Source organism: Oryctolagus cuniculus, chromosome 1 (genome assembly GCF_964237555.1).
Source record: "Oryctolagus cuniculus chromosome 1, mOryCun1.1, whole genome shotgun sequence".
Classification (NCBI taxonomy): domain Eukaryota; kingdom Metazoa; phylum Chordata; class Mammalia; order Lagomorpha; family Leporidae; genus Oryctolagus; species Oryctolagus cuniculus.
This window is the reverse complement of record NC_091432.1, coordinates 177,952,299-178,240,656: the sequence shown is the minus strand read 5'-3', so window position 1 is coordinate 178,240,656 and position 288,358 is coordinate 177,952,299. Positions and strand designations below refer to the sequence as shown.

At 43.0% G+C, this 288,358-nt stretch overlaps 1 protein-coding gene and 1 non-coding gene across 5 annotated transcripts; both read left to right on the top strand.

The window, feature by feature from the left end:
* The first annotated feature begins 59,123 nt into the window (after window positions 1–59,123).
* On the top strand, window positions 59,124–59,226 carry LOC127484985 (U6 spliceosomal RNA). The gene has a single exon (XR_007912195.2). It is a non-coding gene; the product is annotated as a U6 spliceosomal RNA (small nuclear RNA).
* A 69,976-nt stretch (window positions 59,227–129,202) lies between these two features.
* On the top strand, window positions 129,203–275,591 carry TTC39B (tetratricopeptide repeat domain 39B). Of its 4 annotated transcripts, XM_070052366.1 has the most exons (21): window positions 129,203–129,483; window positions 156,274–156,626; window positions 171,870–171,904; window positions 213,109–213,207; window positions 219,544–219,654; window positions 221,808–221,939; window positions 223,296–223,372; window positions 227,854–227,921; window positions 230,825–230,889; window positions 235,211–235,316; window positions 236,593–236,658; window positions 239,321–239,429; window positions 242,163–242,230; window positions 242,319–242,378; window positions 244,122–244,283; window positions 244,911–245,002; window positions 252,000–252,126; window positions 255,553–255,661; window positions 262,473–262,590; window positions 263,894–264,010; window positions 268,539–275,591. In XM_070052366.1, the coding sequence occupies exons 2-21, from the start codon at window positions 156,600–156,602 to the stop codon at window positions 268,633–268,635; spliced, it is 1,845 nt and encodes a 614-aa protein (XP_069908467.1). In that variant the 5' UTR covers window positions 129,203–129,483; window positions 156,274–156,599; the 3' UTR covers window positions 268,636–275,591. The 4 variants fall into 4 exon arrangements, with proteins under 4 accessions (XP_069908467.1, XP_008252876.3, XP_051701442.2 ...); XM_008254654.4 differs by lacking the exon at window positions 156,274–156,626 and having other exon boundaries at window positions 129,211–129,483; XM_051845482.2 differs by lacking the exons at window positions 129,203–129,483; window positions 156,274–156,626 and adding an exon at window positions 165,851–165,985.
* The last annotated feature ends 12,767 nt before the right edge of the window (window positions 275,592–288,358 follow it).

Here is a 288,358-nt window from a genome sequence, read left to right as displayed (position 1 = left end):
TAAAATACATCTGTAGGATAAATTCCAGCAATGGATTACTTAGGTTTAATAGCTCATAAATTTGTCATACTCATGGTATTTTCATAAACTAATACTTCCTTTTTCCTCTTGGAAAATTCACCCTCATTCTCCAATTCTCATTTTAAATACTAGCCACTCCTTGAAGGCTTCCCTGACCTCCTTTCTGAGAATAGTTGCTTGCCCTCACCTTTTGTGCTCTCATTGCCCTGTATTCACCCCTCCACCATGCTCTTACACCTTCACACTGAGATTATTAATTGGTATGGAAGTCTCATCCACTGTTCTAGGATGTTGGAAAGCAGAAATGCTGTCTGCTATATTTTTTTGTAACCCCAGGACCATGGACAGTGCCCAGCGGTCTATGCTTGAGATGGATGGAGAGATGATGAATCAGTGAGTACAACCAAAGACATCAGCTTGAGTAAGATTACGGTTTATGAGAACCTCAGATCATGGTCAATATTAGGTACAGTGTGTATTGTTCTGCTTTAGCATTTGGCTTGGCTGAGCTGAGAGTGATTCTGTTCTGGATCTTTCCACACTTAAGCAAAAGTTGGATTGCCTGTGGAAACTTAACATAGAAGATACAAACAGCTAATTCTCAAGAAGGATGATAACAGGGTTAGCCCTTCAGAAACAGGAAGAACCCACAGGTTTCTCTTTTGAAAATTTCAAGAGGTTACTAATTACCACTTTTTATCTCCAATTAAGTTCTCACAACTCTCAGGAAAGATCCTGGTTGGTCAGCAACCACTTCCCTTGGCTCATTCAGGCACAGTTAAAGACAAGAAGGGCAGCACATGCATGGCTTTTGGAGAAATCATTATGTGCCAGTCATTGTAAGTTTTGACTGTTTGAGGTCCCAAGGCACCAAGAAAGTAGGCTTCCTAACAATGTGTGCTAGAGTGGCAGCAAGCCAGGGGAGAGCAGAAAGCAGGTTTGTGAGAGCAGACGGAAGCTTGACCATTAAGACTTGACCAACAGAGGCTGGCGTGGTGGCATAGCAGGTTAAGCCACCACCTGCAACACTGGCATCTCATATGAACATTGATTCGAATCCTGGCCACTCCATTTCTGACCCAGCTCCCTGCTAATGTGACTGGGAAAGCCTCAGAAGATGTCCCCTGTACTTGGACCCCTGCCACTTCCATAGAAGATCAGGGTGGTATTCCCAGATCCTGGCTTTGGCCTGGCCCAGCCCTGGCCAGTGCAAGCATTTGGGGAATAAACCAGAGGATAGAATCCTCTCCCCCTGTCTGTGTCTCCCTTCCTCTCTATAATGCTACCTTAAAAAAAAAAAAAAAAGGCTGAAGTAATGGGTCAAGAGTTCACAGGCAGTGAATGTGGAGTTGCAATCATTTGAACACATCTGGCTCTGGGTCAGATTGGCTCTGGGAACTGGAAGGGGAGGGAGTTTGCCCCTGGGAAATAAGAAGGGAGCCACTGAGGTGGATGCTGTGGCTGGAAACCAAGCTGGGCCTGGCAAGCACCATTGTTTGATAAAGAACTTGGGCCAGAGCTACCTATACATCTCTTTCCACTCACCTGCCAGCTCTCATTGTGTGGGACAGGCCTGCCTGCCGGAATCTCATGCCATACACCAAGTAAACACCTCCGTTTCACTGTCTCTCAGATGTTGGTGCTGTCATGTTTTTTAGTTGATGTTGTTTGACCTTGTCCAAACTGTAAGCTGGTGTGACTAAGAAAGGAGAGGCTATCAGCATTCATTTTGTGCCTGATACACTCCAGGCCATGATGAAAATCTCAAATGCATTCCTTCATTTACTATCCTCAAAACAGTTCTTTGAGGAAAGATTAGGTCTTTTTTTTTTTTTAATTATTTATTTACTTGAAAGTCAGAGTTACACACAGAGAGAAGGAGAGGCAGAGAGAGAGAGGTTTTCCATCTGCTGGTTCACTCCCTAATTGGCTGCAGTGGCCAGAGCTGCCCCCCTCCGAAGCCAGGAGCTTCCTTCAGGTCTCCCATGCGGGTACAGAGGCCCAAGCACTTGGACCATTTCTGCTGCTTTCTCAGGCCATAGCAGAGAGCTGGATACAAAGTGGAGCAACCAGGTCTCAAACCAGTGCCCATATGGGATACCAACACTGCAGGCAGTATCTTTACCCACTATGCCACTTCACTGGCCCCTCCTCTTGGATTTTAACACAGGTGCATGGGACCCATGTGACCAGTCTTGATAGAGACTATATGCCTGCCATGACATCACGGACCATGGAATAACTTGGAGTCAGGAAACCTCAACTCCGGGTTAGCTATGCTGTTAATTAGGTGATGACTCAGTTTCTCAGCTATAAAGTGAGGGGGTTGAATTAGCTGACATCCAGATTCTTCTATTGTACTGCAAATGCCATGCCTTCTGTTTTCACAGCGCTTGAGGCAATTAGAGATTGCTTCTGCTTTAGACAACTTCAGTGTGGATGTAGATACACCTTATACTGGTACCACATTTTGTTAGCCTCTGTGACAATATGCAGGTACTCTTGACATTCTTCTTTACTCATTTGCTAATTTTTTCACATATTATATGATTCAATGAAGCAGAATTGAGCAGCATACCCATGTGATCTGGCATTCCCAAGGACACTTTGAACCTCTCTACTCAGTTTCTCGTTAGCATTTTGCCTTCCTTACTTCTCTGGTCTGTAAGAGTTATTTAAAATCTTCATCCATACACCCACCAGTTTTGGTAGTAGAAATCTCTTGTTTTTCAAATTAAGTACTTATTCAGAATTCCAACATGTAGAGCAGATGTAAACAAAAAGAAAAAGAAAAACAAATCTGCTGGGGAAATTTTTTGTGTGTGTTGGAAAATAGTTATATGGATGGAAAGTTAGAAGTAAAGTTTTGTATACTAGAAATCAACAGAAATTTAGAGGTAGAGAGATTGCAAAGAACAGGGTAGAGAAAGGGTTCAGCAATAGAGTTGTAGGGTGAAGGTCAATGTTCCTGAAATTGATAGAAAGAAATTTATGGAGTAGATGTGTCTAACATTCAATTTTAAAGCATTTGATTTCTGTGCAATCAATTTTCCAAGTGTGTCTACTACACACAGAAACACCCTTCCATGAGTGGGGCTTTTTGTGTAAGGTGGGTGTTAAGGGGTGAAAAACAAGCAAAAGGGGTGAGTTCCACTTAAACTAAATTAATTCAGTGAAAGAAGAAACTCTCATTTTATCAATCATTTCTGAGTTAAACGTATTTAGGACATCTAATCTTCTAAGCAACTGAAGTAATCAGGTGCTATTATGAACTCTATTTTAGAAATGATGACACTAAAGCCTAGACAAAAGGAACAAATAGTCAGAGAAGGATTTGGATTCAAATTTCTCTCCTCCAAAATCCATTTCTTACCTAGTCACTGACCTTTATGGCTGTCCATGTTGACAAGGATTTGGTCATGGGGACTACAAAATGCTGGAACTAGCAGCAAGTTATTTTTTTCTGCTATTTTTTGTCATTTCCTTCCTGAGTTTTTTCGCTATTTGAGTATTGTGTATTACCCAAGCAAAAGGGATTTACAAGGCAAGTATAAATATGGTGTCAACTTCTGTTCGTTATAACACATTGCGTTCGTTAACTTAGTCTGCTCAGCATTACACTACCTAAGACAGAGAGATGGTCACATTGTAGAAGGCAGTATAACCAGCGTGGTTAGAGGTCAGGTCTGAAGCTCAGCTCAGACATTTCTTGACTGTACAGAGCCAGGCTAATTACCTGTCTGAAACTTCATTGTCTCTATCATAGAAAGGAGTTTACAGGTTAGTGATCTTACTTTACGGTTACACCATCATTGTTGACCTAAATGGAATAACTCAACTTAATCATCCATTTTTTTCCTCTCCAGACCTGAAACTGAATGATTTTTGTCTTATTCCAAAAACATGAAAATCTTCATAAAACAAAAAAGATAATTACAGACAAAAACAAAAACAAGCGGCTGGCGCTGTGGTGCAGCGGGTTAAAGCGCTGGCATCCCATATGGGTGCTGGTTCTAGTCCCGGCTGCTCCCTTTCTGATCCAGCTCTCTGCTATGGCCTGGGATAGCAGTGGAAGATGGCCCAGGTCCTTGGGCCCCTACACCCATGTGGGAGGCCAGGAAAAGGCTCCTGGCTCCTAGCTTCAGATCGGCGCAGCTCCGGCCATTGCGGCCATCTGGGGAGTGAACCAGCGGATGGAAGACCTCTCTCTCTCTGTCTCTATCTCTCTCTGTAACTCTGTCTTTCAAATAAATAAAATAAATCTTTAAAAACAAAACAAAACAAAAACAACCAAACAAGCCTGTGATGGCAACTCTACTTTAGAAAGTTCTAAATATGGGGCTGATGCTGTGGCGCAGCAGGTTAAAGCCCTAGCCTAAAGCACCAATATCCCATATTGGTGCCAGTTCAAGTCCCGGCTGCTCCACTTCCAATCCAGCACCCCTGCTGATGTGCCTGGGAAAGCAGCAGAGGATGGTCCAAGTCCTCAGGCCTCCGCACCTATGTGGGAGACCCTGAGGAGGTTCTTGGCTCCTGACTTCTGATCAGCTCAGCACTGGCTGTTGTGGTCATTTGGAGTGAACCAGTAGATGAAAGACCTCTCTCTCTTTCTGTTTCTACCTCTCTCTATGACTCTTTCAAATAAATAAAATAAATATTAAAAAAGAAAGTTCTGAACATTACCAGCAATAATGTTCCAGCATACATTTTCCCATAGAAGGAATTTTGAATGGGGAAATACTAATTCATAATCAATCAAGTGCTAGAAAACAGAATGCATCACACATTACCTCCTATTATGGGCACTGGAATAGCTAGCTGGGAGCCCAGAATAATATCCTTAGAGAGATGGCAGAGAAATATTCCCTAGCAAAGAGACACTGGGAATTAGGGTGCAAAAAATTTGGGTTGACTGAGCTTAGGGGTAGGTTTTTAATTTCTCTAAGAATTAAATTCTCATAGATACACACTTGCTAAGATTTGAATGTTCATGTGTTGGAAACTTACCTGAAGGCAACAATGTTAGGAAGTGGGGTCTAATAAGAGGTCATTAGGCAGTGAGGGCTCTGTCTGGATGAGTGGTTTAGTCATCTCAAGCGTGGGCTTGTTATGAAAGCAACTTTGGCCTCTCTTGCTCTCTTAATATCTCTCTCTCTCTCTCTCTCTCTCTTTGACAGGCAGAGTTAGACAGTGAGAGAGAGAGAGAGAGAGAGAGAGAGAGAGAGAGAGAAAGGTCTTCCTTTCGTTGTTTCACCCCCAAATGTCCGCCATGGCTGGCACTGTGCCAATCCGAAGCCAGGAGCCAGGTGCTTCCTCCTGGTCTCCCATGTGGGTGCAGGGCCCAAGCACTTGGACCATCCTCCACTGCCTTCCTGGGCCACAGCAGAGAGCTGGACTGGAAGAGGAGCAACTGGGACAAAATCTGGTACCCCCACCGGGACTTGAACCTGGGGTGCCGGCGCCGCAGTTGGAGGATTAGCCAAGTGAGCCGTGGCCCCAGCCGCTCTCTTAGTCTCTTGTGAGCTCTGTCTTTTTGCCTTCTGCATGGGTTGGGCCAGCAGAAAGGCCCTCACCAGATGGCAATTTATGGAAAGAAGAAATGTATGTCTCCTATTTCTAGGGGTTGGGAAGTCCTATGCCAGCACCTAGAAATAGGAGACATACATTTCTTCTCTCCATAATTTGCTAGTTTCTGGTACTATGTTCTAAAAGCACAAAATGGACTAAGACACCAATGGCCCCAGGGGTAGGTACTCTACCTGTTGCCACCCACCTCCAAACCCTTTGTCTACTACTTGTTCAAATCTACCTGTTATGGTGCCTACTTCTCTTGGAATTTGCCATTTACAGAAGTGGCTTGGACTTTTTTCTTATTTTGACATTAGCCAATAGTATTCAAGTCCTGTATTTTGTTTCTCTAACACCTGACTGACAGATTTCAGGTTTCCATAAATCGAATGACCCCTTAGTTTGTTCCTAAGGTCAGACTCAAATGTCTTTGGCTTGGCCTAATCAGATACCACCCACAGTCCAGTGACAACGTAACTCATCTGTATGCTACAGCCTGCAGGAAGACAGGGAAATGTTTATCCTTGCAAGGAGGCTCTATAGGTAGAAAGCAGGAATGGAGCCAGATGATGAGAATGGGATGTAGTGGGTTGAAACATGAGGAATAGGTGATAGGGTGCAAAAAGACAAATTACAATCAGCGTGTCATTAACCAGTTGTTTATAAGCTACCCAGTGAGCTATCATAAATAGTAACTATGGGGTCCGGCGCTGTGGTGTAGTGGGTGAGGCTGCTGCCTGCAGTGTTGGCATCCCATATGGGTGCTGGTTTGAGACCTGGCTGCTCCACTTCAGATACAGCTCTCTTCTGTGGCCTGGGAAAGTAGTAGAAGATGGCCCAAGTCCTTGGGCCCCTGCACCCACCTGGGAGACTGGAAGAAGTTCCTGGATCCTGGCTTCAGATCAGCACAGCTCTGGCACTGTGGCCAATTGGTGAATGAATTAGCGGATGGAAGACCTCTCTCTCTCTGCCTCTCCTCTCTCTGTGTAACTCTTTCAAATAAATAAATAAATCTTAAAAAAAAAAACCAGTAAATATGATATGGTATCCTTCACTCAGTATTTATTGTTGGAATTTCATGAATAAGAAGTTCATAGTAATTTTTCATTTCAACATGGAGAAGATTATTTGCATTGGAACAGTTTTGCCATTGTTTTTTCAGTCACAATGAGATAGACAGAAGTTTTGATGTGTCGTGCAGTAAATATGAATGAGATAGCCCATGAAGAAATTGCCCCAGTTTGGGGATGGAGCCATTTTTTTTTTTTTTGACAGGCAGAGTGGACAGTGAGAGAGAGAGACAGAGAGAAAGGTCTTCCTTTTTGCCGTTGGTTCACCCTCCGATGGCCGCCGCGGCCGCTGCGCTGCAGCCGGCGTACCGCGCTGATCCGATGGCAGGAGCCAGGTACTTCTCCTGGTCTCCCGTGGGGTGCAGGGCCCAAGCACTTGGGCCATCCTCCACTGCACTCCCTGGCCACAGCAGAGGGCTGGCCTGGAAGAGGGGCAACCGGGACAGAATCCGGCGCCCCGACCGGGACTAGAACCCGGTGTGCCGGCGCCGCTAGGCGGAGGATTAGCCTAGTGAGCCGCGGCGCCGGCCCAGCCATTTTTTAAAAAGATTTATTTTATTTATTTGAAAGATAGAGTTACAGAGAGGTAGAGACAGGAAGAGAGGTCTTCCATCTGCTGATTCACTCTCCAGATGGCCGCAATGGCTGGAGCTGCACCAATCCAAAGGCAGGAGCCAGGAGCTTCCTCTGGGTCTCCCACATGGGTGCAAGGGCCCAAAGACTTGGGCCATCTTCTACTGCTTTCCCAGGCCACAGCAGAGAGCTGGATCAGAAGAGGAGAAGCTGGGACTAGAACTGGCGTCTATATGGGATGCCGGTGCTTCAGGCCAAGGCATTAACCTACTGCACCACAGTGCCAGCCCCGGAGCCATTGTTTTTATTGATTCATTTATTCAGTCAATCATTTGTTTATGCAGTAAAAAAATTTGAAAATTAAAAAAAACCTTATTTATTTGAGAAAAAGAAAGAGAGAGCTAGCTCATTTCCTGGTTCACTCCGCAAATGCCCACAATGACCAGGGCTGAACCAGGATGAGGTGGGTATCCAGAGCTAGGACTTGAATCCAGGCACTCCTGGATGGGATGCAGACATCCCAAATGGTGGTTAACTGCTAGATCGAATCCTTGCCCCCGAAAACACATTTTTAAGCTCCTCTTATGTGCAATGTATTCTGAGCATTTCGACAGGAATGAACTGTGGTCTCTGATTTTGAAACAACTAGGTTTATGGGAGAGAAATGAGATTTGTATTCTGTAAGTAGAATGCAATGTAGGAAAAATGCCCTAAGTAATGAAGAAAGAAAGTACAGCAGTTCAAAAGAGGAAGAGGTGACTTTGAATTTGAAAGTTTAAGGACAACTTTGTAGGGGAGATTGTATATGCCTTGAGAAGGACATTTCAGACTAGGCAAACACCTAGCAAACACCCCGAGGTAGGGAAGCACAGCCCATGTGTGCACACATTTTGCTTTATCTGCCTGAGTAATCAATAACAAAGTTCAGAACCCATGCCCTATCCATTGTGAAAATGACTTTATTCCCTCTTGGGATGTCTTTCTCTACCCATGATAACATTAAAATTACATCCAAGGGCTTGGTTTCACTTAATAATGTTTCCAGAGTAGAGGTGCTCATAGCCTGCTATCTCTTGTTAACAAAACAGAAACACACTAGGGGCTGGCATTTGGCACAGCAGTTAAGGCTCTTCCTGGGATGCCTATAGTCTACCTGAGAGTGCCTGGGCTCAAGTCTTGACTCTGCTTGCAATTCTAGCTTCTTGCTAATATGAACTCTGGGATGGATGAAGTGTTTGGGTCCCCGTCACCTACATAAGAGGCCTAGATTGGGTTCTGGGCTTCTGGCTTTGGTCTGGCCCAGCCCTGTCTGTGGACGACATTTTGAGGAATGAACCAGTATATGGAAAATCTCTGTATGTTTTTTCCCTCTTTCTCTTCCTTTCAAATAAAATGAAAATGAATAAAGCTACAAAAATGAAAAGAGAGCTTTAGACTCATGATTTTCTCCAAATAAGTGTCTGTCTGGGGTTATTCAGTTTTCAAAAATCTTTTCCTTGAATATTATGAATATTATGATACTTTTATACCACTGCAAGCATGCTGTCAATATCTGAGCTCTTTATTTATCCAAGTATTTAATTTTCCCTTCCTTCAAACCACACAACCTCCACACACATACACAAACACCAACACACAACCATTTTCCCCAAAGTATAACATAGTGCCAGGTTGGTTGAATCAGGCAAGATTTCTAGTTTTAGCCACTTATGGTATTGGGAAATAATTCTTTTTTATTTTTAACATGTTTATTTTAAAATGTTTATTATTTTTATTTCTTTGAAAGGCAGAGTAACAGAGAAATACACACACACACACACACACACACATACACAGATCTTTCAACTGTTGGTTAACTTCCCAAATGCTCAAAACAGCTGGAAGTGGGCCATAACAACACCAGGAGCAAGAAACTCCATCCAGATCTCCTACGTGGGTGGCAGGGACTGAGTACTTGAGCCAGTATCTTCTGTCTACCATGAATATTAATAGGAAGTTAGACATGAAGCAGAGGCGAAGATGGGACTCGATCCCAGGTGCTTAGATATGGGATGTGGGCATCCCAAGCAGTGGCTTTAAGCTGCTGCACCATGGTGCCCACCCTTTGGAACCAACTCTTTCCCAACGTTCTATGTATCATCATTGGAAATGGAGGGGGAGGAGGACTATCTTAATACAAAGGCACATCTATTTCCTATATCAAAGAGAGCCTTACTTCTCTAGGAGGGACCCTTCCCTTTCTGTAAAATAAAGTTATCGGAAGTTTTCTTTATTTTGAGCTCAGCATAAACTCAACATTAATGCATTTTCTTCCTACAGAATTCATATTAAATATGGAATGAGCAAGAAGGAGTAAAATAACTTTTTTAAATTTTTATTTTTCAAATAACTTTCTTAAAAGAAATCTGAGTGTTCTGAACTTCCACACTTAGCTATGAAGGAGTAACTGATTTTGTCCTTTCCATTTAGCCATAAACAATATTAAATTTGAACTAAACCCACGAAACAACTGTTTTCAGGCATTGGACAATAGATGCTATGAGACATCCTCTAAAGAAGAGAAATAAGTGGGGTGAGCTTCAAATTTTCTCCTCAGAGAGCAGGTTGAATGTAAGGGGCTCCTGGAACAACTGCCAAGGCTGCAACTCATGGGACCAGGGCCATGCAGGAGACCCTGAACTTGAGGGAGAGATGAGGAGAGGGGGCCGGAAATGCTTATGGGGTGATTTCCCTTGACTGCCTGCCTGAGGTTAGAATCCACGTACAACAGCAAAGGTGTGCAAAGCTTAGCAAAAGCAAACAGTGGAAGAACCCAAAGGAGAAGTAGACAAGTCCAAATTATAGCTATAGGTTTTAGCCCTTCCAATAACTGATAGAACGAAAAGACAAGTCATCATGGACAAGGGTGATTTGAATGATTGAATCAGCCAACATGACCTAATGCTGTTTAGAGGATACCAGCCCAACAACTGCAGACATACATTCTTTGCAAGGACCCATGCATTGTTCACCAAGCCAGACTATCTGTTGGACTATAAAATATGTCTCAAGCTTCCAAAGATTGAAATCATACAGGATATGTTCTCTGACCACAGCAGAATACAATTAGAAATGAATACTAATATGTAAAATAATATAAAGCCCAGAGTGAGCATTTCCCTAGTGGTTAAGATGACAGGCTGGGTGCTGGCACTGTGGTGCAGCAGGTTAAAGCCCTGGCCTGTAGCACCAGCATCCCATATGGGCATCAATTCGTGCCCTGGCTGCTCCACTTCTGATCCAGCTCCCTGCTAATGCTCTTGGGAAAGCAGCAGAGGATGGCCCAAGTGCTTGGGCCCCTGCATCCACATGGGAGACCCCACCCATAGACACCCCTATGGGAGACCTGAAAGAAGCTTTTGGTTCCTGGTTTCTACCTTGTCCCCCCTTGGTCATTTTGGCCATTTGAGGAGTGGTCCAGCAGATGGAAGATTTCTCTCTCTGTAACTCTCCTTTCAAATAAATAAATAAATAAATCTTAAAAAAGAAAAGAAAAACAAAAAAAGGAAACAAATGACAGGTTCAGATGCTTACATCCCATATCTGAGTGCCCAGGTATGTATTTATTTATTTATTTGAATGGCAGAACTGCAGAGAAAGAAATCTTCCATCCGCTAGCCCACTCCCCAGATTGCCAGGGTGAAGCCAGGAGCCATCTGGGTCTCCTATGTGGGTAGCAGGAGCCCAAGTATTAGAGCCATCTTCTGTTGCTTTCCCAGGTGCATGTGCAGGGAGCTGGATTGGAAGTGGAGCAGCCAGGACTTGAACTGGTGCTTATATGGAATACTGGCATCACAGGCGGTGACGTAATCCATTGTGCCACAATAACTGCCCCATGAGTGCCTAGGTTTGAGTCCTTGCTCCACTCCCAATTCCGGTTTCTTGCTAATGCATACCCTAGAAGGCAGCAGGTAATGATGTGGGAGATCTGCAGTGAGTTCCCAGCTTCAGCATTTGGTTAGTGAACCAGTTGATGGGAGCTCTGTCAGTCACTCTCTCAAGCAAGTAAAATAATTAATTAAAAAAATAAACTGAAACCTTATTATTTTAAAACCTTTGAAACCTTTATTATTTTAAATAATAAATGACACAGCTTTAGGAGCTGGCACTATAGCGTAGTGAGTAAAGCCGCCGCATGCAGGGCCAGCCTCCCATATGGGTGCCGGTTTGAGACCCAGCTGCTCTGCTTCTGATCCAGCTCTCTGCTATGGCCTGGGAGAGCAGTGGAAGATGGCCCAAGTGCTTGGGCCCCTGCACCTATGTGGGAGACCTTGAAGGAGCTCCTGGCTCCTGGCTTCGGATTGACCCACCTTTGGCCATTACGGCCATTTGGGGACTGAAACAGAGGATGAAAGATCTCTCTGCTTCTGCCTCTCTGTAACTCTATATTTCAAATAAATAAATAAATCTTTTTTTTTTTTAAGACACAACTTTAAATAACTCATGTGTCAAAGACAAAGCTCCAAACACAATGTATTTCAAAATTCGTGGGATGTGGCTAGCACAGTCCTTAGGGAAATGTTAATAGTTCCAAATGGTGTTAGAAAAGAAATATGGTTTAAGATCAATAATCTGAGTTTACATGCAAAGAAGCTAGAAAAAAAAGAAGCAAATTAAACAAAAAGCAAGAGGAAAGAATAAGAGCAGAAATGAGAGATAAACAGTAGTAATCATCAAATTAATAAAAACAGGACTCTGAAAAAATGAAATTGAGGAAGACTGATAAAGACAGAGAAGAGACAAATTCCAAATATGAAGAGTAAAAAAAAAACCCTGGCTATCCCTATGAATCCTATAGGGAAAAGGATAATAAGGAAATATTTTGATCAATTTTATGCCAATAAGTTTGACAACTTAGAGAAAATGCAAAAATCCTTTAAAAAACATTTTTACCAAAAAGATAAAAAAGAGATCATTTGTAAATCTCTATGACTGCAATTTCACCAGTCATTTTCAACAAAATGGAGGAATCTGGAACACATCATGCTGAGTGAAGTAAGCCAGTCCCAAAGGGACAAATACCATATGTTCTCCCTGATCGGTGACAACTGACTGAACACCAAAAAGGAAACCTCCTGAAGTGAAATAGACACTATGAGAAATGGTGACTTGATCAGCATAGCCCTGACTGCTAATGGACAACTTAATATATTATCCCTCATAGTATTTTTTTTTGTCTGTTCTACTTAATATGACTGGTTTAATTCTGTAATTATCACACAGTTATTCTTAAGTGTTGAAAATTAACTGAAATGTGATCCCTGTTAAACATAAGAGTGGGAATAAGAGAGGGAAGAGATGTATAATTTGGGGCATGCTTGGGCTGACTTGCCCCAATTGGTAGAGTTGGAAACATACCAGGGGATTCCAATTCAATCCCATCAAGGTGGCATGTGCCAATGCCATCTCACTATTCCAAGTGATCAATTTCAGTTCACAATTGATCATAATGAAAGGACTAAGAGTCAAAGGGAGCACATAAACAAGTCTAGTATCTGCTAACACTAACCGATAGAATAAATAAAGGGGAGAGTGATCCAACATGGGAAGTGAGATACTCAGCAGACTCATAGAATGGCGGATGTCCTAAATAGCACTCTGGCCTCAGAATCAGCCCTAAAGGCATTTCAATCTGGCTGAAAAGCCCATGAGAGTATTTCAGGCATGGAAAGCCAAGACACTCTGGCAAAAAGATCTCTGTGAGTGAGATCCCAGTGGAAAGAACAGGTCTTCAAAGAGGGAGGTGCCTTTCTCTGAAGGGAGGAGAGAACCTCCACTTTGACTATGACCGTGTCTAAACAAGATAAGAGTCGGAGAACTCAAGGGGCTTCCACAGCCTTGGAAACTCATAACTGGTGCATAGGGAGATTACTGATGCCATAGACAGGAGTGTCAATTTGTAAAGTCAACAACAGGAGTCACTGTGCACTTACTCCTCATGTAGGATCTCTGTCCTTAATGTGCTGTACACTGAGGCTTAATGCTATAACGAGTACTCAAACAGTATATTTCACTTTGTGTTTCTATGGGGGTGCAAACGATTGAAATCTTTACTTAATGTACACTAAACTGATCTTCTGTAAAAAAAAAAAAAAAGAAATTATCAATTCCCAACTTGACTCTCACTGGGATTAAACATGACAATAGGTCTGATCTGATTTCATCATCATTTAAAAAAAATCATCTATTATTTTTCACTTTATGTTTCTGTGTGGGAGCAAACTGTTGAAATCCTTACTTAAGGTATACTAAGCTGATCTTCTGTATATTAAGATAATCGAAAATGAATCTTGATGTGAATGGAAGGGGAGAGGGAGTGGGAAAGGGGAGGGTTGTGGGTGGGAGGGACGGTATGGGGGGGGAAGCCATTGTAACCCATGAGTCGTACTTTGGAAATTTATATTCATTAAATAAAAGATAAAAAAAAAAAGCTCTATGACTGCAATTTCAATAAACAAATTGAGTTTATAATTTAAAAACCTTCTCAAGAAGACAACTCAGGCCCAGGCATTTCGCTTGGAATTCTGTCAAATATATAAGGGAGAAATAATACCAATCTTATACAAATTCTTTCAGATAAATGGAAATGGTAACACTTTTCAGGTTGTTCTCTGAGGTCAGTATAGCCCTGACAATGAGAGTTTTACCAAAACAAAACAAAACAAAACTCTAAGTCAATCTTTCATGAATGGAGACACAAAAACCTCAATTAAATATTAGGAAACTGAATCCAGAAAAAAAATATGTGATAATAATACATGATGACCAAGTGTGGTTCATCTAGGAATGAAATGTTGATTGGTTCAGTAAAATCAAAAGCCAAAAGCAGAAAATCAGTACATTTATCATATTAACATAATGAAAAGTTAGATTTCAACAGATACAGAAAAATTCACAAAATTCAGTATCCAATTATGAAAAATTTCCACAAATTAAAAGAACTTAATTTTATTTATATGATAATTAACATCTGTAAAATCTTACAGCTATCTTTGTAATTAATGATGCAATATTGAATGGTTTGGGGCTGGCACTGTGACGTAGCAGGTAAAGCCACCGCTTGCAGTGCCGGCATCCCATATTGGTGCCAGTTTGAGTTCCGGCTGTTCCATTTCCAATTCAGCTCCCTGATAATACACCTGGGAAAGCAGCAGAGGATGGCCCAAATTCTTAGGCCAAGAATATGGGTACCCACATGGGAGATCCAGAAGAAGCACCTGGCTCCTGGCTTTCAGTTGGTCCAGCTCCAGCCATTATGTTCATTTGGGGAGTAAACCAGTGGATGTAAGACCTCTGTCTTTCTGTAACTTTTCCTTTCAAATAAATAAATAAATAAATCTTTTTTTTTAAAGATTTATATATTGAATCTTGATGTGAATGGAAGGGGAGAGGGAGTGGGAGAGGGGAGGGTTGCGGGTGGGAGGGAATTTATGGGGGGAAAAAGCCATTGTAATCCATAAGCTGTAATTTGGAAATTTATATTCATTAAATAAAAGTTAAAAAAAGTCCATTAAGCAAAATGAAAAAAAAAAGATTTATTTATTTATCTGAAAGGCGGAGTTATAGAGAGACAGAGGCAGAGAGACAGGGAGAAAGAGAGAGAGAGGGAGAGGGGGAGAGAGAGAGAGAGAGAGAGGGAGGGAGGTCTTCCATTTATTTGTTCACTCCCCAAATGGCCGCAATGGCTGGAGCTTTGTCAATCCAGAGCCAGGAGCTTCTTCCAGGTCTCCCATGTGGGTCCAGGGGCTCAAGGACTTGGGCCATCTTCTGCTGCTTTCCCAGGCCGTAGCAGAGAGCTGGATCAGAAGTGGAGCAGCCAGGACTCGAACTGGCACCCATATGGGACACCAGCACTTCAGGTGGTAGCTTTACCCCCTATTCCACAAAGCCAGCCCCTCCCCCTATGTTTTTGAACAAAGCAAAGATGTGGACTCCTGCCACTTGTGGGAAGTACTTACATTGGAGGTCCTAGCTATTTAATAACAAATGAAAAAGAAATAAAAGGTAGACTGCAACAGAAGTAGTAAAGCATCTTTGTCTACACAGAAATTCTTCGGGCTTCTACAAAAAAAGCTGCTAGAAATAATTAGGGAATTAGTAAGGTCATAGGACAAAAGATAAATAATAACAAGGGAATTGTATGCCTACATTATAACAAAGAACATTTGAAAGTTAAAATAAAAAATCAATGTAATTTCAAATATCAAAAAACTTAAATATTTAGGAATGGTGGCTGGTGCTGTGGCACCACCACCTGCAGTGCTGGTATCCCATATGGGTGCTGATTCAAGACCCGGCTGCGGCCGGCGCCGCGGCTCACTAGGCTAATCCTCCGCCTAGCGGCGCCGGCACACCGGGTTCTAGTCCCGGTTGGGGCGCCGGATTCTGTCCCGGTTGCCCCTCTTCCAGGCCAGCCCTCTGCTGTGGCCCGGGAGTGCAGTGGAGGATGGCCCAGGTGCTTGGGCCCTGCACCCCATGGGAGACCAGGAAAAGCACCTGGCTCCTGGCTCCTGCCATCGGATCAGCGCGGTGTGCCGGCCGCAGCGCGCCGGCCGCGGCGGCCATTGGAGGGTGAACCAACGGCAAAGGAAGACCTTTCTCTCTCTCTCTCTCACTGTCCACTCTGCCTGTCAAAAAAAAAAAAAAAAAAAAAAAAAAAAAAAAAAAAAGACCCGGCTGCTCTACTTCTGATCCATCTCTCTGCTGTGGCCTGGGAAAGCAGTAGAAGATGGCCCAAGTCCTTGGGCCCCTGCACCCATGTGTGAAACCTGCAAGAAGCTCCAGACTCCTGGCTTTGGATTGGCCCAGTTCAGGCCATTGCGACCATTTGGAGAGTGAACCAGCGGATGGAAGACCTCTCCTCTCCTCTCTCTCTCTCTCTCTCTCTCTCTCTCTCTCTTCCCCTGTAATTCTGCCTTTCAAATAAATAGATTAATATTTAAAAAAATACTTAAGAATGAATTTAATGAAGTAAATGTAAAACCATACACAAAATTTTAAGTCACTGCTGAGAGAAATTAAAGAAGGCCTATTTAGCACGCATTCAGAGACTGGCCCAATATTCTTAAAATGTTAATTCTCACCCTACTCCAAATTATCAGCAGATCAAATGTAATCTCAGTCAAATCCTAGCAGCTCTTATTTAGAAAACAGCCAGCTAATTCTCAAGTTTATATAGAAGGACCTAAAATGGTCTTATCTTAGAACTGAAAACAAAAATTTTTTTAAAAATGTATTTGTGAGGAGTAGAAAGAGAGAGAATGTACAAATTCCCTTCCACTGGTTTACTCCCCAGATGTTCAGGGACTGGGCGAGGCCAAAGCTAGAAGCTGGGTATTCAAATCCAGGTCTCCTGTGTGGGTGGCAGGAACCCAACCACCAGCGTCATCTCCACTGCCTCTCAGAGTCTACATCAGCAGGAAGCTGGAGTCGGATACCGAACCCAGGTACTTCCATACGGATGTAGGGGTCCTCCCTGGCATCTTAACTTCTGGACCAAATGTTTGCCCACAAAACAATCTTGAAAAAGAGGAATAAAGTCAGAGGACTTATATTTCTCAATTTCAAGGCTTACAATAATAGCCGCAATAATCAACACATTTATATAATGATTTATATAATGATGGTCCCTGCCCAGAGTGTCAACCTCAGAATTAGACCCACACATATATGGTTGTTTGGTTTTCAGGATTCAATGCTGAAGAGTCTTAAAGGGTGCTGGATCAATATGCAAATATATATATGTAAAATAATGGACCAAACCTTTACCCTTACACCATTTATAAAAGTTAGCTTTAGATGTGTTATAGTTATAAGGATGGGAGCAAAAACTTTAAGACTCACAGTTGAAGGCAAAGGAGACAGTCTTTGTGATGTTGAGTTAAAGATTTATTTACTTATTTATTTGAAAGGTAGAGTGTCAGAGAAAAAGAAAGATCTTCCATCTACTGGTTGACTTCCTAGCATAACATCCAGAGGGCTGGGTCAGGCCAAAGCCGGGAGCCAGAAGTCAGGAGCCAGGAACTCAATGCTGACCTCTCACATAGTACAAGTACTTAGGCCATCATCCTCTGCCTTTTCAGGTGCATTAGCAGGGAACAGGATAGGAAGCGGAGTAGCTGGGACTCAAACCAGCACTCCAGTATGGAATGTGGGTGTCACACAATGCTGGCTCTTGTAATGTTGAGTTGGACAAAATTTTCTTAGGTCACAAAAACATGAATTATAAAAGAAAAATTAATAAACTGAACTTCATCAATATTAAAAGCTTTTGTTCTTCCCAAGGCATTTTAAGAAAATTAATGGCAAACCACACAGAGAAACTATCTGAAAATTCATCTCTTACAAAGTACTTGTATCTAGAATACATAAAGATCTCTTCCAATTCAATAATAAGACAATTGAAGCAATTAAAGATGGGGCAAAAGATAAGAATAGACATTTCACCGAAGAATATCTAAAAACTGGCAAATAACCACATAAAAAGATTCTCAGTGTCATTAAGCACTAGGGAAATGAATATTAAAACCACAATAAAGTAATACCATAAAGTACTAGAATAATGTAATTAAAGGACTGAAAATGCTAATTTTATCACAGATATCAAGTACCTACTCTTCTGAATCATAGCCATATTTTAAAAAAATGAAGTTCAAATACACCTAACAAACATTCCAGCAACATCATAAATAGATGCTTACCCAAGAGAAATGACAACATTTATCCACTCAAAAATGTATACTCTGATCAAAGGGACCACTGATGACTTGCAAAGACATTGATGAATATAAAAAGCCGCTAAGTGAAAAAAAGAGTTTCATTTGTATGGAATTCTATGAAAGGTGCAAAACTGCTGTCCTAGGAGACAGATCTGGGGGAGGGAAATGTGTCTCTTTTTTTTGGACAGGTAGAGTTATAGACAGTGAGAGAGAGACAGAAAGGTCTTCTTTCCGTTGGTTCACTCCCCAAATGACTGCTACGGCTGGTGTTGTGCCAATCCGAAGCCAGGAGCCAGGCGCTGCCCCCTCTCCCCCGGTCTCCCATGTGGGTGCAGGGGCCCAGCACTTGGGCCATTCTCCACTGCCCTTCCGGGCCACAGCAGAGAGCTGGACTGGAAGAGGAGCAACCGGGACCAGAACTGGTGCTCATATGAGATGCCGGTGCCGCAGGCAGAGAACCAACCAAGTGAGCCACGGCGCCAGCCCCCTGGGGGAGGAAAATGACAGAAAACTGTCACGAGGGATGCTCTATATCTTGATTTTGGCCATAATTACGGGACTGTATTTGTTTTCCAAAACTTAAACTATATACTTAAAATGAGTGAATTTTATTGAATGTAAATTATTTCTCAGTAAAAGTAATTTTTAGGAAAAAAAAAGGTATTGCCCTTATAAAGAGGAACTTCAATTACATGTTAAACCAAATAAAGCACATTGTAGCTTTTTGAAAGAAAGAGAGAAAGGCAGGTAGGCTCGATTTGAATGTAGTAATACTCAGAGTAACACTCTATAAGACTTGTTAGAAAGAAAGAGGCTGCTTGAAGATAGGCACCTGGGAATTGACCAACTCAGTTTAATTACATGTCATAGCAACTGTGCTTCCTGCATTTTCCTTGGAGAATTACTTATTCACACCTAGCAGTCAAGGTAAGCCTGTCTTGCTTTTGTCTTGAATAAATCAGATATTAGAAAACCATTGCCAGGTATCTTCACTCCTTACTTGGCATAGCCCAAAGAAAGTACACTTATTTTTTTTAAAGATTTTATTTATTTATTTGAGAGGGAGAGTTACACAGAGGGAGAAATATAAAGGTCTTCTATTGACTGGTTCACTCCCCAATTGACTGCAACAGCCAGAGCTGAGCCAATCAGAAGCCAGGAGCTTCTTCTGGGTTTCCCACTTGAGTGCAGGGACCCAAGAACTTGGACCATCTTCTTCTGCTTTCCCAGGCCATAGCAGAGAGCTGGATCAGAAGAGGAGCTGCCTGGACTAGAACCAGCACCCATATGGGATGCTGGCATTGCAGGCGGAGGCGTAACCCACTAGCCAAAGCTTTGACCCTAAAAGTACACTTCTTTCTTGTGGAAACATAGACTGTGCTCAGTTCTGGGCTGGCCCTCCAGGGTTCTTCAAGAACTGAAGATACAGGCTTTTATTCAGCTCCACTGAGGATCTGATCAGGAAAGAAGGCAGTTTGCAATGAAAATCAGTTTCTTGGCAAGAACCAAGCATTACCCTTTCCCAGAATTTTTTCAAACAAAATAACAATACCATGTGTTATTCATATGCCTTGGGAGATGACCTTTAAATTGTGCCTTAATGCTTGAAAGAACCCCTTATGCTCAAGAGAGAATAAGGATAGTTGTTCTTTAAAGTGCTCCAAATATGGAGCCATCATTGTGGCATAGAGGGTTAAGCCACCACCTGCAACGCAAAGAGTTAAGCCACTGCGTGCAGTGCTGGTATCCCATATGGGTGCAGTTTAAGTCCCAGCTGCTGCACTTCCGATCCAGCTCCATCTGGCTCCCTGCTAAAGTACCTGGGAAAGCAGCGAAAGATGGCCCACGTGTTTGGGCCCCTGTGCTCATGGGGGAGACTCGGATGAGGCTCCTGGCTCCTTGGCTTTGGCTTGGCCCAGCCCTGGCCATTTTGGCCATTTAGGGAGTGAGCCAGGGGATGGAAGACATCTCTCTCTCTCTCTCTCTCTCTCTCTCTCTCTAATAATAAATCTTTTAAAAAATAAAATGTTCCAAATAAAGCAGCCTATGAGTTAAAGGCATGAACCAGCAACCAAAGAGGACACAGAGGACTTGGTTTCTCCAGCCAGCTTGATATAAGGTAATTCCTAGTGGAAATCTCAGAGTCAAGTTCAGTTGTTTGCAATATCCAAGCTAAATATACTGATACCAACTTCAAGGATGAGGGGACATTGTCAAAAGCACAGCAAGGGATGTCAAGAATTGTTTTCTCTTCCTGGAGAAAACTTGGTACATTTATATCCTGAGTGAGTCACTTCACTGCTTGGGGCCAAACTCTCCACTTCTTCTGCCCCCTAATCATTCTCTTTAATTAAAGGTAGTAATAACTGCCTTGATTTGCTATTGTGAGGTGTAAAGAGAAAGCAGATAGGGCAGCTAGCACAGTGCCTGGCTACAGACAGCTCAGTGAATAGTACATAATGTATGCAACAGGATGTATATCAAAACTAGAATGTTACATGGGGGATATTACTGCCAACGATGTGCGAGTGTTTGCTATAGGCCCCTAGAGGGGAAGTTGTTAACATGACAAGATTAATTCCTGGTGGGGAGGGGAGGCTAAGAAAGAGTAATGGAGATGCACTTGTCTTCAAGGGAAGCAGAGGTGACAGATCCCCACTGAGAGGGGTATGCTGGTTATTCTGCTTGTTCCCTACACTCAGTATTCTTCCCAGAAGGCTATCCCCTGAGAACTCTGTTAGTGGAGCTCCTTGCTGGCTAGCTACCAGTTGGGTTTGGCCAACGTGAGGCACTGGCTAGAGGTCCCTGAACAGAAGAGAGTTCTCTGTATTTCTTCCCTGCTGCCTCTGTGCACTGCTATTGTGTCTTTGGCAGCGTTTGCATCCTTCCAGGAACCTAGGCAGCTCCCACTTCATGATCTCAGTCTTCACCGAGCTCTGGTTCACTCTTTCCTTCCTTTGACCTCTCATACCTGGAGTGGTAATGGCTTCGGACTGCTAATAATCTGTGTGTGACACTATCCCTTCTGAATTCCATTAACCATGTTCACAGTTCTATAAGCAGACCCTTCATTAGAGGCTATGTAAGTCCTCTGACGCAATTGTTATTTTCTGCTATGACCCTAACTGATCAGGAAATCTCCAAAGAACTCACAAATGCACCCATTAGAGAAAGATGCAATTTTTAAAATTATCTGGTACTTCCAAAGAGTGCTAACTCCTGGAACACACAGTGCAAGTAATGATTTCCCTAGAAACATTAGAAGCACACTAGCAAGATGGAAGAGGAATAGTAAAAGCCCAAAGTGTAGGAAAGAGAGAAGCTGATAACAATAAACCAGGGGCGAGTGTTGTAGTGCATGGGGTTCAGCCACTGGTTGGGATGCTCACATCCCATATCAGAGTGCTTGTTTCAGCCCCAGTACCTTCACTTCTGATCCAGCTTTGTGCTAATGCATCCCGGAAGGTAGCCGACGATGGGCCACTTACTTGGATCCCTACCACCCACATGAGAGGCCCAGATGGAGTTATGGGATCCTGGCCTCTGCTTGGCCCAGCCTTGGCTATTGCTGGCATTTGGAGAGTGAACCAATGGATGGACGATTGATCTCTCTCTCTCTCTCCCTCTCTTCCCCTCCTTCTATTGCTCTGCTTTTCAAGTAGTTACATAAATATAAACAATAAGCCAAAGCTAGGATAATGGGAGGAGAGGTCCCATCTGTTGTGAAGTAAAACCTTGACAGGAGGGACTCCATTTTGGAGCACCTGAGACTCCATCTTAAGAAAGCACATCTTCCCCTTCTCCCCACACAGTGAGACTCTGGTCTGAAACTATGATCTAACACACTCGGACAATAGCAGTCCACTACATCACACTTGGCAAAGCATAGAAGCCCCCTAGCATAATTGCTCAAGCTTGGAAGCGGATAGGCTGCACCTGGGTTAATGATAAAAATGTAATTTGGGCCGGTGCCGTGGCTCAATAGGGTAATCCTCTGCTTGTGGCGCCGGCACCCCAGGTTCTAGTCCCGGTCGGGGCGCCGGATTCTGTCCCGGTTGCCCCTCTTCCAGGCCAGTTCTCTGCTGTGGCCAGGGAGTGCAGTGGAGGATGGCCCAAGTGCTTGGGCCCTGCACCTCATGGGAGACCAGGAAAAGCACCTGGCTCCTGTCTTTGGATCAGCGCAGTGCGCCAGCCGCAGCGCACCAGCCGCGGCGGCCACTGGAGGGTGAACCAACGGCAAAGGAAGACCTTTCTCTCTCTCTCTCTCACTGTCCACTCTGGCTGTCAAAAAAAAAATGTAATTTGTCTATGTCCTACATATGATTTAAGCCAATACCTGGATTAATATGAAGATTATAATTGAAATTGTTAGGACTGTAACTGGTATTGTTAAGATTATAATTGATACTAGTTTTGCATAGGTTTTAGGTTAGCTTGACCCTGGTAGCCATGTTTTCCCCTCCTGATTTTGGGGTTTTTGCCTTTATAAACCCTACTGCTTTGGACTTCAGGGTCAAGAGTTCTTTGGGCATGAGCTCACTCTCCATCACTGGCATTAAAGGACCATCAAATTTTATCAATGTGTGTACTCCTTTGTTTGCACTCGCTCAGGTACAACAGTTGAAGTTCAAAGCTTTCACCATTACATGAGACTGAGATATTGACTGAGGCTTTTGCATTACCTGAGGATAGAGAATCCACAGGACTTGCTTCAAATTATTTTCCAGAAGGAAGAAGTTCTGATGAGTACATTTAGAAGGAACAAATAAATTTGTTTTACTGTGTGCCAGGGGCATGCTATTCAATATAATGCTTATGGGATGTTAAGGATTGAATAGGATTTGGCTCCACAAACTCATACAGATGTTTCAAACCCAGAGTCTTATTTAATGGTCAATGGATTAATGCTAATGGTTGACAGATTAGGGTGACTATTTCATCTAATGATGGCATCTGAAGATGAGATCTTTGGAAAGTGATTGGATTGGATTGGGTTGCTAGGGTGGAACTACTTGATTGAATCATGATGGTATTATAACCGGAGATCATATCAAGGGTAAAGTGTGATCCATGTGTCTCTGATTCCTGGTCTGGCATGTGATCATCCCTCTACACGTGTTCTACCACCACCAGCCTCCACCAGATGCCATACTAATGGGGGTCACAAGATATTAAGACTGTGAACCTCCAAGTTGTAATCTGAAATAAATCTTCTGTTTCCTAAGTAGCTCCTCTTTAAGTTAAAGTAATGAAAAGATGTCTAAAACACATCGTTTCATAGGTATGAGTAATAGTTAACAGCTCTACGATCCAACAGGGGAAGCGAGATACACAGCAGACTCATAGAATGGCAGATGTCCTAAACAGCACTCTGGCCTCAGAATCAGCCCTAAAGGCATTCGGATCTGGCTGAAAAGCCCATGAGAGTATTTCAGGCATGGAAAACCAAGACACTCTGGCAAAAAAAAAAAAAAAAAAAAAAACCCTAAATGAAAGATCTCTGTGAGTGAGATCCCAGTGGAAAGAACAGGTCTTCAAAGAAGGAGGTACCTTTCTCTGAAGGGGGGAGAGAACTTCCACTTTGACTATGACCTCGTCTAAATAAGATAAGAGTCGGAGAACTCAAAAGGCTTCCATAGCCTTGGAAACTCTTGACTGGAGCATAGGGAGATTACTGATGGCATAAACAGGAGTGTCAATTTGTAAAGTCAACAACAGGAGTCACTGTGCACTTACTGTCCCCATGTAGGATCTCTGTCCTTAATGTGCTGTACATTGAGATTTAATGCTATAACGAGTACTCAAACAATATTTTTCACTTTGTGTTTCTATGTGGGTGCAAACTGTTGAAATCTTTTACTTAATGTATACTAAACTGATCTTCTGTATATATAGAAAATTGAAAATGAATCTTGATATGAATGGAAGGGGAGAGAGAGCGGGAAAGGGGAGGGTTGCGGGTGGGAGGGAAGTCATGGGGGGGTGGCAATGTAGTCCATAAGCTGTACTTTGGAAATCTATATTCATTAAATAAAAGTTTAAAAAAATTGCCTTCAAAATGGCAGTATTAATTTGGAAAAAAATAGTTAACAGCTCTAGAAGAACTTATTCACACAGAATGTGTTATGGAAGTGGGTCTCAAGTGGAATATTGGCTACATGCCTACTTAGCTAGTCTGTGACTAAATCATCTATGTTGTCTTACTCCCTTCAGCCTTCTCTATTTATTTGTTTACTTGAAAATTAGAGTTACAGAGAGAGAAGGAGAGGCAGAAAGAGACCTTCCATCCACTGGTTCCCTCCCCAGATGGCCGCAACAGCCCGGATTGGGCCCAGCTGAAGCCAGGAGCCAGGAGTTTCTTCCAGGTCACCCATGTGAGTGGCAGGGGCCAAGCACTTGGGCCATCTTCTGCTGCTGCTTTTCCCAGGCCATGAGCAGGGAGCTGGATCAGAAATGGAGCAGCCAGACACACACTGGCACCCATATGTAATGCTGACATCGCAGGCAACGGCTTTATCCACTATGCCAAGACGCCAACCCCTACCTATGTTGTCTTACTGATATGGCAATGAGTCTGTTTATTTCTTTATGATTTTATGACCAGAGAGTGTTTCCTATCCATTTGCTTGCTCTGCATATTTCACAAATGCCATATTGATCTCCAGATGTATAATGTTTTTACACAGTACCACATAACCAATCACAGTAATATTCAGCTGTAACAGTTTAACTATTGGTGTATGCTCTAAGACAAAAAGAGAAGATGAGTGTTGTTGCTATTGTTGATCATATGCAGAAATCATTGAGATTTGCAGGAGGGCAGTGGGTCAGAGGAGTACTACCTAGGAAAGGACTGCTGTCATCCCAATCCAGCTTCATACGGTGGCTGTATTTGGTGTTTGCCACTTTCTGGGAAATGATATTCAGCCTTTTTGGTTCCAGACTGTTAGACCATTCAAAGGTGTTTGGACTGGGATGGTATTGTGGTGCTGTAAGTTAAGCCAGCATCCCATGTCAGAGTGCCAATTCGAGTTCCACTGCTCCACTTTGCTGTCCAGCTCCGTGCCAAGAAGCCTGGGAAAGCAGTATAAAATGATCTAAGTACTTGGGCCCCTGCCACTTATGTGAGTGATCAGGATGGAGTTCAAGGTTCCTGGATTCAACCTGGCCAAGCCTCAGCCATTGTATCTATTTGGGGAGTAAACTAATAGATCCAAGATCTTCCTGTATATCTCTCCATCTCTATCCCTCTTCCTTTCAAATAAACAAACAAACCAATCTTTTAAAAAAATGTATCATGGGATAGAATAAATTGAAAAGAAATTGAGATTAGCGGGACTTAATCCCCTTGCCCAAACCCTCAGGGCTACATGAGGGGGTTCCATAAAGTTCTTTAAAAAATGGAAATAATAATGAGAATTTTCCATGAACTTTCTGAAGCTCACTCTTACACCTAGAATGCCATTTGATTTATAACTATCATGACCAAATGGTTGTGTTCTTGTTCAACACATTCTTGTCCCAGCTGCAAAATCTTCATGGGAGATCAGAATCTACTTGGAGCTTGGTTGGTGAACACAGAATAGCACAAGGGGAATCAGCTGGATGAGCTTAATGGCTATTGTCATCCACGTATGATAAATAGCAGGGATCTATGCCCATGGGACAGAGGGCTCACTGCTTTGGCCTATTTAATAGGTACCTGGTCAATATCCCTGTCTCTGACTCTCTTTCATGCTCAGTTTATCAATCCAAACCAAACCTGATAGATACATTCTTTTTTTTTTTTTAAAGATTTTTATTTATTTATTCAACAGGTAGAGTTACAGATAGTGAGAGAGAGACAGAGAGAAAAGTCTTCCTTCCGTTGGTTCACTCCCCAAATGGCCGCCATGGCCGGCACTGTGCTGATCCGAAGCCAGGAGCCAGGTGCCTCCTCCTGGTCTCCCATGCAGGTGCAGAGGCCCAAGCACTTGGGCCATCCTCTACTGGCCTCCCATGCCACAGCAGAGAGCTGAACTGGAAGAGGAGCAACCGAGACTAGAACCTGGCACCCATATGGGATGCCAGCGCCGCAGATGGAAGATTAACCAAGTGAGCCATGGCGCCAGCCCCCTGACACATTCTTTCTTTAAGCACATTCACAAAGATCCTTCAAGTTCTGGTTATGTTTTACTGGTCAAGGTGTCTTGCCATCTCCCTCTGTTTACTATGATTTTGCTGTCTTTGATACAATTCTTTCTTTGCTTATATCTTAATGTAGCTCCCAGAGGGCAGTTTTTTTCCTTTAGCTCCAATTTCTTGAAGGGCCCTTATTTTGGGGTCAGGTGTGCCACCCATGGCTACCAGAATGCATGATTAGTCTTGCTGTGCAAGCTTCCTTTCAATTTCAGGCTTCCAAGCAGAGGCACAATTAGTTATCTCTCAGTTGGTGTTTCTCTAAAATTTTTCAGTCCCCTGGATCTCATATCAAAGGTTATTGATTTTTAAAGTGATGCTTATTTTTCTATTTACTAATTTTTTTTGGTTTTATTTGAAAGGCAGAGAGACCTAGAGAGACCCAGACAGAGATCTTTCATCTGTTCACTCACTCTCCAAATGCCTGCAATAGCTGGGGCTGGACCAGATTGAAGTTGAGAGTTGGGAAGTCCATGTAAGTCACCCACATGGGGAGTGGGAGTGGCTGCCATGACAAAATAAATCACAGACTAAGTGACTAAACCAACAGAAATTTCATTTTCTCATAATTCTAGAGGCCAGAGGTCAGAGAGTAGGGTGATAGTGTGGTTGGTTTCTTCTGAGGCCTCTCTCCTTGGCTTGCAGATGGCTGCTTTCTTCCTGCATCCTCTGTGTCTGCATCCTAGTCTCATAAGGACACCATTCTATTGGATTAGGCACACCCTGGTGAACTCATTTGAACTTAATCAACTCTTTCAAGGCCCCCTCTTCAACTAGTCATGCTCTGAGGCACTAGGGGTTAGGACCTCTACATATGAATTGTGGGAGGACAGAATTTATAACACAGCATAGGAAAGAAGGTGCCTTAGCCAACCAGCCCTCTGTAAGGAGCTTTCCCTAAAGCCCCAGCCCCCAAAACTGCCCCTCATATTTCAGCGTCTTTGCTTTAGGGAGAGGCTGGGAAATGAACATATTATAGCTTGACACACTGCTGTACTTAACAGACAGGTTTTAGTAGGTGCCGAAGATGGGGGATAAAGTCATTTGAATGATTTGACCAGACAAAGCTATGGATATTCATGGGACTTCCTTCACAGCCACAGGTTATTATGGTATGGTGACACATGGGGTACATCTTTGAGCATGGGTGTTTTTCACCAGCATGTTATGTTAGGGCCTGTGTCCTAAGACACAGAGCTTGGAGGCTGGCCATCCACACTAAGCCCTGAACATCAGCACTGGGGTGAAATGTGTAAGCTGCATTTTTGGGGGCACTAAGGTTCAGGCAGAGAAGAACAGCACAGGAAAGGATGAAGAATGGAAAGAGAAAGATGCGTGGGAGTAGGGATTGAGGGGGAGGGCAGGTGAAAGGTAAAACCAAGAGGCCAAGTTCCAGGATGAGAAATAAACAGGGTCCCTTTTCTCGACACTGAAGCACCCACCTCCAGAGACAAGGTGAGAAGGAGAGGCAGTGTCTTAGTCCATTTCCTGTTGAAAAAAACAAATACCAGAGGATGAATAAGGTAGAAAGAAAGCAGATTTATTTAGCTCACAGTTTTGGAGATTAATGGTCCAAGCTGGGGTAGCCCCTAAAATTGGGTCTCTGGTGAGGGCCTTCTGGCCACATCGCAAATGGCAGATGGCATCATGGTAGGAGAATATGTAAGAGAAAGAGAACAGTTCCATGGTTAGATGGGAAGCCAAGGGAACTAGCGGGAATTTGGAGAGAACTACATTCATCTCTTCGGAGGGTAGCGCTCCCAGTGATCTAGTTATCTGCCTCCATTCCCACCTCTTAGAGTTTCCAGCACCTTCACATCACCATATTGAAGACCAAGCTTCCAGCACATGACCTTTGGGGTGCTATGGTTTAAGTATTGCCCCCTTTAACTCACGCCAGAGTTTAGTCCCCAAAGTCTTATGTTGAAGGTACTAAGTGGGGGGAAAGTTAATCCATTTATGGTACTTAGAGGTGAAACCTTTGGGAATTGATTGGATTGAATTAGGTCATTAGGGTGGATTGCCCAGGATTGATTCTTGACTTTATAAAAGGGAGAGAAGGAGAGAGGGAGGGAAGGGGGTGGAGAGCAAGAGCAAGAGAGGGGGAGAGAGAGGGAGAGAGCAAGAGAGACAGAGGACACAATAGAGACATGCACAACCCCGCCTTGATGAGATACGGTCCCACAAGGCCTTTGCCAAAGTCAAAGTCTGCATCATGCTGCTGAATCTCCAGAACCGTGACTCAGAATAAACATCTTTTCTTTATAACATGGCCTGCCTAATGTATTTCATTATAGTAATGAAAAGCTGGCTGAACACTCTTAAACCATATCCAAACCTTAGCAGACAGTGATTGGAGGGACATGGAGACACCTGGGAGGAAGGTCCCCAGGCCAAGTCATTCCAAATTAAACCCCAAAGGAATGTTGGCAAATTGAAGAGAATGAACGCAGAAGAGAGGTGGTTAAAATTGAGAATGAGAATGAGAATGTGTGTGTGTGTGTGTGTGTGTGTGTGAGAGAGAGAGAGAGAGGGAAAGAGAGAGAGAGATCCATCCTGAGCTACTAGCTTTCTGAAGTTTAAAAAGGTTTCAGAGGCACTGTGGGGCCATGCCCAGAGGAGACTAGCTGGGAGCAGTCCTAAAACCCAGCAGGCTCACTGCAGAAAGCCCCAGCTCTGTGTTGCCTCTTTCAAGAGAAGAGAATACTCTCACTTGGTACCCTGCTAAGCTATGAGCTTCCTAAATTATGAATCATCAATTTCCTACTCTTTAAAATCATGAAATGATGCTAAGGTGAGTATTATAAATATTGGGCTAATTGTGCTCCTTTCCATCAAGGCTATGTGGGTGATCCCTGTGGTTCTAGCCCTGGGGTGTGTGGATGTTGGTCATTAAAAGTCCTTCTTGGGAAGTATTTATTTCTGATGCAAATGTGGTTGTGTCTTTCCATCAGCAGATGCAGGCAAAGCTCCCTAGAGTGGGAATGAGCGATGCTGTTACCATGGTAATGGGAAGATCAGCTGAGCACTGAAGTAAGCAGGATTCTGTGAAAGGGGAGGGAGTACAGGAGTTGCTATTTACTCCTTACTCTTACCTGATAAGTCATGGATGCTTTACATAGCCCATCACTCTTCATTAAAGGCTGATCTTGGGGTGGGCATTTAGCCTAGCACTTAAGAAACTGGTTAAGTTGCCCATGTCTAACATTGGAGCACCTGGGTTGGATATCTGACTGTGGCTCCTGACTCCAGATTTCTGCTAATGCAGAACCTGGATAGAAGTGATGCTTTGAGTGACTAGATTCCTGTCATCCACATGGGAAGCTTGGATTGAGTTCCCAGTTCCTGGTTTTGATCTTGATCCAGCACTAGCCATCATGGGCATTTGCAAAGTGAACCCATGGATGGGAACTCTCTCTCTCTTTCTCCCTCTCTCTCAATTAAATAAATAAAATATAATACAATATAAAGAACAAACAAAAAAGCCAGTCTCATACTGGGGAGGGAAATAAGAACAATGATTAAGTGTGGGAAGGGAGTGTCCTTCAGCCAACACCAACACCATTTAGGTTTTCTGGTTTTATGCTTCTACTGAGGGCATGCCTAATATGGTTAAAATGTAAAATTCCAGCTAGTGTGGACGGGCACTTAGCGCAGCTCTTAAGACACTACTCAGGGTGCTCACATCCCATGTTAGAGTACCTGATTCCAGTCCTGGTTCCTCAGCTTCTGACCCAGCTTGCTAACACCCATCTTTGGAGGCAGCAGATGGTGGCTCTAGAACTTGGGCACGTGCCACCTGTTTAAAAGATCTGGATCGAATTCTGGGCTTCTGGCTTCAGCCTGGGTTGTCCCTGGTTCTCTCAGGTATATGAAGAGTGAATCAGTGGATGGAAGATCTCTCTCTCTCTCTCTCTCTCTCTCTCTCTCTGATGTGGGAAATGAATATATTGATTTTCAATCTATGTTCTTGTTTCCTGTAGAGGTAAAAGAACTAAGTAGAGACTATTGTCATGGGCAAACAAGAACAGAATTAATGCAGTAGTGAGGGAATAAACACACATTCTCGTACACATGTGGGCCACCCTACACAAATGCCCACATTCAGTGGGCCAAGAGCTGTCCATAAATGGTAGAAAGAAAAAACCAGACCAGTATTATGGTATAGTAGGCTAAACCTCCTCAAGTGGTGCTGGCATCCCACATGGGTGCTAGTTTGTACCCTGGCTGCTCTTCTTCTGATTCAGCTCCCTGCTAATGGCCTTGGAAAGCAGCAGAGGATGGCCCAAGTGCTTGGGCCCCTGCACCTGAGTGGAGACCTAGAAGAAGATCCAGGCTCCTGGTTTCAGATCTGCCCAGCTATGACTGTTGCGACCATTTGGAAAGTGAACCAGTGGATGGAAGACCTTTCTCTCTGTCTCTCCCTCTCTAACTCTACCTCTTAAATAAATGAGTTGAAAAATGAAAATGCTGCCTTCTAAGCAAGAGTGGAAGAGATTCATCTAGTCTGCTGTGGGAAGAGAGAAAATGAGAGTGGTACATCAGAGTGCCTTTGGGGAAAGAGAGCTCTTTCCACTTCTCTTTATAAGGAAGAGGGTGGGACCCAACTGGATACCCAACCAGGGTGAATGTATGTGCCCTGGTCCTGCATGTGAGAGGTATATCCTAGGATGGCGGGCATATCAAACTGACAGTTAAAGAGACAATATCACTTTGCAGGGATGCAAGAGTTCCAGCTCACCTAAACTTTAAGTAACCGGTTATACCATATCATCTCTGTGTATCTACCTTTCAGATAAAGGGAAAACAAATAGATACAATGGCAGCCAACTGTTGAAAAAAAGGGTAAAATAAACTTGCCAGTAAACTAAGTTTATTAGCTAAGTATCAAACTTAGATTAGATTAATGTACTTACTCACAAGGTACTCCTCGACTTACAGTGAGGCTGCATCCTAATAAATTCATTGCAAGTGGAAAATATCATAATTTGAAGGTACATTTAATACACCTTATCCATTGAACACCATAGTTTAATGATGCCTTAAATGTGCTAAGAACACTTACATTAGTGTACAGTTGGGCAAGCTATGAAACTTAATGCTTATTTTATAATAAAGTATTGAATAGCTCATATATTTAATAAATATTGTATAGAAAGGAAGAGACAAAATGGTTGCATAATTACACATTTGCACCATTACAAAGTGAAAAAAAACAAAACATAAACTGTATGAGCCTAAGCTGGGGCCTATCTAAACTTGAAAGCAGAAAGCAATTGTTTGGATGTTTGTTTACAGAAAACTTCCTAAGGATAGTGGAGTGGACTAGAATATGTCACCCCAAAATATGACTGTAGGAGCCCAGAATCTGCCATCATAAAATATACCTCTTTTGCTTAAGGATTATTTTGAGCTTATTATTTCAAGAAATTTTATTTCTGAAAATAGAGAAGTCTCCTTTCTATAAGGGAAACTTGCCTCTCTAAAGGGAATGTGCCATTGTAAGAGCATCTCTCTCTCTGCACTGGGAAGAGGGTTGATGATGGAGCCACTAGACCCTTACCCATGGAGAAGGTGTTGACACAGATCTATTCCTTGTTCTGCTTGGGTGTCTCCCCACAACCAGCCTCCCCCATACCCTTGTTTCAGGGTCTGATGGTATTTAAAACTGAATTCAAAGCTACCTCTTTGAGATTTACTCATTTCTCTTGGTATCTTTCAAGCAAATGTGAAGTAAACATGCTAATAAATTTTTGTTTTTCTCTTGTTAATCTGTCTTTTGTTATAGGAGTCAGTCCAAACTAAGAACCATGAAGGAGAGAGAAAATTATTTTTCCTAATTTTTTTGACATCCCTAGTACTCTGGCACACAGTGTCTATGTAATAAGAATTTTAAAAAAGCTTTTAAAAAATCACCAACACCAGAGGTGACCAGCGCTGTTGTATAGTAGGCTAGGCCTCCACCTGTGGCACCAACATCCCATATGGGTACTGGCTCGTGTCTTATCTGCTACTCTGCTAATCCAGCTCTCTGCTTGTGGCCTGGAAAAGCAGTAGAGGCCCGAGTGCTTGGGCCTCCCATGCCTGAGGTCCTGGGTGAAGCTCCTGGGTCCTGGCTTCAGATTGGTCCAGCTCTGACTATTGTGGTCATTTGGGGAGTGAGCCAGCAGATAGAAGACCTCTCTCTCTTCCTCCCCCCTTTCTGTAGCTCTGCCTCTCAAATAGATGAATCTTTTTTTAAAAAAAATCGCCAACATGGGATGGCACTGTCGTGTAGTAGGTTAATCCTCCACCTGTGGCGGAGGCATCACAATGGGCATCAGAGTTCTAGTCCCGGCTGCTCCTCTTCCTATCCAGCTCTCTGCTATGGCCTGGGAAAGCAGTAGAGGATGGACCAAGCGCTTGGGCCTCTGCATCCATGTGAGAGACCTGGAAGGAGCTCCTGGCTCCTGGCTTTGGACCAGCTCAGCTCCGGCCATTGTGGCCATTTGGGGAGTGAACCAGAAGATGGAAGACCTTTCTGTCTCTCCCTCTCACTATCTGTAACTCCACCTGTCAAATAAATAAAAATCTTAAAAAAATTCACCAATATGAACACTCATACATTGCTAGCAAGAATGTAAAAATGGGACAGTAAACTTGGAAAACAATTTGGCAGTTAAACACACCAAATGTAATGGTTAATTTTATGAGTCATAGGCATGGAAAAGAGGTGATCCCTTTCCTGCTCCTCATAAAGGGTTATGGCCAGTGCTCCAACACCAAAAGGCAAGTTAACAAGGGAAGAGCATAACAGATTTATGTGATCATAGTTTTTATGAGACTTAGGAGTCTTCAGATTGCAGAACCAAAGACCTAGTGTGAACATTCAATTTCTTTTTTTTTAATATTTTATTTATTTATTTGAGAGGTAGAGTTACAGACAGTGAGAGGGAGAGACAGAAAGATCTTCTGTCTGCTGGTTCACTTCCCAAATGGCCACAATGGCTGGAGCTGCACCGATCCTACGCCAGGAGCCAGGAGCTTCCAAGTCTCCCATGTGGGCGAAGGGGCCCAAGCACTTGGGCCATCCTCTACTGCTTTCCCAGGCCATAGCAGAGAGCTGGATTGGAAGTAGAGCTGCTGGGACTAGAAACGGTGCCCATATGGGATGACGGCACCACAGGTGGAGGATTTTCCTATTGTATTACATCGCCAGCCCCATGAATATTGATTTTCTTGCTTACATGGCAGGAAGCATGAGCAGTTATGTAGAACCATGACTAGACAAAAGGGGTATGATGGAATGCTGTTGGACTGACTGGGAAACACAGCAAAGCTGTTTGTTAAATTTAAAAAAAAATTTTTTTTGGCTTTTCTGAGCAGCATCCCTTCATCCTAGGTATAGGGCAGGACTCCCCTTGAAATGAGGACTTTATAATTTACTATCAGACAAGGTAGGCTGGAGAATTTCTTTATGGCCAGTTGCAAGAGAGGCAGGCAGGGGAAGAAAAGAGCACCATTTTTGGGCTGCACAGCTTGCTTTGGAAAGGAAGGATCTAGTTTCTAGTACTTGCTTTGGGGGAATATACACTCTAGGCTCTGCCTTGGGGAGGCTGGGAAGAAAAGGGAGCGGGAGACAGGAGCACAGAAGGCAAGAGGGAAATTTTGCCCCTGAGACGTCCACTTTGCGGTCCTGCTTTCTGAGCCCTGACAAAATCGGGTTGGCAGATTTTTTTTTTTAAGATTTACTTATTTGAAAGGCAGAGTTACAGAAAGAAGGTGAGACAGAGAGAGAGGTCTTCCATCCACTGGTTCACTTCACGTCCCAAATGACTGAAATAGCCAGGGCTGGGCCAGGCCAAAGCCAGGAACCTAGAACTCTATCCAGGTCTCCAGGCGGGTGGCAGGGGCCCAAGTATTTGGTCCACCTTTCACTGCTTTCCCAGGCATGTTAGTAGGGAGCTGGATCTGAAGAAGAGCATCCAGGACTCCAACGGGCACCCGTACAGGATGCCAGCATTGCAGGCTGCAGCTTAACCTGCTGCACCACAATCCCAACCCTTGGTAGGTTGTCTTATCAGTCACTGATCTAGTCTCTCAACCCTGAGACTAAGCCAGTCAACAGTTGTGTTTCATTTCATGCAGTGCTATTCCAAATGGGCTTCCCAGAAGGGCAGGCGTTTATGTGATTTGAACAATCATATATTTAATAAGAGGTATCACTCATGGGTATTATCATTAGTGGTTAGAACAAACTATAAATTCAGTTTTTGAGCCCAGAGAACAGCCTATCAAGATGGTTTCTAGATACTGGGCTCAAAGCATCTTCAGACACAGAGAAGGCACGTAGTGGCTATCTGAGGGGGGTTTCCGATTTGTAGTTTGAGCCAGATGTTCCAGCAGACTTTGAATCATCTATACAACCACAGGGAAAAGATCACAAAGGGCTATGGTGAGTCCTCTGAAGTCTCTATCAATCTGACCAGCTTCAACTTGCAGGGCTGCAGGAAAGGAGCATTCTTAACAATTCATGGTTCCAAGCCAGAAGGGTACAAGAAAATTGTGAATGTTAGTTTGGAGTCCTAGCCAAATATCAGTGGAAATTAGAAGAATTTAGGTTGTAGTCCAGGTTCAGGTAGTTAATAAAATCTCAGAAACAATGTACCATCTAATAACAGGTATATTACAGTTTTCTTTGGAAAAATAGTTTTTCTCTCTGCAGTCATCCTCCTGTTTACCAAAGATGATAGTAAGACCAATTTATTTGCAAAGTAAGTTTAGTATTAGCCTCATTATATATAAACTCAGCAAGAACTGGTGTAGCTACTGTGGAAAACAGTGTGCAGATACCTCAGAAATCTGAATACAGACATCCCAAATGATCCAGCCATCCCACTCCTGGGAATCTATGCAAGTAAAAGGAAATCAGAATATGAAAGAATTATCTGTACCCCCAGGTTCATTGCAATTCATGATAGCTAAGATATGGAATCAACCCAGATGTCCATTAACTGATGACTGGATAAAGAAGTTATGGTATATATTCACTATGGAGCACTGCTCAGCTGTAAAAAAAAAAAAAAAATGAAATCCTGCCTTCTGCAACAAAATGGATGCAACTAGAAACCATTATACTTAGGGAAATAAACCAGTTCTGAAAAGACAGATACCATATGTTTTCCCTGATCCAAGGTAACTAACAGAGTACCTAAAATGCAATTCATTGGAGTGAAATGGACATTTTGAGATTCAATGATTGTTTATAGCCCTTGACTCCTCTGTTGAGGAACAGTATCTTTTTTCTTCATACTGACATTCCCCCAGATAGCCCACTGGGAGAATGCTGGGATCCTGAGGGGATGCCCCTCTGGCCAGGAATAAAAGAGAGCAACAAATAATTAAGTATTGCTGTTTTACTTGGCCTAAAGACCCAATTCATGAACCCTTCGTCTTTTGGCCCGTGTGGGTCAGGTCAAGATTATATGTGCCAGGTTCCAACTTTCTATGTGAATGACAAAATCCCATCCTTACAAGAAGTAGATTATGCTCTCTGCTGGATGAAGGAATTGACCCCTATGCCCCCCCCCCAAAAAAAAAAGAGGAGGAGGGTCCCAATGAAAAGCCTTGGGATCCCTTACCATGTCTGCCTCCTCCCTATGATCCTCATGTCAAGAAAATCCAGGGGCAGCAGAATCAGGATCTGGGGATCATGAGAAAGTGAAACCAACAGCCCCCTTAAATCCTTATCCTAATTTAACAAAATAATTTGAACAATGTAAAAAGGACCTGGAACACTTCCCTATCCCCTACCCCATCAAAAAAGCAACAAACATCTAGTATAGTCCCTCTTCAGAAAGTTCCTGTAGGACAAGTGGAAATCTGATTTGTGAGTACTGAGGTTAGAAATTTCAAAAGAGGAGGTTGGTGCTGTGCTATAGAGGGTTAGGTCTCTACCAGCTGTGCTGGAAATCCATATGGATGCCGGTTCAAGTCCCGGCTGCTCCACTTCTGATCCAGCTCCCTTCTATGGCCTGGGAAAGCAGCAGAGGATGACTCCAGTGCTTGGGCCCCTGCACCTGTGTGGGAGACCCAGAAGAAGCTTCCATCTCTTGGCTTTGGATTGGCACAGCTCCAGCCATTGCAGTCAGCTGAGGAGTGAACCAGCGGATGGAAGACCTCTCTCTATCTCTCTCTCTGCTTCTCTTTCTCTCTCTGTGTAACTCTGAATTTCAAGTAAATAAATAAATCTTTAAAAAGAGAGAAATAAAACTGCTCCTAGAGGATCCCAAGGACTAGCAAATCAACTAAACCAATTTTTTGAATCAGTTTTTTTTAAAGACCTATTTATTTATTCGAAAGGCTGAGTTACAGAGAGGTAGAGATAGAGGGAGAGGGAGAGAGAGAGAGAGAGAGAGCGAGAGCACACACTCTTCCATTAGTTGGTTCATTCCTCAAATGGCCGCAACAGCCAGAGCTGGGCTGATCTGAAGACAGGAGCGTGGAACTTCTTCCAGGTCTCCTATATGGGTACCGGGGTGCAAGGACTTGGGCCATCTTCTACTGCTTTCCCAGGCCATAGCAGAGAGCGGGATCAGAAGTAGAGCAGCAGGGACTAGAACTGGCACCCATGTGGGATGATGGCACTGCAGGTCATGGCTTTTCCCACTGCACCGGCCTCAACCCAGTTTCTATACTTGGACTGAAATGATGCCGATAGTGAAGATCCAGTTCACAGGGGAGGAGAGGGAAGTGATTGGGAGAGCATCCATGGCCATTTGGGAAAAAGAGCGCCCTCCTGGACAGATGGTTTTATCTTCTGGACAAAAATTTCCGAATATTGATCCTGAGTGGTATAATGATCCCAGAGAACAAGCAGAAATGCAGGATCTCAGAGAGCTAATAATTAAAAGGGATCAAAGGTCTGCTGCCAGGTCACAAAATGTCTCTAAAGTATTTGAAATTCAACTGGCAAAAGAGGAAACCCTCTCTGCTTTTTACAGAGCCTTAGAGATGAAATGAGGAGATACTCTGGACTGAATCCAGAGGACTCAGTGGGACACGGATTTTTTTAAAGTTGATTTTGTAATTAAGAGCTGGCCTGATATCACAAAGAAATGACAAAAGACTGAGGTGTGAAATGAGAAATCAATTGAGGAGAATCCAAGATGGCTGAAGAGGGTATAGCCACACTAACTTAAGCTGCTCTGGGATATGAAAAGAAAAAAGGAAGGATTATGATTCCGGGGGTTTCACTGATGGGAATTTTAGGTGAAGAAGCAGAAAAAAAAAAAAAAAAACTACAGTGAAGACTCCATAGGACCAGAGGAGAGAAGACACCAGAGCTGCATGATGGCACAGCCAGCTGTCAGCTAGGAGCCACCACCTTATTATGTTAAGTTAGAAAGAAATCACTGCACGTCCCACTGCTCTCAGTTTTAGCTGAGAAAGAATTCCACTTTCTCTCACAGACTTTTGCTTCAGCCTAGAGAGCTGACTGGGGTCTAAGCAATCGCCATGCCTGGAGCAGGGAAGCCATGTCACTTTGCTTTCCTTGCCTCCTTAACCTGCTCAGAGCACCATACTTGGCAATGAAAACCCATGCAGTGTCCCTCTAGCCTTCCCCTACCAGCATTGTAGTCATATTCAGGGCATCATGTAGAGCAAAGCACAGATCCACTGCATCCGGCAACTGCAGGAATTCTGGGTGTTAGTCCAGAGCTATGCTCACACATTCTATGTGAGCCAGGGAGACTCACCTAAGCTTCTGGAGGCTAACACCAGAAACAGCCCATAAAAAATCAGATCCTACCTTGGGAGATCTGGGTAATGACCCCACAGTACCTTGTAGCACCAGGACTGTAACAATTTATTCTAAATTTTTCAGTGCCCCTGGAATCTACCCAGTGGACACAGGGAAGAACCTACTATCATTCTAATCCTCTAGACTCACACCCTCAGGGTAAAATCTCCTGTATACCTTGTAGGTACTCCCTAGGACTGGAACAAGGTTCAGTTTACATCCTCTAGTCCTAGGACTAGGGCTATTAGTGTTATAAGCCCCAGGACCAGTTGGGCTCTCCTCACAGGACCTAAGGAAGGGTCTATCTGTATCATAGTCCTAGAGCCACAACAATTGGGGCCACAAGCCCCAGCATCACTCAGGCTTCCAGTAGGACAAGAGGGCAGCCACCTTTGTCTCCCTCAGCATCAAGGACAAGGCCCTGGCTATTACATTTGCCAAGGAGATTGACACCAAACCCTCTGTGGGTCAAAGACACACACCCAAAGAAACATTAATTCATCTCAAAGCCACAATTCTATCCCTACAAACTGCAGCAGACTAGACCACTGTGTCACTTATAGACACAGCTGACGTTGATGAAGACAAAAGAAATCACTGAGACCATACTTCCAGGCTCACCTAGAACCAAAGCCAAAGTAACAAGCCGTGTAATATCCTGCATTCCAGCTAAACCATACACTCTTTTCCAATAAAATCTATGCCATAAAGTAGGGACAAGTAAACCAGATGGGCAGACATCAACACAGGGACATAGGAGAAATGAAGAAGCAAGGTAGCACGACACCACCAGAAGAACACATTAACCTCTGGAATTAGATCCTGAACTGAAAGAAATCGATGAAATGACAGATACAGATTTCAAAATAATGATTGTAAGGGAACTCAATGAGATGTAAGGGAAAACAGAAAGACAGATTAAAGAAATGAGGGAATCAATAAGTGATATGAATGAAAGTATTACTAAGGAGATAGAACTTAAGAAAACCAAACAGTGGTTGGCACTGTGGCATAGCAGGTAAAGCGATCATCTACAGTGCCAACATGCCATATGTGTGCTGGTTCAAGCTCCAGCTGCTCCATTTCTGATCCAGCTCTCTGCTATGGCCAGGGAAAGCAGTAGAAGATGGCCCAAGTCCTTGGGCCCCTGCACTTATGTGGGAAGACCCAGAGGAAGCTCCTGGTTCATGGATTTGGATCGGCATAGAAGCTGCTGTGGCCAGTTAGGAAGTGAACCAGCAGATGGAAGACCTCTCTCTCTCTCTCTCTCTCTGCACCTCTCCTTCTTTCTCTGTATAACTCTGACTTTCAAATAAATAAATAAATCTTTAAAAAAATAGAAATTTTGGAGATGAAATCTTCAGTCAGTGAGATTAAAGATATGATTGAGAAAAGAACAAGGGGAAGAAAGAATTTCTGACCTCGAGGACAAGAATTTTGAAGTAACCCAATCAGAAAAAAAATAAAGAGAAAATAATTAAAAAGAATGAAGAAAGATTACACAAAATATGGGATACCATTAAATGACCAACTATGCATATTATAGGTATTCCTGAAGGAGAAGGAAAGGAAAAAGATGTTGAGAACTTGCCAAATGAAATAATAGTTGAAAATTTTTCAGGTCTTGAAATAGACCTGAATATCTAGATACAAAGAGCTCAAAGAACTCCAAGCAGACTCAACCAAAAAATGTGTTCTCCAAGATATGTTCTTGTCAAATTGTCAAAAGTTAAAGACAAAGAAAGAATCCTTAAGACACTAAGAGAAAAACATGAAGTTACATATAAAGGAAAACCATTTATATTAACATCAGGCTTTGCAGCAGAAACCCTTTAGGCCAAAAGAGGAGTGATCTAGTCAAAGTCTTAAAAGAGAAAAAACTTCCAACAAAGAATATTATATCCAGCAAAGCTGTTCTTTAAAAGTGAAAGAGAAATAAAGTATTTTACAGATAAGAAAAAGTAGAAAATTCACCACCACCAGACCAGCCTTAGAGAAAATTCTGAAGGGTGTCCTCCATTAGAAATAAACATCATGAAAACACATGACACTGCCAAATTTACTAACAGAGCAGGTAGAATCATTATCCAATTAACAACATGACAGGTCTTCGTTCTTATCTATCAATACTAAACTTAAATGTAAATGGATTAAATTCACCAACCAAAAGATTTAGGCTGCCTGAATGGGTTAGAAAAAACTACAACCCCACTACATGCTGCCTATAAGAAACTCAATTCACAAATGAAGATAAACATAGACTGAAAGTGAAGGGTTGGAAAAAGATATGCCAGGCAAATGGAAACTAAAAGCAAGCAGGAGTAGCTATCCAGTTATCACATTAAACAGACTTTACATCAAAAACTGTAAAAAGAGATAAAGAAGGCCATAATATTTTGATAAAAGGTCAAGCATAAATATTTATGCATCCAACACAAGATCACCCAGTTATATACACCAAATACTTTTAGACTTCAAGGGAGAGATAGACTCTAATACTATACTAGTGGATGAATTTAATACCTCACTCTCATCAATGGAGGTCATTTAGACAGAAAATCAATAAAGATACATAGGCATTGAAACATACTATTGAGCCAGTAGACCAAACAGACATTTACAGGGCATTTCACCCAACAGCATTATTTATTTATTTGAAAGTTAGAGTTACACAGAGAGAGGAGAGGGAGAGAGAGAGAGAGAGGGAAGGAGAGAGATCGATCCTCCAACCGATGGTTCACTCCCAAATAGGCCACAACGGCCGGAGCTGCGCTGATCTGCAGTCAGGAGCCAGGAGCTTCCTCTGGGTCTCCCACACAGGTGCAGCAGCCCAAGGACCTGGGCCATCCTCCACTGCCTTCCCCGGGCCATAGCAGAGAGCTGGATTGGAAGTGGAGCAGCCAGGTCTCGAACCGGTGCCCATATGGGATGCCGGCACTTCAGGCCAGGGCGCTAACCCACTGAGCCACAGCACTGGCCCCAGAATACATTCTTCTCATCAGCACTTAGAATATTTTCTAGGATGGACCACAAATCAAGTGTCAGCAAATTTAAAAGATTGAAATCATAGCATGTATCATCTCAGGTCATAAATGAATGAAACTAGAAATCAACAATAAGAACAATAGAACACTCATAAATACTTGGCAATGAAGCAACATGCTGCTGAATGATCAATGAGTCATTGGAGAAACTAAAAAGGAAATAAAAAACTTTCTTGAAATAAATGAAAATGAAAACACAACATATCAAAACCTGTGCAATACAGCAAAGCAGTACTAAGAAGAAAGTTTATAGCATTAAGTGCTTACATTAAAAAAAAGAAATGTTTGAAAGATCTAATTGTGTATTTTGAAGACATAGAAAAACAAGAACAAACAAAACCCCAAATCAGCAGGAGGTGAAAAACAACGAGGATTAGAGCAGAAATAAATGAAATTGAAACTAAAAAAGTACAAAAGATAAGCAAAACAAAATGTTTTGTTGAGAACATAAACAAAATATAAACTTTTGCCAGACTAACAAAGAAAAAAAGAGAAAAAACTCAAATAAAATTAGAGATGAAAGAGGAGACATTACAACTGACACCACTGAAATACAAAGGGTCATAAGAAAGAAGAACTATATGCTAATATACTGTGAAGAACTATATGCTAATAAACTGGAAAATCGCAAGAACTGGGTAAATTCCCAGATTCATATAACCTACCAAGATTAAATTAAGAAGATAAAGACAAACAGACCCATAACAAGCAATGATATTGAAGCAGTAATCAAAAGTCTTACATCAAGGAAAAGTCCAGGACCTGATGGCTTTACTACTAAATTCTATAAAGCATTCAAAGAGGAGATAACTCTAATACTCTTCAAACTATCCCAAAATATTAAACAGGACAGAACTCTGCCAAATTCTTTTTATGAAGTCAGCATTATTTTGATACCAAAACCAAAGGCATGACATGAGAAGAGAACTAGGGACTTATATTCCTAATGAACATAGATGCAAATATCCTAAACAAAACACTAGTAAATCGAATCCAAGACCATATCAAAAAGATCATACAACACAATGAAGTGGGATTTATCCCAGAAATCCAAGGATATTTCAACATTTGCAAATCAGTATCATCATAAATCACATCAATAGAATGAAGAACAAAAAACCATATGGTCACCCCAATAGATGCAGAGAAAGCATTTGATGAGATTCAATACTCCTTTATGATAAAACCCTTCACAAATTAGGTGCAGAAGGAACATTCCTCAAAATTAAAAGGGCTATAAGTCACAAACCAACAGCCAACATTCTATTAAATGGGGAAAAGCTGGAAATATTTCCTCTCAGATCTGGAACAAGCCAAGATGTCTACTTTTGCCACTGTTATTCAATACAGTTTAGAAGTTTTAGTGAGAAAAATTAGAGAGGAGAAAGAAATAAAGGGCATCAAAATTGTGAAAGAAGAAGTCAAATTATCCAAGTCTGCAGAAGACATGATGTTGTGCATTGAAAAACCTAAACCAAAAAGCTATTGGAATTGATAAACCAATTCAGTAAAGTTGCAGGTTAAAAAAATAAACATACAGGGGCTGGCATTGTGGCTTAGCAGGTAAAGCTTCTGCCTACAGTGCCGGCATCCCATATGGGCACTGGTTTGAGTCCCAGATGCTCCATTTCTGATCCAGCTCTCTGCTATGGCCTGGAAAAGTAGTACAAGATGGCCCAACTCCTTGGGCTTCTGCACCTGTGTGATAGAACCAGAAGAAGCTCCTGGCTCCTGGCTTCAAACTGGCACAGCTCTGGCTGTTGTGGCCATTTAGGGAGTGAACCAGTGGAGATGGAAGACCTCTCTCTCTTTCTCCTCCTTATCTCTCTGTGTAACTCTGACTTTCAAGTAAATAAATCTTAAAAAATAAACATACAAAAAACTTTTTGTATTCTGCTGAGCTCAGAGAAATCTAGAAAGAAATCCCACTCTCAACAGCCATAAAAAATCAAATATTTAGGAATAAATTTAACCAAAGGAGTGGAAGATATCCACAATGAAAATTATCCTGACTGTTGATGTACAATGTAATACTTTATCCATTTTAGTATTTTTGTTTTGTTTTGTTCTAATACTATTGGTTGAACTCTGTAATTAACACACAATTATTCTTAGGTGTTTAAATTTTAACTGAAAACTGATCCCTGTTAAATATGAGTGGGAATAAGAAAGGGAGGAGATATACAACTTGGGACATGCTCAATCAGACTTGCCCCAAATGGTGGAGTTAGAAATGTGCCAGGGGATTCCAATACAATCCCATCAAGGTGGCATGTACCAATGCCATCTCATTAGTCCCAGTGATCAATTTCAGTTCACAATTGATCACACTGATAGGTCTAAGAGTCAAAGGGATCACACAAACAAGACTAGTGTCTGCTAATACTAACTGATAGAATCAAAAAGGGAGAGAACGATCCAACATGGGAAGTGGGATACACAGCAGACTCATAGAATGGCAGATGTCCTAAACAACACTTTGGCCTCAGAATCAGCCCTTAAGCCATTCGGATCTGGCTGAAGAGCCCATGAGAGTATTTTAGGCATGGAAAGCCAAGACACTCTGGGAAAAAAAAAAAAAGAAGAAGACCTAAATGAAAGATCTCTACAAGTGAGATCCCAGTGGAAAGCACGGGGCCATCAAAGAAGGAGGTACCTTTCTCTGAAGGGAGGAGAGAACTTCTACTTTGACTATGACCCTTTCGGAATAAGATCGAAGTTGGCGAACTCACAAGGCTTCCATAGCCTTGGCAACTCATGACTAGAGCCTAGGGAGATTACTGACGCCATAAACAAGAGTGTCAAATTGTTAAGTCACAACAGGAGTCACTGTGTACTTACTTCTCATGTGGGGTCTGTCCTTAATGTGTTGTCTAATGTGAAGTAATGCTATAACTAGTACTGAAACAGTATTTTACACTTTGTGTTTCTGTGTGGGTGCAAACTGATGAAATATTTATTTAATATATACTAAATCGATCTTCTGTATATAAAGATAATTGAAAATGAATCTTGATGTTAATGGAATGGGAGAGGGAGTGGGAGATGGGAGGGGTGCAAGTGGGAGGGAAATTATGGGGGGGGGAGCCATTGTAATCCATAAACTGTACTTTGGAAATGTATATTTACTAAATAAAAAAAACCAAAAATTATCAAACACTGATGGAAGAATTCATCAAGGACAAAAAAAAAATGTTAAGATATTCCTTGCTCTGGGGCTGGCACTGTGGCGTAGCGGGCTAACGCCCTGGCCTGAAGTGCCGGCATCCCATATGGGCGCTGGTTCTAGTCCCGGCTGCTCCTCTTCCAATCCAGCTCTCTGCTATGGCCTGGGAAAGCAGTAAGATGGCCCAAGTCCTTTGGCCCCTGCACCCACATGGGAGACCTGGAGGAAGGTCCTGGGTCCTGGCTCCTGGCTTCAGATTGGCGCAGCTCCAGCCATTAAGGCCATTTGGGGAGTGAACCATCAGATGGAAAACCTCTCTCTCTTCCTCTCCTCTCTCTGTGTAACTCTGACTTTCAAATAAATACATAAATCTTTTTAAAAAAAGATATTTCATGCTCATGGATGGGAAGAATCAATATCATTAAAATGTCTAGTCTATCTAAAGCAATTTAAAGATTCAATGCAATCCATATAAAAATATCATTGACATTCATTACAGACCTAGAAAAAACAATCCTAAAATTTATATGGAATCACAAAAAGACCCACAATAGCCAAAGGGATTCTGAACAAGAAAAAAAATCAAGCTGGAGGCATCACAATACCTGACTTCAAAGCATACTACAAAGCCATAGTAATTAAAACAGCATGGTACTGGCATAAAAACCAGTACATAGATCAATGGAATAGAATAGAGTGCCCAGAAATTAATCCACATGGATACAGCTGATTGACTTTTGCAAAAAAAACCAAAAAACAAAAAACAGTGGAGTAAGGATAATCTCTTCAACAAATAGTGCCAGTGAAACTGGATTTATATATGTAAAAGAATGAAATTAGATCCATACCTGTTACCACGTACAAATATCAACTCAAAATGGATCAAAGATCTAAATTTAAGACCTGAGACTATGAAGTTTCTGAAAGGAAATGTAGGAGAAACACGCCAAGACAGTGGTATAGGGGATGACTTCTTGGACAAGATCCCCAAAGCACTAGCAGGAAAAGCAAAACTAAACAAAAGGGACTATATCAAACTCAGAAGCTTTTGCACAGCAAAGGAAACAATCAATAGAGTGAAGAGACATCCAACAGAATGGGAAAATGTATTTGCCAATCATCTATCTGATAGAGGATTAATATCCCAAATATATCAACTTAAAAAAACCTCAACAACAAACAGCCTATCCAGCTGAGAAATGGGTAAAGGAGCTCAATAGACAGTTCTGAAAAGAAGAAATAAGTGACCAATATATATATATATATATATATGGAAAAAATGCCCAACTATCAGTAGCCATCAGGGAAATGCAAATCAAAACCACAATGAGATATCACCTCCTGCCTCTCAGAATGACTACAATCCAAAAAGACAGACAGTAACAACTCCTGGTGAGAATGTGGAGAAAGGGGAACATTTATACACTATTGGTGGGAATGTAAATTAGTGCAGCCACTGTGAAAAACGGTGTGGAGATTTCTTACAAAACTAGAAATAGACTTGCCATATGATCCTGCAGTACCATTACTGGGCATATACCCAAAAGACATAAACACAATGTATCAAAGAGATACCTGCACCACCATGTTCATAGCAGCATTGTTCACAATAGCCAACATCTGGAATCAACCAAGGTATCCATTATCAGATGGATGGATAAAGAAAATTTATATATACACAATGGAATATTATTTAGCTATATATGAAAAAAGAAATCCTACCATTTGCAGCAAAATGGATGCAACAGAGGACATCATGTTGAGTGACATAAGCTGGATCCAGAAAGACAAATACCATATGTTCTCCCTTATATGTGGGAGCTAATATTAAAAAAAAAAAAAAGAAGAAATGTGAAGCAAAAAAGGAAGAAATGTGTGTTTGTATCAGTATTGCTGCAAATATAGCTTTTAAAAATTTTGTCTTATACATTTGTCAAGCCAACTTTTTTTTTAACTTTTATTTAATGAATATAAATTTCCAAAGTACAGCTTATGGATTACAATGGCTTCCCCCCCATAACGTCCCTCCCACCCGCAACCCTCCCCTCTCCCACTCCCTCTCCCCTTCCATTCACATCAAGATTCATTTTCGATTCTCTTTATATACAGAAGATCAGTTTAGCATACATTAAGTAAAGATTTCAACAGTTTGCTCCCACACAGAAACATAAAGTGAAAAATAATAGATGATTTTTTAAATGATGATGAAATCAGATCAGACCTATTGTCATGTTTAATCCCAGTGAGAGTCAAGTTGGGAATTGATAATTTCTTCTTCTTTTTTTTTTTTTTTTTACAGAAGATCAGTTTAGTATACATTAAGTAAAGCTTTCAACAGTTTGCACCCCCATAGAAACACAGAGTGAAATATACTGTTTGAGTACTTGTTATAGCATTAAGTCTCAATGTACAGCACGTTAAGGACAGAGATCCTACATGAGGAGTAAGTGCACAGTGACTCCTGTTGTTGACTTTACAAATTGACACTCTTGTTTATGGCCTCAGTAATCTCCCCATGCTCCAGTCATGAGTTTCCAAGGCTATGGAAGCCCCTTGAGTTCTCTGACTCTTATCTTGTTTAGACAAGGTCATAGTCAAAGTGGAGGTTCTCTCCTCCCTTCAGAGAAAGGTACCTCCTTCTTTGAAGACCTGTTCTTTCCACTGGGATCTCACAGAGATCTTTCATTCAGGTTTTTTTTTTTTCCTGAGTGTTTTGGCTTTCCATGCCTGAAATACTCTCATGTGTCAAGCCAACATTTAAGAATTTTGTACTACTCGGGGCTGGTGCTGTGGCATAGCAGGTAAAGCTGACTCCTGCACTGCTGGCATCCCATATGGGTGCCGGTTCAAGTCCTGGTTGCTCCACTTCCTATCCAGCTCTCTGCTATGGCCTGGGAAAGCAGGAGCCTGGGATGCAGGCCCCTGCATCCTCATAGAAGACCCAGAAGCTCCTGGCTCCTGGCTTCAGATCAGCACAGCTCTGGCTGTTGTGGCCAACTGGGGAGTGAACCAGCGAATGGAAGACCTATCTCTTGCTCTTGCTCTCTCTCTCGCTCTCTGCCTCTGCCTCTCTGTAACTCTGCCTTTCAAGAAAATAAGTCTTTTTTTTTTTTTTAAAAAAAAGAATGTTATACTACTCTAGTTTTAATGATCTATGATTACTTAAAATTAACTGTATACGAGTGAAATGGTCATTTTTCCATTCAATTATTGTTTATTGCCATTATCTTTATTCCCTCTAAACTAAGGTCTTTTTTGCTTTTTACTTGTTAAACTTATTTGGTGAAGAATTAACCCTTTTTACTTAATGTAAATTTAAGACATGTTATCTCAAAAGCTAAAAAAATAGAAATGGAGAGGGAAAAGGGTGGGAGGGAAAGCTGGGTAGGGAGGGAGGAAGGGAATACTATGTTCTTAGAATTGTATAAACTAAGCACTTTTTAAAAAATCTGTTAAAATTCTAATTAAAAATTTTTTAAAAAATCAATTGAGGAACTATTAAGGGAAGCACAGAAAGTTTTTGTGAGAAGAGACGACCCTTTCCATAGTCTGTGGAAGAAATTCAGGCAATAGAAGAATTAAAACAGGGCCTTATTACAGCTCCCGGGCTGGCCCTACTGTCCTTAGAAAGATCACGCCATCTGTTGGAGACGGTCGACCAGGTTGTGCCTCTTGGGGTACTCACTTAGATGTGGGCAGGAAAAAGACAACCTGGTGTTTTGTTTCCAAACTCCTTGATCCCATCTCTAGAGAATGGACTGAGTGTGTACCAGCTGAAGCAGCCACATCCTTGTTTGTTGAAGAGAGCAGAAAACTAACCTTTGGTGGAGCCCTGATAGCAAGCACTCCACATCAGGCCAGAAATATTTTAAGCCAGAACTCCAGAAGATGGCCAGCAGACTCCCAGATTTTAAAGTCTGAGGCTATTATTAGGAACAGATGACTTGGTATTAACAATGGACACCTGCCTGAATCCAGCTGGTGTCCTATGGAGAGGAAAGGAGAGTGAATAAAGTATCAGACTACCACTGCTTAGACATTATTGAACACCAGACTAGGGTCAGGCCAGATCTCAGGGAAGCCCCACTATGAGACTGGGTGAGATTGTTAGTGGATGGTTCGTCTCGAGGAATAGACCAAAGAGATGCAATTGTTATGCTATCACAGACACACAGACAATCCTTATGTAAGGGTGGATGATTACCTAACAATTGGTTGCCCCAAACCTGTGAATCATATGCTCTCAATCAAGCTCTAAAAATCCTCAAGGGCCAAGAGGCTACTATATACATGGATTCTAAATATGTCTATGGTGTGGGAAATATATTTACTTGTGTGAAAATCTAGATGGAAAGGAGCCTTATAAATAATAGAAGAACATGGGGAATAGTAAAGCAAGTTCCAGAAAGCCTCTTCCTTCCAACAGAAGTGGCTGTAGTTCATGTAAATGCTCCTCAAAGGGGAAATTCTACGGAAGTTGTAGGGAACAGACTTGCAGATGAAGCTGCCAAGTAAGCCTCGCTAGAAAGGGGAAATTCAGTTGCTCAATGTAATCCCACACATCACTAGAGTAACACTACGGCCCCAGTTTACTAAAGAGAAACGAGAGGAACCACACAGAATAGGGGCCACCCAGACTGAAGATGGAAAGTTGGCGCTCCCCTATGGGAGAGGAATGAACAGCGAACCCATGATGAGGGGACTAATGTCCCTGTTGCATAAAGGGAGCCTTTGGGATCCCCAAGTTATGTGTGATGCAAAACTTAGAGACTCTGGGTGTGTGGGAATCTATACCACTGCTAGGCAGGTATGTAGAGGAGGAATAAAAAGGTAATTAGAAAACAAACCGCAGGAGGAAGACCTCCTAGGCTATGGCTGTTTCCTAGTATTCAGGCAGATTTTACAGAAATGCCTTGTTGGGGGGGGGGGGTGGAGACTGCAATACTTGTTGACTTTCTCACTCAAAATAATATTAGGACAAATTATACCTAGATTTGGCCTTGTAGAGAATATTGATTTAGGCGAGAGTTATTTTACAGCAATGGTACTGAAGGGGTTATGGGAACCCTGGATACTAAATGGGACTACTGTACTCCCCGGTCTCCTCCTTCTTCAGGGAGGGGAGAAAGGAGAAATCAAACTCTTAAAAAAGCAGATTGCTAAACTAATCTTGGAAACTAAATTGCCTTGGACCAGATGCCTACAAATAGCACTCCTTAGGATTAGAATGGCTCTGAGAAGGGAGGTGGAGTGTCCCCCTCTGAACTGTTAAATGTAGGACTATAGACCTTGCTACCATGGAAACCAAAGATTAGTTTCCGAGAACTATGTACTGGTCAGCTCCTCTACTTTATTATCCCTAAGGTTAAAAGGACTCCCTCCTTGCCCAGAATCTACCTCCTGGGGTCGTGGTTCATCACTTTCAAACTGTCGACTTGCTGCTGATTAAAACCTGGAAGGCTCCAGCCATGTTGGGAGTGCCCACATCAAGAGTTTGTTTGTTTCTTTCTTTCTTTCTTTCTTTTTGAAAATCAGAGTTACACAAAGAGAGAAGGAGGGAGAGTAGGGGAGGGGGGAGAGGGGGAGAGGGGGAGAGAGGGAGAGAGAGAGGTCTTTCATCTGCTGGTTTACTCCCCAATTGGCTATAACAGCTGGAGCTGCGCTGATCCAAAGCCAGGAGCCAGGAGTTTCTTCCGGGTCTCCCATGTGGGTGCAGGGGCCCAAGGACTTGGGCCATCTTCTACTGCTTTCCCAGGCCACAGCAGAGAGCTGGATAGGAAGTGGAGCAGCCAGGACTTGAACCAGCGCCCACATGGGATGCCGGGACTGTAGGCGGGGGCTTTACCCTCTACACCACAGCACCGGCCCCACACCAAGAGCTCTTAACTACTGAACAGCAGAGAAAGAATGAACTCATTATATGAGGGTTAAAGGACTGGTAAAAGAAACCCTGGGACAAAGAGAAGGGGACCAGTGGAAAGTGTGAGCGTTATCTAAAGAGAAGTCTTGAATCCACTGGTTCACTCCCTAAATGGCCACAACAGCCATGGCTGGCCCACACTGAAGCCAGGAGCCAGGAGCTTCATCTGGGTCACCTATGTGGTCCAGGGTTCCAAGCACTTGGGCCATCTTCTCCCACTTTCCCAAGCCACAGCAGAGAGCTGGATCAGAAATGGAGCAGCCTAGACTCCAACCAGCACCCACATGGGATGCTGGCATCACAGGTGGAGGCCTAACTCACTATGCCACAGTGCCAGCCCCTGAAGCTCAATTTTATATCCTTAAAGTAAATTTATTTATTTTAGTCAGTTTGATCACACAGGATTAAAATTTTTCTTGCTTTCACTAATTTTCTCTATTTAGTATTATCTATGTCATTTTCCTTTATTTGAAACTGAAACCATCTTTAAATAAACAAAATTATCCTTCTTACAACCAAAATACATTTTCATACCTTTGTTACCAAGTGTTTATTAACAAAAAAAAAACTCACTTTCCTTGTGAATTTTGCATACAGCATTGTTTCTCTTATTTTTAGGAGTTTTAATTACATAACATATGAATTTTAACTATTTTTTTAAAGATTTATTTTATGGGGCCGACATTGTGGTGCAGCAGGTTGAAGCCCTGACCTGAAGTGCCAGCATCCCATATGGGTTCTGGTTCTAGTCCCTCTGCTCCTCTTCCAATCCAGCTCTCTGCTATGGCTTGGGATAGCAGTAGAGGATGGACTTGGGCCCCTGAACCCCCATGGGAGACTTGGAAGAAGCTCCTGGCTTCGGATCGGCGCAGCTCCGGCTGTTGCGGCCATCTGGGGAAGTAACCAGTGGATGGAAGGCCTCTCTCTCTGTCTCTACATCTCTCTGTAACTCTTTCAAGTAAAATAAAAAAAAAATAATAATGTACCATGGGAACTGTGCCATCCCTGGACACAGACTCCAGCGACTGGAGCCACAGACTCCTCCTGCAACACCTGTGTCTCACAGCAGACTACCTGGGTTCAATTTCTTGTTCCAGCTCCTAACTCCAGCTTCCTGACAATGCAGATCCTGGGAAGCAGTGGTGATGGCTCAAGTAATTGCATTTCTCCCACTTGGTTTGTGCTGCTGGCTCTTGATTGCAGCGCCGACCCAGCCTCCCCGATATTGGACATTTAGGAACTGGTTCAGTAGGTGGGAGTTCTCTCCATCTGTCTGTCTCTCTGGTTCTCATACAAAATTTGTGATAAAGAAAGAAAAAAATATGCCAACTCAAACTGTAGCCCAAACCAACTGAATCAGAATTTTTGAGATAAGGTAAAAATGTAGGCTTTTTTACACCCATAAAAAACTCCTCTCATTTCCTCTTTCTTCTCTTTCTCTTCATTGAGCTTAAGAAATACAACTTAATTAAAACAATTAAAGCTTTATCCTAGCCCCATCTCTTTCTTGCTCTCTATTTTTTTAAAAGATGTATTTATTATTTGAAAGGCAGAGTTACAGAAAGGCAGAGGCAAAGAGAGAGATCTTCCATCCACTGGTTCACTCTCCAGATGGCTGCAATGGCCAGAGCTGTGCCAATCCGAAACCAGGAGCTTCTTCTGGGTCTCCCACATGGGTGCAGGGGCTCAAAGACTTGAGCCATCTTATACTGCCCTCCCAGGTCATAGCAGAAAGCTGGATAAGAAAAGGAGCATCTGGGACTCAAATCGGCACCCATATGGGATGCTGGCACTGCAGACCAGGGGCTTTAAACCACTGCGCCAAAGCATAGGCCCCCAGCCCTATCTTACAGAGGTAACCACTACCTGATTTTCTATTTTTTCTCTCTCTCTTTTTAAACAGATTTATTTATTTATTTGAAAGGCAGAGTTACAGAAAGGGAGGAGAGAAAGAGAGAGAGGTCTTTAATCTGCTGGTTCACTCCCCAAATGGCCGTAATGGCCAAGGTTGGGCCAGATGGAAGCCAGGAGCATCATCTGCGTTTCCCATGTAGGTGGCAGGGCCCCAAAGCACTTGGGCCATCTTCTGCTGCTTTCTCAGGTGCACCTGCAGGGATCAGAAGTGGAGCAACTGAGACTTGAACCGGTGCCCATATGGGATGCCAGTGTTGCAGGCAGTGACTTAACTCACTGTACCACAATGCTGGCCTCTGCTATTCTTTATTTAACTTAGGAGATGTTACCAGGTTTTGGGCTTACAAGTCTTACTCCCCTCTTTGCAACCCTCCAAGCACACTATTAATGCTCCAAAATAAAGATTGACTATATAGTTACTTCCTAGTCTGATTAATGTCCAGGACAAATTATAGTTGAAACTGGGGGCTGTTGCTCCTACTAAAATTTGCTTAAAAACTAATTTGCTATATGCAAATTCACTGCAGGCTAGACTTGGTATTTTATCCATCAGGTTCTTTTAAAAACATTCAAAAATGCTTATATTTAGAATATATAATGTCAGCAGGATAATTAACAAGTATGTTCAAGAGAAAAAATTTTTACTGATTTATTTTATTTACTTGAAAGGCGGAGTTACAGAGAGAGGGAGAGAGAGAGATCTTCCGTCCACTGGTTTGTTAGGTAGGAAGTTAGAAATTAGCCTATGTGTATGAGAGGGCCTGAGAACAAAGCATCTGCAGAAGCTCGCCTTGGACGCAGCCCAGTATCTCACACTTCAAAGTCCTGCTCATATCCCAGTAACTTACAGGTGGTCTCAGCCTTCCCCTCAAGGGGAGCTCCCCAGGAGCATCCTCTGTCCCTAGCACCAAGTGGGTTACCTGGTTCGGTGACACTGAGCAACAAGACCTTTCCATCCTTCCTCCCAGGCAGGTAGCTTAGGGGAGCTCCTCTGCCTGGCCCCCCAGTCTGACAGCACTGAGTAGTGAAACCTTGGGAGGAATTTTTTCCTACTTTGCACTCAGCAAACCCTTTGTCTGGAAGAGGAGGAGGAGGAGGAGAAGGAGAAATGGTGAGAAGAACTGGACCCCTTTCCCTTACAAGCCCCACCCTGAATACAGACAGCATGCTCAGCTCTCAGCTCAGCTGCCTGCCGCCCCAGCCTGTCAGGTGTATTCTCTCCATGTAACCATGCAACCATGCTTTCCCCAGTCTGAGTGGCCAGGCTCTCCCTCTCAGATTCTGTCCCAACTTTTCTGATGGGTACCCTAACCCAATAAACCTTGCTACCTTGCTTACCACTGTTCTCTGTCTCACGTCTGAATTCTTTCTTGCACAAAGACAAGAACCTACCCCGCCCATCTTGGCTAACAGGTTCACTCCCCGCATGGCCTCAATGACTGGAGCTGAGCTGATCTGAAGCCAGGAGCCAGGAGCTTCTTCTGGATCTCTCACGTGGGTGAGTAATGACAACTTTTAGTTGCTAAAAATCAACTCTTGTTTTTAAAAAAGTAAAAAAAAAACCTTTATTTAAATGTGTTTTCTTTTTTTTATATATTTTTTTAACTTTTATTTAATGAATATAAATTTCCAAAGTACGATTTATGGATTACAATGGCTTCCCCCACATACCATCCCTCCCACCCACTACCCTCCCCTTTCCCACTCCCTCTCCCCTTCCATTCACATCAAGATTCATTTTCGATTATCTTAATATACAGAAGATCAGCTTAGTATACATTAAGTAAGGATTTCAACAGTTTGCTCCCACACAGAAACATAAAGTGAAAAATAATAGATGATTTTTTTAAATGATGATGAAATCAGATCAGACCTATTGTCATGTTTAATCCCAGTGAGAGTCAAGTTGGGAGTTGATAATTTCTTTTTTTTTTTTTTTTTACTTTTTTTTTTTATTTTTTTTATCTTTTATTTAATGAATATAAATTTCCAAAGTACGACTCATGTGTTACAATGGCTTCCCCCCCCATACCGTCCCTCCCACCCACAACCCTCCCCTTTCCCACTCCCTCTCCCCTTCCATTCACATCAAGATTCATTTTCGATTATCTTAATATACAGAAGATCAGCTTAGTATACCTTAAGTAAGTATTTCAACAGTTTGCTCCCACACAGAAACATAAAGTGAAAAATAATAGATGATTTTTTTTAAATGATGATGAAATCAGATCAGACCTATTGTCATGTTTAATCCCAGTGAGAGTCAAGTTGGGAGTTGATAATTTCTTTTTTTTTTTTTTTTTTTTTTTTTTACAGAGGATCAGTTTAGTATACATTAAGTAAAGATTTCAACAGTTTGCACCCCCATAGAAACACAAAGTGAAATATACTGTTGAGTACTTGTTATAGCATTAAGTCTCAATGTACAGCACATTAAGGACAGAGATCCTACATGAGGAGTAAGTGCACAGTGACTCCTGTTGTTGACTTTACCAATTGACACTCCTGTCTATGGCATCAGTAATCTCCCTATGCTCTAGTCATGAGTTTCCAAGGCTATGGAAGCCCTCTGAGTTCTCTGATTCTTATCTTGTTTAGACAAGGTCATAGTCAAAGTGGAGGTTCTCTCCTCCCTTCAGAGAAAGGTACCTCCTTCTTTGAAGACCTGTCCTTTCCACTGGGATCTCACTCACAGAGATCTTTTGCCAGAGTGTCTTGGCTTTCCATGCCTGAAATACTCTCATGGGCTTTTCAGCCGGATCCGAATGCCTTTAGGGCTGATTCTGAGGCCAGAGTGCTATTTAGGACATCTGCCATTCTATGAGTCTGCTGAGTATCTCACTTCCCATGTTGGATCACTCTCCCCTTTATTTATTCCATCGGTTAGTGTTAGCAGGTACTAGACTTGTTTATGTGCTCCCTTTGACTCTTAGTCCTTTCATTATGATCAATTGTGAACTGAAATTGATCACTTGGACTGGTGAGATGGCATTGGTACATGCCACCTTGATGGGATTGAATTGGAATCCCCTGGTATGTTTTTAACTCTACCATTTGGGGCAAGTCAGCTTGAGCATGTCCCAAATTGTACATCTCTTCCCTCTCTTATTCCCACTCTTATGTTTAACAGGGATCACATTTCAGTTAATTTTCAACACTTAAGAATAACTGTGTAGTAAATGTGTTTTCATAATTGGTGTTACAGAAGACATTCTATTCAGTCATAGCTCCTTTTTAAAAAAAGATATTTATTTGAGTTGCAGAGAGAGAGAGAGGGAGACAGAGAGAGGGAGTGGTTTGCTATGTTCAGATAGATGATTAGGAGAGTAAAGGCTAAAGAATTATATTTTATAAGGTTTTATTTATTTATTAAAGATTTATTTATTTACTTTAAAGGCAGAGTTACAGAGAAGAAGAGGCAGAGGCAGAGAGAGAGAGAGAGAGAGAGAGAGAGAGAGAGAGTCTTTCATCTGCTAGTTCACTCCCCAAATAGCCGGAGCAGCTGAAGCCAGGAGCCAGGAACTTCTTCCAGGTCTCTCACATGGGTGCAGAGCCCCCAGGACTTGAGCCATCTTCTACTGTTTTCCCAGGCCACAACAGAGAGCTGGATCAGAAGTGGAGCAGGCAGGACTGGAAACAGCACCCATATGACATGCTGGCACTGCAGACTATGGCTTTACCTGTTAAGCCACAGCATTGGCCCCATTTAAGGTTTTTAAAATGTTTGTTTTTATTTATTTGAAAGGCAGAACCAGAGAGAGAGAGAGAGAGAGAGAGAGAGAGAGAGAGAAGGAGAGAAGGGGAGAGAGAGAGAGAGAGAGAGAGAGAGAGAGAAACTTCCACACATTGATTTACTGATTAATGTCTACAATGGCCAAGACTGGGGCCAGGGTGAGACTGAGAGCTACAAACTCAGTTCAGGTCTCTCACATGAATGGCAGGGACCCAAATATTTGAGCTGTCACCTGCTGCCTTCAAGTGATATCATCTCTCTGTAATCCAAGATTAATATTTCAAGTGCTTGTCTCAAGCTGAGAGAAGCATCCTAAACTTAGACATAGATAAGACAGGCAACTGCATATTTTAAAATTAATATTTCATGGGTCCTTGCCATTTATTTGGACAAGAATTCTAAATACTGGCTCAAATGAGGCAGACAACATAGTAAGGTTTCGAATTTATTTGGGGAAGTGAGAGAAATACACAGGAACGAGGGCTTTATTTAAGGGAGAGGGTGGTCAGAAAGACAAACTGGGAGTTGCATAACAGGCAGAGAGCAGATCAGGGGCCCACAGATGCAGGCATCCACAGGCCGGAGCCACACAGAGAAACTGCGCAGAGCTACCACAAATATGAATGGCATGTTGGGGGAACAGGGAGGGAAAATCAGCCAATGGCCACATGCCCAAGAGGCATATGGGAGAGTAATGAATGGTGGGCCCAGCACATTCCCCAGCCTCTTATGCACTTCAGGAAGGGGAGTGTTGGGGATGGCAGTGTGGTGCAGCAGGTTAGAGCCACTGCCTGAAGTGCAAGCATTCCATATGCATCCCATATGGGTGCTGGTTCGAGTCCCAGATGTTCCACTTCCGATACAGTTCTCTGCTATGACCTGGGAAAGCAGTAGAAGATGGTTCAAGTCCTTGGGCCCCTGCACCTACATGTGAGACCCAGAAGCAGCTCCTGGTTCCTGACTTCGGATCAGCTCAGCTCTGGCCATTGGGGCCATTTGGGGAGTGAACCAGTGGATGGAAGACTTCTCTCTCTCTCTCTGCCTCCCTCTGTTATTCTGTCCTTCAAATAAGTAAAAATAAATCTTAAAAAAAAAAAAGGGAGGAGTGGTTATGTCTGATTGGCAGGTGGGTGGATACAGGTGAGATCATGTAGGGGGTGTGGCCTCCAGCTCATGAATCTGATTAATTTAATCCTATCTGCTCATATCACAAGGGTACACATTAACAAGAAGTTGAAATCACGAACAGAACCAGGACTGGAATTCAGACACTCAGACACAGAATGAAGTTGTCCCAACTGGTGGCTTACCCACGAGGCTTAACACCCACCCTAGAAGGGAAAGCTCTTTATGCTTTATAATATTGTGAGAGTATTGTGAATTATAAAAATGAGTGTGCTATATGATTATCATCATAAGATGATGCAAGGGAACTTATTCATAGGAAGACGTTCAGGAGTGATACAATCCGGTGGATTTTGAACTTTGTACTGCAGAACCGCACAGTGCCAGGAGATGCTTCAGGATTCAACCTGAGGGTTGAGGGTCCAACTGTTGAATTTTCTTGACAACCACCCCTTAACAACGGTCCATGTCTATGGGGGACAGTGTGATGGTTCTGTACGTATGTACATTGTGTATTAATCCACTCAGGATACTTAGATTATCTGTCATCTCAAACATTTATCAATGCCCTATTTTTATCTGCTCTATGTATGGACATTCTGTGTAAGATTTGTTTGAGGGAAATATCCATACGCTGATTTTAAAATATTTATCTCAGGATGCTTTTCTTTCTGTTTTTTTTTTTTTTTTCTTTAATCACTCAAGTTCCAGCTGATCTGTGAGCAGGAAGTACAGTTTCCTCAAGAGTAATTTTCTGTTCTTTGTTTTGCTGATACGCACTTTCTGATTTTCCTGTAATGCAAAGTATTGCTTTTGTAATAAGAATGAAAGATATTTTGATTAAAAAAAAAACAAATGAGAAGTAAGCAACATTAAATTCTTTCGACAGTGACATTTAAAGACACTCAGCCAGGAGAACACCCCGGCGCAGGGAGCTGTAAGGGAGTTCTCACTTTGCACCAGAGGACAGCGGTTTATCTGTGTGCTTGCATCCGTGGCTTACTTATTTCCGTGGTAGCCACTGCGGCCAACTGAACACATGTGGGTTGACTTTTTCTGTTGAATATGCTTTCTTATTATCTTGTAAATTAAATTTTTGCCCTAGTTGGCTGTATAAGATAAATGATTGGGAGAATTTGAACCCAACTGGAGAGCAGAACAACATGAGCAAAGCAAAAATAAGAAAAAGATTATTTAAAAATTCCACTGCAAATAATTATACTCCTGAACTGGCAAGCAAAGTCACAGACTGTTATCATGATGAATTTTTTTTTGAGTTCAGGCAATAGATGGCTGTCCTGTTGAATCTTGTTCTCTATTGTTTACTTAATGAGAAATTATCAGTAAACTTAACTGGCCTTATCTTAAATTTAATGACTCCTCTGGTCTTTTAGGTTGTTAGTAAAACACTGATCCATGCTCAGCTTTTAGGGGTGATAATGAGACAAGTAAGCTTACTGAGGTGGCTGAAGTAATTCTATTTAATTTTAAAATGTTGATCTTTTGACTTCCTGCCACTAGTTTATATAACCCTCCTGCCAAGTTAAAAGTTTTCTTCATTTTTTCCATGATTATTAACAAGGAACTGAACTCCTTAAATCTAAGATTAAACATCTATTAAGTGTAATATAATGGTGTGAGCACTGGACTCAGTGTGTTTTAAGCCTGAAAACAGGCCAGAAGGAATCTGACCCTGACTCTGTTTAAGTGCATGCTTAACCAATCTTAGCACTTTCCCTAATTAAAATGAATCATAGACCTTGAACTTCATTTAGTACAGGGTATGAAAGGATGTCAACCTTTTAGGGAAAATTTATCTAAAGTTTACTTTTCCTTTTTTTAAAACCAAATTTATTACTTGAAATGCAGAGTGACAGAATGAGAGAGAGAGAGAGAGAGAGAGAGAGAGAGAGAAATCTTCAATCTGCTGACTCAGTCCCCGGTTGGACCAGGCTGAAGCCAGGAGCCAGTAGCTCCATCTGGATCTCACACATGGGTGGCCTAGGTACTTGGGTCATCTTATGCTGCCTCTCTGGGGGCACATTAGCAGGAAGCTTGATCAGAAACAGAGAGCTGGGACTTGAACTAGCACTGGGATATGGGATGAGGGTGCCCCAAGCAGCAGCAGCTTAACCTGCTGTGTCATAATGCTGGCCCTTTCTTTTTTCTGTTGAAAAATGTGTCCTTCCTTCCTTCCTTCCTTCCTCCCTCCCCCCCTCCCTCCCTCCCTCTCTCTCTCTTTCTTTCTTTTTGTCCTGATGTAGATCCTATATTCTGATTTACTACAGAAGCCAATTGTGGGAACGATACAGAGAAGATTAGCATGGCCCCTGCACAAGGATGACACGCAAATTCGTGAAGCGTTCCACATTTTTTGAAAATGAAACGTGATGAAGGGCGGGACAGGAGAGGGAGTGGGAGAGGGGAGGGCCACGGGAGGGAGGGAGGTTGGGGGGGGGAAGCCACAACAATACAAAAGTTGCATTTTATATTCTACTTAAAACTATTGGTTGAACTCTAATTCATACACACTTACTCTTAGGTGTTTAATTAATGCTATAACTAGTACTCAAATAGTATTTTACACTTTGTGTTTCTGTGTGGGAGCAAAATGTGGAAATCTTTACTTAATATACGCTAAATTGATCTGTATATAAAGATAATTGAAAATTAATCTTGATGTGAAGGGAAGGGGAGAGGGAGTGGGAGAGGGGAGCGTTGGGGGTGGGAGGGAAGTTATGGGGGGGAGGAAGCTATTGTAATCCATAAGCTGTACTTTGGAAATTTATGCTCATTAAATAAAAAAAAAAAGAAGCCAATTGTGTTAGTTAGGGTTCCCCAGAGAAGCAGATTCAACAGGACGTGTACTTGAGGCTATTTCTAAATTTGGCCTAGCACTGAAGATACTGAGTAGGATGCCCGTATTCCACATCAGAGGATCTTGGTTTGGCTCCTGATTCCTGCTTCCCTGCAGTGCAGCAGATCCTAGGAATCAGTGGTGAGGGCTTCAGTGATTGGGTTTCCGCCCTTTCAAGAGAGACCTGGATTGAGTTCCTGGCTCCTGGCTTCCCACACTCAGCAGCTGCATGTGTTTGGGACGTGGGCCAGTGAATAGAAGCTCTGTCTGTGTGTCTCTTTCTGTCTCTCTGCCTACCAAAGACACACAGTTTATTTTTTTTTTGTTTACGGAAAAATGGGATTAAAAGATAAATTTACTTTGTTGCAGAATAATTGAAATTTTTGACTGTTTATGAATACACATTTCCATGAACTTTTGGAAGACCCCTTGTATATGAATATATAAGAGGGAATTTATGGTGGCTGAGAAGTCACCTGATGTATTGTCTAAAACAGGAAAGCCTGCAAAGCCAGTGGTACAATGTAGTCTCAATTTGAAAGTGTGCATACCAAGGGAGCCCATGGTGTAACTGTCAGTCTGAGCTCCAAGTCTGAGAACCAGGGGAGACCTGAGGCAGGGGATGGACGGCACATGCCAGCTCCAGAAGGGACACTGCATTTGCTCTTTCTCTACCACTTTGTTCTATCTGAGTCTTCGACAGTTTGGATGGTGAAGGCATCTTACATTGGTGAGGGCAGATCTTCTCTAGTCACTGCACTGAATCAGACATTAGGGACCAACACTGTGGCATAGTAGCCTAAGCCTCTGCCCGTACCCATATGGGTGCCAGTTGGTTTCCTAGCTGCTTCTCTTCTGATCCAGATCCTTACTAATGGCCTAGGAAAGCAGGGGAGGATGGCCCAAGTCCTTGGGCTCCTCCACCCATGTGGAGACCTGTAGGAAGCTCCTGGCTCCTGGCTTTGGCTTGGGCCAGCTCCAGCCATTGTGGCCATTTGGGGAGTCAACCAGCAGATGGAAGAGTCTCTCTCGTAACTCTGACTCTCAAATAAATAACTTTTTTTTTTAAGATCACATCTAAAAAGAAAACAAGAAACAAACATTAATGACAGACACACTCAGCTGCCTGGAAGTCTCTTATCTGCATCACGTTAATGCATTAAAGTAATTATCACAGCAATTCAATTGAATATCATTTATTCATTCATCAAGCGTAATGCATGCTATGTACTGCATATGAAAACTGGCAGTGAGGTACAAGGCTAAAGCCACAGCTTTGGCTCTCAAGAAGCTCACACAGAAGTCTGAGCAGTGCAGTGATAAGGCAGATTAGAATGGGAAGGGTGGAAGGAGCAGGTTCAGGTAAGGCTTCCTCGACAAAGCCTGGGCCAGTGTTCATCACACCTGAATGGTAAAAGCATTTCAAAATCAACCCCCTGAAGACTGAACGCATCATCTTGCTCCCCAAATCTGTCTTCCTGTTTTTTCTCTGGGGAGTCAACAACACCTTTTGTCACCTCCCCTCTAATCATCTAAGAAAGAAACCAAGATGTTGTCCCAGATTCCCTTTTTGTCCCTGACCTTCCTTTTTTCCTGTGTTTTTTTTTTTAATAATTTATTTTTATTTATTTGAAAGGGGTGGGGAGAGAGAGAGAACAAGATCTTCCCTCTGCTTCCTCAAAAGGTTGCCAGGCTGAAGCCAGGAGCCCCAAACTCCATCTGGTACTCTCATGTAAGCGGCAGTGGCCCAGGTACTTGGGCCATCCTCCAATGCTTTCCCAGGCACATTAGCAGAGAGCTGGGTTGGGAGTGGAGCAGCCAGGACTCCAGTCAGTGCTTCAGTGTGAGATGCCAGGTTCCTATTCCTGGGCTCACCCTGGCCTTCTTCTTCTTTTTAAGATTTACTTATTTATTTATTAAGATTTATTTACTTATTTGAAAGGCAGAGTTATAGAAAGAGGGAGAGAGAGATAGAGATAGATAGATAGAGAGAGAGAGAGAGAATCTTCCATCCACTGATTCACTCCCCAAAGGCCACAATGGCTACAGCTGGGCTGATCTGAAGCCAGGGGCCAGGAGCTTCTTCCAGGCCTTCCATGTGGGTGCAGGGGCACAAGAATTTGGGCCATCCTTGCTGCTTTCTAAGGCATGTGAGCAGGGAGCTAGATAGGAAATGGAGCAGTTGGGTCTTGAACCAGCATCCATATGGGATGCTGGGGTCACAGGTAGAGGTCTAACCTACTACATTACAACACCAGCCCCCCTGACCTTCTTAAGAATCTGGAGCCATCGTAGTGGACAGAGGATAGTGGCCCTGGCTCTTGGGCTCACATGATGCAGGAAGGATTTTTCCCATGACAGCATAGTGAGGTGAAGAAATAGACTGTGTAGGAAGTCGAGTTACTGCTAGAAAAACAGGATTGATCACTGAGGCAGAGATGCTATGCAATGACAATCTGGGAACCAGATCAAGGTTTGTAGTTGGGAGATTTGAAACCAAGACAGTGTAAGCAGTAATACAAGGTTGAGAAGGCTGGATCAGAAGTAAGGTACTTACGGTACCTGGGTGGTGGTTTTTCTTTAAGTAGAGACAAATTATGTTGCTGAGTAACATGGTGATGTAAATGGCATATCTACATCCTTACTAGTGGTGTGGAAAAGAACTGGAGTGAGTGGCTATGAACACAAAAAGTTTATTAAGAGTTGTGTATCTTCTCTGGCCTCAGAATCAGCCCTTAAGGCATTCAGATCTGGCTAAAAAGCCCATGATAGCATTTCAGGCATGGAAAGCCGAGACAATGTGGCAAAAAGTGTTCTACATGAAGGATCTCTGTGAGTGAGATCCCGGTGGAAAGAACGGGCCATCAAAGAAGGAGGTACGGGCCATCAAAGAAGGAGGTACCTTTCTCTGAAGGGAGGAGAGAACTTCCACTTTGCTTATGGCCCTGTCTGAATACTGATGGAGTTTGTGAACTCAAGAGGCTTCCATAGCCTTGGCAGTTCATGACAAGAGCCTCGAGTAATCTCTGACGTCATAAAAAAGAGTGTAAATTGTTAAATTAATAACAGGAATCACTGTGCACTTACTCCCATGTAGGACCTCTGTCCTTAATGAGTTGTACTATGAGAATTAACAGTAAAACTTGTCTTAAAACAGTACTTCATACTTCGTGTGTCTGTGTGGGTACAAACTGTTGAAATCTTTACTTATTGTAGAGTTGATCTTCTGTATATAAAGATAATTAAAATATGAATCTTAATGAAGAATGGGATGGGAGAAGGAGTAGGAGATGAGATGAGAGTGGAAGTGGGAGGGTGGGTAGGGGGGGAAGAACCTCTATATTCCTAAAGCTGTACCTATGATTTTTATATTTATTAAATAAGAGCTTTCTTTTTTCTTTTCTTTTTTTTTTTTTTTTGGACAGGCAGAGTGGACAGTGAGAGAGAGAGACAGAGAGAAAGGTCTTCCTTTGCCGTTGGTTCACCCTCCAATGGCTGCCGTGGCCGGCGCACCGCGCTGATCCGATGGCAGGAGCCAGGTACTTATCCTGGTCTCCCATGGGGTGCAGGGCCCAAGCACTTGGGCCATCCTCCACTGCACTCCCTGGCCACAGCAGAGAGCTGGCCTGGAAGAGGGGCAACCGGGACAGAATCCGGCGCCCTGACCTGGACTAGAACCCGGTGTGCCGGCGCCGCAAGGTGGGGGATTAGCCTAGTGAGCCGAGGCGCCGGCCTAAAAAAGAGTTGTGTATCTTTTTTTTTTTTTAATTTAAAGATTTATTTATTTGTTTGAAAGAGTTACAGAGAGATGGAGAGACTGAGAGAAGAGAATGAGGACTTCCATCCGCGGATTCACTCCCCAGGAGTTGAGTATCATTTTATTTTTATTTTTATTTTTATTTTTTTTACTTTTTTTTTGTACTTATTTTTTTTTAACTTTTATTTAATGAATATAAATTTCCAAAGTACAGCTTATGGATTACAATGGCTTCCCCCCCATAACATCCCTCCCACCTGCAACCCTCCCCTCTCCCACTCCCTCTCCCCTTCCATTCACATCAAGATTCATTTTCGATTCTCTTTATATACAGAAGATCAGTTTAGCATACATTAAGTAAAGATTTCAACAGTTTGCTCCCACACAGAAACATAAAGTGAAAAGTAATAGATGATTTTTTTTTAATGATGATGAAATCAGATCAGACCTATTGTCATGTTTAATCCCAGTGAGAGTCAAGTTGGGAATTGATAATTTCTTCTTCTTCTTCTTCTTCTTCTTCTTCTTTTGTTTTTTTAGAGAAGATCCGTTTAGTATACATTAAGTAAAGCTTTCAACAGTTTGCACCCCCATAGAAACACAAAGTGAAATATACTGTTTGAGTACTCGTTACAGCATTAAGTCTCAATGTACAGCACATTAAGGACAGAGATCCTACATGAGGAGTAAGTGCACAGTGACTCCTGTTGTTGACTTTACAAATTGACACTCTTGTTTATGGCCTCAGTAATCTCCCCATGCTCCAGTCATGAGTTTCCAAGGCTATGGAAGCCCCTTGAGTTCTCTGACTCTTATCTTGTTTAGACAAGGTCATAGTCACAGTGGAGGTTCTCTCCTCCCTTCAGGGAAAGGTACCTCCTTCTTTGAAGACCTGTTCTTTCCACTGGGATCTCACTCACAGAGATCTTTCATTTAGGTGTTGTGTTTTTTTTTTTTTGTTTTTTTTTTTTTTGTTTTTTTTTCAGAGTGTCTTGGCTTTCCATGCCTGAAATACTCTCATGGGCTTTTCAGCCAGATTGGAATGCCTTTAGGGCTGATTCTGAGGCCAGAGTGCTGTTTAGGACATCTGCCATTCTATGAGTCTGCTGAGTATCTCACTTCCCATGTTGGATCACTCTCCCCTTTATTTATTTTATCAGTTAGTATTAGCAGGTACTAGACTTGTTTATGTGCTCCCTTTGACTCTTAGTCCTTTCATTATGATCAATTGTGAACTGAAATTGATCACTTGGACTAGTGAGATGGCATTGGTACATGCCACCTTGATGGGATTGAATTGGAGTCCCCTGGTATGTTTCTAACTCTACCATTTGGGGCAAGTCAGCCTGAGCATGTCCCAAATTGTACATCTCTTCCCTCTCTTATTCCCACTCTTATGTTTAACAGGGATCACATTTCAGTTAAATTTCAACACTTAAGAATAACTGTGTATTAATTACAGATTTAAACCAGTCATATTAAGTAGAGCAGACAAAAAAACTACTAAGAGGGATAATGTATTAAGATGTTCATTAACAGTCAGGGCTATGCTGATCAAGTCACTTTCTCATAGTGTCCATTTCACTTCAACAGGTTTCCTTTTTGGTGTTCAGTCAGTTGTCACCGATCAGGGAGAACATATGGTATTTGTCCCTTTGGGACTGGCTTATTTCACTCAGCATGATGTGTTCCAGATTCCTCCATTTTGTTGCAAATGACTGGATTTTGTTGTTTCTTACTGCGGTATAGTATTCTAAAGAGTACATATCCCATAATTTCTTTATCCAGTCTACCGTTGATGGGCATTTAGGTTGGTTCCAGGTCTTGGCTATTGTGAATTGTGCTGCAATAAACATTAGGGTGCAGACCGCTTTTTTGTTTGCCAATTTAAATTCCTTTGGGTAAATTCCAAGGAGTGGGATGGCTGGGTCGAACGGTAGGGTTATCTTCAGGTTTCTGAGGAATCTCCAGACTGACTTCCATAGTGGCTTGACCAGTTTGCATTCGTACCAACAGTGGCTTAGTATCCCTTTTTCCCCACATCCTCGCCAGCATCTGTTGTTGGTAGATTTCTGTATGTGAGCCATTCTAACCGGGGTGAGGTGAAACTTCATTGTGGTTTTGGTTTGCATTTCCCTGATTGCTAGTGACTTTGAACATTTTTTCATGTGCCTGTTGGCCATTTGGATTTCCTCTTTTGAAAAATGTCTATTGAGGTCCTTGGCCCATCTCTTAAGTGGGTTGTTTGTTTTGTTTTTGTGGAGTTTCTTCATCTCTTTGTAGATTCCGGTTATTAGCCCTTTATCTGTTGCATAGTTTGCAAATATTTTTTCCCATTCTGTCGGTTGTCTCTTCACTCTCCTGACTGTTTCTTTTGCAGTACAGAAACTTCTCAATTTGATGCAATCCCAATAGTTGATTTTAGCTTTGACTGCCTGTGCCTCCCGGGTCTTTTCCAGAAATTCTTTGCCTGTGCCAATATCTTGAAGGGTTTCTCCAATGTTCTCTAATAACTTGATGGTGTCAGGTCGTAGATTTAGTTCTTTAATCCATGTTGAGTGGATTTTTGTGTAAGGTGTAAGGTAGGGGTCTTGCTTCATGCTTCTGCACGTGGAAATCCAGTTTTCCCAGCACCATTTATTGAATAGACTGTCCTTGCTCCAGGAATTGGTTTTAGATCCTTGATCAAATATAAGTTGGCTGTAGATGTTTGGGTTGATTTCTGGTGTTTCAATTCTGTTCCATTGGTCTATCCATCTGTTTCTGTACCAGTACCATGCTGTTTTGATTACAACTGCCCTGTAGTATGTCCTGAAGTCTGGTATTGTGATGCCTCCGGCTTTGTTTTTGTTGTACAAGATTGCTTTAGCTATTCGAGGTCTCTTGTGCCTGCATATGAATTTCAGCATCATTTTTTTCTAGATCTGAGAAGAATGTCTTTGGTATCTTGATTGGGATTGCATTGAATCTATAAATTGCTTTTGGGAGAACAGACATTTTGATGATGTTGATTCTTCCAATCCATGAGCATGGAAGATTTTTCCATTTTTTGGTATCCTCTTCTATTTCTTTCTTTAAGATTTTGTAATTCTCATCGTAGAGGTCTTTAACGTCCTTGGTTAAGTTTATTCCAAGGTATTTGATTGTTTTTGTAGCTATTGTGAATGGGGTTGATCTTAGCAGTTCTTTCTCAGCCATGGCATTGCTTGAGTATACAAAGGCTGTTGATTTTTGTGCATTGATTTTATATCCTGCCACTTTGCCAAACTCCTCTATGAGTTCCAATAGTCTCTTAGTAGAGTTCTTTGGATCCCCTAAGTAAAGAATCATATCGTCTGCAAAGAGGGATAATTTGACTTCTTCATTCTCAATTTGTATTCCTTTAATTTCTTTTTCTTGTCTGATGGCTCTGGCTAAAATTTCCAGAACTATGTTAAATAGCAATGGTGAGAGTGGACATCACTGTCTGGTGCCAGATTTCAGTGGAAATGCTTCCAACTTTTCCCCATTGAATAGGATGCTGGCTGTGGGCTTTTCGTAAATTGCTTTGATTATATTGAGGAATGTTCCTTCTATACCCAATTTGCTTAGAGTTTTCATCATGAATGGGTGTTGAATCTTATCGAATGCTTTCTCTGCATCTATTGAGATAATCATATGGTTTTTCTTCTGCAGTCTGTTAATGTGGTGAATCACATTGATTGATTTGCGAATGTTGAACCATCCCTGCATACCAGGGATAAATCCCACTTGGTCTGGGTGGATGATCTTTCTGATGTGTTGTTGTATTCTATTGGCCAGAATTTTATTGAGGATTTTTACGTCTATGTTCATCAGGGATATTGGTCTATAATTTTCTTTCAATGCTGCATCTTTCTCTGGCTTAGGGATTAAGGTGATGCTGGCTTCCTAGAAAGAATTTGGGAGGATTCCATCTTTTTTGATTGTTCTGAATAGTTTGAGAAGAAATGGAATCAGTTCTTCTTTAAATGTCTGGTAGAATTCAGCAGTGAATCCATCTGGTCCTGGGCTTTTCTTTGTTGGGAGGGCCTTTATTACAGTTTCAATTTCTGTTTCAGTTATGGGTCTATTTAGGTTTTCTATGTCTTCATGGTTCAATTTAGGTAGATTGCATGTGTCCAGGAATCTATCCATTTCTGATAGGTTTCCCTGTTTGCTGGCATACAAGTCCTTGTAGTAATTTCTGATGATTCTTTTTATTTCTGTGGTGTCTGTTGTTACGTTTCCTTTTTCATCTCTGATTTTATTGATTTGGGTCTTTTCTCTTCTTTTTTTAGTTAGTTGGGCCAATGGGGTGTCAATTTTGTTTATTTTTTCAAAAAACCAGCTTCTCGCTTGGCTGATTTTTTGTAATGTTTTTTTGGATTAAATCCTGTTAATTTCTTCTCTGATTTTAATTATTTCTCTTCTCCTACTAGATTTGGGTCTGGTTTGCTGCAAATTTTCTAGGTCCTTGAGATGCGCTGAAAGCTCATCTATTTGGTGCCTTTCCAATTTCTTGATATAGGCCCCTATTGCTATAAACTTGCCTCTCAATACTGCTTTTGCCGTATCCCATAAGTTTTGATATGTTGTGCTGTTATCCTCATTTACTTCCAGAAAGTTTCTGATTTCTCTTTTGATTTCTTGAATGACCCAGTGTTCATTCAGGAGCATGTTGTTCAGTCTTGCATACTTTTTGCATACTTTCTGGGGTTTCCTGAGTTGCTAATTTCCAGCTTCATCCCACTGTGGTCTGAGAAGCTGCATGGTATGATTCTAATTCTTTTAAATTTGCTGAGACTTGCTTTATGACCTAGTATGTGATCAATCCTAGAGAAGGTTCCATGCACTGCTGAGAAGAATGTAAAGTCTTTAGATGTAGGATTGAAAGTTCTGTAGATATCTGTTAGATCCATTTTGGCAATAGTGTCAATTAAATCTGCTGTTTCCTTGTAGATCTTCTGTCCGGATGATCTGTCTCTTTCTGAGAGTGGAGTATTGAAGTCCCCCAGTACTATTGTATTGGAATCTAAATCTCCCTTTAAGTCCCTTAACATATCTTTTAAATAGACTGGTGCCCTGTAATTAGGTGCATATACATTTATAATAGTTACATCTTCCTGTTGAGTTGAACCCCTAATCATTATATAGTGCCCCTCTTTGTCTCTCTTAACAGTTTTTGTATTAAAGTTTATTTTGTCTGATATTAATATGGCTACACCTGCTTTTTTTTGGTTTTTGTTGGCATGGAATATCTTTTTCCAACCTTTCACTTTCAGTCTGCATGCATCTTTGTTAGAGAGATGTGTTTCTTGTAGGCAACAAATAGTTGGGTGTTGTTCCTTAAGCCAGTCAGCCAGTCTGTGTCTTTTAACTGGACAGTTCAGGCCATTCACGTTTAATGTGACTATTGATACATAGTGACTTTGCCCTGCCATTTTCCCGGAGATATTTTCTAGTATATGCTTTGAACTTCCCATGCTCTTTTACTGGTAGGTGTCCTTCCTTTCCCTTCTTTCATATTGATGGCCGTGTTTCTGTGTTTCTGAGTGTAGCACATCTTTAAGTATCTTTTGCAGGGCCGGACGAGTGGCCACAAAGTCTTTCAATTTCTGTTTGCTATGAAAGGTCTTTATTTCACCTTCATTCACAAATGAGAGCTTCGCGGGATATAATATTCTGGGCTGGCAATTTTTCTCTCTTAGCACCTGTGCTATGTCTCGCCATTCCCTCCTAGCCTATAGTGTTTCTGATGAGAAGTCTGCTGTGAGTCTGATTGGAGATCCTCTGAGAGTAATCTGACGTTTCTCTCTTGCACATTTTAGAATCTTTTCTTTATGTTTCACTGTGGTAAGTTTAATTACCACGTGTCCTGGTGAGGATCTCTTTTGGTCATGTTTATTGGGGGTTCTATGAGCTTCCTGTACTAGGATATCTCTGTCCTTCTCCAAATCCGGAAAGTTCTCTGCTAGTATCTCACTAAAAAGGCCTTCCAATCCTTTCTCTCTCTCCATGCCTTCAGGAACTCCTAGAACTCGAATGTTGGTTTTTTTAATAGTATCCTGTAGATTCCCAACAATATTTTTTAGGTTTCTAATTTCCTCTTCTTTTCTTTGGTTTGACTGTATGTTTTCCTGTGCTCTATCTTCTAAGTCCGATATTCTCTCTTCTGCTTCACCCATTCTGTTTTTAAGGCTCTCTAATGTGTTTGTCATTTGATCTATTGAGCTCTTCATTTCATTTTGATTTCTCTTCACTATCACACTTTCCTGTTCTACTAGTTTCTGCGTTTCATTTTGATTCTTCCTTAACATTTCATTTTCATGAGAGAGATTTTCAATCCTGTCCAATCAGGATTTCTGTAGTTCAAGGATTTGCTTTTGAAAACTTCTAAATGTTCTTATCATAAATTTTTTGAAATCCATATCTTGCATTTCTTCTATCTCATCATCTTCATATTCTTGGCTTGGGGTGTTTTGCTTATTTGGAGGCATCATAATGTCATCGTTGATCTTGTTCCCTCGATTTCTGTGTTTATTGCTTGGCATGGTTAATTCTGTTTCCCTCACTGTGAGGTTTTTTTTTTTTTATTATTATACTATGTCCATGTTAAGTGGACTGCCTGCTGTTGGAGGAGCCTTGGAGGCTTGAGATGGGTGTGGCCTGAGAGCTCTGCTTGGTTCTTCAGGGTTACAGGTGTGCAAAGGTGACACCCTCAGGTTATGCGTGGTAAATCTCTCTTTATTTATTTATTTATTCATTTATTTATTTTATTTTATTTTTTGTTCAGGAGGTAAGTAATACTGCAAGGGTGAGCAGAATGGATGGTATTTAGCTTCCGATCTCTGGCTTCTACCCAAAGAGTCTGTGCAGGCTCGGTTTCTCCTGCGGACTCCCACTGGGTTACCTAGGCTACTGAATTGTAGCCTTAACTCTCCCCTTTTATTATGTATATCCCAGCTCTTTGTCTCTTGCTAGCCTTTGCAAGGTTGGTGGAGAGTGGAACTTGTCTGTACCAGTATGCCCCCACCTATTTATTTATTTATTTATTTTTCCTTCTCTCCTGTAGTCAGTCTGTTGGACTTTCCCGCTTCAAAACCCGCGTCCCTCTAAAATTCTGTCCGCCGTTTCCCCGCCAATGTCTCCGGTTACTGAGCTCACCTCCGCTTCCAGCGCCGATGTGTGGACTCCTGGTGTCTTTGTCACATAGACTCCCCTTCCCGCACTGGTGCTCAGACTCTGTGGCTCCCGCGGTTCGGCTTCCGCGTGGTGGGTGACCCTGCTCTCCCAGTAGGTCCTCTGAGTCACAGCGAATAGCTCCGGAAGAGTTTCCTCTGCAATTTTTTCCTGATCCTTTTTCTGAGGCTACCGTAACTCCGCTTTTATTAAACTAAATTTTCCTGGACTATCGGTGCGCGCCCTCACTATTCCGCCATCTTGGCTCCACCCCGAGTATCATTTTAAAAACCCCACAAGCAGGGGAGCGGAGCCAAGATGGCGGAATAGTGAGGGCGCGCACCGATAGTCCGGGAAAATTTAGTTTAATAAAAGGGGAGTTACGGTAGCCGCAGAAAATAGAACCAAAAAATTGCAGGGGAAACCCTTCTGGATGGAGCAGGCGTGAATTGGAGGACCTACTGGGAGAACAAGGTCGCCCACCGCGCGCGGAAGCCAAGTTGCGGGACCCAGCCGCAGAAACCCCAGGGTCTACGCGACAGTGCTCCAAGGGGAGTGCATGCCACACAGACAACAGCGGGGAGACTTGGGACGCTCAGGGCTCCGAGTCCACACATCGGCGCTGGAAGGGGAGGTGAGCTCAATAACCCGAGACATTGGTGGGGAAACGGGGGTCAGAATCTAGAGGGGGGCCGGAAAGTGCAGCAAACTCACTACCGGAAAGAAGGAAAAAAAAAAGCTTCGGGGGTTTCTCTTCCCCCTAACCTTGCAAAGGTTACAAGGCTGCAACTCTTGAAGAATTCCCAAGAGACAAAGAGCAGGCCTCCTCTTTGGATTTACATATCAATGGGGGAGAGTTAAGGAACTGAGTCACTACAATTCAGTAGCCTAGGCAACCCAGTGGGAGTCCAGAGGAGCCAAAGACTGGAAGCTAAATACCATCAATGCTGCACAGCCCTGCCCTGTGGTGTTACTTACCTCCTGAATAAATAAAATAAATAAATAAATAAAAAGAGAGAGATTTACCACGCATAACCTGAGGGTGTCACCTTTGCACACCCTTAACCAGGAAGAACCAGGCAGAGCTCTCAGGCCGCACCCATCTCAAGCCTCCAAGGCTCTTCCAACAGCAGGCAGTCCACTTAACACGGACACAGTATAAAAAAAAAAAAGAAAGAAAGAAAAAAAAACGCACAGTGACGCAAGAAGAATTAACTATGCCGAGTAACAAACACAGAAATAGAGGGAGCAAGATCAACGATGACACTATGATGCCTCCAAATAAGCAAAACACCCCAAGCCAAGAGTATGAAGATGATGAGATAGAAGAAATGCAAGATACGGATTTCAAAAAATTTATGATAAGAACATTTAGAAGTTTTCAAAAGCAAATCCTTGAACTACAGAAATCCTTAATGGACAAGATTGAAAATCTCTCTCGTGAAAATGAAATTTTAAGGAAGAGTCAAAATGAAACTCAGAAACTAGTAGAACAGGAAAGTGTAATAGTCAAGAGAAATCAAAATGAAATGAAGAGCTCAATAGATCAAATGACAAACACATTAGAAAGCCTTAAAAACAGAATGGGTGAAGCAGAAGAGAGAATATCGGACTTAGAAGATAGAGCACAGGAAAACATACAGTCAAACCAAAGAAAAGAAGAGGAAATTAGAAACCTAAAAAATATTGTTGGGAATCTACAGGATACTATTAAAAAAACCAACATTCGAGTTCTAGGAGTTCCTGAAGGCATGGAGAGAGAGAAAGGATTGGAAGGCCTTTTTAGTGAGATACTAGCAGAGAACTTTCCGGATTTGGAGAAGGACAGAGATATCCTAGTACAGGAAGCTCATAGAACCCCCAATAAACATGACCAAAAGAGATCCTCACCAGAACACGTGGTAATTAAACTTACCACAGTGAAACATAAAGAAAAGATCCTAAAATGTGCAAGAGAGAAACGTCAGATTACTCTCAGAGGATCTCCAATCAGACTCACAGCTGACTTCTCATCAGAAACCCTACAAGCCAGGAGGGAATGGCGAGACATAGCACAGGTGCTAAGAGAGAAAAATTGCCAGCCCAGAATATTATATCCTGCCAAGCTCTCATTTGTGAATGAAGGTGAAATAAAGACCTTTCATAGCAAACAGAAATTGAAGGACTTTGTGGCCACTCGTCCGGCCCTGCAAAAGATACTTAAAGATGTGCTACACTCAGAAACACAGAAACACGGCCATCAATATGAAATAAGGGAAAGGAAGAACACCTACCAGTAAAAGAGCATGGGAAGCTCAAAGCATATACTAGAAAATATTTCCGCGAAAATGGCAGGGCAAAGTCACTACGTATCAATTGTCACATTGAACATTAATGGTCTGAATTCTTCAGTTAAAAGACACCGTTTGGCTGACTGGCTCACAGAACACAACCCAACTATTTGTTGCCTACAAGAAACACATCTCTCTAACAAAGATGCATGCAGACTGAAAGTGAAAGGTTGGAAAAAGATATTCCATGCCAACAGAAACCAAAAAAAAGCAGGTGTAGCCATATTAATATCAGACAAAATAAACTTTAATACAAAAACTGTTAAGAGAGACAAAGAGGAACACTATATAATGATTAAGGGTTCAATTCAACAGGAAGATGTAACTATTATAAATGTATATGCACCTAATTACAGGGCACCAGTCTATTTAAAAGATATGTTAAGGGACTTAAAGGGAGATTTAGATTCCAATACAATAGTACTGGGGGACTTCAATACTCCACTCTCAGAAAGAGACAGATCATCCGGACAGAAGATCTACAAGGAAACAGCAGATTTAATTGACACTATTGCCAAAATGGATCTAACAGATATCTACAGAACTTTCAATCCTACATCTACAGACTTCACATTCTTCTCAGCAGCGCATGGAACCTTCTCTAGGATTGATCACATACTAGGCCATAAAGCAAGTCTCAGCAAATTTAAAAGAATTAGAATCATACCATGCAGCTTCTCAGACCACAGTGGGATGAAGCTGGAAATTAGCAACTCAGGAAACCCCAGAAAGTATGCAAACACATGGAGACTGAACAACATGCTCCTGAATGAACACTGGGTCATTCAAGAAATCAAAAGAGAAATCAAAAACTTTCTGGAAGTAAATGAAGACAACAACACAACATATCAAAACTTATGGGATACAGCAAAAGCAGTATTGAGAGGCAAGTTTATAGCAATAGGTGCCTATACCAAGAAATTGGAAAGGTACCAAATAAATGAGCTTTCAGCGCATCTCAAGGACCTAGAAAATTTGCAGCAAACCAGACCCAAATCTAGTAGGAGAAGAGAAATAATTAAAATCAGAGAAGAAATTAACAGGATTTAATCCAAAAAAACATTACAAAAAATCAGCCAAGCGAGAAGCTGGTTTTTTGAAAAAATAAACAAAATTGACACCCCATTGGCCCAACTAACTAAAAAAAGAAGAGAAAAGACCCAAATCAATAAAATCAGAGATGAAAAAGGAAACGTAACAACAGACACCACAGAAATAAAAAGAATCATCAGAAATTACTACAAGGACCTGTATGCCAGCAAACAGGAAAACCTATCAGAAATGGATAGATTCCTGGACACATGCAACCTACCTAAATTGAACCAGGAAGACATCGAAAACCTAAATAGACCCATAACTGAAACAGAAATTGAAACAGCAATAAAGGCCCTCCCAACAAAGAAAAGCCCAGGACCAGATGGATTCACTGCTGAATTCTACCAGACATTTAAAGAAGAACTAATCCCATTTCTTCTCAAACTATTCAGAACAATCGAAGAAGAGGGAATCCTCCCAAATTCTTTCTATGAAGCCAGCATCACCTTAATCCCTAAGCCAGAGAAAGATGCAGCACTGAAAGAAAATTATAGACCAATATCCCTGATGAACATAGATGCAAAAATCCTCAATAAAATTTTGGCCAATAGAATACAACAACACATCAGGAAAATCATCCACCCAGACCAAGTGGGATTCATCCCTGGTATGCAGGGATGGTTCAACATTCGCAAATCAATCAATGTGATTCACCACATTAACAGACTTCAGAAGAAAAACCATATGGTTATCTCAATTGATGCAGAGAAAGCATTTGATAAAATTCAACACCCTTTCATGATGAAAAGTCTAAGCAAATTGGGTATAGAAGGAACATTCCTCAATATAATCAAAGCAATTTATAAAAAACCCACAGCCAGCATCCTATTGAATGGGGAAAAGTTGGAATCATTTCCACTGAAATCTGGCACCAGACAGTGATGTCCACTCTCACCACTGCTATTTAACATAGTTCTGGAAGTTTTAGCCAGAGCCATCAGACAAGAAAAAGAAATCAAAGGAATACAAATCAAGAAGGAAGAAGTCAAACTATCCCTCTTTGCAGACGATATGATTCTGTACTTAGAGGATCCAAAGAACTCTACTAAGAGACTGTTGGAACTCATAGAGGAGTTTGGCAAAGTGGCAGGATATAAAATCAATGCACAAAAATCAACAGCCTTTGTATACTCAAGCAATGCCATGGCTGAGAAAGAACTGCTAAGATCAATCCCATTCACAATAGCTACAAAAACAATCAAATACCTTGGAATAAACTTAACCAAGGACGTTAAAGATCTCTACGATGAAAATTACAAAACCTTAAAGAAAGAAATAGAAGAGGATACCAAAAAATGGAAAAATCTTCCATGCTCATGGATTGGAAGAATCAACATCATCAAAATGTCTGTTCTCCCAAAAGCAATTTATAGATTCAATGCAATCCCAATCAAGATACCAAAGACATTCTTCTCAGATCTAGAAAAAAATGATGCTGAAATTCATATGGAGGCACAAGAGACCTCGAATAGCTAAAGCAATCTTGTACAACAAAAACAAAGCCGGAGGCATCACAATACCAGACTTCAGGACATACTACAGGGCAGTTGTAATCAAAACAGCATGGTACTGGTACAGAAACAGATGGATAGACCAATGGAACAGAATTGAAACACCAGAAATCAATCCAAACATCTACAGCCAACTTATATTTGATCAAGGATCTAAAACCAATTCCTGGAGCAAGGACAGTCTATTCAATAAATGGTGCTGGGAAAACTGGATTTCCACGTGCAGAATCATGAAGCAAGACCCCTACCTTACATTACACCTTACACAAAAATCCACTCAACGTGGATTAAAGACCTAAATCTACGTCCTGACACCATTAAGTTATTAGAGAACATTGGAGAAACCCTTCAAGATATTGGCACAGGCAAAGAATTTCTGGAAAAGACCCGGGAGGCACAGACAGTCAAAGCCAAAATTAACTATTGGGATTGCATCAAATTGAGAAGTTTCTGTACTGCAAAAGAAACAGTCAGGAGAGTGAAGAGACAACCAACAGAATGGGAAAAAATATTTGCAAACTATGCAACAGATAAAGGGTTAATAACCAGAATCTACAAAGAGATCAAGAAACTCCACAAAAACAAAACCAACAACCCACTTAAGAGATGGGCCAAGGACCTCAATAGACATTTTTCAAAAGAGGAAATCCAAATGGCCAACAGGCACATGAAAAAATGTTCAAGGTCACTAGCAATCAGGGAAATGCAAATCAAAAGCACAATGAGGTTTCACCTCACCCCGGTTAGAATGGCTCACATACAGAAATCTACCAACAACAGATGCTGGCGAGGATGTGGGGAAAAAGGGACACTAACCCACTGTTGGTGGGAATGCAAACTGGTCAAGCCACTATGGAAATCAGTCTGGAGATTCCTCAGAAACCTGAATATAACCCTACCGTTCGACCCAGCCATCCCACTCCTTGGAATTTACCCAAAGGAGTTTAAATTGATAAAGAAAAAAGCGGTCTGCACCCTAATGTTTATTGCAGCACAATTCACAATAGCCAAGACCTGGAACCAACCTAAATGCCCATCAATGGTAGACTGGATAAAGAAATTATGGGATATGTACTCTTTAGAATACTATACCGCAGTAAGAAACAACGAAATCCAGTCATTTGCAACAAAATGGAGGAATCTGGAACACATCATGCTGAGTGAAGTAAGCCAGTCCCAAAGGGACAAATACCATATGTTCTCCCTGATCGGTGACAACTGACTGAACACCAAAAAGGAAACCTCCTGAAGTGAAATGGACACTATGGGAAATGGTGACTTGATCAGCATAGCCCTGACTGCTAATGGACAACTTAATATATTATCCCTCATAGTATTTTTTTTTGTCTGTTCTACTTAATATGACTGGTTTAATTCTGTAATTATCACACAGTTATTCTTAAGTGTTGAAAATTAACTGAAATGTGATCCCTGTTAAACATAAAAGTGGGAATAAGAGAGGGAAGAGATGTATAATTTGGGGCATGCTCGGGCTGACTTGCCCCAATTGGTAGAGTTGGAAACATACCAGGGGATTCCAATTCAATCCCATCAAGGTGGCATGTGCCAATGCCATCTCACTATTCCAAGTGATCAATTTCAGTTCACAATTGATCATAATGAAAGGACTAAGAGTCAAAGGGAGCACATAAACAAGTCTAGTATCTGCTAACACTAACCGATAGAATAAATAAAGGGGAGAGTGCTCCAACATGGGAAGTGAGATACTCAGCAGACTCATAGAATGGTGGATGTCCTAAATAGCACTCTGGCCTCGGAATCAGCCCTAAAGGCACTCGGATCTGGCTGAAAAGCCCATGAGAGTATTTCAGGCATGGAAAGCCAAGGCACTCTGGCAAAAAGATCTCTGTGAGTGAGATCCCAGTGGAAAGAACAGGTCTTCAAAGAGGGAGGTGCCTTTCTCTGAAGGGAGGAGAGAACCTCCACTTTGACTATGACCTTGTCTAAACAAGATAAGAGTTGGAGAACTCAAGGGGCTTCCATAGCCTTGGAAACTCATGACTGGTGCATAGGGAGATTATTGATGCCATAAACAAGAGTGTCAATTTGTAAAGTCAACAACAGGAGTCACTGTGCACTTACTCCTCATGTAGGATCTCTGTCCTTAATGTGCTGTACACTGAGGCTTAATGCTATAACGAGTACTCAAACAGTATATTTCACTTTGTGTTTCTATGGGGGTGCAAACGATTGAAATCTTTACTTAATGTACACTAAACTGATCTTCTGTAAAAAAAAAAAAAAGAAATTATCAATTCCCAACTTGACTCTCATTGGGATTAAACATGACAATAGGTCTGATCTGATTTCATCATGATTTAAAAAAAAATCATCTATTATTTTTCACTTTATGTTTCTGTGTGGGAACAAACTGTTGAAATCCTTACTTAAGGTATACTAAGCTGATCTTCTGTATATTAAGATAATCGAAAATGAATCTTGATGTGAATGGAAGGGGAGAGGGAGTGGGAAAGGGGAGGGTTGTGGGTGGGAGGGACGGTATGGGGGGGAAAGCCATTGTAACCCATGAGTCGTACTTTGGAAATTTATATTCATTAAATAAAAGATAAAAAAAAAACCCACAAGCAGAATTTAAGTACTTTATCTAAATTAAAACCTTTAAGTAGAGCAAGTGTTTGGCCTAGGTGTGAATTTGCCAACTCACATGCCCACGTCCTGGGGAGATGTTTGACACCTTTGGGTGCTGCTTGGGACATCTGTATCCCAACTCACAGTGCCCAGTTTGAGTCCTGGCTCCTGTTCTTCTGATCCAGCTTCCTTGTAATGTACACCCTGGGAGGCAGGAGGTGCGGCCTCAAGTATTTGGGTCCCTGATGCTCACATGTGAGATTCATTTTGGGTTTTGGGCTCTTGGTTTTCTCCTGGCCTAGTGTTGGCTGTTGTGGACATTTGGGAAGTGACAATCTCTCTGTCCCCCTCTCTGTCTGTCTTTCAAATAAAATGAAAGTTAAAAGAAAAAGGTACCTGCAGTGCCCAGGTTCAATTCCTGGCTCCACTTCTGATTCCAGATTTCTGCTAATAGAGATCTAGGGAGGCATCAGGTAATGGCTCAAGTATCTGGGTTCCGGTCACCCATCTGGGAGACCTGGATTGAGATCTGGCCCCGGCTTCAGCTGGCTGGGCTGTGGCCCTTGCATGCATTTGGGGGAGTGAACCAATAATAATAATTCCCTCTTTCTCCCTCTCTTTGTATATGTTTATCTCTATTTCTCTGCCTCTCAAAAAAAATCTAAAAATTTAAAAATATATAAGCATATATTGATTTTCAAACTTCTCAAACTTTTTATTTGAAAAGCAGAGATATACACACACATACACACACACACACACACTGACAGACAAGCACAAAGAGATTGCCAACCCACTGCTTCATGCCACAAATGCTCACAGCATGTAGGTCTGGGCCAGGCTGAAGTCAGGAGCTGGGAGCTCAATCTAGTTCTCTCAAATGGATGGTAGGGACCCAACTATTTGAGACATCACCAACTATTTGTTCCAGGGTGTGCATTAGAGGAAGTTGCATTGGAAGTGGAGTTGGGACTTAAACCCAGGCCCTCCAATATGGGAGGTAGGTGTCCCAATCGGCATCCTACCCACCATGCCAAATGCCTGACCTGAACTCTCAAACTTTTGTTGTAGGCCCAAGAATTTCCATTTCAGTTTAGATCTACTCTTGAATTTTCCATCCTCTTTATTGCTGAATCATTCCCTTACCTTCAGCATCATACAAAGTTCCATTGTGCAGCATTGATTATCATCTAAAGACCAAATGCCGCACAAAGGTCCCAATACTTGTCTTCCAGCCTGACCCTCTCTCAGCTCCTGATGCTCACACGTGCAGTTCTGCTGTTAGTACCACGTATGGTGCAGACTACACACCTCAGCTGCTTCACATGTCAGTGCATCTGTGTGTGCTATTCCACCAGCAGATCACCCTTTCGGTTGAAGGGGGTCTAGCGAATTCCTACTCAATCATTTATCATCCAATAGTTGACAGCCCTTATCTTCCTGATTTTCCCAGGTAAAGCTAGTTGCTTTGTTCTCTTTGCTCCAACAGCGCTGTGTATATGAGGATACTTAAAAAATTACATGGAAAAATGAAATTATAAGATAAGTTTAGGGGCCAGCTATTGGACTAGTAGTTTAAGATGCCAGTTGATGTGCCCACATCCCATATCTGAGTACCAACGTTCAATTCCGGGGTCTGAACCTCACTCTTTCTTCTTGCTAATGCAGTCCTGGGAGGCAATGATGATGATTCACGTGATTGGGTTCCTGCTGCCCACACAGGAGAGTTGGATGGAGCTCTTGGCTCCTGGCTTCAGCCTTGGCCAAGCCCACTTGTTGTGGACTGTCTCTTAAATAAATTAAAAAAAATTTTTAAAGACAAGTTTATTTTTATACATTTTTTTGAAATCTGTGAATAATGTTTCTTATATATTTCTGTGAACTTTTTTTGATGATTTCTATATATTCTTCAAAAGCTCTGACTGCATTATTTCTCTGGCAGATTGAGTTCATTGAGGGCAGGAACCACATATGAGGAGGATACCTCAAAGAGTTCATGTAAAATAGGATTAAAAGATTAGTTTGTTTGAATAGGTATTCTCCCCAGCAGTTAAGAAGCCCGCATCCCACATGGGAGTACATGGGCTTGGTTTCTGGCCCTAGCTCCTGGGAGTCAGCAGTGATGTTTCAGAAAATTGGGTCCCTGCCATCCACATGGGAGACCTGGGTGGTGTCCCTGCCTTCCAGCCTTCACCCCATCCCTGCACCAGCCCTGACACTGGGCATCTGGGGAGTGAACTAGTGATGGGAGTGCTCTCTTTCTTTCTCCCTTCCACTGTCTCTCTGTATCTCTCCCTCTCTCTTTCTGTCTCTCCCACCAAAAAATGTTTGTGGAAAATGGAATGAAAAATTTAAGTTTATTTTTTAAAAAAGATGAATTTGTTTTGGTGTAAAAAATGTTTTGAGGGGTTTGTGGGGAGCAACTGAGACTAGACTAAGTTACTGGAATTAAGACTTATTCTATGCATCTGATCTCCCACAATATGGCGCTGAGAGAGAGACCAAACAACTTCTACGCAGCTGCCTCCAGTTCGACCAATAAACTGCAGGAGCTGATCCTGCTCCTGATTGGAGGAGAGCAGCGTGCTCGGCGTGTGGGCAGCAGAGCATGGATTGGTGGAAGAGGACTATAAAGGAGGAGAGAGACAACATGCACCAGGAACATCTGGGGAACATCTGAGCAGCCTGAGAGAGAGCTGGCCGGTGGTGTGCCGCTCCTCCGCGGAAGCGGGGAAAGCAGCGGTGGCGGGGGGGGGGGGGGTACCGCCCCTCCGTGGAGGCGGGGGTGGGGGGGCCGGCAGCTAACCCGGGACGGCATCGTTCCTCTGTGAGTGAGGGAATGGCAGCTAACCCGGGAAGGGCTGAGCAGACAAAAGAACAGCACAGGGTTTGGTGTCGTTCCTCCGCAAATGGGGGAGCGACAGGGTTGGCATTGTGGTGTAGTAAGTCTTTTACTTGATTTTTTTTTTAAACTTTTATTTAATGAATATAAATTTCCAAAGTACAGCTTATGGATTACAATGGCTTCCCCCCCATAACGTCCCTCCCACCTGCAACCCTCCCCTTTCCCACTCCCTCTCCCCTTCCATTCACATCAAGATTCATTTTTGATTCTCTTTATATACAGAAGATCAGTTTAGCATACATTAAGTAAAGATTTCAACAGTTTGCACCCACACAGAGACACAAAGTGAAAAATACTGTTTGAGTACTAGTTATAGCATTAAATCACAATGTACAGCACACTAAGGACAGAGATCCTCCATGAGGAGTAAGTGCACAGTGACTCCTGTTGTTGACTTAACAAATTGACACTCTTGTTTAGGGCCTCAGTAATCACCCTAGGCTCTTGTCATGAGCTGCCAAGGCTATGGAAGCCCCCTGAGTTCACCGACTCTGATCATATTTAGACAAGGCCATGGTCAAAGTGGAAGTTCTCTCCTCCTTTCAGGGAAAGGTACCTCCTTCTTTGATGACCCATTCTTTCCACTGGGATGTCACTCGTGGAGATCTTTCATTTAGGTCATTTCTTGTTTTGTTTTTTTTTTTTTTTTCAGAGTGTCTTGGCTTTCCATGCCTGAAATACTCTCATGGGCTTTTCAGCCAGATCCGCATGCCTTAAGGGCTGATTCTGAGGCCAGAGTGCTGTTTAGGACATCTGCCATTCTATGGGTCTGCTGTGTATCTCACTTCCCATGTTGGATCATTCTCTCCCTTTTTGATTCTATCAGCTAGTATTTGCAGACACTAGTCTTGTTTATGTGATCCCTTTGGCTCTTAGTCCTATCATTATGATCAATTGTGAACAGAAATTGATCACTGGGACTAGTGAGATGGCATTGGTACATGCCACCTTGATGGGATTGAATTGGAATCCCCTGGTATGTTTCTAACTCTACCGTTTGAGGTAAGTCAGCCTGAGCATGTCCCAAATTGTACATCTCTTCCCTCTCTTATTCCCACTCTTATATTTAACAGCGATCACTTTTCAGTTAAGTTTCAGCACTTAAGAAGAATTGTGTATTGATTACAGTATTCAACCAAAAGTATTAAGCAGAACAAACAAAAAAATACTAAGAGGGATAACATATTAAGTTGCTCATCAACAGTCAGGGTGAGGGCTGATCAAGTGACAAACAGATTCCCAAAAACATTTGAGATGTCGAAAACTGGGCAAAGGAATGCATTTTTTTTGTTTGTCAAGAGAAACTGTCGTTGAAACTATCAGACATAAACCAACCTGAATTCAGAAGGAAAAAAAATCTCTTAATATCATTTCTGATGTTTAGTGCCACTTCGATTTCTGTCTCTAGGTAAGGTTTGGATGAACATGGTACAGTTAGAAGAAGTATTTCCATTCAGTATTTTGAGTATCCTTCTGACCAACACAATTACTAAATATCAACATATTCACAAAATCTTAACCGAGGAATAATGAATGCTTCATGCACACAAAACCCTCTCACATTTACACACCCATTAACTTTGTTGTTCTAAATCTAAGATTTCCATGTAACATGCTGGGTGGGATTTGGAATAAAAAAACCTGGCACCATCAACAGGCAGGTGTAGGAGTTTGGCTGCCACCTCAGGTTTGTCACCCTCTGAACAAAGAACTATGTGCTCATTGTAGATCATAATCCCACACTCAGTAAATTCAAGTCCCCTGTTACAATCCCAGTCTGAGCAGCCCTTTGTCCTATGCACACTGTCTGGACGAGGTGTGGGGGCAGATGAAAGACTCAGTTCCCAACCCCTGCATTTTGCAACTCTAGTGAGAATCCTAAAAAGCAAAAGAGGAGAGGGAGAGATCCCAGCAAACCTTCCCTTAACTGTGTGTCCTTGCTGTGAACAGCAACCATAAATCATCCGAAGATGACTGGAGTTGAAGTGATACAAACTCTTTCAGAAATGATACATGTTCAAGATAAAGACAGCCAGGACAAAGTGGAAGCTAAATGGTTCCCAGGGGAAGCAGTGAAATTCTTCCCAATCAGCTCCAGTTGCTTGGATGGTTTTTGCCTAATGGCGGCACGTATAGGGTTTGTCAACAAGATGAATTCAGAGAAGGAAAGTACCACTGACAGTTTGCATCTTCCTGCCTCAAGGGGCACGCTGTGTTGGAGAGGAGCTTTGTCCTGAGCACTTTCTGTTTCTCCTCTCAGAAGAAAACAGAGGCTGCCTTCCAGTGTCTGCTCTTTCCCAGCCCCTACACATGTGTTCTTAAAATTACTATGAGCATATGAATATATGAAAGGTGACCATGGCCACAGAATCAGCAAGCGGAGCTGCCAGCAGTTTGCTTTCTCACACCAAATTTGTACTTCTCTAATTAGCCTGCAAAGGCTCCGTTAATCTCAACCTAATACCTATTATTCCCACCTCTGGGTCCCCAGTCACTGGATACAAAACCAGAACCTGGTGGTTACACTGAGTTATCCCTGAATATCAGACAAATATTCAGGTATTACACTGAGTTATCCCCTTCTCCTGAAAAGTCCTTCCCTCCCCCCATCTCTGTAGTGTCTGGTGCCCCCCAATCACAAGCCTACAGCAGGGACACCAGAATCATCTATAGCCAGTTCCATAGATTGAAACTTCCCTTGCATTTGACCTTAATTCTTTCAGCAAACACACCCATGCTGACCTTTGTCACTTGCTTTGCCTGCCACAGACATGCAACAGACAGAGCTTGGGGCACAGCCTCACTTCTCAGATAACAACACCTACAGTTCTGGATCCCAGTGACTAAGGAAAACTACCCCTGAGCTGTAGAACGGCAAGATGCGGATGGAATTAATCAGTGCTTTACCACCCTGAATGCACAAGGAATCCCCTGGGGAACTCTGTAGCTAGTGAGCCCAGCTCTGCGCCACAAAGTCTGATTCATTTGGTTTGAAGTGGAGCCCAAGCAATACAAATGCTGAAGTTCTATAGATTATCCTGATGTGTAGGCAGTGTTATAAATAATTGACTTCTCTATACACACACGTGGGAAATCCACAGTCAAAATATTATTTAGGATGACAATCAGCAGGGTCGGCACCATGGCTCACTTGGTTAATCCTCTGCCTGAGGCACCGACATCCCATATGGGTGCTGGGTTCTGGTCCTGGTTGCTCCTCTTCCAGTCCAGCTCTCTGATCTGGCCCGGGAGGGCAGTGGAGAATGGCCCAAGTGCTTGGGCCCTGCACCTGCATGGGAGACCAAGAAGAAGTGCCTGGCTCTTGGCTTCAAATTGGCGCAGTGCCGGCCGTGGCGGCCATTTGGGGGGTGAACCAATGGAAGGAAGACCTTTCTCTCTGTCTCTCTCTCACTATCTATATCTCTACCTGTCAAATAAAAAAAAAAAAAAAGAAGGATGGCAACCAGCATGTGATGTTGCTCACACTATAACCAAATACAACTTGGTGCAGTAACTGTAAAGGGAAACATTATCATACGTATGATGTAAACTAAGATCAGCAAATTCATGGCTGCCCTTAATCTCTGTGTCCACAATTACAACCCCCTTCCCCTCTGTGTCCTGGTCTTCTATCCCTTCCCAAGAAAGCATCTTGTCTGTCACATGTGATGGAGCTTGGTTGTACACAAGCTGAACACACACTTAAAAACCCATCCCAGGGGGGCAGGAATTGTGGTGCAGCAGGTTAAACTGCTATTTGGGACACCCCCACCCCATATTAAAAATATACATTTAAATAAAATAATTAATCCATGAAAAAAGCTATTTAAGACATTAGTTATTCAGTGAACACTGATCAATAACCTGCCACCTGCCAGAAGTGGGCCAGCTACTAGCAATATGAAGTCTGATAATACTAGACATCTTCAAAAAGTTCATGGAAAAGATCTATTATGAAACAACTACACATGGATTTCAAAACTTTTTTTAAAAAAGATTTATTTATTTATTTGAAAGACAGAGTTACAGAGAGGCAGAGAGAGAGAGAGAGAGGTCTTCCATCCACTGGTTCACTTCCCCAAATGGCCACAGCAGCCGGAGTTGAGCTGGGAGCTTTTGCCGGGTCTCCCACATGGGTGCAGGGGCCCAAGCACTTGGGCTATCTTCTACTGCTTTCCCATGCCACAGCAGAGAGCTGGGTTGGAAGAGGAACAGCCAGGACTCGAACCAGCGCCCATATGGGATGCCAGCACTGCAGGCAGATCCAGGAAGGTAAAACGTATCAAGGAGTTCTGGTTAATGTAGGGTTTCTTTGCTTGGGAACAGGTAACAAAATGAGTAAGTCAGAAGCTTTGTGTGCACTTGGCTCTAGGCTGAGAAGAGGGAAGGCAAACAGGTGAAGGGAAATATTGGGCTCAGACGCAGGAATGTGAACCAGAGAACCTGGAGGAGCAATGGATGGTGCCACATAAGCGAAGGCAGGCAACTTTCCCAGACTTCTGCCTTATATTGACACTGTACAGTGACAGTAGCATGCAGGTGATGTCACCATGTGATAGCCTGAAATCATAAGTGGCCAAGTAAAGTAGGCTGGATGGTTAGAAGTATGAGTGTAAAAAGTATATTAAAGTTGAAGGCTGCTGATAGTGGAGTTCCTTCACATAACTGAACAAGGATCTTACACCATACAAAGGAGCAAAAGAATAAGCAGAAAGGGCCGGCGCTGTGGCACAGTGGGTTAAAGCCCCGGCTTGAAGTGCCGGCATCCCATATGGGCGCTGATTTGAGTCCTGGTTGCTCCATTTCCGATCCAGCTCTCTGCTATGGCCTGGGAAAACAGTAGAAGATGACCCAAGTCCTTGGAGCCCTGTACCCACATGGGAAGACCCGGAAGAAGCTCCTGGCTCCTGACTTCGGATTGGCTCAGCTCCAGCGTTGCGGCCAACTGGGGAGTGAACCAGTGGATGGAAGACCTACCTCTCTGTGCCTACCTCTCTCTGTAACTCTTTCAAATAAATAAATAAATCTAAAAATAAATGAATAAGCAGAAATATATCCTATTATCTGTAACATTTTGCTTCTGGATTTTGTTGCACCATGGAAGCTTCCAGAAAATTGTAACGCAAAGGTCAACGTGTCTCAGGACTTGAAGTCATTCAAGGGAAGGATATACACACCACATAATGACATTCCAGTCAATGAAGGATTGTGTGCACATTGTTAGTCCTGTAAGATTACACTAGTAATTACTAGTAACATCAAAGCCATCTTGGTTTACTTATTACACTCTATGAGTTTTGCACAATGGTGAAGTTGCCCAACAATGCGTTTCTCAGAATGTGCTGTTGCATTTAAGGGATGCGTGACTGAAAAGTCCTCAAGGCAGTTATTGGGGTGCTTTGCCTAAGCAATGGTTGCTTTCCTAGTAGTGGTCAGTGATACCCAAGTTCTTGACTTTGCCTCAAGAAAAACTCATGAGCCAGTCAGAGAATAACGAATAGCAGGCAGCAAGTGTTTTGTTGAGGAAGTGAAAGTACACACTCCACATAGCTCACTTGGAGGGGAAGAGTCTCTGCTCTGAACTGAGTTTAACATTATGTGGGTTGTTTAATAAAAGGGGAGGCACATTTATGGCTTTCTGGGAAGTGGGAGATTTCCAGGAATCTAGCTATTAATTCTTTTCATTGTTTCATATGGTCTGATATTTGCTGTCATGGCGGCTGGTGGGTGTGTCATTTAGCATGCTTATGTATTTTTTTCTTGTTTATGTGTATTTTGTCAATTTAATTTCCAGGACCACAAAGAAACTAGGAGGGCAGAGCAAATCGCCTCTCTTTCACTGTGTATATTAGAACTGTTCTATTTGAGCTTGCAATGTGTGCATTTGTGTGTTTGTGTTTGTTGATGAATATGTGTGATAAGGGGGAGGGATGGAGTTGGGTCACAAGCTAGCAGTCATTTGGTTTTTATTAAAAATCTCTCCAAATGCATTGTTGAAAGTAGATTTTCTAAAGTTATGAAAAATAATAATGTTCAGGTAAATAATACATATTTTACAGATATATAAAGTGAAAATTAAGTCTCCTGATTGATTCACAACTCCATAATCCAATTCTATTTAAATACCTGGAATAAATCACAGCTAACAGTCTGTGTATTCTTATAAAAAGTGTTTCTGAATTTTGAATATGGCATTATGTCTTCATGAACTATAATTCAAGTTTAGTATAGTATTTTTATACAAATGATCATTAAAGATATAATTTAAATCTTAACATTCTATTATCACTTTAAGGGGTCACATAAACAAGACTAGTGTCTGCAAATACTAACTGATAGAATAAAAAAGGGAGAGAATGATGCAACATGGGAAACGGGATGCACAGCAGACTCATAGAATGGCAGATGTCCTAAACAGCACTCTGGCCTCAGAATCAGCCCTTAAGGCATTCAGATCCGGCTGAAAATCCCATGAGAGTATTTCAGGCATGGAAAGCCAAGACATTGTGGCAAAAAAAAAAAAAAATGACCTAAATGAAAGATCTCTGTGAGTGAGATCCCAGTGGAAAGAACAGGTCATCAAAGAAGGAGGTACCTTTCTTTGAAGGGAGGAGAGAACTTCCACTTTGACTATGACCTTGTCTAAATATGATCAGAGTCGGCGAACGCAAAAGGCCTCCATAGCCTTGGAAACTCATGGAAAGATTGGAAACTCATGACAAGAGCCTAGGGTGATTACTGATGCCATAAACAAGAGTGTCAATTTGTTAAGTCAACAACAGGAGTCACTGTGCACTTACTCCTCATCTAGGATCTCTGTCCTAAATGTGCTGTACATCATGATTTAATGCTATAACTAGTACTCAAACAGTATTTTTCACTTCGTGTTTCTGTGTGGGTGCAAACTGTTGAAAGCTTTGCTTAATATATACTAAATTGATCTTCTGTATATAAAGATAATTGAAAATGAGTCTTGATGTGAATGGAAGGGGAGAGGGGAGGGTTGTGGGTGGGAGGGAAGTTATGGGGGGGGAAAGCCATTGTAATCCATAAACTGTACTTTGGAAATTTATATTCATTAAATAAAAGTTTTTTAAAAAGAACTAATACATTTAATAATAAAATTTTAATTACACGTTTTAAAATTTTAGACAAAGATTTATTTTATTTATTTGAAAGGCAGACCTACAAAGAGAAAGGGAGAGACACAGAGAGAGAGATCGAGAGAGAGAGACCTTCTATCCAATGGTTCACTCCCTAAATGGCCACAATGGGTGAGGCTGGGCCAGGCCAAAACCAGAAGCCTCATCTGCGTCTGCAGCATAGGTTCAGGGGCCCAAGCACTTAGACATCTTGCGCTGCTTTTCCAGATGTGTTAGCTCAGGGAGTTGGATCACAAGTGGAGCAACTGTGGGGCCTATGCTGTGGCACAGGAGGTTAAAGCCTTGGTCTGCAGCACCAGCATCCCATAATGGTGCTGATTTGAGTCCTGGTTGCTCCATTTCCGATCCAGGTCTCTGCTATGGCCTGGGAAAGCAGTAGAAGATGGCCCAAGTCCTTGGGCCCCTGCACCTGCGTGGAAGACCTGGAAGAATCTCCTGACTCCTGCCTTCGGATTGGTGTGGCTCCGGCTGTTGCAGCCATCTGGGGAGTGAACTAGAGGATGGAAGACCTCTCTCTCTCTCTGGTTCTACCTCTCTCTGTGACTCCATCTTCCAAATAAATAAAATAAATTAAAAAAAAAAAGAAGTGGAGCAAGTGTAACTCAAATTGGTGCCCATCTGGGCGTAGCGGGTGGTGGCTTAACCCATTGCACGACAACACCAATCCCTAAATTTTGTTTTGAAGATGTATTTTGAGGAAAGGTCACTAAAGCTAGAGCATTTTCCAAGAATACTCTAGTTTTTTTATTATGATAATATATACATTCTTAAAAAAGAATAGAGAATTATAAAAATAAAATAAAAATCTTTTTAATCCTGCCACCAAGATGACTTTGAGCACTATGGCTACTGAGTAACTTTTTAACCAACTAAATTGGTGGAAGACATCCTCACCTCTTCTGAAATTCTATGACATAGCACAGAAGGATTACTTTGGTTTATTTTGGTACTGGAGAACATGTGTTCTCTCTCCCCTTTCTCTCTGTGTATATCTTACTCTCTTATTCTCACTCTATTAATTTAATTACTCTTCTCCTGATAAGGTACAAGTGATGGTCAGTAAACACTACTCACAGGGGTCGGTGCTGTGGCTCACTTGGTTAATCCTCTGCCTGTGGCGCCGTCATCCCATATGGGTGCTGGTTCTAGTCCTGGTTGCTCCTTTTCCAGTCCAGCTCTCTGCTGTGGCCCGGGAGGGCAGTGGAGGATGGCCTGAGTGCTTGGGCCCCTGCACCCGTATGGGAGACCAGGGGAAAGCACCTACCTCCTGGCTTCAGATTGGCGTAGCTCCAGCTGTAGCGGCCATTTGGGGAGTGAACCAACGGAAGGAAGACCTTTCTCTCTCTCTCTCTTTCTCACTGTCTAACTCATCTGTCAGATAAATAAATTTAACAACAACAAAAAAGGACCACTACTCTCAATTAATGGGGATAGTTGCTTTTATTTGTTAATTCAAAATATACTTAAGTCAGCAAAACAGATGTAGTCCCTCCTCCCATGAAGATTTTACGTCCCTTAATTGGTTGCATTTTTCACCAATATCACCATGTGTTTTGTACAATTATTTATAGTAATTGTCTTGTTTTATCTATCTCTTGTCTATTGAAGAGTGCACCTTGGTTTTCCTGGGGACCTCCAGTCCCGTTAGTCCCTGTAGCTTCATTATAGGTGGCCCTATTCCCAGAATCAGGGATAGACGTGTGACTTGGGGTTTCCAATGAGGACATTGTATTCCTCTGGTCACATTTACTGGTGTAGTGCTGGGTACGTGACTTGCGTTGGTCCAGCTGGATTGAATGTCAGTACTTCTAGAACTAACAGGAGAAAAATCACTCTGCTGAAATTGCTAAGAGGAAACAATGTGATTCCGGAACTGCTGGCAACCTTGCCTGAAAACACGGCTACCACAAAAGAAAACACCTGACTTATCCTGACTGCGTCCTTAACACCCAGCTTAGGCCCCTGCTTCCAGCATGTTCAGTGCTTGTTCTGCTGTTGGACTTTTAATTTATGTAGTTATTAAATTTCCTATTGTGCTTAAGCCAGCGTTATTGAGGTGTTTATCTCTTGCAATAAAATATGTACAAAGGTAATAACTTAGAAAAAGAAATTAAAACTACATGGGGCTTGGCGCTGTGGTGCAGCAGGTTAATGGCCTGTCCTGAAGTGCCAGCATCCCATATGGGTGCCGGTTTGAGACCCAATCCAGCTCTCTGCTATGGCCTGGGAAAGCAGTAGAAGACGGCCCAAGTCCTTGGACCCCTGCACCCATGTGGGAGACCCAGAGAAGCTCCTGGCTCCTGGCTTCGGATCAGCACAGCTCCGACAGTTGCAGACATCTGGGGAGTGAGCCAGCAGATGGAAGACCTCTCTCTCTCTCCGACTCTCCTTCTCTCTCTGTGTAATTCTGACTTTCAAAATAAACAAATCTTAAAAAAAAAAAAAAGAAATGAAAACTACAGACATTCCTTTATCCCCAAACAACCAGAACTTTTGGTGTATGCTGGTCCATTTGTTTCAGGAAATCTTACATGTGCTAGGGCACATGACATGGTTTGAGCAGTAGGAAATGATTTGATGTTTTTTTTTAAATATTTATTTATTCATATGAAAGAGGCAGAGGCAGAGAGAGAGAGGTCTTCCATCCTGGTTCATTCCCCAAATGGGCATAATGGCAGTAGCTGGGCTGATCTGAAGCCAGGAGCCAAGAGTTTCACCCAGGTCTCCACATATGGGTGCAGGGGCCCAAGCACTTGGGCCATTTTCCAGTGCTTTCTAAATCGCATCAGCATGGAGCTGAATTGGAAGTAGAGCAGCCGGGACTTGAACCAGCACCCATATGGGATGCCGGCACTTCAGGTGGCAGCTTTACCTGCTATGCCACAGTGCTGGCCCCAATTTAATGCTCTTAAAACTTCAAAATATGAGTTGCTTATACTAATCCTATTGCTACTTGGTGATGGCTGTGCTCCATGGTCACCCAGGGGGACCCGGGCTCAAGGAGTCTCCACAATCTTGTAGAAACACCATCTGGCACACATTATTTTCTTTTGTGATAAAATGTGAGAAAATAAATTTATCAAAATATCATACCTAATCTTGTTTTGTATTCACTTGTAGGAACTTGTTATATGGTCCCACTTGACTGAGAATTGGCTAGGAAGTAAAATCCTCCATGTGCCTCAAGGTGAAAAGACTTAATGTATATCAGCAATGTGCCCCACATGAATAAGCCTATATTTTTAGAATATAAGTCTAAAGATTGGTAATAACAGGTAAAATGTACAAGAGTACTTTAAAAATATATGAAAACTGTAATTATAGATATGTCTATTTTGGAGCAAAAAAACCCTTTTGAGCCCATGTATACAAGAGTTCTTTGAAAACTTTATGGAAAAGTCATATTATGAAAAAAAAGCTTGCATGGATTTCAAGTTTTTTTTTTGCATAAAAATGAGTTTATATTTCAATTCCATTTTCCACACATTTTTGAAGACCCTTGTATTTAGCACTTATATGTATGAGGTATTTTATTTTCCATACCAGATTATTTTCCATACTCCTTACCACACCCCTGTGAGTGATAATCACTCCCCCACTTTTCTATATGCAGAAATGGAAGCTTAGTTGGACTAAATGACCTGCCAGGGGTCAGGAAGCAAAGGAGCTGAGGTTCTATGTGAATCAGGTGAGAACCTAACCACTTATTCTGTGCCACTTTGCCTGCCTGATGAGAAGCATTCATTGGTGAGATGAGGATTAGAGTCAGTGAGATCACTGGACATCTGAATGAGAGATGTTGACATGCCACCAGCCCAGATTCTGGGTGAATGGAAAGAAGGAGTAACACCAAGGTGAAATGGGACTCAGTGATTCATCCACTGTGTGGGTGAGAGAGAGAATGAGTCAGCCATGTCTGAGTTCTCCAGCAGTTTGACCGGGAGAGTTAATGGACCATGAGAAGTGTGGGAGGAGATAGCAAGTTGGTAACTTGATTGGAGTTGGAAATATAGATTTACAGATGACAGTTTACAAGGGTAGTAGATCAGATTTTCCACAGAGAAAACAGCATGGAATTAGAAAAGGCTCAAAACAAAACCTGGGTTAGGCTAGGGCTGGTGTGTATGGGGTCTTATAGTTTGGGGGAGGAAAGATAATGAAGGGTATGGAGTAATAAGAACAGGGACCATCTCCCAGAGGGGCTTAGACTTCTTAGACTTCTTAGACTTACTTTTTTTTTTAATCTGTATCATAAAGAGCTCTGGTGTTCAGTTTTAATCTCTTGGCCTTTAAGGGGGACACTTAAAATGAAAAGATTAGAAACCAGCTGGACAAAGTCAATCTAAAAGGAAATATGGCATTTTTAACATTATAGGGAAGACTTAAAAATTATTATTTGAAAGGTAGTGAGAGCTAACACCCACATGGAGAGAGAGAGAAAGAGAGAGGGAGAGAGGGAGGGAGAGAGAGATCTATCTTCATCCACTGGTTCATTCCGCAAATGCCTGCAACAGTTAGGATTGGGTTAGGCAAAAGTATAGGGCTGGAACTCAGTCTGTCTTCCATGTGGTTGGCAGGGACCCAAGTAGTTGAACCATCATCTGCTTCTTTCCAGGGTACACATTGGCTGGAAACTGGACCAGAGAGTGAAGTCAGGACACAAATCCATCCCATATGGGAAGCAGTTGTCCCATCTTAGCCACTGTGCCAAGCACTATACCCTGGAGAAGACTTTCGTCTTTCCAGGAAGGAGACAACAAGTGAGACAGTGTTTCATAAAGGAAACTGGGTAGTGCTTTGTAAACTTTGACATTCTCAACTGGGCAGAACTTCTAGTTTCCATTCCATTTTTAACATTTTCTATATATTATTAAAATATTAAAAAATGTTTTTTGTACAAATGAAATTTAGCAGACTTTATTTGATCAGAGAGTGATTTATTCATGTATTTAGAAGCATCTGGAACCAGGAGAGACTGAGAGAGCTCCACACAAGCATTACTTATAGAGAAAGGAGGTAACATACAAGAGCAGCTTGACTGGTTCGGCTCAGCCTTTGACTTAAGTGGGTGTGGTCTTATGAGTTGGCAGCCTGTGATTGACTGAGGCTCAGCTGCTGTGATTGGCTGAGTTTTAGCTATTTGTTACAAGAATACATTGTTAGGTTGCAGGTTGCCTATATGCTAAGTTACATTGAAGGTCATTAAGTATACAGGCAGTTTCCGGACAAATTTAATTTAACATTAAACTAAGTCCTCCAGGAAAATCTTCCCTGACTAAAAGAAAATCAGGTCATCCTCAAATGTTATTGGTATGTTCACTTTCTTCGGAGAGAATTCACAGGGTTTGCATGCTCAGAGGCAGGTTGCTGTTAGCACCACTACACTAATGTTTAAACTTCCTGGTCATTCACTTGCCCATGCTCCTGTGGGATCTGAGAATTGCAGGGTGACCTAAGGGGAGGAATAGTCAGGTGGAACCAGGAGGTGTTTGTATTGAAACATTTCGGATAAATTGCCTAAAATTGCCAAAAGAAAGGAGTGAAAAACTGCAAGCCCTGGGGGATTTATAGCGATTGATCTTCTCATTACAAATACTCATTTTTTTCATACCTAATTTTGTATTCCTAATTTTGTGCCCTAATTCCTCTTTTGCTTAAAGAAGGCTCCCAAATTTTTTTAAGTTTCAGTCCCACAAAACATGAATGTGTCCTAGTTTATTTTTATTTATTTGAAAGGAAGAAAGAGAGAGAGAGACAGAAAGAGAGAGAGAGAGAGAGAGAGAGATCTTCCATCTGCTGGTTCACTCTCCAAATGCCTGCTGCAGTGGAAGCTGGGCCAGGGCAAAGCCAGTCCATCTGAGTCTCCCAGATGAATGGCAGAGACTCAAGCATTTGGATCATGATCCTGCACATTAGCAGGAAGCTGGACTGGAAGTGAATGGAGTAGGCGGAAGTTGAATCAGGAACTCTGATATAGGATGGGGGAGTCCCAAGTGGCAACTTAGTTAACTGTGCCACAATAGCTGACCTCATTTTTAATTACTAGGGACTGCCCTGTTCTAATCCAAGCCCAGTTTCTTATGCATCTGTACACCTGCAGGTCCAGAATAGTGCCTTGCTCATAATAGGCTGCAGTAGAAGTTTGTTGAAGGGATGAGTAAATGAATGAGGAGGAGTACATCATGAGTTAAAAAATCCGGAGGTTGGAAAGGGCAAATGTAGCCAAAGGTACTAGGAGGCACCACAGGATGTGTGTGGGAGAAGCCCTGTGGTGGGGGAAGAGAAGATCAAAAGAAGAACTTTCTAGGGTTTTCACTTGTGTTTGCAGAAGTCGGGCCAAGTAAATATGGAAGTTTTCATCCCCCCCCTCCAGAGTCTAATATAATACAAGCTTCCAAAAAAATGAGTGTGCACGTCCTTCTACTGGCTACAAAGTAATTCATGGAAATAAAAATTATGATAGGGCTATATTCCCTACTATAAAAGTTTATAAAGAATAAGTGTGCACGTTCCTTCTACTGGCTACAAAGTAATTCATGGAAATAAAGAATATGGTAGGGCTATATTCTCTACTATAAAAGTTTATGTTCTTCCATTCAAGGTTAGGTCAGAATTCTAATTGATAAGGTTTCTATTTAAGGAAGCAGGACAAAGATCAGGTGCTTTTAGTTCTGTATTACACTGCAGGAATGTGAAAGGTAGCATCTGTTCACTTTACAGATTCTGTTTTTTTAAGATTTATCTTATTTGAAAGACAGAATTACAGAGAGAGGGAGAGGGAAAGGTAAAGGGAGAGGGAGAGAGAGATCTTCCATCCTCTGGTTCATTCCCCAAATGGCCACAACAGCCAGGGCTGGGCCAGATCAAAGCCCCGAGCTTCATCGGGGTCTCTCACATGGGTGCAGGGGCCCAAGGACTTTGCCCATCTTCCACTGCTTTCCCAGGTGCATTAGTAGGGAGCTGGATTGGAAATGGAGCAGTTGGGACACAAACTAGCACCCATATGGGATGCTAGCATTGCAGGCAGCAGCTTAACCCGTTATGCCACAACACCGGCTCCCACTTTATAGATTTTATAGTGTATAAAAAGAAGATAGAATTTAACTAAACCCTGTTTTCTTTCTTTAAAAAAAGTCTCCTTGGAGGGGGCGGCACATGGCTTAGCTGAGGGTTCTGGCACAGGGAAGTTTCACTCATGAGATTGTACTTTTTTTTTAATATTTATTTATTTATTCGAAAGTCAGAGTTACACAGAGAGGAGAGGCAGAGAGAGAGAGAGAGAGAGAGAGAGAGAGAGAGAGGTCTTCCATCTACTGGTTCACTCCCCAGATGGCTGCAACAGCCTGAGCTGCGCCAGTCCGAAGCCAGGAGCCAGGAGCTTCTTCCGGGTCTCCCATGTGGGTGCAGGGCCCAAGGACTTGGGCCATCTTCCACTGCCATCCCAGGCCATAGCAGAGAGCTGGATTGGAAGAGGAGCAGCCAGGACTCGAACCGGTGCTCATATGGGATGCCAGCGCTTCAGGCCAGGGCATTAACCCACTGCGCCACAGCTCTGGCCCCAAGGTTGTACTCTCGTTTTGGGCTGGAATATGATCCCTCATACTTGTAGGGTCGTCAAAGGTTACCCTTGTGTGCAGAAAGATCAGCATGTGTGATCTGCTACAGAGGAAATGGTTTTTGAGTTATATTTTTATTTATGAGAGAGAGAAAGCAAGAGAGAGAGATGGAGAGTGCTCTCATCTACTGATTCAGTCCCCAAATGTCTGGGGCTGCTGGGAGAGGGATTAGAGGGGGTATAAGATGAGGGGATGCAGGGCTCGGCTGACTACTGAGCCTCCACAGCTAGGGGCTGGGGGTTGGGAACTCAATCACAGTCTCCTATGTCGGTGACAGAAACCCAATTATTGACTCATCACCATTGCCTCTCAGGGTGTGCATTGGTGGGAAGCTAGAGTCAGGAGCCAGAGCCAGGAATCAAATCCAGGCACTGTGGTGTGAGATGTGGGCATCTTGACTGCTAGGTTCCACACTTCTGTTTCCATGCCTTTTATCTCTGTCATTCTAACTTTGGAGGATCCCAACACTGCAGTTTGTGATGAAAGTGGGAAGAAGGAGCTGGCGTTGAGGCACAGTGAGTAAAACCGCTGCCTGCATTGCTGGCATCCCATATGGGTGTTGGTTCAAGTCCCCACTTCCGATGCAGCTCCCTGATAATGGCCTGGGAAAGCAGCAGAGGATGGCTCAAGTGCATGGGTCCCTGCACCCACGTGGGAGACCTGGAAGAAGCTCCTGGCTCCTGGCTTTTTATAGGCCCAGCTCTGGCCATTGTGGCCATTTGGGGAGTGAACCAGTGGATGGAAGACCTTTCTCTCTGTCTCTCCCTCTCTCTGTAACTCTGCCTTTCAAATAAATAAAATAAATCTTTTAAAAAAGTGGGGAAAAAGTGAGACGCTTGAAATGGAGTTTGGGGGGAGTTTTAAATTGAATGACATTTGGAGTTTTGTGATTTTCAGGCTATATTAGATCCTTGAATTTCCCAAAGTGACATGAAAAGCTATGGAAGCTGTCCAAGATTCCATGCAAGAGCAGAAAATAATTGAATCAGAGAGGCGATAAGAAACAGAATTAAATTGCTTCCTGCTTGTATCTTATCGTTGCCAGCTTGTTTGACACATCATCGTGACTGTGCACCAGTGAATCCTGCTCTGGGGACACTCATTCTCAGGCAGAGAGCTAACCTCAAAGGCTGTTGCACATTTTCTGCCCTTGTGATGGGCAGGCACACAAACTCCTGTTTCCAAATGTTGAGTGCCTACTCTCCAAATATCACCTAGCCTGCCGGTTGATAAAGACACAGCTGAGTCTATTGCTTATCATGGTAAGAGGAACTACCCTAGTGAGAAATTTAGTGGTGTCTTGAAAGGAGGAAAGCAAAGTGGGAATTATTCAGAAAAGGTTGATTTCATGTGGGAATTTCTTTCTTTTTTTTAATGATCTCTTTATTTTATTTGAAAGGCAGAGTTAGAGAGAGAGAGAGAGAGAGAGAGAGAGAGAGAGAGAGAGGAGACTTGGAGAGAGACACACAGAGAGAGAGAGAGAGAATCTTCCATCCGCTGGTTTACTCCCTACATGGCTGCATCAACCAGGGTTGGGCAGATGGAAGATGGGAGCCAGGAGCTGCTTCCAGGCCTCCCACTTGGGTGCAGGGGCCCAAGCACTTGGATCATTTTTCCTCTGCTTTCCCATGCATATTAGCAAGGAGCTGGATCAGAAGTGGAGCAGCTGAAAATTGAACCAGTGCCTATATGGGATTCTGGTGCTACGGTGTGCAGCTTAACCTGCTATACCACGGTGCCAACCCCTCAGGTGGGAATTTCAGAGTGGGAAGTTGATGAGGACTGGGTAAAGAGCATGATCTGAACAGTTTGGGATTGCAGGAAATGGTAGAGATTTGGAGAGTGAGGGATTCTAAGAATTTTGGAGCATAAGCTATCTATTGAGGCTATGGGAGTGCGAATGCATCCTTCCTAGAGTCCTTCAATGATGTTACTTTGTTTAAGCAAGAGTCTCCCAAAGTACTAGAGTTATAACCATGAAGGTAATGGGTGCTAAAGTCATGTTAATGCAGTATGTATATGTTTGTGTGTAAGGGGTAGCAGGTAGTTTCAGTTCTCAATGTATCTATCTACACTTTTTGAAATCCCTCCTGTCTCCAACTTTTTATTTTTACATGACTGTGGATCAGAGATCACCATCATGGTGGTGAGGGCCATTTTCAGCAGGCAGGAAACAGATACCCAGTGCGATTGGCATCAGTTTCTTGGTTTCCCACCACGAAGATAATAGATCTGGTTCTACCTCAAAGGGCCCTCATATAGAAAAGAACAAAGAACTTTGGCACCTGCAGGAACCAAGTGAGAGGAGAGAGGCTGGTTAGGTGCAGCTGGTATGAGCAAAAGCAGCCTTGATCTCTGAACCTGGTGCCTCTGCTTGTCCTAATATTGGCACCAGAAAAACAAAGGTCCATGCTGCTCATTGCTCGGAGGCCAGTTTTTGAGAGACAAGAGTTAATATAATGAAGTCAGGTTTATTCAAGAGACCGGAAACTAAAGAAGAAGGTGGACATTCCTGTCTCACAGCCCTTCCCAAATTCTCAAGTTAGCAGGTGGACTTTTGAGAGGAGAAAAAGGGAGTTAGAGAGAATAATGAGCATGGTTGACTGTTGAGGTTCTGACCAGGGAGTAGTCTGATACAGGGCTGGACTGTTTATCTTGGGTCATACATTCCTGACCATTGGCTTTGGACTTGGTGATCCTAAATTCCTTCCTAATCTGAGGTTCCAAAATTTGAGTTGACTTCTTGTGAGAACTCCCTAGAATTATTTTTTAAGAGTTATTTATTTATTTGAAAAGAAGAGTTACAGAGAGGCAGAGGTAGAGAGAGGTCAGTCTTCCTTCCACGAGTTCTCTCCCCAAACGCTTGCAAGATATGGGGCTAAGCCAGGCCAAAGCTAGGAGCCAGGAACTCAGTCTGAGTCTCCATGTTGCTAGGGCTCCAAAGTACTTGGGCTATGGCCTGATTCCTCCCAGGGTGTGCATTAGCAGGAAGCTAGAACCAGGAGCAGAGCTGCGACTTGGACACTGGCATACCAACATGAGGTGTGGTTGTCTCCAATGGCATTTGAACCATTACATCAAGGCCCACCCATTTATCTATTGTTTGTCGAGCTATAAGTTTTTAAAGTACATTCTGGATATTACAGACTTATCAGATATATGTTTTGCAAATAACTTTTACTATTCTGTAATTTGTCTATGCGGTTTTTGGATAGTGTCCTTTGATGTACAAAAGTTTTAAATTTAGTGAAATCCACTTAATATTTTTTCTTTATTTATGCCTTTGTTTTCATATCTAAGAATTCATTAGCAAATCCAAGGGAACCATCAGATAAAAGATCTCTTTCTCTGGCTCTCCTCTCTCCCTGTAACTCTGCCTTGCAAATAAATAAGTAAGTAATATTTAAAAAAACAAATATGTAAGTAAAGATGAGGTCACAGTGAAGTTGAGTAAGTCCTTAATCCAGTATAACTGATATCCTTCTAAGAAGAGGAACAGGAAGCCACACAGGGAGTGGATACCATGTGATCACAGATACAGAGAGAGGGAGCATTGACATCTTAAAATATTAAGTCTTCCAATCTATGAACACAGATGGTCTTTCCATTTATTTAGTTCTTTACTTACTCTCAGTAGTGTTTTCTAGCTTTTGGTCTACAAGTTCTGTACCTAGTTGTCAATTTTATTCCTAAGTATATTATTCTATTTGATGCTATTGCAAAGAGAATAATGTTTGATTTCCTTTTAAATTGTTTATGGTGGGGCTGGCACTGTGGCACAGTGAGTTAAAGCCCTGGCCTGAAGCACTGGCATACCGTATGTGTGTCGGTTCTAGTCCCGGCTGCTCCTCTTCTGATACAGCTCTCTGCTATGGCTTGGGAAAGTAGTAAAAGATGGCCCAAGTCCTTGGGCCCCTGCACCTACATGGGAGACCCGGAAGAAGCTCCTGGCTCCTGGCTCCTGGCTTTGGATTGGCGCAGCTCCGGCCATTGCTGCCATCTGGGGAGTGAACCAGCAGATGGAAGACCTCTCTCTCATTCTACCTCTCTCTGTAACTCTGTCTTTCAAGTAAATAAAATAAATCTTTGAAAAAAAAAATATTTATTGCTAGTGTATACAAATGCAACTGAAGTTTATACTTAGACCAAACAGATCTATCAGATATTTATAGCACATTTCATCCAACAACTGCAGAACATACATTCTTCCCGTCAGCACATGAAACACTCTCCAGGATAGACCACATGGTAGGCTACAAACATGTTTCAATAAATTAAAAAAAAAGTTACATAATACCATACATCTTCTCTGACCACACCAGAATGAAACTAGAAATCAGCAACTTGAGAAATTTTAGAAATTGTACAAATATATGGAAGTTAAAAGACATTCTCTCAAAGACCAATGGTTTAATGAAGAAATCAAAAGGGAAATAAAAAATTCCTTGAAACAAATGAAAAATAGAAGCATAGCATACCAAAATCTATGGGATACAGGGAAAGTATTACCAAAATGGCCTTATATAGCAGTGTCTATATCAAAAACAGAATAGGTTTCAAATAAACAGTGACACAACTTAAGTAAAGAAAAAACAAGAAAAGCAATAACAAACCAAACCCAAATCTAGTAGAAGGAAAGAAATAACACATATAAGAGCAGAATTAAATGAAATAGAGACTCAAAAAAATACAAAATATCAACAAAATAAATGTGTATTTTTGAAAACATAAACAAAATTGATGGGGCTGACACTGTGTGCAGTGGATTGATCTACCATCTGCAGTGCTGGCATCTCATATGTGCACCAGTTTGAGTCCTGGCTGCTCTACTTCTGATCCAGCTCCCTGCTAATGCACCTGGGAAATCATCAGAGGATGGCCCCAGTCCTTGGGTCCCTGCACTCATGTGTGGGAGACCCAGAAGAAACTTCTGGCTCCTGGCTTTGGTCTGGCCCAGCTCTGGCTGCTGTAGTCATTTGGGGAGTGAACCAGTGATTGGAATATTTCTCTCTCTCTCTCTCTCTCTCTCTCAAACTCTGAATTTCAAATAAATAAATAAATCTTTGAAAAACAAAAACACCCAAAAAAACCCCTAACCAAGAAATACGAGAGAAGACCCAAACAAATAAAACCAGCGGAGAGAGTAGACAGTACAACTGATAGCACAGAAATATAAAGGCTCATTAGAAACAAATAAATGTTATCACACAAATTGGAAAATCTAGAAGAAATGCATGAATTTCTGAATACCTATGGTCTACCAAAATACAAATACCAAAATACCAAAATACAAAATACCAAAATGAAGACAGGAAGTCTGAACAGGTCAATAACAAGCAATGCAGTTGAATCACTAGCAAATACTCTCCATAAAAAGGAAAGCCTGTGCCTAGATGGCTGCACTGCTAAATTTTGTCAGACCTTTTAAGAACTAACTCATCTGAAAGTATTGCAAATTATAGAAGGGAGGGAACCCTTCCAAACTCACTCATGAGACCAGCATTACCCTGATACCAAAACCAGACAAGGACAAAATTCACAAAAAACTGCATACTAATATTCCTGATGAATAAAAATGAATAAGTACAATATATCACATCAACAGAATGAAAGACAAAAACCTCAGGATTATCTCAATAGATGCAGGAAGAGCAAAAATTCAGCATCCTTTCATGAAAAAAAATCCCACAAAAAATTAGGTACAGAAGAAATGTACCTCAGCACAGTGAAGGCAACATATGACAAACATACGGCCTACTTCATAAAGAATGGAAATTGTTTCTTTAGAGATTAGAAACAAGACAGGGATGTTCTCTCTCCCCTCTTATTCAATTTGGCATTGGAAATCTTAGAGCAATAAGGCATGAGAAATAAAGGTCATTCAAACATCAGAGGACAATCAAGTTATCTCTTCTTGCACATGACATAATTTTATATAAAGAAAAACCTAAAGTTCTCATCAAAGAACTCTTAGAACTGACAAATGAATTAAGCAAGTTTGCAAGATACAGAATCAACATACAAAATCGGTAGCTTTTTTTTATACACCAATAACAAAGCCATTCATGATAGCTACAAAACCAAACCAAACCAAAAACCAATCAGGAGTAACTTTGACCAAGGAAGCAAATGATCTCTACGACAAACATCACAAAACACTGATGAGAGTAATCAGAGAGGACACCAGAAATGGAAGGACACTTCATGTTCAGATATGGGAAGAGAATTCTTAATATGTCCCCACAACCCAAAGTGATTTACACAGTGCATTTCCTGTCAAAACACCAGTGACATTCCTCACAGAATTAGAAAAAAAAAACCACTAAAACTCTGTGTGCAGAATCACAAAGAAACCCTGGATATCAGAGTCAATTCTGAGTGAAAAGAGCAAAGCTGGAGGCATTATAATACATGATGAGGAAAAATTGGATATCTTTTTAAAAAAAGTTTATTTATTTACATCTGCTTGGAAGGCAGAATGACAGAGGAAGGAGTGAAGAGAGAAAAAGAGAAAGAGAGAGAGAGAGAGGGGAATCTTGCACCCCCTGATTTACTCCCCAAAAGCCCACAGATGCTAAGCCTGGACCAAGATGAAGCCAGGAGCTTGTAGCTCCACCCAGTTCTCCCACAGGAGCATCAGGGTCTCAAGCAGTGGAGCCATTATCTGCTGCCTCTGAGGCTGCATTAGCTGGAAGCTGGATCAGAAGTGAAGTAGCCAGGACTTGGACTGGTACTCTAATATGAGATGGGGGCATCCCAAGGGGCAGCTTAACCCACTGCACCACAATGCCCGCCCCAAAACTGGATATCTACATACAGAAGAAAGAAACTAGATCCTTATCTTTCACCATATAAAAAAACTCAAAATGGTTGAGAACTTAAATGTTACACCTGAAACCATGAAGCTTAGAAGAAAATATATGGGAAAATATCCAGGATTTTCATGCCAAAGATTTTTTTTGCATATGACCTTAAAAGCAGAAACCAAAAAAAGCAAAAACTGGCAAAAAATGGGATTACATCAAACTAAAGATTCAGTACATCATAAGAAACAACAAAGAGACACCCTACAAAATGGAAGAAAATATTGGCAAACCATTCAAGGAACTCAAACACCTCAAAAGCAAAACAAAAACAAAATCTGATTTAAAAATGGATGAATGACTTGAACAGACAATTCTCAAGAGAGAATATAGGAAAAGCTAGCAAGTACATGAACGAATGCATAACATCACAAATCATCAAGGAAATTAAAATAAAAACCACAATGAGATAAGAAGGCTACTGTCAAAAAGACAAAAATAACAAAGGCAGGGCCGGCACCGTGGTTCACTTGGTTAATCCTCCGCCTGTGGCGCCAGCATCCCATGTGGGCGCTGGGTTCTAGTCTCGGTTGCTCCTCTTCCAGTCCAGCTCTCTGCTGTGGCCCAGGAGGGCAGTGGAGGATGGCCCAAGTGCTTGGGCCCTGCACCCGCATGGGAGACCAGGAGGAGGCACCTGGCTCCTGGCTTCGGATTGGCGTAGCTCCGGCCATGGCGGCCATTTTGGGGGTGAACCAATGGAGGGAAGACCTTTCTCTCTGTTTCTCTCTCTCACTGTCTATAACTCTACCTGTCAAATAAATTAAAAAAAAATAACAAATGCTAGTGAGGATGTGGAAAAAATGGAACTCTCATATACAGTTGGGAGGACTGTAAGTTAGTATCATGAATTTGGAAAACCATATGAGGGTTCCTGAAAATGTAGAAATAGGGGCAAGTGTTACAGTGCAGTGGTTTAAGCCTCTGCTTGTGATGCCTGCATCCCAAACTAGAGTGCCACCGATCAAATCCTGCCTCCATTTCTGATCCAGCTTCCTGCTAATACTTGTGGGAGGCTGCAGACAATCGCCCAAATACTTGGGTTCCTACCATCTATGTGGGAAACCCAGATGGAGTTCCTGACTCCTGGCTTCGGCCTGGCCCAGCCACAGGTGTTGGGAGTATTTGAGGAGTGAACTAGTAGGTGGAATATCTCTCTCAATGTCTCTCTCTCTCTCTCTCTCTCTCTCTGTCTCTCTGACTTTCAAATAAATAAATAAATAAATATTTAAAAAAAAAAACAATAGAATTAGGACTACCATATGGTCAACAACCCCAATACAGTGTATAGATCCCAAGAAATTAAAATAAATATACCAAACAGACATCTGTGCTTCCACATATGTTGCAGGTCTATTCACAAAGGGCCCAGATATGGAATCAGTCTAGGTGTCTATACCTAGGATTAATGGGTTAACAGAATGTGGTGTGTATACACCAAAGAATATTATTTGGCTATAAAAAAGAATGAAATTCTGTTGTTTGCAGCAACATGAGTGGAAATGGAGGACAACATTATATTAAGTGAAGTAAGTTAGGCACAGAAAGAGAAATTCCACATGGTCTCCCCCATATGTGGAAGTTAAAGTTGATTTCAAAGAAGTGAAGAATAGAATAGTGATGACCAGAGGTTAAGGTATTGGGGAGGCAGGATACAGACAGCATGGTTAAGTGGTACATAAGTATACTTGGATACAAAGAAAAAAAAAGCTTTTTTTAAAAATTAGAATATGGCAGAAATGATGGTATGCCACTTTTTAGGAAAGATGTTTTTGAAAGACAGAGCAAGAGAGAGAGTGCACAAGGAATTTTCCATCTACTAGTTTACTCCCCAAATGGCTACAATAGCTAGAACAACTAGGTCTGGGCTAGGCCCAAGCCAGAGCCATCCTGGTTTCCCACATGGGTGGCAGAGGTCCAAGTACTTGGGCTGTCATCTTCCACCTTCCCATTTACATTAGCAGGAAGCTGGATCGGAAGTGGAGCAGCCAGGACTTGAACTAGCAATCTGATGTGGGAGGTCTATATCATAGGCATGGCTTAACGTGCTGTGCCACAATGCTGGCTCTAGGATGAGTAACTTTAGAAGTTTTATAGCACAGTAGGATAACTAAGTTGACAATAATAAAATATTTCAAAATGGCTTCTACAGAGGATTTCAAATGGTCACAAAACAAAGAAATGATAAATGTCTGGGGAGATATGCCAGTTACCCTGATAAGATAATTTCAGATTGTGTGCATGTCCTGAAATGTCACACTGTACCCTATAAATATGTACAGTCACTATGTTTCAATTAGACGTATATTTAAAAAAAGGAAATACAAGTGATTTTCTGCAATCTTGTACTCTGCAATTTTTTGAATTGGTTTAATAGTTCTGAAACCAAGCCCTCGTACTTAGTGCCTTTGATGTAGACCTTATCAGGCCCACGTTTCTCTCCCCTGGCCTACATTTTCTCTGCCTTGCTGTGATGATTGCAAGTCAGCCTCTTACTAAAGTTTAATCCACTAAATGAAGGGAGTGGTGCATGAGGCAAGCTGCCCACAGCACCCCAGATCACAAGACTCTGAGTTCATCTGCCACTTTTGTGCACAACATCTTCCTGCAAGGCCTGTCTTGAGATGTTTCACAGGAACCCCAGGCCCTGACAAACAAATCAACATCCACCTTCACGGAGACCCCAAACAGAGTGGAGCTGACTGTGCAGTCACATCATTTCCAGAACATGTTGGCCATCCTAACACTGACCAATCAAAGAAAGGTCACAAGCTCTGTGGGCCAACCAGAGACCAGCACAGGAGCTGATCATGCACTGTTTAATCTCAACTTCAATCTATGATTCCTAATCCTTATTCAGAGTTAGCTGCTTGGGGTGGACATTGTGGCACAGCAGGTTAGGCTATTGCTTGGGGATACCTGCATCCCATTTTGGGTGCCAGTTTAAGTTCCTGCTTCTCCTCTTCTTATTGCAACTTCCTGATAGTGCAAACTGGGAGACAGCTGATTATGGCTCAGGTGCTCGGGCTCCTGCCATCCATGTTGGAGACCTGATGGAGTTCTGGGCTCCTGATTCTGTGCTGGCCCAGCTCTGACTGTTGCAGGCATTTTGGGAGTGAACCTGTGGATAGAAGATCTCTCTCTCCCTGTAATCCCTGGTTCTGTCTTTCAAGTCTATAAAAATAAAAGAATATTTGAAAAAAAGAGAGAAGAGAGAGAAAGAGTTAGCTATTCAACTCTTTGCTCTGGACTTTGCAAATAAATATCTATTTTCTTCTATCACTGTGTTACAGTGGTTAGATAGCTGTGCCTTGGGCTACTGAGCCAGGTTTGGTTCTATAACAGTTCAAGTAGTTTTCTTTTTCCCTATATTCTTTGAGGTTTTCCATATACAGGATCATAGCCTTTTTGAATAGAGAGAGTTTTACTTCTTCTTTTCCAATTTGGGCATTTTTTTTCTCTTTCATTTTTGTCTACTTGCCCTAGCTAGAATTTTCCACATGATGTTGAAAGAGTTGTGAAAGCAGGAATCCTTGTCTTGTTCCTGAACTTTGGTGGGAGGGGGGAATCTTTTGGTCTTTCTCTAATGAGTCTGTTTTTAACTATGAGTTTTTAATATATGTCCTTTATTAGGTTGAGGAATTGTCTTCTAGTTCTAGCTTTGTTGAGTGTTTTTTTTAAAGCATAAAAGATGTTAGATTTTTGTCTATTACTTTCTTCATCAATCAAGATGATCTTTTTTCTTAAGTTTCACTCTATTTATGTTTTGTACTAGGTTGATTGATTTTATATGTTGAACCATCCTTGCATTCATGGAATAAATTTCACTTGATTTAGTTTATAATCATTTGCATTTGCTGCTTGGTTTGGCTTGCTAGTATTTTGCTGAGGACTTTTGTATCTCTTCATAACAATATTAAAATCTTTCTCTTCAAAATATAAAGAATTGTTAAGCTAAGGACAATCAAAATGCAGGGAGCTTCCTTCCTACCTCTGTTTGATCACAGGACAGAGATTAAAAAAGATAAAAGACCTTTCTACTTTCTTCCCCCTTCCCTCAGGTAAATACTGGGTATAAATTCTTCCTCATATTTGCTCATCAGCTCAGAGATGGCGGCTCCTGAGGAAGCTGGGGGCAGACTTTCTTCCCATACTCACCTTTCCGCAATTTTCTCACCTCTAGAGCCTGGGGCTGCTTTTCCTTTGTCTTGTCACTTCTCAAAATTTATTATTTTTGTTGAAATTCTATTTGCACAAGCTTCTAAGCCACTGATTTGGTATTTCTCCCAATTAACACATGTTAATAAACTTACTTGTTTACCTTTTTCTAATCTTTCTTTACAGGAGGCTGTCTCAGCTATGACGGGTGGGGAAAATATTTTCCCCCTCTTCAGTCTGGTGTGGTTGGCAGGATAGTCTGAGACTTTCTACTCCCTCCAGAACCTATGGAGGGGGTCCTGGGAGCACTGGCAGAAGTGAAACCAAGCCCCTATACACTGCCTTGGATGTAGATGCTGGACACCTTCAGGTTCTAGTCTCCCAAGGTCTTCCAGCCTCTCTCTATTAGCTTAGAGTTCCCTTGTCTTGATTTTATGGCTGTAAATCAACCTCTTACTAAAAGCAATCTCTTACTGAATCGAGAGAGTGGTGCAGCCACCCCGTGAGGTTGCTAATCACAGGACTCATGAGGTCACTTATGTCCTCTGTAGGTAACATTTTGATGCTAGTGTAGTTTTGAGGGATTTCTTTTCCAGGAACCCCAAGCCCCAAGCAACAATCAACTACCACCTCCATGTAGCCCCTAGACTGACTGGAGCCCACTTTGCCATCATTAAAATTTCCTGAAGGACAAGATATTGCTATGGGCAATAGGCAGGAAGTTAGGGGAGAATAAACCAGAGGATTTTTCCCATAACGTCTGTCTCACTGCCCCACATTGTAACTACACCCTGTCACATGTCATTCTAGTCGGCCAACTTTCCTGTAATGCACCTGTGTCTCATCCTGGGCTGGGAAGGAGAAGATGCCATGATGCACACGTGGAAGCTTCACTCCAAATGGAGACACCATGAAGCTCCCAGAAAACCTCATGCATGCTAAACCCCATCCAAACTCCACCCTGTTTGTATATTTAATTAGGGGGCCATGCCCTATTCCTTAAAAGTGACTGATGGAGGGCTGGCGCTGTGGCTCACTTGGCTAATCCTCCGCCTGCGGTGCCGGCATCACATATGGGCGCCGGGTTCTGGTCCTGGTTGCTCCTTTTCCAGTCCAGCTCTCTGCTGAAGCCCGGGAGGGCAGTGGAGGATGGTCCAGGTGCTTGGGCTCCTGCACCCGCATGGGAGACCGGGAGAAGGCACCTGGCTCCTGGCTTCGGATCGGCGCTGCGCTGGCCATGGTGGCCATTTGGGGAGTGAGCCAACGGAAGGAGGACCTTTCTTTCTGTCTCTCTCTCTCTCACTGTCTATAACTCTATCTGTCAAAAAATAAAAAAAAGTGACTGATGGACATGGGAGCTGCCTTTTTGTCCATCTGGGCCTTCTCTTGCCTTCTCCCATGCTCTCTGTCTTTGTGGGCAGCTCTTTGGAGCTCGCATGGGGAGCTTCTTTCCTTGTGGCATTACCTGCACCCACACTCACTCTTTCACTTTAAATAAATCCTGCTTTCATTTTTGCATGTTATTTTTACCTCTGCTTTGAAGTCTTATCTCACATGAAGGCAAGAACTTGGAATATACATCAGGAAACATATTCCCATAACAATATTGCTTATCAGTTGAAGGAAGGCCATGAACACTGCAGACCAGTGAGGAACTTGGACATGAGCTGAACACGTGCCTCTTAGCCCCAGCTTCAGTCCCTAAGAACCCTTATCCCAACCCTTCAAGGAACTCTGGGGAATTAAGTGCTAACTGAATGACTCCCGGCTCTGTGCTTTGTAATGAGTAACTACTTTCATCTGCTTCTGTGATTGCTTGCTGCATGTCAGGCTGGCAGACTCAGTTTTGGGGGCTCCATAGCAATTCCTCCACCCTGTTTTTGGGGTGTTCTATAACAGAGGCTGGAAGAAAATGTAAGAATTCTTACCAAATTCAGCTCTCCTGGATCTCTATCCAATTTGCTGGGCCAAGAAAGGATGGTAAACATTTTCGTTTCATTGTTCCTCCTTACCAGATTGTGAGTGGCAGGAGAAAAAACGCTTGAAGAGAAAAATCATTAGTTCTTTGAATCTGTGAATCTTGTGGATTTGGTTTGGGTACATAGATCTTTCACTGGCCAAAGACGGTCTTTTGTTTTCCTTGTGTCTGTGCTTTGTGTGTTCTGTCATGAGGAGGAAAATCATAATGAAATTCCTCTTTTGTCTTGTTTCACATCTAGAGAACTTGACCTTGTAACCAGCAGTCTTTTACTCTATGGTCTGGGGTACTCCTAGAGGACAAAGGTTGTTATGGATGAACCCGGCAATTAGCCAGTTGGTAAAGTGTTCAAAATGTTTGTTCAACTGTGCCACCTCTGAGGGGAATTTTCCCTCACTGTCTCTACTTTGAAGACTTTGTTAAGAATGAAAGTGTGGGGCTGTTGCTGTGGCGTAGCAGGTAGAGCTGCCACTTGCAGTCCTGGCATCCCACATGGGCGCTGGTTCAAGTCCCAGCAGCTACACTTCCCATCCAGCTCTCTGCTGTGGCCTGGGAAAGCAGAGGAAGATGGCCCAGGTTCTTGGGCCCCTGTGCCTGCATGGGGGATCTGGAGGAAGCTCCTGGCTCCTGGCTCCTGGCTTTGGATCAGCACAGCTCCAGCTGTTGCAGCCATCTGGGGAGTGAACCAGTGGATGAAGATCTCTCTCTCTCTCTCTCTCTGCCTCTGCCTGCCTCTGCCTCTCTGTGACTCTGCCTTTCAAATAAGTGAATAGACCTTAAAAATAAAAAAGAATGAAGGCATTTGCTTTCTTAGGCTCTCTTTGGGAGGAACTTTAGATTTCCCGGGGATTGCAACTTTTGCATCCACTTTGGGACACAATTCTCATTTCCATGACTTTAAGTCAAAAAAGGCTTATTGATCATGATCCTTCCCTCCATGCTTGCCGGCAATTTCTTTTTTCCTTTTTTGTTTTAGCAATTATTCTCTCCATTTTTGGCTTTCCTTCTATCAGGCACATACGGGTCATATGGATTTTGTGTACAGGAGGTCAACCAAAGGATTGGGACCCCTGAGAATATCGCTGGATAAAAATGTAGGTTACACCTCTCCTCTCCTCTATTTCTTTCTCTTTCTTTCTTTCTCTCTCTCTATTCCTTCCTTCCTTCCTCCCTCCCTCCCTTCCTTCCTTCCCTTCTTCCCTCTCTCTCTCTCTCTCTCACACACACACACACATAGACATTCTTGCTCTTTCTCTTTCTGGCAGTCCCTGTGGCAATGGTCTGAATCTTGGAAAGGACGCATCCTTTTGCCTCCTCTTTGGAAAACTTGATTAAAATTATAAAAATATTCTTAGTTTTTGTCTAAAATTAATTGTATAGGTTTTCTTTAGAATGCCGTTTGTATTTAGAATATGATTTTTTTAAAAAAAGATTTATTTGCAAAAGTAACTGAGAGATAGAGGGAGAGACAGAAGCAGAGAGATCTTCCATCTGCTAGTTCACTCCCTAAATGCTCACAACAGCTAGGGTTGGCCTGGGCTGAGGTCAGGAGGTTGGAACTCCATCAGGGTCTCCCACATTTGTAGCAGGAACTCAAGTACCTGATCCATCATCTGCTGCCTTCCCAGGCAGCAGGATTAGCAGGGACCTGAACCAGGCACTCCAACATGGGATGTGGGTGTCCCAAGCAGTGGCTCCAACCTGTTATACTACAAGTCACAGGGACTTTTTTTTTGTGTTTTAGTCTTTCCCCCTGAACTAAAAAGAAATTACATATTCAGAAAGAATAAAACATTTCAAAGACAGAAGCTCTAAATCTGGAATAGAAAAAAAATTCAATTTCTACCTTAGTTGGAAATTTGTTCACTGGTAAAAGAAAACCAATTTAAGATAGTGCTATTGGAGAGATGGGTCAGCCCATGGATATGCAACCCAAATTCTTCAGTGTTTAAAAGAAACTGTCCTTATCTCTAGCACATTGAGTCTTTACAAAACCAGAAATGTGCCTCTGAAAGCAAGCCTGCATATCCTTCCCAAGACCTAAAACTTGGCTAGGCATCTCTGGGAGCCTGCAAATACTGTAAAATATCAGAACATTAGAAATGGATTTGCCTTGTATTTAAGAACAGGAAGATAAGGAATAAGCAGCTGTTATCCTAGACTTCTAATAGGTAAATAAATACCCCCAGGCTCCTCTGAAAGATAAATGAGTGCACAAAAACACAGTTATATCTGTCAAAACATAGGAACTAATCCACATGATTTCAAGTTCACATGACTTGGGTAAATCTTTGAGAAGTAAAAATATTGTTGGTTTTGTGATAGCAACAATGTCTTCTGAGTTACTAGGAAAGAATTGGGTAAATTTTTGTAAACTGTAGGCCTTCAGATTTGCCATTTCTGCTTTCTATCCATCCTTATACCTTGATCAAATCTTGATCTCTGAGCAATTATAGATTGCTATCCATATTTGACATAAAAATGCATTGTTTGCCATGCATGGGGCAGAAAAAGGCAAAACACTATAAGTAAACTTCTAAAGTTGCTACTAAGGTGTTTCCTGCCCACAAAGACTGACCATTAACCTGACCTATGGATGAAACAGGAAGAATCTGTTACTGATTTCTAAGCCTGTTTGGAGGTTTTGTTTTTCTTGGCATTCTAGCCAAAATGGGAAGGAAATGCTTCCAAACAGATAGTCCTGAAATTACACTGACTCCAGGGCCATCAACAACCTAGAATGACCTTTGGACTTCTGCCTAATAAGTGACTTTTTAAAAAAATATTTATTTATTTACTTGAGGCAGAGTTACAGACAGAGAGAGAGACAGATAGAGAGGTCTTTCATCCACTGATTCACTCCCCAAATGGCCACAATGGCTAGCATTGGGCTGATTTGAAGCCAGGAGCCAGGAGCTTCTTCTGGGTTTCCCACGTGGATACAGGGGCCCAAGGACTTGGGCCATTTCTACTGCTTTCCCAGACCGTAGCAGAGAGCTGGCTCAGAATTGCAGCAGTTGGGACTTAAGCTGGTGCCCATATGTGATGCCGGCACTGCAGGTGGCAGCTTTAACTGCTACGCCACAGCTCCAGCCCCAGTAAGTGACTCTTAAATCACGCAGAGTATGCACTCTTGTCAAATGTTTCATGACATTTTCCAAGCATAATTAATAAATAAATAAACTGAGTAAGCCATAGATGTAATAAAAATGTATAAACTTCTAAATAATTATTATATTTTATGTTTACTTAACAAGTTGCCCAAATCTCTGGTAACTATGTCCTTAGAGTGTTAAGTTAAATTAAATGATTATTTTTTAATATTTAGATAATTTCCAAATAGCATAAAATACTAAAACATTTATTTCTGAATGTAGGTTTATTTACTTTTGGCTTCTAAATTTTATAAAAGACAAATATATCTGGATTGGCTAGTGAATAGGTCCTATTCCACATTGAAGGATTGTTCTATGAGAAAGCCCTATATTTCTTTTCTTTTCTTTTTTTTTTTTTTTTTTTTGACAGGCAGAGTGGACAGTGAGAGAGAGAGACAGAGAGAAAGGTCTTCCTTTGCTGTTGGTTCACCCTCCAATGGCCACCACGGCCGGCGTGCTACAGCTGGTGCACCGCGCTGATCCGAAGGCAGGAGCCAGGTACTTATCCTGGTCTCCCATGGGGTGCAGGGCCCAAGCACTTGGGCCATCCTCCACTGCACTCCCTGGCCACAGCAGAGAGCTGGCCTGGCAGAGGGGCAACCAGGACAGAATCAGGCGCCCCGACCGGGACTAGAACCCCGTGTGCCGGCGCCGCAAGGCGGAGGATTAGCCTAGTGAGTCGCGGCGCCAGCCGAAAGCCCTATATTTCTAAATATGATGAAATACGTATTACTAAGTTGTTGGTAGATGACAGTTCAAAATCATGTACTTCCCGGATTTTCACTCAAACTTAGTATTGTTCAGACTTAAAATTGTAATATACATAACTGAATCTACCAGAAATAAGGGAAACGATTCTGTATGTAAAGTATACAAGGAAAAAAAATGTGTTTTGGGGGAAGAAAAATTCTAAGATAGGAGGATGTGTTTTTGAGAACAAATACTTTTTAAAATGATTTATTTATTTGAAATACAGAGCTACAGACAGAAGTAGAGACAGAGAGAGGTCTTCTATCTGATTCACTCCCCAAATGGCTACAATGACTGGAATGGAGCCAGTCTGAAGCCAGGAGCCAGGAGCTTCTTCCAGGTCTCCCAAGTGGGTGCAGGGGCCCAAGGACTTGGGCCATCTTCCACCATTTTCTCAGCTGCATTAGCAGGGAGCTGGATCAGAAATGGAGCATCTGGGACTCGAACCGGCACCCATATGGGATGCAGGTACTGCAGGCTGAGGTTTAACCTTCTATATCACAGCACCAGCTGCTAGTCTTCTCTTTTAAAAGCAAAATTTTCATGTAGTATTGATGATACAGAACCAAGCCTGGCTTCACAGCTAGCCAATCATTGACACGGTGGGCAATTGTTTGCAAAGCACAGAACATGGAGTTGGGCACCTAATGCTGCATTCCAAGATTCCCCCAAGGGATGAAGGGGGATTGAAGCTGCTGTTGAGAGATGCATGATCAGCACATGTGCAGGTCTCTGATTGGTTCACAGAGCTCATGGCCCTCCTTTGGTCAGTGACAGGACAGCCAGTGTGATCTGGGAATGCTGTGATGGCAGAGTGGGCTCTGGTCTGTCTGAGGTGTCCATGGGGTGGTTGTTACTTTGTTGATCAGGGCATGGGGTTCCTGTAAAACATCTCAGGACAGGGCCTTGCAGCAAGATGTTATCTATGGAAAGGATAAATGAGCTTTGAGTCTTATGATCTGGAGTGCTGTGGGCAGCTTGACTCATGTACTACTTCCTTAATTTAGTGGGTTAATCTTTAGTAAGAGGTTGGTTTGCAATTATCAAAGTAGGGCAGAGAAAGCCAGGGGAGACTTGGCTCTGAAAAGTCTGCATTAAAGGCACTAATTAGTGTTTGGTCCAGTGGTTGAGATGCTGTTTCCATTGCCCCCATTCCGTATTGGAGTGCTTGGGTTCAACTTCTTACTAACGTGCACTCTGGGAGGCAGCAGGTAACGGTTCAAGTAGTTGGATGCCAGCCACCCACATGGGAGACCCTGATTGAATTCCTGGCTCCTGGCTATGGCCTGATCCAGGCTTGGCCATGCAGGCATTTGGGAAGTGGACTGTAGGTGGTTGGAATCCCGGATCCCCTCTTAATTCCAGCTTCCTGCTAATGCAGACTCTGGAAGACAGCAGGTGATGGCTCAAGTGATTGAGTTCCTGTCATCTATGTGGGAGACCCGACTGAGTTCCCAGATTCCAACTTCCACCCCATCGCTGCAAATTTGGAAAGTGAACAAGTGAATGGGGGCTCTCTGTCTCTTTCTTTCTGTCTCAGAAATAAAGAAATTAATAATAATAATACTTTTCAAAATATTCCATTCCAATCTTTGCCTCTCATGCACAGCAGATCTGGAAACTCTAGTGTGGGAGCTGTCAACAACTTTCGTTCTTTCTTTCTTTTTTTTTAAAGATTGGAAGCGGAGAGGCTGAGACTCAAATCAGTGCCCATGTGGGAGCTCCACAGGCTGAGGCCCAACCTCCTATACCACAGCACCAGACCCTAACAACTTTTCTCTAATATCCTAAAAGGCCCTCTGACATTCCCCATCTCACACTAATGGTTCACTATCAGCAACTCCTTTTAAGTCTTCATGGAAAGGTTTTACAGTAAACTCAATATTTCGTATCCAAATGCAACAAAACCCAGCCATTTCTAAAAACCCCTATAGCTGGCTTCTGGTAATGAGGATGGTTACTGTCATGAGCACATTTCTTTGGCTGTGAGTTAAATCAATATCCAAGTATTTTACTGAAGGCTGAGATTTGAGTTTTTCCCCCAGGAGACTCCTTATATCCTGCTCTGCCAAAGTGGTCATGGTGTTTTTAGCTGTAGGGTCTTTGCAGGTTCATGCTATCAAGATGTCATCCATATATGGAAGCAAGCCCCTTCCTGGAGCTGGAGTTCCTTTCTGTCTGTAGCCAGTGCATCCTCAAATGGGACAAAGGAGTGTGTGAATCCCTGCAGCAAAACAGCCCAACAGTACCTTGGCTTGCTCTACAGCACAGTCTTCCCATTCAAAGGTAAATGTCTCTTGTGACCTGGGGCTTAGAGGTACACAGAGGACTGGTTCCTGAAGTCCCATGCAGTGAAAGAACAAACATTCCTGAACAAGCTTGTTAATACAGAGTGCTAGCACTGCAGGGAGAATGTACTTGAATACTTGATTTACAGCCCTCAGATCTTAACAAAGTGATCCTTGTCCATGCTGGGCTTTTTGGATAGACAAGAGGTGAGTGTCATAAGGTGACCTGCAGGGGCGGGTGAGTTTGGTTTCAGCATGGCTGTAACTGGGGGCTGTGTTCCCCTTCTCACCTGTTCCTCCAGGGCTGCTGTGTTGGGGTTGGACCTTGCATGTGAGGCTTTAGCTTTCATTTTTGTGGGAATGGCAGTTCTTCTCTCTTCCCAATCTCCCAGTTGTCCACAGTCCTGAATTTACCTGAATCAAGATGCCCTTCAGGGGCCAGTGCTGAGGTGCAGTGGGTTAACGCCCTGGCCTGAAGCACTGGCATCCCATGTGGGCGCCGGTTCTAGTCCCAGCTGCTCCTCTTCCAATCCAGCTCTCTGCTATGGCCTGGGAAAGCAGTAGAAGATGGCCCAAGTCCTTGGGCCTGTGCACCCACATGGGAGACCTGGAAGAAGCTCCTGGCTCCTGGCTTCGGATCAGCATAGCTCCGGCCGTTGCAGCCATTTGGGGAGTGAACCAATGGGAGGAAGACCTTTCTCTTTGTCTCTCCCTCTCACTGTCTGTAACTGTACCTCTCAAATAAATAAATAAATAAATAATCTTTTTTTTTTTTTTGACAGGCAGAGTGGATAGAGAGAGACAGAGAGAAAGGTCTTCCTTTTTGCCGTTGGTTCACCCTCCAATGGCCGCTGCGGCCAGTGCACTGCGGCCAGCGCACCGTGCTGATCCGATGGCAGGAGCCAGGTACTTATCCTGGTCTCCCATGTGGGTGCAGGGCCCAAGGACTTGGGCCATCCTCCACTGCACTCCCGGGCCACAGCAGAGAGCTGGCCTGGAAGAGGGGCAACCGGGACAGAATCCGGCGCCCCGACCGGGACTAGAACCTGGTGTGCCGGCGCCGCAAGGCGGAGAATTAGCCTAGTGAGCCACGGCGCTGGCCATAATCTTTTTTTTTAAAAGATGCCTTCAGGTATGTCTGATGCAGGGTCCTCAGTGTGCTGGTTCAGAAGAGCGGCTGGAGAGTGAAGGCCTGTTGGGGTGAGGGTTGGATGTGCACTTCAATATCCAACTGTGCCAGAAGAAAAAGTGCCTTGGCATTTAATTTCATTAGCAAGTCACTCTCCACCAAGGCAATGGGACATCCTGGCAAGTTTAGAAAGTTGTGCTTTAAATGAATAGCTCCCAATTGACAATGTATAGGCCGCAAAAAGTGTTCTGCGATGGCCTCCCTGAGACATCATTTACTGTCCTAGTAGTCTCTTTGCTTAATTTTGTCAGTCTTTTGTTCAAAAGTGATACAGTGACTTCAGTGTCAATCAAGAAATCCATCGGCTTGTTTCCCACTGATAGGATTTCCTGGGTCCCCTAGTAAGGGATGAAAATGGAGCCCTTTTCCCCCAAGGAATACACTGGGCCCCTTCATTCTGTCCCTCCTAGCAGCTCCTGGTGTGACCAGCACCTTTTCCTCCTCTCTTTCCTTGTCCAGCCTTCTTTTCAAACCTGGGCATTCCTTCTTCCAGTGGACCTTTTGTTACGGTAAGTACATTGCTTGGGGCCTTTTTGGCATGCTCTGTTCCAGGGTTCCCTTCAGGGGTTCTCCCCTGTGTTCCCAGGGCCACTGGGCCCTTCCAGTCTGACTTCGGTTTGTCCACTTAGTGCTGTTGGCTGCAGGGTTGCTTGGTTTCTCCTTGTCTTGTTCTTCCATTCCAAAGCCTCTTCCCTGATACTGAGAGCCTTCAAAGTGATTCCTACTGAGATGCTTCACAGGGAGCACAAAGACCCTTTCTGTCTTCTACAAATTTTTTTTTTGTTTGTTTAGTTCTGCGACAGAGAGGTCTGGTTAATCCATTTAAAATGTTCAAGGTCGTCTGTGGCCACATCCGCATGTTGTTGGTGAGCTTTGTAAATTCTTTCCAGACACTCAGAGGAGTTCTGCTGTGACTTTTGCCAGACTTCCCGTGCATTGTTAAAACTACACTGTCTGGGTACCCCATTTCTCAAGCCTACCAAAATGTAATTTCTCTGATGCTCAAGGTGGAATCTCCCTGTGGGTCATTCCTATTGCATTAAGAACAGCTGTGAGAGGACAGAGGCACCATTGCATTCTGGTCTGTCATGACTGCACTGCCTGGGTTTTGTTCATGCAGACAGCCGCCAGCCTCTGCCTGGGCCCTCCTAATGACTGTCTGCATGTCCTCAGCAATCAAAAGTTTTGTCGGGTTTGGGACATCTGCCCAGTTGGGATTATGAGTGCTAAGGATGGGGGAGAAAAACTCTTCCATCTGTTTTGGGTCAACCATGTCATTCTTTCAGTTGTACAAGTCAGAGGTGGAAGGTGGAGAGTGCACCCACAGAAAGCCTGCTGGCTTACCTGCGTCATTTGTTTCTCTGATTGGGATGTGACTTAATGCAAGTGCCCTGCCTGACCCAGGGTGGCTCCCTGACCAAACCGACATGTGATGGGGAGACCATCACCCCTCCCCCCACTTCAGTCTCATATCACAGATGAACCACTGCTGTGCTGGGCTGGCTGCAGGGGACCTGTTACAACTTCTCTCTAGTTGGTCCAGCTAGATCACTTCTTCCCTCTGCTCCCTTCTGGTGATGGGGAGCCCTGGGAGTAGTTACCTGTTGAAGGAGTATCTCATCTTCTGGCTTCTGGTGTTAACTCTCTTTCTCCTTTTCTTTGGGGAGGCTTTTTTTTTTCTGAACCATTATTCTAGGCATACTGCACTTTCTCCGTGTCAGTTCACTTTACTATAATAGCATAAAGGCTTGTAAGTAGGGAATTTCATTTCATTTCCCTCTTTCTCATAGGACAATTCCAGCTAGAAAATACTAATGTAATTCAAGGAGCCTTTAACTACCCACTGTTCCCCTGATCCCAGGAGCACTGAAGCTAGACCATATTACAATAAAAAATCTTTTCTCCCCATAAGCGCATTACTAAGAATTTCCCAGGCTATGCAGAATACAACAGGCTCCAAGGTGGTCTAGAGCTCTGACACCACTCCTGACAAATATTCTTGAATATGTGTTTCTCCTGGGTAAGAATTTTCCAGAATTCCAATGGAAAATCTCTCTCCCTCTCTCTCTGTGCTTCAAATAAATAAAAATGTAAACAATGAGCCTATGTAATCAATCACTATTCTTGTTGAATTTATGTAAATGATCAGGTCAAGCTTAATGACCCTACACTGACTTTGTAAATAAATTAATAGCACCATGATAGTCATTGGTAAAGTAAGAATGACTGGTAGAAAAATTATGTTTCAGGAAAAACATAGTGCATTTGTTGTGACACTCTTCATTGTTTTTGAGATTTGATTATTTATCTGCAATCTGGATGCTGAATTTTTTTGGTTTCCTCCAATATCTGGCTACAAGTCTCTAAACTCACGTTTCCAATTTTCCTCCTGTTTTTCTGACTTGGAACCCGTGTAATTAAAACTGCTATTTTCCTGAAACCCTGCAGGCTGAAGCTGATTGATAAACAGGCCACAGAGAAATCACAACTTATTAGTGAACAACTTGTATGCCGGTTGCTATGCAGACTACTTAGAGAGTTCAGAGGAGCATCTGACCTGGACTGCAGTCCAGAAACATCTGTCAGACTGCCTCTGCCTGCCCCTGCAGCATCTGAAGAGCCCAGCATCTAGAATTCTCAGCTGGATGTCATCTGGACTCAGAAACAAGTTTATTGGCTGTTCCAATGATTAACTTTTATTTTTCTATTCTTTCAATAGAAACCTCCCTTCCCTTTTTAAAAGAAACATTTCTTTTTATTTTTTAATTTTTTGAAGAAGTTTTTATTAGTATAAAGAGTACAGATTTTCTGCATTCCACAGGGACAGTTCCAAGAAGATAACCACACTTTCCTCACTCCCCCACAGTTAAGTTACTGTTTGTGATGCCTGAATCCCATATCTGAACGGCTGCTTCAAGCCCCAGTTACTCTGCTTCTGAACCAGCTTCCTGCTAATGTGTACCCTAGGAAGCAGCAGTACTTGAGTCCCTGCTACCCAAGTGGGAGAGCCAGAATGAGCTCTGGGCTCCTGGCTTCAGCCTGGTCAGTCCTACCTGGCTGTTGCAGGCATATGGGGAGTAATGAGTGATGAAAAAATCTCTCCCTTTCCCAGTCTCTCCGTCTTTCTGAAAAAGTTTCAGAGGCAGGTGCTTGGTGTCATGATTAGTTCACCAGTTGGGACTCCCACATCTCGTACTGTAGTGCCTGGGTTGGAGTATTGATCTTGCTCCCAATTCCAGTTCCATGCTGATGCACACTCTGGGAGATCGCAGGTGGTTTCTTCAGTAGTTGGGTTCCTGCTACTCACGAGGGAGATCTGGATTGACTTTCAAGCTCCTGTTTGGCTGCTGCAGTTAATTTGGCGAAATGAACCAATGGATGGAAGATCTCTGTGTGTTGTTTTTTCCTCTGTTTTTCAAAAAAAATTTCTCCCCTAAAATATAAAGGATTGTTGAGCTGGAGAGGTTCACAATGCAAGGGAACTCTCTGCCTTCTCTTTGTCTGATTAAAAGCACAACACAGATCTTCAAAGACAAAGAACTTTCTATGCTGCTACCCTCTTATCCCACCTGAAGACTGGATGTAAATTCTGCTTTTCCACACTTGCTGGTCAGCTCAGAGATGGCCGCTCCAGAGGAATCTGGAAGCAGATTTTGTCCACATACATTCACCTTTCCACAACTTTCCCACCTCTGAAGGCTTGGACTGCCTTTCCCTTGTCTTGTCATTCCTCTAAAATACAGTGTTCTTTGCTGAAATACTATTTAAGGCAGGTTCCACTGCTTTGGGTGTTTTTTCTCCTGTTGGATGTGCACTGCACGTGCTAATAAATGTGCTTGCTTTTCTCTTGTTAATCCACATTTTGCTACAGGAGTCTATCTCAGCTATGAACTTAATAGGGATGAGAAAAAAATATACGTTTCCCTCACTTTGGCAATAAGGAATATTAGTCTATAGTTTTCTTGTGCTTTGTCTGGTTTCAGTATCTGGGTAATGCTGGCCTTACAGAATGAGTTGGGGATTCTTCTTTCCTTTATGTATTTCTTTGTGGGTGGAGAGTTTGAAGTGGATTGGCATTAATTCTCCTATAATGATGGAATTTACCCCTGCAGTATCTGGTTCTGGGCTTTCCTTTTTTGGGAGGTTGTTGAGTATTAACTCAATCTCTACATGTTACAGGTCGACTCAGATTTCCTACTTATGTTTGGTGGTTTGTGTTTCTGGAAGTTTTCCCATTTCATCTGGGTTGTCTAATTCATTCATGGACCATTGTTTAGCATTCTTTTATAATCCTTGCTATTTCTGTAAGGTCAGTGGTAATGTTCCCACTTTCATTTTGATGTATATTAATAAACTGAGTTTTCTCTTTTGTCTTAGCCTGACTAAAGGTTTGTCACTTTTATTGATCTTTTCAAAGAATCAACTATTAGTTTTGTTTTCTGTTTTTTCAATTGTCTCTTTTATTTGTCTCTGCTCTCATCTTTATTTACTTTCTTCCTTCTGCTAACTTTGACTTTAGTTTGCTGAAAATAGTTTCTAACTCCTTAAAGTATAAAATAAGGTTATTGGTTTGAGTTCTTTCTTCTTCTTCTTCTTTTTAACATAGATGTCTCATCCTCTTTGCACAGACCAGACATAATTTTTTTCTTCCAAAGAACACTGTAATATTTAATAAACTTTTCTGGAATTATTCCAACATTCTTCACAGTACAGCATCTATGGTATTTGCAGACCGTCTGGGCATGAGCAATATCATAAAAATAGATTCTGAGTTCACCAAGGGTATACATCTCCAAAGGCCTTGGAACTGCCTGATGATGACAAAACAAAGTGTGACAGTGGGAGTTGCATGGTGGGGGAGCTCACAAACTTGGGTATGTTCATTTCACTGAGACAGCTTTGGGGGTATTAATATCTTTCCTAATTTCTCAATAAAAAATGATGCCAATACATGGTTATATTCTTCATAAGATGCCCTTCAGACAATGCCTTTGATGTGTAGTTTATTCTCTCTCTCTCTCTTTTTTTTTTTTGGCCAGGCAGAGTTAGACAGTGAGAGAGAGAGAGATAGAGAGAGAGTTATAGACAGTGAGAGAGAGACAGAGAGAAAGGTCTTCCTTCCATTGGTTCACTCCCCTAATGGCCGCTACGGCCGGTGCTGTGCCAATCCAAAGCCAGGAGCCAGGTATTTCCTCCTGGTCTCCCATGCGGGTGCAGGGCCCAAGCACCTGGGCCATCCTCCACTGCCCTCCAGGGCCACAGCAGAGAGCTGGACTGGAAGAGGAGCAACCGGGACTAGTAACCGGCACCCTAACCAGGACTAGAACCCGGGGTGCCAGGGCCGCAGGTGGAGGCTTAGCCAAGTGAGCCACGGCGCTGGCCTTATTCTCTCTTTTTAAAAAACTTTATTTAATAAATTTTGAAAGTACAACTTTTGGATTATAGCAGCTTCCCTCCCCCCCAACCTTCATCCCACCCACAACCACCCTATCTCCCACTCCCTCTCCCATCCCATTCTTCATCAAGATTCATTTTCAATTATCTTTATATACAGAAGATCAATTTAGTATATACTAAGTAAAGATTTCAATAGTTTGCACCCACACAGAAACACAAAGTGTGAAGTACTGTTTGAGTACTAGTTATACTGTTAATTCACATAGTACAGCACATTAAGGACAGAGATCCTACATGGGGAGTAAGTGCACAGTGACTCCCGTTGTTGATTTAACAATTGACACTCTTATTTATGGCATCAGTAATCACCTGAGGCTCTTGTCATGAGCTGCCAAGGCTGTGGAAGCCTCTTGAGTTCACAAACTCTGACCTTATTTAGACAAGGCCATAATCAAAGTGGAAGTTCTCTCCTCCCTTCAGAGGAAGGTGTAGTTTGTTCTCACACGTCAATGACATTGGGTAAATCACCTCCAACATCTTGGAGACTCAGTCTCCTTATCTGTTAGATGTAAGCCCTTCTTATCTCACGGGTTATTGTAAAAGAGCCAGGGGACCATATAATAAGTAGTGCACACAGAATTGAGACTGTGCCTCTTGCTGAGCCAGATCAGAGGCTGCCATGCTGCACCCAGGCCCGTCCACCTGTTACCTACTTTCCAACCTTTACATATACTTCCAGCTAAAGCTCTCTGCTGGGAAACCCACAGGGAAATCAAGTCAGCTAGAAACTTTGAAACAAAAAAGTGAATGTTTATACATACCTACTGTAAAGCATACAAAATAACACATCAGTTCAGCTTAAAAGTCTCCCCTCATGGCCCAGCATGTTATCACATGTGACATTTCGGGGAAATCCCTTGAGATACTAGTCACTTAGGAACATGTGAAACCATCAACTTGGCTACTTACATTTGCCTCATAACTGTGGAACTTCCGTCAGTTCAACCTCCAAATTCCCAGAATTGTAGTCTTTTAGATCTGAAAGGTTATGTACTTCCGCTCCTCATTCTGTATTTGACCCACACAAAACAACTTGAAAGAATCGAAGAGGATAGTTTTAAAGAACTTTAGAAGTTATTCTGTCTGTACTCAGGTATCCATTAATGATCCTTTCTCTATCCTCCCCCCTGCAACCTCTCCCAGGCTCACTATTTTCCAGGCCCACTGTTCTATCTTTACTTCTTTGAGATTAATTTTGGCTTCCACACATGAGTGAGAATGTGCAATAGTTGTCTTTACATGCCTGGGTTATTTCAGGTAACATAAGGCCCTTCAATTCCATCCATATTTCTGCAAATGACAGGCTTTTGTTCTTTTCAATGGCTGCATAATATTGGGTATATACCATATTTTCTTTATTCACTCATTGGTCAATGGACACCTAGGTTGATTCCACATCTTGGCTATTGTGAATGGTGAGCTTCTTATTTAGATAGGATGCTAGTGTTTGGCTATGTGTGCTAAGTTAGGCATGAGTGCCAAGTAGTAATGTGTCATGGTCCACTAGGGCTGCGTACACTGATATAAATACCAGAACTTTGTTTTTCACAGTACTGGAGGCTGGGAAGTCCGAGATCAAGGTTCTAGAAGGACTGGCTGCCTGGTGAAGGTTCACCTTCTGTTTTGTAGCTAATACCTCCTGCTGAATTCTCGCATTGTTGAAGGGGCAGGGCAACCTTCGTTAACTTCTTTTGACTTAAAAATTTCCTAATAGGTCCACCCTCTTAACACTATCATATCAGGTGCTTGGTTCCAACAACATGAATGTTGGGGGAAGCCAACATTCAGACCATAGCACAACAAAAAAACACTTCTCTAATTTTTCTTCCTGATTCTTAATTGGTGGGCCACAACTGGAAACCAAGCAGGCTGCTTATGCTTGGAGGGGCCCAACTTGCTTGCCAGACTTTAGACCAGTGGCTCTCAAAGTGTGGCATTTGAATTAGGTGCAGAAGCAGCAATGGAAAGTGGGACTCACCCAAATCATAATCTGTGGTTATTGGGCCACCAGTATGTGTTCTAACAAACCCTGCAGGTGCATGATCAAGTTTGAGAACCACTGTTTTGGGTCTCATCATAGTATAGTGCTTGGGGTTGGTGCTGTGGTATAGCCAGTTAAAGTCTCAGCCTGCAGTGCCGGCATCCCATATGGTTGCACCCAATCAGTGGTGTTGTCAATACTAGGCCTAAAAGAGGCAATGGGAATAGAATTGCTGAAGATGGGTGAAGATTATTATTAGATTACTAAGACTATGTGTGAAATACAATGAGAATGTCATTTAAAGATGTGGAGAGTATCTGGACTTGTAGGATAATAAGAGACCCTACTAATGTGAGAAGAGGAAGTGTGAATAAGAGAGAAGTGTGAATAGATGCGTGATTGCTCCAAATCAGCTGCTGGTCTGGTCTGACACTGAATGACTTTGCTGGAGTGAGTGGGAAGGTGTGTGGGACATCTATCCAATAACATCTGCAATTAGATACTCACATATGCAGATTTAGGTTTGTTTATGTAGAACAGAAACTCTACATAAGAGGCAAATTGCTTTATTTTTCATGTAATAGATATGTGGAAGTTGCTAGTTCAAAGATTTGTGTGGCAGCTTCCTGGTTACCAGGGACTGTGACTCCTATCTTTTTTTCCACTGTTCTAGTTTATGGCTTCCATTCTCAATGTGCCGCCTCATGGTCCAGTAGGGATTTAGCAGCTCCAACTATCACATGTGTTTTAGGCTGTGGGAAAGAGGAGGGGGAGAAGCAAAAGGGTCAAAGGTCACTGGCCCCAGTTGTCATTTTCCTTCATGCAGCCATCCTGATGAAAGGCAAATATAATATATTTCAATAGCCATAATGTCGGTAGACTGACCATTCCAATTTGTAGAGGAAATGTAAGTCTTTTACCCAGGCACTCTGCTGACCTTCAGATTTGCTTATTCATGGTTTAAGGGGAGCATAAAAGCAACTGATAAGAAGCAGCTTCTGGGCTGGTGCTGTGGCATAGTGGGTAAAGCTGCTGCCTGCAGTGCCAGCATCCCATGTGGGTGCCGGTTCGAGTCATGGCTGTTTCACTTCCAATCCAGCTCTCTGCTATGGCCTGGGAAAGCAGCAAAAGATGGCCCAAGTCCTTGGGCCCCTGCACCTGCGTGGGAGACCCAGAAGAAGCTCCTGGCTCTTGCCTTCAGTTTGTCACAGCTCCAGCCATTATGGCCACCTGGGGAGTGAACCAGGGGATGAAAGACCTCTCTCTCCCTCTCTCTCTCCCTTTCTCTCTCTCTCTCTTTCTCTTTCTGCCTCTGCTTCTCTGTAACTAACTCTGCCTTTCAAATAGATAAATACATGTTAAAAAAAAGAAGCAGCTTCTGCCACAGGTGCCCATTTAGTCTTATGATTCATTTATATTATTTGTTAAAAATATTTATTTGAAAGGGAGAGTGGGAGGGAAAGAGAGAGGGAGGGAGGGAGAGAGAGGGAGAGTGGGAGGGAAAGAGAACTAAGATCTTCCATCTGCTGGTTCATGCCCCAAATGCCCACAACAGCTGGGAGTGACCAGGCTGAATCCAGGAACCTGGAAATCAATCTGGATCTCCCACATGGCTGGCAGGGCCCCAAGCACTTGAGTCATCACCTGCTGCCACCCAGGGTGTGCATTAGCAGCAGACTGGAACAGAAGTGGCGCTTAGACTCAAACTCAGGGACTCTGACATGGGATGTGGGCATCCCAAATGGTGCATTAACAGCTAAGCCAAGCATTTTGCCCTTATTGGTCTGCATAGAAACTCGTCAACCCTTGGTGGCAGGCATTGTGGTATGGGGAGTTAAGACGCCACTTGGGACACCTGCATCCCATACTTGACTGAGTCCCAGCTTCTCTGATTCCTATGCAGCTTCCTGCTAATGTGCATTCTGGGAGGCAGCAAATGATGGCTCAGGTGCTTGGGGCCTTGCCACCCGTGTGGGAGGCCTGCCTGAAGTTCCTGGCTCCTGGCTGCAGCTTGGCTCAGCCCCAGCTGTTGCAGGTATTTGAGGAGTAAACCAGCAGAGGGAAAATCTCCGACACTTTTGATTTTGAAATAAATAATTCATTCAAATAGAACATCTTTCAAATAAAAAGTACATATTTAAAAATCAAATCAAATCTCTAAAAAAGGAAATACCCATAAAAAGTGAAATTCTCCCACCCTTGCCCTGAGATCGTGTATTGCCAAGGTTAGTTTTTGCATTGTTGCTCTTTTCTCTAGGTCACACTTTGCTCATCTGAAAAACTGACCTTACTTTGAAGAAGTACTGTGAAAATAAATAGGAAGGTGATTAGAAAGATTATATATTATATAACTATATATAATATATAATAACATAGAACTATATTATAATCTTATATAATATAGTTAAAAAGTGAACAAACAACAGTTAAGTAGGGCAAAATGAATATTTACCCAGTTCCAAATGCTGGGAACACAGATATTCTTAAGGCAGGATTTCAGCCTCCACTAAATGATATGGTTTTCTCCCCTTAGCATTTAAGCCTCTCTCAGGGATGTGGATTATTCCTCTTTAGGTCACTAAGGGACCTCAAAGTGCTCAGCTCTGGTATAATTTTGAAAAAATGAGTAGGCATTAAAGACAGCCAGCATTAAAGAGAGTCATCATGCCTGCCACATTGCCCTAGGAAGCAGTATTTATTTGGTAGACTACCTGTAATTTGCATTCTTTAAATCTTTCTTATTAGTGGATTATGCTAAAACGTTGGCATTCAAAGGTTTGAACAGTAATGCCTAATGTACTGTAAACTTATACTTTCATTTGTTCATTCAAAAGCCATTTATTAAGCTGCCATTAAATGGTGGGCACTGGTGTCTTTACTGTAGACACAAAACACAAGGTTCCTTCCCTCACAGAGCTTCCATCATAGTACAGGAGGTGGGGCTGTGGGACATGGGCTGCAAATAAATGAACACAGAGTTTCTGGCAGTGATTAAGTAAAATGAAGGCAGCAGGAGGATGTGGTAGAGGGTGACCGAGAAGGGCAGGGGCCGCTTTTGGAAGGGGAAATTCTCCTGGAGGAGCTGAGACGTGAACATGAGACAGTCACTGAGGAACACATGGTTTACAATGAGCACTTAGTTTATGGATTTGAGCTTCTATTACACAGATGATAAAAATGCTGTTTTATTTACATCAGGCATTAACAAAAACCCTGCATCAGCAAAGAGTAATAGGTTTGGGAATTCAAAAAATCCGGTTATCTGCAATATTAGATTTATTTTGAAACCTAAAAGCTCCCAATAGGCGTGGCTTCAAAATACTTCTCTTAATCCCTATGCTAGTTACTTTTGGGAAATGGAATATCTGAGTAATCTCACTTGACTGTTAGAGTATGTTAGCAGTGAACTGGCCAGGGGAATTCTGTTATTAAAAAATGAATCCACACTAATTATTCTTTGAAACAAGCTGTTTTATATTTATGAATCATGATCTTGAGAAATCACACATGTGCTGGAAAAGAAAGTTGACATCTGGCAGGAGCAAAAGCAAATTTGACTAGATGTTCCAGTGGCTAGAACATGTTTATTCATTCAGTGTGTATAACTGAAGCACAGGCATTGCTCATCTGTGATCCTTGATATTAAAAAAAAAACACTAACAAAAAACCCATCTATAAAAATAGATTTTTGAAAAATTAGACTTCTCATTATAACACAGTTATGGCATTAGAGCCAAGTTCTTTTGTATTTCTCCAAAATTTGAAGGGCTGGTATTTATAAGACAAAGTAACAAAGCATATGGGAGAGGAAGCAGCTACCAACGAGGTAGTCTCATATAAAAAAAGATGTGATATAAATGTAGGAAGCTATGAAATTTAGAGAAACAGAATTATGCCTGAGTAATGCAGAGCAGAATCTGGACCAGACAGGAAATCCAGCTTCAGAGACAGAAGCACGAACAGGAGGCAGGAAGGAGGGGGTGGGGCAGAGGCATGGAAACTTCTAGGGGGTATTGGAATCAAACGCCCTTGAGGTCCCTTCTATTCCCATACATCTGACTCCAAGTACCCGAAGAATGTTAACCAGTTTCTAAAAACAGCTTTAATTTACAGACTCACAAAATTCATCCGTTGTAAATATACAATTCAATGATTTCATGGTAAACTCAAGAGAGTTGTACAACTGTCACCACATTCTAATACATTTTTTAATCTTGTTTCTAGGATAGAAGCCATTTTATTTTTCTAGTATCAAGTGCCTAGTGACTCAAAATCAGCAAGCATCAAAGACGCAGCGGTGACTCACTGCAAATGTGTTTAATAGACATGTGTAGGCAGCTGCTCCACTGAAACGGAGGGTGGGAGGGGCTTGCCTAGAGACAGTATGGAACAATGATTATCTACCGAGGCCTGGAGTTAGCCTGCTGGGTTTCTCAACCTGACACCACTACTTAATATCTGCTTAACCTCGGCCAGTTACTGAAATGCTCTGAACTTGAGTTTATGTATCTGTAAGAGTACCTTACTTCATGGGGTTATGAAGAATAAGTGAGATAAGACTCATACATGCAAGGTGCACAGCATAGTCCCGGCACACAGGGAGTAAGTACCCAATAACTGTTAACTGTTTTTACAGTCATCATTGGCTGACTATTAAATTATCTTTCATGAGCCAAACCCAAAACACTCCAAGATCTATGAATCAGTTTATATAAAACTCTTCTAGAAAAGGCAAAACGAAGCAGATAGAAAGCGGATCAGGGGTTGCCAGAGGCTGAACGTGGGAGTTAGAAATTGACAGCAAAGGTCACAGAGAACTTTCTGGGAAGTTCTATATTATGAATGGATGCACTTTGTAATGCACTTGTCATTGAATTCAACCCTTGAACTTTATTGGATGTAAAATAAAGTTGATCCTCCTGTTAGCCTTTAATTTTCCAGTAGGAGAGGTGCATTATTTTACGTCAGAAGCAACAATCACTTCTGAACTCAGCCAGCACGCGCTGAGCACCCACCAGATGCAAGGCACGGTTCCAGGTGCTGTGGGAGGGAAAACAGCTTTGAAGGTGGAAGAGCTGTCTAAGTGGCTGTCCGTGGTTTTTTACCTTTGGAAAACACTCAAGGAACAGAGTCCCTGGATCTGAAGACGACGCCCTTGACTCAGTGGGCAGTGGCGTGCCACAGGCCTTTCGGTGACCGGTGACCGCGGCCCAAGGCTGCTCTCTGGCCACACCTGTGAGACCCGGTTTCCTGCCCGGGTCGGGGAAACGGACTGGCAGCGGACCGAGGGCCACGCGGGCGCTCCCACTGGCCCCAGGGGGAACGCGGCTGTGCCCTTGGCCTCGTCAGCTGCGCACCTCAGTCACAGGCGGCTACCCTTGGGGTTCAGTCCCAGAGGGCAGCCCAGGCCCGCAGAGACTTGGTCTCCGACGCGGGTCCGGCTGGGGCGGAGACACGTTACGGGAACCTGGTTGGCTGCCCCGGTCGCGCAGCCTCGTGGAGGGGCGGGGCTAGGCCTCAGGGGGCGGAGCTAGAGGCGGGGCGGCCGCCGGGCCTCCGCTCGGGAAATGGATGCTGTTCGGGGCTGGGGGCGGGGAGAGCCCTGGCGTAGCCGCGCGCGGGCCCCGCCCGGGACCGCCGGGCCTCCGCGTTCCTCCCTCCCTCAAGCTGCGTGGAACCCAGAGCTGAGAAACTGTGTCGGCTCCTGGATTCCTCTCTTGGCTTTTGGGCGGCAGCAGCCGGAGGAGGAATATGGCGCTCGTAAGCAACCGAGCGGAGTTGGAAGCGGACGAGGTACTTGGATGGGGGGAGCGCGGGCACTGCTGCGGAGCCTCGAACGGGGACCCCGGGGCGGGGGGACTGAGGCGGCCGAGGTCCCGCCCCCTTGTCCCTGCTCTGAGACGTGTGGGCTCCAGCGCCGCAGTAGGGGCAGAGGCTGCTGGTGGGCGCCCGCGGCGTCCCGCGGGCTGGGGATGGATCGGACCCTGCGCCTGGGTGCGAGCCAGCGGGGCCGGAGGACCCGCAGCTCGGAGTCGCGGGCGCTTGGGCTGTGCGAGGTCCGAACCTGCAGTGCCGGCACCGGTCCTCTAGGGTTTTTGCGACGGTTCTCGACCTCGGAATCTCACCTTGTGTGGAAGTTTGCCGGCGGCAGAGTCCAAAGACTCGGGGTCGGTGGAAATTAAGGCAGCCAGCTCGGGGCGAGAGGGACCGAGGGGCGTCTGTGCAGCCCGCCTGGCAGGAGGCTGCCTGGTGCGGTCCCCCGGGGGGGTCCCGAGTGTAGGGGTTGGCGGAGAGGGCGGGCGCCTCCTGTGGGCTCCCCTCTTTCTCGTGCGCCGCCGCCGTCTCCTGTGGCGGACCTGTGGATTCACCGCCTGTGCCTTTCAGCACCGGGCGGCTCGGCTCGGAGAGGGCGCACTCTGGCGCTTCTTTAAGGGGAGGCCGAGGCTCCGCCGCAGCACCCGCAGCTACGGCTGCTGCCATTTTAGCCGACTGGGATTTTACACGTCGCAACTCGGGAGCTTTTGGTTTCAAATGATGCAATAGTGGAAGATCTGGAGGAGGCGGGCTGACGCTAGGGAACTCCTGACAACGAGTGCCGTGGGTCCCAAATAAAAACAAAACAAAAGCCGAACTGCAGCTCCTGGCCACTTCTGGCAGACAGGAGGGCAGGTGGTCTACCGGGCACTTCCCACCTGCCCTGCCACCTGCCCTTGGCGTTGGGAGTCCCGAGACCGCAGCCCAAAGAACAGAGTGTGTTAAGATGCATCTGTGTAGAGTTGAAAGTTTTCCACTACTCATAAGGGCAAATGATGAAATAGCGTATTCGTTGCTATTTTCATCCTTGGCAACTTTTATTCATAGTTTTAGGCTGTCTTTAGGTATGACCTGGAGCCAGCGCTTTTTCTTGTATTTTCCTGTTTCAGTTCTTCTCTGTAATAAAGTTAGTAACACTTTTGTGGTGCTTGGCTCATGCTTTCACGTCCTTCCTGAAGAGTTTTTGCGGCCGCCTGTTGTGTGTGTGTGTATATATATATATTTCTAAACATTTTATTTATTTATTTGAGAGAGCTACAGGGAGAGGGAGAGACAGAGATAAAGGTCTTACATCCTCTTGTTCACTCCCCAAACGGCTGCAACTGCCAGAGCTGAGCCGATCTGAAACTAGGAGCCAGGAGCTTCTTGTGGGTCTCCCACATGGGTGCAGGGTCCATCTTTCACTGCTTTCCCAGGCCATGAGCAGAGAGCAGAATTGGAAGAGGACCAGTCGGGACCTTAACCAGAGCCCATCTGGGATACTGGCACCACAGGCAGAGGCTTAGCCCACTATGCCACAACACCAGCCTCCTCCTGTTGAATATTTTTTTTAAATTTTTATTTATTTATTTATTTATTATTATTTTTTGACAGGCAGAGTGGATAGTGAGAGAGACAGAGAGAAAGGTCTTCCTTTGCTGTTGGTTCACCCTCCAATGGCCACCGCGGCCGGCGCGCTGCGGCCGGCACACCGCGCTGGTCCGATGGCATGGCAGGAGCCAGGTACTTATCCTGGTCTCCCATGGGGTGCAGGGCCCAAGCACTTGGGCCATCCTCCACTGCACTCCCTGGCCACAGCAGAGAGCTGGCCTGGAAGAGGGGCAACTGGGACAGAATCTGGTGCCCCAACCGGGACTAGAACCCGGTGTGCCAGCGCCGCAAGGCGGAGGATTAGCCTAGTGAGCTGCGGCGCCAGCTCTATTGTATATTAAATATCCATGGTCCTCCCATGCAAAGCTTCCTGCAAGATGGTCCTGGTCCCATATCCCAGCTGCTTCCCTATAACTGTAGCCACTTAGTTTCATTATTTTATGAATGGAGAAACAAGAGTGGGAATGAATGTGGAGTGACAATTTTGAATCTAGGTCTCTTTTCCAGAAAGATTTGCTGTGCCTAGAACTACATGATCATCTAGAGCTGGGCATTGTTGAGGAGATGGTGTTAATAATGAATGCTGGCTTGTTCCAGCCATGCTGACAAATGGGCACCCTCGCTATGTCCACTACCTACAAGATGAGCCCAAGTATGGACACCTATCAGCCGATGACCAAGGCTTAGCTCTATGGGAAAGGTAGTTTGCAAAGCAGCAGGGAGCCTGGCATACTTTGTAAATAAATGTTGGATGACTAACTGCTTAATAAAGTTTCAGTTTTTGCCCTATCCTTCATTTATCAACTGGTAAGCTCTTATTACATACTAGGCACAACTATGCTTCTAGGAGATGAGCAAGGCAGAAACAAAGCTCTTGTTCATGTCCAGTCTGCTCATGGGGCACTGTTTCTGTTGGTATAAATTTTGCGACATCTGTTGGGCATTGCTCTGTGTTCAAACTTGGTGGATCCCTTAGAAAAAGGAGACACAATTTTGGCTCTCTAGGGTTCTCAGTCTGGATAGGGAGATATGACATGGACAAGAACTCTAGGATAAAGAGCTGAAAGCAAGGCAAGCAAGTGCGGGGGAAGTGCGGTGGACTCAGTGTCCTTGGGTTGCTGGTGGAAAGTTCCTTATTGTAAATAAGCTGGAGGACTCTTTCCAGGATTAAGACTTTGTTTTTGGATTGTGGGTCTGTAAAACTAAAATCCTTCATTTCAGCCAGGAAACTTTTCACACTTAGGAGGAGTGAGAGACAGGGTCTGTGGTCATTATTTGAAACTCCTGGGAAGTGAAAAAGGACAAAGTAGTATAGTTGGGCAAGTGCTAGGCTACAAATGAGGTAAGCTGGACTCTCAGTGCTCTTTGCTCCATAGTCAGTCATTCATTGATGTGTGCAAACATCTGATTACTTAGGCGCCAAGCCCTATGCTGGCCTGGAGATACAACAGTGAACCAGACAGTGACCTTGAATGAGCAAGGCTCTCAACCTCTGAGGGCTCCTTCAGTTTCCTCTTATGAAGAAGCAGGCACCCCATTTCTAAGTGTTCTTCCAGCTCTAAAACTTTGCTTTTTTTGTGGGGGAGAAAAGGGGCTTCTTTTTGGGAGAAAGGCCAATAAAGTGGGTATTCTTTTTCTTTCCAAGTACCAAAGGAGATGGTAATGAAGCTGCCATGAAAGCTGTGGGATGAATGATTTCTTGGGGACACGATAGGTTTTTGTTTATTTTATAGGTGCTAGGAGGGGAGATGTGTGAGCACAGAGGTTAGGACTTGCATCCTCATGGGGGTAGAAACATCTGAGATGTTATGGCTCCTGGCTCTCCAGAGCGCAGTTGGTGAAATCTTATTTCTTGACATTGAGGTCTCTGTAGTTGGCTTCCTTGGATATTATGTGAGCAGTATTTACAGCAAGTTCACAGAAGCTGTACAGAATACATGCACAATCAGTTACAGCAAATCCATGGAAAGAAGATGGCTGTGACTGGAGCACTTTCTAGCATTGGCTTGATCTTTTTTTTTTTTTTTTTAAGATTTATTTATTTACTTGAAAGAGTTACATACAGAGAGGGAAGGAGAGGCAGAGAGACAGAGAGGTCTTCCATCTGTTGGTTCACTCCCCAGATGGCCGCAATGGCTGGAGCTGTGCCGATCTGAAGCCAGGAGCCAGGGGATTCTTCCGGATCTCCCACACTGGAGATCCCACGCAGGAGATGGCAGGACTTGGGCCATCTTTTACTGCTTTCCCAGGCCATGGCAGAGAGCGGGATCGGAAGTGGAGCAGCCGGGGCTTGAACTGGCACCCATATGGGATGCTGGCACTACAGGCAGAGGCTTTACCCGCTACGCCACAGCACAGGCCTTTGGCTTGATCTTGAAGTCGTGTCTTGATTGGCAACTTCTGCAATGGAAAACAGGCTATCATTAGCTGCCTCTGTGGTTTTATTTGTGTGACTCAGAATTTGAGATTTAAATGCAATAGTTTATATTTTATTATCTAGTTTTATTAATCAGCCTGCCGATAGTTATGTCAGGTGCTAAGAAGAGAAAATATCATCAAGATCTGAATGAGTATGTAGCAGCTAGTTAAGGCATATAATATGAAACAAAAATGAAGCTCACTAAAAATATAACTTTTAAGATCTTTATAAAATTGTTTTGCTGGGAAAATAATACTTTTGAGTATTTTGAAAAATTTGGTTACAATACTATTATGTAGTTATATAAGTTGGTAATTTGCATATGTAATGTGCTACATTATATTTTAAATTAAAAGTTTATCAATGAATATGCTTATGAGTACATGTTTCTAGCTTTGACATTTCTAATTTAACTTTCATAATTTTAATTTAATCATTCTGAACCCCATAAAGCACAGATGTGTAGCTCTGTGGTATTAACATTTCATGGAGAGATGCAATTAGGGAAAAAAAGGTCAAAAATGGCCTCTTGGGGTGATAATGAAAAATAGTTGGGAAACACTGTATTAGGGAAAGAAATGGCTTGTGTGACAGATGCTCTCATGGCCTACTTTTTCATTCAGGATTTATTTATTTATTTGAGAGGCAGAGAGAGAGAGAGAGGGAGGGAGGGAAGGAGGGAGGGAAAGAGAGAATTTCAGACAGAAGGGGAGAGTGCCTGTCTGTTGGTTCATTCCCCAAATGCCTGCAACAGCTGGGGTAGGCCAGGCCAAAGCCAGTAGCCAGAAACTCAATCCATACTTCCTTTCTCTCTCCCAAGTTCTTGTGCCATTGCCACTGCCTGTTGGGTCTGCATTAGGACGAAATTGGAAGAAGGAGCTGGAGCTGGGAGTTGTACGGAAGTATTCTGATTTGGGACATGGGCATCTTCACCAGCTTCTTAACCATAGGTCAGACCCCTGCCCCCAACCCAGGACTCTTAAGATCTAATTATGATTAGAACATTTTCCCCTTTAAAGTTCAGATGAAGATTTTATAAAATTGATTGCCATAATTTTCTTTCATACAAAGAGAGAATCTTCCATCCTTTAATTCACTCCCCAGATGCCTGTAATAGCCCAGGCTGAGCAAGGCCAAAGCCAGGAGCCCTGAACTCAGTCCAGTTCTCCCATGTGCATGGCAGGGACGCAACTATTTGAGTCGTCACCTACTACCTCCCAGGGTGCACATTAACAGGGAGTTGGAACTACAGGCAGAGTCAGGACCTGAACCCAGGCATTCCAATGTGGGATGTGAGAATAATTTGCTATAATTTTCTTGGAATCAGAATAATTTCTGTTTTCCACTAGTGTTCATTACGTACCTCTTAGATGCCAACAGTCTTCAGATACTGGAAAACTCCCTTAAACCATTATTTCCCATCGTTACACACACACACACACACACACAGAAACTTAAATTGAGCAATATTTATGGCAGTATTATGTCATTGAAATATTTACAGAACTGAAAACTTGGAACTTAATGAGTTAAAACAAAACAGTTACTGTCCGTGAGCAATAGGCAAGGTCTAGCAAAAAGCAATTATATGTAACTTGTTCTGTTTGGGGTCAGAGTAGGTCCTAGGTTGGAGGGCCACATAACAGATTGTGCAAAGCAGGGTAGTAGGAGAGCAAGTGGAGTGCTCTCAGGATTCTGCTAGCACCATAGGTACACACGGGGCTGCTTGGCCACCCTAGTTCAGGGGTTAGCAAGGACTCCAAAGAAGAGATGTACCTGACCTGGATCTTGAAGGATGAGCAAGATTGCTCTGGGCAGAGCAAATGAGATAAAGTGCAGGACTTGTGGGACGCTGGCCTGGATGGAGACTAGAAAGTCTGGCTTGGGGCATGAAGTGCAGTTTGGGCTATATCTCCTAAAAAGGGGATTCTGGAAGGTTTTGTACCAGGGAGGTATGATCAGCTCTCCTGTGCAGAGGCAGATCTGCTGAAGTAGGTGCAACCAGGTTGTGGAGTTGGCAGCGGGGAGGACAAGAGGCTGTCAGTGCTGTGGCAGGTGGAGCAGACTGAGGTAGAGCAGAGGCTGGGGTGGGTGTGGGGAGAAGGGGCAGAGTTGAGGGGCTTCTTAATGAAAACATGAAGGTGGCTTGGTGGCCAGCGAAGGAGGGAGGGACTGTTCTGTGATGATTCAGGGTTCTTTATATGAGGGTTGTGGTGATGTCTCCTAAGTAGGAGTAGGGTTCAATCCTGTTCCCCTGCAGGTGGGTGCAGAGGATGGGGAAGGTGGCAGGCAGATTAACCCCTGTGGCTCCCTGAGCATTTTCTTCTTTCTTTCTTCCTTTCTTCCTTCCTTCCTTCCTTCCTTCCTTCCTTCCTTCCTTCCTTCCTTCCTTCCTTCCTTCCTTCCTTCTTTCTTTCTTTCTTTCTTTCTTTCTTTCTTTCTTTCTTTCTTTCGACAGGCAGAGTGGACAGTGAGAGACAGAGAGAAAGGTCTTCCTTTGCCGTTGGTTCACCCTCCAATGGCTGCCGCGGCTGGCGCGCTGTGACCGGCACACTGTGCTGATCCGATGGCATGGCAGGAGCCAGGCGCTTCCTCCTGGTCTCCCATGGGGTGCAGGGCCCAAGCACCTGGGCCATCCTCCACTGCACTCCCAGGCCACAGCAGAGAGCTGGCCTGGAAGAGGGGCAACCGGGACAGAATCCGGCGCCCCGACCGGGACTAGAACCAGGTGTGCTGGCGCCGCAAGGCGGAGGATTAGCCTAGTGAGCCGCGGCGCCGGCCTCCCTGAGGATTTACTTATTGTGGGAGCCTGGGCCATTTGTTGGTGAGGGTACGGATGGGACAGAGTTAAGAGAGGGTGTTTGTGCCTGGGTGATGCAGGCCAGAGGAGGATGTGGAATCAATTTACCATCAGTCTCAGCGCTGGCTCAGGTTAACAAACAAGCAGTTTTCCTAAACTGTTCGGTCTTGAATCCCTCTTAAAATCCCATCTATTCTTCGAATGCTGTTTTCTAAGTGGAACGTGCTCTCATTTTCTCCTCCCCTGGACTCAGATGCCTCTTTCCTTCCTTGCAAGTGTGGCAGTGCAGTTGTGTTTGTGCAGGCAGGTAGCAGTGCTTCCTGTGTTAGCTGGTGGCCTGCTTATCTGAGGTCCCTGCCCATGGGTGCTATTACTCATTATCCACACTGTGAATCTGATACTGTCAACGCTGTCAGGCGCGTGGCTTCCATGTAGCCATCTGTGACAGCTCCCCAGCTTCCATCTCAAGTGCTCCCTCCCAAGTCACTTTGTGCTCAGTTCCTAAAGACAGCCCTCCCCTGACCCAGAGTGCTTGGGGGTGCTGGTGAGGCTTCCTGGGGCGCATTTGTCTCACAGTTCTCCTCTTTGTGGTCTGTGTTTCTGCCCAGTGCAACAGCTCTGTTTATATCTGTTTACAGTGTGGCCAGAAGGCCTTGTTGGTGAGGTCCTCGCTCTTCTCTACAGGAATCCGGTGTGGGACTGGCTGGCAGCTCCTAGTGACGTCTTGCATCTCCTCTTTATTTGAAGACTGGCTGTGACGAGTGATGCTTTTGTTGCTGTGATCCCTGGATGTGTCCCCTTGGTGTTACAGATAGGAGGCTGACATCTGCACATTTTAAAAGATTTCAGTGAAATGATACATTGTATGTTTTTTTTTTTTTTCCTAATGGTAACTGGTAAGTGAGGCTTACTCAGTCTGACTGAATGTGTTGAGGGTGGTTCTGGGTGTTGGAGAGGCAAACACAGCACCTGCCCTGAGTTAGGATCTGGTGGGTGCTGGAGGCAGATGTGCACTGAGAGCCATGGTGGAGGGATGCCAGGGGCGTTGGGGCTATAGAAGAGGCCCTCAGTACCACACCCAGGAGTGATCAGGCATGGTTTCCTGGAGGAGGCCATTTCTTGGATAGGGGTTATCCCTGTAGAAGTGAGTGGTGATGAGCGAGTTCCTAGAGGGTGTTTCAGGGAGAGGAAATAGCAGGGGAAGGTCCAGAGTTAGGGGAACTTTGGGTGGTGAGGGTGGTAGGAAACCAGGCTGGAGGGGACAGGATGTTAGGGTACTCCAGAGAAACCAGGAGGAATTAGGAGTGGAGAGGCCACCCCTCCCGCCTTGTGCCATCTGTAAGCTGGTGAACCAGGGAAGCCAGTAGCAGGGCTCAGTGCGGGTCTGAAGCCCTGAGGACCTGGGGCAGGGGGCACTGGTGCAAACCCTGGAGTCTGAAGTTCCAGAGAAACTGGAGCTCTGATGTCCAAGGGCAAGAGAAGAAGTGTGTCCCAGCTCTGCGGGAGAGAGGGAGAGAGAGAGTTCACCTTTCCTCTGCCTGTCTGTGCTAGGTAGGCCCTTAGCCGATCGGACGGTGCCCGCCCACACTGGGTGAGGCTGTCTTCCTTACTTCCTTCTCAGTTCACTGATTCATAGACCAATCTCTCTTCCAGAAACATGCGCCTGGGTATTCCCAGAAATAAGGCTTTAACAGTGAACACCCAGAATCAGCCCTAGTAAGGGCCGCTGTGGCAGTGAGGGTGTGCATTTCAGGGCTTCAGCTGACCAGCAGTGTCTAGAGCTCAGGGTTTAAGTGGCTGTCATGGGGCAGGACTGCTAGGAGGCAAGACTGGTGGGGCAGGAGCTGGGTTTTTCATGTTCTGTTTTGATTGTTGAGTGACTGTTTGATCTCGCTGAAGGACCGTTATATACATGGGATAGCCAACTACAGGGATAATGTGATGAGTAAGATAGGATTTTGACCCCTCTGGAGCAGCAGGTCAGGAATGTGGGTACTAGCAGGTGGCTCTAACCTGGAGGGCAGGAGAGTGCTGGGGGAGGGTGCCAGCAGCCCAGGACTCCACAGAGAAGTGGAGAAGAGGGTTGTCATGGGGCACTGGGCCCAGATTCCTGCCAAGGAGGGTGTGCCCTCCCAGTGGCGGGGGCATCAGCTGGCCTGGTTTCCAGACCAAGGCCTTGCTGGCCAGCTGGTGACTGACCTAAAGGAAATCCCTTAACCCTTTGGGCCTCGGGTTTCTCACAGGCAACATGAAGGAGTTGAAATGAATGACCTGCCTGTGAAGTTCCCTCCAGCTCTGACAGCTGTTGTCTAGGCGACATTTGACCTGGACTTTGCATGGTGGAGTATCAGTGGGCAGCGGCGGGCCAGGTCACCCTTCTTGCTCCAGGCAGACGGAGGGAGCAGGGCAAGTAGGTGCAGGCAAGGACAACAGGGGCGCTGAGTAAAGTGGTTAGGGCTGGAGAGCTGCAGTGCGTGTGTGCAGCTGGATTTTGATAGGCTTTCGACTTGTTTAGTTAGGGAATGAGGTTTTTCTTCCTGCTTTCATTTTTGACAGTGGGGGAGACATTAGTACCTTCCTGTATTGGGGGAATGGTTTTCTCTCTCTCTCTCTTTTTGATGAAGGAAGCGACCGTGATCCTATGTCTTTAGTTTCGTTTTCTCCTGTCTCAACTCCATTTCTAAAGAACAGGTTACAGCGTTGCCTATAAGCAGAAATACAGTGGTGAAGGAGACAGGCAGGGTCAGGCACGTTGAAGGATGCCATGGGCTGTATCTCATACCCTGGGCTCTCACCCTCAGCCAAATCCTGAGACACCCGAGCCACCACCGTGCAGGTGTGGTCAGCAGGGCGCCGTGGTTTCTCTGAGTGTGGCTGCTTCCTCCTTGTCTCTGTCCAGCTGCCTCAGGCCACTGTGTCCTGGAGTCTGGGACTCTGATGCATTTCCAGTGTATCAGTCGCTTTCCTTCCACTCCGAACTAAAGGAAACAAACCTCAGGTTCTCACGTCATTTTCCAGGCCAACTGGGGCAGGATCTTTTTGAAATCAGATTTCCTTTGCAAAGCACTTGGCATGGAAAAGTACCCTAAATTGCTAGTTTTCTTTCCCCTGACGCCTTCCCCTTAGGTACTGCTGCCACTGGTCATTCCTTGTGGATTTCATGAAGGGTCTGCAGCTGTTTTGGTGTGCTAAAGGGAAGTGTGACCTTATTTTTGCTGTCAGTCGAGAAGAGAGTAGACATCTTAGAAACAGAAAAGTGGTTGGCTCAAGGTCACTCAGCAAGCTTAGGCACAGAATCAGAATTAGAAGCACATGCCCCTGACTCCAAATTCAGTGCCCCTCCCGTAGGTCATGGGGCCATAAACTACACCAGAAGGCCAGATACAGTCAGCCTGCACTCCTGCTGAATTTTATAAATGAAGTTTTACGGGCACATAGCCAGCCTGTTTGTTTAGGTGTGGCCTGTGGCTGCTCCCACCCTGCCGCTGCAGGTGGAGTAGGTGGGACACACTGTTGGCTCACATAGCCCGTGTATTTATGGGTCTTCCACAGAATGACCATGCTGACCCCTGTGTCCAGTCATTCCTAGGGATCCATGTCATGTCGTTTATAATGTGTGGTAGGCTTTATGAATTAAATCTGCTAATTTCCTTAGTACGCATACAGGCCTCAAAAACTAGGAGCAGTGCATGTCTCTGTGACACGTTTCATCAAGTGGTGTGGTGCCAGTTCCAGACACACGTTTGGATCTCTGCTTTTCTCTGTGCAGCCTTGGATAAGTTAGTCTCTCCAAGCTGCAGTTTCTTTGTCTAAAAAATGCAGCGGATGGAACCTACTTCACAGGGCTACTTGTGAGGATTGTTGATGCACACAGTGCTCAGCCCTGCCGCTGTTAAGGCTGCACTGTGGGGCTGTGTGGTATCTTTTTTTTTTTTCTTTTTAAGATTTATTTATTTATTTGAAAGGCAGAGTTACAGAGCGGCAGAGGCAGAGAGACAGAGAGGGCTTCCATCCACTTGTTCACTGCCCAAATGGCTGCAACGGCCGGAACTGGGCTGATCCGAAGCCAGAAGCCAGGAGCTTCCACCAGGTCTCCCACATGGGTGCAAGGGCGCATGCACTTGGGCCATCTTCTACTGCTTTCCCAGGCCATAAGTGGAGAGCTGGATCAGAAGAGCAGGAACCGTCACTCAAACTGGTGCCCACATGGGATGCCGGCACTTTTTTCAGGTGGCAACTTCACCCGCTATGCCACAGCGCGCCAGGCCCAGCATTGTTTGTTTTGACCCCACAAAGATCTGGCATTGTGTGAAGGTGGGCCCCTCCGGGCTCTGGCACAAGGAGACACCTGTGCAGCTGCATTCCTGTAGGTGATGCAGTGGCCACCCAGGCTGCAGGACTCCCGCTGGGTGAATTGTGCCAGCTTAAGTTCTTCTGCACTGCTCCTTCTCTGAAGGGGAGAGACAATCCCTCAACACAGCAGAGTGCTAAACACAGGCCCAAAGGCTCTTCTCTGCTGGCTTAGTCTGGAACTGATCAGTGTTAATATTCGCCGGCGAGGGAGGTGGTGATGTCAGTATTATTTTGGAAATGGCTTCTGTGCACTGGCATATACATGTTGTAGCCTCTGATTTCTCCAAGCAGGCATTTTTTGTGTGGTGCATGTCCTAGGTTGTCACAGGGCTTTTCTATAGCATTCAGGTGTTCATAGGAGACCATCACCTCTGAAAGGTTATGTTTGTGTTCAGGTACTGTCTTAGTGAGTTTTGTGGGGCTGTAATAGAATACCTGAAACTGGGTACTTTATAAAGAGCAGACCTTTCTTTCTTTTTTCTTTTTTTTAATAAGAGAAATACATGTTTATTTTCAGTTTATTTGAAAAGCACAGAGAGGGACAGAGACAGAGACAGATAAACAAAGAACAGTCTTCTTTCCTCTGGTTCACTCCCCAAATGCCTGCAACTGCCAGGGCTTAGCTAGACTGAAGCCAGGAGCTGTGACTCAATCTGGAGCTCCCATGTGTGTGGCAGGGACCCAAGTAGTTGGGCCATTGTCTGCTGCCTCCTGGGGTGAGCACTAGCAAGAAGCTAGATTGGAAGTGGAGGAGCCAAGAGTTCCTGGCTCCTGGCTTTGGCCTGGCCCAGCCCTGGCTGCTGCAGGCATTTGGGGAGTGAACCAGCCAATGGAGGAGCTCTCTCTGTGTCTCTCTTTCTCTTTCTCCCTCTCGATCTTCTGCCTTTTGAATAAATGAAAATAATTAAATTAAAAAATTTTAAAGAGGACTAGCACTGTGGCACTTAACTTAAAGGTTAAGCCTCCGCCTGTGGTGCTGGCATCCCATATGGGTGCTGGTTCAAGTCCTGGCTGTTCCTCTTTTGGTCCAGCTCTCTGCTTATGGCCTGGGAAAGCAGTGGAGGATGGCCCAAGTGCTTGGGCCCTGCACCCACGTGGGAGACCCGGAAGAAATTTCTAGCTCTGGTCTTTGGATAGGCCCAGTTCCGGGTGTTGTGGCCACTGGGGAATGAACCAGAGGATGGAAGACCTTTCTCTCTGTCTCTCCATCTCTCTGTAACTATGCCTTTCAAATAAATAAATAAATAAATAAACATTTTAAATGAAATTAAAGTCCAAGTGCATTCTCACTTTACTTCCTAAAATCTGCCTGTAGCTTCTCATTGCCTTTGCAGTCAAACGCAAGCACTTTGGTATACAGCTTCCATTAGAATCGGTCTCAGCAGTGCTTGCACTTACGTGTGCATGGGAATTGTCTGGGGAGCTGGTGCCTTGTTCAAGTGAACATCCCTGGGCCCCTCCACCAATGCCTCTTACTCTGGCGGGGAGGTGGGATAGGGTGTGTTGTAGGATCTTGTATTCCCAGTATGGACTTTTCACACCAGCCGTTCTAAAGTGCTTCTTAACCCTGTTCTCATGCTGCATTTACCAAAAGGTGGTCCTTTCTCACTTCCCAGCTACTTCACCTGGTCTTCTCCCACAAGGCCATAGAAGATGCCACCACTCAGACGCCACATCAGGTGCCACCACTCCAGCCTTTGTGGAACTTTGTTCCTTCCTTCCCCTCCAGGTGCACGATGACCTCATAGCATTCCTGGCTTCCTTAGCAGAGGAAGAAGAGATTCTTCCTTTGGTAAATGGCATGGGATGGGTTATAGGCAATGCTGACTCTTCTCTCTCATCAAAAGCAGCAAAGGAATGCCCTTGAGTGCTTTCTTCTTCTTCTCTTGTTTTAAAAATATTATTAGAAAGGGAGAGATTTCTCTCATCTGCTTGCTCCCAAAAGGCCAGCAACAGCCAGGGGTGGGTCAGGCTGAAGTCAGGAGCTGGGAACTCAATCCAGGTTTCCCATGTGGGTGGCAGGCACTTAACTACTTGAGCCATTGCATGCCAGCTCCCAGGGTACACATTAGCAGAAAGCAGGAATCAGAAATGGAGCTGGGACTGGAACCCAGGCACTCCTGCATGGCATGTGGGCATCCCAAGTGGAGTCCTAACTGCTGTGCCTTATCTGCTGAGCCAGATTTGAGTGTTTTCTAGCAATGTGATATTTTAGCCTCTCAATCGGGAGGCAGAATGTACCTCTGTAAACTGCTCTATTAATCTGTTATTTTAATACACTTCAATAACTCCAGATTAATTGAAATGCCATCTACATATCATAAAATTCACTCCTTTTAGACATTCACTTAAATGATATTTGGCAAATTTATAGAGTTGTATAGCCACTACCACCATCCAATTTAAGAACATTTCCATAACCCTACAAAGATTCCTTGTGCCAAGGGGTAGGTATTGTGCAGCCGGTTCAAGCTACCACTTGGGCACTTGCATCCCATATCTGAATGTGGGGTTCAAGTCCTGGCTACTGCACACTTCCAATCCAGCTTCCTGCTAATGCACACACTGGGAGGCAGCAGATGATAGCTCAAGTGCGTGGGCCCCTGCCACCAGGTAGGAGACTGATGGAGTTCCTGTCTCCTGGCTTAGGTCTGGCCTAGCACCAGGTGTTGTGGGCATTTGGGGAGTAAACAAACAGATGGGAGATCTGTCTCTCCATCTCTTCATCTTTGTCATTCTGTCTTTCAAATAAAATAAATAAATCTTAAGAAAAGACATCTCTTGTGCCCATTTCCTGTTACCTCAACAAAACACACTTAAATTGATTGAAAAACTAAAAATTCCCAGGAGACAGTAAAATTTACCATCAGAAATAAAAAGAAGCATCTGATATATGATGAGAATGAAGTGTAAGTGTTGGGCATTGGAAAACAAAACTGGAGAGTCGGGTGCATTTGGGTCAAAGGTTGGCTTTGCTCGAACGCTGTGATATCATTAGAAGATTTGCGGGGGAAGTAGTGCTGTGGTGCAATGGGTTAAGCCACAGCCTGCAATGCTAGCATCCCATTTGAGCATGGGTTCAAGTCCTGGCTACTCTACTTCTGATTCAGCTCTGATAATACGCTTGGGAAAGCAGTGGAAGGTGGCCCAAGTGCTTGGGCCTCTGTACCCACGTGGGAGACACGAATCAAGCTCCTATTTCCTAGCTTTGGTCTGGCTCTGCCATGACTGTTGTGGCCATTTGGGGAGTGATCCAGCAGATGGAAGATTGATCTCTCTGTAACTCTGCCTTTCAAATAAATAAAATAAAGGAAAAAAAATAGGAGAGAGACAGGGTTGGGGGCTGTGGGGATTAGACCTGCCAAGAATAATTTGCTCCATTTGCAAGAAAGCAGAAGATGTATAGTTCACATGGATGACAGTTTTTCCTGCTTTTCTAGTTCATTCCTCTAAGCAGCTGCTATTTACCCAGTTCATTTAGGCCCCTGCTAGAAGGATGCCCGGGCGATTGCATTGCTAAGCTATTACCAGTTGAATAAAAGAGACTGTCACTGGATTCAAAGTCCCAAGTAGAACAAAGGATCAGGCAACATCAGTCAGCCTTTTACTGGCACACCTCTATTTCAGATTTGTTCTCTCTTGGTAGCAAGGAATGTAAGAGAGAGGCAACAAGGTGGATTGTCCTGTGGGTATGCAGAGGTGGGGAGAGTTCTGCCTCTTGCTGGCAGTGTGACCTGGGGGCAAGTTAAGTTACTTAACCTCTCTGTGAGCTTCAGTGTCCTCCTCAGTCCCTGGGAATTCAAATACTCAACTGGGAGCCTTCGGATACAACCCTGGTAGCTCGTTCAGTACCTGGCATTCTTTAAATACTTAGTTGTAGCCATTACTTTGATTCTGTATAGATTTTGCTTTGTGTAAGTACATTCAAATGGCTAGAATTCTACAGAGCAGCAAAGACTCATATTAGGATTGTTTCAAATACTATGGGAAACCTTAGTGAACATCTTGACATTAAATATTCATTTGCTGATATATGAATTTTAAAATCACTTTCCGGGGTAAGATTTTGTTTTTGTTTCTAAATACAAGCAGTAATAAACATCCTGGTTCAAGCTAGATAACCAATGGGAATGATAACTTTACTAAGCTGTGGGACTCCAAAGTTTAATCATATAGCCAATTATGTTTGAAATTTAGAAAGTAAATAATTGTAGTAGCTTAGAATCAGTGATCTTTATTTGTCTGGGGTGTTCCTGTTTTTACTTCTCCTTTTACTTTATGGTAGAGGGGTTACCTTTTAATTAGGTAGAAATGCCACATTGGACATGCAGGAGTCCAGTTCAGGAGGAAACCAAGTGTGTATGTGTGGGATGGCCAGGGTCCCCTGGATGTAGGTTAGGCTCTGACATTTTACGACTGAGGGGCTTGTGGTATTTTAAGAACTCTAGCCTGCTTGTTAAAGACCACACAACATTCCATTTCCCTCATGGCCTGGGCTTTGGGGATTGATTTAAAAGAGCATTGCTTAACTAAAATAAATAAATAAATAGCAATAGTCAATCATAGGAGCCCTCCTTCGAAACAAAAGAAAAAAATCACGACCTCATCCTTGATTCTCCCTGTGTGTCCTTGGTTTTCCTTCCCCTGTGCTTCTCCAATGTCATCTAGTTCTGGTGAGTCTCTCTGAAATGGGGCTCCAGCGCTACCCCCAGCGCCACCCCCACCGCCACCTGGAGCCTGCACTGCCGGAGGGGAGGGGAGGGGGGGAGAGAGTCTTGCTGTCTCCTGCTTCCTCTGCTTTGCCCTCTGCAATCCACTGGGCACTCTGCAGCAGCCTTAGGGCTCTTTGTCACGCATCAGTCACCTGTTGCTCCTCTGTCTGTGGCTTCTCAATGCCTGTGTGCAGCACTTAGAAAGGAGCCCGACTCTCTCCTGTGAGCTGCATGGTCTGGCTTTGCCTTCTTCGTTCCCCTCCTCCAAGGCCACTCTAGCTACTCCAGCTTCTTTTGGATTTCCTGAACATTCCACATTCCTTCCCAGCAGAAGTGCTTGCTTTTGCCTGTGAGTTTCCTGACCTGGCTGATTGAACCAAACCCCATCCTCGGCTTCCCGTAATTGCTATGAAGGTCAGGCTCCAAGTGAGGCAAAGCACCTTTCTCTCTGCTCTGCTCCGCATCCTGTTTAATTTGCTCCCAGCTGTGATCACTGTCTGTGATCACAATCTCTGTGATCTCGTTTGCTTATTTCCTTCTGTGCCATCAGTCTTGCTCTGTCAACATTTCAGTTGCAGGAAACAGAAGCGCTCTAGGTAGTGTGAGAAAGAGGAGTTTTTCTAAGAAGAAAGTAGGTGCTTCTATAACACACAGAGGACCAAAGGAGTGGTTGGTTCTAGGCTGTTGTCCAGCACTGACCCTCAGTGGCATCCAGAATTGAGCCACCTAGGGGAGGTGCTTACTCTGTGGCGCTCTGCAGTAGCTGTGATCTAGAAACGGGGAAGCTAGAGGCAAGAGGCTTCGGCTGCCGCTGCCTTTCAGGTGCAGGAAGCCGGGAAGGGGACACTGTAGAGGGGAGGCTGGACCGCCACTGTCGAGAAACTTTCCCTACCCCTGCTGGACAGCACACGTCAGGAAGAGAGGCAGGCGGATGGCCTCAGCCATGCAGATCTGGTGTGTGTCACCAGGTGGGCCCGAATCCTTCCCCAGACTCCATTCACTTCCTCTCCAGCCACAAATCGGTTAGACTCTCCTGTCTGAATTTTATGGAACACCTCAAGTTTCTCTTATGATTCCAAAACTTTTGTTAGGACTTACCTGTTCTGTTTGTCTGGTGTCTTAGTTTTTTTTGTTTTTGTTTTTGTTTTCTTTCTTTTTTTTTTTTTTTTTGGACAGGCAGAATTAGAGAGAGAGAGACAGAGAGAAAGGTCTTCCTTTCCGTTGGTTCACCCCTCCAAATGGCCACTACGGCCGGTGCGCTGTGCTGATCTGAAGCCAGGAGCCAGGTGCTTCTTCCTGGTCTCCCATGCAGGTGCAGGGCCCAGGCACTTGGGCCATCCTCCACTGCCTTCCCGGGCCACAGCAGAGAGCTGGACTGGAAGAGGAGCAACTGGGACAGAATCTGGCGCCCCAACTGGGACTAGAACTTGGGGTGCCGGCGCCACAGGCAGAGGATTAGCCAAGTGAGCCGCAGCGCCAGCCATGGTGTCTTAGTTTTGACAATTCTTTATTTCAGTTGGCGGCACATCTTTAGCAGCTGTCACCAAGGGTGGCTCTCGTTCTCTCTCTCTCTCTGTCTCTCCTAATGAGCTGTGAGAGCTAAATGTAATAGTTGACCCTAGACCAGAGCCTGTACTGTAGGAGCATGCTGTGTGGGATGTTGTTGGGTTAGCTGACAAAATTGGAATATGGGCAGCAGTGTAAAGTGGTTTAATTTATGAAAGTGGATAACTACTGTGGCTATGTTGAGAATCTTATTTTTAGGAAGCACACTGAAGCATTTAGAGGTAATGTGCTACAATATTTGCAGTTTATTTTCAAGTGGTTCAGAAGAAAAAAATGCTGTTAGCTAGCTAGCGTGACTAAAGGGGAGGCAGGGAAGGAGAGGTTGGGCGAGAAGGCAGTGCAGATTATAAAGCAAAGAGGCAAAGTGTCTGCGACAGGTCAGTCTGGGTTAAGTGTCACACTTTGTCCTGCCTTTATTCTGCCATCTCTTCTCTAAATTTGAAATTATTCTAAGTAAAAAGCTACCGAACATGATTGTCTAGAGACAGCAAAGGCTGTTCACTTAGGCTGGGTGTGGAAGGATCTGAGTTATTATAAAACACATTTAGTTGAAATGTCATCTTACCTTCCTGTGCAGGAGGTTTTCTCTAGGTATGTTGGATCTGCTTGTCTTCAACTTACACCTTTTTTAAAAAATAAAGATTGACTTTATTTGAAAGGCAGAACTACGGAGAGAGGGAGAGAGAAGGAGAAAGATCTTCCCTCTACTGATTTACCTCCCAACTGTCTGCAATGGCTAAGGCTGGGCCAGGTAAAGCCAAGAGCCTAGAACTCCACCAGGGTCTCCCACATGGGTGGCAAGGGTCCAGGTACTTGGGCCATCATCTGCTGCTTTTCCAAGTGCATTAGCAGAAAGCTGGATTGGAAGCATAGCAGCCAGTAAGCAAATCTGCACTTTGTTATGGGATGCTTTTATCACAGGTGGCGATTAACATGCTGCACCACAACCTTAGCCCCTCCAAGTCATTCTTTTCTTTTTTTTAAGATTTATTTATTTGAAAATCAGAGTTGGGGCTGGCGCTGTGGTGCAGTGGGTTAACACCCTGGCCTGAAGTGCCAGCATCCCATATGAGCGCCAGTTCTAGTCCCAGCTGTTCTTCTTCCAGTCCAACTCTCTGCTATGGCCTGGGAAGGCAGTAGAAGATGGCCTAAGTGCTTGGGCCCCTGCACCCGCATGGGAGACCTGGAAGAAGCTCCTGGCTCCTGGCTTCAGGTCGGCGCAGTTCCGGCCGTCGTGGTCAATTGGAGAGTGAACCATCGGATGGAAGACCTCTCTCTCTCTCTCTTTCTCTCTCTCTCTCTCTGCCTCACTTCTCTCTGTGTAACTCTGACTTTCAATTGAATAAATAAATCTTTAAAAAAAAATCAGAGCTAGAGAATGAGAGAGAGAGAGAGAATCTTCTATCTGCTGGTTCACTCCTTAGATGGCCACAATGCCAGGGCTGGGCCAGACGAAGCCAGCAGCCAGGAGCTTCAGTCTGGGTCTCCCATGTGGGTGTCATGGGCCCAGATACTTGAACTATCTTCTACTGCTTTGCCCAGGCCATTAGCAGGAAGTTGGATGGGAAGTGGATCAGTGGAGACTTGAACTATATGCCCATATGGGATACAGGCATTGCAGGTAGGCAGCCTCACCTGCTGCACCACATTGCTGGCCCCTCCAAATCTTTCTTTAACCTCTCCCATATTGTTCAGATTGTTCAAGTTGTTTATGTCACACAGTTCCTGAAAGCTTCTCATTACTGTTCTCTCTCTTCTCAGAAGAAAAAACTTGGCCATCAGGAGTTTTCTTGTGACCGTCTAGTTACACGCACGCGCACACACACACACAAACACATATATATAAATATAGAAAATGTATCACACACACATCTGGGTTTTATCAATATCGATGGGATTGGTACTATACATCTTCCCCAGGACCAGGTATTCAATATATCTTCAGAGATATTTCCACAGCTTGCTTTGTTCTTTACAAAACGACAGAAGAGAATTGCAGCATAATTTGTTTAACATCTTCCTGGTGGAAGATGATTTGGGTAGTTTCTGAAGTTGCCAATACAGCATGTACCATTGTAGACCAACCTTGGTGCCTGAGAATTTGAATAGTGCACAGCCTTAGAAGTGCTCTTGCTGTGTTTGTGTGTGAGATGGATGCATTAATTCTTTTTTATATATGATACATGCTGGACATCTAAATAGATTGTTAACAACCTTATACACCTCTGCCAACCATGGATTTTGTCAATCTTGTAAATTTTTGCCAATCATGTGGGCAAAAATAATACCATGTTTTTAAGTGCATGCTTCTAAATTTATTAGCTGTTAGATTTCTTCTTTAGTGCACTGTGAAGAGAGCATGTCCCACCTTTTAATATACTTTTTTTAATGAAAGATTTATTGATTTATTTGAGAAGCAGAATTACAGAGAACAAGGGAGAGGTAGCTCTTCCATCCATTGTTTCATTCCCCAAATTTCTGCAACTGGGCTGGGTCAGGCTGGAGCCAGGAGCCTGGAACTCCATCCGGGTCTCCCATATGGGTGGCAGGTGCCCAAGCATTTTGGGCCATTTTCTGCTGCTTTTCCAGGCACACCAACAGGGAGCTGGATTGGAAGTGGACCAACTGGGATCAATGCTCATATGGGATGCTGGCATCTCAGGCAGTGCCTTAACCTGCTGTGCCACAATGCTGTCCCATTTGTTATGCTTTTTGATTGTCTATTTCTTATTGACTAGTAAGAGTTCTTTATGTATTCCGTATAACAATTTTTTTTTGTCTACTAAGGATGCTTTGATTATTTTACCTAGTCAGTTATTTGATTTGGGAGTTTCAGATTTAAAAATTTTTATTTGTTTAATTTATTTGGAAGGCAGAGAAATAGTATGAGAGACAAATGGAGACAAAGAGACTGCCTATCCATTGATTCATTCCCCAGATGCCTGAAATATGCAAGGCTGGGCCTCCTCAAAGCCAGGAGTAGGAAACTCAGCTTGTATCTCCCATGTGGGTGGCAGGAACCCGACCACTTGTCTCCCAGGGTGCGTATACACAGGAAACTGGAATGGAGAGTGGAGCCTGGACTCAAACCCGAACCCAGGCACTCCAGTGCGGGATGTAGGCGTTCTAAGTTGCAGCTCAATTGCTATACCAAATGCCCACTACAGAAATTGTAGGGTTTTATAAGGCCATGTCCTTTCTTCTTCTCCATATGGCTTCTGTTTTTGTGTCTTGCTTAGAAAGATTGTTACTATCTCAGATTATAAAAACAATTACCAATGTTTTATATATAACTCTTTATCTGGTAAATTGTATATGGATATAATTCTTTTTTGCTCCATTAGATAAACAATTTTCTCAGTATCATTTATTAAGTGTTGCTCGCTCCGCAGGCTCGTGGAGGAGTGGCAATGGATTTGCTGTTGTTTTTCCCCCTGGTCCTCCCTGGATTAGCTGCCGCCCCTCCTCCCCCCCCCCCCCCGCCTCCACGGAGGGGCGGCACCCCCGCTGCTTCCCCGGCTTCCGCGGAGGAGCGGAAGAGCGGAGGAGCGGCACACCGCCGGCCGGCTCTCTCAGGGGTTCCTCAGATGTTCCTTCCGCATGTTGTCTCTCTCCTCCTTTATAGTCCTCTTCCACCAATCCCAACTCTGCTGGCGTTCTCTCCCCACGCACTGAGCACGCTGCACTCCTCCAATCAGGGGCAGGATCAACTCCTGCAGCTTGTTAGTCAAATTGGTGAGGCAGCTGTGTGGAAGTTGTTTACTCCCTCTCAGTGCCATATGGTGGGAGATCAGATGCATAGAGTTAGTCTTAGCAGTTCCAGTAGTTTAGTCTTAGTCTCGGTAATCTCAGTATTTGTCCTCAGTATTTATTTGTCCACAGTCTTAGTACTTATGTCTCCCAGGTGACAGGCCCTGCCATGTTAGGGGAGACGGGCCCTGCTCCCCACAGATCCCCCTTTCTTTTTATTCTTTAAGGCGTTGATACGCGCCTGTCTTCGGTGCCCCACAGCGCATACTCTGCTCAGCTAGAGTTGCCCACAGGTGCTTATCGCCCTACCAATTAGGCAAACTGAATCCGGGTCCTCTCATCGCCATGTTGTGGGAGGCCTTTTTTATTTTTCTCTATTTCTCTCTATCTCCAGGCATTCCTATTTCTCTTATTTTACTTCTATCTCCCGGCATTCTTATTCCTCCTATCTGCGCGGCTTCCCGGCTCCGCGTGCGCTCTCCGCGCTCGGCGGCTTCTGCGAATCACGGCCTAGCTTACGTTTCTGCTACGGCTTAGTTTTTCGTCTTTGCTCCCCGGGCTAATCTGACGAATCCCAACCTTGCTTACGTCTCCGCTTCGGTTTAGTTTTTCATCTTTGCTCCCCGGGCTGATTTGACGAATCCCAACCTTGCTTATGTCTCCGCTTCAGCCTACCCCCGCGTCTTCACCTTCCCCTAGCTTATATTTTTCTCTCCCCAGTACTTTTCCTAGCTTTCTTCCAGCAATATTTCTCTCTCATTTCTCCTAACTTCTCCCCACAGTCCGTATCCGAGTCTAAGTTTTTTCTAGCTTTCACTTTCAATCTTAGATTTCTCCTAGCTTCTCCCTGCAGTCCATATCCGAGTCTATGCCTAGGCTTTCGCTAGCTTCTCCCGGCACTTTTTCTGTCTGGCTTTTCCCTAGGCTCTCCCTAGTCTCTCTTCGATATTTTCCTGCTTCTTCCCTCCTAGATTTCATATCCGAGTCACGGCACCATTATGTCGCTCCCCCACACCGGACCCTGCGCTGTTCTCTTTCCCCGGCCCTTCCCGGGTTTGCTGCCGCTCCCCCCAGCCTCCGCGGAGGGGCGGCACCCCCGCCGCTTCCCCCGCTTCTGTGGAGGAGCGGCACACCGCCGGCCAGTTCTCTCAGGGGTTCCTCAGATGTTCCTCCTACATGTTGTCTCTCTCCTCCTTTATAGTCCTCTTCCACCAATCCCAGCTCTGCTGGCGTTCTCTCCGCACACGCTGAGCACGCTGCTCTCCTCCAGTCAGGGGCAGGATCAGCTCCTGCAGCTTGTTAGTCGAATAGGTGAGGCAGCTGTGTGGAAGTTGTTTACTCCCTCTCAGCGCCATATTGTGGGGGCCGGGCCCTGCTCCCCACAATTAAGTAATTCAGTGTTCTCTCTCCATTGTGAAATCTTAATTGAATATACAATAAATTCCCATGGGTATAGGAATCTTTGTATTCTTTATTATGTTCTACTGATTTATACATGTTCCTATGCTAATTGCACAACTTTGGTTTGTCAGGGCAAATCCTTCTAGATACCTTTAGAACTGGTTGGTTCCACTGAAGGTTCGGTTGGGCCTTTTGATTGGCTGGATTCTCTCCATATAAACAGGTTCTCACTGCAGGATAGACAGGAGTGCGGGCTAGAGTCAGATGGATCACAGCCCCCTCACTTTGGGATATTCTTATCTCTGTTTTCAAGAAAACATAGTGTGTATATATGTATGTATATAATGTTTATGTATGAAGTGAATGTAACAAAATGTTAAAAACTGTAAAGTTTGGCTGGTGCCACGGCTCACTGGGCTAATCCTCCGCCTTGCGGCGCCGGCACACTGGGTTCTAGTCCCGGTCGGGGCGCCGGATTCTGTCCCGGTTGCCCCTCTTCCAGGCCAGCTCTCTGCTGTGGCCAGGGAGTGCAGTGGAGGATGGCCCAGTACTTGGACCCTGCACCCCATGGGAGACCAGGATAAGTATTTGGCTCCTGCCATGGGATCAGTGCGGTGCGCCAGCCGCAGTGCACCGGCCACGGCGGCCATTGGAGGGTGAACCAATGGCAAAGTAAGACCTTTCTCTCTGTCTCTCTCTCTCACTGTCCACTCTGCCTGTCAAAAAAAAAAAAAAAAAAGAACTGTAAAGTTTTAAAGCAAAGTAATAATAAACATTAAAAAAGAATCACATAGGCCTCTCTATAACCATTCATGAGCTCTGGGATGATCATTGTACCTATTTTATTTTATTTTTTTTAAAGATTTATTTATTTGAAAGACAGAGTTACAGAGAGGGAGAGAGAGAGAGAGAGCGAGGGAGGGAGGGAGGGAGATTTTTTTCCATCTGCTGGTTTGCTCCCCAACTGGCCGCAACGGAGCTGTGCTGATCTGAAGCCAGGAGCCAGGAGCTTATTCCGGGTCTCCCATGTAGGTGCAGGGGCCCAAGGACTTGGGCCATTTTGTACTGCTTTCCCAGACTATAGCAGAGAGCTAGATATGAAGTGGAGCTGCCGGGACTCAAACTGGTGCCTATATGGGATGCCAGCCACTATGCCATAGGGCTGGCCTCAGTTTTATTACTTTTAAAGGTTTATTTTCATTTACTTGAAAGGCAGAGAGAGAGAGAGAGAAGAGACAGACAGAGAATCTTTCATCTGCTGGTTCACTTTCTAAATGCCTGCAACAACCAGGGCTGGGCTAGACTGAAGCCAGAAGCCCAGAAGCCCAGAAGCCCAGAAGCCCAGAACTCTATTCAGTTCTCCCATATGGATGGCAGAGGTCCAGGCACTTGAGTCATCATCTCCTGCATGTATCCCAGGATGTGTCAGTGGGGAGCTAGATCAGAAGCTGGGGCTGGTACTAGGGCACTTGTATGGGGATCCTACCCCATACCTTTTTTTTAAAAGATTTATTTATTTATTTGAAAGGTAGAGTTGCAGAGAGAAAGAGAGAGAGACATACATACATACATACACATACACACAGAGAAAGTGATCTTCTATCTGCTGTTTCATTCCCCAAATGACTTCAAGAGCTGGGGCTGGGCCAGACTGAAGCCAGGAGCCAGGAACTCCCTCCTAGTCTCCCATGTGGGTTCAGGGTCCCAAGTACTTGGGCCATCTTCTACTGCTTTATCAAGCATAGCAGCAGAGAGCTGGATTGGAAGTGAAACAGCCAGAACTCTAATAAACTCCTCTTTTAATTCTATTTTCCATAAATTTTTTTCTAATGCACTTGTGAATAAAATTTCTGTCTCCAGTGATACTTCATATGTGAATAAATGCATTAATGAATTCCCTGACCAACACATTTGATTCTTTCTTTATTCATTATTTATGCAGCTGGTGTACAGGTCCTGTGCTTGGTGCTGTGAGGATAGTTCGTGGTTGTGTCTCCTAGGACCCATTGGCTGGGGGAGAACAGACATGAAACAGATCTGGCAGACATGGTATGAACAGGAGTGAGAGTGTATCTTCATCCCGTGCTCAGTCCGGTGAAGTCCACTTTGTCACGTAGTTCAATTTGGTGAACTTAGAACATTTTGCTTTTCAAAAGCAGTTGTAAAAGCTTTAAAGAGAATGAGTGTAATTTAAATTCTGAAGTTAGACTCTGTGAATTTAAATCCGGATTGTGCCACGTATGTGGTCTGTGACCTTGGGCAAGTTGTTTAACCTGTCTGCCCCAGTTTCGTCATTTGTAAACTGGAGATAATACTAAGCCATGTTAGAGTGTTGTGAAGAGCAAATGAGTTAATATGTATGTAAAAGTAGGTAGCAGGGGGGTGGGGGTGGGTATTGTGGCACGTAAGGTTAAGCCATTGCTTGAGATGCCTGCATCCCATATCAGAATGGCTGGATCCTGCCCCACCTCCCCTTCTGTTCTCCAGATTCCTGCTGATGCATACCTTGGGAGGCAGGAGATGATGGCTGAAGTACTTGGATCTGTCAAACACATGGGAGACACGGGGTGGGATCCCTAGTTCCTGGTTTTGGCCTGACTCAACCTCAGGGTAGACTTTTGGGGAGTGAACCAAAGGATGCAATCTCTCTCTCTCTCTCTCTCTCTCTCTCTTTCTCTTTCTCTGTCACTTTATCTTTCAAATAGTAATAGTAAAAAAAGCATATGGAACAGTTAGAGAAGTATTAGCCATTGTGATATCATCAACATCTGAATTTTTAACATACTTTAAACAATTCAATATGGAAAATTTTTAATATCTCTTTCCCCCAAATTTTTAAAAAAACTACTTAACAAGGTATACTTTACTCGCAGTAAAATGCATCCATGATAAAAGTGTACAGATTAAATTGCCTGAATGTAAACACAGATTGAACCACCACTGAGATCAAACATTTCCATCAACCCCAAAAGTTCCCTGTTCCCATCTGCAGTCATTTCAGATTCTTTTCAAGGCATTTGTTTTTTTAACCAGAATTCTACTGTGGATCTCTTAGCATGTTTAGAATTTTAATTTATTTTTGATGGATAATGTATATGAAATTTGAGATGATTATTATATGGTCCGTTAAACTCATGATCGCTTCAACAGTCTCTCTGCTTTCTGCTAGTTTTGAACATGTTTCTATATTTATTTGCTTCTTGTTAGAAACCAAAATGTTGTATTTCACTTACAATGATATTGAACCCATTGATTTCAGTGTATAAAGTTTATTTTTCTACATGATAGAAATGTGTAGCTAGGCATGTAGCTTCTTGCTGAACATTTTTTGCTGCTGAAGGGGAACCTGGTAGGAATAGAGGGAAGATTAGTCCTTTTTTGTTTTAATTAAAGATTTATTTTGGGGCTGGTGCTGTGGTGCAGCAGGTTAACGCCCTGGCCTGAAGCGCTGGCATGCCATATGGGTGCCGATTCTAGTCCTGGCTGCTCCTCTTCCAATCTAGCTCTCTGCTATGGCCTGGGAAAGCAGTAGAAGATGGCTCAAGTGCTTGGGTCCCTGCACCCACGTGGGAGACCTGGAAGAAGCTCCTGGCTCCTGGCTTCAGATCAGTGCAGCTCCGGCTGTTGTGGCCATCTGGGGAGTGAACCAGAGGATGGAGGACCTCTCTCTGTCTCTACCTCTCTCTGTAACTCTTTCAAATAAATAAAATAAATCTTTTTTAAAATATTCTTTAAAAGGCAGAGTGACAGAGAAAGAGAGCCAGAGGATCAAAAAGATCTTCTGTCTGATGGCTCATTCCTCAAATGGCTGCAATGACTGGTACTGGGCCAGGCTGGAACCAGGAGTCTTGAACTCCATCCAGTTCTATCATGTGGGTGGTAGAGGACCAAATATTTGGACTATCTTCAGTTGCTTTCCCAGGTGCATTAGCAAGGAGCTGGACTGGAAGCAGAGCAGCTGAGACTTGAACTGGCACTCATATGAGATTCTGGTGTTACAGATGGTGGCTTAACCTGCTATACCACAACACCAACCTTAGGTTAAGTGTTGAAACAAATGAAGGAATACATCCAAGTCCTAGCTTTTTCCTTGACAGTCCCACAAGAACAGATGAGTGTTGTCAGCCTCTGCTTTGCAGGCAACTCATAATTCTTTTTTTTTTTTTTTTTTTTGACAGGCAGAGTTAGACAGTGAGGAGAGAGACAGAGAGAAAGGTCTTCCTTCTGTTGACTCACCCCTCCAAATGGCTGCTGTGGCTGGTGCGCTGTGCCGATCCGAAGCCAGGAGCCAGGTGCCTCCTCCTGGTCTCCCATGCGGGTGCAAGGCCCAAGCGCTTGGGCCATCTTCCACTGCCTTCCCGGGCCACAGCAGAGAGCTGGACTGGAAGAGGAGCACCGGGACAGTACCAGCACCCCAACCAGGACTACAACCTGGAGTGCTGGCGCTGCAGGCGGAGGATTAGCCTAGGGAGCCGTGGCGCCGGCCCAGTACCTCATAGTTCTTATGAGAACAGCTGCCTTGCCAGGGAAGGTACTGTGTGAATGGTCTAATATGTGGACATGTAACTTTTCCCTGAAGTGATAGCAATAAAGTAGTAATTTCATGAGAGCTGATGGTGTTTTTCTTTTTCTTTTTTTCTTTTAAGATTTTATTTATTTGAGAGGCAGAGTTACAGAGAGAGAGGGAGAGACAGAGAAAAAGGTCTTCATCTGCTAGGTCATTCCCCAAATGGCTGCAATGGCCAGGGCTGAGCCAGGCTGAGCAGGCTGAGCCAGGCCGAAGCCAGGAGCCAGTAGCTTCTTCTGGGTCTCCCATGCAGGTACAGGGGCCTGAGCCCTTGGGCCATCCTCCACTGCTTTCCCAGGAGCATTAGCAGGGAGCTGTATTGAAAGAGGAGCAGCTGGGACATGAACTGGTGCCCATATGGGATACCAGCGCTGCAGGCAGAGGCTTAGCCTACCTAGTATGCCACAGTGCCGGCTCCAGAGCAGATGGTTTTTAGTGCTTCATTATGGACCAGGCACCATGCTAAATGTTGCACACATATCATTTAGTTCTTTCAGCCCTACAAGTTACGTAATGTTGCTGTTGCTTTTTAGGTGATGAATGTGAATGTTGTAGAAGTTAAGTCACTTACCAAAGGCCACACCTAGACACTAATGGTGGAGCTGATGGTGGGACTCTATGGCCATGTTCTTAACATTATTTCCTTCCTGGATTTAAAGCTTGAGCGCAGTGTGGCTTGTTTTTGTTTTGTTTTCCTTTTTGGTAAGTGATCCCTCCTCATTGCTAACCTTTTAAACATTATTTCAGAGGTGTTCATAGCTGTTTCTCACCGTATCATCAAAGCATCTAATGAGTTATAGGGAAGGACATTTACCCATTTGTGCAGTGATAGGCAGACTGTGTGTGAGGGCTCACAGAATAAACATTTCTGGTTTCCTGGACCACGTGGTCTCAGTTGCAACTACTCATTTCTGGTTTGAATAGGAAAACAGCCTTAAATGAAAAGTACATGATTGAGCATGGCTGTGTTCTCATAAAACTTTATTTGTAAAAACAGGCAGCAGGGCCTGGTGCTGTCGCTCACTTGCCTAATCCTCTGCCTGCAGCGCCAGCATCCCATATGGGCATCTGGTTTTAGTCCCGGTTGCTCCTCTTCCAGGCCAGCTCTCTGCTGTGGCCCGGGAGGGCAGTGGAGGATGGCCCAAGTGTTTGGGCCCTGCACCCCATGGGAGACCAGGAGAAGCACCTGGCTCCTGCCTTTGGATCAGCGCAGCGCTGGCTGTAATGGCCACTTGGGGGGTGAACCCACGGAGGGAATACCTTTCTCGCTCTCTCTCTCTCTCACTGTCTGTAACTCTACCTGTCAAATAAATAAAATTTAAAACAAACAAACAAAAAACAGGCAGCAGGCAGGTCCCTTTGGTGTGGCTGATCTCTTTGAAGATGTCAGGATATGTCAGCCAAGGAGAGGCAGAATCGGATTCTTTTTTTTTTTTTTTTCCTTTCGCCAACATAGACTCTCCTTAAAGAAACATATGTTAAACCATCTTTAAATTCATTTTAAAATCTTTTGCTTAATATTTCACTATAGTCCAGTTGAAATCCTTAATATATGAACTATAATGCCCTATATTCTCAAACCTTTCTGTATCTATGTATAGCTTTTATTTTTTTTATTTTTTAAAAGATTTTATCTATTGAGAGGCAGCATTACAGAGAGAGGGAGAGAAAGAGAAAGAAGCAGATCTTCCATCTGCTGCTTCATTCCCCAGATAGTTGCAATGGCTGAGGCTAGGCCAGGCTGAAGCCAAGGGTTCCATATGGGTTCTCCACATGGCGGCAGGGGCTCAAGTACTGGAGCCATTTTCCACTGCCTTCCCGGACGCATTAACAGGGGCTGGATATGAAGTGGAGGAGCTGGGAGGTGAACCGGAACTCATATGGGATGCTGGCATTGCAGGTGGCGGGTTAACCCATTGTGCCACATATATGCCAGCCTCATATAATGTGTATCTTTTAAATTTTTATTTATTTGAGAGACAGATAGAGATCCCACCTGTTGTTTAACTTGCCTGATGTCCACAGTGTCTGTGGGCTGGGCCAGATGGAAACCAGGAACAGAAACTTAATCCAAGTCTTCCATGTGAGTGGCAGGGACACAGCTCCACCACACCTCCCAGGGTATGTATGTGTAGGAAGCTGGAAACAGGATCAGATCAGGATTTGAACCCAGGCACTCCCATATGAGTCATGGGCTTCTTAAGCACCAAGCCAGACACCCATGTGATTGGTCTATATGTATATATTTTTTAAAAGGCAGAGTGGACAGTGAGAGAGAGAGAGACAGAGAGAAAGGTCTTCCTTTGCCGTTGGTTCACCCTCCAATGGCGGCTGCAGCCGGCGCACTGCAGCCAGTGCACCGCACTGATCTGATGGCAGGAGCCAGGTGCTTCTCCTGGTCTCCCATGGGGTGCAGGGCCCAAGGACTTGGCCATCCTCTACTGCACTCCTGGGCCACAGCAGAGTCTCTGGCCAGCTGTGGTGCAGGCTGCAGCTGGAGCACTCAGCTCTGGGCACAGAGGTGGCAGGTGTGTGGCCCCCATCTCATTCACCCATCTATCTTTTTAAAAAAATATATTTATTTATATAAGTTACACAGAGAGAGAAGGAGAGGCAAAGAGAGAGAGATAGAGAGAGACGGAGAGAGAGAGAGGTCCTCCATCCGATGGTTCACTCCCCAGTTGACTATAACGGCTGGAGCTGCGCTGATATGAAGCCAGGAGTCAGGAGCCAGGAGCTTCTTCTGGGTCTCCCATGTGGGTGCAGGGGCCCAAGGACTTGGGCCATCTTCTACTGCTTTCCCAGGCCATAGCAGAGAGCTGGATCAGAAGTGGAGCAGCCGGAGCAACTGGGACTCAAACCGACTCCCATATGGGATGCTGGCACTGTGCCAGCCCCAACTTTTATCATACATAACTATTTAATGATGAATATATTTCTCATGGAAGTATTTTTTAAATATTCTAGAGTTTTTTTTTTAAGATTTATTTATTTTTTGTAAGAGTTACACAGAGAAAGAGAGAGAGAGAGAGAGAGAGAGGTCTTCCATCCAGTGGTTTACTCCCCAGATGGCTGCAATGGCTGGAGCTGCGCCGATCTGAAGCCAGGAGCCAGGAGCTTCTTCCAGGTCTCCCATGCGGGTGCAGGGGCCCAAGCACTTGGGCCATCTTCTACTGCTTTCCCAGGCCATAGCAGAGAGCTGGATTGGAAGAAGAAAGAACAGCTGAGACTAGAACTGGCGCCCATATGGGATGCTGGCGCTTCAGGCCAGGGTGTTAACCTGCTGTGCCACAGTGCCGGCCCCATCATGGAAGTATTTTTAAATGAAAAGGCTTCCTCCTTTGACTAAGTAATTAGAGTCCCAGTCTATTAACACCCAGGCACCATACTGGTAATCTACAGTAAACTGAGCCAAAGATAGAGAGATAAAGTAGAGCCAAAGATAGAGAGGGAGAAAGGGAAAGAGAGGTGTTCATCCACTTGTTCACTCCCCCAGATTGCTGCAACAGCTGGAGCTGAGCCAATCTGAAACCAGGAGTCAGGTGCCTCTTCCAGGTTTCCCAGCTTCTTTTGGGTCTCCCATGTGGGTGCAGCGGCCCAAACACTTGGACTGTCTTCTACTGCTTTCCCAGGCCACAGCAGAGATCTAGATGGAAAGAGGAGCAGCTGGACACAAACTGACACCCATACGGGATGCCGGTGCCACAGGTGGAGGCTTCCCCACTGTGCCACAACACTGGCCTCCAAGGTTCATTTTACAACCATAAAAATAGGAGCTGAGGAATATGCATGGAGAGTAAGATAATTTGCTCACTTGTGGGAAGCAAATTCAACTATATGTAATTGTAAATAACTTGTGTTTTGCATATGCACTCTTTGTTTTATGTTGTATATTATCGTGCATATTTTATGAATTTGCACACCCATTCCCTTGTGGAGTTATGTCCAGAACTATGGGTGTTCCGTTATAATAGAAATTTAAAGTATTTTTTCAATATTATTTAATTTAATTTTTCTTAGAAAACTTTTATTTAATAAATATAAATTTTGAAAGTACAACTTTTGGATTATAGTGGTTTATTATTAATTTTAACTATGCATGATTTTTCTTTAAAATACTAACTTTAGAACTTAATTCCTGTCTTAAGTTGCAGCTCAGTTGTGTTTGTAGTGAAATTTAGAAAGGAAGAAATCTTTTTCCTTGTGATGTAGTTAACTTTTCATTTTAAAAACATGGTAAAGTGTTATTAGAAAGTAAGGCAACACTTTTTTTGTGAGAGCGACATCTGGTGGTCCTTTCTAAATTCTGATGGCTTCCCTGTGCCTGGCTAGAAGTTGCTGGAAATCCCAAAGAATCCTGTGTGCTGCTTTGCCCGGTGCTGACTTCACGCGAGTAGTTCTCCAGCACCACGTTGGTACCAGGACTACAGCCCCAGCTGGAAAAGCCGGCGGTGCACTGGGATGCAGGCTCTCTGAATGCTAGTCTAGCTGAGGGGGTTAGTGCGTGTAGTGGACAAATCACTGCCTTGGGAAGGATTTCTGTTGAACTTGAGGATTCAGGATTTGAATAAGGACTGGTGTCTAAGCCACCGTCTCTGGTTTCCTCACCAGGAGCCCCCAGGGGTTGAATGTGCTGGCCAAGGCTGTGCTGCTCCCTGGTGAGCTGAGATCTTACGAGGTTTCTGAGAATCTGTGTCCATAGAGGGCAACCAACTAAGAAGGGTCTGAGTGTGAAGAGATAGGAGAAGGCATGGTAAGGCCCTTCATATCCAGCTCCTTGTTAATGCACCTGGGAAGGCAGTGGAAGATGGCTCCAGTACTTGCGCCCCTGCCACCCACGTGGAAGGCCTATATGGAGCCCTTGGCCTCAGCCTGGCCCAGCCCCAGCCAGTGCAGCTATTTGGGGAGTGAAGCAGCAGATTGTTTGAAACTTTTTTTTTTTTTAAGATTGATTTACTTATTTATTTGAAAGGCAAAATGGTAAGAGAGGGAGATAGAAAAACTGGATTGCTCCCCAAATACCCTCAATAGCTAGAGCTAGGCCAGACCTAAGCCAGGAGCCTGGAACTCCATCCAGGTCTCCCAGGTGGGTGACAGGGCCCAAGTACTTGGGTCATCATCTGCTGCTTTTTCAGGCTCATTACCAGGATGTTGGGTCAGAAGTGGAACAGCTGGGACACAAATTGGCACTCTGATACAGAATGCCAATGTCACAAGTGATGGCTGAACCACCTGTGCCACAATACCCACCCTCGAAATTCTTTCACACCAAAGTTTTAGAACCTCTTTTTTGTTTAAATTTCATTTTTTTAATTTTAATTTTTAACAGATTCAATATGACTTATAGATACAAGTCCAAGAACAAAACGATATTCCCTTCCTCCCTCCCTCCACTCTCTTTCCTTTTACCTTTTTTTTTTTGAGACAGCATATTTTAAATTTACATTGATGTAAAAAGGCTTAATACTTCACCAAATAAGAAGTTTGACAAGTAAAAAGCAAAAAGACCCTAGTTTAGTGGGAATACAGACAACAGCTATAAACAATAATTGAATGGAAAAATGACCCCTATACAGTTTTTTTGTTAGTCATTCATAATTTCTTTCAGTGAAATAGAACCAATGACAGTGTAACATCAAATTATTTCCTGTGTGGTTACAAGACAATTATTCAGTTCATTTAGACTTTAAGCCATTTCCTCTCAACAGTTATGCTGTTGAGCATAATTTCACGCAGACTGCAATTCAAATATTTATAAATTACATTTTTGTGCCCTATTAATGACCACAGATCAGGGAAAATGTATGGTATTTGTCTTACGGGGATGGCTTATAATGGTATAATGGTTTCCAGTTGCATCCATTTTGCTGTGAAAGACAGGACTTCATTCTTTTCTTATGGCTAAGTAATATTCTATGGCTTATTGTGTGTGTGTGTATCACATTTTCTTTATCCAGTCATCATTAGAACCTCTTTTTGTGTGAATTGATTCATCTCATGTATTGAAATTTAATCTTATGAAATTGCATTTATTGATCCTGTTTTGAATTGGACCTGTTTGATCCTGTTGGATGCATTATCTCACAAACAGTCTTACAGCAATGCTGGCAGGTAGATAGAATCCCCATTGTACACATCAGGAGATAGAGGATCAGGGTCAAGGGTGGAGCTGAGAGTCAGACCCAGACATGTCTAACTTGCAAGCCCAAATTTCTGCCTTCAACTGTGGTGCACTGACTGTCATTAACGTCATGTATGTGTTGATTTATAGTGATAGTGCTTAGGGAGTAGAGGCACACTCATTCCTTAGACAGATAAGTGCATGACTCTTAGTGTGTGGACACTTCCATGAGTAGTGTTTGGTTATGATGCAAGGAGGGATGGCTCTTGTTATCATCCTGTCATGATTGCATTGACAGGTACTGACTGCCAGAGACTGGCACACACTGTACGCACAGGGCTCCTTTGAGCCTCCCCAAAAGTCCATGGGTACTACAGGTATCTCCAGTTTACAGATGATAATACCAGAGTGAAGTGGAAGGGAAGGGTTTGCAGTGGAGGCACTAGGGAAGAAAAAGACGGAGAAGAATGGGTGGATGGAGAAAACCATGGGTGGACTGGAGGCCAGGGAGCTCGGCTTGTGCTCTCCTGTGCTGAACCTGATAAACCAAATGTAGGCAGCAGGGTTATTTGACCCACGCCTTTCTTCAAGTTCATCTCAACCTCCTTGCCCACCAAATCTGAACAGCCTGTCTAGACTAAAGTAAAATGTCCTACTGATACTGTTCAGCGGTTTTTCAAGTTTTCCACACAGTAGTGGTTGAAATCAAAGCACAAGGTTCTTCCCTCCCTCCCTTCCTTCCTTCCATTTGAAAGGCAGAGTGACAGAGAGGCAGAGGCAGAGAGAGGAGAGGTCTTCTCATCTGCTAGTTCATTCCCCAAATGGCTGCAACAGCTGGAGCTCGGCCAGGCCAAAGCAAAGAGCCTGGAGTTTCATCCAGGTCTCCCATGTGGGTGCAGGGACTTGGGCCATCCTCTGCTGCTCTCCCAGGCACATTTGCAGGGAGATGGACTGGAAGTGGAACAGCTGGGACTCGAATTGGCGCCCATATGGGATGCTGGCACTGCAGGTGGTAGCTTTACCTGCTGTGCCAGTTACAGGCAAGGACTTGTAGTGTGAGTGGGCTCAGGTATGTGAACCCCATGGCTTGTTTCTTATGTTCCAGGACATTAAAAGGTCTCCTGTATCTCTGCTATCTTTTTTTTTTTTTTTTAAAGATCTTCAAGGTGTTGTGTGTGGACCACTTTACACTGTCTCATTGCTAGCTCCTTATGCATACCATGGAGGTGGATAGTCTGCTTTGGCTTTATCCATCCATCAGAGTGAGCTATGTGCCTTTGGTTATCTTAGGTTTGTAGATAATGTGATCATAGTAAATTCTCTCCGACCCTGGAGCCTTTCCTTATGTACATTCCTCTGCCTCATCCTCTCGCCTCCAGTCCCCAGGTCAGCCCTCCCTCCCCTGATAGAGTTCCGTCCTTCCTCCTGGTGATCGCATAGTTGGTGTAGCCTCTTTCTGCAGTAGAGCGAATTCTTTGAAGCAGGGACTGTGCCTTTTTTCTGTGTCACTTGTTCTTGGCTTGTTGATGTTCAATGCATGTTTGGAAGAACATTTGAATGAAGTGTAACTCTCTGATAATAGTTAACAGTTGCTTAGTAAAAATATATTTGATTTATTGATTATTTCCTAAATTTATAGAAAGTAATCCTTCTCCTTGACATGTCTGTTACTCTGTATTACCTATTTTCACTATCAGATTTGTGATTTTTGGTGAAAATAAAGCTTTAAGAAACACAGAACTACCATAACTACCATAAAAGCAACTAAAAATTACATAATGATACATTTGGAGAAAGAGAGAAATTATTTTTAATTTCAAGGGATGAAATTTTAAAATAAAAATGCTTAAGGTATGAAGTTTTTCTTATTGAGTATGTTATTAAATCTTTCAAACAAACCCATATGTTGGAGTAATGTTTGAAAACTTCCAGTTTCTTTTTTCTTTTCTTTTCTTCTTTTTTTTTTTTTTTTTGTTAGATACATATAGAAAAAATCGGGTTTAACACATCTGGACAGCTTCAGAAGTAAACTCTGTGCCACTTGCCTTTTCTTTCTTTTTTTCTGGGAGTTCTGTTCTCGAGAAGGTCACGGTTTGTTCCCGCAAGGGCCAGCAACCTGTGGTTACAGGCAAGGACTTGCAGTGTGAGCAGACTCAGATGGATAAACCCCCGTGGCTTCTGTCCCTTTGAGCAGGAGCTCTGTTGGTCACTTAAGGTTTCACAGGGATGGTGGTGCCCGAGTGGATTTTTACTTTTGTTTTCGAAAACATATCTTACTGTCTCAAGCAGTAAGACATTTAAAAACATGTAGGTCTGTGTAAGATGCAACTGGTGATAGCCCGTGGATCTGGCTGGGGAGTTTAGATGCTCCAGAAGGCCACGGGCCACTCTTTGAACTTGGCAAATAGATTGTAGAGACTTGGATGGCAGGTGTGAGCAGAGTGAAAAAAAATATTTGTGACAAATGAGTTCAAGGTGTACATACTTAGAAGAAAAAAAATCTTTACCCATACTTTCTGGTTGAAGTCACTTCATGGCCTACAGTTAAGGTTTATTTTAAATACATTAATACTGACTTAGAAAAACCAACATTTCAGTCAAGTTATAATCAGAAATGATGTTACTTATATGTACACATTTCTCATATGATTCCCGACCTGGCAGCGTGCCCTCTCCTTTATGCGTGAAAAGATTGACATTCATTGTTGAGGAATCCTGGTGGGTCACTATGAGAACAGTCAAGTGCTTATTTGATGTCAGTGTGGTTCCCCATTTAGGGCATCTTGACTCTCAGAGGAGTACGTGGCAGCCCTCCAGACCCCAGCGCCCGTGGCCCTTAGTCCCTGCCCTAGTCCCACTGCTTTTCTCATCTCCCTGGGAATGATCCAGATGTGCCCCAGGACATAGATTCTCAGGAATCTAGCCAGCATTCTCAGGAGTCTAGAGTTCTCTGAGTCCATGGTGCTAAGCACAGTTTCATTGGTCAGTAGAATGGAACATTGAGTGAAAGCTCCAAGGGGGGAAGGTGAGTGGTTCTCATTGAGGAGAAGGTGCCTGCAGCCCCATCCAACCTGCCACCAGGCTACAAGGCTGCCCTGGAACAGGACGTGGCAGCATTTGCTCATAGGCTCATGACGTTATCCATAGATAAAAAGGAAAAATGGAGGAAGGGACAGAGGAATAATAAGAAGAGGAAGAGGCGGTAAGGGGAGGGAGGAAGAGGAGATCCATACGAGGGATTCAAAGTTGTGGATATGCAATACCTAATTTTAGTTTTTATAATGTTTTTAACTATTTCTAGTTTCCTTCATGGAGTCATATTTGCTATGAATTCCTTTTTGTATTTTAAAGATTTATTTTTTATTTCCTTGAAACGCAGAGTGACAGAGAGAGAAAGAGAGAGGGAGAGAGAGTCAGAGAGACAGAAAGAGAGAGAGTGAATGACTCTCTTTCATCTGCTGATTTACTTCCCAAATGGTCACAACTGCCAGGGCTGGGTCAGGCTGAAGCCAGGAGCCAGGAACACCATCTGGGTCTCCCACGTGGGTGACAGGGACTCAAATTCTTGGGCCATTTTCTGCTGCTTCCCCAGGCACATTAGCAGGGAGTGGATTGGAAGTAGAGCAGCTGGGACTTGAACTGGTGCTCATGTGGGTTGCTGGCATTGCAGGCTGCAGCTTAACCTGCTGTGCCACAATGCCAGCCCCCCATGTATTTTTTCTTAAAAGATTTTAAAAAATGAAAGGCAGAGTTATAGAAAGAGAGAGAGAGACAGAGAATTTCAATCAGCTGGTTTATCCCCAAATGACTGCAACAACTAGGGCTGGACCAGGCTGAAGCTAGGATCCTGGCATTCCATCTGGTTCTTTACACTCCACATATTCCTTTTTTATACCACAAAATTAACTATCATTCAGACATGGAAGCCTTTAAATCTGTTTGGTACCTTAGGAAGTTAATGTAGAGTACTGAAATGACTACTGTTAGGGGTGGTACTGTTAACTAGGTTAAGCCTCCCTCTGTGGTGCTGGCATCCTTTATGGGTGCCAGTTCAAATCCCGGCTGCTCCACTTCCAATCTAGCTCCCTGCTAATAGCCTGGGAAAGCAGTGGAAGATAGCCCAAGTACCTGGGCCCCTGCACCCATGTGGGAGACCTGAAAGAAGCTCCTAGCTCCTGGCTTAGGAACTGCTCAGCTCTAGCCATTGCAGCTATCTGGGGAGTGAACCAGTGAATGGAAGACCTCTCTCTCTGTCTGTCTATCTGTCTATAACTTTGCTTCTCAAATAAATAAATAAATCTTAAAAAAAAAATGAGTACTGTTAATAGCATATTTGTCATTTTTATTCTTTGTTTTTCTGAGAGATAAAGATAATGTGGACATTTTTATCGTTAGTATCCTCATTGTTTAAGGCTCTTGAACATTCATTAAGAGGGTGCGGTCACTGAAGTGCACTTGCATACATTTTGGTACTCCAAATGTGGCAAAGTTAGGAAATTGGGATGAAGATTGTTTGGAAAAGCCCTGAGGGTTGATGCAGCGCCCCCTTCACTTTCTCCACTGTGTCTCAGCCTCCAGAGCCCTGGGTAGGGGGCAGCCTTGCATCTGGAAGCTCTCCCTGAGGGTGGGATGACGGGGTGGGGGAGCATTGTCCTTCATCTGTGGATTAGCCTGTTTGCTAAACTGTAAAGTGAAACTGCTCAAGATGAGAACCTGCTACCCCAAGACAAGAGCACTCAGCCAACTAGTCAGGCACCAATTATTTGCTAAGAGTCTGTGGAGCGCAAAGCACTGTGCTAGCTATAGAGTGGATTCAAAGAGCATGTAATGACCCTTGATGTTGGCAAAGGAGTCAAGATAGGTCCTTGAGAAAGTTAGTACCATTTTGAGGCAATGCATGGTTAGGAGCCAGCCATAAAGCAATGGAAGCATTTGTCACACTGTGCTCACGGGTAATAGCCTCCCAAGCTTGGCCTCTCCAGGAGAATGGGAAAGGCAAAAGCACTGCCTTCAAGGAAGGAACTAAACACAGGCTTTCCCATCGTCACATCGTGCAGCTTTGCTGCCCTTTCCTGAAACTGGGAGGAACCTGGCTGTCTCTGCCTGTGCATGTTGTAGCCAGAGCACACGTGGTGGGCCTACCTGGTACTGTATGAGTGTAAAGGAAACCAGCTGTCGCTCCCTGTCTTCCTGGAGGAACGACACAGGACCCTGCGTTGTTCTTTTGTCTGCTCGGCCCTTCCCGGGTTAGCTGCTGGTTCTTCCCGGGTTGGCTACCGTCCCTTCCACCTCCGTGGAAGGGCGGTTCCCCCTGCCACTTTCCCCACTTCCGCGGGGGAGCGGCACACCGCCGGCCGGCTCTCTCGGGGGCTGCACAGGTGTTCCTTCAGATAGATGTTCCTGGTGCATGTTGTCTCTCTCCTCCTTTATAGTCCTCTTCCACCAATCCCAACTCTGCTACCCACACGCCGAGTACGCTGCTCTCCTCCAATCAGGAGCAGGTCCTGCAGTTTATTGGTTGAACTGGAGGCAGCTGTGTAGAAGCTGTTTCCTCCTCTCCCAGCGCCATATTGTTGGAGAGCAGATGCATAGAATAAGTCTTAATTCCAGTAACTTAGTCTAGTCCAAGTTGCTCCCAGTTGCTCCCCACACCAGCTATGGTAATCAGCACTGGTGTGGCCCCAGAAGTTGATGGAGAGTATGGGGAAGCAAAGAGATTATGAAGAAAAGTCCAGTTAGGCCTTGTGAAGAATATATGTGGATGTACTTAGTGGTGGGTATGAGGCTGGAATGGTAGTCAGCCGCATATCAGGTGCCCAAGCGAAGGGTCCTGGTGGGAATCCCATAGAGGAAGGGACTCTTTGATGTAGCAGCAGGGGAAAATAGAATATGAACTGGGTGTGGGGACCTAGAAAGACAGGAGGAGGAAGCCATTGGGTTCCTGGGGATGATGGTTGGCAAGTCTGAGCAGTCTCTCTGACTTCTGGCTTGTCACACCCCCCAGGCGGATCCCATAATCACTTTTCCCAAGAAGCTAGGAAACTGTGTACAAGTTCTCCTAAACAAAATGTGTTGTCATGATGAATGTCAACATGGAATTTCTAAAAATGAGAAATATTCTTGTAAAGATACAAAATGAACATGTCAGAATTTTCTTTAGTCCACCAATGAGGAAACCAGTGAGATGGTAAACTGATTCAAAGGGTATTTGAGGAACTGGTTATTAATGGGCTTTAAAAAAAAAAAAAAAGAATGTGAGATTAAGGTTTGTAGACTCTTTGTGGTCAATGTTTCTACTGTCCAGACGTCTTCAACAAGTAACTTCACAGAGTCTGTGAAGTCTCTCGGGTTGTACATAGAAAAGTCAAATTCAAACGTGTTCTCCGCAAGAGTGACGTAATCCGAGGGAGGGCCTGTTGAATGATGCTGCAGTGTGACATTGATGTTGAGAGGATGTGCTGCCTTTCGCCTCCCATCCTCCGTCTTGCCCAACTGTCTCATTTCCAAGCTTTGGGTAGTTTTTATGAATGTTTTTAAACTGCTTTGGAGTTAAAGAAACTTGATATTGAACCTCAGTACCTTCACTTAGCAGCTATGTAATGTTGGGCAGCTAATTGCCAACACCTGGCTTTATTTACTTGCTGTAAATTTGGAAGACCAAGTGAGACAGCTTTTGTATAGTGGCTGGTGCATGACAGGAACTCCATAAATCTTAATCTTAATTCTCCTCTTTTCAAAGCTAAACAATTGTCATCTGTTGTCTGCACTTCACAGGCAAGTATGCTTTACTTAGAAGCCTGCTTCTGGTGACTGAACAAAAAGGAGAGATGTTCCTGGTGACTTGATATCCTTTTTTTTTTTTTTTTTGATGGTGAGGATGGAGATATTTCTTGTTTAAGTGAAAATATTAGCCTTGCCTCCTTGTACATGGAGAGCTGGCCTCCAAAATTGTACTCTGTGAGGTCCATTCGGTAACTTAGTGTCTCTGTGTTGAGGTTTTTGAGGAGAGGGGAATGGATAGATGCCTTCCAGGAGTGCCCTCTTTTGCATACCCACCTCATCTGCTAAAGGTCAAAGGTCATGACAAATACAGTCAACAGAGGGACTGTGAGCTGATCTCTGGGACAGACAGTTGGTTCTAACAGCCAGAGCTGGCTGCCTGAGAGCGGATTCCCTTTCTTCCATAACCCCGTCTCTCAGGAACCCATGTACTGGGCCTTGACTTCAACTCCCTTACAGAGTATGATGGTAATGTTGATTCATGGGTCAGACGTCCCAAATTCAGTGCTGCCACTGTTTATCTTTGTGTCTTCTTTTTAAAAGTTTGTATACAGCCTTTTATCTTTCCTGCATATATTGTAAAATTCAATAGGTCTATGTGTTGTTTGGTGTGAATGGTCACACAGAGGAGAGGTTCTGTAACTCTGTCCTTTATGTCTGGGTCATAGCTCTGAATGAGATGTGATATAATCAGCGTCCGTCATCCAAACTCAGTTTCGTTCATTCATTAGGCAACAAGGATTTATTGAGCAACATCCCTGTGCCAAGCCCTGGTGATTTTTCTGTGTCTACAATAAGAGCTGGCTCTGATGGAGACAAATAGTAACCAAGTAAACAAGGAAGATGATGAGGTTATGATAAGTATCATGAATGAGATAACCCTGATGATGGGAAACTCTAAGTAAGCTGCTATTCTAGGCATTTTAGCTGGGGTGATCAGAGATAGTCCTCCTGAGGAGTTGGCTTTCTGAGCTGAGAACAAAAGATGAGGTCATTCAGGGATTCTGGAAGCCATGAGAAGGGATTTTGGTTTTTAAGGGAGCTGTCATGTATGTGTGTCTATGATTGTGTGTGTGTAGTCAGTATGTATGAGTGTGGAGTCTGTGTGTGTTCTCATGCTGTAATTTTTTAACAGGTTATTGGCATGAGAGGCTGTCCTCCGTGGCACAGGTTATAGTGGGGAAGGCTGGTGTCAGGGAGATTGGCTAGAAGGGGAGTTCAGTTACCAGTGAAATGAAACCTGGAGGGTGCTTATTTGGCTGGCTGTGGAGAGGGAGAAGACTAAGTTGGGGAGGTCCTGTAGCTTACTTATTTTATTCTGTATCTGGAATGAATGAGATGGAGGAGTGGGGGGCCAGTATCGTGACATAACAGGTTAAGCCGCTGCCTGCGGTGCTGACATCCCATGTGGTCCTTGGTTTGAGTCCTGGCTGCTCTACTTCAGATCCAGCTCCTTGCTAATGTGCCTGCGAAAGCAGCAGAAGGTGGCCCAAGTGCTTGGGCCCCTGTACCCACATGGGAGACCTGGATGAAGCTCCTGGCTCCTGACTTTGGTCTGGCCCAACCCTGGCCATTGTGGCTATGTGGAGAGTGAACCAGCAGATGGAAGACTTCTGTCTCTCTCTCTAACTCCACCTTTTAAGTAAATAAATAAATAAATATTTTTTAAGAGAGATATGGAGGAGTGAAAGATAACTCCATCAAAGAAGTCACACTGTCTTCAGATGGGCTAGATGAATATTTTACCAGTCGTAGTTAAAAAACAGTCAAGCCTCACTTAAATCTGTGTGCTTGATTTCTGTGAAAAGACTCCCATTAGTTTTTTTTTTTTTTTTTTTTTTTTTTTTTTTTTGACAGAGTTAGTGAGAAAGAGACAGACAGAAAGGCCTTCCTTTTTTCCATGGGTTCAACCCCCAAATGGCCGCCACGGCTGGCGTACTGTGCCAATCTAAAGCCAGGAGCCAGGTGCTTCTTCCTGGTCTCCCCTGTGGGTGCAGGGGCCCAAGCACCTGGACCATCCTCCACTGCCTTCCTGGGCCACAGCAGAGAGCTGGACTGGAAGAGGAGAAACCAGGACAGAATCCGGTGCCCCAACTGGGACTAGAACCCTGGGTGTCGGCGCCGCAGGTGGAGGATTAGCCTAGTGAGCCACGGTGCTGGCAAGACTCCCATTAGTTTTACTGAGTGATTCTCCTGCATGCTTTCACCTCCCTACCCGCACTGCACCTGTACGCACAGCCATTTTTTTTTTTACATGCAGGTTTCTTAATCTGGAGAAACTCATAAGTGTTTTTTATTCCCCCCAGGACATCTTTGAAGATGCTTTGGAAACCAACTCTATGTAAGTAGAAACATAATAAAAAGTATTCCATAAGCAAATGTTTATGATTCTTATATCCAATATAAATATTCCATTCTTAGTAAAAAAGGCATTCTTTAAAATTAAAGAGTTAGGATATGATTGTGCTTAAGAAAGGATATACCTACATTTACTATGAGTAGTATTTCTTGTGATATAAAAGGAAAATGCTTTCTAACATTATTTTATAGCTAACCTTTTCAGTGCTTGTCCATATTTATTTACATGGTTAGCCTCATTATATAGATTTTTGCTTTTGGTTTACACTTGACTTCATTGTAAGCATTTACGCTAAGCCTTTATTTTGGTAATAATTTTAAATGGCTAATTTAGAGTAAGTGGAATCTCATAATTATCTATGTTGCCATTGTTAGACATCTAGGTTGTTTCTTGTTTATTAACTTACAACTAAGCAATGAATATTTTCATGTATGTAGCTTTGCCATCTTTTTGAATTACTTCTGAAGGTTAATTCTCAGATGAAGGATTGTTGGATTAAGAGGAGTGACTATGCTCTGTATGTATCTCCAGTTGCCTTTCTTTCTTAGCTTGGGCTGCCATAACAAAATACAATAGACTGGATGGTTTAAACAACAGAAATTTGTTTTCTGTGAATTTTGGGAGCTGAAGTCTAAGATAGGGCACCAGCACATTTGGGTTCTAGTGAGGGCTGTCTTCTTGGCTTGTGTACCGCTGCCTTCTTACTGTGTCCTCACATGGAAGAGAAAGTGAAAGTTACCCTGTTGTCTTTCCTTGTAAGAATATTAATCCCTTCACAAGGGCCTCAGTCTCCTGACCTTATCTGAATAACTAGTTATCTCCTAAGGGCCTCAAGTACCATTGCTTTGGAGGTCGGGCTTCATCGTGCCAGTTTTTGGGTGGTGGCGCTGGGGCACACAATTCAACCCAGAGCATCTTCAAAAGAGCTACCCAGTTTGCACAGCTGCCAGTGCCATGTGAGGGAAGTGCTTTAAACAGTAGCGTTACCATTACTGAGTATTATTTGAAAAACAGTTTTGCTACTGAAATGGTACCTGTTTAAGCATTTAAAAATTTTCTGTATTATATTTTGTCCTTTTCCTTTTATATGACTCATACTTTTGCCTTTTAAAATTTTTTCTCAGTGTTTTTCTGATGTTCTTACGGATGTTATATCATGTCTGCCTTGATCATTTGTCATTTTTGCTACAGATATTTTCCCAGGCTGCTAGTTTTCTTTATGATAGAAATACATATCTTTATCTTGTCCCCAAATTTTGATGTTTATGTGGTTGAATGTTTATTTGATTATGAAAAACTTAACTGTGATTGTGATTTAGTAAAAGAAATAACCACCTTTTTGTTTTGTAAAAGTTTTAGATTTTCAGAATCACAGTGAAGTTAGACAGAGAGTACCTATATACCCACTCAAGACTATTAATAATCTTTGCTATTAATTTCTTAAATTAGCACAGAACATAACCTAATATACATCAATACTTACTACAGTGGGTTAAGATTTCTTCTTGTTCTTTTTTAATTGATTTTTTAAAAGATTGATGTATTGGCGCCAGCACTGTGGCATAGTTGGTTAAGCCGTGGCCTGCAGCACCAGAATCCCATATGGGCGCCTGTTCGAGTCCTGGCTGCTCCATTTCAGATCCAGCTCCCTGCTAATACACTTGGGAAAGCAGCAGAAGATGACCCAAGTCTCTGGGTCCCTGCTCCCATGTGGGAGACCCAGAAGAAGCTCCTGGCTCCTGGCTATGGCCTGGTGCAGCCATTTAGGGAGTGAGCCAGTGGAAGGAAGATCTCTGTCTCTCCTCTCTCTCTGTAACTCTGCCTTTCAAATAAATAAATTGATCTTTCAAGGCAGAGTTACAGAGAGGAAGAGAGACAGAGAAGACATTTTTTGTCCTCTGGTTCATTCTCTAAATGGCCAAGAGTGGGCCAGGCTGAAGCCAGGAGCTTTTTCTGGGTCTCCCACGTGGATGGCAGGGCTCCAAGCACTTGGCCCGTCTTCCACTGCTTTCTCAGGCACATTATCAGGGTGCTGGATCAGAAGTGGAGCAGCCGGGACTCTAACTGGTGCTCATACAAGATGACAGCCTTGTAGGTGGAGGCTTAACCCATTGTGCCATATAACCAGCCTCTCGGATTTCTTCAGTTTTGCGTAGTGTCCTTTTTCTATCCCAGGACTCTTCCAAGGGTACCACATTACTTGAGTTATTATGTCTCCGTAGGCTCTCCTTTACTGCAACAGTTTCTCAGACTTCCCTTAATTTTGGTGACTTTGACAGTTTTAGGGAATACTGAGCAGTTATTTTGTAGAAATTCCCCCAGTTGGGATTTGTTGTTTTTTTTCGCTCATGATTTGACTTAGATCCTATGTTGTTGGGAGATGACTTCAGGTGTAAAGGGCCATTTTCATCACATCACAAAATGTATTCTTAGTGTGAATCCCACTGATGGTGTTAAGCTTGGTCACCTGGCTTGTGTGTGTGTGGGGGGGGCAGGTTTCTCTACCATAAAGTGACTCTTTCTCTCCATTCCTTTTTGTACTGAACCCTCTGGGAGAGAATCTGTTCATGGGTGTGATACTAGGATTTCAACCAGGGATCCTGGCTCATAACTCCCTGCCCATGGCAGGCCAAAGGAACTAGAATTTCTCTTCCTCAGTGTACACTGCAGAGTCTCTTCTCTGTCCTGGAGCCTGGCATAAGGCAGTTCTCTGAGCTGGCTTGTCTGACAGTGGCTCATAAGTTCCCAGTGTCAGGAGAGGTCCCACACTGCATGCAAGGGGAAGGTGTGCTGCAGAGAGAGGCAGAGGAGTCCAGGCAGGCCTTCTGTTAACCTTAGCTTATAGCCTCTTTGTCCAGTCCCATTTCCACTCAGTTATCTGTGCCTCAGTCATGCCATGTGACCAAGTCTCTGTAAAAACCCAGAAGGACAGGGTGACCACACGGAGGTAGGTTCTTGGAGGGTGGTGTTGTAGAGAGGATGTGGAAGCTCTTTGCCTGCATACCTGTTCTATGCATCTCTTTATGTGTGATAGCCTTTGTAGTATACATATCTATAATATATTAGTTACATATATTAGTTATAATAAGATTGCATATATTAGTTCTCTATATTAGCCATGCTATAATATACAATAGTTTTATTAACTGATAGACCTTAAGTGTTCCCTGAGTTCTGTGAGACCCTTGGAAATTAGTAGGACCTGTAGCAGCTGTGGGAATCCCGATTCATAGCAGGTTGATCAGAAGCACAGGTGAAACAACCTAGGGCTTGTGGTTGGCTTGGAAGTTGGGTAAGGGGAGGCCATTCTGGAGATGACTCTGCCACTGTATCCAGGTAGCCAGCGTGAGAACTGGCTTGGATTAGAGGATGCCCAGCTGATGTCCTCTGCAAAACCGACTGCTGGTGAGGAGAAACTCACCCCTCTGGGGGTCATGGAAGTCTTTTGTGTCGATCGTTGTGGTGGGAAAGCGTAGGAAAAATAGTTTGTTTCCTTATATTCCCCTGCGATTTCTTTTAAATTACTTTTTTTAAAAAAAGATTTTATTTATTTATTTGAGAGGTAGAGTTATAGACAGTGAAAGGGAAAGACCTTTCTTCCACTGGTTCACTCCCCAAATGGCCGCAACAGCTGGAGCTGGGCTAATCTGAAGCCAGGAGCCAGGAGCTTCTTCTGGGTCTCCCATGTGGGTGCAGGGGCCCAAGCACTTGGGCCATCTTCTACTGTCTTCCCAGGCCATAGCAGAGAGCTGGATTGGAAGAGGAGCAGCTGGGACATGAACCCGTGCCCATATGGGATGCTGGCACCATGGGTGGAGGCTTAGTCTACTATGCCACAGCGCTGGCTCCTAAATTACCTTTTTAAAAAAAAAAAAAAAAATTTAAAGGTAGGGTGACAGAGAGATCTTCCATCCACTGGTTCACCTCTCAAATGGTTGCAATGGCCAGGGCTGGACCAGGCTGGAGCCAGGAGCCTAGAACTCCTATCTGGGTTTCGCATGTGGGTGGTGGGACCCAAGCACTTAGGCTTTCTGCTGCTGCTTTTCCCGGGCACATTAGCGGAAGCTGGATCGGAATTAGAGCATCCAGGAGTTGAGCAGTTGCTATTATGGGATGCCAGCATTGCAGGTGATGGCTTAATTTGCTATTCCACAACATATGGCCCCTAAAAAAAAATCACTTTCAAGGTTAGTGAATTATTGCCATGTGAAAATCTTGTCATTATTTAACCATGTTGCTGTGGCTCCTCCCTGGATGTTGGCAGGAACTGAGCTGGGGCCATAGTGGGAGATGGCTGTCTGTGTGGTGAAGGAAAAGGATCAGGCTGTGGGGCTAGTGATTAGTGTTCACCAGTGGAGACCACACTGTCCCCAGCAGGGAGTAGAGCATCACATACTGGAAAGAGACTCAGTCCCCACTAAGGGAACATGTTGGCCTGGTGACTGGCAGCACACATTAGCACTCTTGTCTTTCCCAACCCTCACTGGCTGCATGAGGCTTTACCTCTGGGATATCTGAAAGACATTGCAAGTGATTTCCAGCATCTATTACTTTTCAAAAATTCACATCATACAATAAAAGGGAACAAAACAAACTCTTGAACTTTACTCAGCTGAAGCTAGTTTAGTTCCCCGTCTCACACCAGCCCTAAAACTGCCAGCCCTCTACCTATTCCAATACTATTCACCATGCAGGAGAGAAAATTTATGCATGATGCCTCCGTTACTGAATAATAAGTTCATTAATGTAACAATACTCTCTTTCTGGGCTACCTATTCTGTTCCTTTAACCTGTGTGTCTGTATTTGCACAAAACCACTCTTTTGGTAGACTGTTTCACCTGTTTTCTTAGTAGTGTGAATGGCTCTTAGAAGAACAGCAACAAAAATGATCCCTGGGATGGAGTCATTTTTGATTCATGGATCTCAGAAGTCCCTTTGTGTCCTTTTCAGATGCGGAAATCTGAAAGCCCCGAGTCTTCTTTTATTCTACTGTCAGCCATGCTACAGCTCTCATGCTGAAAACAGTCGCTCCTCAGCACCACCTCATTTTCTCATTATTTAACATTTCCCCTTCATTGCCTTTTTAATTTCTCTTCTACTGTATTTATCAGCCATTGTCAGCACTTTCCTTTTTTTTTCCTTTCCAATTTTAACTCCTCTGTCCTGCTCTGTTGAACAAATCCAATGGTTTTTCCATTCTAGAAGTTACCTTGCACTTTTAGGTCTCCTATGCATTATATCTTTTTTTTTTTAAAAGATTTATTGTTTGAAAGGCAGACACACACATTTTCCATCTACTGGCTCACTCCCCATTGGGCCACAATGGCTGATCCAAGCTTACACTAGGAGCCCAGAGTTGTATCTGGGTCTCCCATGTGGGTTGCAGGGGTCCAAGTCCTTGGGTCATGTTTGGCTGCTTTCCCTGGCACATTAGCAGGGAGCTTGGTTGGAAGTGGAGTAGCAGAGTTTCGAACCTGCAATCTGATGTAGGATGCCAGTGTTGTCAGTAGTGGTAACTGTGCCACAATGCCAGCCCCTCTTGTGTCCTTTAAGACTACCTCTTGAACACTTTTGTGTTTCCTTTTCAATGTTGCTGAAATGTCCCTGGAACATGCTACTTTCACCTTGTTTGTGGCAGTGCATTATAGTCATTTTACTTTACTTTTATGCAAGATAGAGCCCCAAACCAGAGGGACAGCCAACGTTACATACTGCAGCCGGTATTAGTACCTTTTCTGTACTATAACAAAATAATCTGAGATAGGCTTACTTTACAAAAAAAAAAGAGGCTTATTTCACTTGCAGTTCTAGAGAGGTTCAAAGGCCCAAGATCAGGCAGCTCAATCATTTGGGTTTCTGGTGAGGGCCCAGTGGCAGATAGCATCATAGTGGTGGAACACGTGAGAAAGAAGAGATCACATCTCAATACAGAGAGTCAGAGAGCAGTTCAGGACTCGGAGTCAGCTGTGTAACTGCTCTCATGAGAGATCAGGCCACCCATGAGAAGGCAAGGCCCCCTGTGACCTAGAGACACCCTCTAGACATCACTTCCCAGCACCACCACACTGGGAATCAAGCTTCCGACACATGAACTCTTGTGACACATGACACTTGCAGGCTCAGTCCATGCTCCAAGTACCTTGCCCTTTGCTGGTAGCACAGGCCTCCGTGCAGAGTCTATTTACAACTGATTTTGATCTCATTCTAACACTTTGCTTTTTAACTTTGCTGTACAGAGTTCTGAGAGGTATTGTGGAGGGGGGCTGGTTTTAGAAGCCGGCTTTTTGATTATGGCAAAAGAAAAAAAATGGCAGTGAAAGAAGAAAGGAGAAAGTCAGTATTACACACAGCTGTTGATCTCCAAAGCACAACAGTGTGATGCCATTTTGCTTCCATATGCCTTCCTGGAAGATAAGACCGCAGACTTGACAGTTAGACTTGAGCTTTAGCCCCAGCCTTCCACTTACTGCCTGTGAGGCCTAGAACCAGTTTCTCTGAGCTTCAGTTTCCTCATCTTCTCATAGATTTACTGGGAGAGTTAAATGAAGTACTCAGAGAAAATTGGCATTTTGCTGCCTTCCTCCTATTAGTCTGGGTTCTCCAGAGAACTAGATATAATGAGAGATACCTATCTATATATTTTTCTTTTTTTAAAGATTTTATTTATTTGAAAGAGTTACAGGTCCTTGCCACTCATGTGTAAGTTACAGTTACAGAGTTACAGTAGAATCAGAGGGAGAGAGAGGTCTTCCATCCTCTTGTTCACTCCCCAAATGTCTGCAGTGGCCAGAGCTGAGCTGATCCAAAGCCAAGAGCCAGGAGCTTCTTCTGGATGTCCAACATGGGTGCAGGGGCCCAAGGACTTGGGCTATCTTTTACCACTTTCCCAGGCCATAGCAGAGGGCTGGATTGGAAGTGGAGCAGCTGGGACTCGAACCAGTGCCCATATGGGATGCCAGCACTGCAGACCAGGGCATTAACCCTACAATGCCAGCCCCCATATCTATATAGTTCTAAGTAAAGAGTTTTAATATAGGAATTGGCTTACATGGTTGTGGAGACCGAGGAGTCTAGTTCTAGAGTTGGCAAGCTGGAGACCCAGGAAAGCTGATAGGGTGGGTAGTTCCAGGCCAAGCTGAAGGTCCGGGTGCCAGAACAGATCATATTCAGTTTCCTGAGTCCAAGTCCAAAGGCAGGAGAAGACTGATTGCCAGCTCTAAGATAGGCATGCAGCGAACTGGAAAAGCCTGCTTGGCTGTTCCTGTGTTTCCCAGTGTAGAGTGTGGTGTTCCCATACTTATATATTCTGCGTTGCTGAACCTTTTTGAGATTAAAAATGTTGCAGAAGTAATTTGCTATTCAATACTTTTCTTTTTGCTCTTTTTTTTTTTTTTTTTTTTTTTTTTTTTGACAGGCAGAGTGGACAGTGAGAGAGAGAGACAGAGTGAAAGGTCTTCCTTTGCCGTTGGTTCACCCTCCAATGGCCGCCGCTGCAGCCGGCGCACCGCACTGATCCTGGCAGGAGCCAGGAGCCAGGTGCTTTTTCCTGGTCTCCCATGGGGTGCAGGGCCCAAGCACCTGGGCCATCCTCCACTGCACTCCCTGGCCATAGCAGAGAGCTGGCCTGGAAGAGGGGCAACCGGGACAGAATCCGGCGCCCCAACCGGGACTAGAACCCGGTGTGCCGGCACCGCAAGGTGGAGGATTAGCCTATTGAGCCACGGCGCCGGCTTCAATACTTTTCTTTAAAAAATGTATGTATGCTTTCCTTCTGGTTGTACATACATGGTGATTGTAAAAGATTGTTCAGTGTTTTTATGTGAAATCTCAATATTTCCCTCTTGTTTCCTCTTAAATTTCTTTTTAAAAATTTTTAAAAAGATTTTATTTATTTATTTATTTAAGATGTAGAGTTACAGACAGTGAGAGGGAGAGACAGAGAGAAAGGTCTTCATTCTGTTGGTTCACTCTCCAAATGGCCGCCACAGCTGGAGCTGTGCCAATCTGAAACCAGGAGCCAAGTGCTTCCTCCTGGTCTCCCACGCGGGTGCAGGGGCCAAAGGACTTGGGCCATCCTCTACTGCTTTCCCAGGCCACAGCAGAGAGCTGAATCAGAAGAGGAGCAGCTGGGACTAGAACTGGTGCCCATATGGGATGCCGGTGCTGGAGGTGTAGGATTAACCTACTGTGCTGTGGCGCTGGCCCCTCTACTGTGCTATGGCGCCGGCCCCTCTTAAATTTCTGATTCTACAATATTCCCTTTGTGGTCCACTGGCTACTACATTCACTAGACTTTGTCCGTCTGATTGAGGCACAGATTCTGGATTTATGTTTCTAGTAGAGATAGCAGCTTTTCAGTCTCACTGTACTAGGAAACGATTCTTTTGCCAGCTTGATGATTAATGTCCTCTAGTGAATGTTTTCTCTTAAATTCTTAATGAAAATATTCATACTGGTAGTCAAAGAAGGCCTTAAATTGTTTCCACAAAGGAAATTATTTCCTTCTTTTCTGCTTAATGGATTTACCACCTGGACATAGATTTTCCTCCTTCTGGTTCTTTGTGGCAAACACTGTTATTTTCCCCAAGTAAACTATGTTGGGAATTTCTACTTTTGCAGACTTGTGGGTCATACAAAAATCTCTACCATTTAGAACTGGAGGAAAAAATAAAGATGAAAAAAAAATAATGTCACATTGACCTTGTCCTTTGTGAAAATTAAAATTGTTGGGGCAGGCATTCCATGCAGAGGTTAAGAAGGTCCTTGGGATACCTGTATCCCATAAAAGAGTGCCTGGGTCCAAGTCTTGGCTCTGTTTCCAATCTCACCTTCCTGCTGATGCCCCCTGGGAAGCAGCAAGTGATGGGTCATGAAGTTGGGTCCTTGCCACTCATGTGGGAAACCTGGATTGGGTTCTTGGCTCCCATTTTTGTCCTGGCCCAGCCTCAGCTGTTGCAGGCATTTGGAGAGTAAGCCAATGGACGGAAGATTTCTGTTGGCCCATAAGTCTCTCTGTCTCTCTACCTCTTTGTCTTTCAAAAAAAAAAAGTTGTTGATGAACTTCATGACATTTGGCTTAAGGAGGTGTCTTCTTAGAAAGGAGTTGTAAATTAGACCCATCTCAGAATATGTAGCAATCTGCCATAAATAATAAAATTTCTAGATCAGCACCAGTGTAGTGTCTCACTTCCTGGTTTAACAATTCCATGATGGCCAGCACTTCTTGGTACTCTGATGCCTTGGGATCCTCCTTGCCACAGTGCTGTGTCTGAGCGTGTGGTTGTGAGTGTCATGAAGTCTGCTCATAAACAAACAAATATATGTGAAGAGTAAGTAGACTCTTTCAGGGTCCCCAAAAGAGAGCTATCTTCCAGTTGGGTATAGAAGCCATTGGCATTTGTTTTGGATTTTGAGGGATGGGGGAGTTCAGTAGGTGGAACTGGTGCAGAGGTTCATAGGTGGGGAACAGTGGCCAAGGTGCAGGGAGTGCACTCATGGAGCCATGGAAATGAGCGAAGTTGGGCTATGAAGAATTCCTGGCCTTGTGTAGTGAGGAGAATGGACTAACCACTTCGAAATCAATGTGACGTGGTGGTGTTTTTGATGAACCTGTTTCTCATAAAATGTTCAATGGGCAATGAGATAAAAATCTGCAACTGGGAGATTTGGCTGGGTACTAGTTAATCAGGGTTTTCTTTCTGTGGTGCTGTATAGAAGTCTGGGGAGACAGATCAAACCTATGTTCAACAACTATTAGAACAGATACAAGTTTAACATGTTCTCAGCAGTGGCCTCTCAAGTTCAGTAACATCTTATTATGATTTTGGATTATCCTTACCTGGAAATTCCGAGGTGTTGAATCGGGTCCTGAGGCAGTGTGAATACAGAGGAGACAATTGTGTTTAAGTGCAGGAACTGCTTTGAGTTTGTGCTTCCTGTAGAAGGTGAGATAGGCAATCATTTTTAGCCAGGTGATGAGAAGCTTACAGTGGAGATAACAATGTTTTGTGGCATAGTGTTTCTCATGGGCTTTTTCTTTCTTCACACCTTCTCTTTTGAACTATCAACTGTAGATTGGAATGAGACAGGGCTTTTGGGGCCATCTCCCCACCTCCTTACTTGATTAGATCAAAAATGATTTTGTCTGTCTTAAAATTAATAAGGGTGAATACTAATGAAAATGATAGCTGGGAAGCATCTAATTAAAAGTTGTCTTCCCATTAGCTAAATGATAAACAGTAACTACAAGCAGAATTGAATATGTTTTCATTTCTCTTTTGCTCCTTTTCTTTTGGCTGTAACTCCCTCCAGGTGCTGTAAATGTTTCTCTGGTCTGCAGAAGGACTTTTTTCCCTCCTGTAACCCAATTTTCTATTTATTTGAGAGAGAGAAAGAGCACTCCTATCTGCTGGTTTACTCCCCAGAAGCCCACCACAACCTGGGCTGGGCTAGGGCTGGAGTCAGGAGTTGGGAATGCAGTAAGAGTCTCCCATGTGGGTGGCAGAAACCCAGTCACTTGACAGTCGCTGCTGCTTCCCAGGATCTGCCAATGAGAAGCTTGAATCAGGAGCCGGAGGAGCCAAGAATTGAGCTCAGGACCTCCAATGTGAGAAGGGGTGGGGGGTGTCAATGCATGCCCCATTCTGATTTTCTTTCTTTTTTTTTTTAAATAAAGATTTTATTTACTTATTTGAAAATGAGAATTGCAAAGAGAGAAGGAGAGAGAGAGATCATCCATCCATGGGATCAGTCCCCAGATTGCTGCATTGGCTGGGGCTGGGCCATGCCAAAACCAGGAGCTTGGAGCTTCATTTGGGTCTCTCATGTGGGTGGCAGAGGCCCAAGCACTTGGGCTATCTTCTGCTTTTCCCAGGCCATTAGCAGGGAACTGGATCAGAAGTGGAGCAGCCAGGACACAACCGGTGCCCATGTGGGATGCTGGCATTGCAGACAGTGGCTTTACCTTCTATGCCATAATAGAAGATAAACCCTGACCCCCCAATTTTCTTAACCATGCGGACAGTTATTTGTTGGATCTAAAATGCCACTGATGTTGTTATCTATAATATAAGGAAGGAAACCACCACAGTATAGAATTTTATAGAAAAGCTTACATAAGGAAAAGAAAAAATAAAACGTATGCAGGAAGACATAAGGAAGCACATGTATTTCAACCTTGGTATACAAGGAATAAAAAAGCCTCTCACAAGATTCTCTGCTATGAGAATGAAAAAAAAAAAGAGCTTAAATGCAGTACTAATTTATAACCTATTAATATTCTGATTTTAAGCTATTAAGAAATGAATTTTAGTATAGAGAATCATACAGGCATTACCACATCTAATTCTAAGATATTTTTGTCACCTGAAAAAGCCACCTATGCTGCTCTATAGTCCCTCCCCTTTCCTCCCCACCCAAGGAAGCTCCTAATCTAATCTGTCTCCGGGTTTGCCTCTATAGATGTTTAATATAAACAGAGTCATCTAATTTGTGTTATCATGCGTTTATCTTTTGGGGCTCCTGTGTGTTGTGGCATGTATCTGTACTCCATTCCTTTCTGTGGCTGGATAGCATTCAGTTATACAGCTCTGCTACACTTGGTTTACTCAAGCTCATGGGCATTTGGATTGCTTCCAGTTTTTGGTGATTGTGAATAATGCTGCTTTGAACAATTATGTGCAGTCTTTGTGTGAACATATGTTTAAAATTCTGTGGCATTTTTGTCTGGAAGTAGAATTGATGGATTCTATGGTAAGCCAATGTTTAGCATCTGTACACTCTTAAGAATTCGAGTCGTTCACTGGTTGGGACTCTGAATACGAGTTGTAGCCCAAGCAGGTGATTTAATGTGAAGTGGAGATGTTGATGGTACCCTTAGGTAGTTGGCATAGGTAAATGCATTCTCTCTCTAGGAACTCAACTCTGATATAAGCCAACAGGAGTTTCTATTAATTTTAAGATATATAATCCTCCTCCTTGCGGCGCCGGCACACCGGGTTCTAGTCCTGGTCGGGGCACCGGATTCTGTCCCGGTTGCCCCTCTTCCAAGCCAGCTCTCTGCTGTGGCCAGGGAGTGCAGTGGAGGATGGCCCAAGTGCTTGGGCCCTGCACCCCATGGGAGACCAGGATAAGTACCTGGCTCCTGCCATCGAATCGGCGCGGTGCACTGGTTGCAGCGCACCGGCTGCGGCGGCCATTGGAGGGTGAACCAACGGCAAAAGGAAGACCTTTCTCTCTGTCTCTCTCTCTCACTGTCCACTCCTGCCTGTCAAAAAAAATAAATAAAATAAAAGAGATCTTTGAAAAAAAAAAATTAAAAAAAAAAATTTTAAGATATATCCTGACTTCAGGGCTATTCCATGAGGAACAGTGGCATGTCATAGAGTCAGTGATATATAATAAATATATAAATTATAATAAATATATAAATAAATATAATATATAATAAATAACAGTTCTGTTAAAATGTCCAGAGAGAACAGCGTCCCTGCTGTCTTTCCCTGGGTTTGTTACCACTTGGATTGCTTTTCTGTGTATTTTCCTTTTTACTGTTCAGTCTGCTGTTATATTTGAACCTTCCAAGATGTGGGAGGGTACGTATGTGTGTGTGCACATTTTAAGTTAAGATATAGATCTTATAAATGCTTTTCAGTTCATTGTGTTGCAGGTTTTCTTAGTTTGAAGGGATGCTCCTGAAGGAAAGCTCCTTAGTGACCTTTTGGTTCAGCTGTCTCATCCAAGGCTGTCTCATGCCTTGCTCATGATCAAGGTCAGTTGATGACAAAATGAATGTTTGTGAACATTTGCCTTTCTGTAGGCTCCATTCTTCTCTGAAGCCTGGGTAGTGAAGTGCAGGCTGTGTCCTAAGACCAGAAGGATCTCCTTCTACTGAGTTCCTTACCTTTTCCATGAATATGCTGCTCTATATAGCTCTGTCTTAGGCTATTTTGAGAGTTATAGTTGGAGATAGATCCAATCATTGCTTGTTTGATCACCCGTAGCACTTTATATGTCCTGTTGAACTCCTAGTGTCTACCTCGCTCGTCCATCCAATGCCTTTTCCTTCCTCAGTCTTCCCCTTCTCTGTTCATGTGTGCACTAGGGAGCCAGCTTTGATTCCTCTCCTTTCCTGTAACTTCCACACTATCCAGGCTGATGATTTCATCAACATATATTTCCTATCTGTTTACTTTTCTGTCTTTACACTCTACATCAGCTGAGGTCACTGTCATGTTTTTCCTGGACTGTTTAAGAACTGGCTAATGGCTAATGTGTTTTCCCTTCCTGCACTTTCCCAGCTGCGCCTCACTTATTCTTCACACAGCAGCCAAAGTTATTATTTTTTTTTAAGATTTATTTATTTATTTGAAAGGCAGAGGGAGAGACAGAGAGAGGTCTTCCATCCACTGATTCACTTCTCAAATGGCTGCAACTGCTGGAGATGGGCCCAAATGAAGCCAGGAGCCAGGAGCTTCTTCTGTGTCTCCCATGCCAGTGCAGAGGCCCAATCACCTGGGCCATCTCCCATTGCTTTCCCAGGCCCTAAGCTGAGAGCTGGATTGGAAGTCGAGAAGCGAGGACTCAAACCAGCATTCATATGGGATGCCAGTGCTCCATACAGGCAGAGGCTTAACCTACTACACCATAGCATGAACCCCCCAAAGTTATTTTTTAAAAGAATTTTAATGTGAACAATTTTGGACATACCCAAAAGTAAAAGAATGGTAAAGTGAACTGTTGCATATTTATCATGCAGCTTCAGCGGTCATCGATTGAAAGCCAATCTTATTTCATCTGTAATCTATCTTCAGGTGATTTGGAACCAAACCCTAGACATCATAATTTGTTTCTAAGTATTTCAGAATGGCCTTTCAAAAACAAAGTGTTCCCTCACATCATTACATTCAGATGTCAGGGTCAGGATACTAATGTTGGCATAGATCTATTACCTAACCCTGTAGGCCTTAGAAGGCATCATTTTATTTGCATATTAGTTTGCAGATATAAAAGATAATTTATATTTTAAATTAATTATTTTCTTATTTGAGAGGTGAGGAGGGTGGTGGGAAGGAGAGAAAGAGTACTTCCAACTACAGTTTCACTCCTCAAATGGTTGCAACATGTAGGGCTGGGTTGGGCCAGGTTGAAGCCAGGAGCAAGGGACTCCATCTGGGTCTACCACATAGGTGGCAAGAACTCAAGCACCCAAGCTGTCATCCACTGCCTCCCAGGTGCATTAGCAGGGAGGTGGGTTGGAAGCACATAGTAGTCAGGACTGGAACTGGCACTGCAGTAATGGGAGGTAGGTATCCCAAGCAGTGGATTAACCCACTGTGCCACAATTCCCACCCCAGGTATCTTTTTAAAGAATAGCACCAAAAAGTGAAACAATCAAAAAACATAATAACTTCAGTTGTGGGTGTTTGCTGCAACAGTTGAGATGACACTTGGGACACCTACATCCCATATTGGGGTGAGTACCTGGGTTCTAATCTCAGCTCTGCTTCTTGTTCCGGCTTCCTACTAATGGGACCCTGGGACGTAGGTGATAGCTTCAAGTATCTGGGCCCCTGTGAGAGACCCAGATGAGTTTCTGGCCCTAGTTTCAGCCTGACCCAACCTTGGCTATTGTGGGCATTTGGGAAGTGAACCAGGACATAGAAGATCTCTGTCTGTCTCTTTGCCTTTCAAATAAAATGAAAATGAATAAACAAAAATTAAGGAGAAATCACGAGACTGTTATTATACCTAAACATTAACAATATTCGGGGCTGGTGTTATGACACAACAGATTAAGCCACTGTCAGCAGCACTGGCATCCCATATGAGCACTGATGCGAGTCCCAGCTGCTCCACTTCCCATCAGCTCCCTGCTAATGCACCTAGGAAAGCAGCAAAAGGTGCCCTAAGTCTTTGGGCCCTGCACCCACATGGGTGACCTGGATGAAGGTCCCTGGCTTTTGCCTGGCCCAGCCCTGCTGTTGTGGCCATCTGGGGAGTGAACCAGTGGATGGACATCTCTTATTCTCTCTCTTTGCTTCTCCCTCTCTGTGACTTTGCATCTCAAATAAATAAGTCTTTTCTTTTAAAAAGGCTATTTTAAAAGTAACAATATTCATCCAAAAACTTGTCAATGCTTAAATTCCTGTTTATAAGGGCAGATGCTGTGGTGTGGTGGGCTGAGCCTCTGCCTGTGGCGCCAGCATCTCATATGGGTATAGGTTCAAGTCTCAGTGCTCCTCTTCCAATCCAGCTCTCTGCTATGGCCTGGGAAGCAGTAGAAAATGGCCCAAGTGCTTGTGCCCCTGCACCCTTGTGGGAGACCCAGAAGAAGCTCCTGGCTCCTGGCTTTGTACTAGCACAGCTCTAGCTGTTGTGGCCATTTGGGGAGTGAACCAGATGATGGAAGACCTCTCTATCTCTCCATCTCTCCGTCTGTAACTCTGCTTCTCAAATAAATAAATACATAAATTAAAAAAAAATTTTGATTTATAATTTACAAAATGATTTCTAATTTATTTTTTAGCAGTATGTTTGTTTGAGTCAGGACTGAGTGATCCTTATGGAAATTAAATTTGATGCTATGATGTTCTCAAAATCTCTCCATGAGTTTGTGTGACTCCAAGGATGAAGGCCGCAGTCTACTTTTGTCCATCAGGCTTGATGTGGTCTTGCTCCCACATGCTGCTTCTATCCAATTTAGGCCAACTTGCACCCTCATGCATGCCCTCTAATCGCATGCTGTATTCAGGTTTTTATTAAAGATCTATTTTATTTATTAGAAAGAGAGAGAGAGGTCTTCCATCCACTGGTTCACTACCCAAATGACCACAACGGCCAGAGATGAGCTGATCCGAAGCCAGGAGCCAGGAGCATCCTCTGCGTCTCCCACATGGGTGCAGGGGCCCAAGGACTTGGACCGTCTTCTACTGCTTCCCCAGGTCATAGCAGAGATTTGGATCAGAAGTGGAGCAGCTGGGACTCGAACTGGTGTCCATATGCGATGTTGGCGCTGTAGGCTGGGACTTTAACCTGTGCGCCACAGCACCAGCCCATGTATTCAGTTTTTTGTAACTGAGTAAGCCCCTTGCTGCTGTGGTCTTGAGCATGTGGGTCCCACTGACTGGAGTGTCCTTCCTGCTACCTCTTGAAGGGCTTTGTGTGGTCCTCCCATCTTCTTGGTGACTCCACCAAGACAGCTCATTCCTCCCTCATTTTTCTTTCTTGGCCTCCTGTTTGTTTTTCTTACTGCATTTCCATTTGGTAGTTGTTACTTGTTTTCTGATCGTCTGATCTTTTGGGATCTAAGTTCTGTGATGATGGGTCTGGTTTACTTTATTTATCATAGTTCATTCTGCACCTAAACATCATGTATCATGCTTAAAACATATTAGGTGCTCAGTATATATTTTTGATTTAATTAATTTGTTAAATCAGTGTACTTAGTCTGTTCAGGCTACTGTAACAAAATACTTCAGACTGAATAATCTGTAGACAACAGAAATTTTTTTAAAAAAGATTTATTTTGTTTATTTGAAAGAGTTACAGAGAGAGGTAGAGACAGAGAGAAGTATGCCATCCATTGGTTCACTCTGAAAGTAGCCTCAATGGCCGGAGCTGAGCCAATCCGAAGCCAGGAGCAAGGAGCTTCTTCTGGATCTCCCACACAGGTGCAGAGGCCCAAGGACTTGGGCCATACTCTGCTGCTTTCCCAGTCACTTTAGCAGGGAGCTGGATCAGAAGTGCAGCACCCGGACTTGAACCGGCACCCATATGGGATGCTGGCACTGCAGGCCAGGGCTTTAACCCACTGTGCCACAGCTCCGGCATAGTCTAGACATTTTTTTTATTTCAGAGTTTTGGAGGCCAGGAAGACCAAGATCAAGCCCCTAGTGGATTTAGTGTTTGATAAGGCTCATTCCTTATAGATAGTGCCTTTTGTATCCTAAATGGCAGGCAGGAGGGATGAATGTTTATCCCCACAGAGCAGAAGAGACCAAAAAGGGAGGGGGAGAGAGAGAGAGAGAGAGAGAGACAGTCTTCCATCTGCTGGTTCACTTCCCAAGTGACCGCAACAGCCGGAGCTATGCAGATCTGAAGCCAGGAGCCAGGAGCTTCTTCTGGGTCTCCCACAAGGGTGCAGAGGCCCAAGGACTTGGGCCATCTTCTACTGCTTTCCCAGGCCATAGCAGAGAGCTGGATTGGAAGTGGAGCAGCCAGGACTTGAACTGGTGCCTATATGGGATGATGAGATACTGGCACTGCAGGCTGGGGCTTTAAACCGCTGCACCACAGCACCAGCCCCCGTAGCTCCTTTTTAAGGTCACTAATCCAAATCATGAGGGAAGAGCTTCCCAGAGGCCCCACCCACCTTTTAATACTATCACTTTGAGAGTTAGGTTTCATCATAGGAATTTTGGAAGGACACATTTAGACCATGGTTCACACTATTCAGAACATGTAGATGGATATTCAGAGTCGAATACAAGGATTTGCAGTACATAAAAAAATTCATGAAGGTGTAGGCATTTTGACACTGTGGGTTATGCCACTACTTGAAACACCTGTGTCCCATATCTGAGTCCTGGGGCTGCCATATTCCTGATCCAGCTTCTTGCTAATGTATAACCTGGAAGGCAGCGGGTGATGGCTCAAGTACTTAGGACCCTGTCACTCATGTGGGAGACCTGGTTTGAGTTACTGGCTCCTGGCTCAGCCTGGCCCAGCCCTGGCTGTTGTGTGGATTTGGGGAGTGAACCAGTAGAAGAAAGTCCTCTCTGCTTCTCCATCTTTCTGTGATTCTGCCTTTCAAATAATAAATGAATAAATCTTAAAATAAGGAAACTTGACATCTGAAAAACAAAGCACACATGGGGCAAGTGTGTGGCACAGTGGTTATACTGCCTTTAGGAGACCCGCTTGTATATTGGAGCACCTGATTTTAAGTCCTGGGCCTACCACACTTCTGATTCAGCTTCCTGCTAATGTGCACCCGGGGAGGCAGCAGTAATGACTCAAGTACGTGGGTCCCTACCACTCACCTGGGAGACCTGGATTTTTTTGACTCTTTTCTTCAGCCTGGCCTAGGTCTGGTTGTCATGGGCATTTTGGAGAGTGAAACAGTGGATGGAGGATCTCTCTGTCTCTGTGCCTTTCAGATAAGATGAAAATAAATTTGAAGAAATGTTTAAATCCATCACTATAGAGCACTCCTCAGGTGTATAAGGCAAAATGATAATTACCATGATTGTTGAAAGAATGAGTTAAGGGATCCTTTGGGAGATATAGTTTATAAAAATGATGATTGTGTTCATCAATTCAAGTACATGCATAATTGAGTAATGTCGCGTTGTTAGGACATAGTAGACACTTGGGGTGGTGGTGTCTGCTTTGCTGTGGCTGGCTCACTTTGCATTTGAAGTTGATAGAAATGAGCTGTCAGGATCTACAGGAAGACAATGAGCTCATCGCCTTTGGTTAGCTTTCTGTCACCTTTAATTCGACTCTTGTCCTGATGCCTTCATCCATTTTCCTTTCACTTACCTTTTGATAAACATGGCAACCAAAAGTGACTTAAGAAATACCCAAAAGCAGGTACTTGGGAACTTTGTCTTTTGAAATGCACCAGGCTTCTCTGTTGCTTGAGGTTTGCAAGTTGATCAGTCTCTCTGGCCCTCTGTCCTCTCTCCCCGTTTTGTCTTTCGTTGTGTCTGTAGTATATCATGTGTAGCATGCTCAGAGGCAGAGTGATACTTGTTTTAGGTATGTTTTTGAGTAACCTGTAGTTCAGTATCATGTATAATACACATTTAATAGTATGAAGGCTTAATAGCCCCTTCTTATTGGATGGACTTGGAATTTAAAACTGAAGAGATATTTGGGGATTTATCTGTAGTTTTTATTTTTATGTAAAGTAATTTCTGTGTTACTTATTTTACTTATATCGTCCAAAAGGAAAAATTGAAGCCTGCAAGGGGTCCTTTTTTATTACCTGTAAGCAGAATGTTACAGCTATACTTCAGCATTTTAAAGCTCTGCATACTTCTGATGAATTAGCCTTTGCAGAGGTGTGTGTGTAGTTTTGGGGTCCCCTGGAGGCAATACAATTATAAACGTTTTCGTTTCTCTATTTTGGCAGCTAAGAAAGTTTTCTGTAAGCATAACTTGACTTGACTTTTATGCACTGAAAAAAGTATATATTTTGCAAAGTGTTCTGTGTGTTAAATCTCATTGATTTGAGAGATTCTTAGCTCTTTAAAATACTTGTCCCTCATTTAAAAATAAATTGTACCCACAGTAGTAGGTTGCTTTAGTTAAAATAGTTCTATGTAATTATGATGAGAAAATTAATTCCATGATTGGCTATTTAAAGCATGCTTATTTTCATTTTCAATGTTTCAGTACAATTGAATTGTTTATATACGCAGGGGAATCCTGTATTTTCAGTAGAACGCATTTGCTAAGAAAATAGTACAAGGAAGACCTGTCAGATGATTTTATAAAAGTCAAAAAAATTATCATGTGATATAGGTCTTTAATCTGTGAAATAATGTATTTGAAAGTATTTTGGGAGCCGGTGCTGTGGTGTAGTAGGTAAATCTGCTGGCTGCATTGTCGGCATCCCATATGGGTGCTGGTTCAAGTCCTGGCTGCTCCACTTCTGATCCAGCTCTCTGGTATGGCTTGGGAAAGCAGTAAAAGATGGCCCAAATCCTGAGCCCCTGCACCTGCGTGGGAAACCTGGAAGAAGCGCCTGGCTCCTGGCTTTGGATCGGTGCAGCTCCGGCTGTTGAGGCCAACTGGGGAGTGAACCAATGGATGGAAGACCTCTCTCTCCCCCTCTGCCTCTCCTTTTCTCTGTGTGTGGCTGCCTTTCAAATAAATAAATAAATCTTTAAGAAAAAAAGAAAGTATTTTATAAAATTGCAAAGTATAAAGCAAATGTAACGTAATATGTATACCAGTTACTGTATGTTCAAGTATAATGTCATATTAAGGAGCCCTGGTGTTGTTGTCAAAACATTGTTTCTCCCAAGATGCAAGGCACACATTATAGCTATTTTTTTTAATTTTTATTTTTTGACAGGCAGGGTTAGAGAGAGAGAGACAGAAAGAAAGGTCTTCCTTCTGTTGGTTCACCCCTCAAATGGCCGCTACGGCTGGCGTGTGCAGGGCCCAAGCACTTGGGCCATCCTCCATTGCACTCCCGGGCCATAGCAGAGAGCTGGCCTGGAAGAGGGGCAACTGGGACAAAATCCGGTGCCCCAACCAGGACTAGAACCCGGTGTTCCAGCGCCGCAGGCGGAGGATTAGCCTAGTGAGCCACAGCGCCAGCTACATTATAGCTATTTTCGTGTAGCCTCACAAAGGCCACCTCAGTATATAAAAATGCCTTAAATAAGTTTTTAAAAAGGCCACATTTAAAAAATCTAAAAAAAATCTAAGAAATAAGAATGTCCTTTTTCTTTAAACATTTATCTATTTGAAAGGCAGAGTTAGAGAGAGAGAAAGAGAGAGAGACTGGTCTTCCATCTGCTGGTTTGCTCCCCAATTTGCGGCAACGTCTGGAGCTGCACCGATCTGAAGCCAGGAGCCAGGAGCTTCTTCTGGGTCTCCCATGTGGGCACAGAGGTCAAAGGACTTGGGTCATCCTCTGCTGCTTTCTCAGGTGTATTAGTAGGGAGCTGGATGGGAAGTGGAGCAGCCTCACCTGAAACCTGCACTCAAGGGATGCTGGCGTTTCAGGCAAAGAATAAGTCCTATCCCTACTCATTTCCCTATTTCTGAGACTCACCCCACCAGACCAGGGAAGAGGACAGCTTGCCTACTTTACATGGCTCTTCTTTTTTAAAGGCCAGTTTTATCGATTTATAGACACTCCAGATTTAACAAACATTTGCTGAGCATATTCTCTACATCAGCCGCTGAGCTAGCTTGAAGGGGCTGGACTCGATTAGGGAGTGTGGCTGTGGATAGGCCTCTCCAGGAAGTTTCTGGTTGTCCTCCTGAACGCTTGTTCTGTACACAAGTCTCAGTGCTGACACTGGTCTAGGGCTGAAGGGCAGAGAGATATGGGTGAGTGGATGCATGGTTTTGCGTGTTTCTTAATAAAAAGGGGAAAATTTTGAAGATTTTCATTAGCTAAATATTAAAGGCAAATTAAGGATGTAATTCTTTATTATTTGCCAAGGGAAATATGTGTTAAGCAAAACACCAACAGGGAGAAAGAATGATAATTTTGATCATTGTAGCAAAATGCTTATAAGCCCATTTTAAAGAGAATTCACTGAAAAAAACACTTGAACATCTATGAAAAAGGGTTAACATTAAAAAATAGTCAAGAAAGAGAATGCTTTGATGGGAAAATTTGCAAAAGGACATAAGCAGCCAGTTGAAAAAAAAAAAAAAACACAGGTTAGCAAAGCTACTATCTTAGTTTCCTATGTCTGCTGTACAAATTCTCACCAGCTCCATAGCTTCAAACAACACAACACTAATTCTTTGACAGTTTTGCAGGTCAGAAGTCTAAAATGGCTTTCAGTGGGTCAAAACCAAGGTGTGAAGGGACTTTGTATGCTCTCCTCACTGCTGTTTCCCCGATGTCCTATACATGGTGGTCACACGTGTCTGTATTGCCTGTCACTGCAGATACAAACTTTTTTGAGTACTTCTAGAAATTTAGGTGGCTAACAATAGGTGATATTCATGGCTTACTAGTCATATAATTCTGTGAAAATTGTAATACGCACCATGTAAAGCAATAGTGTTAGACAAAAATACCTTTGGCAGTCATGTCTCCCTAATTGTCATGTTCCCTCCATATGCTATTATGGAGGAAGACTGGAAGTAAATTATTGCAAAATATTCACAGTGGTTATCTCTGGGTTATGAGATTATGGTGCATTTTAATTTTCTTCTTTGTTTTTCAGTTCATTCCAAGGAGTTTATTATTTTGTAATTTGAGACATCAGGATATATTATTTGGTATTACTTTTTTAATATTTATTTATTTATTTGAAAGTTACACAGAGAGAAGGAGAGGCAGAAAGAGAGAGAGGTCTTCCATCCACTGGTTCACTCCCCAGTTGGCCACAACGGCCGGAGCTGTGGCGATCTAAAGCCAGGAACCAGGAGCTTCTTCCAGGTCTCCCACATGGGTGGAGGGGCCCAAGGACTTGGGCCATCTTCTACTGCTTTCCCAGGCATAGCAGAGAACTGGATCTGATGTGGGGCAGCTGGGACTTGACCTGGCGTTCATATGGGATGCTGGCACTGCAGGTGGCAGCTTTTACCTGCTATGCCACAGCGCCAGCCCCTGGTATTACTTTTATAATCAGAAAAAAATAGTGAGCTCCATAATAAAAACATTTTGGCTGTTGTATGTACAAGAGTCCTGAGACAAGAAATGTTCCAAGTCACTGACTAGGAGAGCTTATATTTATGTAACCCAAAAAAGTACAACCTGCTTCAGAATTATGTTACTTTTTGTAATCTTTGAACTAATGTTTCCTAATCTTAGTCTTACTTTTGTTGCATCAAAACCACTTCCAGTAGTTTGTAAAATATTATTTTAATTTATTTTGAAAGGCAGAGAATTGAGAAAGAGAGAGAGCAAGAGAGAGCAAGGGAGAGCTAGAGGGGGTGGGGAGAGAATTCTCTATCTGCTGGTTCACTTCCCAAACGCCTGCAGCAGCTGGGGCTGAACCAGGGCAAAGCTAGGAGTCATGAATACCCAAGAACTTGAGGCATCACCTATTGTCGCCTGGGGTCACGTAGCAGGAAGCTAGAATTGGAAGTGGAGTCAAGACTGTAACCCAGAAACTCGGATAAGGGATGTGGGCATCCCAAGTGGTGTCTCAACTGCTGTGCCAAATGCCTGCTGCTGAAATGTTATTTTAAAAGCACAGTCCCCCACTACTTTGGTATAATTGTCATATCACATGTGTGTTTAACTTAGTTCAGTAATTTAATGTCTGTGCATTTAACCCATTAGACAAATTTCAGAGAAAATCTTTTTTTTTTATTTTTAGAAGTTCATGAGATATAAAGTCCGATTCCAGCTGCAGACAACAGTCTGTTCTTATATTTTCCCTAAAACAAGTAATGATTTTTATTTCTCAACTGGCCCTTTTTGGTTAGAAGATGAAGCCTTGGATTAGATGAAAAATCACAGAAAATCCTGTAGTTTTTATAAATCCAGGCTGTTTGTATTTTTCCTGCCTATTTCTCTAGGATAATTAAACAGTGATGGATTAGAATTAGGCTGCAGCAGAGATTGGAGGGGGGATCTCCCGGCATCCCTTGCTGCAGAAGCATCCACTACCAGCAGTGAGCAGTGAGTGTAGCTGCCACTTTAACTGACACATCTTAAATCCTATCTTGCAAAGCTCTGGGATGCTGTCAGCCACCTTGGCAACTTCTTTGCTTGTGCCTGGTAATTGAAAGTCTCCTTGGAGAACAAGGAATAAAACAGAATTTGAGGAATTTTGTTGGCTTTTAAATTGAGAATTCTTTTTTATTGACTTTTTAAAATATCTGGTAGAAGAGAGGGAAAGACATCTTCATAGTGGAACTGTATTCATTCCTTCAAAGTTAACAGCTGCTCTAAATCTGTGAGTATGTTGTATTTATTTAGCAGTTCCTAGGAATATGATTATAATGTTCTCTTTAAATCTGCAAGGATTTAGTCGAAGGAAAGCTTTGTAAAAATTGTAGACCAGAGTTAAATGTCACTGGAGACCCGCAGGTTTTGTTAGGTGACATTGTCTGCATTAAAGGCTTCATATATCAGTCTTGCTAGGGCTTCCGCCTCCTCCCACCCCCCTTTTTAACTTCTTAAGGGTGAGTGCTGCAATTGGAGCAAATAGCGCATCTTGCTGCTGCCGCCGCTGCGCGGAGGAGCTGGGCTTTCCGGATGCCATGGCTGGTTTACTGCGGCTGCAAGGTGCTCTTAGGGTTGCTGAGACTCCCCGCTGCAGAACAATGGCAGGATGGTGATGGTTCATGCTGTGTGTCTTATGTCTTCTTCGGACTTCTTTGTAGGGTTTTGTTTCGCTTTGGTAGGGTGATTAACACCTTAAAGATTAGTGAGGGGGCATGCTCTCAAAAATAGCTGTGGGTCCTCGTAACCCTCACCCTCTGACCGAGCTGTACTGGCTGCAGCCAGTCTCCTTGTAGCAGATTGCAGTGAATGACATCTCGCAGAACGTGACCTTTGCATGACCACCCTTTTCTAATTTTGCATTGGAATTGGTGCTGTGCTTTTTTTTTTTTTTTTTTTCCTCCTTGTGACGCAATCCCTGAAGTCTAAACATCTGTCCTTAGTCATCATGTCCCACTTTCCCTGTTTGGAATTCACCAGAGGCTAGCACTGTATCCTTGCTGAATTATGAAATGAATGGATTGTGAGCATTTTGTAAAGACAGAGGTTAGATTCCGATTGCCACCATAACCCCTGTATGTACATGATTTGTCTTTGTTAAAGGCTAGTCATGATTTTAGTTTACTGAACCGATTCATATAATTTGGGTACTGATCCCATTCCTTTATCTTAAAATCACATTAGCTAAAGTGATTTTTAAAAGTTGATATGTTCAGAGATCAGTAGTCAAAATACTTTTAAACACCAACTGGTCCCAGTCATCTTGGTAGATACAGAATATGTTTGACTGAGGCTGACATGGTATATGAGCATTTTGGGTGCCAGAATTTTGGTTGACTTCCTACAGCATAAAATAAATCAAGGATTTTAAAAAAGAAATGTTCTCCACCACCCAGGGATCAAACATCTGCTGTTTTTATTTTTAAACATTTTGTCATACCTAAATACAGCAATTTCACATCTAATTAGGAAGGATTTCTAAAATTAGGAAACTCTGCCTTACTTAGACTTGCAAAATTTTTATATCTGTTCACTTATTTCATTCATTCATTCAACAAATATCTGCATTTGTTGTAAAGCACTTGCCAGACCCTGGGAATATGATGCGGAACAAGATACTGTGTCTGTTCTCATGAAATAGATATTTCTAGCAGGTGAGACAGGCAATCACAAACTAATTATTTCATTGCAATTGTGATTTTTCAGCTGTAGAAGCATAGGTACTTTTTGGCCCAAAGTATACAGGACAAATAAACCCTTCTGGGGCAACTGCTTCTGCTTCAGATCTGAAGCCACACATCCTTCGGATGTTTGAGCTGTAAAGAAATGTAGAAAATAATGTAATTAGTTCAACAAGCATGTGGTAGGCACTGTGTAAGTTCTGGATTTAGATGAGTAAGTAGGAAATGGTCTCTGCACACAGTGTAGTGGAAGAGAAAAGGAAACTGGTTATGTTAGAATAATCTGTATCATCACTTACCTATTTTATTGCAAAAGAAATAAAGTGGATTCTTTTTGAGTCTAATGTGTCAGGCCCAGGACTTAGGGTAAATCAATTTTTTATTCTTTTATTTTATTTATTTTATAAATCTCTAGCACCAACCACTTTAGCACTCCCATTTTACAGATGAGGAAAATGAGGTGCACAGAGGTTAAAGCCATTGCTCAAGGTCATACGGGGTGCTGGCTGTAAGTTATCGTGCTGAAAATAACATATCTGTGCTCCTCGAAGCTGCTGTATTATGTCCCTTAGCCAGAGGCTGACAGGAGAGTCCCTTCCTTTTCTTCTCCTCTTCCTCCTCTTTTCCTGCTTCCTCCTCCATCACTTCTGGATGTCACACATCATGAAACATGAAAAAGGCTCAAAAACCAAGCCTCACGCTGTGGGATATTCCTGACATCTTGGACTTACTTTCCACTTTCTGACACCACATTCTCTGTACATCTTTGGCTCATTTAAGAAACAATGGGATGGCATATATGGGCATAGTATCCTTCAGAAGCAGGTCGGTTAAGGAACATGCAAATGCTACAGCCTAGACAATGAATCTAAGAGGGAAAATGCAACGATTTCTTTTAGGTACAGATGGCTGCCCATCAACATCAGCCGTCTCCCCAGAGTGGCAGAGAGGACTTGCCTCCCAAGTAGTGAGTTAGAACCCTTGCAAATCTGAAAACGGATGAGGATAGAGAGTAACTTTACACTAGAGATATTGACCCCCAGGGCCATCTGTCCACTCCGTTTCTGAAAGGCTCTGTAACTACTGTTCCCCCTTAACTGAGATAAATGTTGCCTCTCTGCAGCCCCTGTCCACTGCTCTGGGGATAAAACCATTGTAGTATCCTGCATAAGTTGACCCAATGACTTTTTCAAATATGTGAGGTATTCTTCCCACTTCCCTCATGCATCTTTGTATTTCCAGGCTCAGCACGCTCAGTTGTGTCATTTCTTCCTTAGGTGATGTGTTTCAGACTTCTCAGCTTTCTGATTTCTTGGCATTTGACCTGTGTGAGTTGCCAGGTGGTGGCAACCACAGCTGGGTGCTATTGCAGGCATAATCTGGTCAGCCCCGGGTGCAAATAGGTCATTTCTGATTGTGACACACACAGTACTCTTCTTTTAATGCTTCCTGTGCTACTTACCAATACCTGTGTGACAGGTCATCACAGGACTTTGCAGGCTTAAAACAGCAATGATTATTTGCTTAAGGATCTGCAGTTTAGGCATGATCCAGAGGGGATGGCTCATCTCTGCTCTCTTGGAATCACCAGAAGTGGCTCAGGCTGTAGGTCCTTGATGGAACATTTACCTTGCTAGACAGGACGAGTTGTTGACTGGGAACGTAGCTGAAACTTTTGGACAGAGCTTAGTTCCTCTTCCCGTGTGCTTAAGCTTCCTCACAGCATAGCAGTGTGGTCCCAAGCTTTAGGTATTCGAGTGACAGGAAATAGAAGCTGCTTGTCCATAAGACTTGGACGCCTCAACTAAAACAAATGTTGGATTGGTCCAGTAGTCACAGAGACCAACTCAGATCAAGGCGAGGGACCACAGACCCCACTTCTTCTTGGGAAGGGTGACAAAGAATTTGTAGCCATCCTTAATGTATCCACTTGACAAATTATTAATCCTCAAGTCAAGCTCCCCACCCCAGCCACAACATATTTCTTTTTTCAAAGATTTGTTTATTTATTTATTTGAAAGGCAGAGTTACAGAGAGGCAGAGGCAGAGAGGGAAAGAGAGGTCTTCCATCCACTGGTTCACTCCCCAAAGGCTCACTCCCCAGATGGCCACAACGGCCAGAGCTGTGCCTATCCAAAACCAGGAGCCTGGAGCTTCTTCTGGGTCTCCCTCATGGGTGCAGGGGCCCAAGGACTTGGGCCGTCTTCTACTGCTTTCCCAGGCTGTAGCAGAGAGCTGGATCAGAAGTGGAGCAGCTGGGACTCAAACTGGCGCCCATATGGGATGCCGGCATTGCAGGCGGCGGTTTTACCTGCTGTGCCACAGTGCGGGCCCTCGGCACATTTTGAAAGCAGTCAATGAAAACCCTAAGAGTTACACTGGCACTCTTGCTAAGGTGGGTCTCTTCACTTGTATTTGCTCAATGGTTATCCTGAAAGTAACAGTTTTGTTCTTCCTAAATTCCTCCTAGTAGGACTCTCTAAGATTATTTGAATCTTGACTCTGTTTATCCTTCATATGAATTAAGCATCCTGCAACTGTGTCATCTGTGTACACAGTAAGAATGTTTACTGTGTCCTCACTCAGGATATGGTAAACACAACATGGGACAGGACAGGCTTGTGGTTATTAGCCACGTCCCTCTAGACTAACATCAAGACGTTAACAGAAATGTCTTATGGCCCTGGTAACTTAACCAGGTAAGAAGTCACTTTACCGTGTTATTCTACACAGTCACTGACAGCCAGAGAGACTTAGGTGCTTAAATGAGGAAGACAAACAGAATGCAAGTTCGATGTGAATTTCATTCACTTACTCTTTTAAATAGTTCATCAGTCCACTGGTGTGAACCTCCTTAGCAACCATTCAAGTGGTATGAGTGGATTTCTTTGGTGTTTATTTTAGATTAGCAGGCTCTTGAATAATTTCTTTAAGGTCATTACAGGTGACTGCATTTTAAAAAGCAGGAAAGCATGGGACAAATCTTGAATTTCTTTTGTGTTTGAGGCTGTAGGACTGTCTTCTCAGGTCATAGCTGGGGCAGAACTTGAGCTTTCCTGTGATCTAGCAAACCAGGACCTAACATAGCTTTTGTTTGCCATTAAACCTTAGAGTTTTTTTTTTTTTTCTTTTGTTGTTGTTGTTGTTCTTCCTAAAGCAATAACATCCCTGTATAGCAAAACCATGTTGTATGACTGTTTGATACCCCAAACTAAATAATTACAGCCACATTCACTTGAAAACAGTCACATATTGAAGGGTTGAAGAAAATTCACCTCTGGGGTCTAATTGTGTACTTATGTGCTTCTCCTTCTGTTTTATTTGTTTTTATACTAATAGATGTTTGTGGGAAAAGCCCTGGTATTTATTGAAAGCTACTTGTTTGGAGATGAAGGTCGCATGGGTATTTTCCATGACCTACATCTATTTGACATAAAATGTCAAGGAACAGACTGTATTTGACACAGCAGTGCTAACAGAATCAGTAAAATTGCCATTCAGTCATCAAACAGTCATTGTGCATCTCTGAGCAAAGACAGACAGTTCCTGGCCTTACACAGCTCATCAGCTACTCCGCACAACTGTATGGTAGACCAGTACTCATGCTGTAATGAATTGTAAACTCCAACCAAAGAACCCAGAGGAGAGATGGACTGGCTAGCCTGAGAAAACTTTGACTTTTGTTTTAGGCTGTTTTTTTTTTTTTTTTTAAGATGTATATATTTATTTCAAAGAGATACAGAGAAGTGATCCATCTTCTGTCCTCTGGTTCAGCCCCCAATGGCTGCAATGGCCAGGTTTGGGCCAGCCCGAAGCCAGGAGCAAAGGGTTTCATCTGAGTCTCACATATGGGTGTCAGGGCCCCAAGCACGTGGGCCATCTTCCACTGCTTTACCTAGGTTCATTAGCACAGGGCTGGTTCAGAAGTGGGTAGCTGGGACTTGAAACGGCACCCAATAGGATGCTGACATTGCAGGCAGCAGCTTAACCTGCCTCACCAGAGCTCCAGCCCCTAGGATGCGATGTTTTAAAAGAAATGATAAACTGTCCCCCTCCACACCCACCTCCAATCCTTATCATGCTGAAACCTGCATTTGCTCTGCGTTCTGAAAATAGCCACATCCCTGCTGGGAGTGACAGAATGAAAATGGCAAAATGCTACTGATGCGGCCTCTCCTCCGTGGCCACAGGAGACAGCCAGTGGGACTGCTGAGTAGCAGCAATGTAATGGCCTCTGTAATGGGAAGTTATTGGCTCCCATCACTTAACTCTTTTAATAACATCAGCACCACTTACGTTTGCTTCCAGTGTGTGATATTTCCATTTAAGAAGTGATGTTACCAAGTGGACCACGTCTCTTCTTCACAGTATCCCTGCCATGTAGGCAGGGCAAGTACTGGGCTCCCTCCTGGGCTTGCTTTGCCGATAGGGACACACCGAGGCCCTTACCTAAGAACCATACCCACACTGTGTTTGTGACAGGAACTTAGCATTGAGTCCTATGTCCCAGCTTGCTTTCTCCTGCATCACACCACAGGGGTGTGCTGGGAAAAGGGCAATGAATAGACTAGGTATGAAGTTTTTCCTCCACCTGGGAAGAGATTTGGGGGGTGTGGTTTAATAAAAAAAAAAAAAAATCAGCAAAGAAAACCAGCAGAATGAAACAGGAGACATCCCTGTGGCTTGCCAGTCTAACATTCCATGGTTACTTATTTTAAATAATGGGGAAGGAGTGTGCTTTACGTTGCCTAAGAAAGGAATTTGGAAAGACACAGCCTCTGGTTTTGCTCTAAATCTGTTAGTAATTTCCTGTGACTGGGCAAGGAAGGTGGCTTCTGTGGACCGTGGAGGGGAGTTTCTTTATTTTTTCTTTTTCTTTTTCTTTTCTTTTTTTTTTTTTTTTTTTTGAAAGAGACAGCAAGCCTTGCTTTCCATTTTCTTGGTGAGTAAAGTCTGGGTTGTGCTTTGTTATTTATAGGAAAAGAAACCTTTATTCCTTCTACGTGTTCTCCCTTTACTCTGGAACTCTCATGTGTGAGCACAGGAAAAAACATTAAGATGTCAGTGATGGTATCATCTGTTCAGATTTTAAGCTGTCCCTGTTGGAGTGACGCAGGTTTCTGAGAGCTGTGGAAGGAGTAAATGCTCTGTGAAATAAACATTTAATCTCTGCATCAGGCCTATATCTCCCTTCTCAAAGGTCCCCTACTCTCTCTTCCGTCCCCGATGAGGTTGGGCGCAGGAAGAAATAGTATAGGAGCAAACACTGGTCTGGGGGGGAGAGTCTCATCCTGTTGTGTTTGCACTGGCTGTCCCTGCTGCCCTGCCCCTGTGACTGCTCACTGTAGTGTGCCCAAGACGCGAGGGCTTGGCATGGCACCAGCTGGTCCACGGGGGCCTGAGGTTGTGTGGCCCCTCCTATTTTATATCCATCCTTGCCTTTTTGTGGCAAGGTCATCTCACCACTAAGCTATCTTAAACAAACAAACAAAAAACACTTACTGTGGGGGCAGGTGTTGTGGTGTGTTGGGTTAAGCTGCTTCTAGGGGTGCTCGTGTCTAGTATCGAAGTGCTGGTTTGAGTCTGCTCTGCTCTGTGTGTTTCCCACTCAGCTTCCTGCTAACATATCCTGGGAGGCAACCATGGTAGCTCAAGTGCTTGGGCCCTGCCCACCCACGTGGGAGACAAGCATGGAGCTCCTGGCTAATGTCTGGCCTAGCCTTAGCTTTTGAGGGCATTGGGGGACTGAAGCAATGGTTGGAAGATCTTTCTCTCTGTATCTCTATTGTTCTGCCTTAAAATAAAAACTAAAAAAAAAAAAAAAAATTCTTGTAACAACTTCAAGCTTATAGAAAAAGTACAAGAATAGTACCTAGAACTTCTGAATACCTTTAATCTAGTTTTAAAGTTTTTCCTTATTTGACTTAGGATTCTGTCCCATATAATCACTAATCACATTGTAATGTGTGTTTTCTCAGTCATTGCAGGGTAGGATTCAGCTCCAGAGATGGTGGTCTGGGAGGATGAATCAGAATATTCCAGTTGAACCAGGGAGCTTCATATTCTTTGCTTTTCTTAGCCTTCTTTTTTCTGCCAAGTTAAACGTCTTCACTTGCTGAACACTTCCTTTTGTTAAACTGTCTTTGAGTGCTTTCTCTCTTTGGCTTTTGGCCTTTGTTACATTTCTCAGCTAGTCTCCTGTTTCTTAAATTTTAACTTTCATTCATTCATTTATTTGAGTAGCAGAGATGCAGAGACAGACAAGTTTACTACCAAAATGCCCACAATGGCCAGGATGAGGAGAAAGAAACTCACCCCGGGCCTCCTGCGTGGGTGGCAGGAACCCAGCCACTTGCGTCATCCCTGCACTTCCCTGCACTTCCCAGGATCTGTACTGGCAAGAAGCTGGAATTGGGATTGGAGCTGGACTCAAACGTAGACACTCCAGTCTGGGATGTGGGCCTTTCAACCGATGTCTACCAAAGATCTTATGACAATCTATCTGGGACATCAGATAGGCCAGGTGTGGCTGGCCTGCTTGTAGGAGAGTGGTATTGTCCTTGCTTTGCTCCTTTGCTTGTCTGTTTAATCAATTGGAACAATGTTATTGCAGATTTCTACTTGGCAAGGCACTATACCAGGTGCTGTGATATAGTTCTGCTTTCTGGCAAAGAGACAATTATTTTTAAAAGGGAAAGAATTAAAAGAACTCAGGGAAGACTATTGTTTTCCTCATTCTGGTTGCTGAGCTTCTATCAATATAGCTGAAGTTGCATTGGGGCTAATGGTCTATTGCATTCATAAATTAGCTTGCAAATAATTTACAGCTTTTCACTAGCATGTTGCCACATTATATATCTTTATCCTAAAAATTTTAATTAAATATTTTTAAAAGATATGTTTTTCAAAGTGGTGAAAATTTGCAAGATTTCTAAAAGTACTAAAATAACTTAGAAACACATTGGAAAGTGATGTATTCTGATTTCTTCACATGGAAAGGGCTAAAAATAATAAATTATGCTGTTTTTACATATGTTTTAGGAGAACTGTTTGTTTTGAGCTATGTATGCTATAAAAAGAATAATCAGTTTCTTTAAATTCTTACTTGAATATTTTCTTTATGAATTTGAACTTAAATTGTTCAAAATATACATGTATATTGAATCTTCCCCTGAAGATTAAAATTGTGAGTAATCATTTTTTTAAATTTAAAAAAAAATAGAATAGCACAAAGAATCTAAAAATCAGAAGCCCCACGGATACTATTAAGGTTCACAGTTATGGTTGATTAAGCACAGTTAGGGTGAGATTATCCAGTGTTTCAGTCCATCACTTTCTTGTTGAATAGACCAATGACAGCTTTGGTTTGTGCTTGCTCTTTGGCCTTTTTCATCTTTTTACTTGTTCCTTCTAAAAGAAAGAGCCAAGGCAGGGAGAAAAAGTTGAAATTATGCTCCTTTGATTTTGATAGCACTGGTGACAGACAAGAAAACGGATTGAGGACAACAGTAAAATGATGTTCGGGGAGTATCTGTTGATTTCTGGGCTGTTTTTACTTTCTCATCCCGAGTAGCATGGGCCACGAGAATGGCTGTTTGAAGGAGTCATCCATTGGGCAGAATTTGGGCTGGTGCATTTTTGTCCATGTAGCTAATGGCTAATAACATAAAGCAGTATGTGTCCAGAGGGCATCAGAAGCCAGCATTTCCTTGCTTTGGAGGACACCATTCAGATTGCTGATCTTATACATGGTGCCTCCCAAAGCATATCAGTTGCTCTATCTACGCTCACTGCTTTCCTCCTCTGAGGAGGGATTTTAGCTTTGATGAAAGAGCTGGCTGTGGTGGGCATTTGGCCAGCTATTGTATTCCGTGTCTGAATGCATGGGTTTGAGTGCTGCCTCTGCTTGCAGTTCCAGCTTCCTGCTTATGCATGCTGGGAGGGAGCAGATGATGGCTGGTCGTTGGTCCCTGCCACCCATGTGGGAGACCTTGGTTGGGTTTCTGGCTCCTGGCTTCAGCCTGGTGCAGCCCCAGTCATTGCGGGCATTTGGGAGTGAATCAGCTGATGGGACTCTGCCTGTCTCTGTCTCTCTGCCTCTCAACAATAAAAGTGAAAAATACAAGAAAAAGCCTGAAGAACAGTAAATGCATTTATAGTAATTTTTGACGTTTTATTTCAGTTTTTCCCTTTTTTAAATAGGCTAGCTTTTATCTCATTGTTCAGGAATATAGCACATGGTATTGGATTTCTTGAGGAAATTAAATTTAAATTGGTTTTACCAATTATAATGTGAATTAGGGGAAAAGTATGAAGAAAAATAGCCATAAACTTTTCATTTGTAAAATAGTTCTACTTAGTGATTAAAAAGTAGAACAATATTCAGGTCAATAATAAAAAGACGTTAATTAATTTAAAATGGTAAAATAGGGGCTGGTGCTGTGGCACAGTGAGTGCTGCAGTGCCGCCATCCCATATGGACGCAGGTTCAAGTCCTGGCTGCTCCACTTCTGATCCAGCTCCCTGCTAATGCACCTGGGAAAGCAGTAGAAGATGGCTCAAGTCCTTGGGCCCCTGTACCCATATGGGAGACCTGGAAGAAGCTCCTGACTCCTAGCTTTGACCTGGTCCGTCCCTGGCTGTTATGACCATTTGGGGAGTAAACCAGCAGATGAAGGGTCTCTCTCTCTCTCTTTCTCTTCCTCCCTCCTTTGTTCCCTCCCTCTTTCCCTCTCTCTCCCTCTCTCCTTCTTTCCCCATCTCCCTCCCTCTCTGTAACTATGGCTTTCAAATAAATAAACACATCTTAAAAAAATTTAAAAAATGGTAAAATAATCTTAATAGACACTTCTCCAAAGATAGACAAATGGCCAATAAGTACCTAAAGCATTTATGGTATTATTAGTCATTTGACAAATACAAGTCAAAACCACAATGAGGCATCACCACACCCACCAAAATGGACAATAATATGTATTAGCCAAGTTGTAGAGGAATTGGAGCGGTCATGCATTATTGATGGAAAAACAAAATCATATAGCCACTTTGGAAAACAGTCTGGCATTTCTTTAAAGTGTGAAAAAGAAATACCATATGGTTTCAGAATTCCAGTCCTAAGCATATACCCAAGAGAAATGAAAATGTCCACATAAGAACTTGTATACACATGTTAATGGTATTATTCAGAAGGGCCAAAAAGTAGAAATAATCCATATACATCAACAAATGAAATAATAAACAAAATGTGGTATGGCTATGAGGTGGAATATTATTTGGTAATAAAAATGAATGAGGTCTGGGGCTGACGCTGTGGTGCAGTGGGTTAACACCCTGGCCTGAAGCACCAGCATCCCTTGTGGGCACTGGTTCTAGTCCCGGCTGCTCCACTTCCAATCCAGCTCTCTGCTATGGCCTGGGAAAGCAGTACAAGATGGCCCAAGTCCTTGGGCCCCTGCACCCGCGTGGGAGACCGGAAGAAGCACCCAGCTCCTGGCTTCAGATCGGTGCAGCTCCAGCTGTTGCAGCCAACTGGGGAGTGAACCATCGGATGGAAGACTCTCTCTCTCTCTCTCTCGGCCTCTCCTCTCTCTGTGTAACCCTTTCAAATAAATAAATAAATCTTTTAAAAAAATGAATGAGGTCATGTAAGATGTTACAACAAAGAATAACCTTCAAAACTAAGTGAAAAAAGCCAGTTATGAAAGACCACATATTATATGATTCTGAAGATATGAAGTGTCCAGAACAGGCCAATCAATACACACAGAAAACAGATTAGTAATTGCCTAGTACTAGAGATGGTAGGAGGAATGAGGAGTGACTGCCAATGGGTTGATACATATCGATGACAATGTGCTAAAGTTAGGGCCAGTGCTATGGTGTAGTGAGTTCACTGGCATCCTATATGGATGTAGGCTCAAGTCCCAGCTGCTCCTCTTCTGATCCAGCTTTCTGCTGATAGTCTGGGAAAGTAGTAGAGGATGGCCAGAGTGCTAGGGCTCCTGCACCCGAGACCCAGAGGGGACTCCTGGCTTCTGGCTTCAGATTGGCCCAGTTCTTGCCATTACAGCCATCTAGGGAGTGAACCAGTGGATGGAAGACCTCTCTTTCTCTGTCTTTCCCTCTCTCTGTCTGTAACTCTGCCTCTCAAGTAAATAAATAAAGCTTTTTTTTTTTTTTTTTTAAAAAAGCTCTAAACTTAGATTGTGGCGATAGTTATATTTCTTTGTGAATATACTGAAAAATTTGGTTATATTTTTTAAGTGGGTGAATTTTATGGTCTGTGAATTATACTTTAATAAGGCTGTTTAATAACTTTTGGGGCAGGTGTTTGGTTCAGTGGTTAGAGCACCACTTGGGACGACCTCATCCCATATCCAAGTGCCTGGTTTGAGTCCTGGCTCCTCTGCTTCTGATTCCAGCTTCCTACTAATGTGCCTCCAGGGAGGTAGCAGATGATGGTGCTACATATATGGGAAACCTGGTTTGAGTTCTAGGCTTCTGGCTTTGGCTTTGCCTAGCTCTAGCTATTGAGGGCATTTGGGGAGTAAACAAGCAGATGGAGGATCCCTCTCCATCTGTCTCTGCGTTTCAAATAAAATGTAAAGAAGTAAAAAAAAAAAAAAGAAAAGAAAAGAAGACTTTTAAAAATTAGAGTGCGGCCGGTGCCGTGGCTCACTTGGTTAATCCTCCTCCTGCAGCACCATCATCCCATATGGGCACTGGGTTCTAGTCCCGGTTGCTCCTCTTCCAGTCCGTCTCTCTGTTGCAGCCCAGAAGGGCAGTGGAGGATGGCCCAGGTGCTTGGGCCCTGCAGCTGTGTGGGAGACCAGGGAGAAGCACCTGGCTCCTGGCTTTGGATTGGTGCAGCGCCGGCTGTAACGGCCATTTGGGGGTTGAACCAATGGAAGGAAGACCTTTCTCTCTGTCTCTCTCTCTCACTGTCTATAACTCTACCTGTCAAATAAATAAAAAAAATTAGAGCAATAGAAATAGGACAAAACAAGGGCATATTTTCTAGCATAGTAATATCTGTAATTGGTATATGGTATATTATTTTCATTAGCCTCCATCAACTTACGATCAATATTTTTTACTAGTTAAAAATACATTTCTTGAAACATCTGGGTATAATATCTAAATTATTCTTTGGAGTGAAACAAGTGATTTTATTCAATTAATTTTTTTAAATAACTGTGCTTACTTTGGTGATCCAGAGTCTGAAATGGGAGCAGTGTGAAGATCTTGCATGGCAGTTTTGCAGGGATATATGTACCTAAGTGAAGTATTCATACATTAAAGACCTTTATTGAAAGAGAAAATACCTGAATCATGTATGGTGTATGGTTGTGAAGGTACAATATTGTAGACAGCAGTTCTCTGCAGATTTCTCTAATAATGTCATGATGTTCTTATAACCTTATAATGACTGATTCTGAAATTCATAAGTAAGAATTAAGGTGTAATGAGCCTTCCCCCTTCCCCAAAAAAGAAAAAGAGCATTTAATAAAGTAGAGGACTTGCCCCCATTGGCATACAGGCGTTAGAAAGCCAAATAATGAAAATTGTGCGTGTGGCACAGAAAGAGGTGAATTTGAGAGTGGAACAGAATGCCCAGAAACAGGCCTGTGCACATGTGCACACTTGCTCTGTGTTAGAGATTGCCCTGTAATGCAGCTTGCTGATGTACAATAATCATGGAATCATGTCACAGATGTATTTATCAGTGAATCAGCAAGACAGTAAAACTGGCTGAGAGCCTTTGGGAACTGGCAAAAAAATGTTAGATTTGTCATGTATAAAACTGGTTAATCTGCAAGATAATAAAACTGTAACCTTACCAGATAAATTATTTGCATATCTCCCTGATCAAAACAATCTCCAAGTTAGCACATAATTTTACAGAATAAGACCTTAGCAGTAAAGAGCAAGTCAAGAGTTAGATCCCCTAGAGAATGAAGCACTATTAGGCAGTGCTCCAGGTTAACCTGAGAAAGACACGCAGACTTGCTCTTGCCTTATTTTCAAGCTAACAAATAGCTAAAGGATGTTAGTCCTTGTATACCTATATGGGAAAAAGCTAAATTTTATTCACACCATACTCAAAAATGGGCTTTATGTATACTTGTGTGTGTGTGTGCTCTTCCATTTTCTCTGTGTTTTTGCAACATTTATTTTTTTTTAAATTTATATTATTTATTTGAAAGGCAGAGTTACAGAGAGGCAGAGGCAGAGAAAGAAAGTTTTCCATCTGCTGGTTCACTCCCCGGATGGCTGCACCAGCTAGAGCTGCCTCAATCCGAAGCCAGGAGCCAGGAGCTTCCAGGTCTCCCTCATGGGTGCAGGGCCCCAGGGACTTGGGACACCTTCCACTGCTTTCCCAGGCCATAGCAGAGAGCTGGATCGGAAGTGGAGCAGCCGGGACATTGAAACATTGCTTACAAAGAATGAGAAAATAAAGTTTTTAAAAGCTTTATTCATTTGAGAGACAGGGACAGAGAACACGTGCTCCTGTCTGCTGGTTTACTTTCCGAATTCCTGCAATGGCCGAGTGGAGCTGCCTTGCTGTGTCTGCATCATCAGGAAGCTGGGGCTGGGAGCCAAACCCAGCACTCAGAGGTGGAATGCAGGCATCTTAACTGCTAGGCTAAAAGCCTGCTTCTAGAAAATAGGTGCTTAATGAAGAAGAAGACAGTAGTTCAAACGAATGTTAAGTCTGTACCTAAAAACACTGTTGAAAACAAAGTCAGTTTGTGGCGGAATGTGTTTATTATCATGTTACTATAAATCTAAAAATTCTGTTGAATTCCTGGAATTTCATGTACATGTATGTGTATAAAAGCATAAAGGATCTAATTTAAATTTTATAATGAATAAAATCTAAAAATATCTTATTAATGATTATTACGTTCTGCTAAATTCCTGTCTATTGTGCCAGATAAAGCTCTATAATTATAGCTCGTGTTAAAAGATAAGCTTCGGCACATTGTAATTTTGATGGGTTTCCTGGAGCATGCAGTGATTCATGAATCAGGCAGCACTGTTCTGCAAACAGGGCATAAAGGGGAAACTCGTATGACATGTTTGAAGGAGCCAGACAAATATTTGCTTGGTCAAAGCGAGAAGGCCCTACGTCCAGGTTAGTTGGCGGTTTCTGATTGATTATATTTAAGTGTCCTTTGAATGTTTACATTGAGCAGAGTTTTGGTTTGCTTACCAAAGAATCTGAGGTGCTGGAGTTGGCTTAGTCTAATGGCCTCCCAGTTAATTGTTGCAGCACTTTGGAATGTGTAATATTTGCCTGGCACAGTATACGTGTGTTTATACTTAGTGTTTTATAAGTACGGTGTATCAAACCGTTGGGGGAAAGATGTGGGCCTTTCAAAGCGAGCTTGGGCAGGGCAGGTTTCTGGTGGGCAATTAGGGCACTACTTGAGATTTCTGCATCTCACATGGGAGACCTGGTTTCTACTTCCAGTCCAGCTTCCTGCTAACATGCACCCTATGTGGCAGCACGTGATGGCTCAAGTACTTGAGTCCCTGTCACACACATGGGAGACTTAGGTTGACATCAGGGTTCCTGGCTTTGGCCTGGTGCAGCCCTGGCTAGTGAGGTTATTTGAGGAATAAGCTAGCGTTTGGAAAGTCTCTCTCTCTGGCATGTTTCTTTCAAATAAAATCAATAAATTAATTACAATTTTAAAAAATCATCTTTCTTGAAAAACAGTGGTGAAAAATGATCTTGGTAAAAATTGCAAAAGATTATTAAAAAATGCAATGCACTGTCTTGTGTCGTATACTCTAATTAGAAGTAAATCTACAAATTTACCCATAAAAATAATGGCATATGGTTTATTTAACAGGTAAAATTTATATGATCTCTGTAGAAGGAAGCTTTTAGTACCCCCTCACAACCAAACTTTAAGGGAAACTGTGATAACATTGATGAGAATCTTATGGTTAAAGCCAAAGGTCAGCAATGAATGGGGGTGTTTTCCCAATACATTCCAGAGACCCCTGTGTTTCCAGCCCTCACTAATGAGTCTTTAAGACAGCAGATGGGCAGAGTAGTTCAAAAGGGTAGACAGCCTGTTTAATCTGTGGCATCCTTTCTCTGCTGATACACAGTTGACAAGTCACTTCCCTGGGGTCTTGCTTATGTAAGTGCCCCTTCTGTCCTCCTAGTGAAATGTTTTGTGGTGGAAGGTAACCTGCTTTCAAAGGACACTTACCCTCCTCTGCGGAGTTTTCTCCCTCCCCTGCCCTCCCCTCCCCTCCCCTCCCCTCCCCTCCCCTCCCCTCCCCTCCCCTTTCTTGACAGGCAGAGTGGACAGTGAGAGAGAGAGACAGAGAGAAAGGTCTTCCTTTGGCCATTGGTTCACCCTCCAATGGCCACCACGGCTGGCACGCTGCAGCCGGCGCACCACGCTGATCCGATGGCAGGAGCCAGGTACTTCTCCTGGTCTCCCATGGGGTGCAGGGCCCAAGCACTTGGGCCATCCTCCACTGCACTCCCTGGCCACAGCAGAGAGCTGGACTGGAAGAGGGGCAACCGGGACAGAATTCGGCACCCCGACCGGGACTAGAACCCGGTGTGCCGGCGCCGCAAGGCGGAGGATTAGCCTAGTGAGCCGCGGCGCCGGCCAGTTTTCTTTCCGTCTTTGAAGATTTACGTTGTTTATCTGAAAGGCAGATTTATGGAGAGTGAGAGAGGAAGAGACAGAGAGAGATTTTCCATCCATTGGTTCACCGCCCCAGTTCACTGCCCCTGAGCTGGGCCAGGACAAAGCCTGGAGCCAGAAGCTTCATTTGGGTCTCCCACGTGGTTTCAGGGAGCCCAAGCACTTGGGGCATTCTTCACTGCTTTCCCAGGCACATTAGCAGGGAACTGGATGGGAAATAGAGCAGCCGGGACTCAAACCTGCGCCCACATGGGATTCCAGCATTGGATGGCTTTACCTGCTGTGCCACAATGCCGGCCCGAGGAATTTTCTTCTCTCCCACTACCCTGTGCCCAACCCTCTTTGCAAGGAAAACATTGATTGCCCCTTCCTGATGTATAAAATTTATGGAACTTGACAGTCTCCGAGATAAGATGAATGCTGAAATGCTGAATGCATTATATATTACAGGGCATTGGAACGTCTGAAAGGTGGGATATAGTTAAGCTCAACTGAGAGCATTGCATGTCTTAGAACTAAAAAAAGAAAGAAAGAAAAAAAAAGAAATCCCCAAAGGAATAGACAGGACCGCTTTCTGTGCCTCTTCCGTTAATGACTCCAGCTCTTTTTTATGCGATGTGCACTGTTTAGATGAATGGATGTGGGAGGAGCTTGGCAATTTTATTATAATACCACACAGGACTTACTGTAAAAATCTTTCTGCAAGTTTCTTTCTTGGAGTGGCTCTGCCCACCTTGGTTTGTGTCATAGTGCATCTGGATCTATGATTCTGTAAACCACATGAACGTTCACCTCTGTGTCACTTTTCAGCTCTCCATGGTGCACATGAAATGGGGAATCAGGCAGTTTATTAGAACCAAAATAACTTATAAAATGCATGACTTTGATTTTGGGAACTTACCTTCAAGAAATAATCAGGCCAGATGGGTAAGGGGCACATTATCGTAGCTTATAAAAACAAAAACATGGGGGCAACTGCTGTGCCCAGCAATGAGGGACAGGAAGTAAAGTACAATACTTTCCTGCAGTGGAATGCTGGGCAAACACTAGGATAAAGCAACTGTGTTTGTTGAGAGGAAATGGGTAAATATAAATATAATATTCCTTTTTAGTGAAACATATATAACAATTATCTTTAATACAATTTAAATTAAATATGTATAGGTTTACTTGGGAGGAGATCTAGAAGGATATATCTGAGTATGTCAGTTCATGTTTTGTGTACAAAGAAAAAAACAGAAGTGAGTTATTTCGTGGCAGTGCCCTTCAGAAGTGCTCCAAGCACAATGACAGACTTGTGTTCCTTGATTTCCAACATTGGTAAGACATAAAATTGAGTTGTACAGAATTGCTGGAGGGCTCGTGTTATGGGCTTGTATTTGTGTGGTCTTTCCTTGCTGTACAAAGAAATAACTGCCTCACTCTGCCTTTTTCATTAACAGATCTTCACCTCACTCCGATATGGCAACAAGCAACCTTCACTTTGCATCCTACGATACAAGATGCACATCCAGACAGCTCGGAGGCTCTCAAGGGAGCAGGTCAGGAGGCGGTGGTGGGGGCACTCCCAGGGCACCAGGGGACAATAGCCCATTCTTTGGGGGAAGGTGATCCTGGTGGACACAGTGCTTTGTACTTGACACACCAGTGGGGAGGGAGAGGCCAAGGCAGGTGCAGTACCATTTGCAGATTAGAGAAAGGAGAGCAGCAGCTGCTGTGCGAACCAGTGTTACATTAAGAGCAGAAACAAAACTAAATTCAGCTTTGGGGACACGACTCCCTTTTGAATCTTTTATCTTAAAAATTTTTTAAGATATTATTTTTAAGATATTATTATTTTTGAAAAAATAATTTTTGTCAATTTGAGAGGCAGACAACCGAGAGAGGGGGAGGAAAGGAAGGAAAAATGCTCATTGCAGCAGAGCCCAGGCTGGGGCCAGAGCCGGAAATTCAGTCCAGGTCTCCCAGGTGGGTGGCAGGAACCCAGTTGCTTGAACCATCACCACTGCCTCCCAGGGTCTGCATTAGCAAGAGTCTGGAATCAGGAGCCAGAGCCAGGAATAGGAACCGGGTACTCCCATGTTGAGTGGAGGAGCCAGAGCCAGGGACAGGAACCGGGTACTCCCATGTAGAGTGGAGGAGCCGGAGCCAGGGACAGGAACCGGGTACTCCCATGTAGAGTGGAGGAGCTGGAGCCAGGAATAGGAACCGGGTACTCCCATGTTGAGTGGAGGAGCCAGAGCCAGGGACAGGAACCGGGTACTCCCATGTAGAGTGGAGGGTGTCCTAACTGGCATCTTAAACTGCTAGGTTAAATTCCCACCACCACCCCCTCTTTTTTTTTTTTTTTTTAAGATTTATTTTTATTTATTTGAAAGACAGAGTTACAGAGAGAGGTAGAGACACAGAGAGAGGTCTTCCATCTGCTGGTTCACTCCCCAGATGCCTGATCTGAAGCCAGGAGCTTCTTCTGGGTCTCTCACGTGGGTGCAGGGGCCTACGCACTTGGGCCATCCTCCACTGCTTTCCCAGGCCACAGCAGAGAGCTGGATTGGAAGTGGAGCAGCCGGGACACAAACCGGTGCCCATATGGGATGCTGGCCCTGCAGGTGGCGGCTTACCTGCTACTCCACAGTGCCAGCCCCCCATTGGTATCATATTAAGTATTCTGTTTAATAATCTGCCTTTTAAGCTTAAGATACTATATCATTCTTCTTTTCAATTAGATATTTTCATGCAATATCATATTTGTTTAATTACCGTACCATCCAGCCCATTTTAGAATTGATTTTTGAAATTTTCTTTGTTTCTTTATGAGTTACTAAAGCAACTCTGTTAAGGCAGTTTTATACCACAAAAAAGTACTTTCCCTAGTCCTTTTGGGTTTGTTAAACTTCTAAAGGCAGACAGCATTTTGGATTTTGCATTTGAAATTTAGCTACTTGCGAGTGTGTTTGTGATACTCATGTGTTTGGCAGCGTGCCTTAGGGCTGTACCCTCACGACAGACAGAAAGGGTTGAAGAATGGAAATGAAGTTAAGACATTTACACTTCCACATTACCTTTTGTCCCCGCTTGTGGAAGTCTGAGTTTTCTTCAGAAAGAAGCATTGCGTCTCATACTTATTCTCCAAGTCATGTGATGGTTTCCTAGGTAACTAATCCATCAATTATTTATAATGTGAAGTTGAAAGCTCTAATAACATAAATAGAAATTACAGAAGCCAGAAATCAATGAGGGCATAGCGCTCACAGAGAGCAAGGGGCTGGATCTGTAGACAACACATCTTTAGCATGTGTGTAGTTACTGAAGCCATGAACAGCAACTGCTGTTTCCCAGAGAGAGCAAACCGAACGAGCAGAGAGCGATGGGAGGGAGGAACCTTCAGGAACACAGACAGTGGAGGAGCAGGAGCTACAGAGATGCATGTGTGAGGGAGGAAGACCGGAGGAGATGGTGGCCACAGAGGGTTTGGGGAGGGCTGAGTTATGGAGTCGGGGCAGCAGAGCCAGGGCTTGCAAAGATGTCTGCTCCAGTATGGGGTGGGAAGTATCCATCCTTTTGTTTTGAAGCTGGGTCCTCAGAGACCCAGCGAGGAGGGCGTCAGGAATTGGGGCAGGAGCCAGGTTTTGGTGGTGGAAGGTAAGCGGCTGGTGGGGAAGGAGAAGAGTCAGTGCCAATTCTCTCGAAGCTCTTATGTGAGAGGAGAAGGGGTGGACGTGGTGTGTTAAGTTTATCTGCAGATTCCGTAGCTTTTTTCTTCCAGAAAACTAAACAATAAAAATTCCTGCTCTGGGTTTTAATCGGCAGTCTTCACAGTCACGTGCACAACCAGCACGTATTGCAGGGATGGTTGGGTGTGGAGCCAAGCTTAGATGTGGACAGGAAGTGTGTGGGTGTGGTTCTTGCATGATTAAGCTGCCCGGGAACTAAAGCATCTTAACCTGATGTGTTCCTCCTCAGTCACAGGTCCCACTGGGAGGACACTGGGGCACGTCAAAGATGAGGCAAGGGACTCAGGCAAGATACACAACTTCTGAAGGTCATTGGGCAAGAGAAGGGCACTGTTGACTTCCGATTTCAGCGCAGGAACTTTTCCTTCCATCCCACTAGGCTTGAAGGGTGTGCCACGTTGATGAGCTTCTTGCTAGATACTTGGCTGTTGTAAAATAGCCTTGCTCACCACACCAGTCTGTTTGGACAGGTGCAGTGGGGCCAGAATTCCAGGGCATGGAGAGGTGAAGAGGTCCAGCTTTCTATGGCATGTATGGCAGCCAGTCTGGGTTCTTAATCTGAGGAGGTGGTAAGATGATCATCTGTTTTGGGAAGAGAAGAGCAGTCTGAGAATGGTATCCAAGGTGAATTAAAGCAGCATTAATATGATCTGGGTACTTATTGGGCCCACCCCAGGCTTACTGAGGCAGACTGAGAGTGGCATCCAGCAGTCTGCTTAGCAAGCCCTCCAGGTGAGTCTAATGCACACTGCAGTTTGAGAAACAGAAAGAAGGAATAGTCAGGAGTAGTCAGGAGTGTGTTTCGGAATTCAGATCGGAAGTGATGGAAGAGGAGCGAGAGCCTTTGAGAGATGCTTGAGAAGGACTGGCCAAGATCAGAGTTGCTCTCCCACTCCTTGCAGAATATGTGGTAGCACAGCCATTCTGAAGGGGTTGATGGTGGCAGTTCCAGGTGAACTGCATGGTAAATCACTCATAAAGGTTGAATTTGCCTTGTGTGCAGGTGCTGAATCCCCCTTTGTTTATCTCTGAGCTGGAGCAGGTGAAATACACAGGTGTAATATATCCTCCCACACTGCGGTGTGGCCAGCTGAGATGCAGAGGTGATGGCTTGTTTGGCAAGGGGACTGGTATCTATTCTTAGTCCATTTCCTGGTAATAAAGGAAGAGCTGTAACCTTAGAGAGAACAGGTGGCAAGTAAGAGTGGAAAATCTAATACATAGTTAAAGGGAAGGGGCCATGAGAAAGGGAGTGAGGATTTCTGAGCCAGTGTGTTTCTTTGTTCTTAGAATAAAATCTATCTTCTCTCCCACTGGTGGTTTTGGTTACTTGTGTTCTGTTCTTATTTCCCCCTGCTCTCTGCCTTAGTTGCCTCATTCCCAGCTTGGAGATGCCCATGGTGGCTCCACTGTACTGCACTCAGGTGCCACCTTTTGGAGAGCTTTTCATGACTGTTCATTAACATTGGACCTCTATGCACCCATCCCTTCCTAGCCAGGTTCCGCCCCAGACTTCTTATCCCAAGCTGGGGTGATTTTGTTATTGGTCTACTTGTACAAGTCTGCCTTTCCTTCCCTAGTAGAATACAAGCTCCTTGAGAGCCTTTAATCCTGTGTCTTGTTCATTGCGGTATTGCTGGCACCTAGAAGGGTGCCTGGCATATATTTAGCACTCCAGAAACATTAATTTTGCAATGTAAAAAATTAGGTTTTCTTCAAAGAATGCTGATATGTATTTGTGAAAAGAAGACCAATGCAAAGGGAACACACATGCCATAGTAAATTAGGAGTGAATTCAAAGGGATTGAGGCAAGGAGAAGTTTTTAAAGGCAAAAATAATGAGGATTACATCAGATGTTTTGAAGCATTTCAGTCATTGTACTCAATGATTAATAACCAGGGTGACATCAGTGTAAGGTTGAACAGAGTTACTGGGCAGATGTCCTTGTGGAACTACTTTTTATATAAAGCTGTGGTGGCTTCTTTGTATTGTTGTGGATCTGGCAGAGTCTTTTGTAAGAGTTTCTATGAGGCAATTACTTGCAAGAACACTTCCATCATAATCCCCTGGCTTTATTTATTTTTATTAGTGTTGACATAGGGACTCCATTTTGATTCTGACAACTTTACATTTCTTTTACAAGTTGAATGAGAGGCAACATTGTGGCACAGTGGGTTAAACCAGTACCTGTAATGCTGGCATCCCATATTGGAGTCTTGATTTCAGTTCTGGTTGCTTTGCTTCCAATCCAGCTTCCTGCTAATGCACCTAGGTAGTCAGCAGATGATGCTCCAAGTGCTTGGCCCCCTGCCACTCATGTGGGAGGCCTGGATGGAATTCCTGGTTCCTGGCTTTGGCCTTACTCAGCCTTGGCTGTTTCAGGCATTTGTGAAGTGAACCAGCAGATGAAAGATCTCTCTCTCTCTCTCTTTGTCTCTCCCCCTTCCTCTGCTGTCTCTGTCATTCTGTCTTTCAAATTAATTGGTTAATTAATAAATTTTTAAAAAGTTGAATGAATTCCAGGTAAAGATTTGATGGCAGGGTAGGTAGTGGAGATAGGGAGATAGGGACCTGGGGACTCCGGGCAGCACATGAGAGCTAACTGGGACTAGGTGGAGGGAGAGAAATAGGACAAATCAGGAGATGTTCAGGAGGTGATACTGATGGAAGCTGGTGATGGACTGATAATGGAAGATATTAAGCAACTTCCTTGTAAAGTCCTACCTATAAACTTGTGGCATTCTCGTTTGAACTCTTCATTCCCTGGAAAGCAGTGTCTAGCTCTCTGGCTGCTGCCCCTCTGTTAAGAGCTTGTTTCAGGTCTGCTATACCCGAGGGGAGAGGTACCTTAAATTCTAAGCAGATTCTCTCTCTCTACAGAGCAGTGCCACCCACTCACCCCTCTAGTCATCATTTATTCAGCATGTGCTATGTTCTAGGTACTGTTGCAGGCACTGGTGGGACAGCAGTGACTGAAACCACCTCCTTGACAATATGTCCATAAGTACTTTACATGCACAAGAAACTTTTGGATGATAATGGGTGGTATGGAGAGAAAGCAGTGAGGTTTTTTTGGGGGGGGGGCGGGGGGGGGAGGTCAGCCAGGCTGCTCTGAGTTGGTGCAGCATTAGCTAAGATCTGTGTAACCGCAGGACCCCTAAGGAGACCTGGGAGCAGAGCGTAGTTGCTTGGGTTGCCTTCAGAGCTTATTTCTGATAGATGAATAGCTGAAGTGAGATTTTGCTTTCATGCTTCACACAATGAGTTTAAACGGTATGTGGCATGAAAACTCAACTTTTCAAGTTTATTTTGTTAAGATTTTTGTTTGCCAAATCAGCCTGTTAGCTGGGGAGGAGGTTGGGCAAGGGTTCCAGGTTCTCATCTGCCATACATGATAGAATTCTAGGACAAGACATAAAGGTTAGCAGAGGAATGCGGCTTATTAGCAAAGCAAAGTGAACATTCCAGAGTAGGTTGCCACCTATGGAATTTGAGGTCAACCCTATATGTGATCTACCAGCATAGGAGCTGGTGCTTGGGTAGAGTTTTCCAGGAAAGGATAGGGATTTCCAGTGATTTGGTGACTGCCCAATTTCTGGCCTTTTAAGGAACTCTCAGAAGTATCATGGCATCAGGTGCATGATGGGAGTGTTAGGCATGATAATTTTATTATAATATTATAATAGGCATAGGTGATAGTGAGAACATGGCCAACAGCCATGTTGGATATTTTCAACAAGCACTGGTTCTGGGCAGGAGTTTTTTATGCTACAACACTGGCCCTGGGGTCTTACTTTTTATAGGGTAAAGGGTACTGCAGGCAGGGCCTGATTGAGTGATTCAAAAGAGGCAGGGTTTGGGGTGGGGCTGCTGTGCGCATAATGGTCTCCAGGAAGGTGTCATGGCATCTGGTGCATGATGGAAAAGTGGGGCTTAGTTGCATGATGAGGGGTAGGTGTGCCAAGTTGTCAGCCACGTTGAATAGGCATGGAAGGTGATAGGATTTAGACCATGCACATGGTTTGGGGTTGGCGGTCCTTAGCTCTTTGTCCCTCCCTGGCTCCCTGCCCTGCATACCTCACTTGGACAACTTACTAATAGAAAAACAATGAAATTCAGTGTATTTGTTTCTTGATCTTCAGTTCATCGTCAGCCAAGGTGGATCTCAAGAGTGGCTTAGAAGAATGTGCAATGGCCTTGAATTTATTTCTAAGTAACAGATTTACAGATGCCTTAGAGTTGCTTCGTCCATGGTAACTAACTTTTTTAATAAAAACTTTTCAGATATTTCTGATAGTTCTTTGATGTTGTGCTTATGAGTTAATTTATCTGCTTCTACCTGTTTATAAGTTAATTTGATTGAGACCTATTACTGTCGGTGTTTTAAAGTTCAGCTAAGAATTCTGTCTTTTCAAATTTTGTAAGTAGAAGATTCCTGATTCTTTTTCAACTTTTCATTTCCATGCTTGCTAAAATGTTGTCGTTTCTGTAGTTTTATAGAACTCCAATTTTATTTCTTCAGTTAAATTTATCGTTATTACTGTTCCTCTTAAATATCACTAAGAAAAATTTCCTTTGAAACAAGGAGAGGATAAACTATGTTAATCTTAATGCTAAAAAGAAATTTAAGATAAGAATTTTATTGAGATTCCCTATTTATGTGACAAATTTAATTTTAATTAATAGGACCTGTTAATTTTCAAACGTGGCAACAAGACCCGTGCTCAGCCTTGTTTAGCACCCTTACCTTGACTAATCACCAATTCTACAGTGACTGTAGCTGGACAGGAATAATCTACATTGTACCTTCTAGCATGGTCACTTTCTGGATGAAGTTCGCACCTCCTGTAATGATTTTCTAGAACATTACTTGGATACCTAATGAGGACTCCTTTCCTTCCTTTGACCTGACTCTAGTCATTGCCTTTGAATCTCAGAGGTTCATTTACCTCCTGAGGAGCTGCTGGGGGTAATTCCATTAGGATGTGGAATAGTTGTGAGCATGATTATTTTAGTATTTCAGAAGCTAAGAACCAGTGATAAAATAGATGAGGCCCTAGTCGAAGGTAGTTGATTCACAACCTCCCCTCTGCCTGTTTCCTGCCTTTTCCCTCCTCCCTCCCTCTTAGTCCCTCATTCTCTCCCCCTCCCCTTTGTCATGTGTGCCTTTCCCTCTCTCTCTCTCTCTCTCTCTCTCTCTCTCTTTCTCTTTCTCTCTCCCTCTTCTTCTCCCTCTCCCTCTATCTCCTTTGTTTTTTATTCAAGCAAATCTCCTCTGCCACTGACACCTACTGGCTGGAGATAATATGCAATGAAAATAAATGATCAGTATTGTTTTTATATAATCTGGTCAGGTTTTATATAATCTGGTCTTTATGCATGTTTCACTGTTAAAAATATTACTCCCCTACCCCCCCCTTTTTTTTTTGTTAAAAATGTGAGGTTTAGAACCACAATTAGTGATTCACTTTGTGCTGCTCTTATTATTCCTCATGGCTCTTTGGCACAGGCAGGCTCCTCACCACTCAGGACAACCTGCAGATGACCCAAGGATGCTTGGACAGTTTCTGTGACCTGAGTGTAGTCTGTGGAACAGCAGGCTGTTGTGCATTCATATTTAAGTTAAAAACAGAAGCCTGCCTTGATATTTCAGACATTCTAGATAATTAATATAAGAGGTTTTGAGAAGGTAGTGAGGTTTTCACAGCCCGTGAGTCTGGATGTCTGATTCATCCAGAACTTAATTTATACCCTTAGAATCCTGAAGTAATTCTCATTGATAACTTAGTCATTTGAATGATCAGGAACCTTAGACAGGAATATCAGGTAATGTGATTAGATTATTGCATTATCTAAGCTAAGATTTGCCTTTGTTGAGGTCCCTGCTCTTGATTTACTGCAAAAATCTTGCTTCCTCTTGGCCTTTGCCTAGGAAGGTGGGAAGATGATTTTAAATGAGTCTTTACCTTTCAAGAAACATATCAGAATCTTCCCATCACAAAATACATCTCCAGAAGCCTTTGTTTTAGCACTAACTTCAGACCTGTTGACCTTACACTGTCCCTTGTTCAACTGGAAAATACTGGTTTGCCTTGAAACCTTTCCTGGACAGTGAGTCTGCAGGCTGCCCCCTAGTGCTGAAACAGGGAATAGCACGTTGTCCACTCAACCTGGAACATTTTGTTCTGCCTGTGTGGGTATAAATGGGAAAGTCCTTGATACTTGAGTTCTTAAAAGCATGCCTTTCATAGTCCATGTCATTTCCATGATTGTGATGGAGAAGTCAAGGCTATACCTGTGGAAGTCAGGACAAGCATTTCTTTTAGAGCTTCCTTTGGTATCAGTGAAAGCCTGGAATGCTTCATCTGTGGAAGTGAAATGCACTAATTCCCTGTGTTCTCCCCAGGGCTAAGGAGAGCATGTACCATGCGCTGGGCTACAGTACCATTGTGGTGTTGCAGGCTGTCATGACCTTCGAGCAACAGGACATCCAAAACGGCATTTCTGCCATGAAGGACGCTTTACAAACCTGCCAAAAGTACGCCTGCAGCATTAGAGACTTGAGAGATGATGCCACACCTTCCTGTCTGTGTGACAGAATGCATGCTGTTTGCCCCCTGAGAGCTTTGAGTTGAAGTTGGCCACTGTTTGTTAGAGAAAAGAGCTTTAGCTTCTCAGCTTCCTGACCCCTTGCAGTTTTATGAAACAGAGTTAAAAAAACTCCTATCAGGAATTAGAGTATGATTCCTGTTTGGCATTCATACCTCTCAGTTTTCTTTCTGATTGTTTGAGACCTGACCTACGGAGAGCTTGAGAGAGATTGCAGTGGGGTTAGCAGCAGGCAGCGCTCAAGGGCCGCCTGTGGGTGAGATTAGGTACTGCAGGTCAGTCCATGCCACGCCAAGCCAGCAGCACCTTGTTTGACTTAGATCCTCCAATTCAGATGGGAATGTTTTCATCTGTTTTTAGAAGGACACATTTGAAAACTTCTGGTTGGTCAAAATGAGATGGCATTTTGCTTTTATTTGAAGCTTTACTCTGTATAGATAGGAAGAACCTGGTAAAAGCTATTATTAGTGTTGGTGAAAAAAAAAAATTTTTTTTTTTTTTTGATAGGCAGAGTGGACAGTGAGAGAGAGAGACAGAGAGAAAGGTCATCCTTTGCCGTTGGTTCACCCTCCAATGGCCGCTGTGGCCTGCGCGCTGCAGCCGGTGCATCGCACTGATCCGAAGCCAGGAGCCAGGTGCTTCTACTGCACCCTCCCATGGGGTGCAGGGCCCAAGGACTTGGGCCATCCTCCACTGCACTCCCTGGCCACAGCAGAGAGCTGGCCTGGAAGAGGGGCAACTGGAACAGATTCCGGTGCCCCGACTGGGACTAGAACCCGGTGTGCCAGTGCCGCAAGGCGGAGGATTAGCCTAGTGAGCCGCGGCGCCGGCCAGCGTTGGTGAATTTTAACATGGTTGAGACTCCTCACTCATGTGATGAGGCTGCAAACCCCTCCAATGAAGAGAGTTTCCAGCTGTTGTACTGTAACTCCATTTTTGCCCATGGAGGCTCTTGCTGCAGAACTAATGATCTGAGCCATAGAGATAAAGGAAAATGCTTTGCGAGTTTGGTGTTCACTGGCATGAGGGTTTAGCCACAGGACAAACAGGGATTGGGTGAACAAGGATTGGGTGCCAGCCTGGTCCTAAGTGCTGGGAGTTGCAGTGTAGGGACAGAGTGGTCTCTGCCCTCCAGACTTTAGGGTTTAGAGTTCCAGCTAGATGACTCTGGTGTGACTGGGACTGAAGTGAATGTCAAGTGAAAATGAGCTCAGTCTGATTTGTTTTTGTATTTTTTTTTCTTTTTCTTTCCCATCTCCCCTTTTATTTTATTTATTTAATGCAGGTACAGGAAGAAATGCACAGTTGTAGAATCCTTTTCAAGTCTTCTCTCTCGAGGGTCACTGGAGCAGCTGAGTGAAGGTCAGAGCCATTTGAAAGATTTTTTTTCCTTTTTTTTAAAAATCAGAAAAAGAAAGTGATCATTTTCCTGAAGTTCAATACTGAAGTGGAGAAATTATCTCACACGGCCACCAGGAGCCATCACTACAAACAGTTGGTTTTGAGGCTTGGCCGACTTTTCTGTGTACAAATACAAATATATGCATAACGCGCAAAGGGTTTTTGTTGTGGTTTATGTATTATTTATTTTTATAAGCATAGGCTCACATAATGTATGTTGTTGTACAATGTGATTTTGACATTGATTTATTCCTAGGTCAGTACATGTGAATTTGCTTTGTTCTGTTGAGCAATTATGTAGTATCCCATAGGATGAAAGTACTGTAATTTACTTGTTCTTTCTCTGTTGGGGAACAGTTAATATTCTTTTGAATTCTTCACTGTTAGCTGTCCTAGAGTCTTGTACGTATGTCTTTATATATTTTTTCTAAGTATATCATAAGAGAGATTCTTGAAAATGGAATTACTGGGTCTCAGGGTTAGAAAATTTAAAAATATTCATAGATATTGCCCAATTTTTTCCTCCAAAGGCTTGGGTCAGATTATATTCTTACTATCCATCTATGAGATCTTTCAGTTTTTGGTAAGCCATTAAAATTTTATTCTAAGGTAAAAGTAATTTTGAGGTCCTTCAAACAATGATAATGTTTCACAACATGAAGGATGCTTGATTTGTAGGCATTCAGGAATATTCAAGAATCCAAGGATGGCTGTCACCCTCTAATCAGATGAATGGGAGGAAGTGACTCCTGTTGTCAACTGCTTGCTGTTCCCACTGAGATCCGCCTGGAAGTTTCATGTTCAGCTCTAGTCAGATGGTTTACAAGGAAAGAGCAAGTGAACAATCCTGTGGAAGAAACATAGGTCCTTGGCACGTGACTGTTTTAGTATAAAGCTTCTATCTTTTCCAAGAAAATTTGTACCTGTGAAGCTTGTTCTCTGGAAGAGGTAGCATAAAATACTAGATGTAGGCATGGCTGATTAAAGCAACAGCAGTTCTGAATACTGCTGTCAGAGTCATTCCTCATGGCCAAATGTAGGTCAAATATATATATAGATAGATAGATAGATAGATAGATAGATATAGATATATTTATTTATTTTACATCTTAGTTTTAGGAAGAATATTTTTGATGTAAGTATAATTAATAATTTAAAAAATAACAGCATGTTCTGTTTTTTTAAAGTACTTTATGTGTCAGATCTAATGCTTGGTGCTTTCCTTACCATTTACCAGTATAATCTGTGTAACGTCTTTATAGAGTAGAAGCTGATGTTCAGAGAAGTTAAATAAATGGCCAACCACGTATCAGAGCTGGTTTAGACTTGGTCAGGTTTTCCCTAAACTACACCTCTTTCCATGTTCCCTACACTCTATCCTGTAGGCAGGCAAAAAAGGGCAAGAATGTGTCCCCATTGATGAGAGAAATACTGAATTATTCCCATATTCAAGACATCTTGAAAATAGATGATACTGTATTCTTAGGTTTTTGTAAGGTCTTTGAGTAGTGGTACTTTAGGAAATCTGGACTAAGGTAAAAAACCACTTTTTACAGCTGTTATAAAGTAAACTAGCTGTGACTGTAGCCCGTTCTGAAATGCAAGCTTACTTAGACTTTATACCTAGAGGCTGTGCTAAACTAGCATTTCATGCTTCCTGAAGATACTTCCATTAGTGGACCAAGGACTTTATAATTATGATGTAGAGGTGTTCTGGTAGGCACCTACTCGGGAATTTCCCACGGCTAATTCTGAGAAGCAGCCCAGCGTGAATCAGCTGCAGTGCAGGAGTAAGTCTTTTATAAATTAAGCTGCATTTTATTCTTAGTGAGTTTGGCTGTCATTGCAACCCAGACTTTGTGTTCAAGAGAGCATGTCAAAACATTGTAGCTTTAGTATGCGATTTGTTTTTCCTCTTGGTGATTTCCATTTACATTCTTTAGTGTCTAGTTCTCTGCACAAGTGTATTTTGTTAAACTGTTCATGGAACACACTCTTGTCTCATGGCTGACTGCTGCTTTCTGAGCTTTTACCACCAAGCACTGACGTGGGCTTGGGACAACGATCTAGTAAAAGTGGCTAACACTTATCAATGGCTTATGGATGGGTTTTCTCAGATGAGTTTCATATTGCCTTTAAAAACAGACTTTTACATGCAATACCTAGGATGTGAAAGGGATTTAACAGGAAGAAATCATACACATGGAATACAGAGTTCAAGTTCTCATGTCTTCCACCTTTGCCTTCTTGTTGCATCCTTTATACGGTCTTTGATGTCATCTTGAGCTTAGCCCTGATCTGCCCCCTCCTCCTGCTCAGATCTCTGCAAGGACCCACTGCAGTCTACTGACTGCACTGAAGGGCGTTCACCTTTCCAGTTCTGTGTCCCCTCCTCCTTTGATCTCCCTTGTGCTTCAGACACAGGAGCCCCGCTGGACTCTCCCTGACAGTGCTGCAGGCTGGCCTGATGGGTGCCTGTCCTCCAGCTGGCCCTCTGACTCCACGTCGTCCTCTCTGCAGGGTCCCCGTGCCAGAAGTCTATGCTTCTGAGCAGACTTTCCGAGTTACCAGTTCCTGATGACTCTTATTCTGTTACAGAGTTTTCACGGAGGAGGGTATTTGGGTGACATTGTGCAAGTGAAAATGACCTGTCCGTGTCCCGCTGAACATGCTGAGAAAATCTAGTGGCTCACACGGGACCGAGACCCTTGTTGATGTAGCTGGAATGGCACAGGCTGTAACTCCTCAAGTTTTGCTTCTCTGGGGTTGGGCCCCATCTGTCTGTGTGCCCTTGGGGATCTTAGCTGCCTCATTGCTTCTTTGTGAATTAAACATTTGGAATATAAGCATGCTAGTAGGAAGCCGAACCAATTTATGAGCCAGTGGGTTGATGTGTCTGGTGGGGGCATCTTCTACATGTGCAGATGAAAGAAAGCCTTGATTTTTTTTTTTTTTTTTGACAGGCAGAGTGGACAGTGAGAGAGAGAGACAGAGAGAAAGGTCTTCCCTTGCCGTTGGTTCACCCTCTGGCGGCCGGTGCGCTGCGGCCGCCGCACCGTGCTGATCCGATGGCAGGAGCCAGGTACTTCTCCTGGTCTCCCATGGGGTGCAGGGCCCAAGCACTTGGGCCATCCTCCACTGCACTCCCTGGCCACAGCAGAGAGCTGGCCTGGAAGAGGGGCAGCTGGGACAGAATCCGGCGCCCCGACCGGGACTAGAACCTGGTGTGCCGGTGCCGCAAAGCGGAGGATTAGCCTAGTGAGCCGTGGCGCTGGCCCAGAAAGCCTTGATTCTTACCTCATTTGATTGAGCAGCATTCTTGATAACATAGAAATACCCTGTTTTTCAGCCACTTACTTGGTATAAAACTGCTTTCTGTTTTCTGAGCTTTTACCACCAAGCACCAACATGGGCTTGGGGCTACGGTCTAGTAAAAGTAGCTAACATTTATCAAGTGCGTACCCCACAGAGTGAGCCCCACGGGCAGGGCCTTCCGTAATCCTGCTGCTGAGAGGTGGAGATGTTCTCAGTGGACCCTATGAAGGGAGAAACCAGCAGAGAGGGGTTGGGTAGCTTCCTCAGGGCCCCCTAACTAGGGCGTGGCACAGGCTCTCCTCCACTCTGGGGATTCAATACCCCAGGCTCATTTTCTTCAATAACATACCCATTTGCACCCCGCAAATAAAGTGAGCATCTGCTGATTGTGTTTGGGCAAAGATAGGAGGCAAAGTGTGTCTCCTTTGTCTCTGCAAGCATATTGAATTATTTAGGAAGGTAGGAGTGTCTGTTGGGGGCTCCATATGTCCCTGGCATATGCGTAGCTTTGCATAGCCCCTTGCTGTGGGTGTCTTGTTCCTGTGTGAGACATCTGAATGATCAAATCCGCCCCAAACTGGATTAGTGCTTTCTTTATGTCATCTGTGAGTCGGAAGGAATCCTGACTTGGACCTGCAGGGCAGTGCTTTTGCACAGAACTCTCTAGAGTTGCTGCTTTCTCTTCAAGAAGTTGCCACAATTGTCACACCTTCCTATTTTTAAAGCTAGCACTTTTTTAGTGTTCTTCAACCTTTTGTAAAAGTGTTAAACTTTCCTGTGGCTGTTACGTTAAAAAGTAAGTGCTTGCTCTTTCTAAAAAGCGCTTTTGAATCTTGACTTCCTCCTGCGAGCTGAGTTTGGGTTTCTGACGCCAAGTGCCCAACCCTTTGCAGAGATGTTTGAACGGGGCCAAGGATGACTTCCCCAAACATTTCACACTTCCCAGGCAAATCCTGCCCAAGGACTCGGAACTGAGGTTATGGCCCTGCTTTTGTGGCAGCACCATAGCAATCTAAGTTTTTGTATCTCTCATGGGCTCATTTATCTACCCGTCTTTTCTGAACGTTTCAGAACAATTACTGTGGAGGTGGGATTTTCTTTAATATAATTTTATTTGTTTTTAATAGAGGAAATGCATGCCGAGATCTGTTATGCCGAGTGTCTCCTACAGAAAGCAGCGCTCACGTTTGTGCAGGTAATGAACATTTGGTTTAGATTCGGTATTGACCGGGAAGACTGCCAGGACCACGTAAATGTGCCTCATTTTATGTAGGTGCTTTAGTTCTTTTACCTTAGAGTGGTAATGAAACGTGTTTATTATTTTGGTCAACTTTGGCCAAGAAAAGACTCCAGAGAGCTTGATTTCACTCACCGGCAATTGGAGTCCATTTTGAATTTTAGTCTACTGTGATTCCATTTCCTTTCAGAGAAACTGCCACACCTAATTTTAGGATGCTTCTTTGCCTGAAAGCTGTGAGATCATTCCTCTTGGGCTTGCTAACCATGGAAGGCTGCCCACAGAGAGGGTGGGGCACAGCCACAGCAGGTGTCCTTAACCCTTGACCCTCCCCTCTTTCCATTCCTTCCCATTGCTTCCACAGAGCTCAGTTACGCATGCAAAGATAGCCACGCTTGTCATGCATACTTCAGATTTTACTTTCCTCCTCCTTCTATTCTCATTCCCCGTTCTTGCTTTTATATTTTCTTTTCAAAGAGTGATTTTTAAAAGTCACTAAATCAAATGGCAAAACTTTTTCTTAAGCAGTATTTTAACTTTACCCCTAGAAACTGTTCAATGTCAGTACTTTGCCTCTGGCTCTCTATCTTCCAGTATTTAAACCAGCTTTTTGTATCATGCTCTCATGGGTGGAAGTGATGGCTACCATGAGAGAAACTTGAGAGAGAGACTGAAAGGAGGCAGAAGGAAACTCAACTATAAAATGGAGAAGTCTTCCTCAATCTCAGTCTTTCAAGTCGTTTTGGAAGTTGGCTTTTCTCTTCTGGAAGATGGCCTCTTAGGTTGGTTTCTGGTTTAGTCTAATCACTGTGGTCCTAAAACCTTGCACATTGTAAAGCCTGGTTGATCACAACAGTCTTAGTGCCTTCGTAAATATAATGATAGTCACAGAGGCCTAACCTTCCTTCTGACATGTGTTCTGAAATGGGGATTTGATATCAGGTCTGGAATCTGAAGGTTTATTTTATACTTGGGGACTTGAAGTTAAACATCTGAGAGCTATCCATGATTTTCCCCTCTTCTCCATGCCCCCATCTCTTGTTGCCTTCATGTTCATGCTGCTTTCGCCTGTTGAAAGTTTCACAGCCCATCTCGTCCTCTCTGTTCTGTCATTGCTCCAGTAGATGTGCTGGTCAGCTCTTGCCCATGCTGTATAGCAACCCGGTGATGCTATATCTTGGATCTCATTTGCCTCCAGCTCATTCTCCATTTTGCAATCGCATGCCCTTTGAAAGATGAGATGCGCCGTGTTGTTTCTCTGCTTCAGAATTTAGCAGTAGCACTCAGTGGCTTTGGCAGTGTTCGTAGCAGAATAGCACAAATGAGGGAGGCTTTTTAACATGGAACTGGTGCCTCCCTCACTGATTTATGCTACTCCCCCCATTACAGGTATCCTAGGAAGCTACTGGCAGGGTGTGGTGCACACTTGGCATGGGTGCTGGTGGCTTTCTTACTCATTGGTCAATCCGTTCTTTGCAGTAGATTCTTTAGCAGAGATGGCCAAGCACACCATCATCTTTAATCCTTTCCTGTCTTTCCACCTGAATTTTCCTTTGCCTGCAAAGTTCACATCTGTTTTGCCTTCCTCCACCTGGCCATTGTGTAATCATTTTTGTGCTCTAAGCACCAATGCTTCTAGTGAGCTTTCTTCTCTCCATGCCCCTGCCTGTTGCTCCCATGATATCCCGTGCATGTCTTCATCCCTGTGTGTGCCTCCATCCCGTAGCATGTGATAGTGCTTCGTCTGCTTTTACATTTGGGTGCCTGGTGTACAATAGGTGTGCAAGAAGTATTAATGAATCATGAAATGAGATACTCTTTTTTGAGGCAGATAATTAAGAAATTTCTTTCCTGGTTGATATTAGAAGGTGTATTATCATAAGATTACTTAAAATAAGATGATAAACATTTGAGTTGTGTAGTAAATTTTGTATCTGTTGGTCCTTACAGTAATTATTTATTAGATAATTATTGAAATATTTATTAAACAATTATTGAAGTATTTATTAAATGGTTAAGCATGTAAGTAATTGATGAAATTAGTAAACAATCTTCGGTTTTCTTCTGCATTCAGAAGAATGCTCAGGTGCATGGAAAAGAAATAGCAGAGCATCTTTCTGAATGCTGATAGACCAGAAAAACATTGTTCTTGGAAATACAACACATGGGCTATACGTTAGCACCATCTACCAGAGTAGCTTTCCATAAGCAACTATTGTATATAATTTATGAGGTACCCTGGGGATTCTTGAATGCTGACTCTGAAAATGACATTCATCTAGGCCACTGACTTAATGACCATCAGGCAAGGAGAAGTAAAGTGATTTTTCCCCCTGAAACCACATTGCATATTAGTAACAAGCCACTTCAGAAACCAGACCAGTTTGTTTTGGCCTGTAAATGTGTATGAATGAAATTCACAATATTAAGTAGACAGTCTACTCAAGCCCCTTGTGGTAGAAAAGCCATAGTCCCATTTAAACATTTAAATTTAAACATTCTGAAATGTTTACCCTTTGAGTAGATCTTTAAGGTTAATCATTTTTGATTCTGTTTGAACCAAGAAAAACATTGCTAAGTAGATGATGCTATTTATTAAAGTAGGTTTGATAGTATGGCTTTTAGTTGGTAAGAATTACTTCATTAATGATATAGAGTAATGCAAGGATTTTGAAAATATTTTCATTTTGTTGTTCTTAACTTAGAAGTAAAAGTCCCCCCAAATAAAAAGAATGTGTTAATTTAAAAATTATGTTATAAAAAAATTTGGATTTATTTTCTAGTCACACAAATATATAACTGTAGAAACAGTTTCAGTGTTTTTGCCAAATTATCTAATTATTTAATTGAATTATTTTCAGGATGAAAATATGATCAACTTCATCAAGGGTGGACTCAAAATTAGAACAAGTTATCAAATATATAAGTAAGTTAAAAAGTAAAATATGGCTTTTAAATGATTATTGTGCTGTATACCATTTGGATCTTCCAAATTCTCATAAAAGAAGTATGGCTAGGGTTTTAAATTTGGTGTTAGTAAAAATGCATTCGGTTTTTTGGCTGAGTATGTAATCTGAGCCACAGGACAGCAGAATTTAAGTTTAAGTACAATTTGAAGAGCGAAGCAGCTGAAAGGATAGCTAGTAAGGTCACTACTGATTATATAACCTTAGATTCTTCCTCCTGAGGCCCACTGATGAGCCTTAAATGACAGGTGTGCCGTTGGTCCATGGACTAGAGCAGCACCGCCCAACAGATCTTTCAGCAGTAGATAGAAGTGTTAATTAAGGAACCCGTACTGTGGTTCATATCTTCTCTATCTTTACTGATTTTTGTCCTGTTACTCTGTCATTTAATCACAATGTTAGAATCTCTGAGTTTGGAGTCATCTGTTTCTTCCTTAATTCTGTCAGTAGTTGCCTCATATATTTAGACTTCTGTTGATAATTGTTCTGTCTTCCTGATGAATTAACCTTTTTATCATTACAAAATGTCCTTATTTAACTCTGATTATTCCTTGTCTTGAAATCTGTCTTGTTTAATATTCATAGAGTTACTTGTGCTTATATTTAGTCTTTGCATGATGTATGTTCTGTAAGCCAATCTTTGTTTGCAGATTTAAATTGCATTTCTTATAGATGCATATAAGAGGATGGTTGATCCGTTTGCACTTGGGACTGCCATTTTGCTTTTTCTCTTCCTCCTCCCTTCTTATTGTCTTTCTGCTTTATTAAAATTTTAAAACATTCCAGGATAATCCTGTTTTGTCATCTTAGCCATTTCACTCTATGTTTTGTCATTTGATGGTGGTGCTCTAGTGATTACAGTATCCATCTTACTTTATCATAGTCAGTCTTGAGTTAATATATTACCATGTCACATAAAATGTACTCCACTGCTGTATTTATCATTTTTTGTATTCTTTATTCCTGTTTACTTTCACTCTGAAGAACTTCTTCTGTTATGTATATATGCTTTCAAAAAATTCTGTTTTTATTTATCTGAAAATGTCTTTTGCCTTCATTTTCAGGGATGTTTTTGTTAAGTATACTATTCTGAGTTAATAGGTTTTCTCATTCTTAGCCCTTTAAAACTGTCCTTCCATTGTGTTAGGGCATCCATTGCTTGTGATCAGAGAGCAGTTTTCATTTGTATTGTTAGTCCCCAATAGCTGATATGTCATTTCTTCTGACTTCTTTGAAGAGTATTTTGTGTCTTTGGGTCTCAGCAGTTTATCTTTGATGTAGCCACCTTTGTGTCATTTTGAGAAATTTGTGGTCATTCTTTCTTTGTATTTTCTCTCTGCCCATTGTCACTCTTCTCTGATACTCCAATTACACATATTAGCCTGCCTGGTTTTGTTCAGTAGATCACCAACGTGCTGTTCACTACAAGCATCTTTTTTTGCAGAGTGGATATTATCCCAACATCTGGGTCATCTTTGAGTTGCTTTCTCTTAACTGCTTTTTCCTTTGACAGTATATCATGTTTTTCTGTTTATCTTCATATCCAGTTTTCTTTCTGTGGCACACAAGTTATTGGTACCTCGTGGAGACTCCAGATTCTGTTAGGCTAGTTCTGAAGGTGCTGATTTTAGTTCAAGGAGCATTTAACTTGTACCCAATGAGCAGCATCTGGAGTCTCTGCTCCGTTGTTTTGTCCCTTGTTTGGGCTCTTCCCACTTCAGCTGGGAGTCTCTCCAGTACTCACATAATTCATGGGTTGGCTAAGAATTTGAGTGACATGGGTATTGGTGTTCCCCTTCTCTGTGATTCTTCTATATTTGGAAAATTTCCCATTAGCTTGCAGCCACTCTGTCAGCCTTAAACTCTGTACTCTCATCATATAAGCTAATAAGAGTGTGGCTTTCTGTTTGAGTTCCAGGTAGGATTGATAGGATTGGGGTGTGCTTTCAGGTGAATGGCCATATATAAGTATCCTTCAGAAAGTTCATGGAAAATATATATTTTGAAAAAAAAAGTGCATGGGTTTCAATATTTTTGCACCGAAATGCTTATCTTTTAATTATATTTTCCATGAATTTCTGAAGTCCGCTTGTATGCCTTTCCTGTTATAGAACTGTTTTGATTTCTTTCTTAATTATGTTTACATTTTGATGACTGCAAAAGAAATCAACACCTTAACCTTCTTTTAATATCTTCAAAAAAATATTTCAAGAAGAAATCTGAAAACAGGATGTCAGTTTCCAGAAATCTAACCACACTTTCTGGATTTTGAATGGATGAAAAATATATGAAATAATTTTGAGTAAAAGTGTACTCTTAGAATGTGAAATTTTCATCCTGCGCCTCATCAGTAGTGACAGTGTATCTGTAGATTAGCCCTCCTACAAATAACAATTATAAACTCTGAAAAACATACAAAATATCTATTTAAAATTTATTTCCAGGCACTAGAAAGTGAAGGGAAAAAAAATCAGAAACAGGAAAAGAGCTGGACTTTGAAAGAAGGGAATAACTCTTGAATGAATTTTACATTTATGAAAATACCTCCAAGAGTTCATGGAAAAATAGAATTTAAAAAAAGTTATCTTGATGCAAAAATACACATTTTCCGTGAACTTTTTGAAGACTCCTTGTATATTTATTACTCTCTTTCAAAACAGTAGAGACACATTTATTTATTTTTATTTATATAGTATTTATACATTTAAATGTTTAACACTCATTTTATACATATTTATATTTGTTGAAGTGCTTATTTTAGTGAATATTTAATATTTATTGAATTATTTTAATAAACTTTTAATAATTGTTGAAATATTTTTAATAAATACTTGTAGAAAGTTGACTGTTTATTGAAGGAAAAAAGCATTAATACAAAGATAAATTCCATATATATTTAGTATTACAATATTTTAAAAGACTACCAACAAAAATATAGGAAAATATTTTTAGAATCCTAAAATAAAAATGCCATTAAACTTTTTATTTTTAAGTTTTTCACTTTGAGGTAATTGCAGAATTATTACAAAGGGTTTCCATATAGCTTTCACTAAGATTCAGGTGAAATGTGTTTGCCTAGACTACATCATAAGTGAAGTTGCATACATTATATAGTTGTATCACACCAGGTGATACCTGAGATCTAATTATTCCTTATTACTTTTTAAAAATATATTTGTCAAGGACCTGACCACTTCCCCAAAGTTTCCTGTCAAACACTGCCTGAAGGAAGCTGTGGGATGGTGGCCTTGGATCCTGCAGCTCCTGGGTGTGCTTGCTGATGGCCGAACTCTCTTTCTTTCTTTCTTTTTCTTTTCTTTCTTTCTTTCTTTCTTTTTTTTTTTTTTTTTTGACAGGCAGAGTGGACAGTGAGAGAGAAAGAGATAGAGAGAAAGGTCTTCCATTGCCATTGGTTCACCCTCCAATGGCTGCCGTGGCTGGCGCGCTGCGGCCAGCGCACCGCGCTGATCCGATGGCAGGAGCCAGGTACTTCTCCTGGTCTCCCATGGGGTGCAGGGCCTAAGTTCTTGGGCCATCCTCCACTGCCTTCCCGGGCCACAGCAGAGAGCTGGCTTGGAAGAGGGGCAACTGGGACAGAATCCGGCGCCCCGACCGGGACTAGAACCCTGTGTGCCAGCGCCGCAAGGCGGAGGATTAGCCTATTGAGCCATGGCACCGGCTTCTTTCTTTTTTTTTTTTTTTAAGACTTATTTATTTACTTGAAAGTCAGTTACACAGAGAGAGAAGGAGAGGCAGAGAGAGAGAGAGAGGTCTTCCATCCACTGGTTCACTCCCCAGGTGGCTGCAACAGCTGGAGCGGTGCTGATCCAAAGCCAGGAGCCAGGAACTTCCTCTGGGTCTCCCATGTGGGTACAGGGGCCCAAGGAGTTGGGCCGTCTTCTACTGCTTTCTCAGGCCATAGCAAAGAGCTGGATCGGAAGTGGAGCAGCTGGGACTCGAACCAGTGCCCATACAGGGTGCCGGCACTGCAGGCGGCAGCTTTACCCGCTATGCCACAGCGCCAGCCCCCTCTTCTTTTCTTAAGCTAAGACAGACAGCTCTTTCTAAACACTGTAAAAATGGCTGCCTCTTTTCTTCTTAGTGATCATTGCCCTGTAGTTTTAACAGTAAACTCAGTGTGGCGTCATCCCTTTAAAAATCCCATAATATTTCAGCTCATGACATTCATTATAGTGTGTTATGTTAAATATGCAATTTGATTAAGCATGTATTTCAGAGTCGTGGTCAACCTAACACTGTAAGTTTTCTTCTTTACTCCAGGGAATGTCTTTCTATTCTGCACGTAATTCAGAAGAACAAACTTGAGCAAGAATTCTTCTATGAGTTTGAAGGGGGTGTCAAGCTTGGTACTGGGGCCTTTAATTTGGTAAGGAAATGATTTTATAGAAACCAGAAACTTTAGTAGAAGAACTTAAAGGTTTTCATTGGCTGATCTAAGCCTCATCCTGAACCTCTGACTGGTCTGATTGACAAGTGGCTAGAACAGGATTTGTTTGTTGTTGTTTTGTTTTGTTTTGTTTGTTTTGTTTTACATCATGACCCCTCTGGAGGCTATGGCCAGTATGTGTTGTGAGTGAATGTTCATGCTCAGAGTAGCCCCGACTTGTACAGTATAAAGGAACCACATAGCAATCTGAATGGACTATTAGGCTTGGAATACAATTCCATTTCCATGTGAGAAATATTTTTGCTAAGATAATGGCGACTTTGAAATTGGAAATAGGTGAAGGAACCATAAAACACAGGGAGTAGTATTTGGTGATCTCTAGGGAAGTGAGGAGTTAGAATGGAAATCTGTCATTTAATGAAATTTTGATATCTTGTTAAGATTTGACTGGCATGGGTAAGAAAATAAAGTGGTAAAGAGAACCATACACACAAGTGCTTGTGCTACGGTGGCCACTTTGTTCATGAGCCTGTGGCTGGGGTCACAGACTGACTGACATCCGTGGGCTGGGTTGTCCTACCTACTTATGTATTCAAGCCCTTCTCAGCTGAGGTCACTCTTAGGTGAGAATTCACATGGGACACAAATATCTTCACATTTTCTCTCCATTCAGGGACATCTTTCCATACATCTCTCCCTAGACTCCTTGTCATCAGGTTTTGAATCATGCTCCTCCTGTGTACCTAATCATCTGGCCAGACCCCGGGCCATACTCCATGGCTTTGCATGTCATTGCCTCCTTCCATGCACAAGGCAGAGCCGGGTACCCTGACCAAGGTTCTGCTCACAGGGAGACTTTCCCTTCACTACTCTCTATCAGGAATTTCCCAGAGAGGGGCTGTCCTCTTGGAGTGGTGCCTGCACAACACACAGACTACAGCAACTTCTTGCTTTTTGAGAGAAGCTAAGGGAAACCTTTTCTGGAAGTGGGTACCCAGGGGTGCCTCCCATCACTCTATCATCTCCCATGAAGAAACCAGTGTTCTTTAGAGAATTTGGGAAAGGCTAAGCTCCTTTTTGCCATTATTTTTTTTTTAAATGTTTTTTTTTTAAGGCTCCTTATCTTACAAGAAATCAACTACAGTATGCGATGATTGTAATATCAGTTGGTTTAAGCTTGTTTCTTTTTCAAATTTGTCTGCATTTAGATACACTAACACATAAATTAACGTGGCTTTTTTTTTTTTTCTAACAGATGCTGTCTCTTTTACCAGCAAGAATTATCAGACTGCTAGAATTCATTGGATTTTCTGGAAACAGGGTACATATTTAATTTTATCTTAATTTTAACAGGCAAAAGAAAGTATCTTTGACTAATTATAAAGGCATTGCCCTGGGTCCTCAGGACTGCAATACTTATTGGCAATTTATTTTCAGGACAATAAAAAGCCATTGGTCTGTGATCATATTTTTCAGACGTGAGATGTGTTTTCTCTCTTGAAAGTTAAAACTTTTCATCATTGTTACCAAAATTCTGGGGTTAAAATTATATTTCAATAATATTCGTGTTTACAGGATCTTTATACCCTGGTGTGATTAAAACATATTTTCTTGGGGCCAGCGCTGTGGCATAGCGGGTAAAGCCGCCACTTGCAATGCCAGCATCCCATATGGGGACTGGTTTGAGTCCTGGTTGCTCCACTTCCAATTCAGCTTTCTGCTTTGGCCTGGGAAAGCAGTGGAAGATGGCTCAAGTCCCTGGGCCCCTGCACCCACATGGGAGACCTGGAGCTTCAGATCAGCACAGCTCTGGTCATTACAGCCATCTGGATGAAGACTCTCTCTCTCTCTCTCTTCCCCTCTCTCTCCCTCTTTCTTTCCGCCTCTGCCCCTCTGTAACTCTGCCTTTCAAATAAATACAGAAATATTTTTTAAAAAATACTTTCTTAACATTTTTTAAAAAGATTTTTTAATTTGAAAGCAGAGTTACAGAGAGAGAGAGAGACAGAGACAGAGAGAATGATCTTCCATCCGCTGGTTCACTCCTCAAATGACTGCAATGGCCGGAGCTGGGCCAATCCAGAGCTGGGAGCTTCTTCCTGGTCTTTCCTATGCGTATAGGGGCCCAAGCACTTGGGCATCTTCTACTGCTTTCCCAGGCCATTATCAGAGAACTGGATTGGAAGTAGAGCAGCTGGGACTTGAACCAGTGCCCATATGGGATGGTGGCACCACAAGTGCTATTCCACAGCACCAGCCCCACCTTCTTAACATTTTAACTATCCCAGAAATATCTTCTCTACAATGAAGAAATTAGGCTAAGTTTCTATGTCTAATATTTTATGATTGTAATGGATCAAATAGCATGGATCAAGCATAATTACAGTATTTTGGATTTCTATATATTTTTACAAGTTTCCCTGTAAAACTAAGGGAGAAATTTGTTTTCCGTGAGTGAAATTTCTGTATGGTTATTGTTTTGTCCTAAGTTTAAAACATCTATCAATCACAACACTAAATGTACCACATGGGAACAGCTGTCTGTTAACCAAGAGGGAGATTTTGAGGAATAGATAGAATGGGTACAAGAAGGTGTGGTTTTTCTCCTGTTTATTCCACTGTCCATGTTCTTCATAAGTCATTGTATACTTATGGCCACCCTTCTCTGTGACCATTTGTCTTCTACCTTGCTCTTTTAGTGGTTCCAAATTGCTTCTTGAATAAAGTCTAACTGTAACACGGACCCCATAACCTGATTCTTTTCTTTTTCTTAAATCTTAGATTTAAATAAATTTATTTGTTTGAGAGGCAGAGAGAGAGAGAGAGCGAGCTTGGATCTGCTGGCTCACCCCTCACATGCCTGCAGGATCTGTGGCTGAGCCAAGACTGAGGCTAGAAGCCAAGAACTCACCGCAGGGTCTCCCACGTGGGTGGCAGGAGCCCTCTCACTGAAGCCATCACTGCTGCCTTTTGGGTTCTGCAGTGGCAGGAAGATGGAGTCCATAGCTGGAGCCAGGATCTGATTTTAACCATTGTTCCCTACCTGACTACCCATACCTTTTACCTTCCCAGAACTCCTGGTAAACTGGACCACTGGTTATTCTTCAGGAGGATCCAGGATATCTTTTTGGATGTCTTCCCCAATTTCCAGTTAATGTTCTCTTGAGAGCTTTTCCATCTATCAGGGCCAAGATAAATGCCTTTTATTCCACAGAACATTCTCTGGTACTCCCCTAGTGAGGCACAAGTGTTTATAACGTTCATAGTCATTTATCTTTCATATGGTACTCACTATATTCTAAGAGGAGTGTGTGTTTGTGGACCAGCTTTCCTATTTGATGGAAAGATCTTTGAAGATGTAGAACTGTATTTGTTCACACCCACCATAGTGCCTTGCACATAGATCCTCAGTATGTCTTAATGAATGAGTATTTTTATCAAAGAAATACAGCATTCCTGTGAAACTGCCTCATTCTTTCCCCTAGAATCATGTGATATAGAAGGATTTGTGAGACTCTCATATCAGTTTACAATGTAAAATTTGGGGGTGAGTGTTGTGGCGCAGAGAGTTTATATCTAATATCAGGATGCTTGGTTTGAGTCCACTGCTCTGCCTTTGATCCAGTTTCCTGCTAATGCATTCTGGGAGGCAGCAAATGATGGCTCAAACACTTGGGTCCCTGTGTCTCTCATGGGGGATCTGGATGGAGTTTAGGGCTCAGTCTTGGCTGTTACAGAGGGTACCAGCAGATAGAAGATATTTCTCTCTCTCTCTCTGTCTCTCTGCTTTTCAAATAAATAAAAATAAATACATAAACTTAAAAAAATACGTTTCTAGTTAGGCATCACCTATATTCTGACCTCTAGTCATATTAAGCCCCACCTTATGGAGGATAGGTGTCCGTGAACTAGCATGTTGGAGCTTCTGAATACAGCCTTCCAGCCTTGTTGGTCTCTTCCTAAAGTGCATTGAATTCCCACAGGAGTTAGGCCTCCTGCAGTTAAGGGAAGGTGCCTCGGGAAGAAGCATGCGGTCGCCACTGTGCTGCTTGACCATCCTAGCTTTTCACACTTACATCTCCCTCATTCTGGGTAAGGTCTGCGTGACATAACGCTTCACTGAAAGTTGGTTATCTTTCACCTGAGTAAGTAAACAGTTTAAAAATTATTATGTTTGTCATGGGAATGTTTGGCAGAGGAAATGACACTGTTTCTTTCCTTTTTTTTTTTTTTTTTGACAGGCAGAGTGGACAGTGAGAGAGAGAGAGACAGGGAGAAAGGTCTTCCTTCCGTTGGTTCACCCCCCAAATGGCCACTACGGCCTGCATGCTGCGCCAGTCCAAAGCCAGGAGCCAGGTGCTTCTCCTGGTCTCCCATGGGGTGCAGGGCCCAAGCACTTGGGCCATCCTCCACTGCACTCCCTGGCCACAGCAGAGAGCTGGCCTGGAAAAGGGGCAACCAGGACAGAATCCGGCGCCCCGACCGGGACTAGAACCCGGTGTGCCGGCACCGCAAGGTGGAGGATTAGCCTAGTGAGCCGCGGCGCCGGTGCATACTTTCTTTCATTGAGTATTTTTTATCTGCTTTCAGCTAAAGTTTCTGTATTAAGTTAATATGTTTTATCATATTCATGTTAGATTTCTTCTTTTGCTGCAAATTGCATTTTTGTCAAAATAAGCTAATTGTGCTGTTAAAGCCAGAGTCCCATCAGAATTCTTAGGCAGCCACCTTCATACTTAAGCATGTATCTGTTCAAGAGCTTTCTTGAACTGAAGTCATAAGTGAGGCTTGCCTTTATTTTTTTAAAAAAATTTTTTAATGTAGAAATCTTTTATTTATGGTATATACAAATTTCATGTATTTCACATGTACAAATTTAGGAACATAGTGATTCTTCCCATCCTATCCTCCCTCCCACCCACACTGCCACCCTTCTTCCTTTCCCCTCTTCTTTTCCCATTCTTCTTTTTTTTTTTAACTAAGATCTATTTTCAGTTAACTTTATACACATAAGGTTAACCCTAAACTAAGTAAAGAGTTTAACAAATAGTGTGGAGGAAAAAAAACACGAAAAAAAAAAAAAAACAACAAAAAAACCCTGTTCTTCAACAGACAAGACAGGGGCTGTTCAAAGTCATTGTATCTCAAAGTGTCAATTTCACTCCTATGGATTACATTTTAGGTTCTTTATTATTGACCACAGATCAGGGAGAACATATGGTGTTTGTCTTTTGGGGACTGACTTATTTCACTAGGTATAATGTTTCCCAGTTGCATCCATTTTGCTTAAACAACAGGATTTCATTTTTTTGATTGCTATATAGTATTCCATGGTGCACATATACTATAATTTCTTTTTTTTTTTAACTTTTATTTAATGAATATAAGTTTCCAAAGTACGAATAATGGATTACTATGGCTTCCCCCCCATACCATCCCTCCCACCCACAACCCTCCCCCCTCCCACCCCCTCTCCCCCTCCATTCACATCAAGATTCATTTTCGATTATCTTAATATACAGAAGATCAGCTTAGTATACATTAAGTAAGGATTTCAACAGTTTGCTCCCACACAGAAACATAAAGTGAAAAATAATAGATGATTTTTTTTTAGTGATGATGAAATCAGATCAGACCTATTGCCATGTTTAATCCCAGTGAGAGTCAAGTTGGGAGTTGATAGTTTCTTTTCTTTTCTTTTTTTTCTTTTTTTTTTTTTTTTTTACAGAGGATCAGTTTAGTATGCATTAAGTAAAGATTTCAACAGTTTGCACCCCCATAGAAACACAAAGTGAAATATATTGTTTGAGTACTCGTTATAGCATTAAATCTCAATGCACAGCACATTAAGGACAGAGATCCTACATGAGGAGCAAGTGCACAGTGACTCCTGTTGTTGACTTTACCAATTGACACTCCTGTCTATGGCATCAGCAATCCCCCTATGCTCCAGTCATGAGTTTCCAAGGCTATGGAAGCCCCTTGAGTTCTCCGACTCTTATCTTGTTTAGACAAGGTCATAGTCAAAGTGGAGGTTCTCTCCTCCCTTCAGAGAAAGGCACCTCCTTCTTTGAAGACCTGTTTTTTCCACTGAGATCTCACTCACAGAGATCTTTTGCCAGAGTGTCTTGGCTTTCCATGCCTGAAATACTCTCATGGGCTTTTCAGCCAGATCCGAATGCCTTTAGGGCTGATTCTGAGGCCAGAGTGCTATCCAGGGCATCTGCCATTCTATGAGTCTGCTGAGTATCTCGCTTCCCATGTTGGATCACTCTCCCCTTTATTTATTCTATCGGTTAGTGTTAGCAGGTACTAGACTTGCTTATGTGCTCCCTTTGACTCTTAGTCCTTTCATTATGATCAATTGTGAACTGAAATTGATCACTTGGACTAGTGAGATGGCATTGGTACATGCCACCTTGATGGGATTAAATTGGAGTCCCCTGGTATGTTTCTAACTCTACCATTTGGGGCAAGTCAGCTTGAGCATGTCCCAAATTATATATCTCTTCCCTCTCTTATTCCTACTCTTATGTTTAACAGGGATCACATTTCAGTTAAATTTCAACACTTAAGAATAACTGTGTAACTATAATTTCTTTATCCAGTCTTCAGTTGACAGATATCATAGTTGATTCCATATCTTAGCTATTGTGAATTGAGCTACTTGCCTTTATTTTCTTTCTCATTTGTGAAAAGCAACAAAATGACAGGTTTCATCTTTCCCATGAATAGGTCTTTGCTGTATGTTAATGAACTTAAAGTGTTGGCTGTACATGTCTACCGTGTGACGTGAAGACTGAGGCTTTCCCTGTTTGTTTCTAGGTACAGGAGAAGTGAATGTTGTGGAAGCAGAACGTCTCCTTGCACCCTTCCTGCAGCAGTTCCCAGAGGTATGCCCGCGTTTCAAGTGTGTCTTTCAGTCCACAGTCCCTCCGCCGTGCACGTGCTGAGCAGCGTGTGTTCTTGCTCTCTCCACAGGGCTCACTCATGTTGTTCTATCATGCCCGGATTGAGCTGCTGAAGGGGAATGTTGAAGAGGTAAAGGATCTGCTCGTGTTACCTGGGGGAGGTGACTGTGGGCTGGACTTGAGCCACACACTCCTTTGACGTAGATAAATGCAGCTATATGGCCTAAACAAAAATGAAAAAGCAATGTAATTAAAAAGACAAATTTTTAATTTATGTAGAATAGAATACTGAATATGATCTGCACTTAACGTATAAAATATGTGAGGCAGTTCAGGGTAAAATATCCAAAAAGTAATAGGTGCTATCTAAGGAATTTTCAGAAAACTTTGTCATATCAATTTCTGCTTTCCACATTGACTTTGGAATCTAGACTCACATAAGATGCAAGATCTGCTATACTGCATGTGGGTGCGTCATAAAAGGAAATTACTGATTTCCTTGAAATAGAAGGAGAATGAGGTGCCTTTTGTATAAATATACTCATCGTTTTATTTTACACAAATGAGAAAAAAAAAACACATATTTTTCTGCAATTTGTTTTTACTGTTTGCAATACATCTTGGATCTCTCTCCAGGTCAGTATATTCAAATCTTCCTTATTCTTTCTGATGATTGGGTTTCATTTCATGGGGTGAATACATATAATTGCTAAAGTGGTCCACTGTTGATTGTGGCCTCTAGAAACAGCACTGTTAGGCATCGCTTCTGTGTGCAGGTGTATTTATATATACCAGATTCTGATTGTTCTAATTTCTGGGTCAAAAGATGTTTGCCTTTTGATAAATCCAAGCTAAAATGCCCTCCTTACTTAAGGTTGTTCCAACTTAAACTCCTGTATAAAGATATGAGACTGCTTCTTTCAATTCTGTTTGCTAACTCTGAACTTTATCTCTGGTTGAAAAAATGGCTATTTAATTTTTTTAATTTAGCAGTTTACAAATTTCTTCATATGTACATTTGTCATTTGTATATCTTTTCACATGATTTGCCAATTTATATCTGTTTTTTTTAAAAGATTTATTTATTTACTTGAGAGGCAGAGTTACAGATAGACAGATAGGTCTTCCTTCTGGTGGTTCACTCTTCAAATGGCTATGACAGCTAGAGCTGAGCTGATCTGAAGCCAAAAGTCAGGAACCAGGAACCTGGAACCACTTTCTGGTTTCTCATGTGGGTGCTTGGGCCCAGGCACTTGGGCCATCCTCCACCACTTTCCCGGGCCATCAGCAGGGAGCTGGATTGGAAGTGGAGCAGCTGGGACCTGAACTAGTGCCCACAAGGGATGCTGGCACCACAGGCAGATGCTTAGCTCAATAAGCCACAGGTTGGCCCCAAGTCAATTTATATCTTTAGCACTGAGTTGTTTTTTTCTTAAAGGATTTTATAAAATTGTATGATGAAGGTGATGAAGGGTTAATGTTTTACCAGTTAGGTAGGTAGTGGTATCTTCTCCCAGGCTGTTGATTACTTGTAACTTTAAGTTGTTTTTTGTCCAATAGAATTCAGGACATTATTATTGTTAGTCTTTTCTTAAAAGACTTCTATGTTTTATATCTTACTTGAAAAGGCCCCTCTCCCAAATCATAAAGTGCCAAGGCCCCCTTATAAAGTTAAATAAAGAGGTAGCTCTTCATTGTATCATTGCATGTACAGAAAGGAACATACTGTCATTTTGAACATAATGTCATATTGAATGGTTTAATAAGTAATAATTTTGTTCTTTTAGTACAAAGTATTTTATGTATTTTTCCATTAGGTTATTATCTCCTTGTCTAATATCTGGATGATCAGCTTTATGCAATTGACTTATAGGCACAAGAGATATTTCGAAAATGCATTTCAGTTCAAGAAGAATGGAAACAGTTTCACCATCTCTGTTACTGGGAGCTAATGTGGATTAATGTATTCCAGCAAAACTGGATGCAAGCATATTACTATTCAGATCTGCTTTGCAAAGAGAGTAAATGGTCCAAGGTAAAGTGCGGTGCTTTCATGAATGTCATCTGCTTGCTAATCAGCGACCAGGATGGTTTTCATATGGGGCTGGTTGTTCAGTAGCTTCCCATTCTCTGCTTTCTCAATGTGGAGATCCACAAAAGGAGGATATATGCATCAACTATGCTTATGGACATTTTTCTCTCAGCACTGGGTGCTTTAAAAACTACCCAAAATGTATTTTTCAACAAGGAAGCTTTAACTCCAAAGACAAACCACATTTATTTTTAATACTATCTAATACTGTAGTCCAGATAATTTTTGTAGATTTTCCAGTACTGCTGATCAGGCTTTTTGTGATCATCAAAGTTAGTTCTGATCCATTTGTGAGAAATTGGAAGGAGTGAGATAGTGATCTTTTATTCATTTTGTTGTGTTCTCAGCCATGAATGACATAGTTGTGCACTAGGAAAATGGTCTAAATTAATTGAGGACTATTGTTCTCATTTGGAATAGGCAATCTAAGACGGCATTTCCTTTGATTTCTTTGATGCCTCTTGGTTTTATGTCTGGAAGACTTGTAGGTCATTTCTGATTTTCAAGATCAAAACATCATTTACTTAGGGACTTTCTATGTCAAGCTTCTTTTCTTTTTTTTTCCTCAAGGCAACATATGTGTTCTTGAAAGCGGCAATTTTGAGCATGCTTCCAGAAGAGGATGTAGTGGCCACTAATGAGAATGTGGTGGCTTTGTTCAGGTGAGCGGGAAACAATTCCTGTAACACAGAGCCGGGTGTATAAAGGAGCACACATTCATCTTCTATCTTTATTCTTTGGTGTTGTCCCATGCTTTACTCTCATATTTCTTTAACTTTCCTATTCATTCCATATGGAAGTTGTTAATATGTTTAGCTCAGGGTCAGTCTGTCATCTTTCTGTGGAGATTTTGCATGCTGATATCCTTGGTGGCTTCAGAGTACATTATTTCTTTTTTTTTAAATTAATTTATTTGACGGGTAGAGTTATAGACAGTGGGAGAGACAGATAGAGAGAAAGGTCTTCCTTCTGTTGGTTCACCCCCCAAATGGCTGCTACAGCCGGCGCTGCGCCGATCTGAAGCCAGGAGCCAGGTGCTTCCTCCTGGTCTCCCATGCGGGTGCAGGGGCCCAAGCACTTGTGCCATCCTCCACTGCCCTCCCAGGCCATAGCAGAGAGCTGGACTGGACGAGGAGCAACCAGTACTAGAACCCAGCGCCCCATATGGGATGCCGGCACCACAGGCAGAGGATTAACCAAGTGAGCCATGGTGTTTGCCCCAGAGAATACATTATTTCATTTATGTTCTGGATGAAGGATTTTGTTATTGTTCTTTGCTACCACATTTTGAACACAGTTTCCTAAATTTGTATCATTACCAAAATATGTTACCTATTACTGTGAATTAAAGGTATTCTGTGATTAGATAAATATAAACTTAAGGAACAATGTAACATATACTAGACATTTAATAGTATGTTCAAGATTCCGAGAAACTCTATTACGAAGTAAACTATTTAACACCTTTTTTAGAAAATGTTTACTTGTTTATTAGTGGGGGTGGGGGTGAGAGAGAGAGAGAGGGAGAGAGAATGAGAAATCTTCCACCTGCTGTTTAACTCCACAAGTGGCCACAAAAACCAGGGCTAGGCCAGGCTGAAGCCAGGATCCAGGAACTCCATCCTGTTCTCTCACATGTGTGACAGGGGCCCAAGTACTTGGGCCATTATCTCCTGCCTTCCTAGGCACATTAGCAAGAAGTTGGAGTAGTTGGGAATTCAACTAGCACTCTTAAATGGGATACGAACTTAACCCACTATGCTGCAATGCTAGTCCCTCTGTTTAACATTACTGAGACCAGTTTTCATATATCCCTCTCTGTTGAACATCTGCTGTATGAAGGGGACTGTGCTAGATGCTGAATAAACAGATGTGACCCTTGTCCTGTGGATTTCATAACCTTGTAGTGAAATCAGACATTGATGCAGTTATCACACACATATCAGCAAGATCACACACACAACTGATTTCCCCCCACAAGTCTCTGTATAGGGGAGCACAGAGGGAACGCTGATTGAGATGGGTCTGAAAATGGAGAAGAGCTGCTCAGGTGGTGAGTGGGGGCTGTTTCAGCAAAGGACTTGCAAGGGAGGGGTCCTTGTTGCAGGAAGGAGCCCTGCACATTTAAAATACTTGGGCCATTCTCTGCTGCTTTCCCAGGTCATTAGCAGGGAGCTAGATTGGAAGTGGAGCAGCTGGGATTCGAACCTGTGACCATATGAAATGCCAGTATTGCAGATGGTGTAGTGGGTTAAACTGCCTCTTTGTTGAGTGCTTCTTTGCAGTGCAGAAACTTCTCAATTTGATGTAATCCCATTTATCAATTTTGGCTTTGATTACCTGCACCTCTGGGGTCTTTTCCAAGACCTCTTTGCCTATGCCTACTCCAATACATTGCAGGTTATCTTCAGTGTTCTCTAATAATTTGATGGTAACAGGTCGTAGATTGAGGTCTTTAATCTATTTTTTTTTTTTTTTTTTGGACAGGCAGAGTGGACAGTGAGAGAGACAGAGAGAAAGGTTTTCCTTTGCCGTTGGTTTACCCTCCAATGGCCACCACGGCCGGCATGCCGCGGCCGGCGCACCTCACTGATCTGATGGCAGGAGCCAGCTACTTATCCTGGTCTCCCATGGGGTGCAGGGCCCAAGTACTTGGGCCATCCTCCACTGTACTCCCTGGCCACAGCAGAGAGCTGGCCTGGAAGAGGGGCAACTGGGACAGAATCCGGCGCCCTGACCGGGACTAGAACCCGGTGTGCTGGCGCCGCAAGGCGGAGGATTAGCCTAGTGAGCCGCGGCGCTGGCCTCTTTAATCTATTTTGAGTGCATTTTTGTGTAAGGTGTAAGGTAGGGGTCTTGCTTCATACTTCTGCATGTGGAGATCCAGTTTTCCCAGCACCATTTGTTGAAGAGACTGTCCTTGTTCAAGGGATTGATTTTAGCTTCTTTGTCAAAGATAAGTTGGTTGTAGATGCATGGGTTGATTTCTGGTGTTTCTCTTCTGTTCCATTGGTCTATCCATTTGTTTTTGTTCCCGTACCTGGCTGTTTTGATTATAACTGCCCTGTAGTATGCCCTGAAATCTCATATTGTGATGGCTCTGGTTTTGTTTTTGTTGTATACGATTGCTTTAGCTATTCGGGGTCTTCTGTGTTTCCATATGAATTTCAACATCATTTTTCCTATATCTGAAAATGTTGTTGGTATTTTGATTGGTATCACATTGAATCTGTAGCTTGTTTTCTGTAGTATGAACATTTTGATGATATTTATTCCTTCAATCCATGAACATGAAAGATTTTTCCATTTTTTTTGTATCTTCTATTTCTTTCTTTAATGTTTTGCATATCTCATTAAAGAGATCTTTGACATCTGTGGTTAAATTTATTCCAAGGTATTTGACTTTTTTTGTAGCTATTGTGAGTGAGATTGATCTTAGAAGTTCTTTCTCACCTGTGGCATTGGCTGTGTATACAAAGGCTATTGATTTTTGTGTGTTGATGTTATATCTTGTCACTTTATCAAACTATGAGTTCCAATGGTTTCTTCGTGTAGTCTTTTGGGTTCCCTATATATTGGGTCATGTCATCTACTAACAGGGATAATTTGAGTTCCTGCTTCCCAATTTATATCCTTTTGATTTATTTTTCTTGCCTAATGTCTTTGGCTAAAACTTCCAGGACTATATTGAATAGCAGTGGTGAGAGTGGGCATCCTTGTCTCATTACAGATCTCAGTGGGAATGCTTCTAACTTTTCCCCATTCAATAGGACACTGGCCATGGGTTTATCATAAATTGCCTTGATTGTGTTGAGGAGTGTTCCTTCTATACCCAATTTGCTTAAAGTTTTCATCATGAAAAGATGTTGTATTTTATCAAATGCTTTCTCTGCATCTATTGAGATAATCATATGGTTTTTGTTCTTAGTTTGTTAATGTGATGTTTCATATTGATTGATTTGCAAATGTTGAACCATTGCTGCATACCTAGAATAAATCTCACTTGGTCTAGGTGAATGATCTTTCTGATATGTTGTTGGATTCTATTGGCTAGTATTTTGTTGAGGATTTTTGCATCTTTGTTCATCAGGGAAATGGGTCTGTAGTTCTCTCTCTCTGTATGTTTTTCAGGTTTAGGAATTAAGGTGATGCTGGCTTCATAGGAGGAGTTTGGGAGGATTCCTTCCCTTTCAATTGTTTTGAATAACTGTGTAAGCTCTCTCCTTAAAAAGTCACTATTCCCATGCATGATAGTCTACTCTGTTGAACTAATTCCCTCCCAGTGGCTGTAGTTCCTACTGCCATCACATAGGAGATTTGGATTTCAACACTTGAAAACACAGTGCATAGCACTCATAACACAGTATTCATTTTCAAAATAAGACAAAATATGTATTAAATGATATAGGAGTCGCCGGCGCCGCGGCTCACTAGGCTAATCCTCCACCTTGCGGTGCTGGCACACTGGGTTCTAGTCCCAGTCAGGGCGCTGGATTCTGTCCCGGTTGCCCCTCTTCCAGGCCAGCTGTCTGCTGTGGCCAGGGAGTGCAGTGGAGGATGGCCCAAGTGCTTGGGCCCTGCACCCCATTGGAGACCAGGATAAGCACCTGGCTCCTGCCATCGGATCAGTGAGGTGTGCCGGCCGCAGCGCGCCAGCCGCGGCGGCCATTGGAGGGTGAACCAACGGCAAAGGAAGACCTTTCTCTCTGTCTCTCTCTCACTGTCCACTCTGTCTGTCCAAAAAAAAAAAAATGATATAGTAGTCACTAATAACCCCAGTGGACTCTGAGAAGATATAAGAATGGGGTTGGCAAGCAGACTGGAGTTGGTAGAGGAGTGAATGAGATAGAAATAAATGGAGAGAGTGAGCATCAGTATAGCCCTAGACACCTTTGACCATGAAGGAGAAGGGATAGAGAAGGAGGGAGAGAGTTGGCGTAAGGTGTGAGGTCAAATCATATTAATGGGAAAATTTTGAGCATTCTTTAAACCCACTGGGAGAATCCAGTTGAGAATAGCATGTTGTACATACAAGCAACAAATGAAATAGTTGTTATTGTAAGGTTCTTGAGAAGCAGAGAGAGACAGAATCCAAAGCATTAGTGGCAGGATTGGTTTGCTCTAGGAGGAAGGCTAAGAGGAGGGCTGTTGTATCATAAGGAGAGGAATACTGAACCTGTGCTAAGCCAGGCAGGCTTGTGATGCAATGGGGATTTGTATTTGTTCATGAAATAGGAGGCAGGATCATCTGTTGAGATTGAAAGAGAAGGGAGAAGGCTGAGGGTGATGGAGGACAAGTTCACTGTTGCAGAGAGTAGACAGGAAGGCAGTGAGAAGAACTGAGTAGGGGGATGCCAGGCAGTGCTTGGACAAATTTGAGGTTGGTGGAGACGAGTTCATGGTGATATTTTCTGCTCTCACTGCAGATGCAGGGGAGGAGGATACTGAGCTTTATCCAGGGCTAGGTTCTTGCTGGATCAGTGCAGTGATGAGGCAGTAGACAAGCGGGGTTAGGAAACAGGCCCGAGAGTGCAGAAGCCATGGACAGTATAGCGTCAGCAGGAGTGTTCAGGGACAGGGAGACAGTTGAAAGTGGACTAAAATTCTTAATAGAACAACAACCAAGTTAGAATGAAGAGAGTTGTGTTTCAAAGGTAGTGTGCCTGACTTTGTGCTTAGAGGTGGCGAAGCTGCAGATGATGAAGTGGTCTAAGGTGTGAGTGTGGGGATGGCTGAGGCCGAAAGGAAGGGATGACCACTGGACATGAGGAAGTCAAAGAGCAGAGACCCCACTGCATTGCTCAATGTCCAAACCATGTAAGTGGAATACTAAATTCCATGAGTGCATTTTGAGAAATTATGGCTTCACTGACTAACTTATCCGAACCAACTCTAAGGTATGACCAGGATTTTTTTTTTAAGATTTATTTATTTATTTGAAAGGCAGAGTCACAGGCAGAGAGAGAGAGAGAGAGAGAAAGGTCTTCCATTGGCTGATTCATTTTCCAAATGGCCACAACAGCTGGAACTGGGCCAATCTGAAGCCAGGAGCCTGGAGCTTCTTCTGGGTCTCCTACATGGGCCATCTTCTGCTGCTTTCCCAGGCCCATCAGCAGGGAGCTGGATTAGAAGAGGTGGTGGTTTTACCTGCAGTGCCACAGCACAGGCCCCCACGATCTTTTTTTCACAACTGCTTTTGGAAGCTCTCCTTAAAACAAGACCAGGTATCTTAACAGTAGAATCATGGTGTGATCGGTGTGACCTCCTACTGGTAAAATGCATTCCCTCATTTCACACAAACAATAATATTAAGATACATGGAAATATTTCACGTCGTCCTGTACTTCCTTTGCTTCAGTTTAAGATTTCCCTGTATCAGAATTATTTCTGTGAAATATGTAATCTTGTTTTCGGGAGAAAGTTTGAAGTCTGCTCTGTCAGCATCTGCATTGTTAGGATACTGAGGTGAGAACACTAACAATGAGAGTTCTCTCTCTTTCAAGGTTTGTTTATTTATTTGAAAATCAGAGCTGAAGAGGGAGAGAGAGAGAGAGATTGATAGATCCTCCATCCATTGGCTCACTCCCCAAGTGGCCACAATGGCCAGAGCTGAGCAGATCCAAAGCCAGGAGCTTCTTCCAGGTCTCCCACTTGGGTGCAGGGGCCCAAGGACATGGTCCATCTTCCACTGCCTTCCCAGGCCATAGCAGAGAGCTGGATCAGAAGTAGAGCAGCCAGGACTAGAACCGGCGTCCATATGGGACACTGGCGCCACGGGCGGAGGATTAACCTACCGTGCCACTCTCTGATCTTTAGCACCACAGGTTTCCTGTCTTAAGCTATGCCTCCAGCCCCTCTCCCACCTCACACTTTTCCATGACTCCTCCTCTGACATTCGTGAACAGCAGGTGATGGGGGTTGTGGTTTAGCACTCCATAGCCCATACAGTGCCAGGAAAGAACATGATATCAGCTTGCCTCTCTCCTTGTGGTTTTTCCTCTTAGTTCATCTTAATCTGTCAGTGATGTAATTGGGTATTTCCTGGAATCTTTACCCAGCACCTTGTTTGACGCATTCAGAAAATTATTCATAAGAAAGTGCTCCCAAGAACATTGTTGGAATTCCTTAGAACTTTGACAGGAAGTTTGTAAACACAGTGCTTGTCCTCAGCTGCTGTTTCCAAACTCACCTATGCTTGGGAAACATTTTGCAGATTACATGTGAATTCCGAGCCCTGTTATTTTGTGAGTCCGTGTCATGCTTGTGAACAGGAACAGGAAATGTGCCCATGTGCCCTCTGCCCACTCTCTGGTATGCACAGTGTAAACAGATACTTTGGACTCTTTAGTGCTTACTTCCGGAAATTGCCTGGATTGCCTGGGCTGTGTTTGATCCACTGAAGTCATCAGCTAAGTTGCATAGAAAGAAATGCACTTCCCTCAGTGGAGCATGCCTCACATGCACCTGCAGGCCTCCTCAGCATCCACTTTGCTGGGTCCTAACTGGGCAGTGGCTGATTCCCGAGGTCTGAGACAGGCCTGGGCTTTGCAGTGCCAACAGTTTCCCAGGTGCAGCTGCTGAGCCCTGTGCAGTGTGGCAACCGCAGGTGTAAATAACAGGGTTCTAACGACCTTTCTCGGGGGTTGGGGGTCTTCCCAGGCAGGTCGATGGCTTGAAGCAGAGAATTGCTGGGAAGTCCCTGCCCACCGAGAAGTTTGCCGTGAGGAAGGCTCGACGTTACTCCCCCTCCTTGCCTGCACCTGTGAAGCTCATCGTGCCTGCCCTGGTACCTGCTTTTGTTTCATTTACTGCTTGCTTTCTGGAAACCAGTTGTCTCTTCACAGCAGCAGGGATCATATTTAACTTTGGTTGTAAAGTTTAGCTCAATTCAAAACCATTGTGTTCCCTAAGGTGAACATTTACAAATAAATTAACAGATGGTAAAAGTCATAGCTCATTTTTTGGACTAGTTTGTGTGATCCAGGTATTAGGAAAAAGGCTGTTTAAAAAACACGTCATTTGATTCTTGCAAGGCCTCTGTAGTTTTGTTAGCCTAACTTGATAAGGCTCATTTTGCAGATCAGGAAATTGAGGCAGAGAGAGGTGATGTGAATTACATCTCAGTGGAGTTGAATTATAGTGCAAATTATTTGTGTAATTTTACTTTTTCTATTAACCATTAACAAAGCAAAAGGAAACAAATTGATTTTAAGCATGTACTTTGTTAAAGCAATCCACACAAAATTTTGTCACCTCAGCATATAATAGATAAAAGTTTATTCATGAGCTAATTAGCATTCCTTTTTCAGTGTTTTTACAATTTTATTTATTTGAAAGTCAAAGATACTAAGAGAGAAACAGAGAGGGAGAGATCGTCCATCCAATGGTTCAACTCCCCAGATGACCACAGGAGGTTGGGGCTGGGCCAGGTTGGAGCCAGGAGCCTGGAACCCCATCTGGGTCCTCCTTTTGTGTGACAGGGGCCCAAGCATTTGGGCCATCTTCCACTGCCTTCTAAGCTTATTAGCAGGGAGCTGCATCGCCACAATGCTGGCCCCAGCATTCTTTTACATTATGCTAATTCTTAAAAAACTGGTGTATCTTTCACCCTTCTGGGATATGTTGGTTAGGGCTGACCCTGTTTTTAGTGCTTAGGAACCACAAGTAGCCAGGGACTGCTGTCTTCCACTTGGGATTCACACTCTGAGAATTATGTCATCTAAGCAAGGCTTCTGTGAAAAATGCAATCTCAGCTTCATTTCTTCTAATAAGGTTTTGTTAAGAAATCCTGAATATATCAGATTATGTAGCTGTGTTGGGGCTTTCATTTTTCCATTGGAAGTCAGCACAAGATGGCTCATCAATGTAAGCTAAGGTCTGTAGTCCTTTTGGGGGTACCTTTTTTTTTTTTTTTTTTCAGAGTTCATTTAATCCACTTTACTAGTTTAGTTTTCCTAGGTTTTACTATTAACAACACACTTCAGTGAATATCCTTTTTTAATTTTTTCTTACATGTGCATGTAATTCTCTGAGAATGATTTTTAGAAGTGTAATTCCTGGTTGGAGGGCCCATACATTTAATATTTTCATAGAGCTTGACAGTTTTTCACCCAAGAAAGCTGTACCAACTTAATTTTTACCAACAGTGCTTTACTGTTTTAATTTGCACTTCCCTGTTGGTGTGTTGAGCAATTCGTGTTTATTCATTTTTTACTTCTTTTGTGAATTGTTCCTGTCATTCACTATCTGTAAAATGGGTTGTGTGTGTATATGTGTTTAATTATTGACTTACAGGACGTATTTATATATTCTATAAGAAAAAAAAAAAAACAAGCACAGGTGTCAGATAGGAGCTAGTGTGCAATTAGCACCTGGGCCCAGGTGTTCCCTACTTGACACAAATGATCCCAGACAACACTGGTTTCAGACAAGGTGGTTCCGTGACCAGTCTGTAATTAGAGCTGAGAACGCTGCAAATCAGAGATAACCAGACATCCCCATGCCCCCCCCCCCGCCCCGCCCCGCCCCGCCCCGCGAGAGCCTGCTCTGCCTTACAATTGCAGTTTCAGCTCCATTCCTGATTCATTTTTATCAACTGATTTGCAGTGGGAGGACTTTTCATTCTGACTCTCAGAATTTTGCTGAAAAGTTTCTACGCCATCATGGTTCTTTCTCCACTCTAGTACTCTGATACCAGTGTGTGCCTAAGGAAGGTTAATTCGTTGTTCTTCTCTGGGTGAACGGATGTAGACTATATAGGAAACGGGCTTGAAGTGATTGTATGTAGGAATTTTCCCAGAAGCCTATTTTTCATAAAATAACAGACATGAGCTTGTATCCTGGTAAAATATTCCATTAATAAAACTTTTCTTAGACTCATCATCATCAATTTAAAAATACTCCATCAGTGATTGAATTGAGCTTGCTCTTACTCTTTAGTGATAAATTATGTAAAACGAAAGGCGGAGTGGCATGATTCCTTTTTTTTTTTCTCTGTCTTAAAGATTTATTTATTTGTTTGAAAAGCAGAGTTGTAGAGAGAAAGAGAGAGGTAGAGAAATTGATCTTCCATTCTACAGGTCCACTCCCCAAATGGCAGCAATGGCCAGAGCTGGGCTGATCCAAAGCCAGGAGCTTCTTCTGAGTCTCCCATGTGGGTACAGGGGACCAAGGACTTGGGCCATCCTCTGCTGCTTTCCCAGGCTATTAGCCAGGAGCTGGATCAGAAGTGCAGTGGCCGGGACTTGAATCGGCACCAGTATGGGATGCTGGCACCACAGGTGGCTGCTTTACCTGCTATGCCACAGCACCAGCCCCAGGATTCCAATTTTCAGTGCCATAAAGATGATTTACTGTCATTCTACCTAAATTTGTCTTCCACATTTCCATTGCTTCTGTGGTAAAAGGCTTTTCAAGCAATATCTTTATCTGTATTTTTAAATTCATTTATTTCCAAGAAGATAGTAATTACCCTGCAAATTTCATCTTTCACAATATGAACTGTATGATCAGGAACATTAGAAAAATATTTTCAAGCAAAAACATTTGCTTTTGGTCCAAAAAACATTCTCATCTGTTAGCCCGTTAAATATAATCTGCAATAAGAAATCATTAGTTTACATTTTCAGGAGCTGTCATTCAGCCATATGGCCTTTCAGTGAATGTGTTTTCTGCATCTTGGATTGCATTACTGGACCGACACATGGTTTTAATGGTATAAAAGAACCTGAGCCCAGTGAAATACTCCAGTGTTCATTTCCAGTAATATTCTTGGAAGCATTTTATGTAAATAACTGGCAGGAATTTTAAAATATTTCCCTTTACTTAAAAGTAACAACAAAAATTTACATGAAACAGAATTATTCATAGTATCAGTTTAAAATATTTATTTATGAATCTATAATTCTGTCTTTGAATACCAGTAGATACTTAATAAATATTTGTTAAATGAATGAATAAATTACTGTTTCAGTAAAAGCATAGCATGCTATATATCCTGAAGTACTTCACAGTATAAAATGCAAAATAAAGGGAGAGAAAGAGAAATTATACTGTTAAACACCAAATGAGGAACACTAGGGAAAATGATCTCTAAATATTGTCTTGAGATCCTTAGCAACTGGGGCAAAACACACATACATGGTTTTGTGGTCCTACAGGACATTGAATAACCTCATGTAATTGCGAATGGTTTTTCATTCTTCTTCATTAGGAAATGATGTATGTCTGGAATGGTTTTTCAATAGTGGGCAAAAGAAAAGACCTGTCCGAGAATCTGCTGATAACTGTCGAAAAGGCTGAGGCAACGCTACAAAATGAGAGTGAGTATGAAAAGCAACCACCTGGAAATCTGGGTCTCTGTTCCGTTCCCTTTCTCCCTTCATTTCCCTGTGCACATCAGCCCATGTGGATTTGTGGGCATCCCAAGGGCAGAGAGCTTGAGCAGAGACGTCTGGGTGATTGCAGTGGAGAAGCAGGGAGGAGAGACACAGCCTGCAGTGCAGATGGACCTTGGAAGCCTTGGGCTGGTCAAAAAGACCATTTATTGTATGAGTCCATTTCTGTGATACATGCTGCACTGGCAAATCTATAAATGTGGAAAATACATTAGCGGTTGCCCATGGATGGAGGCATGGGGCAGCTAATAGCTAAAGGATATGACATTTTCACAGGAGAGGAATGGTCAAATGTTCTAAAATTGTGGTGGTTGTAGAACTCTGAAATAAATTTAAAGTCATTGAATTATGTACTTGGAAGGGTGAATTGTATGGTATGTGAGTTTTAAAACAGTTAAGATAAAGGGAAGAAGACTGGTATTTGATGTTTTGAGCAACACGGAGACAATGTGGACTTATTTCTGGTCTTAGTTTGCCGGGACTTTTTTGCACGTCCTTACTGGTCACCAGCAGATGGTGTGTTTCTGCAGTCACAGGGAATTATTTTCAGCCTTGCTACACTTGATTTTGTATTTTTTTTACTCATTACCTTTGATTGTTCTAAAGGCTCCTCCCAGATTACTAGAAGCTCTATTGGAAGCAGATGACATGATCCAGGCTCTTTGGCCATCAGATCCTGGAAGACACACCTCTATTTTCATTTTCTTCTTCCTACTTTCCTTTCTTGCTCCTCCTCCTTGTTCTTCATTGATCTTCTGTGGGTACTGACAACTTTATTATTATTTTAAAAATTATTTATTTGAAAGGTAGAGAGAAAGAGACAGACAGAAGTCCCATCCCCTGGTTAACTCCTCAGATGCCCGCCTGCAATGGCCAGGCCAACACCAGGAGCTGGGAACTCGGTCCAGACTCCTAAGTGGGTGGCAGGGAGCTGGCTATGTGAACCATCACCTGCTGCCTGTGGAGTCAGGAGCCAGAGTTGGTAGTCCAGCCAAGTACTGCAGTGTGGAATGGGGCATCTTCACCGCTTGACCAAATGCCTGCATCTCAGTTTCCTTTTGAAATAGGAGCTATGTTAGAGTTGAGATCCCCAGAGTTGTTCTCTGGCCCTTGTATTTTCTGATTCTGTGTTATTAGTATAGGCCTTATGCTGGGATAGTGCCATAAATGATAGCCTTTGCTGTATTCCTTATGAACGCTAAATCACTTAGGTGTTATCCCAAGATAGTGATCTAAGCTTTTGGAATGTCCAACTCATAAAAGTAAAATGAAAACTTCTGGGGTGATAAATATAGCAAGGGACATAGAAGTTCAGGAATGGTGTCTGGGGGGATTGTAACAGTCACTTCACACCCTTTTAACTGGCAGAAGGTGAGCATGTATGACCTCTGGCTCCATATTCAGTATTCTTCCCACACTGGTGCTTCAGGTGGTGACTGGCTATAAGAATAAGTACTTCCCTTAGATGGTTTTTCTCTTTGTCTCTTTGTTATCAAGCTGAAATGATTATGAGATTTCTCTCTACAGTTATTCTTTCAAACACATAATTGCAATCCTTGGTGTAGGTTGAAAAAAGTCACTGTGGCACAATTAATTTACAATTTTTATGTATTCCATCCTAGTTTTATTTTTATGGTTATAGCATAGTTACCTGCATATCTACTAGCCTAGATTTTTCATTTAATAGATCACAGAGGTTTTAAGTATTGTAAATAATAGCCTTTATAAATTTTTTTAAAGATTTTTATTTATTTATTTGAGGCAGAGTTACAGAGAGAGGGCGAGACACAGAGAAAGGTCTCTCATCTACTGTTCACTCCCCAAATGCCTGCAATGGCCAGAGCTGAGCCAATCCAAAGCCAGGAGCCAGTAGCTTCTTTCAGGTCTCTCATGTGGGTATGGGGGCCCGAGCACTTTGACCATCTTCCACTGATTTTCCAGGCCATAATCAGGGAGCTGGATCAGAAGAGGAGCAGCCAGGATACAAACTGGCACCCATGTGGGATGCTGGTGCCCCAGGTGGAGGCTTAGCTACACCATAGTGCTGGCCCCTTGCCTTTGTAAATTTTAAAAGCTTCAGATGGAAGCACCTCGTGGAGCTAATGTGTCATGATTTAACCAGCTCTTTCAGTATTGTTGGGCCTTGAGACTGCTATCCCTATTCAAAATCATTCTAGCTTTAGTTTTCCAACAGTCGGAGAAGAACAAAAGCTGGCTCAGGGGGCTGTTAACAAGGCCAAGGTTTCAGACCTGATAGAAACAGAATCAGTAGAGCCCAGACAACTGTGCTGTTCTGAGGCTATAGCCTCTCTTCTGTAGCCCCCAGCCCACAAGAGCCATCTTGCAGATACAGACCGGCAGGCACAGGGAGAGAGGGCGGTGGAATATTGTGCTCCACTATGGACAAGCTTCCGTGCTGACAAGGGGTGGGTAACGTCACCTTACCTTCCCATACTGTAAAGAACCAAGGCTCTCATTTCTCTCACAGGAAAGTTGTAAGGCATCAGTCCCTTACTGAGCTAGAGCTTGGGTGGAAGAGCCAAAATATTGGAAGTCTTCATCTCCATAGACTGAGGCTTCCCTTAAAATGCTGGGAGCCAGGGAACTAAGCAGACAAGAAGGCTCAAGAATGGGCTTAAAAAAAAGAGGAATTGGAGGGGGCAGTTTGGGCTGAACAGTTAAGCTGCCAGTTAGGAAGCCCGCGTCCCGTTTCAGAGTAGTGTCCTGGCTCTGTCCTCAGTTTCAACTTCCTGCTAATGCACACTCAGTGCTTGGGTCCCTACCACCCAGGTGGGAGATCTGGATTGAGCTCCAAAGCTCCTAGCCTTAGGGCATGTGGGGAGTGAGCCAGAGGATGGGCAATCTGTCTCTCAAATAAAGAAATACATAGTTGAAAGAAAGAGGAATTAGAAGTTTGTACTGCTCAAGAAAGAACCCAGGAGCATGTGTTTGAGTGCTGTGTATACATTCCAGAACTCTTCTGCATGGTCTTCTAGATCTTCTAGCACTAACAGACTTCCTAGATAGTTCCTAGCAGTATGAAATTGTGATAAGCTTTCTTATCTTTTCTTTTTTTTTTTTTTTAACAATTTTACCCTTTTAATTAATTTTTTCTTTTTTAATTGTAAAATATACACAAAATAAAGCTCTTTTACCCTCTTTTAAAATTGTATTTATTTTCATTTTATTTGAAAGGCAAGGAGACAGAGAACTTCCATCCACTGATTTACTCCCCCAAATGCCTGCAAGAGCCAGGTCTGGGCTAAGCTGAAGCCAGGAGCCTGAAACTCAATCTAGGTCTCCCTTGTGGGTAGCAGGGACCCAAGTATTTGGGTCCCTGTCTCCTCCTAGGGTGCATGTTAGCAGTAAGCTGGGTCAGAAGGAGGGCCAGGACTCTGTACCACCAGAGATCGGGCTTCTTATATGTCAAGAAATCCTAAAACTCACAAGAAGAACTATTAGGTTTTCTCCATTCGAACAGGCCCTACATTGCCTAAATTTTTTATGAACTCCCATTGTGTTGAGACAAAAGTAGTTATATGTGCGTCAGGCCAAGAATGGAAAATGCAGTTATAGTTTAGAAAACCAAGCTGCTGTCTTCCATCCATGATAAGGCTTTCATGTTAGCCTCTAGAGGTACTTTATTTATTTATTTTTTAAAGATTAATTTATTTATTTGAAAGTTGGAGTTACATAGAGAGAGAAGGAGAGGCAGAGACAGAGAGAGAGAGAGGTCTTCCATCTGCTAGTTCACTCCTCAATTGGTCGCAACAGCTGGAACTGTGCTGATCTGAAGCCAGAAGCCTGCTCTCCCACGTGGGTTCTGGGACCCAAGGGCCTGGGCCATTTTCTGCTGCTATCCCAGGTCGCTGGATTGGAATTGGAGCAGCTGGGACTCAAACCGGTGCCTATATGGGATGCTGGCACTGCAGGCGGCAGCTTTACTCGCTATGCCACAGCACAGGCCCCCTTTAGAGGTATTTTAAGCAGGATTGGGAAAGCTGAGAAAACAGACAGACACACCATACCTACAGTTCTGTCTTTGTATGCTCTGCTTCTGGGTGAAAGGATTGGTTTCTTTTCTGATGATCTTCTTTGATGAATGTTGCATATGAAATTTATGATGATTTCTTCCAAGACCTTTGTTGTATGCAGGAAGTTTATCTTTCCCTCTCCCCCTCTACCCTGAACAACCAGAAAGGACCTTTTGGTAGTAAGCCCCTGTTCTTCAGATGGGAAACAGAAGTCCATGGTTGGAGAGTAGAATAGATTTGTAAACTGGAGGACGCATCAGCCTCCACCTCACCTTCCGTTCCCATTATTGGAAATTGAATGTAGTTTTGCTTCTCCTAGCCTTGGCCAATGTGTGAATGCGATTGATCTTATACTCTGGCAGTGCCCTGGCCACAGTTATTAAAGGCTGGTCACTGATTCAAAAGGCAGAACTCCAAAGTCAGTTCTAAGCACTTGGTCTACGTGTATTAATTCCAGTAATGTTTCTGTTGAAATATAACTTAATTCAGCGTTTAGCCAGAACTTGGCACAGCAGTTACCCTTTGTGCCTTGCAGTTAATTTTCTGGGTGACATTAGGTAGCAGAGTTGCATATAAGGGAAAATGTTACTGACTTTATGGCTTTTCACTTTCTAACTCTGTTTTCAAGTTTTTCTCTTGTTGTATTTCAACCAGCATCTAAAAAATCCCGTATTGTTTGTTTGTAATTTGGACTTCAAACTTCCTTTTCCCCCAGCCTACATAGCATTTTATTAACAAGTTGAGCAGATCTTTCGTGATGAAAATGTAATTCAGCAGCAGCAGCATGCAATTTTCTTCAAATGTAAAATGGAGACCATCCATGAACTCTTTCAAGAGGTTGAGAACCATGACTAAGGGAAAATAGTTTTAAGAGAAAATAATCAGAGCCGGCGCCGTGGCTCAATAGGCTAATCCTCCGCCTTGCGGCGCCGGCACACCGGGTTCTAGTCCCGGTCAGGGCGCCGGATTCTGTCCCGGTTGCCCCTCTTCCAGGCCAGCTCTCTGCTATGGCCAGGGAGTGCAGTGGAGGATGGCCCAGGTGCTTGGGCCCTGCACCCCATGGGAGACCAGGAAAAGCACCTGGATCCTGGCTCCTGCCATCGGATCAGCGCGGTGCGCCGGCTGCAGCGGCGGCCATTGGAGGGTGAACCAACGGCAAAAAGGAAGACCTTTCTCTCTGTCTCTCTCTCACACTGTCCACTCTGCCTGTCAAAAAAAAAAAAAAAAAAAGAGAGAAAATAATCATCTAGCAGTGCTCGGTGGTCTGAGAAGGTGATGGTTTTCTTCTCAGGCTTTTGGAGGGAGGCGGTACATTTGAACTTGTTTGCCACGTCCCTGCCTCAATATCTACATAAGGTTTAAGTATGGCTTTCCCCAATACTTTAACTTTCCATGATTTTATGTCTGTTTCCCATCAAAAAGCATCATTCAGTGAGTAACAGAATGTTGTCATAACACAAACTGTCAATAGCATGCTACCAAAAACTCAGTAGAATGCATAAAAATGGTACTAAAAATTAGCATCTGATATGGAACCCTAAAGCTTCCATCCCAGGCCCTGAAAGATAATGTTTCTTGAATGTATATTTCAGCAAACATGCATAATTAGAAGCATGGGTAGAATGGAAGGGGGGGTGCAGAAAAATGATTCTAAATGAGTAATATCAGCTCGCAAGCTGAAGATGAGTATCTGCTCTTTCCAGCATCTGCAAAGTAAGTGACCCCATCCTCACTGCTGAATAGCATTGTTAACCTCCCATTGATAAGTAGTTTACCACTAACATATCAGAACACGTCAACGGTGATGTCCAGGTGTGGACAGAAAGCCGGAAAATTTCAATAGGAGGGACTCCTGAGGTCTCTCTGAGTTCTCTTTACTGTTGTTAAAACCTGAAATGCATAAATTACCATTCTGTTGTGTAGTGATTTCTAGGTTGCATCTGACTTGAAAAACAAATTACAAAGTGGCCAGTGTGGGCTGGCTACCTTGTCCCGTAGATGTCACCACTAATGTGGCTCCTTCTGTCTATTACGCATTTGCCTTGGGCTGTCGAACGTGAAGACTCATTTTCAAAAGACAAGAAGTGGGGAAGGAAAATCCTTTCCATTACCCTCAAGCAGTTAGAAGTATGTGGGGGTTTGTATTTCAGGACTATTTTGTCTAATTTTATGACTTAATTTCCCCCCAAAAGAACATAACCTGGGAGAATGGATGAGTTGTAAACATAATGACCTGGAGAGGGTATTTGACTTCCTGAATGTTTAATGGGTGCAAGGCCATCTGCTTCTCCATATGGAGCTCTTATCCTTGCCTCATTTGAAGCCAACACAGTTAGGCGCCAAGACAACAGGGGGAGGCAGCCTCCTTATGCCTCATGGCTTTATCTTTTATAGAATTGATCGAGCTCTTTATTTAAGTTCGCATTTCCTGTTACTACATCTCAGCGTACAAAGCTGATTGTGTCCCCCTGAAACTCTTTTTTTTCATGAACAAAGTGAACCCCCTAATAAAACAGTGTATCTGTGAGCTAGTGAATTCAGTATACTAAAAATATTTTCACTGTATTGTGTGTACTGATACATAAAAAACAATGTTAAAAATGGTTTCCTTGTTTTTAAGTGATTCCTCTGAAACCTTGTAACTGTTAACTCTTCCTCCCCGTGAGGATTTTTTTAAAGTGTTTTTCTGTTGTGTTTTTAAGGCGCTAGCGAATACTCTGTAGACGATGAGTGCTTGGTGAAGTTACTTAAAGGATGCTGCCTCAAGAACTTACAGCGGCCCTTGCAAGCCGAACTGTGTTTCAACTATGTCATGGAAAGGTACCAACACGCTATAAAACCAAACTGAGCACACACTGGGGTTTGGGGAAGTTGTGAGAAGGCGATGCAGGATGCTTGGTCTCTTGCTGCTAACCTTTCACTTGGTGTTACTGGGAAGAGAATCCACTAGCTTGCTTTGTTCCTGGATAACATGATTATAGTCCGCATGGAACACAGCTTTCTGCATTTTTACTTGGTGTTTAAAACACCTCACAAAAACCAAGATTGTGGTGCAGCTCTGAAAGTGAAACTGTCCAAGCTCTAGAAGTGAAACTGTTTCTTCAGACTTTTTTTTTTTTTCCATTTTATTTGAACGGTAGAGAGGCAGAGATAGAGACAAATGGAGAGAGATATTTTGTCCATAGGTTCACTTCCAAAATCCCCACAACAACCAGGGCTGGGCCAGGCCAAAGCCAGGAAAAGTCTGGAACTCCATCTGGGTCTCCTATGTGAGTGGCAGACACCCAAGTACTTGAACCATCACTCTACCTCCTGGGGTGCACACTTGCAGGCAGCTGAATTGGAAGCAGAGTAACTAGGTATGAGGGCACTGTGGCACAGTGGCTTAAGCTGCTTCTTGGGATGCCTGCATCCCATAACGGAGTGCCAGTTCAAGTCATTGCTACTCTGCTTCCAATCCAGCTCCCTGTTAACATACCCAAGAAATAGTGGATGATGGCTCAACTGCTTGGGTTCCTGCTCTCCATGTAGGAGAATGCTGCAGTCTGCTGGATGGCAGGGGTGGAGAAAAGGAAAGAGTAGAGAGTGCTTCATCCACTGCTTTACCCTGTAAGTGCTCCCAACAACTGAGACTGGACTTGGTCTAAGCTGGGAGGCAGGAACTTAATCCAGTTCTCTCACAGTGGTGATAGGAATCCAGCCACTTGAGTCATCACTGCTGCCTGCCCTCAGTGTCTGCATTAGCAGGAAGCAGGAGTTAGGAGTTGGAGCTGACCACTGAATCCAGACACTCCAGGATGGGATGTGGCCATTCCGACAGACATCTCCCCTTCTCTGCCAGTTGCACACCCCCAGGGTTAATCATTCAAGTTCAGCATTCGTTGACCTGAGAGAGAGTAAACAATTATCAGGGCTGGATTTATATTAAAGAATAAAATATTATTACATTAAAACATACTGTTTAGTTTATTAGGTCCCATAGCTGTGTGATGGTGGCTTTTCTCTGATAGTAGGCTTAGTGATGCACCTGCTTTCTGAGGAGTAGAGAATGATACATATGTTGAAAAAGAATGATGTTTTCTTGTTCTGTTAAGACTTCCTTGTGTTTGGTTTGTTCTTTCAGTGAAAAGCTACTGAAGTATGACCACTACCTAGTGCCCTTCACTCTGTTTGAGTTGGCATTTTTGTATAAAAGCCAAGGGGAAATTGATAAGGCCATAAAGGTCCTAGAAACCGCAAGGTAAGTGATAAACACTGCTTTTCCTTGATTGCTGTGACATCAGGAATATCAATACCATGATAACAACAGAAACATTATACACTTAAAAATCAACAAATTGGTGCAAAATTAGTAACAAGGTTACATTTGCTAACTTATTCTTGGTTTATGCTCCTGACTTTTGCTGTTACATTGCTATTTCCAACCCTCTTAATGCCTTCTTGTGATCATTGACAGATGTGTAGGTATCTGGGTAAGGGATTTCTAACAAATTGTCTTCTATATTAGGACTCAGAAAACTTTTAACGTAAATGATTAGATAGTATTTATGACATTAGTATAAAATCTCCATTACAACTGTTCAGTTATATCAAAAGCAACCATTGAAGAAAAATGAGTGTCTAGATTTGGTCTTTGTATCATAATTTGCCAACTGTAAGCATATTCAGTCACATCTGTTGTTTCCTTGAAGAGCCACTGATTCCATGATGCTCTTTGATCTACCTCTGAGTTCTTTCGGTCTGCTATGAGGGCTTCAGAATATTTTTATCATGTTTGCTGGATAATTGCTCTTAGACGGGTGATGATGTTTCACTTAAGTAAGGCAGACACCTGTGTTCTGTTTGCCTTCCACTCTTCATTCAGTGGAGAAAGAATGCCCTAATAGTTCTAAGTCATAAGTAATTTAGTGGTTCATTGATTTGCTCATGTATTCCAATTCAAATGTAAAGAAACTTCAGAAAGTTCATGGAAATGGATGTTATGAAAAACTACTCATAGATTTCAAAACTTTTTCATTAAAATAAATGTATTTCTTAATTGCATTTTCCATGAACTTTTAGAAGTCCTTGTGTGTCCACTGAGCATCAGCTGTGTCCTATACAATAGTTAAGGCTCTCAAGAGATAACTGTAAACTCAACAGTGTTTCTATTCTGTTAGCTGGAGGGAGATGTTAAACAAGTAAGAAAAATCTCAGTGGTATATGTTTTGCTGAGATTTACAGTGTGATACCTGGGTGTTACTTTACATTGATTCTAAATGATTTTCTTGAAGAGGTTATGTTGTAGTTGGGATTTGCATAATTAAAGCTACTTTTGAGGGTTTTGAGGGTTTGGTGTTGTGGCATAGCACTGCCTCCTGTGATGCTGGCATTCCACATGGGGGGCGGTTTGTGTCCTAGCTGCTCCACTTCCCATTCACCTGCCTGCTAATAGGCTGGGAATAGCAGCAGAGGATGGGCCTACTGTTTGGGCCCCTGCTGTCCAAGTGGGAGACCGGATGAAGCTCCTGGCTCCTGACTTCAGTTTGTCCCAGCCCTGGCTGTTGTGGCCATCTGGGGAGAAAACCAGCAGATAGAAGATCTCTCTCTTTCTCTCGCCTCTCCCTCTGTCTCTGTAACCCTGACTTTTAAATAAATAAATAGTAAATCTTAAAAAAAAAAAAAGCTAGTTTTGAGAAAATCAGTCACCAGGAGAGGGCGCTTTCCTGGCAGAAGCCACAGCCAGGGAACCCTTCGATTGTGAAATTAAGTCAGTAGGTTGAAATTAAGCCACTAGGTTGATGATTATGCTTTTTATTGACTTGGAGAATAAAATAATTTAAGGACGAGAAGGAGCTTCTCTTTTGGACCGTGATATTTTGAGGCATCTGTTAGATATCCCATGTGAAGATAGTAAGTTGGCTGTCAAAAACACATGCAAGATTGAGGATGAGATTTCAAAGTCACCAACACAAGAGACAGTGATATTTAAAGCTACGGTACTTGATGAGGTCATTTTGAGAAAGTTACATATCTGGAGAAAGGTCTAGCATAGTGCCTGGGTTATGCCGTTTGTCAGAGATTAAATAATACGATGAAGAAGATTAAGCTCTTCGTAATAAGATTATGTGAGTTAGGGAAATATCTAGGAAAGCCAGCTGAACAAAATGTTTCACAAAGAAGACAGAGTGGTCAGTTATGAGGGCAGCTGCTGAGAGGTTCGGCAAGGTTAAAGAGAATTGGCTGCTGCACTTGGCAGCAAGCCAGTCATTGGTGACTTTTGACAAGTGAGCTGAGAGGAGAAATGGAATCAGCTGCTTGAGACAGCTCTTTTAGGATGTTTAATTTGAACAGAGTGTAGTGATGGAGTGGAAGCTTCAGGGGCATGGAAAGCCAGAAAGGGCTTCCTTAAAGTAAAAAAAAAAAAAAAGGTAAACACATCACTTCTTAAGTTAATATATGAGTGTATGACTGGTATTTCAACCATAATATCTATGTATCATCAAATACAGCTATTAGAAAGTTAGACTATAAATACTGCTATTCCAAATATTCAGTATGTGGACATATGCAAGTCCTTCCTGTGAAGTGCACAGTGAGACAATTTTTTTTTTTTATTTGACAGGTAGAGTTATAGTCAGTGAGAGAGAGAGACAGAGAGAAAGGTCTTCCTTCCATTGGTTCACCCCCATAATGGCTGCTGCGGCCAGCGCTGCGCCGATCTGAAGCCAGGAGCCAGGTGCTTCTCCTGGTCTCCCACGTGGGTGCAGGGGCCCAAGCACTTGTGCCATTCTCCACTGCCCTCCCCAGGCCACAGCAGAGAGCTAGACTGGAAGAGGAGCAACTGGGACTAGAACCCAGCGCCCATGTGGTTTTCTGGCGCCGCAGGCGGAGGATTAACCAAGTGAGCCACGGCACCAACCCCGGTGAGACAAATTTATAATGATGAATGTAAATGACAAGTATTTTACAACTGAAAAGCAACTGGAAGTTACCACTGAGTCAAAGCAGTGTCAGTGATTTAGACACACATCCCAGTAATTTCAGGACTCTCAATTCTCTGCAGTTCCCCTTAGGTATGAGGGAACTTCAAAAAAGTTCAAGGAAAAATTAAATTAAAAGATAAATTTATTTTGGCATCAAAAATTTTGATGCCTATTTATAATCTTTTCTTAATACACATTTTTCAATAAATTTGTAAAATTTTGTATTTAGTTTTTATGCACTTGAAAGACCGACAAAGCGAGAGCTCCACTCTCATCTACTGGTTCACTCCCCAAATGCCCATAATGGGTAGAGCTGGGCCAAGCCAGACCTGGGAGCTGGAGTTCATCTAGGTCTTCCATGTGGGTGGCAGGGACCCAGTTACTTGAGCCATGACTGCTGTTCCCAGGAAACTGGGATCAGGAGCAGAGTCAGAACTCAGAGCCAGGACTTGAACCCAAGCATTTGCATATGGGATGCAGATGTCTCAATGGAGGCTTAACAATTAAGTCAAATTCCTGCCCCCTCCCCACAATGAATTGTTTTTGGTGAAAAACTATTCATACATTTCAACTTCTTTTGCACTTAAATGAACTTACTGTTTAACTCCATTTTTCATGAAATTTTTTTAAGTACTTTCATATTAGGAGCTTTGCCAATTTGCCACTTTAGGTGGCTAGCCATGTAGAAAATACTCAGTAACATCCTTTGGTAAACTCTAGTAATATGTTGACTTTGGTAAACTCTAGTAATACATTTTCTGGGTTACCAGTAAGTAGCCCTTAGAAATGTGTAAGGCAAACAGCTATAGAAAAATATACCAATACAAACAAGGTGGTTGTAAGACCATTCTGTGCAGCTGTCCCATTTTGCAGATTCTTAACAGTTCTAACTAGGTAAAGTCAACATGGATTATCTATGTAGGGTTTTTAAATGACCTTTGAGTTTCTGTGGTTCATTCTGGCATTGGTCTGATTGTTACATAATTATTGATCAAACCATTGATACTTGTATGTAAGCAATGGAATAAGTAATTTTGGCATTCTCAGTAATCCTGCTTTCATGCAATTGTTCCAAGGTATTTTTCTTTTTTTTTTCAGTCATTGGTTGTGTTCACCATGTTTAAATGAGCCTTCCTTAAAACCTTCTAATTTAAAAAAGCCAAACTTGGGGCCAGTGCTATGGTGCAGTAGGTTAATCCTCTGCCTGGGGAGCCAGCATTCCATATGGGCACCAGTTCATGTCCCGGCTGCTCCTCTTCTGATACAGCTCAGGTGATTGGGCCCCTGCATCCAAGTGGGAGACCTAAAAGAGGCTCCTGGCTCCTGGCTTTGGATCGGCCCAGATCCTGCTGTTGCAGCTATTTGGGGAGTGAACCAGTGGATGGAAGACTTTTCTGTCTCTCCCTGTCACTGTCTGTAACTCTACCTCTCACATAAATAAGTAAAATCTTAAAAAAAAAAAAAAAAAAAACAAAAAAACAAAAAAAACCTGTTCAGTTTGCTAGACCCTCCTCATAACCTTCTTGCTGTGCTTGTGAGTGCCTTTGTGATTAAGTAGAACCTTGCTGATCAAAGTATGACCTTTGGAACACCACCAGGAAGCTTCTAGAAATATAGACTATCACTGTCCTCTGTCCTGTCACCTCTTACAGAACCAGGAAGCTGTACTTTCCTAAGATCTACTGTTATGCCTGTTAGGGTTTGAAAGTAAATAAGGAGATGAGCGAAGGGGGTGGGGAGGCTGCTTGTGCCCTGGGATACACAGATGGTTTGACTGTACAATTTTGTTGTTATTGTCTTCAGAAACAACTACAAGGACTATTCCCTGGAGTCCAGACTACACTTCAGAATCCAGGCAGCCCTGCACCTCTGGAGGAAACCTTCCTCAGAACGTGATTGATCAGAACACCAACTATGGAATGTTCCCTCACTTGGCATCACCACCTGCTATAGATTAGATCGTGTATTAAAGTGGAAATATGTTTATGTGAATAAGAGACAAAAAATCCAATTTTATTATCAATATTTGCTGTCATCTGAATGATGATTTACTGTTGGTCTACATAAATTTTTTTCCCTATGGAATTAAATTCAATAGTATCTAGAAAATTTTTATTTTTTGCATCTCCAAAAAAGATTTCATATTAGATTTTAATTGGGAGGTGGAGAAGTCTTTTAAAAGACTTACAGGCACATGTAGTCTAATTAGATTAGTTATTTTTTAATATCAATGTGAACACTGTTTAAGTAGCAAATGTCCTACATGTTGAGCCATTTTTAGGTTTCTTGGTCAGTTAAACTTCAGAGGTATTCTGTTGCCCAGTATTTAAATTTCAGAGGAGAAATAAACATCACTCATATTTTAAAATAGCTAAACAATGACCTTCTGAAAACTCTGAGGAGAGCAGGTGGAGGGCATGGACAAGGATGGGACGATGCAATTTGTGGTTTAAAGACACTTGCATCCATGTGATGAAATACTAAGTTATGGGCTTTTTTAAAAAAAAATCTTCATGTTGGTTAAAGGTGGTGACATTTTTGAGAGACTATCCAGTTTTTGAATGTATTTAAGTCTATTATAGCAAAATTTAGAATTAAAAAAACATGTATATCTAAAGGGAAATAAAAGTCATATTTTGGAAATTATCCTTAATCTTAGCAATGAAGCCTGAAATATATACATTGGTTATTTTTCTTATAGGAAGCAAAGTTCCTGCTGCTTTAAATGATATGTAATATATCCATAGTTTTTACTTCTGTGTCAGTGAGCAAGATCTAATTTTCTAATCTCTCTAGCACTGTGATTATTCCTTGTAAATATTTGGACTTGTGCTTATTAGTCCTTGAGTTAGATGACAGGGCATGGAGTGAGAAAGAGCCCAGCTCCATATGGTCCTGGCTCTGCCACCAGTGAGCAGTTAACAAGGTGACCTTTAGGGGGTCCCTGGCTCCTTGTGCCTCTCACCGTATTGTCATCTGTGAAATGGACAAAGAACAGATGACTTCCAAGGTCCCTTTCAGCTTTATAACTGTGAGTCTGTGTATTTATTTTTTACAATGTTATTTGTAGTCCAAACCACTCCCACCTACTGTGCCTTTTATTTTTCAATCATCACCATTCCTCCCCCTACTTCCCCGGTATGTGTAGTGTGGCTAAGGACCAGAATGGATCCAGAGAAAGGAAAAAAAGTTCACGAGTTGACAAATCCAGGTTTTATGCTTTCTATTTCAGTTTTGAAGAAGAGGAACTTTGTCATGGAATCCTATACATTTGAACAGGAAATGAGGAGTTTATCTTTGTTGGTTACTAATTCCATGACTTGAAGTAAGTGAGTGACCCTTTCTGGGCCTTGCTTTCTTCAGTGGGGAGAGCAGCATTAGGGTTTCTAAGCATCGGTTACCATCTCAAAGCTATTGACTGAGGTTGTAATCTTTGAAAGAAGCATGGACATTCAAAAAGCTATAAATTTATTAATGCTTTTGGCACCAACAGTAGCCCAAATTATGAATTTGCTCCTTCCTTGCTGTTCCCGGTTGCATGAGCCTGTGTGCAAATGGTGTTTGGTGTTATTTCTTTCAAGGTACTGATTCTTTTTATTTTTAATGATTTATTTATTTATTTGAAAGGAGAGTGACAGAGAGAGGGAGAAAGATTTCCCTCTGCTGGTTCATTCCCCAAATGTCTACAACAGTTGGAGCTGGGTCTAGTGAAAGCCAGGAACCCAGAACTCCATCCAGGTCTCCCAACTGGGTAGCAGGGACTCAAGTGCTGGGGACATCATTTGCTGCATTCCCAGGCACATTAGCAGGAAACTGGATTGGAAGCAGAATAATTGGGGCTTGAACCCACACTCTGATATGGGGTGTGGGAGTCCCAAGTAATGGTTTAATGAGCTGTGCCTCTACGTTGGCTCCTAAGATGCTGATTCCTGATCAACACTTAGGCTGCATTTCCAGTGCAGGATGATAAACACAACTTGAGTCAGAGTACCACTTCTTCAGATAGATCAGTATGTGCTATAAACATGAATTATGTAACTTTAATTACAAAGAGGAGATAAAATTGACTGTCATTATAGTTTAAGTTGCAGTGGAAAATACTTTCCAGAATTATTGTTGTGTATAATTGTAAAAAAGCTTGTAAATTGCTTAGGTGAGCTCTGGTAGCATTATTTTGTAAAGCATATATACCTATATTGTTTTTGTGGGAAGCTGCAAGTCATAGCTGAGTCACTCAATGTTCTACTGTAAAATGAAAAATTTTTAAGCTAATAGTTGTTTTATTTTAACTATTTTGAAAGACATATAACAGAGAGTCATCTGTCCCATAAATGTTTTCCTTTGTTATGTTTTCTTCTTTTGCTTTTATTATTACTTCCTGTTCTTTTGATGGACAATCTATGCAGTGGATGTTTAAGTACTGTAATATCATTAGTGCTAGAGATGTTTGTTTCCTGTCATGTTCAAGGTATTGTACTGGCACCAGTTGCTGGCGACATCAGCTAATATTACATTTTTGGAATTACTTTATGATTTTTAGGATATTCTTTGAAGAATGAATATTGAAGTAGCAATGTTTTATTTAATCTTTTGAGGTGCATATATGAGGGGATTGGACTGCCAGTGTGTCTGACAGTGCAATTTGTGTAGTTCCTGGTATGATTGCCTTTTTTGTGGTTGTTTTGCTTTGTTTTCTTTTAAATGGGGAGTCTGAGTTCTGATAGGTGCTTTATAAAGAGGTTGTGCTTTGTAGGGATAATGACAAGGAAAGCATGATTCCTGCTTGACAATTAGTGGAAAATTAATTACAGCTGCTTTTGACATAGATGCTGATGTTCTCTATGCTCCTGGGTACACAAAGGTCTCAAGTCATATGGGATAAAATTAATTGATTATTTCTCTCTTCAGAGAGCAGAGATGAAACAGAAACTGTAGGGAGGTGAATTCTCAAGGAATAATTTCTAATCAGTGGAACAGTCCAAGAGGCTGATACAGTGTGACTAGCTCTTTTGCAAAAGAGTGAATATAGCAGCAATATGTGACTGTTATTCAGACCTGGACTAGAAGCGTGGAAAGCTTGGACTAGTTGGTTGTTGAGGCCACGCTATGATTCTTGCTCAGGGCTTCAAGTCAGCGGGTTGTGTGAAGTTGTTAGTAGAGGTAGGTACATTATGATAGGTTCTGAAAGTACCTGTTATTAATACTCATCATTATTCCACTTCTGTTGTTTTGCTAGTAGAGATTTTCCACCCCTTGGATATTTAAAAAAATTATTTTAAAAATGGTCTTTGAAAACAACTAGAAAAATTTCTGGAGTTTCTCTGGTTAATTCTCAAAACTTTTTCACATCGTGTCCTTTCCAACCTCTGAACAGTATTGCTTCTCCTTCCTTCCTGCTTGGCCAGTACAGTGGCCACGTCCCACATGTGGCTTTTGAGCCCATGGGATGGCGAGGGCACGTTGGTACTGCCAAGTGTCAAGGGAGCATTCTTCATGCATGCACTTTTCTTTAAAGGCCTTCCAATGTCTGGCTTCCTAGAGTTCTGGCTTTGACCTGCCATCTACTCTGCCTACCCTCTCACCATGGTAACATTGTCAGAAGCACGGCTTTTTCTGTTCAAGTGCCCTTAAACTGTCATCATGTTTGCTCTGCAGGTGATGAAGGTCATTGGCATGTTTGAATGTTGTGCTCTGCCACTTCCATCCATGCAGAACTCCTTATTCTTATTTGTAAGATTACTATTTAAATCTAATTTTATAGACATTCTTCACTTTTCCAGGAAATACAACTGTTAGAATTGTAGAAGAGTGATTCTTACATCTGAGATAGCAGATTTCATGATTAAATTATCTTCCAAGATAATAATATTCTGAAAAATTCAGTGACATCTTTTCAAGCACTTTATGTTATCAAGGTTTTCCCATTGACTCAACTGGCCTAGTAGTTCTAAAGGTTCTTAGATACAAATTAGCTACTAAGAAAATAATTTGGCAGATTATTTATTTAATATTATGAATTTTATGCCTTTTGCTGCCTATTGATTTTTCTGAAAATTGCTGATACCTAAGTTACATGCATAAATATAATTAAGACCTATTTTTGGTCTCTTTAGACTGTGCTTAATTAATTGCAGCTAGTTAATTGCAGTTATTGATCAGTAGATAAATATATAACACTGTATAAATATTAAATAGACAATGTTTTATACTATTCTTTCAGAAGAATTATATGATTTTTTCTACATTGTTCTTCCTCCACCAACCCAATTACTTACATTCTTTCTCTTTAAGTATCAGATTGCTTATTGTAGAACATAATATTGCTTCCTTGTTGGTAGTTTGTCTTTCATACATTTGCTATTAGATTTGGTGGCTTTAAAACTGTTGAACTTGAAATGTAGGGAAAAGTACATATGAGAATTTTTACCATCAAGGAAAACCTTTTTGGGTTGAGTAGTTAGGATTTGATCATGATGCTTGAAACTGCTTCTTCAGAGGTACTGTTGAAATCCAACCCAGTCCAGTCTGTCTGTAGCCTCATCATTTCAGAAAAAAATGACACACGGACTACTTAGCATAGAGAGATGGCTGAGCAGGTTCTTGGCCTGAACTATTCAGCGGGATCTGTAGATCCAGCTTCAGAAGACATGTAAGCCCCATTCCTTCCTATGGACAGTGTACCCGTGACATGTGTCAGCATAGTAATACTGTAACACGACTTTGTCTAGAAAAAGCAAAGCAGCTGCCTCATTGTAATAATGCCTACAGATGCCTACAGACTGAATGCTTAATAGGAAAAGTCAAGTACTTTAAGACCAAACTTCATGAAGTAAAATTTGTTGCATAGTAACAAACCAGTATACCTTGTATGATAATCTAGTAGTTCTAAGAAATGCATACTTTAAATGGTGAACTTCAGGGATGCTGGCACATCCTAGTGGGAATTTTTATTTTATTGCTATGTAATATCTTCTAGTAAATTGGTTTAATTATTGGTAGTTGGCAGGCACCATTTGGAGAAAAAAGTAAAAGAAACTGATCTCACCTAAGTAAATAACCAGTGAAATTGAATTAAGAATTTAAAGTAGAGTACTTTTTTCAACTTTAAAGGAATTATATTATTTTGAAATGCTGGAAGGTTTTATTCAGTGTGAAGGTGTGATGCTCTGTGCTTTGGGAATCACACAGACATTTGAATTCTCTATTGTTGATGAATCCGAATGGCCAGGTGGCAGTTTTGGGGGTGGTAAATAAGTTTAAATAATTTTCATTAATTAACTTTTTTCCTAAAGAGATTGTTCATAGTATACAATTGCTTTCTGTAGAGAGATTTGTGATATTTTTTAAAGAAAATAATTTATATGAAAAGTTTATGGTAAACACCTAAAATCTTAGTATATTGCTTCAATTTAATGTCCTAAGAAAACAGTGCTGTTGGGTTCTGTTTAAGATCTGTAGAGGGAGAATATGTGTATTTCACTGTTATGTGCTGACCAGAAAAATTACTGAATTCTCAATAAAATGTTGTTTTCTGATACTGTATTGGGGAAAATTCTGTAACTAGTTAATGTTTTAAAATTATGTTTCCCTATTGCTGACTCTTGGCATCCAAATACTTAAATGAACACCAATTGAGTAATTTACCTAAAAAAGAACTTCAAAAAGTTTGTGGAAAAATTGGATTAAAAGAAATGTATTTTAGCAAAGGAATTTTGAATTTCACTTATACTTTTTTCAAATACACATTTTCCATGAACTTTTTGAAGATCCCTTTGTAGTAGTGTTTGAAATATTTATTTGCAAATGTGGATAGGGACATCTATGTGTTTTCATGTAAGTTTCTAAATTATAAGTATAGCCAAATATATATATATATGTATATACATATATACATGTGCATATATATATATATATAATGAAAATGATTAGTTCATTACTGAAATTTATTCCCAAAGCTTCATTTGGGAAATTGTGCTTTGCCTTAAAACATACAAAATAGACCTGTCTTGTGATGTAGGCACCTAATCATAATCTTAACTTGACGTGTAAGAGGATTTCTACTTTCACAACATGTGTTTTTCCACTTTTGCTTGAATTAAACAAAAGTAAGGTTGGAAGCCTTAGCATTTTGTAACTGATGGGAAATCTCCTGTTGGATCATGACATCCAATCTACCTGTATGTACTTTGCAATGCAATTTTCTCTTAGTAAAAATCATCAACATTTTATCTCACTCTTTCTTTATTACATTTGAGCTTAGATCTCTTTCTTTCCCATTCTCAGTGGTCACACTTTTACAGAGAAAAACATTTTTAGAAGCTGAAGATATAATTTCTATGTAAAATGAATGTGTTAGTAACATCCATCTGCTGATCAAGTAGGCACCGGTTCTGGTATCAGAAAGTGAAATAGATTGTCGCTATCAAAGCATTTTATCTATACAAGTGACAAAGAAAACTGTGAAGTTCTGATATGTTTAATATAGAAATGACATTCCCAATGAGTATTCTCTTGCTGATTTTGTGTTAATGGTATCATCTATGATTTGTGAGTTAATGCTGATGTGAGACCTAAGTTTCCAACATGGAGACAGCAGTCCCCATAGCCTATTTTTACCATTAAGATGTTTTTGAAAACAGATGTCATCTTAGAAATTATATTTTTAAGTGCAGATAGATGATCACAGCTTGAAAGTCAACATGTTTTATTTTTGATTTCTTAGTATTATAAGAGTACTGTGTATCATTAGATATGTGTTTGAGTTGGAGATTTCTTCAGAAATCTGTATTTTCATATTGCTACAACTGGTTTACCTGCAACATGCAATTGTTATTTAAATAAATTACAGTTGATGGACTTACAGTCTTATTGTGATTGGTCTACATGTGAAAGCTGTATGCAACATATGTCTACTGGCCTTTCATTGTCTTATGATGTAAACTTGAAGTTTTCTTTCTTTTTTCCCTCTCTAAACTTAACAGGCAAGTATGAAAGCCCTTCTTTGTGTGATGTTCTTGGTTGAGTGCTGGGTGTGAACACATGAATGTGATGACAGTTGCCTCTAGGGAGGGTTGCCTTCTCTTTCGTCTTTTTATAGTCTATTTAATCTATTTAATGGCTCAGAGATGTAGATTAGCAGATAACTTGTCAGTTTTAGGAGGAATCTTCAGCATTCAGCATAGCGCAGAAAGAAAGTGCTAGTCCCTGTGAATCAAGATGTCTGTATTTAAGCCTGGACTTGGCTAGACTGTGGAATGTGATGCCCCTTCCCAGCTACTTAACTTCTTTGCACTTTGCCTAGCCCCTCTGTAAAATGGGGACAATTATGCTTCACTCAGCCCTCAAGAGTAGAGGATGAGACATGCAAGACCCACAGTGAGCAAATCCAAAATGAGATATTTCCTTGTTCTGCTCCCTCCATGTTAAGGTTGGTTCATGTCTCAAAAGCCAGGTACTTCCATCACTGGGTGGCTTTTTATGATGTAATTCAGTAACTTGAGTTCTTTCTATCTTGTGGTTCTGTAGTTTCAACTCATGACTGCTAAAATCTGCCCTTTTAAAAGATTTTTTTTTTTTTCTCATTTTATTGGAGAGACAGAGAGAGATCTTCCATGTGCTGATTCACTTTCCCAAAGCCTGCAGTAGCCAGGGCTGAGACAGGCCAAAGCTAGGAACCTGGAACTCTATCCGGGTCTCCTATGTGGGAGGCAGAGACCCAAGTACATGAGCCATCATCTACTGCCTCGGGGTGTTACCATAGTTGGCTGGAACAGAGGTTCTTGTTCACCCTAAGAAGAGAATTTCAGATGTGAGATAGGTGGTAAGCAAGCTATCACAGTTTAATGAAGCAGTACACCTGGCAGGCCAGATGGGCAACTCACCAAGGAATGGAGTGCCCAGTATGCATTTTGATGGGTATATATGGCTGTGGAGTCCAATTCTTCCCTCTTTCCCCTTCCCCCTCTTTTGAAGTATTGCTGGAAAGACTTTCTGGGTGTGAGACTCCTCCTGAGGCTTTATTAGACCCCCAAATAGCTTCCTTGGTGCCAGCCTACTAAGATTCCCCTGGCATGTTCCCAGAAGGTGTGACTGGGACCCTTGTACAAGGTTATGGGACTTGGTCAGGACTTTTCATGTGTAGATATCAGACTGCTTCTGAATGTTTCTAAAGCTGCTACCTTCCTTCCCACAAGGGTCTACCTTCCTACCTAGCGTAAGGATGTGCATTAGCAGGAAACTGGTTTGGAAGAAGAGTGGCCAGGATCCAAACTGAAGTGGGAGAGGTGGGAGTTCATTTTAATCTAGGTCTTTGCTTTTACTTAGAGAAGCAATCTAAGTACAGGCACATATACAGTATGCAACATGGTTTATTTAAGAAGTGAGAAAGCAAACACACATGTGGGCATAGTTAAGTGGAATGGGCCAGGAAGCGAAAGGGGTTGGGGAGGGAAATGGAAGGCATTTTCAGTGCCTCCTTTTGTTCTGGTCTCTACCAAAAGAAAGACTCACTCCCAATAGCCATCTTTTATAAGGCCAGAAGGGGAGTGGCTACATGGCACCGCCCAACCCAGGTCTTAGGTGAAGGGAAATACATCCTGGGAAGGGGGCCATTTGACAGGTAAGTGGATAGGATCACGCTGCAGTGCAGGGGAGAGTGTGTGCAGCTGCCAGCTTGTGACCTTAATCTGGCTACCTGCCTCATCCCATATCATTCTCCCCTCACATTTCCGACCCTGTATGCTAAGAGAGTGCTGAAGAGTAATGATTCATCTTCTGTATCTACTTCCTGCTGATCACCGTCGTGGGTTCTGCCTATCTTGGGTTCAGAAACCTCTTCCCATCTCATCTAATGGATCTGTCCCAGAGGCCAGAGAATGTTCATCAGTCACTGCCAATGGCTGTAGCTCAGCGGGATCATTATTTTGAGAAGCTGTTGAATTCTGAAACAGACAACTTTATCAATCAGTGTGAACATAACTGGAAAAATCAAATTGCCAAGTGGCATGCCCTTTAGGAAAGGAAGAATATATCTTATTGTTTTCAAATAGTGGGTGCTGATAGATTCTGCAAATGAGAAAACCACCTAGCCTGAGCATAAAGATTTTTAATGTTTGTTTTTACGGTGAACTTACTGCTAGAGTATATGTGACAGATTCCATTAATCACTTCACATGCTTCTCATTCTATCAGTGTATGTTTAAGGCTAGTCAGTTATCCATGACTACCTTAGACAGCATCCACACACTTCCATACTTGTTATAAATACTGGGCTGAAGTATAGGGTAGGTTGCCCAAAGCAATGGACAGATTCTTAGTTAGCTTTTTGTGTCATACCAGGATCTTTGATCGTTACTCACTAAGGAGTTTTTCTGCCAATAGCAGCTTCCTGAGAGAATCAAAAGAGGTATAGATAACACATGTCTGCCTTAAAGTACAATAGCCTCGATATGACAAATGCAAAAGCTTCACTTAATATTTTTGCCATTTGAAGAGGTATTTGAGATCCTCCATTGGTTCATAAGAGTAGGAAGATTTATCTTCTGTATGTACCTGTAAAAGTTTAATCCTTGAATTTTCCAGGTTGGGATGCCCTGTAACTTGACTGTGGTAGGAGTACTCAGTAGCATCCCTTCCATTTAGACTGCAATTGATCTGAAGGGGATACTTCCCTCCAAGTCTTTGATAAAACTAGGTATCCTGGGGATGTAGGCTGTTCATGACTTTTGGGATCATGCACTGGAGAATTTTATTAACATACCAGAACCTTTTGTACCTGACCTAAATTAATAATGCACTTTATCTGATCTAGAGTCTCTGAATCAAAGAGGATGTCAGAGGTGAGGAAGGGCTTTCCATATAGCATTTTAATAAGATTTAAAGTAGACTTAGGTATCATTCTCATCGTGAGAGGGGTAATAGGCAATCATTTAATCAGTGTTTCTGAGGGCTTTAGCAAAGCTTAGCCAGAATTTTCTTAAGACTGTGATCAGCCTTTTGGACTATACCTAATGACTGAGGTCTCCCAAGAGGCATGGAGATAAGAAACCCTAGAGCAGTAGCTACCTGTTGAGTTACTTTCCTTTTGATATCATGTAGTCCTTTTCCTTCAAATACCCGAGACTATCCATGTTAAAGCTTCTCTTCCCAGAAGAGTTGAGTCATGTATTTCCTTAACTATTTCATTGAGAGGCCACTGGGAGAATAACCTTGTGATCTGAAGTCCACCAGCCTCTATTCCCTATTTGGTTACAAAAATAGTCAGAACAGTAGTATTACAAGGAGATTGGCTTGGAACCAAGAGTGAATGTTCAAGAAACTTACCAATCTAGGGTTGAAGTCCCCTATCTAGCTTCTGGTTTTATGAGATGCTTTTCCCGATGAGAAAATGCAGTCTCATCTTTTAAGAAAACCCTGACATGGTAGGCTGTCCAGGTATTCCTTGATGCCAAACTTAAGGATCTACTCTTTTATTTCTTTAGGAAGATCTTATAGACTGGGTCTGCCGTAGTACTTGATAAAATTATAACAAATGACTTAGACATGGGAGAAATTAGCTTCAGGGTAGCACTTAGGGATAATGAATCTCTCCCAAGCAAAGGGATTGGGCATTTAGACATTACCAAAAACTGCTAAGAGATGAGGATATCCTTTAACACACTAAGTCAAAGTGAATATTTTAGAGCAAGTTGTATCATCAACCCCCGTAATAATAATAAAAGTCTTTGAGGAAAGAGGTCCTTCATGGGAAGTTAGTACACAGTGACTCCTGTTAATTTCACAAGTTAACACTCTTATCTGTGACATCAGTGAATACCCAAGACTCTGACTGGGATGCCTAGGTTGTGGAACACTCCAGAGTCCTCAAATCCCATCAGTCTTTAGACAAGGCCATGAGCTAAGTGGAAGTTCTTATCTCCCTTCGAAGAGGATACTCCTTGCACAGTGTCCTGGCTTTCCACATCTGAAATGCTCTCTTGTGGCCTTCTTAGCTAGACCACACTGCTTTTGGGGCTGATTCTGAGGTCACTGAGTGTTGATTAGAGCAGTTGCCATTTTATGGACTGTTTCCCATGTTAACCCTCTCTATATTATTAAACACTTAAAATGTTACTTTTGCTATCCAGCTCAGGGGGATTTGGGATCCCATGGCCAGTTTCTGAAACTGTACCCTTAGGAGGAGTGAGTCCATAGGAATGAAAACAGAGTCATATACAAGTGAACATTCCATAGAACCTGAGAAGACCAAAATAGAAAATGGCTCTCCATCAGCCTAGTTATACTTCAGCATGTAACTTAAATATGTAATTTGTACCTTCGAATCTCTTTTTGTACCCCAAAGTGGGGCTCCCTGTTGTATCCTGCCCGGGGAGGCGGTCTTTCTGCAGGTTGATATAGGGTAATTACTACCCAATGCCCCTGATATAGACATATAAGAAACTACTGTGCCTGGAGTCCATGGCCTCCAGGGGACATACTGCCATCATGAAGATGCTAGTCCATCTAGAGACAATCTAATAGGAAATTGAGGCATGTCCACAGCATCCCGAATTAGCTTGGGGACTGTTCCCACTATCACTAGATAGACATTTGGAGGCAACACTTCATGCTTGGATGCTAAGTTCCTGGGTGATAAAAAACAAAAACAGAAAAGTAAAAAGTCAGCACAGGCAGGGTTCTGAGTGTCCTGGAATTTGTTTTGTACCCTGAACATTTTCAGGGAATTTATATTGCCATGCCTAGGGCTTGTGACCCCAGGAGGCATCGCCATCATTAAGGTCCTATGAACCAGAAGGGGCATTTAACTGGCACCTGAGATGTGTCATTCAGGGCCCTTCCTTTCATCCCAAATATTGAGTCTTTTACCACCATCTCTAGGGACTCTAGTCCCAGGAAGCATCGAAACCCATGTGGAGTGCATGCCAGAGTGTAAAGTTGAGGAGTGAATTGAGCCAAGAAGGAACAAGGGATGGGGGAAAGAACTACAGGGCGCCTTCAGCGCCTCCGGTTGTCCTGGTTTCTTTCTTTCTTCTTCTTTTTTTTTTTTTTTTTTTTTTTTTTTTTTTTTTTGACAGGCAGAGTGGACAGTGAGAGAGAGAGACAGAGAGAAAGGTCTTCCTTTACTGTTGGTTCACCCTCCAATGGCCGCTGCGGCCGGCGCAACCTTGCTGGTGCTTCTCCTGGTCTCCCATGCGGGTGCAGGGCCCAAGGACTGCACTCCCGGGCCACAGCAGAGAGCTGGCCTGGAAGAGGGGCAACCGGGACAGAGTCCGGCGCCCCAACTGGGACTAGAACCCGGTGTGCCGGCGCCGCAGGCGGAGGATTAGCCTAGTGAGCCGCGGCGCCGGCCATGTCCTGGTTTCTTATGAAGGAAAAAGAGAGCCTTCCTGGTTGCTGGCCTCTTTATAAGTTCAGAAGGAGAGAGACGTGGCATTCCCAGGCGAAGGGAGATGCATGCTGGAAAGGGGGCTATTTGACAGGTAAATGGATAGGATTACACAGGGTGGGGTGTGTCTGGCTCCCAGCTCATGGATCTAATCTAGTTCACCTGCCTTGTCCCGAAACCAGGCACTCTGAGATGGGATGCAGGTATTCCCAGGGACTTAACTACTGCACCCAACACCCTCAACCCCACTGTATCTTTCTGTAGCAATCAGCCAAAGGTGGAGGGTTGTGTGTAGGAGGAGGTGATGCATATCTACCATCTGTTCAAGCTCCTTTGGCTAGAACACAGCCACCCAGCTTCACTTAATGACAGCAGAGGCAGGGAAATGTAATCTGAACCATGGGCACCGGGAGCAGAGGAGATGGGTGTAGCAACTGGTTAGCCTGTTTACCATATCCCCATTTGGGCTGATCCGCCATGGTTCTCCCAGTGTGTCTTGTTCTTCCCTGCTTGTCTTTCCTTTATTCTTTGACATGAAAAGCTTGATAGGTTTGCACATGCATCAGTTACAACTCTTAGAGTGGAAAGTCCAGGAATCAACTTGAGCTAATTTAAAAAGAAATCCCTGAAGCAGATACTTTAAATAGATAAAGGACATCTTGTGGGTTCCAGGGGCAAGAATATGGAAGATCTCCAAGAAGTATTTGACTTCAGAATAGAAAAGCTCCTGAGATCTGGTGAGCATTCCTGCTCTCCTTAGGTATGCTTCCTTCTCCACTGATGAACTGCTAGTATTTCACAGGCTCTGGAAGGCAGGAGGAGTTCACAGGCTCTGGAAGGGAGGAGGATGTCCACAGAGCAAAGGCTAATTTTTCTCACGTGCCCCATCTCTATTCCTGGGACCAGCTCCACATTGCCCTCACCAAGGGCCATCAACTGGTAGAGTCTCTATCAACTGGAGGAGTGTGGTGTGTAGGAATGGGTCTTAAGAGCATCCACTTGGTGGGGTCAGCGCCGTGGCTCACTTGGTTAATCCTCTGCCTGTGGTGCTGGCATCCCATGTGTGCACCGGGTTCTAGTCCTGGTTGCTCCTCTTCTAAGTCCAGCTCTCTGCTGTGGCCTGGGAGGGCAGTGGAGGATGGCCCAAGTGCTTGGGCTCCTGCACTCACATGGGAGACCAGGAAGAAGCTCCTGGTCCTGGCTTTGGATCGGCACAGCATGGGCCATAGCGGCTAATTGGGGGGTGACCCAATGGAAGGAAGACCTTTCTCTCTGTCTCTCTCTATAACTCTGTCAAAAAAAATTAAAAGAAAATGTTATTTGTCCTCCACATAGGATTTACATGCTCCCTGCACAGAGGTTGGAGAACCGCAAGGAACACTTCCCCTCAGAAAGGGAAAGATCCAGCAAGCACTGGTTGCTCACTCCTCAGATCTCCCATGGAGAGCCTCCCTGCCTCGAGAATAAGCAATGTTCTTTGATTAGAATTTCATCTGTGCTCTGGAAGGAGCGTTTATCACACCGAAGAGAAAACACACCTGACTTCTGCTCTGGAAACCTGCACTATCTTTATCACCCCAAGCAGCTTATTATCCAAACAGTGCTGAAAAGATAATTTGACATAAAGCTAGGCAGCACCTTTTCCTTTGAGATGTGTAGAAAAAAGAAAGAGACCCTTGGAGAATTGTCTCCCACTGGTACACTGGTGGGTTGAAAAGATATGTCCTTTTTTTTTTTAAAAGATTTATTTGTTTGAGAGGTAGAATTATAGACAGAGAGGGATAGACAGAGAGAAATGTCTTCCACCTGCTAGTACACTCCCCAAATGGCTATAATGGCTGGAGCTGGTCTGATCCAAAGCTAGGAGCCAGGAGCTTCTTCCGGGTCTCCCAGGTGGGTGCAGGGGCCCAAGTACTTGAGCCATCTTCCATTGCTTTCCCAGGCCGTAGCAGAGAGCCGGACAAGAAGATGAGCAGTCAGGACTCGAACTGGTGCCTATATGGGATGGTAGGGCTGCAGGCAGCAGCTTTACCTGCTACACCACAGTGCCGGCTGGATATGTTCTTAAGATGATGGGGTCGGGCCGGCGTTGTGGCTTACTAGGTTAATCCTCCGCCTGTGGCACTGGCATCCCATATAGGTGCCGGGTTCTAGTCCTGGTTGCTCCTCTTCCAGTGCAGTTCTCTGCTGTGGCCCTGGAAGGCAGTGGAGGATGGCCCAAGTGCTTGGGCTCCTGCACTCACATGGGAGACCAGGAAGAAGCTCCTGGCTCCTGGCTTCGGATCAGCTCAGCTCTGGCTGTTGCAGCCATTTGGGGAGTGAACCAGCAGATGGAAGACCTCTCTCTCTCTATGCCTCTGCCTCTCTGTAACTCTGTCTCTCAAATAAATAAATAAAGCTTAAGGAAAAAAGAGATCTATATTAGATATCTTAGTGTTGTGAACAGAGATGTATGAATGACTCTGGAATTTGGAAGTCTGAGTTGACATAAGAAGTTGGGAATCCTTGGCAGGAAAGATAGCATTCAGAGACATGTGACTGGAAACTCATGAGGAGAACCCAGTATGATATTTGGTCTGAATTATGAATGCTTTGCAGCCTCCAAGCTGAATGGAGCCTGTTAAGGTTCCGATTGGATAAAATATACTACAGATGAAGAATACAAAGCACAAAGTTAAAAATGAGCTCTTCTGATAAGGCAATTAGGGCCTTTCTCTGGCTCTTTGAAGACTCTCATGTGTCTAAAAGAGGCAGTGTGTCATTTGAGCTTCAAAGGGGGTGGGAGGAAGCCAAGCAAAAATCTTACATTTTAATTAAGAAAATTTGACAATGTTAAACAAGAAGCAGCTGCAAGGGGGAAGATTGTGTGCATTTTTAGCCCCACTTTGTAAGCCTCAGATTGTCTTTGGAGCAGAATGGAGCAAATTGTCACAAATCTTGTTTTCTGAGAAACCAGTTATATCAACATTACGGCATGGCCCTGCCACAGCCAGCATGCCAAAAATAACATGAAAAGGAGTGACTGCAAATCTGTTTAGAATTAAGCCAGTAATTATTGCGTTTGCGATCATTTCCAAGAATCGTTCCTACCCAAATACTAAATGGAAAACAAGAGCAGCTCACTCCAGCCCTGAAAATGTTCACTTTCATTTTTCTGCTTTTCTTCACTTACTGAAGATTTATGTTAATCAACTATGAATAGTTTTAAACAGAGCACTTCTATGTTGAAATTAATAGCAACGTAATTTTAATAATTTGGAGACATTTTTATTTAATAAAAAAAGGAAACTTTTCTTTTTGTTTTTTATTTCTGTGTCTGAAGTTACTTCAAATAGTTAAAAAAAAAAAAAAGAACAAAACAAACTTCTTAAAGCCATGAATACAGATATGTGCTCATTTAAAGTCCTCGGACCTATTTTTCCATTATCAAATAAATTTTAATTTGGCAAAAAATGGATGAACATGTAGATAAGAGTGGTGACAATGGAACTAATGTAGCAATGGCACTTAACCCTCTTCCTTTTGTGTATAAAATATCCTTTCTGGAAAGAAATAGATCCCTTGTTGCAGGAAAATAATTTTAAAAATGATTGCAGTAAACTAGTTAGTAAATTCCTCTTTGCTTAATATTTGTCTGGCTACATGTTCCTGTATTCTCCCCATCAGCAGAGCATGCAGGTATCTATGGTGCTCATTAATCTAGCAGCAATGTATGTTCTGACTATTCATTGCTTTAGGAGATTATTTTTTTGCAAACCCTTGCCTGAGATTTATGTCTCACTCTTTTTTTATTATTATTATTTATTTGAAAGTCAGTTAAAGAGAGACAGAGGCAGAGGCAGAGGCAGAAGCAGAGGAAGAAAGAGAACCATCCATTGGTTCACTCTGGCCAGAGCCTGGCCAATCTGAAACCGGAAGCCTGGAGCTTATTCTGAGTCTCCCACGTGGGTATAGGGACCCAAGGGCTCAAGCCATCTTCTGCTGCTTTCCCAGGCCATAGCAGAGTGCTGGATTGGAAGTGGAGCAGCTGAGTCTTGAACTGACACCCATATGGGATGCCGGCGCTTCAGGCCAGGGTGTTAACCTGCTGTGCCACAGCGCCGGCCCCTAGATGAATGTTTCTTAATAGACAGTTGTCAATGACACTGCAGCTGATGGAAAGAACTCCAAAGGCTTTTGGCTCAGAAACATCTGAGAGGGTTCAGCTGGACTGTAGGGCAAAGATGGCCTTAGGAGTCAGATGCCCATTCAGCCATCTAGCTTCACTGGGGTCCAGGACCAGATGTCATTCCCCAGCCATTTCCCAAGCGGTGTGTGGAGTACTGGCAGCGAAGCGATTTGGTGCAGAGCCTCTACTTTTCTCATCTAAAATTTTACAACTTTATATTTGGAGGGTGAGGGAAGGCCAGAGGCACCAGCACTATCTTTAAATTCTCTTACTGTCTAAGCAGAAAGTGAGATGGCATGGAGTTCTGGGGACAGCATTGGGACTGGTACGTCTCTGTACCTCGCTCTCCTCCGTCTCTTTCTAGATGGTATCTTTCTCGATGTTCCCAGACACATATATAAAAATGTAGTAAATTGTCCAAGCTTTTGATTAACAAGCATCACACAGCTGGATAATCATTGTAGGGGGATGTTGTTGAACAGAATGTGGAGACCAAGGGAACATAAATTCTCAATAATTGATGTCAACACCCTGTGTTTCCCATTTGATGATGGAGCAACAAGTCAGTGCCAGGTCAGCACGACCTCCTATATGTACAATCCACTTTCATGGCTCTTACTAGATGTCTAAGCCACAGGGAAGCACAAACTCGGTAAGTGCTCTATTTTCTCTTCCAGGTTAATTTTCCTTTCCTATATCCCCCATAGCGATTTTTCCATTAGCATTTGATGTTCAATTTTCATTTCCCTTAAAATTGGTCCTTGGAAGTATTCCAAAGTCTTAGGAAACCTAAAAGATTGGATTTCACCTTGTTCTGTTCTCACCTATTTCATCATAAAGTTGCTTTCCTGATTTATTTGAGCAATCTTCTGCCCTCCATTGGAGGGGGGTCTATAAAACTTAGGCCAAAGGAAAAAAGTCTCCTGTTGCAAAGCAAGCAAGTTTCTTCCTCCAGATGGCCTAGAGCAGCCAGCCAGCTACCAACTGTCCTCTCATTAGTGTCTTTTGTTGGCTCTCCCATGAACGTTGCTAAGCATTTCTGACTCCACAGTACTTTAAGCTCGCTTGGCAGTAGCTCCTTCCTTGGAGAGGACCCGGAGATGAGGCTAAAGCTGCTTCCTTTCCTGTCTTTGTTGCTAAGAGTGACACAGGTAGTTCACATTGAAGCTGGTTGGGCTTCCATGTTCTTTTTTGCAACTGTTGTTGAGGTTGTGCTTCCTGGTTCTGGGTTGTGTGGCTCAGGAATTTGTTTAATGGGAGGGGGAGGGGAAAAGGAGAGGGAGAGGGAGATGGAGAGGGAAGGCCAGAGATATCTCAGAAACTGAATCATGCCTGCAAAAGCCAGGAGCTAGGGACTCAATCCTAGTCTCCTATTTGCGGAGCAGGAACTTAACTACTTGAGCCATCATCAGCTGTGACCCCTGGTGCACACTAGCAGGAAGCTGGAAACAGGAACAGAGCCAGGATGGGAACCCAGACTCCAGTGTGGCATATGGGTGCCCCAGTCTTAACGGTTATGCCAGTTGCCCACCCCATCCACCCTGTCTTATGCTTGTGTGAGGGTTCTCTCTAGAAGGAGGCCACCCTACGGAAACTTCCCTGTTGGTTTTAGATCTGTAAGAGCAGCTGGCTGTGGCTGGCCATTGTGTTAATTACGCTTTCTGCAGAATTTTGGAAGCCTTGAAATGCCCAGCTGGGACAAATCACTGACACGTACCTTTATAGCAATAACTTGCAGATGTGGGGACTTCAAAACTTTGATAATCTCTTGAAAACGGCCCTAACAGAGCAAGGGTATTCAGCACGTGTGGAAGAAACCCATGGATTAGTGACGCCAGGAGTCCGATTCTGCACTTGCCTCTGCTCGGTGGACCTTGGGTAGTGTTGCCTTCCCGAGGACTACATAGAATAGTGGAAGAGATACGTCTAGAAGCTTCCTGCAGGCTTGGGGCCTGACTAAGCCTTAGCGTCGAGAGGGAGAGGTGGTAAGTGGAGGCGCTTTCCTCTCCAGGACAGCGGCCAAGCAAAATATTTTTCCTAACCAAGGTGAAAAAGCTGAGAGGGGATTGTGGGGATTGGCGAGGAGGAAGCTCAGCCTGGCATTCTCAGCTTAGATGGGGTTTGCTGCCATTGGAACTTCCTTCAGCGTTCAGCAGAAATCACTCTAGGTACTTTAAGAAGGAAAGGATTTAAAACAGGAAGTTAGGTGCTTGTGAACACATTGAAAGTGTTGGTCAGCGGGGTTCTAGGTGCCGCCTCCAGGAGGGAGGCGAGGACGTGGAAGAACTGACCTACCAGCGGAAGCTGGAGAGTTAAGAAGCCACCACGTTTAGCAGTGAGGTCGGAAAACATGCTGTGCAGCTGCCGTCCCGGGGTCAGGAGGTCTCCTACTGTCTGAGTTGGAACACAGAACCTGCTGCAGAAAAGCCAGCGGCATCACCTTGCTTGCCAAGAGCCTGAAGGGGAAGGAAAGCAGGGTCCCCTCACTTCCACCTTCGAAGCTCCTGCAAGGGCATCGAGTGGACTTCATCTCTTGATCTGAGCAGCGAAGGCATGTGAACAATGTTCTTTAGCTTCCAAGCTTCTTCAGTTCAGGAAGGCACACTGGAAAGAGGTTGGGCTGGATATTGAGCAATGGTTGTTTAGACGTAACAGATCTCCAGCTGTGGCTGGGCCCCTCGGCTGAGCAGCAGCTTCAGGTGCCCCGGTAAGGTCAGGGACTAAGAGCTCCCAGGATGCTCCTGAGCAGGGGTGCTGGCAGGAGTTCCCCAGAACAGACCTATCCAGGCAACAGCAGGGCTGGAAGCCGCGGCGCGGACTGCTGGGAAGGTAGAGCTGCCCCTCTGGGTAAAGGACATAAACCTCTGCGGGGGGGGGGGGTATCTGTGACCTCAGGCATCTTTCTTGGTATTGGAAGTCCCCGTTTGCCAATGCTGTACCCGGTAGCCGCAGTTTTGAGGGAGGAGGGAGCACACGCTCCAGGGAGGAGGGTGCTTGCTGACTAGCTTCACCCCAGAAGTGTCCATGGTCACAGCTGTCAGGTGAGCTTGTCTGCAGGTGTATGAGAGGGAT

Excerpts from the sequence above, each read along its gene's own strand:
- TTC39B (XM_008254654.4), top strand. The coding sequence starts at position 129,442 with ATGGCGCTCGTAAGCAACCGAGCGGAGTTGGAAGCGGACGAG. Across the intron at positions 221,940-223,295 it reads GCTTTACAAACCTGCCAAAA|GTACAGGAAGAAATGCACAG; the intron begins GTACGCCTGCAG and ends TATTTAATGCAG. Across the intron at positions 235,317-236,592 it reads GTACTGGGGCCTTTAATTTG|ATGCTGTCTCTTTTACCAGC; the intron begins GTAAGGAAATGA and ends TTTTTCTAACAG.